The 247,664-nt window shown below is 36.9% G+C and overlaps 3 protein-coding genes across 5 annotated transcripts; 2 read left to right on the forward strand and 1 right to left on the reverse strand.

Moving 5' to 3' along the window:
• Positions 1-18,575: 18,575 nt before the first annotated feature.
• On the forward strand, positions 18,576-29,369 carry LOC109044861 (protein O-linked-mannose beta-1,2-N-acetylglucosaminyltransferase 1). Its single transcript, XM_042726015.1, is given in 23 exon segments — positions 18,576-18,736; positions 19,087-19,263; positions 20,608-20,710; positions 20,879-20,994; positions 21,088-21,153; positions 21,280-21,393; positions 21,482-21,599; positions 21,922-22,020; positions 22,119-22,208; positions 22,211-22,245; positions 23,864-23,934; positions 24,264-24,339; positions 24,454-24,537; positions 24,679-24,720; positions 24,823-24,881; positions 25,290-25,362; positions 25,577-25,705; positions 26,522-26,647; positions 26,871-26,935; positions 27,021-27,065; positions 27,160-27,295; positions 27,640-27,749; positions 27,979-29,369. Coding segments are annotated over 22 exon segments (1,959 nt in total). The 5' UTR covers positions 18,576-18,736; positions 19,087-19,143; the 3' UTR covers positions 28,061-29,369.
• A 411-nt stretch (positions 29,370-29,780) lies between these two features.
• On the reverse strand, positions 29,781-43,391 carry LOC109044860 (tetraspanin-1-like). The gene is made up of 9 exons (XM_042726016.1): positions 42,803-43,391; positions 41,879-42,542; positions 41,656-41,719; positions 36,307-36,513; positions 36,120-36,194; positions 32,842-32,940; positions 32,377-32,523; positions 31,068-31,151; positions 29,781-30,759 (listed from the first exon to the last, which is right to left on the reverse strand). Exons 3-9 carry the CDS (start codon positions 41,710-41,712, stop codon positions 30,700-30,702), a joined length of 729 nt encoding a protein of 242 aa, XP_042581950.1. The 5' UTR covers positions 41,713-41,719; positions 41,879-42,542; positions 42,803-43,391; the 3' UTR covers positions 29,781-30,699.
• A 56,577-nt stretch (positions 43,392-99,968) lies between these two features.
• On the forward strand, positions 99,969-243,298 carry pik3r3b (phosphoinositide-3-kinase, regulatory subunit 3b (gamma)). 3 transcript variants are annotated; one of them, XM_042726017.1, is made up of 16 exons: positions 99,969-100,142; positions 100,462-101,351; positions 152,657-152,752; positions 153,353-153,430; positions 165,802-165,933; positions 170,518-170,719; positions 173,066-173,151; positions 233,499-233,610; positions 235,808-235,906; positions 236,006-236,186; positions 236,727-236,852; positions 237,028-237,170; positions 237,253-237,429; positions 237,526-237,600; positions 237,685-237,855; positions 238,326-243,298. In XM_042726017.1, the coding sequence occupies exons 2-16, from the start codon at positions 101,027-101,029 to the stop codon at positions 238,525-238,527; spliced, it is 2,205 nt and encodes a 734-aa protein (XP_042581951.1). In that variant the 5' UTR covers positions 99,969-100,142; positions 100,462-101,026; the 3' UTR covers positions 238,528-243,298. The 3 variants fall into 3 exon arrangements, with proteins under 3 accessions (XP_042581951.1, XP_018941282.1, XP_018941284.1); XM_019085737.2 differs by lacking the exons at positions 99,969-100,142; positions 100,462-101,351; positions 152,657-152,752; ... (2 more) ...; positions 170,518-170,719; positions 173,066-173,151 and adding exons at positions 225,651-225,744; positions 225,967-226,125; XM_019085739.2 differs by lacking the exons at positions 99,969-100,142; positions 100,462-101,351; positions 152,657-152,752; ... (2 more) ...; positions 170,518-170,719; positions 173,066-173,151 and adding an exon at positions 229,180-229,371.
• The last annotated feature ends 4,366 nt before the right edge of the window (positions 243,299-247,664 follow it).

Raw genomic sequence — 247,664 nt, forward strand, 5'->3', positions numbered from 1 at the left:
GGTGAATGCAAACACAAATGATGGCATCTGTTTTATAATTGTATTTTATAATGATTATTATTGTAATAATTATTATATTTTATTTTTACTACTGTGGGTGGCAACAAGTGACAGTCTTTTGTCAGTATGTTTTGTCTGTCTCTGATTCATTCACTTAACTATAGACTGATTGAATAATAAAATGATTGAATTATTCACTCAAAGGATCAGTTCAGCTGCACTGATTCAGTCAAGAACTGTGGTTATACAAAAGGTAATCAATAACCCAAAAAACAATTTTACTGTGGTAAAACCATGGATAATTTTTGTAAGGCCAAACACAATAGAGAAACATAAAACATTTCTTTAAATGTATTTATGTGTGTACCAGAGAGAGATAAATCAGGTATCGTACACCTCTATGTGTGGACAGAGGTAACTTAGGTGGAAAACCATATGTTGTACCGGACAGAGACTGCTTATGTTTAAGCATGTAAAATAATCAGCTCCTTAGTTCTCTGAGACTATTGGTGTTGTCATGGAAACAGATTCCACCTTAAAGCTGGGTTGTGGAGAGTGTAGGGAAAAAAAAAAAACAGAAAATGCTAAGAGAGGTTTATATAGGATTGATGAGAAACTTTAAAGTACAAGAATGAAAAAGAGAAAGCAAAGAGATATTTCTTATAGCATGATGGACATTATATAGAGATGCACCATATTAATTAGTAAGAGAAGTGGAACTGGTTGCTTCAGGCATTTTCTTGATTTTTCTGTCTTTATAAAACAGCCACAATTAAAAAAAAAAAAAAAAGAAGAAGAAAAAGAAAAAGAAAAGAAAAAAAAAATCCACCAAGAACTCCTGTACCAGGTTGGCAGGTTTGGCCCTATACAAGGATAAAAGAATAAAGTTCAAAGTAACCTGAAAATCCTTACAGCTGCCATTCATTCGTGACCATTCTTTTGCTTATTCTTGGAGTATCATGTTTTCCTGTGTGCTTCTGGAGCAGCTCCATTCAATAAAAATCTCTACATGGGGTCCTTGTGCCACTGTCCTATCTCCTCAATTAAGTGTCTAAGCAGCTACATTGTTGTGGAGACCAATGCAAGCAATATAGAGCATGTCAGATATTCCGTCAGATTTTTACGAATACAAACATAGAGCAAAGTGGTAATGAATGCCTTCTCGTTTGTCCATCAAGTCATAATGATAATGAGATAATGTAGAATCAATAATGATAAAATCTGTAAATGTTAATGGAAAATAAATAAATATTAATACCTTTCATATCCCAGTCCTTTACACAAACTAGACATTTGGCCCCTTTCATCTCTGTGTAAAATAACCAAATTTTGTTAATATTCTAAGTAGTGAATAATGAAATTTTAAGTCATTATTTTTTAACATATTAGCAAAAAAAGGAAACTTTGAGATATATAAGTGATTTTTCTTCTTTGTTAACCACATAATCACTTTGTTTGTATATTTGCTTCTGAGTGTGGGATTCTACAGGCAAGAATATACTGACCTGGATGAATCCTCTGGCCAGAAATCATTACAAGACCAGCACAGAACTGAGAAAGAGAAGAAAGAATGCAAGTGTGCATTTTAGAGGTGAGCAGGATGCATGTCAGCAGTGTACACAGAAACCTATTTCAATAAATTCCTACCAATATCAACATATACACATTTTTAAGTACAGCTGAACTAACTTTGTCATCATAAATCAAAGTAATGATTTAGTTTAAAGTATGACCCTCAACCAATAAATAAATAATAAATTACAAGTCCTTTTTCCTTAACTCACTCAAAAAGATGTTTTAAAAATATCTGTATTGATTGTTACTGAAATTATCTGTTATTTTAGAAGAAGGTCGAATTGCATGCACATACTAAACCTGATATGACCATAGTGAATTGTGCATTAAATTATTACTGATGTTATATTTAGTGAGTGAACAATACAAACTATCCCTGCTTGCCCAAACCTGCATGAATTTTTGTCTTCTATGTAAGACAAAAGAAGGATCAATGTACAGACACAAAAAGTTTTTATTTTAATGTATCTAGCACTTTAAAAGCATGTACAATGTTTAATATTTAAACATTATCATAGGTTTCAGTGACTGAAGGAGATATCAAGCCCTGCTTCACACATCCTCAGGAGCTTATTAGTGATTCCACTTCTGACCTGCAGCCATTTTGTGCCCTTGAGCCAGCTGCTGAATTCTAGCATTCTCTAGGACAGCTATTTTGCAAACTATTGTAGGCTACTGTATTTCACTTAAGGTACTGATGACTGTAAAAATACAGGAGAAGTGAAAAAGATGGTTTATTATAGTTATTAATATGCAAGAAGATCTGAATGGCATTATGCAATTGTCCTTTCGTTCACCCTCATCTGCAACCTTGTTGTCAAAACAGAAAGTTAATTCAGCCAGACACCCTAAATAGACCATTTCTCACTAATTTAGTCTGCTTTGTAATTGTTTAATCTGCCAAATTCAAAATATGCCCTGGCATCCCTCCAGGATAATCACCCCATGATCATTTTTTCCCCAAGACCACTGAAATAAAGTTGACTGTATTTGTAAAGCTGAGTTTCTATGGGGAGACTGAATTATAATCAAAATGAGGAGGTGGGACAGAGGGAAGAAAAACAGGAAGGAGAGACACAGATGGAAATATATGTCTGTCTTCCTCTCAGAAAACAATTACTTCTATGTCCAGTATACATGTATGTGGCAAGGTCACAGAGGCCTCACTAATGCAATTGGGTGTGTGTGTGTGTGTGTGTGTGTGTGTGTGTGTGTGTGTGTGTGTGTGTGTGTGTGTGTGTGTGTGTGTGTGTGTGTGTGTGTGTGTGTGTGTGTGTGTGTGTGTGTGTGTGTGTGGCTGGGCTGGTTGGATTACAAGAGAATGAGAAACTGCATCAATTTGGGGTCAGTTAAGCAGGGTCAACACAATGTTTTCAAGCAATATATTTATTTTTATGTAACCCTTTTACAGTAATAAAAGCACAAGAGCACATTGTAAGCAAATCACACAAGGATCCAAAGACAAAAAATTCATAGCTTTACACAATTTTATCCTTTTACATAGTCATTATAGCTCGGTTTTTAATATTTTAGAAACTACGATCTCTGAGTTTACATTTTTCTTATCGAACTTTTAATATTTTATGTACAGTGTTACCAGAGTGATTTTTCTTCAGGATGCAGTGCAATAATTGTGCTGTGTGTCGAAATCTCAGGCGGAATCCCAGCTTTTATCACAGAATAATCACTGTAATTGTGTTGTAATTGTATACTGTCAGACCGAAAAATGTGTACAGAGCTATTCTGAATAACAGGGGTCTTTTTCTCCAACATGCTAGGCTCCTCTGCCCACAGCACTGTTATTGCACATTAAACATAAAAGTAAACTATGCAAACAAATGCAGGATAAATTTACATTTGTAGTTTTGCAGTCTAGCAGTGGTACAGGCCATGAAAATAATTAACATTCTGGTTTCATTGCAATGGGAATGACAGAAAATTTGCCCTGATTGTTTTGACAGATGATCATTCTACATGTAGTTTGTCCTTCAAATTGCCATTAACATGCACTGGAGAAGACAGGAAAATATTTCACAGCTAGTAAGTATACACTTGAGGTTTTTTTAGAGACCACTTTTATATCCTAATTTGAATTTTCCAGTAAACCAGTGCAGTTGTGTCCAATTACTGGTTCATATGTGCTTACAGGAGGTTGTTTATTGTATTGTACAGTGTTAGGGTCATGTACAGTAATAAAAACTATGTATTTATTAAGGTCTGTTTTGGAAGCTTATAAGCTGTTTTTATTTATAATGCATATTTTTGTTGCTTTACTTGGTTTGTTGTGTTTTAATCTGGTCCTGTTTGATTTTATTATCCAGTTCTTTGAACACATTACAGAATCAATCTCCTCTCCAGTATTTTGGAGAATTTATTCATAGGTCTCCCCTACAAACAAAAAGGGTCGAATTTGAGGGGAAAACAGTAGCAGATTAGATGTGTAGTAGTATGGATGTGCACAGATGTTGCAGATGTTCCATTGACTGAAAATACAGAGAAACAAATTCATCCAATCATGGGAACATCAGGAAGTAATTTCCCTGTGCACTAAAGAGCAACTTTATGAGATTTGCCTTGAGCACAAGAGGAAATGATAATCAATTTCTCTGTTAAAATCTAAATCGTTATATGGGGATTACAAAAGCTAAAGCAAGCATCTAATAGCATTAAAATGAATCATAAAATGTTGAGGATCAGAAGATGCTGCATAGTGAACGCATAAGCTTTTTTCATGTTGTTGCCATGGAGATGTTCCATGAACACGTCCTTAGTATATGGATTAGATGCCCTATCGGTGCTCTTGTCACAATGTTCATAGGACAGTTTGTCTTGAACCATTATAATTTTTGGTGTATAATTCAATATTAAAGAATTCTGTGGCATATAATAATAGTTTATTGTCTTGTGCAGTATTAGGGTCATGTACAGTAATAAAAACAATGTACACTATCAGACCATAATGAGGACAGTAATTAAATTGTCTTCGTTTTCATGATTTTGTTGTATTTCTAAGATAGAAAGGGGAAAAAAAAAATCATCCAGCAGATTTTTTAATAGAAAAACAATGAACAAAATAGAGTAGTGGAATGCAAAAATGTGAGGTGTGAGCAGTGAAGCAGCATTTTTTTTTTTTACTTCTTTTAACTTAAGCATGCCATTTTTAGAACAACTTATCATGTGCAAGACACTGAAAAAGACACAAGATGTGAGCACAGTTGTCAAATACATTAGTAGTGCATGTTTAGACATAAAAACTATGGAAAAGTGCAATAGGATGCAGAAGTGGGAAAAAAAATTAAATATCTATTTAAAGACTTTTAGATTTATATTTTAAGATTACCATGTCATGTCCGAGATGCTGCAAAAGATGAAAAATGCAGTCAAACACATTCATCCAGTGCATGTTTACATGGAAAATCGATGGAAAAGTATAGCACAGTCGAATTCAAAACTGTGAGGCGTGAGCAGTAAAATAGGAAAAAACTAAAGATTTCAAGGCATTTTTTAAAAGCTGAATTACTTTTAACACCTTATGAGATGCTGCAAAAGACTCAAGATGGAAGCACAATTGTCAAAGGTGTATAGTCCTGTTCCTAGAGGGTCACTGTCCTGCAGAGTTTAGCTCCAATCCTAATTAATTACACCTGAACCAGCAAATAAAGGTCATCAGACTACAAAGTAGAACACTAGAAACTTTTAGTCAAGCGTGTTGAAGCTGGTCGGAGCTTAACTCTGCAAACTCTGGTCAGACTCGTCCATCTAGTGCATGTTAACATAGAAAAACAGTAGAAAAGTAGCACAGTCAAATGCAAAAACACGATACACAAGCAGTGAAATGGGAAAAACACAAGTGAACTTGCAAAACACTGCGAAACACAGTGGTCTAACATGTAGCACATGTTGACATAAAAAGAAAAGCTTCACAGTGGAATGGCCCCACTACTAAATATCGAGTTTGCCAGACTTTCCTTGCCTTTAATTTTGCTTTCAGACATAGAAATCATTAACCTTGCAGAGCGTTTTATAAACATTTGTGATTCTGTGTGACAAAGTCCACCTACTAATTAGCCAGAAATTGACCTTAGTCACAGTAGTACCCCCATTACTTGGGCCTCACATCAGGGACAGGGTGGTGTTAAGGGCTACAGAGGAGATCTGCACTGGCAGAGGAAGCACTGGCATTTGGATAATTGCTGTCAAATCTAATTAAAGCTCCTCGTTGGGATGACGTAGAACCCTAAAGAGGATTTTGCATCTCAGCTCTTTGGCCACTTTTCTCTTACACCGTCAATCAAAGAAATAGGTTTGCATGGTTTGCATTTTGTGAATTTCCCTCATCAGAGAAAAGAGTTGAGGAAGTGCATTGCGTTGTGTTGAATCTAATTTTTATAATGGACAAGAAAAACTGTAGGTCCACTGGAGGGATGAATCCTTCTAACTGGCCATCACTATCCATATGAATAAAAGAATTAATGTGATTACTATGTGCATTAGAGTTTCCTTGCAGAGGAGCTTAGAGGTTGTTGAGATGCATGGGCCCTTGATTGACAACACTGACTGAAAGTGTCTTACAAAAGAAGAAAAAAATGGACATTTGATATTCTACTGAAAAGGTCAGGAAATGAATTTTGATAGACTGAAAGGGTAGCAGCTCTGTGGCTGTGTATTTACATAGTACAATCAGACTACAGACAGCTGGCACTGTGTACATTTAAGAATAATTTTACCTGAAATATAATAAAGTAATTAGTAGGTAGGATAATGGAACTTAGAAAATGATTTCTGTGTAATTATGTGAAGCGTTTAGAAAGGTTATAAAGCATAACTGTGTCAATGAGACTAATGGAAATACTGTAGCTCCCTATTAAAGAAATAAACTCTTCTTGTTAATAATGACTTAATCATTAATCAAAATATATATTTTTTTTTATTTTTTTAAATGTGAAAGGTGAAAAGTCCTTTAAAGTGCAATACTAAAACAATATACTCATCAGTGTTTTAATTGTACCAGTCTAAACAGTACAGGAATTGCAGCTTCATATTTTCCGTAAAGCCAAAAGGAGTGGGGGTGTGTAATATTGTTTTTATAGAAACCAATGACCAGGAATGTGGTAATTGAGAAACTTATGAGTGTGAATGTGACAGAGCCTAGAAGACACAAATAAAGCATCTAACGAAAAGATGTGTCATCTGTCTCGTGTACTGCATGTTCCTGTGGACACGTACATGACCTCTTGCCTCAGAAAATTGTTGCCATTAACAATGTGTTGCCCTGAGCAACACTGGCAAGTGAAAACAGCCCATTTATCTATTCTCCAGAGACAATGCAGCAATGAGATGTGTTAAGTCGTGTGTTACAAGAGCGAGGACATGACAAGTGGCACTGTTACAGAGTCAGGGGCGGATATGGAGACATGCATATTAGACTTTAACATTATACTGGAAAACAAATTAAATTTGTTTAAATTAAATTTCTAGAAAAAAGATGTTGCAGCTAAAAATTACTATGTATTTCTTTTCATAAGTTATAATATGTACAAACCCGATTCCAAAAAAGTTGGGACACTCTACAAATTGTGAGTAAAAAAGGAATGGAATAATTTACAAATCTCATAAACTTATATTTTATTCACAATTGAATATAGATAACATATCAAATGTTGAAAGTGAGACATTTTGAAATGTCATGCCAAATATTGGCTCATTTGGGATTTCATGAGAGCTACACATTCCAAAAAAATTGGGACAGGTAGCAATAAGAGGCCGGAAAAGTTAAATGTACATATAAGGAACAGCTGGAGGACCAGTTTGCAACTTATTAGGTCAATTGGCAACATGATTGGGTATAAAAAGAGCCTCTCAGAGTGGCAGTGTCTCTCAGAAGTCAAGATGGGCAGAGGATCATCAATTCCCCCAATGCTGCGGCGAAAAATAGTAGAGCAATATCAGAAAGGAGTTTCTCAGAGAAAAATTGCAAAGAGTTTAAAGTTATCATCATCTACAGTGCATAATATCATCCAAAGATTCAGAGAATCTGGAACTATCTCTGTGCGTAAGGGTCAAGGCCGGAAAACCATACTGGATGATCTTCGGGCCCTTAGACGGCACTGCATCACATACAGGAATGCTACTGTAATGGAAATCACAACATGGGCTCAGGAATACTTCCAGAAAACATTGTCGGTGAACACAATCCACCGTGCCATTCGCCGTTGCCGGCTAAAACTCAAGTCAAGTCAAAAAAGAAGCCATATCTAAACATGATCCAGAAGCGCAGGCGTTTTCTCTGGGCCAAAGCTCATTTAAAATGGACTGTGGCAAAGTGGAAAACTGTTCTGTGGTCAGAGGAATCAAAATTTGAAGTTCTTTTTGGAAAAACTGGGACGCCATGTCATCCGGACTAAAGAGGACAAGGACAACCCAAGTTGTTATCAGCGCTCAGTTCAGAAGCCTGCATCTCTGATGGTATGGGGTTGCATGAGTGCGTGTGGCATGGGCAGCTTACACATCTGGAAAGGCACCATCAATGCTGAAAGGTATATCCAAGTTCTAGAACAACATATGCTCCCATCCAGACGTTGTCTCTTTCAGGGAAGACCTTGAAACCATTTTCCAACATGACAATGCCAGACCACATACTGCATCAATTACAACATCATGGCTGCGTAGAAGAAGGATCCGGGTACTAAAATGGCCAGCCTGCAGTCCAGATCTTTCACCCATAGAAAACATTTGGCACATCATAAAGAGGAAGATGCGACAAAGAAGAACTAAAATAGTTGAGCAACTAGAAGCCTGTATTAGACAAGAATGGGACAACATTCCTATTCCTAAACTTGAGCAACTTGTCTCTTCAGTCCCCAGACGTTTGCAAACTGTTATAAAAAGAAGAGGGGATGGTAAAGAGTGGTAAACATGGCCTTGTCCCAACTTTTTTGAGATGTGTTGATGCCATGAAATTTAAAATCAACTTATTTTTTCCTTAAAATGATACATTTTCTCAGTTTAAACATTTGATATGTCATCTATGTTGTATTCTGAATAAAATATTGAAATTTGAAACTTCCACATCATTGCATTCTGTTTTTATTCACAATTTGTACAATGTCCCAACTTTTTTGAAATTGGGGTTGTAATATTAAATGATGTTTTTGTTACATAATTTACACTGAAATACAATTGTTTGAATACCTTATATCAATAAATTCCATATACAGTTATAAACCATAAAATAAACAGCTTTCAAAACATCTCATAATGTTTGAAACATTGTCATCGTATTTTATAGTTATTTATACCATAAATTGAACAGAACCATAAACTGAGTTGAACATTTTTATAAACTAAATCAAAAAACTAAATCATAATAACACTGAAAATAAAAACCAAAATCAACACAAATAAAAAAAACAATAAAAAAAAATTGTAAACAAACATTTTTAACAAATACAAAAAAAACAAAAAAAATAAAAAATAAAAAATAAATAAACTATTAAATATTGCTGAATCCACTTAAATACATTAATTCTATAATCTATACCAAAAAAAATGTATGGGTTAAATCAAGAAGAAATAACAGATTAGTGGCAGTGCAACAGTCATGAGACAACATTTTGGGTTGGAAGTAGGCCAAGGGGGTATATGAGGCCCATATTAACATGAATATTGTCCTTTTATACAGAACAGATACAAACATGAGAAATAACATAAGAACTGCATCAACAAAAAGTCTTATAGTTTAACAGAGACAGGTGTGTTCTCTTGTTGTGGCAAGACAGCTTAAATAAAATAAAATAAAAATGCAGCTCACACTCAAGTTGACCACAGAACTGAACCAAGAAATGGAGTATCGCAGGTAACACAACAGAAGTGTGAAGAGAATGGGACTGAATTTATATAAAGTGATGAAAGACAACTTAGAACAAGAAAGGGAAAGAAAATGAAAGGGTAGAAAGAAAAGCTCGACAGACACACAGTGTGACAGTGATGTGAAGTTATTGCTCTGCCTCATTGGGAATTGTGTTGGTCATGCCTCATAATTCACTTTGGCCTGTCTAAAGCCCAGCAGAGTTAGAGGCAGCTTAATAGATGCAGGGCAGCAAGGAAAGCACCATTTATCTTTACAGATTACCAATGAGAACGATGCACTCACAATTCTTCTCCCGTCTCCAGCCCTGCTCAACAAATATAAGCCTTTTCTAACAGAGGAATTATAATAACAGAGCAAAAAAAAAAAAGTGACTCAAATGTACCTGTTGTTTACTACAAACAAGTCTTCTGTAAAAATAGATAAAAGATAAGTAAACATTAAACTATTATATTTTATTATATTTATTATTTAGATTCATTGTAGTGTTTTGTGTAGTTTTCTTCTGCAACCTTACACTGGACAGGCAGTTTTGTTTTGTGTTGTGTTGTGTTGTGTTGTGTTGTGTTGTGTTGTGTTTTGAGTCCATAAGCCAACATGGCAGGAGGTAAGAAGTTCCTTCTGAAACATGCTCTATTATTTAATTTTATTATAGTATTTTGTTTTCATTTTGTTTTGTTTCCTCACAACCCCACATTCGACAGGCATTATGAATATTTGTTTGTTTTGTTTTGTTTTGTTTTGTTTTTTTTTGTTTTGTTTTTTTAGTTTTGTTTTGTTTTGTTTTGTGTTTTGTGTTTTGTGTTTTGTGTTTTGTGCTTTGTGTTTTGTTTTGTTTTGTTTTGTTTTGTTTTGTGTTTTGTTTTGTGTAAAATAATTTATGTGTTCTAAAACTTTAAGGCAAATCACAAGGCAGAAAGAATAAGAAGTTCCTTTTGAAACATGTCATTGTGTCTGTGAAATCTGTTCACTATTATAAGCTGTCACCACTCCGGTGTTTATAAAACACTGTCTAAATATTTTAGCTGTTGTAAGAGGAGGTTTATGGTTACCAAGGAAAAATCTTTGTGGGTTTACATTAGACATGTTATCTTAATTGCTTTACAGAAAGCTCAAATCAATCTCACTGTTTGTGTATGTTTTTGCTACTCATGTGACACCTTGATCACACTGACTGTGGGAGGTCATTAGGTCATTGGTGGGCTGTATAACTGGCCATATAAATATGGTGTGTTGCCCACATGAAAACACCAAAAAGTGACACCTTGTTTAAAATGAATGACTTCCTGTTGCTTTGTCAATGCAAATTGTTGTCAGTGGGAATACCCCTTTGTTTATTAAGTAGTGTACATGACTTAAGCACTAACTTCTTTTTATGTTAATGGGTTTTGTTGTATTTTGGGTTACCAGTCCTCTGAGACCTTTGCTGATATTTAACACTTATTCTTACAAGTTTCACAAGTTACTAATGGAGGAAGAAATGTAATAACCACAATTGGATTTAGTGTAACCTTGCAGAAAGAAAACAACAATCTCACAGCATCAGAATATGTTTAGTTACATTTAATAAGGAATGTACCAGTAGCTCCCTAGAGAATTAAACCCTCGTTTTCATTCTAACAATTAATTTTCCCTCTTTTGTAGAAAGCTTTTTTTTCATTCTGTAATTGTGCCTCTTCCCTCTCTCTTCATCTCTTTGTTCCTCTCTCCAAACCACACAATTCTGTAATGTCACTGACCACGTATAATCAGGGGAGCAGTGGTCTCTCATATACACAGCACATTAACTCCACTGAAAAGATTACTGGAAGGAGAAGAGGAGACAGGATGATTAGAAAGATTCCACTTGATGGGCAGAAATAAGGGGAGGATGAATGAAAGATGTGGGAGAGTGGCCTGTGGAATCTCATCTAATAAACACACACAAACACAGCGTAATGAGGCAGTGTCCAATGCGTGCAGGCTGGTTATGGGTAAACATCAGTTTGCATACATTTCACCAGTCTATACACTACATGAGTAGTGAAATAAATTGCTCCATTTATGGTGAGACAAAGACGTGAAGGAAAACACTTACAGCCTTTTATCCCAGGGGCCCAATGTTTAAACAGAGTAATCGTTTATATTCATGCTACAATTAGTACCTCTCATTTCCTGTTTGAACTTCATGGTGAGTTTCTAGAATAATGGCTAGCAATGTTACATACCAGGAACTAAGTTAAGAGAATTTGGGACTAATTTGTGAATGGAGGAATAAACAAAGGGAAGAATTATGTAAATAAATGCAGATAAAGGCATCAAAGGTAAGCTGAGCTGTACACCATACTCCAATATGTTGAGTGATGGTTTACAGTAGACAGTATACAATCAGTTTATAAAGTGGTAAAGTGGATATAGGGTAACCTTGATAAGCAATTTAGAAAGAAAGAAAGAAAGAAAGAAAGAAAGAAAGAAAGAAAGAAAGAAAGACAAATGATTATCTTTCTTGATAAATAGTTTTTCATGTCAAACATGATACAAAATATGGAAAATCTTTATAAATTGTTGTTTGGATATTTTATGTGGTTTTGGCTACAGGTTACATTGTTACACCAGTAGATGGAGACAAGTGACTTTCCTTAAGAGTGAGTCACTGAATCATTCAATCAATCAGTTTGTTCAAAAACACTAGTTCATTTAGGAATGAATCACCACTACTGTGTGGTGTATACTGTACACAAATGTCATTCGGTTGTGGCTTTGTTTGTTTTTTGTTGGTGGAGAACAAATTGACAAAGTAATAGGCAGTACTGTATCTAAAATGTAAGTTACTTAATAGTATCATCACTTAATAGTATCACTTGTTTTATTTATTGAGTGGTATAAATTGTTGTACCTGTGCCATTCAGCCCTCATGTCTAGGACAAAAATGTTCAGAATTTTATAAATGACCCTTACAGGATTTAAATCTATTTGATAAATTGGCCGGTTTTCATATTATACATGATTTTTATAATGCTAGACATGAAACATATGGAAAAATTGGCAACATACTAATTATATAAAATTGTGATATTGTCATTTTAAAAAAGCATGATTTTCCTTTCTTAATTTTTATTTTTTATTTTTGTCAAATTTTTGAGTTTGATATTTTAGGTGGTTTTGGTTGCAGGTTACATCATTAAACCAGAAGGTGGAAACAAATTATTGTTTTTATGCATGCGTCATTGATTCATTTAGTCAACCGATTCATTCAAAATCACTTCATTTCGGAAAAAATCACCACTACTTTGTGTTGGTTGGAGATGCACAAATATTAATTCTGTTTATGAGCTATTTGGAATCCTTTTCATTGACTAAGAAAGAACAGAAAGTTAGAAAAGGCAATACTGTGTCTAAAATGTAAGTTACTTAGTAGTACCTGTTAACTGAACAATGTACAAAAGCAATATCGCACCCACAATCATGTTGCTCGCCTGAACATTACAGTACCTGCACCATTCAGCTCACTGTCTTGTGCTAACAACCAAATAAAGAATCAGTCCTCAGTCCACAAATGAGTCCAACAAAAATAGAAACTTGAATTTCCATATGGAAACCAACCATTGGAATAAAACAATTTGTACTATTTTGAGTCTGTCCAAGTATTGGGGTTTTTGCACAGCTTGTCACAGGAGTGGAGGACTCCTGCTCAGAGGCCATATGTACGGTTCTGGAGCGTGGCATAGTGCTCACTGTTGGTGACACTGTTTGAGATGTAGCTGGGTGAGGAGAGACCAAAGCATGATGAAATAAGAGTGTCTATACTGTACTGACATCAGCACATTCAGAAACCTCCCTTGTTCACTCATTTGCTCAGTGCATAAATCACCATGGCAACTTCAGCAAGGTCTCATCATCTGTTCTCTCACCTGTCATGAATGTGAACAGATTGGTGCTGAACAACCCAAAGAGCCAAATTCCACAAAGAGGCCCAGGATAACAAGACAACGTCACAAATCTGTCCACGATACCCTAGCGCCAGCCAGTCTGAAGCATTGGGAGGAGAAACATATCAACGCCCCAACCTAAGACAATGTCTAATTGGTCAAGACACCATTTGGGCTGGCATGCCTGCAGCTCCTCTAAAACCATGAGTAGAAACACTACCTAGTCTCGTCAAACTTTACTCTTTTCTTTCTTTTACTTTAGTTTCTTTTCTTTTCCATTAAGAGTTTTGTGTTCTAAGTTAAGTTATGCCGCAACGCTGTGTCTCCGAATTCACCTAAAGTCTGTGACCACCTCAAAACTTCAACCAGCCCACAACTAGGCATCTTCAGCCAACGCCCAACCATTGGCTTCCCAAGACATCACTTCAACAACTACTGTACTGTACTTCCAGCCAATCAGCAACCTTGGGAAACCCCTTTCTGCAATAATGACAACAAGGGAACCTTACTTGTTTCCCTTATAGTTCTATTCCAAAGGAAATATATACACATATATATATATATATATATATATATATATATATATATATATATATATATATATATATATATAATTTATATATAAATATAAGACAGATATTTAGGTATTGAGCACTCAAACTGCTGTAAAATAGACAAAATCTCCGATCAGGCAGTCCCGACTCACTGGCAATCATGGTTGAAATGCAGAAACTATAAAGTGACCCCAGGGGAGGAATTATGTGAAAGTGACTCCACATTTCAGTCTAGTTGAGATGCCCTTTGAGGTTGATGTGTTTATGTAATTGCATTTGTACATGCATAAATGACTCCTTGTCTAAAGACATTTGAAAATGCAGTGTTGGGGTATAGCCCCTTGTGTAGAACATAAGAATTTTTGAACCAGAATATTTAAGAATCATTATGATACTACTACAGTTTTTATTATCAAATGATTATAGTTTCAATTTGGAGCTGAAAAATCATTTTATTTTTATACTTTCTATTTCATTTTAATTGTAGTTCAAATTAATTTTTTTTATGTCTGGCTGGTCTATGAGAGAGCAAAGTTTAAATGCTTTGTAAACACTTATTCTGCTTATAGTGTGGCAGTGTTTTGGCCTTCGACCTGCGTCTCCAAGGTGCCCCTCTCAAACTGCCAGTCACTAGCAGGAGAAGCCAGGCAGGGCAGTGTAGCGGTCAGACCCCCTCCCTCACCGGCTGCTGATCATCTGTCAGCCAGCAGCATGCTAAAACACAAGCACAAGAGAGAGCAAGATAAAAGAGAGCTTATCGGTCATACTAAATTACCCCAAATTCAAAACAAACAAAAAAAAGTGCAAATGCAATGCACTTCAGTCAATATGTTAGTGACATTAAAAATCACATAAATTATAAAGAAAAATTAGGCATGCTTGCAACAAAAAAAAAAAAAAAAAACAGAAAGAAAACAATATCATGCATGAATTTATGGACATTCTAAATAAGAATTTTGACGTTCCTTTATTTAATTCTGTTAAAACTAAAGCAACTTGTACACTATTACACATTTGTCTCTTTAAAAATATTGGTTCAGGTTCAGATTTACTGTTGTCTATAGTAATTTAATTTGACTTTAATGGGTGAATAGGTGTTTAAAAAAAAATGCATTAGGATAATGTAAAGAAATACTGCCCTCTAGAGTTGACTCCTGGTAACAGTTTTTTTGTTGTTGTTGTTAAATACATTTATTAGTTACACTTTATTTTAAGGTGTTCTTGTTACAGTTTTATTATACATTTAGGTACTGAGTAATATTAATTAAATACTATATGGTTGGGGTCAGGATTAGAGTTTGACTTAGGGTTACTTGAATATTTTATTGTTATTATAATAGTAAGTACATGTAACGTGTAACAAGGAGACCTTAAAATAAAGTGTTACCCATTTATCTAGTTACAGTATTTATTTGTTTGTTTTTTCTTTTTAATCTTTCTTTCTTTCTTTTGGATCCAAATCCGGGTTCTTTCTGCGTTACTCACCTTTGCTTTCGTTCCACAAGTACATTGTAAAATGACCAAATATAGTATAGAAATGTACTTCTAAGTCAGGTCCGTCAGTGCCTGGAGCATGTCCACTAGAAAGTCTGTTTGTGACAAGCCAGACTAAATCCGGACATGCAATCCTTAAGGTGACAACTCCAGGGACTCTGTGATGGTGACAATGTGTAAAACATACCTGAGATCCCACTTCATTGATGACAGGTCCTTACAGAGACAAACTCTAGTGTCATATCCCCCGTCATATTCCCTCCATCTAGCCTGTTGAGTTAGCATCATTTACTGAGCGGCGAACGAAAAGCTGCTCACCCCCTGATGTGTTGTCTGCTGTTAAGCCAGATCTCCAGAAAAGCAGAAGGCATGTCTGAGTGAGAAGACAGAAGGTTAGAGGTGGGGGGAGAGGGAATGAATTATTCTAAATAGCTGCCCATGCTGGGTGAATCTCAATTTGGATACTAATCTTACTACATAATGTACTATGCCATATTGGAATTATTAAATTCAAACATGGTGCCTCACAATGCTCTGTGTCAGATTTCATGACGTTGATAGCAAGCATCACTTGTTCCCCTTGTGATTTATTGAGATGTGATGCATCTTAATATTTTGACTTAAATGCAAGCTTTTAATAACTTGGAATATAGTGCAGGAGTTGTATGGACTCTTTTCGCAGCAGTATGAATGGGTTTCATTTTCTTGTTGTTTTAAGTTTAACAAAACATAATTTAAAAGTAAACTGTATAATTTGTGTATGTAAGTTCAAGCAGTTTCTAAAACTAATAAAACATACATAAATCTGACTTTAAAATGCATTCATTTATATATCATTTTAACACATTTCACAATAAAGTACACTAAAATGTCCTGGAAATTGGAAAACATTTTAAAATGCATTGATTTCACATGATAGTTAAATTTTAAGTGTATTGCTTTCAAAGTGTATCATTTTAATGTTAAATATCATAATAAATCATATTATACCATGGATAATCAGTATTTAAAGCATACAATCAAAACACCTAAGTGCACTTTTTTTATGATGGTAACACTGACATGACATTAAACAGTTTATTAAATGTCACAATGTTAACAGTTTTTAAAGAAATAAAAATATGTCAACATTGCACTGTATATGTGAATGAGTCACACAGAAATAACAAATCAGTGTAATTTTGTAATTAAAAACAGGTGATATAATTATTTCTTAAAGACCTTAGCTGGTAACATATTATTCAGTGTGAAAACACTTCCATATGCTATAAATATCAAGATGGGCCTCTTTATTCATCTGTCATATTATTCGTGACTCCCTTTATAAAATACAGTGTCTGTTTTCTGCCTTCAGAAATACAGTACTTTGTGTATCTGATAACATCCACATTTGAAATGTAGACAGTTCAGCTGCCCAGGAGTTTGGTGCTTATCCAACAAATTGTCCATCTCCATCCAGGGAAGATCCCACTGGATTTCAGTCACATCCTGCGGCATTTCTTGTTGGACTCTTTCCCTCTTGAATGCCTTATTTGGACACACATGCAATTTCTCCCTGAAAAGCATGAGTAAACATTGCAGATATTTGATACAGAGAACAATGTAAATCAGAAGTAGTCAATGAAATTAACATAATTACTTTTTCATTATTTACTAACCCTCAAGGTTCAAAATGACATGAGTGAGAGAAAAAGCACCAGAAGGATCAAGATGATACAAAGCCCTGACACCCAGACCAATGATCCTGGATAACGACGTTCATAAGGACAGTTATAACATAGAATGCCAAATTCAATAACAGATATTATATCTGTATCTCATATCTGTAAATGTGTTTTCATCTTTTGAGTCATCTGTGGAGTTAGTTAGTCACATGTTAATAATAAAAACTATTATCTTTAAATCAGTGTGATTTGGATCTACATTATTGACAATGATGTTCTTACAGCTACCCGTGATATTGATGGTGTTGCTTGTCTTGTTTTCAGCAGGACTCTCACACCAGTACAATTCACTGTTCTTATACTCAATGTCAATGAAATAACATTCTTCAGGTGTAGATTCTGTGCCATTTAACTGTAAACATTCAGATCTCGTTTTAGCTCCTTGAAGTCTCCTCAGTCCTGTAAAAAGTTGTCTGCTGTCAGGCTGGACCTCTAGAGCAGCGTCTGTGTGAAAATCTTTCACTGATTCATATGATCCATATCTTGAAATGCTCCATGTGTGTTCCATAATGCAACAATGTTAAAATCCTAAATCGTTTTCTCTCATTGTGTACATTGTGGAGTTTATCAATTTAACCTGGCCAAACTTATAATAAACATTGAAAAAATAGACCAGTGGATTGTGTTTTAGAGCTGATTCTTAAACAGTCAAATGATTTATGTTAATAAGTTTTATATAAATAACTCACCTAAGTAACCAGAAGCTAGAGATGATCTGATAAATTTGTTCACACAGTTTGTAAGCTGAGAATTGGGGGTTTCTTCCTTGCACAAGCTACCAAATTAAATAAGTCTATAGTAATGGAAAAAGAAATGCATCCTTATCTGTTTAATCCTAATCTGTTTAATAGTCTACCTAAAGAGATTAAAGAAAAAAAAAATGTCCTGCTGACCTTAGATATTTGTGACAAACTCTTACAGCCTATTGCCACTTTTATTACATAAAGTCAAATCATTTGCTATTTAATTTCAACACCGCAAATCTATATGAGCAAATCAGTCCCCTCTAGCTTGTGTGTTTTGAAACACTATTAGTTCATTTTGTCTTGCTTAGAAAATTTTGTTTAGAGTTTTGTCATTTTAGATTTTACAAGCTATTAAATAATTCAATAATCTTAAAGTTAAATAGGTTTCAAAAGTGCCTTGTGTTTCATGTTTACATCTAAAAGTTTGGTAGGCCTGCAGACCTTCGTGTAGTTTTGTGGTGGATATGTTCTTTAAATGGCTATTTTCAGCCAAATGACACACTTTGAGCTAATGCTGGTAATTTCATAATATGAAATTTATAAATATTTTAAATATTTTATTAATATTCATTTTATTGTTTAACACTTTACTTATTTTTAATTATTATTATTATTATTATTATTTTAAAGTAGTTATTTTTAAGTAGCTAACTTTTGGCAGGAAAACGATTTCATTCACTATTTGCCCATAAAAATAAGGGGCTTTTATTTTGAAAAACGAACGGGTGGCGTTATCCTGCGATCTGGCTTCACAATACTCATTACCTGCATATGGCCAAACGTTACTAGACCAGATCTAAACTAAATTACAGTTATATTTTCTGGCGAGGCGGGACGTCGTTTCTGTGCAACATAAAATGCTGCTGAGGTAAACAGTCACTAGCATTTATTCTGTGCATACTTACAGTCGACAGAAATGTTAGTGTCAAAAGAAATTGCCTTTAGAAGGAATTTCAGCTGTTGTGCTCAGATAGCTAACGTTACCTCACCATCTGTTCGCAGTGGTCACTATAAATAATGAGGTATTAATATCATTAGCTCATGCACATGCATGAAATGTTATTATAGTTAAAATGCAGTTAAGCGTTGTTTTAGTAATTGTTCATAAAGCATTTGCAGTAACCTATGTTAAAGTTGTGCCATCTGCATTGCATTTTAACGTTGCGAGAAGATTTGAAATGTGTTATGTCCGTCTTTTGTTACTGCTGTGATGTGTAGATGAAGAAGACGTGATCGCAGGCGTTGTGATCAGGAGCAGCGGGCCGGACTGCAGATATGGACACCTGGACACCCAACCCGAGAGCCAAACCCTTCATCCCCCGCCAGCAGCGCAGTCTCTACCTCACCTGGAAATACAGACTCACCAACAAAAGAGCAGTGCGACGAATCTGCCAGGTCAGCACATGCCACTTAATAAGATTATCTTTGAACACTTATAATGGGGGTTTTAGTTTTATTTCCTTGTGACTATACAACCTAACGTTTAATTGTATTTGCTGTATCTTTTAGTGGACATACACACATACATACATTATTTATTTATTTATTTATTTATTTAAAATTATGTTTTTCAAAATAAACAGAATTAATTTTGCATTCATCATTGATTTTTTATTTATTTATTTATTTTTATTTATATATTTTTTATTTTTTTTGCAAAATAGGGCATACAATCGTTTATAACTACTATGATACTACTCTATGCTTATCATAGAATAATCCATTTAGAAATAAATAAATAAAAATCACTAACAGCATGAATGTACAGCGCTCTCTCCACCTTCAATACCACGACTGAGGTGCCCTTGAGCAAGGCACCGAACCCCCAACTGCTTCCCGGGCACCGCAGCATAAATGGCTGCCCACTGCTTCGGGTGTGTGTTCACTGCTGTGTGTGTGCACTTTGGATGGGTTAAAAGCACCCAAAAGGGTCACCATACTTGGCTGTATGTCACGTCACGTCACTTTCACTTTTTTTTTTCACTTTTAACTGATAACAACATGACTGTTGATCCATGGCTTTGCCACAACATCGGAATTGCTGACAACGTCATAATGTGAGATTGTGAAAATTAATACAGACGTTTCACTTTTCAGACAGTCACTAGTTACATTGTCACAACGAAAGTTTGGTTGTCAGTTTATGGTGTATTCATGTTACGGTTAACTGAGCAGAACTAGACTAAAAAAAAAAAAAAAGAAAAATAAATTACACTAACCAAAATAAAATAAAAAAAAATATCATATGTCCATATTCAAAGCAAAAAAAAAAAAAAAAAAAAAAAAAAAAAAAAAAAAAAAAAAAAAAAAAAAAAAAAAAAAAAAAAAAAAAAAAAAAAAAAAAAAAAAAAAAAAAAAAAAAAAAAAAAAAAAAAAAAAAAAAAAAAAAAAAAAAAAAAAAAAAAAAAAAGAAGAGATATTCTTGCACAAAAGGTCAGATGTTAAATTTGTGACACTGACCATGTGATTCTTGCACAAAAGGTCAGATGTTCTTGCTTCTGGTGAAGTACATACCAGATGTTCAGTGGAAGATCTCAAATCATCAGAATTTATTTTTGTGGTGTTCATGCAGCTAGAAATGTATTAATTTTTCAGTTCAACTTGCACACAAGTTGTAATGCTGCTAGAAATGTTGGGTCAAGTTGAAGTATGTATACCTGTACAGTATGTATATAAATGCAATAGAATTCTTTAAAATGTTCTCATTAAGATCATGTGTGTATGTGTGTGTGTTTGCAGGCCAGTGCTGTCCTGTTTCTACTGATCACAGTGATTGTGAATATCAAACTCATTCTTGACACAAGGAGAGTTGCCAGTGAGGATGATGCAGCTCAAGAGTATGGTAATGTCGATTAATTTCCTTTGTGGACATGTGTTAGAGATTTAAAATATTATTATTATTATGAATGGAATAGTAAAGACATTAAAATCATTGTGCTTTTTTAATGTTTATACACTGTCCGTTTTGAATTGCTATTTTTTTTTTTGCTATCTTTGAACTTTGTCTCAGATGATGCCCTGCCTAACATGGAAACCCCGCGCAGACCAGCGAGTGGGAGGAAGGTTTTGGATATTGAGGTGTACTCTAGTCGATCTAAGGTTTATGTAGCAGTGGATGGCACCACTGTAAGTGATTCTTAGCCTGTTTTATATGACAAGACAAATTTGCCACACCATTACCAGATAACACTGTCAACAATATTTAATGTATTTTTGCAGGTTCTGGAAGATGAGATGAGGGAGCAGGGCCGAGGTGTACATGTTATAGTTCTAAATCAAGCAACTGTAAGAACACACATTCACTTCTCATGATGAACTGTATTTTCTTTTATCATCATTACTATCTTTAGAAGTTGTCAAGATTGTTCATAAATTTGTATGATAGCATTTTGCTGTAACGTCTTCCTTCAGGGTCACGTCATGGCCAAAAGAGTGTTCGATACTTATTCTCCCCATGAGGATGAAGCTATGATCCTCTTCCTCAACATGGTCACACGTGGCAGAATCCTCATCTTCACTATTAAGGTTAAAGAAATGCCTCACCCATCCACTCTCATGGTTTCAGATTTGTGTTTTCTTTGTCTGTAAGTGCATTTGTTATTGGCCTCTTCAGGATGAGGGGACTTTCCACTTGAAGGATGCAGCAAAGAATCTTCTGAAAGGTTTGGGGAGTCAGGTAGCTGTCACCTTAGGTTGGAGGGATATGTGGACTCTGGTTGTAAAGAAGGGAGGTAAGGATAATGCCTTTTAACTTTTTAATCGTGTTATATCATTGTTCAAAAGTTTGGAACAAACAATAATATTGTGAAATATTCTAGCAATTTAAGATAACTGTTTTATGTTTTAATATATTTTAAAATGTATTTTTAATGTATTCCTGTGATGGCAACACTGAATTTTCAGTAGCCATCATTCCAGTCCTCAGTGTCATATGATCCTTCAGAAATCATTCTAATATACTGTAATAAATTACATTTTGTAATATAATAGAATAATAGAAAACACATCTTTTTCCGCTGGGATGTGATATAAATGTAATATTTATTTTCTCAGGTCAAGTGTATGGGGAGAAGCACTCCAAGTCTCCTGCTCTGTCCACATGGGGCGATCCTGTGCTGCTGAAGACTGAGGTCCAGCTGACAGCTTCTGAAGGTGTGTCTGCCTCTATTATTATGAGTGTAGAGTTTATTTGTTGTAGTTATGTTATGGATCATATTGAAGCTGTCTGTTGACATTGAGACTCATTTCAGAGGCAGAGTGCCATTGGGCAGACACTGAGCTGAACCGCCGGAGAAAACTCTTCTGCAGTAAAGTGGAAGGATATGGAAGCATTTGTAGTTGCAAGATCCAGCACCCATAGAGTTTAATCCTGACCCAGTAAGACACACATCCTGTGACTAAAAAACTTTTTATATACTACCATTAAAAAAACTTGTAGTCAGTGAGATTTTATTTTTATACTTTTTTATAGACTTTTATAGAGCATTCTGTCATTTAATTACTCGCCCTCGTGATGTTCCAAACCTATAAGACCTTTGTTCATCTTTGGACCACAAAACTGAGATATTTTTGATGAAATCCGAGAGCTTCCTGACCCTCCATAGACCGCAATGGAACTACCACGGTCAAGGCCCAGAAAAGTAGTAAGTTCATTGTTAAAATAGTCCGTGTGACATCAGTGGTTCATCCGTAATGTTGTGAAACTATGAGAATACTGTTTGTGCACAAAGAAAACAAAAATAACAACATTATTCAACAATTTATTCTCTTCTGTGTCAGTCTTTGATGCGTGTGGTAGTTGCATTGCTGTTTATGGAGAGTCAGAAAGCTCTCGGATTTCATCAAAAATATCTTAATTTGTGTTCCAAAGATGAATGAAGTTCTCACAGGTTTTGGAACATCACGAAGGTGAGCAATTAGTGACAGAATTTTCATTTTAGGGTCAACTATCCCTTTAAATTGTTTATCCCTTGTATGGTGTTCGGGTCTGCGGGACCCGTTTTCACTTTTTGTCAAAAGAAAAATTATACTATTAATTATTTTTTCAAACTTTTTCTGTGAAGAACATATATCCGAACAAATTTTCAATGACCACACACTGTACATACCCCCCCCACCACCACCATGCGCTTATATTACATACAGGATGTTTGGGTCCACTGAACCCGGGGCTAATAAAAGAGTGGAAATTTTAGGTCCTGTGTACCTTCACTCTATCCTCCTACTGTCTGGGGCTGCTATTAGTATGTGTATGTCTGTAAGAGTCTGAGTGTAAGTGTGAGTTTGTGTTTCTGCCCCTGCAGTTCCCACACAAGGTTGTAGTACTTTAATTCATAAATGTGATCTAACAAAGGTAAAGGTCAAATATCAACCATATATGCTGTTTTATTGCTTGTAATTGGGATGACGTAAACATCTATTGAGTATTTTAACACACAATTTTTGATTGTGTTGAATTAAAAACCCAAAAATGCAGCGGGTCCACCAGACCCACGAACACTGGCTGAGTAACAAAAATATGAACACCACACAAGGGTTAAAAGTGACTGTAAAGGCTGTTACATTTTTGGAAAAAAAAAAAATACTTTTCTTTTGAACTTAAGAATCCTGAAAAATGCATCACATATGCCTTAAAAAAAAAACATTTAATAATCTCATGCATTAATAACTTTCTACCAAACTTTTTTTTCGTCAGAGTCAACTTTTAAAAACTTATTTTACTGTCATACATTTTTTGGTTCCATGATATGTTTATTTATGGTATCAGGAACATCACAATCAAAATGCATGATGCCGGGACAGACTCTACATGTTTTTCTCTACAAATTTTCTTTTTCACCATTGTTTTTATGCAGAAGTGTAAGACTTTCAGTTGTTAGTGCTTGTTATACCCCTCATCCTGAGAGAGCTTGATTCTTAAAAGGATTTAGACAGTAGAACAAGAGTGTTTGTGTTAAATCTCTGTGTTGACTTAACCTTTCCATGTCTTGTTTAGCTGCCTAACAACAATGTCTACAACGTCCCAGTAGCAGTTATAGCTGGAAATAGACCAAACTATCTCTATAGGTTAGTAAACTTATTACCACACTACCAAACCACATCATATATCTGCAGTTCAATGGATTTGTTAAATCTGTGGCTCGTATGTTTTTACATTTTTGTTTCAGACATTTTGTAGCCAATCAAGAATTGTTTATAGGATATAAGTTTTTTTTTTCATCAAGGATACATTAAATTTACCAGAAGTGACAGTGCAGACACATTTCACATTCTATTTTTTTTTTTTTTTTTGTATGTGTTGTTTTGATTTTGCGTCAGTGGAGAAACCTAGAAATGCTCTATATTAAAAAAAGCATCCCTTGAATTCCTGACTGAAGCCATGTTTGTTTCTGTAGAATGCTGCGTTCTCTTCTTTCCTCCCATGGTGTCAATCCACAGATGATCACTGTTTTTATCGATGGCTACTATGAGGTATTGTCTCCTTTTCATATTTGTTCCTCTCCTCTTAAATGCATTTTTTTCTTCTCAGCTTTTGTGAGAGGATTTATACACATTTACAAACTTAACAAAAAGCTTTCTGGTTAGGAACCCATGGATGTGGTGGATCTCTTCGGTCTTAAAGGAGTTCAGCATACGCCTATCAGTATTAAGAACGCTAGAGTGTCACAGGTGATATGTTTGTGACTTTAGTCTGAAAATGAACAATTAACATGAAAAGGAATGGCCAGTGAAAGATGTTTGCAGTGGTCAAAGCCTGTTTGTGAATGTCCATAAGATGGCACTAATACATTGATGTTCATTGTGTCTCAGCACTACAAAGCCAGCTTGACTGCAACCTTCAGTCTGCATCCAGTGAGTATATGATGAAATAATCTGCCTTACATCTTATATACAGTTATGTTGTAAAACAGTTTGCAAGTGTTTGACTTTGAAAAAAAATTAAAAATGTTTTAGGATGCAGATTTTGCCATTGTCTTGGAGGAAGACCTGGATATTTCCATAGACTTTTTCAGGTATGAATGTATAATATAATATAATATAATATAATATAATATAATATAATATAATATAATATAATAATATAAATATAATATAATATAATATAATTAAATATAGTGATATATTAGTTTTATATATATATATATATATATATTCCACTAGATGGTAATATAGTGTATATAATATTAGCTGTGTAAATTAGTAATTTTATTACAATGAATTTTACTGAATTACACACATGTCCACTAGATGGTAGCAGACTCCCATATTATTTGTCACAGGCCAGGTTAGAAAGGTGTGAGTGCAGAATTATTGAGCTCAACTCATCTTAACAGAAAAGATTAAGTAACAGCATTTGACTAATTGTATCTAAAGGTTTTTTAAATGTGTGATTTATTTCTCATCCAACTTTTGTCTCTTAGCTTTCTTAGTCAGACCATCCATTTGTTGCAGGAGGATGACAGTCTGTACTGTATCTCAGCCTGGAATGACCAAGTGAGTGATGGAGAAAAAAGTTTCTTTTCAGTTTTCATTACTTGAAAATATGCTATTTTTGTTTTTGTCTTAAGGGTAAATGCTGCCAAATGCTCTTCTGGTATATTTTTCTTCTGCTAAACAATGGTTATTGTACCCTCAGCTTAAATTACTGTAAAAGTCTTTAAAGGCCTTCGAGCTGTGGACTTGACCTTGCTGCTGTGCTGTTTTGCAGGGCTATGAGCACACAGCGGAGGACCCATCTCTATTGTACAGAGTGGAAAGTATGCCTGGCCTTGGCTGGGTGCTTAAAAAAAGCCTTTACAAGGATGAACTGGAGCCCAAATGGCCAACTCCTGAGAAGGTGAGGCAACTAATGCCTGCTTTTAGCCTATTATTTATGTCTAAATAGGAGAAGTTTATGTATTTACAGTTTACATGGAAAACCTCTCAAAAGCAGTGTCTTAATTTGGCACAATTTTCTGCTCAATTTGCTTGCACGAAAGCTTCTTAAAGTGATTAATCCTCCTCTCACCATTGGGAAGTGCTGTTCTCACTATGGATTTTAGTATTTTGTTCTCTCATTTAAATAACATTTCTAACCTTTGAAGAGTCAGTCTATTGAATTTCAGGAGTGTGTGTAGTGTATATAGTAAGTACCAGAAATTATATTTAAATAAGTGCATATAATGGCTTAATTTTGAAACTAGGAGATTAAAAAGTAAAGGTAAAAAAAAGAGGAAAGCGGTAAAAAAAAAAAAACATTAAATAGTCAAATAAAAAGAAAGAAAAAAGTAATATTGTGAAATATTGAAATTTAAAATAACTGTTTTTATTTTAATATATTTTAAAATATAATTTATTCCTGTGATGAGAGCTTCAGTATCACACGATCCTTCAAAATCATTCTAATATGCTGATTTGGTGCTCAACAAACATTTCTTATTATTATCAATGTTGAAAACAGTTTTAATGTGGAATCTATACTTTTTGTCAAAAAAAAAAAAAACCCTGCATTTGAAATCAAAATCTGTTCTAACTTTATAAATGTAATTTTAGTTCAGTTAAATGCTTTCAAACAAACCTTACTGACCCCAAACTTTTGAATGGTAGTGTATCAGATACCTATATTAAACCTGTCTTCCCTCTTTCATCCATTCGTACTGTTGCTATCCCTTAGCTATGGGATTGGGACATGTGGATGCGGATGCCGGAACAGAGGAAGGGGAGAGAGTGTGTCATTCCTGATGTCTCCCGCTCTTATCACTTTGGCATCATTGGCTTAAACATGAATGGTTACTTCCATGTAAGTGAAGACAGTTATATTTAGGTCTATATTTACGTTAGGTTAACGTCTGTGGTTTGTCTGTATTCTTATATGAACTATTACTTTTAATTTAGTATATTTTTCCATGGCAAACTGAATCTGGGATGCTATGAATTCAGTGATGTGGCGTTTGTGTCTTTTTCTAACATTTCCTCATTTTAAATTTATATTTTATACCAAATTTATGCATGTTTCTCTATAGGAAGTTTACTTTAAAAAGCACAAGTTCAACACAATTCCGAATGTTCAGATGAAAAATGTAGATAGGTATGTATAGTTCCATAATAGCCTTCATATTAGCCTAATTTGTATAATTTTTCAGACGTCTTTAATATTCTCTCTATGTTTCCAGCCTGAAGGAAGATGCATATGAGATTGAAATCCAAAACCTACTACGGTAATCATGCTCCTCTGTTGCATAGTTAATGTAACACCTTAAAATAATTTCATTATTATTACAACAACTACAGTAATCATTTGTGTGTCTGCAGTGAGGCAGAGGTTCTGGACCACAGTAAAAACCCATGTGAAGACTCATTTATCCCAGACACAGAGGGAAAGACGTTTGTAATGTTCATTAAAATGGAGCAAGAGACAGATACAAACACCTGGACAGAACTGGCTAAGGTATGTTGAATTTTTTAAGATCCGTAGTTTGAATCTATATGAGATTTCAGTTTGGTATCTCACATAAATGGCTGCGTTTCAGAGCAGGATAGCCAGTAGTTACCCTGCATGTTTTGTTACAATGGGTTACAATGAATCCTAGCAAAGTGGTGGGTTTTGTTACCTGTTTTTATGTGAACTAAAGGTGCAAATGTCTGGCTATTGTTTGAAGAGCCTGCAAGGGTAGATAAATAGCTTATAAACACTGAGAGAGGAAATATATAGAAAGAAAGAAATAAAATCTGAGGTGAGGATATTAAAACTGTAGTATTAGGTTATGGCCTTATCTTGTTTACTGCTGACAGTGCCTGCACGTATGGGACCTGGATGTACGAGGTTATCACAAAGGACTCTGGAGGCTCTTCAGAAAGAAGAACCATGTACTAGTAGTGGCTGTTCCAATCTCACCGTACTCGTGAGTATATATTATGTTGGTCAGGTTAGTCCGATTGCAGTTGTATGCCTCAAACATAATCACAGATTCTCAGTTAGATTTAGTTTGGGGCCTGTTATATGACTTTTTGTTTTTAAGCTTATCTGTTGTTTGTATAGCATTATTTTTTTTGTCTATAATCTTATATATACTGTATACTGTTTTATTCCATTTCATTTTTGACCTTCACGGCATCTTTTTTTCCCTCCAGTGTTAAGAAGCCCAATAACGTCACTCCCATTCACTTGGAGCCAGCACCTAAAGAGGAGGGACCTCCTGTGGAACAGATTTAGAACAGGTCTTATCCCACCCAAAGGGCCTTTCCTAACCACTAACAGACAAGGCCTATGTCATGCTGATAATGGGCTTTGTGTTACTCTTCAGGCCATTGCAAGACAAAGGAGATGAACTATAAGATGAACCTGACTGAACCATCCTGTGCTGGTAGCTTCTAGGAACTGCAGGCTTTTTTAAACTAGAACGATATGAGTGTGGATTTCTAAAAAGTGTGTGACCTTCTCGTTTTGTTGGTATGTATTTTACAGTGGGAGCTATTCCTGAGGTCATGAAATTTCATGTGTGTTTTATGCTGCAAGGTTTGACATTAGAAAAGAATTGATAGATGTTTTAAAGTATTACTGGTACTATAATAAAAGCCAGTGCTGGTTTGAGTTACTGAATTGTGACAGCAGATAACATCAAACCAGAACACTGCAAAAAAGGGATTAAGAGGATATGGCAGACATAAGATACTTTTTTAACACTACTGAGTGCTTTGGGCCGTCCTGCACATGCATTTTAACTTTTAACTTATGTTTATTTATTTTGTCAATATTAAAATAACTAGGTTTATTTTTACTTCATGGATTCACTTTTACACAAGAAAAAAATGCATTGAGAAACAAAAGGCTTAAATTTGTGTACAAATTAAACTATACAGACGTATATATTTGTAGAAGTTTTTTTTTAGTATTTTTATTGGTTCTTTAGTAGTATACCTTAACTACATTTATTGACCTATATTGGACTGCACAGTCGAAAAATTTGTTTTAGACAGACATGATTGATTTTTACATTTTTTATTTTTTAATATTGTTCTATAATGGCCCTCCAGCAACAGCTTTAAGAATCTTATTTCCCAGAGAACGACACGCGATGCTGCTTAGGTGAGATCTATGTGTTCACACAGCCACTAAAGAGCCTTATAAGAGTAGAATGGAGGATTAACACTTGAAATCAATGCAGTCTCAGCTGAATCGTAGATCTGCCCTCTGTTAATGTGAGTTACCGTGTGTGAAGATACTGGTGAAAAATTGATTTTTTCATGCAATAATGTCCAAATCATTTCATGGAGGAGATTTCAGAGTCGATTGTTGTGGGTTTCAGGGTTTCATTTTATCTGTGGTGCCACTAAACATTGTCATAGTATCTTGAACGTGCAATACCATAAAAGAAATGTTTCTCATCTCAACATATTATTTTGTACTCAAGTTTGCAGAGATTGTGTCTGATATGTTAACCGGATTCTTCAACAGTTTTGTATATCTAAGTAGTTAAAAATTATTGGTTTTCTTATATAAAATAAAACTTACTTTTTTCTTACTTTGGTTTCCCTATGTCCTTTTTTGTTTGTTTGTTTGTTTCCACGGTTGTTGATGTTTAAATATGTATTATATGGTTGCAATCAGACAGTTATGTTTTCAGTATGCTGCACAGTAGTCTTTTTGAATTAATGAATTCATTCTATTGGAATGATATCTAATAATTATAGATGTAATGTTTCCTTAAAATGGCTTAAAAGCAATGGTTCAGCTTTTAAGGCCCCATATAAGCTGAACTTTGTACAAATAATTTCCAAATATGTAAGCAATATATTCTTGGTGTGTTCACTTTTTACAAGTTGAATGGTTATACTTAGAATTGTATTTATGCAATTTTGGAGATTATATATATATTAATATAATATATATATATATATATGTATAATATATTTTTTATTATTATTATTTCCTGTTCGATAAGCAGACAGCACAGCAGGCAAATTACGTGGAAAATTGAAGCAGCCACAAAGGAAATTGTGTGACTATTGAAATCAATGCAAATTTAGTGTGGCTGATCCCTTGCGTAAATGATTCTCCTGTGTGTGCCGATGTTGTAGGGGTAATTGCATCATCATGCAAAAAGTCAGAGTAGTTTTTGTAGAATGAGATGTAGTGTCTCTGAATTTTCGAGTGAAAGTCAAAAACTCTATCCTGATTTCTGTGTAATTGTCATATATATCTTTTATCATTATTATTCATTATGATCTGTATTTTTGTATACTATCAGTGGGGTAGAAGGTCATACTTTGCTTGTTTGCCTACATCATTACAAAGGATTTTTAGAGGAACTGGACTGACTCATGATCTCATTTTTATTTAGTATTAACTGTACCAACAGAACAAATGATCATCCTCAGTCAGTCTCCTACTCAAATAATTTTCAGTGGGTTAGAGATAGTTGCAAATGCATAATTTATAACACATTCTCCACAAACACTTTCCTATCTCTCCCTAAACTAATTTTTCATGTATAAGAACAGCTTGTGTGACATGAAGCGTTTCAGTGCAAAACAATTATTGCTTCTCTATGCAAATGAACTTGATCTCTGGTTATAAAATTACTTTCTAATGTAGAAGGGGATACAGCAACATTTTTATTTCATGAATTGCGTTACATTACAAACTCAGAAGAAAATGATTATGTTTATGTAACTTTCAATTTCAAAATCAAATAACCAACAATTTAATCATCCACTTCACCTCGTTAACGTGATACAACTGTAATCCTACAATAAATAATATCTATATTATTATCTACAATTAAAGTAACTAATCCTGTAGCATATAGAAAAGATGCATATACATAATAATAAACTAGTAAGATGAGACTTTCAGGTGGCTTTTTTGTCCAGGTAGCAATAGAGGTACATAGACACCCCCATCGCTGCCACCTAGGAAACAAAACACATTGTCATTTATAGGTGGTGGCAAATAATTTGTCTGTGTCATATGATTGAAATGTCTAATAGGCATAAGTAAATTTAAATGCACTTGGAAGCAATGATGATAATGACAACCATTGCTAAAGGTTGTGCTGGACATGCAAAGTGGTATTTTTCTGTATACCAAACTAGCCTTAACCAATCATGATAAAGGCTACAATCAAATCCTGAGAGTTGCTCAACTGTCTGCATAAACCCAGTACACTTCTTCCAGTACATTTGTTGTTGGAACAGCATGATGGATGTCTTGTGTTTACCTCAATGGCAGTGACTCCAGCAGCTATTCCTCCCACAATGGTGACGTTCCTCTGGATGATCTTAACAATTTGTTTATAACAGCCCTGGGAAGAGAAACCAATATCAGATAAAAGGGCCCAAATTATATAACCACATCTCTGTAATACTCAAGGGTCTAGGAGTGATGTGAAAAGTGGTGGGGGTCATATTTATATCTTATCAGCATGGCTCATGAATATTAATTAGGTGACGTATCATTCGCCTAGTAAGGCTGAATAAAAATGGTAAGTGGACAATAATCGTAGTTGGTTATGTTGCCTTCAGCCAATCAGAGTCGCCAAGACATTATTTTCATGAATTTGGAACACATACTAGCATACTCTTACTATGTCTACCATATATTTCTATAACAGTAGTGGAAAGAGTAGTATGCTAGTACATGGTTCCAAATTTAGCACTTATGCACCCCTAAAGTGGTGTCTGAAATATTGTAATTGCAATTTCCAAGCACAGAATTTATAGTCACATTCACGAGCAGGAAACTAGAATTCTAGCCAGTTTGAAACAATGTGGAAAGACCAAACTGATCTTACAAGAAAACATTATTTTATGAGGTGACGATCTTGTATGAATTCGTATGATGTGAAAAAAGTAAGCATGAAGGACCATCCCTAACCCCACCCCTAAAGATAAATGTAAATGACATAACCGAGTTTGGCAATATTGCAAAATTCTTCATTTTAAATTTCATTTGCATGGTACATATTTCAGTCCTTTTCATCATTTCAAATTTTTGATCACTGATTTTTTTACTTCTGTTTTATTTCTCTGACTTGAATGCATAACTTGGAGGCACAATATTCCCAGGTGCATTTGAATGCAGCATCAATCATATGCCATTTATGGCTCATGTGATTGCCTCCAAAATAATTGTGCCCAGAAGTTGTGCTACTATCAGAATTATCATAAATATGAGTCGGCGACTTCATACTGGGAACCAGAGATCATTTTGATCCCAAGAGATGGGAAGACCCATAACCATTCAGTAGGAAATTGTAGGTTATTATTAATTTCACAAAATACAGGTAAATTTTTAGCTATTTTTATTTATTTATTTATTTACACAGAGAAAGCATATGTTACCAAGTAGCAAGTCACAATTAAATGTGACATTTCACAAACCAGCTGAAACTTAGAATATAATGATTATTTGCCAAAAACCTGCTAGCTACTACATCTACAGTAGCAACTTTAAACATGTCCAAACTTTTGCCAGCTTTTGCAGTGGAATTATTTGATAGAACTGTGAATGTTCTGTATGTTTCTCACCACCACATTACTGAAACCTGCATTGTCGTCGTCACAGGGGAAGAGCTCAAGACCTGCACAACAGGTAGGGGGGTAAAGGGCCCCATTCCGCTTATAGTAGAGGGATTCAGAGAAGTCTGTGTAGTTACTGAAGCCACAGCACTGCAGCTATTACCCAATGAAAAGCAAGAACAGTCAATTGCATACAGTATTTTCACAAATATTGCATATGTTCCCATGATATGCAGTATGTATGAGTATTGATCTGTAAAGCTCTTGAAGGGTTTTCATTAGCCTGTCAAACTCTTGGCAGTCTGTTTAGTAAGTTCATTTTCACATTTACTGTCAACCACCCTATACTGGATTTAAAGGCACTTTTGGCAAGGAAATTTGGCATGATGGATTAATTTAGTTTGACCTGTACTGAAAAGCCTGAGGCACAGATCAATACTCATGTATGCATGTATTCAGTTGGTCGTGGGTTACTGTTGTCATGGTTGAGTTCCACAAGTCTGTGACGATTTTATCATTCCCATACTTCTCCTTCAGTCCAGGTGTGGCCCACGTTTTTAGAATGATCTCAGTCTTTAAAAATCATAGACAAAGATAAACAAGGACACATGAATTTCAGAAGGGAATGGAAACCAACAGATAAAAATCTTCCACAAACATACACTTTTTAAAGCAAACTGCTTTCACCATTGTGTCTCCACAAGGCCACTAGCAATGACATGTATCATGGCTAAATGAAACAAAGACTAGGTAGTAAAATCATTTCTCTGCAATGCAGTTCTTACTAGTCATAATCGTAAAGTTTCCTCATTTATTGATACTCATTATCAAATGTTTGAATTAATTTGTAATTTAATTTGAAAAATATATTCTAAATGTATGAATGTTAGGGCTGTCAAAGTTGCATTTACATTATTTTATTATATTTTTTGTTAACACTTTACAATAAGGCTCTATTTGTTAGCATGAGTAACTAAATTAGCTACAATTAAAAATCATTCTAAAGAATGTATTAATCTTTGTTGATGTACTAATACATTATTAAAATCAAAAGATGTATTTTATTTATTATTTAATAGACTTAAGCTAACATGAACAATGAATAGTTGTATTTTTATAAACTACATAAACAAAGATGAATAAATACTGTATAAATGTATTGCTCAATGTCATTTAATGTTAAAGTATTAATCACTTTTTAACTAATGGGACCGAATTTTAAAGTGTTACCATTTTTTAATTAATTAATTTGTTCATTTATTTTACACCATTAATACTTTTAAAAAAAAAAAAAATATTGCATCATTCCTGTTAGATAAATCAGTAAACAATATAGAAGGCTGCCTTTCATCTTTACCAGTAATTTATTTGTGAATCAAACTCTGATACTTTTAACAAAACTAAAGTCATTTTTATGTCTTTTGTATTTTCAAACTAAATAATTGTCGAAGCTCAAAAAGTGAAATATCATGGATATATAGTCCACAATGCAGTTCAGTGGTCAGCAAGTCACACGTGTGCTATATTACTGAGCACATTTGCACAAAATTCTGTTTGCATGTCCTGTGCACTTTGATGCACGCTGATGAACACTGCTACATAATTACACACACAGTATGCCTATTTTAGAACTGAATGCATGATATATGGAAAAATAGTTTATGTGAACGCACTATGGCCGCATATGCTTTGTAAATTCAAATCTCCTTTGTGTTGCATGCTTGCATTTTTCATATCTTTCTCTCTCTTTTCTTACTTTCTTCCTTACTATTTGGAATTTGATTAATAAACCCAGATGAGTTTTAGGCACACAAGGACTGTTGCTAAGTGTCACATGTGTGTGTGTTTTTGCTGGGAAAGGTGGGGTCAGCAAGAGTGGTCTTCAGCACAGCATGCCTGTGGGGATGTGCAGACAAAACACAATTAAAAGTGCTCCCCCTCCCACCTATGAAGCAGTGGAAGCTACACAGATCAGTAGAGTTATTACACCCAAGCTAATCCAGCAATGTCTGGAGGAATTCCCTCACAATCTAGACAGGACAAAGCACTGTACGGCAAGGGAGCGATTGCTAATTGCTGATCTGAGACCAGTGTGTATGACACAGAATGCCATTTTCAAACATCAGCTGAAAGTAATCCAACATAAGAATGTAAATTCTATGTGCTTGTACTTATCATAATAACTATCTTTAATTTAAAGAGTGAAAATGTTATTGCCAAACGACACCACATCAACACAATGGAATTGAAATGTTCTTGAAATGGGAGTGATTACATTTTGGATCACACAGCAAACAGCTGTGACCAACTGAACATTAAAAACACAATCTCCACAACGATTTGGCTTATTCTGTAACAATTTTACATATTAATGTAAACATGTTATGATATTCAAATTCATATTGTGTGATTGTTATGACTTTGTGAAGCCTATTTCTTATCAAAACTACAACAGGGCAGCTGCTCATAGACTTGCACATGAATTATTAAAACACCAATTTCTTCTGTCAGGATAATAAATAAATGAATGGATAAAAGTGTGATGTGACAAACAGCACATTAGCTGGGTATTTGCATGCTTAATGTTCCTCTGAACAATTTAGTCGATCTATAATTCACAGGAATGTCCTGCACTTTTCCTTTCTGGTGACTCCTTGTAAGCATTAACCGCTCTGGTTTGTTGATGAAGTACTGCGTTTCATCCAGATAGCTATATAAATGATGTTTCATGAACAAACTGATTCTACGCTTGCATAAATACCTAGAAGACAATTTTAAATCTCAATGGAGTAGAACCACAATTACCAAACATCACAAATAGACAGCAGTGTGGTTCAAAAGAATGAGCTTCTATTTCGGCTTTATACTTTTTTCATTACAAATGATAGCATAACAATGAGTGAAACAGAACTACACTTATAATTTCTCAGTTTTTTGTATGGTATAGCTAATTGTGTAAAACCTGATAATCGTGTTATCCAGCAAAATCTTCTAAAGAGCTTCTTGTGATACAATGGAAGCAAGAATATCTGACCTTGAACTGACATGGTTAATGTCAATTTACTTAACTATACAGGGATATTAAATATTAAGAAATGAATAAATATTGTTTAAATGATGCATGGTTATTTTTTATTTAATATTACTTACATTTTTAAATTAACTTTTTAAAGTAATTTCTTATATATATATATATATATATATATATATATATATATATATATATATATATATATATATATATATATATAGATATAGATATAGATATATATAAATATATTCTTACTTTTCTAATATAGGATTATCTACTCATATGCATTAAATGAGATTGCTGTCTGTTAAATGGAATTAAATTTTTTAATTTGCCCTAAAAGGCCTTTGTGTTTTTAATTAAATGGCATTATTCTCTTAACATACCCTCCATAACTCATTGAAAGTTGTTGTAATTATTATACATTTCGCTAAATGGGTGAAGCTCTGTATGTAAATCGCCTGTTTTGCATATAAAATGCCTAAACGTCAATATTGTAGTGCGATAAATTGCTCAAAGTGAAAGTGCTGGCATAGCGCCTGAGGCAATCTGGGAGTTATTAAGAGGCTGAATGTGCTGGAGCCATTTCAAACCCCCTAATTTAATGATGGCCAGCGTATGATGGGAATTTACATGCAGCTAAAATGAAAAGAGAGACAAAGAGTGTGTGGGGGGATGGGGAGGATTGGCAGAGAGGTCAGTGGTTTAGAGCGAGACTCACGTATGAGGAATAGACCAGGGCTACTATTGCGGCTGCTGTCTCAGCAATGCAAATGACCAGGATGATGGAGAAGAACTGATAGCACAGAGAAAGACAAAGAGAGTGAACATATTAACAACACTTAAACGTACAAACATTATTATTCATATTTCACTTGATATTTGGTAAGAAGATGAATGAGATTTACCATTATAAGAAGGCATTTGCTCTCTTTCTGAGCTCCACAGCACCCCAGCAGTCCAAGCAGAGTCATAACTGCTCCAATAGTGATGCTGAAGATTCCTACATTGACATGATTCTCGAAATCATCAGTAAAGGGTGGCAAAACTTTCATAAAGGAATCTCCGTCCACTGTCACCCATATCCCTGCAGCCGCCAAACACATGCCCGCCAGCTGTCAAAAACATTTTCCACTTTTTACTTTCTCAAATACACCATTGCATTTTAATAGTGATATGCTAATGCCTATACAAATAGGGTAATGTATACAGTCACCCTGTCATCAGATCTGTAACCAGTGAGCAATAAGGTGAGCAAGTCTCCCTCCCCAATAATCAGACATGGCCAAATTTCCCCCCAATAAATGATATCCTTGTTGCCTCTCTGCTGCAATCCATTACACAGCACTGTCTATGTTGTAACATGATAAAAAAGTATCTGCCTCAATAGAATAACTGCACAAAATAAAGCAGCAAGCCCCAAAAAGCCATGGGTTACAGCAACTTTACATGCATTGTTAGGCACATGCTGAATGCTTGTGACCATAGCTGGCAAGGTTTCATAAATTAAACACATTATATACAACTATTGTATCATTTAATGATAACAAATTATCCTTCCGCGAAGCAATGTAGTTCCTCAGTAATGTTAAGAAGGTTGCCAAACAAAACATTAACTCAGTGGGACATTAATAGCCTACTGATGTAATGAGGTCAGACTATTTTATGACAAAATAAATAAAAACCGAACAAGCCTTTCTTTTTTTTCTCCTTTTTTTTGCATAGTAGCCAAATTGTGTACATATTTAAAAATATAAAAATTGTTTCAAATTATTACAATAAGTTATAGTTTTAGCTATACTTTATACTTTTACTATTTTTCTTTCTTTTCCTTTTTCATTATTTCTTTAATGTGCAGTGTAATGTGACAGCTCACAAAGACGTCTCTTTTAACCAAGCTGCTTTCTGATGGTCCATGCAGCAAATCATGTGACTAAATGAGAAATCTCAAATTCCTGATCGCGCAAATTAAGCATAGTATGAAAATGACTATTATGTTTTTCTCAAAAATTCAACAAACAACGGTAGATGTGACTACAATTTTATGTTTCAGTGTCAGCCCACAAACGCACAAAGATGGTATTTGATGCATTCGAATGAAACTAAATCTTGAGAAGTGGGACAAAACAGGGTGCAAAATTACTCAGACTCATAAAACTTAATTTATGTATCTTAAATGTACTAAGCTACTGAGCTATGCTTTGATACAACCTCCCAACTTTTCTCTTTTTTTAACAAAATGTGCTTTTTACCTTGGACTGTATACAGGGGCAGCGTTTCCGTATGGTATGGTTTTGTGAAACGCCGCCACTGACTGTGTAATATAAATTCAACTTTATCTTTAACAGCATTCAAGATGTTTTTAACATTTCAAAACACATTCTCATGTTAGCAGACATATTACACTTTCACATGTGACAATTCCAAATATAAAATATCATAATGAAATATCAAAATATTCAACTGACGGAGGTGACAAGAACTGACAGAGTTTACACATCTGACGGTGGTGACGAAAACCTGAATTTATAGTCATTTTTACTATCAAATATATTGAATCAGTCAATTAATCTATTAAAACAAACACATCAAACACTGAGTATGTTGTTTGTAAAGCTTTTATTCAAGAGTCACATTTAAGTATTCTGATATATCACTGGAACACAAAATCTTATGGAGGTGACATCTGATGGTGTTGACAAATTTGGCATTTCTTTCACAAAACAAATGGAGTTCATGTAGTAAGGAGCATGTTTCAGGAGAATAAAATGATCTAAATTCTTCAAATAATTTCCTCAGAAATTGGAAGATGGTGTTGACATATCATGGTTGTGACACAGGAAATATTAACATTAGGATTTAAAATATTCTAAAACTATAAAACTTAGCAGATCCTGTCTGACACTGATGTACTCTGTACTCATCATTAAAAACATTTTATCCATTTTACAGCATATGAATGATTGAACCCTTCTTTGTGGACACACTGTTTTAGATGTAGTGAGAAGACAGTAAGTGTCATATTGCTGTAGTCTTCAAAATCCTCTCAATAAATGAATTAAGAACATGTCTAGGAGAAATGTTTGTATATCAACTGTATCAAGGTCAGTAATGTGACCAGCTACTGTAAGTTATAGTTTTTTGTACCTCCCAAAACAAACTGTAGTCTGATACTGTGTGACATAGTTCTAAACACAGATTACCACTCATATTTTAGTTCATGAAACATCATCATACCTCATGCTCAAGTTACTTTGCTGTAAGCTCCAGTTCATATAAAAGCATTATGACCACAGGCGTGTATCAGTTGTAGTCATGTGTATTTGGCTCCATTATCTTAGGCATTTTCCCATGACCTTTTATTCTCACCATTACGCTGTACGATAAGAGGCCCTGCATGGATTTCCCATTATTGCCAGAGTGTACCTGAGTTATGTGTGTTCTTCCATAGAGGTAGGTCATTCAACAATGGCAATGGCTCAATAGAAAACTAAAGGGTGCCCTTAATGGCCACAAGCCTGCAGGATTAGGTGCTCGACTGCTCATTTATGTCAGTTTCAGGACTCTTCGCTGACAATAGGTCTGACACATAACCATGGCATGGGTTTCCTGGGGTAGTGATGGACACACAATGTTGTATTCATTATGTGTCTTCTGATGTATCAAGATCCAAGTGCAACACCATGGTTGGCTTATTTAAATGTGGGATGTAGAAGAGGTTTATTCAAAGGGTCTGTCTATTTTATGCCATGTCTCCAAGCAGAATGATGTGCATCCAGTCAGATTTCAAAAGGTCTAAGCCACAGAACACATTTGGTGGTGGTTTGGGTTAATGAATGGGTTGGTGTCAGCATGTTAATTCACAGTTGGTGCCATAACCATTTCTGAAACCTGATGTTCTGTCAGACACAATCACGCCTGTCAGGGCGACTCACATCCAGCTCAGCTGGCTGACAGCTGAACATGAAACGCTCAATACTCCTTCCCATCAAAGTTAATTTTTTCCATGTGAGAATAATTTTCATTTTATCATTTCCCGTTTGTGCTCATGGAGCTTCGGGAATTGTCTGAATGTTTTAGCAGTTTAACTGTCAGCTTTTGATAATGGACACGTCTCTGAGCAAATAGAATGTGATGGGCATTTTACCTTCAACTTCTTTTCTTCAAAAATTCCTCCCTTCCTGTCATAATTATTACTGCTTTTTAAGCAAATAATGCTTTGATGAAATGCCACCATGCATGGCATTATGTTGGAAATGGCGTGCCAAAGAAAGATGCTTCTATAGAGATGACATGGAAATCAGATTATGTGTAAGGGTAAACTAAGGCTCATTAATTTGGAAATCCCAAATTATTTGGATTTCCATGGTATTTACACAGGGAATTATGGAGACTGCTGTGCAGCAGGATCGAAATAGAAAAAAAAAGAAAATTGTCTTGCTAAATGTAAGCAGAGATGTGTAAAATATAATGAACACATAAATGTGCAGCCTCAATTTACAATTCACAAAGATGGGAGTATTTCAGCTCAATGTGATCTGTTGCTTTGTTGGACCCAAATATTCAACTCTACAATAGGAATCCAATCCAGTTGCATTAAAAACTATTTGGGTAATATTTAGGGAGGTATTTGCACTTGGTTCGTTTATGTATTGTAATTGATATCATAGCCAAATGTAAATGTATTTACAGCTTAAAAAAAACATACATATACTGTTGCTAAAATTCACCATTAATACTTGAACATCTGCATTTGCCACTTTTTGACAATAAAGGCCCATTCACACCAAGAACTATAACTATAAAGATAACTATAACAATAACTATTTTATCGTCCACACTAACGCATACCACTGCAGCAGTTATATTGTCGCATCAAAATTTCACGCTCTTTAAAGTATGGTGATCCTAAGACTGGAATACACTGCATGACTTTTAAAATCTGAACACTAGGCATCGTACACTTGCTGACTTTGTAAATTATTACAGAGAAAATCTAGGGATCATACACTAAATAATTGAGGATCACACACTACTAGACTTTCAGGTCGTTCTGAACACAAGAAAGGAGGAGAAGCATGAAAAATTAAGTGAAAATGTGTTCTAAAATAGGCTCAAAATATTAAACATGTCTGATATCCTCAGCAATGATGGAATCATAGCCAGAAGCTAAAAAATTGGAGCCTGTGCCCATCATACACTACCTGATATTCTGCGAAATTCTGTCAACTCCAATCTCTAGACTGGCTCTGATTTTTAATAGCCAGTGTTGACTCGACAGACTGTAAATCAGTGCAAAATCTGTGTAAGTGTCATGCAGTGGTCTATTAACATTATAATTATCATCCTTGGTTTAAATATGCTCCATAATCAGACATATAGTTAAACAAAGCAAGTTTCTAATACTTGAAAAAGGCGTAAACGTAAAAAAATCAAATTAGTTTATCTTTTGTTGACCAACTATTGCTCTCGAATCATTATGTCAGATTTAAGACTGAATGACAGACTGATTGGTTTATGTTGAGATTTTGACAAAAAAGCACAAAAAGCACTTGGTTATAACTTTCTCATTTTTTTTCTTTTAATGAAATCTTCACAGAAAACCTTGACCTTGTATTTGGTATAACCTATGTAATGCCAGTGTTGTCCTCTGCCGACCTTGACAAGTATTAAGACTGATAAGTCAGTTGTAGATTAGATAAATAGAAACTGTTCACCAAATAGAAATGAATAGTATACTGCTCTAGCAATGCCTTGAATGAAATATTGTACACTTTTATATACGCTCTCCTTTGTTCCTGTATCTACAGCCTTAAAAATCTCCTGTCCCTCAATGCAACCCAGCATACCCATCATTTCAGGCACTTGCAGGCTTTAGCACTCAAACAAACAACGTGGCTGTGAACAATAATGAGATGAAAATTGTTGCATGTGAGCAAGTGTGACTGACTTACTCACATTCACACTTTGACTGCGATTATCAAAACTTCACCGTGAAGCAATGAAGCATTTTCTAATGGTTTCATGTTATCGGTTTGCATTAGTTCAATTTATGTGTGTACTGTGTGCGTTCGTTTTAAAGAGGAGAGGATAAATTATTTGTTGCTCATTCAGAGGCAGGTTGAATCTATTTAATTCTTTACACCCCACATAAAAGTCTCAGTCAATAAATAAAGAAATGCAATTATTCTTCTAAACACCCCTCTCCCTGCACTCAAATGTATACATTTAATGAGAGAAAAAAAAAGCTTACTTACGCAGATAAGCAAGTTGAATACAACCATCACAACTTTGACAAATGTGAAGCAGCCCATTTTTAATCTGTAATGAAGCAATAAACATAAATCAGAGCTGCATTTGATGTTTTAATTAGCATTACATACACAGTACACACACTTCCCAACACAGTACATGTTGACTTCTTTCCACTTAAATCCATTCAAATCAAATTTTGTTTTTTCTTCTGTAAAAGCAACTCACCTGGTTTGATCCAAAGTGTAGTAATAGATGAAACACAGTTGAGTGAGGAATAGACAGAGAGGGAAAAGAGAGAGAAAGTGGGAAGAGGTGTGCACAGGTGAGATGGGTGTGGTTTGGATATAAAATAGCTGGTTAGAGTGGCTTTAATGTGGTTTGTGTGTCATATGACCAGTGGTTTCAACTGTGGTTTTCATACTAATTGCATTATGGTACAAAATCTCCCTCACACATACAGGACAATTTACTTGCTTATGAACGGCAACGATTTGAAATGGACTTATGATACCAATTCAAAAATACAGTAGGTACATAATTGAATAGATTTTTATGGATTCAAAAAAAATGTTTAAAAGAGTATCCACAGAGAAGGTGGTTCAAGGAGAAGGGAGGATAGAAAATGTGGTCAATGCTGTCTTTAAGGATGACTTCAATCACTACCTAACAGGTGTTGTACATGTTCCTTACTTTTCTTTGTGTCCTTTTCTGTGTGCTTTCCTTTGTTCTTTTGTACTGAAGCAAATATTCCTGGCAGTAGAGGGCAGTATTGCAGTACAAAGGCTCTCAGCATTCATGGCTTCAATGGTTCACCATTGTGGTATCTTGGATACTTGGAGATGATTGATGGTCCCTTAGTGGAAGGAAATGTCTTTCTTTGTCCAGTTTTCTGAAGAAAAACAAAACAAAGAGAGGTTTTTGAAGATCATTTTGTGTCCTACTACTTTCTTAAACCAGAGTGCTGGAACAACCTTTTATTTTTGATAAAATAAAATAATAATAATAGTAATAATAATAAACAATATAGTACTACAGTAATGACTATCACTGTTATTATAATGTCAAATGATTATTCCTTTTTATTATTCACACATTTGCCCTGCAAACATCGTTCACAACTCTCTCTACCTCTATCCTTCTTTCCTGTACCTTCTCTCATCCTCATTTCTACCAAATCGCCTTCCGTTCTTCATGGCCAGCATTATTTGACATTCCTCACGCATCTAGAACTGGGCCCTGCAGGCAAGAAAATCACATAAAGAAAAAAAAAAATGATAGATTGCCTGGTGCCACCTTGCCAGAGTTAAACACATATCAGCAGCAGTCCTTTTCGTAATATCACTTTAATGGTCCTATTGTGAGTTATGACAATCTTGCCAATCCCATCATTAACCCACCCAGTCCTTAATCTCACCAAGATAGCACCTGTCAGGCATCATTAGGAATTAAAGCAGTTAATAACCTCCACACATACTCCTGTGTTTGGGGAGGGGGGAGAAAAAAATATTAGGTGGACACTTTTTCATCATAAGTAAGGCAAGCGATAGAAAATTCAGCTGTATCGGTGGAGCCAGTAAAACATGGACAGCTGTAATGAGGTTGGCTAGATTAAGTATTATCTGTTTCCTCCAGGGCAGCAACTCAGGTGATGCATGGTTGGTTTCTCGTCATTGCTCCGATGATCCAAAGGGGCATTCCGTCATTAAGGATCTCCTCCCAGGACAGGACCCTTGTCATAGGCTGGCCAATGATACGACCTGCGAACCTGCAAAACAAGCAGCTCTGCTCTAATGAGGAAGTATGCGACCAACACAAAAAGGCTGCACTGTAATGGCTCGGTAAGAGAATCTCAGGGCCATTTTATTTGATTAGACAAAGCTAAGATAAGGCGAGTGAAAACTCTGATTTATTATATCATTAACAGTGAAAACACTGCGGTTCCAGTCTTCCAAAACAAATCCTTTGTCAAGTTTACCATCTGGAGAAAACAAATACCCTTAAAGCCGTATGCGAATAGTCATAGGGGAAAAAACACATCAGGCATTCCTATTACTTTATTAAGACCACAAGAGAACCCACCCTGACAGCAGTCAGTATAATCACATTGTAAACACAGCCTGTAAATCCCTGCGTGAGACTTTCCTTTTCATCATAGTGAGGGATTACGAAATGCGCAGAGCAGCGAACAGAGGCAGTAGTGACTGTGCCTAAACACAGAGACTCCCCTGTGACCTCTATTGTCTCCCCTAGTATTAATTTATCACAGGAAGCCATAAGCAAATGCATATTAATTCAAGTTGGTCCATCATGCCATAGGCAACTAGGCCTATAAATCAGATTGAGGAAGAGAGCACAGTTTATGGAAAGGGAGAGAGAGACACATTGCTGTGAATTATAGTCTTTTTCCTTTGTTATATACATTGTTCATGAGACAGTACGGATAGTGTGTAAAATTATTTTGTATTATATAATAAACTGATGAATTTGTTCTTAAATGATTATTGGAGATTATCAGTGAATAACATCTTAAATAAATAATACAAAAATAACCTAAATAAATTGTTTTAAACATTTTGAACAATATTAAAATTGCTATATATATATATATATATATATATATATATATATATATATATATATTTCTTCTAGGACTGTTGAGCAATTAAATCTACTTAATTAAACATGGTGGTGAATAAGTAATCTAATTAATTGCAAATTAATCATACATCAAATTTGGCTGAGAAATTACCCCAAAAAGATCAATTGAAGCCCTTATTGTGTTAAATGAGAAAATAAACAAAAAGGTAACTTTAGAAATAAATATTTTATTTAAAATATAAATGATATAAAATCTAAAATAAGATAATTTCATAAATGTCTCAGTATTTATTTATGAATGTATTTATTTGTTTGTTTATTTATTTTCATTTAGTGGATGTCAATGGTAACCAAAACTGTTTGGTTACCAACATTCTTCAAAATATCTTACACAAAAGAAAGAAAGTCATACAGGTTTGACACAACATGAGGGTAAGTAAAAAAGACAGAATTAAATGTTTGGGCTGAACTATCCCTTTAATGGATTTTTTTTTTTTTTTTTTTTTTTTTATTAATATGGAGATAATTAATTGTTTTTCTAATGAAATTATACTCTAAATAAGAAACTAAAAGTGGCAGTGGGTGGGAGTAAATGTCTTAATGAGTTACTGAGTTATTTATTAATTCCATTACTGATTCTTTCGTGAATTAGGTAAACGGCTCTCTTTATGAATGGGTCATTGAATCAATTCCTTTGTCAACAGTCTCCTCTGTGTCTCTTCATATCACCGTATGCTGCTTATGCTCTTCTGTATCATCTGCACCACAAGAATGCACTGTTTTCTTTCAAATCAAAGCTAAATAAACATAGAAACAGCGCATCCTTGTGGCGCGGATGATACAGAAGAGCATACGGTGATATAGAGAGACACAGAGGAGACTGTTGACAAAGGAATTGTTGAATAAAGTCATTATTTTTGTTTTCTTCACTTACAAAATGTGTTCCTGTCGCTTCATATAACCCAGATTGCATGTCTGATGGCAGATGGAGTATTCTGACGACGACTTTCATACCTTTTATAGACCTTGAAACTGTTATTTACTTGGCAGTCTATGGGACAGTCACAGGCCTCCCGGTTTTCATCCAAAATATCTTAAACTGTGTTCTGAAGATGAATTAAGCTTTTACGGGTTTGGAACGACATGGGGGTAAGTGATTAATGACAAAATTTTCATTTTGGGGTGGAGTATCCCTTTAAAATCAGAAAAAGAGTTCCAGCTATTAGAGGCCTCTCCCTAAGAGATACTGTAAATGGACAAAACCAACTGCTAAAGGTCTCAAATAGCCCTACACGCTTGTTTTCAAGAGAATAGAGAAGTATTTGGGGACATAAAAGGTCTAACTGCAAGCATCTGTGGTGGCATGGACCCTCTCGCTTCTTTCCAGTGGATTGATCATGATATGGAGGCTCTCATGCAATAAATGGCTTCAGGGAGAGCTGGAGATGAGCATCCCCGGAGCGTGGCTCCCCTTAACGACGCCTCCCCTTTCACCTACGGAAATGTTAAGTACGGGCTCGGGAGCACTGAAGCGGAGCGACGTCTGCCTGGCCGTATTTCATGCAGATGGGCAGGTTAAATATGCCAGCCACACATCTGATGCTGGCCAATCTTTTTCTCTTCTCCTACCTTAAACTCATTCTTTTCAACCCTACACTTTCTCTCTTGTGGTGTCACCCACTGAAAGCAATTTCTCCTTTCTTAGCTTTATCAGCCGTGCATTAAAGGTTTCTTCTTAAAGCATTAAGAATGATGGCTCACTGTTGCCTGCTAAAGGTTAATGCATTGGATGATTGTAAATTGTTTGGCTATAGTTCAAAAGGAAAAAAGGAAGAAAGTGCTCAATCTTGAAATACGCTGAGCCACCAAGTTCTCTTTCCATATGTTTTTTGTTTGTTTGTTTGTTTGTTTGTTTGTTTGTTTTCTGAAAGTGTAATATAATATATAATAGATTTCAGCAGAAATACATAGGAAGTTGGCGTGCATAAAGTGCATTGTGGGGAAAATACTGTAGCGTTTGACTGGATGCTCATTCTGTGGTGTCAAAACAAAGGATATGGGAAACATTTCCTCTTCTCTTTTAAGCCTTTTCATATAATGTATATAATTTTGTTAAAAATTATTAGATGTTGAAATACATTTTATTATTCTTACTCAGCATTGACTTGGCTTAGGGAATAGCACATCATTCCACTCTTCAGGGGATTCAGACCTGTAAAGCTGTGGTTACATAATTCAGCAGTTCAAACACTCATGTGGACTCATCTGGAAGCTGTTACACAGTACAAAGGAAGGAACATGGTGTGACTGCTCCACTTTGCCTTGAATGTTAGATGCGTAGTTTTGGAATGTTAAATGTTATTAGTTCATAACACAACACTGCTTCTTGGAATTTTCTTTGTGTACACAAAAACACAAAAGGTTGGAAAAATCATAAAAAATAAAGAAATGGCCAAATGATTGCTTTTAAATGCATTCCCACATTTACATTTAGTCATTTAGCAAACGCTTTTATCCAAAGCGACTTACAAATGAGGACAATGGAAGCAATCAAAATCAACAAAAGAGCAATGATATACAAGTGCTATAACAAGTCTCAGTTAGCCTAATGCAGTACACGTAGAAGCGTAGATTAAAAAAATATGATATAATAAATAAAAAGAAAACAGACAGAAGAGAAAAAGAATAGTGCAAATAGTGTTAGAGGCCTTTTTGTTAATGGTATAATAAATAAATAGAAAACAAGCAGACAGAAAACAAAAAGAACAGAGATGCTAGTGCAATTTTTTTAAAGAAAATAATCAGTTAGTAATTGAACAAAGTGCTAAGTCTAAAAGGGGCAAGGTTTTTTTTTTTTTTTTTTTTTTTTTTTTTTTTTTTAAAGGGTAGTATTAAAATAGAGAGTGCTGAAGTTAGAGGGTCGAATAAAGATGGAAGAGATGTGTTATTAGTCAATTCTTGAAGATGGCTTAGGACTGCTCAGATTGAGTTGGGCAGGTCATTCCACCAGGAGGGAACAGTTAATGAAAAAGTCAGTGAAAGTGATTATGTGCTTCTTTGAGATGGCACAATAATTCGTAGTTCACTTGCTGAACGCAAGCTTCTGGAGGGCACATAAGTCTGAAGCAATGAATTTAGGTAAAGGGGTGCAGAGCCAGAGGTGATTTTGTAGGCAAACATTAAAGGGGGCATAACACACAGTTTCACCTACTCTCATGTTAATCTTGAGTATCTATCGAGTAGTACTGCATCCTTCATATCTCCAAAAAGTCTTTAGTTTTATCATATTTATAAAAAAAAAAAAAGATACAGCTTTATAATTCTATCCGGAAAAAGCTGAGCTCCTAGAGGCAAGCCTTGGGCGGAGCTAAAGAGTGACAAGCACTTGAGAGCCAAATGCCAACAAAACAGACATTTGATGCCGTTTCACTTACCGTCTGCAGTTCTGAATCATAACCGGGATCTTTTATAGCTGGGACCGCTACATTTTTCAGTATCAAACAATGTGCAAATCCAAGATTGAATTGGGCCTTGTTTATAAAACGTTTGTCAACAAATACACTTGTGAAACTCTGTTGATGTCCCGAAAAAACAAACTGTATCCACTTTTAACATAAGGCTGGGTTCTTTAGGAAGCTTAATGCCTTGAATGCCTTGAATTTTATGCAAGCAGCTATTGGTAGCCAGTGCAAATTGATAAACAGAGGTGTGACGTTTGTTCTTTTCGGCTCCTTAAAAATTAGTCTTGCTGTCGTGTTCTGGATTAATTGTAAAAGTTTGATAGAACTGGCTGAAAGACCAGCCAAGAGAACATTGCAATAGTCCAGCCTGGACAGAACAAGAGCTTGAACAAGGAGTTGTGAAGTATGTTCCGAAAGAAAGGGCCTGATCTTCTTGATATTGAATAAAGCAAATCTGCAGGACCGCGGAGTTTTAGCAATGTGGTCTGAGAAAGTAAGCTGACCATCAATCATAATTCAAGGTTTCTGGTTTTTGAAGGAGTTATGATTGATGTGCCTAAATGGATGGTGAAATTGTGATGAAACGATGGGTTTGATGGAACCACAAGCAGTTCTGTCTTGGCAAGATTGAGTTAAAGGTGATGGTCCTTCATCCAGCAAGAAATGTCTGTTGTTAGACAAGCTGAGGTGCGATTTCCACAATTCTCATTACCTTTAGCCTTTCTGCCTTACTTTTTCTTGTTTCCCATGTTCTCTTTTCCATTAGCACACACATTCATATGCTTGCAAGTACAGCCTCACGTACAGTGGAACATAAACTGCCTGAATTGATCTGAAATCTTTCCCTTTGATAAACCACAGGGAGATGAAGCAATGAGAGCAAGTGCTATAGATTTGCACAGTCCACAATGGCATCTCCACCACTGAGGCCACCGTAACCTCGATTAAAATTTAATCGCGAGCAAAACACAGTGTGTGCATCAGTAAAATTTAGATTTATTATTTATTAGACATACTGAGCTGTTCATGCCCCGTGAATCATTCATTGTGTCATACATCCCTTATATAGACTCATATAGCTGATATATGAAACTCGTAAAAATGCATGAGAGACGAATTGAAGGATCATCACAGAGCGATGTGAGGTAATCTAGAAGCTCCGTTATGGATCCCACTCGACAAACAGCTCTTTGTCTTGTTGTGCTGTGTCAAAAACCACCGTCCTTGCTGCATTATGCACGCTCTTGCTCTATCAGTGACAATACCCTCGCTGCATCCTAACGCAACAGATGGACCGCTGCCTCATTAACTTTAATACATCCAACATCAATTAGAGAGGAGTTAATTGGGATGCTCGAAAGGTGACTGCCGGCAAGCGCGGCACATACGCAAGCCCTCCACTTAATAAATGAAACTCGTCAAGGCAAAATATGCCAACAGTGGAGCTGATGGGCCTCATTGTGAGCGGGGACTGCGCTGTCGTTTCGCTAGCTCATTTTTCTCACATCATGTACCTGAGGAGTTGACCTTGAAGGGGCAACGCTGTTCTGCCTCCCTATCCGTTGTTGTTTCCACACTGTCACTCTTTTTTCGGAGTGATCACTTTCACTCGTTCCCTCTCGCCCTCCCTCCTCTTCACACTCTTTATCTCTCAACAGCTTCATTATCTCGTGACTCTGCCATGGCCTGTGAGAGATGAGTGTCCCACTTCATGTTGTTGTTGTTGTTGTTGTCGTCGTTGTCTAGCCGCTGTGGTCTCGAAGGACATCTTTTTGGATGAGACAGAGCACCATGTTTCTGTCAGGCCTGTTTGCTGACTCAGCACCTCTTATGCCATGTGTCTTCCTGGAACAGGTGCCGCTTGCTGCCAGACAAAAAATGGGACATGCTGCTTTCAAAAAGCATGCACAACACGCACTTTGTTATGAAGACAAATGGGTTATTGTTATTGTGTGACACATGTAGACGCTCAGTGCACAGCGATACAGTACAGAGAGCCAGAAGCAACAGTCCAAGAAAGTTAGCACAACAGTGATTCGCAGTTACTCATCCAGATCTGGAACTGTTATTTTCGCTGAAATATGGTAAACAATTCTGAGAATATGAGTCTGATGCTAACAGCTCCTCCTTGCTTGGGCCAAAACAGGAGAAGAGATTTCATACTCATTGTGTAGAGAAAACTGGACGTCTTTGTAAACACACACAATGGAGACTTTCCATTGATCTATCTATCTATCTATCTATCTATCTATCTATCTATCTATCTATCTATCTATCTATCTATCTATCTATCTATCTATCATTTTGTATAGTTCTTATTCAAAATAATACATAATACCTATCATTATTTCTATAATTCATAATTTTTCATCTGTCATTCTATCCATCATTTATCTATAGTTTCATTAGTTGTTCTATTTATCTAGTTATATCATTCAACCAATCTATAGTTCTGTCATTATGTATATCTTTTTTCTGTAAGACCTATAAACTATTTTCAAAGCTTTTAAATATGGCTTTGTCAAGCCAACATTTACAGTTTGTTGACAAACATTGATTTTCTATAATAAAAAATGACTTGAATATCTTCGAATTTCAGTTTGTTTGAAATTCAAACCCAAAATTAATTTAATTTTCAATTCATTTCTGAATAGTGCACAACCCTATTTTGCTGGCTCTACAGTGTATGTGATTTCACATTTCGCTATTCTTGTGGGGACATTTGCACAATGACCCTGACCCACACATATGCACTAACACACAGTGATGAAGTGCTTTGTGTTTGTGCACCACAGAGTGACTACAAACACTATTAATCTTATGGTTTTCCCTACTATTCCTTTTCTGCATCATGCAGAACCCCATATCCAAAATTGGTTTTATCCAAAAAAGGAAATCTGAATTTGCTTTCCTAATATTTTCAGCCCCAGGCAATGCTGCTATAGCAAGCGCGAGCTTTTACACTCCTTTTATGACAGTTTAAAAATGAGGTGTATACAACTATAATAACAGAATAATGAAGAGAGCAGCGTCTATGCTGAAGATGTGATTATATAATCATTATTAGGAAGGTAAAAGGTCTCCAAGTGCTAAAGTGGAACAAACTCAATTGCAGCAGGCCAGATTTTTTTTTAATCATCCGTCTGAGGCTGTTTAGGTATGCAAAAATGACATTTACCTTTAGAATGCATTTGCCCGTGTCAGTCAGATCCAGAAACGCCCCATTAAATCACCTTATGATATTGGAATTAAGATTTTATAAAGGAAACAGCCATTAACCTGTGGAAATGAAAGAATAAACAGTGTTGGTAGAGTGTATGCCCCGGATCATCCCCAGGGCATCAGATGTGGTTCTGGATGGCTGACTCATTAGAATCCCATTTTCTCACTCTCCCTCTTTGTCTCTCTGTCCCTCTTTCTTCCAGTGTTGTCCGCTTATGATGAGTGTGTTGTACCATACCAACAGGGCAGACCTGTTTCCCACTGCTTTGCCATGGGGAAATTTGCATGTGCATTGACTGTAAAATTGAGCGCTCCCACAGAATCAAGTCTTAATCAAGCAACTCTAATGATCTTACATTTGGATGAGCTTAACTTTTTTGCTCTTCGCCTCCTGTGTCACATTGTGATGCAGGCCATGGGACATATGTATGTAAAATAAAGAGACAGATAATAAAAAATAAATAAATGATCTATGTATAATAAATACTGAGAAAATAGAGAGAGGATAGAAAATCATGAATTTTCTTTCTATATATCAGTTATCTATAGATATATATGTGTATAGAGAGACAAAAGAGAAAGAGAGCGAGAGAGAGAGAGAGAGAGAGAGAGAGAGAGAGAGAGAGAGGAAAAGTTGCTCATTCCAACTGAACAAGGAGCAATTTTTATTTTACTCATTGATAATAAAAATTGATAAATGATATGAAGTCGTATTACTAGTGCAATGACTTTGAATTCCATTGGAAACAGATCATTTCTGATTGAGATAAAATTGGTAAATCTGAAAATATGAGTTAATCAGTCAATGAACTCCTAATACATCCAATTAAATCAGTGCATTGTGAACATTCATATATATATATATATATATATATATATATATATATATATATATATATATATATATATATATATTGTAAATAGGAACAATGGAAGAGTAGGATTTGTGAATATGCCTGCCTATATAATTTTGGCCACTGAGGGGCAGTATTTCTTGTATAAATACATAGACATATTTCCCCTGTGCAGAGATGCAACACAATAGAAGGTTATGTACAGAGAACACACAATTGGAAGATTTATAGTTTCATTCATCCAGGTTTGTTCTATTTAAAATGAAAGAGTCAACGACAAATTCCTTGAGGGGAAATTGTGTGATTTTTCTTTAGGATGTGTTCATATAAAGATTTTTACAGCGCACAAAGGTACCCCTTAATATAAAGAGCTGGATTCCTAGTTGTATTGTCCTCTGTAGCATAACATGAACATTTTATATTTTGATTAGAGGGCTCTAAAAAGGCATAGGGATGTTTATTTGCTCATCACAATGAAGAGTGCCCTGGGTCAGTACATAAAATACATTGACTCTGGCAGAATGTAGCAAACAATTCATCATTTGCTGCTGTTGTTGGCAATAGGCACACTCTGTTGTCAAAAGGCAGGTGGGATTATTTTTGATGTTGTTAATTTTTTTTTCTATGCAGAACAATAAGCCCAGCTCACCCACTGGCACATAAAAAGACATGCATATATTTATTCACATGCATATTTTCTGCACTCACTTTATAAGGTTGTTTGGAATCTGGATGAAAGTGGAACATTCAAGCGCAGAGAAGAGCCGCAGCGTTATGCAATGTCTGTGTGAGGGACAGAGAGGAAGAGCTAATGTGATGGTGGTGAATGTGGGTCAGTGCCATGCTCACTGAACCAGCACAGTGAGCCTGAGACAGTATCATCCCTCTGCCCATTCCCGCGCTCACACACACAGACAGAAGCACATGTCTGCACACTGTTTCAGACACACAAGCAAGCAAAGCCGGCATAATGAAGTGTGCTTAGAAATCAGATGGAGTGAAGCAGGAGAGTTAAATAAATAGTTCATCCAAATATGAAAATCCTGTCATTATTTACTTTCAAATCTGTATGATTATATTTAGTTTGTGTAAGACAGAAAGGGAGTTTCTGAAGAATACCTGTGTACTCTTTTCAGTGTAATAAAAGTGCATGTGAACTGGGACTGTCAATTTCCAACATGACAAAAAGCACCATGAGTGTCATAAATGTGGTAAATGACTCTTTCAAACCGGCATTCTTTTGTTTCTTCCATATAACTCAAAATGGTAAATTCTAAAGCAGTCCCTGGTCACTCTTTGTAATATAATAAAAGGGATCGAGGGGCTTTCAAGCTGCAAAATGACCAAAAACTCTATGTAATTTGTTCAATTTAAAGTCGTCTGTCATACGTTTTGTGTCAGAACAGACTTAAAGTTTTCAGATCTTTTTGAAACAGTTGATCCAGTTCATAAAACAAGTCTGAATGGTTTGTTCACTAATCAGACTGAATAAAGAGAATAATGACATGTATTTCAGTCTGTTCCTCATACAAAGCTATTGTATGGCCAATTGTATGGACCACTTTTTTTTATATTTTTAAAGCACTTTTGAGCCCCTTTTGAAGCTTGAAAGCTTAAGTATGTTAAACTGCATAGAAAAACGTGACTAGAAGGGTCTAAATGTTTAACATTCTTTAACATGTTGCATTTGTTGTATTCCAAAAACATTTTTAAGACTGTTCTTCTTTTTTTTTTTTAAGATTGTTTTAAGAACACTTGAAAAGAATGTTCTTTAAATAACCTCTTAAAGTTAGGATAACCTCAAATCTTGTCTTAAATCCGCAAAGATGAGGTTTTTAATTAATTTATTGGGTTGTTTTAAATATTAACCAGGACAGACGGTGCATAAATGAATGCAATAACATCTTGCGACAGGCTCTTTAAAAATAACTTTTTAAAATACTAAACATTGCTATCAGACTATCTGAGCTATCAAACTTGAATCTTACTAGCCATATAAATATCATAAAGTGCACAATAATGCATATATTAAGTGTTTTTTCCTCCTTGCGTATGAGCGCCATTTCTCCTGTATCATGCTGTTTGAACCATAAAGGCCTTGTATGTGTATATATAGTCTAAAGATTCAGTGAACTGTTTCAAAAATATAGATTTTTTAGACTATTATTTCATATGTCAGGCTTTACAGGGTTAAAGGGAACAAATCATACAGACCTCATACAGTAATGCGTTAGCTACAGATGAGAAGAGGTGGATGAGAGAAGACAGGACAGGGCACCACTGAGATGTAGGGTAAAATGCGAAGGTCAACCCCCCACCAAAGACTTTAGCTCCTGCTCCTAACCTGATTAAATAGGTCTTGACAATGAAGCCTCTGCACAGGGCACAGGCTTTGTTAGTGCAGTGACCTCTTTATCATTCAGTAAGCTACAAGTCACATATGGGGAGCAGAATATCCTGATGAGCTGCTTTACCATTCCATGCTGTGGTTCATGTTACACCTATTGTCATATTTTTACCACTTTAGTAGACATCTTCCTTTATTTGCCTAGGTGTATGAATGAGATTCCTACTGAATTTGAACAGAGGTGTCTTCATACATTCATTAGAAACAACCTTGAGATCAGTTGGTTAAAAATATAAGGCATCATACTCTGACATTTTAAGTGTGGCTTAAAGGGATAGTTCACCCAAAAGTGAACATTCTGTCATCATTTAGTCATCTGATGTTGATCCAAACCTGTATGACTTTCTTCTGTTGATCCCAAAGGAAGATATTTTAACATCTTAGCGTAACACTTTAAATAGTTCTGATCGGCTGTTTCTTGGAACAACACAAGGTTTAGTTAAATGACATGAAAATTCTACATTTTGGGGGAACTCGCCTTTAAAGTGAAATATCATGCATTTCAAATTGTGTACTTTCTTGGTCCCGTGTGTTTACATCCATTATTCCACATTTGGAATTCCATGCATTTCATTATGCTGACTAAATACGCAAAAATCTTTTATAAATGGTTTCTACAGTATATCTCGTACACTGAATGCTCAATATATAACTCAAGCTTCTCCCGAAAAGGGCCAAAATGTGGCCTTTATATAAGCTCTGTTAGGGTCTACTGGGGTTTATTGCCATTTAGTGCCATTTAAAGAGGTGTTCGCTATCCTGAAACCTTCTAATAAAGCCTACATGTCTTGCTTAAAAGACAGCCAGGCCTGGAACATGACTTCAGGTGCTTAAACGCACAGTAAAAACCACTGCTCACTGTTACACGCATCAATAAAATAAAATAAAATAAAAAGGTCTCCTCAGGCCAAATCTTAATTGGCATTGAAACCACACTGAATTTAAATGCAAATTGTTAATGGAAGACGACTCATGTAAATCCTTTTACGTTGACTGAACTCTTAAGTGGACTTGATTCCTGTACTTCTAAATGGTCCTAAGTCCTTTTACACACCGTTATTAAACATTTACCCCGATGAGTGTCTTCCATTCATGCCCCAAGCCAAACACTTCATTCCAGCAGGGGGACTAACAAGGGAACCAATCACCACAAGAGAGCGGGGGCTCATAGGAAAACTCCTGGGGTCACCAATGAATATTTAAAATTACCTCCATAGCAAATTAGATTTGACCTTGAATCTGTGGATCTGCCTGACGAAGCCTAAAAGGGTCATAATTTGCCATCACACCAGCCACCATTTAGTGACCTGAGGTGAACATAGTCACTATAATTCTTTCCCTTGTCAGCCTTTGTGAGGACAAAGAGTGTTTTAAAGATGTATAGGAAGCTTTCACTGGGGAAGACTGAATAAATCAAAAAGGCTAATTAAGGAACAGGATGTTTTGTATTTGCTGCTTTGTTTTCACTGACAAACACAGACAGAAGACGTGCGTCCTTTGCATGAACACGCTTCTTGTAACCTCAAGGGCCATAACGAACTACAGTACCAATGTTTCCTTGACAAGCCAATAGCTTGTAATGAGCCGAAAGCGATGGGAGACAGAACATTGAAGATGTTAATGGAAAAGGATAGTATTGATTCGTAGATGGCCCTGTATAGTCTCTCTACAAATCAGGACTGGTCTGTCCCATTTGCCCTTTATGTTTTCAGACACAGAGTGGCAGAACCTTGCGTTCATGCAGATTTGATTTCTCCAGAGGCTGCCTTTCTATTCAGCCCCATTGAAAATGCTTCCCATTGAACTATGGCAGACCTTGCTAGGTTAAATGGGCTTGATCTTCTTGTGCACAACACATTGGAGTAGGCCTCGGGGATGCAATGTACATAAACCCTGATGCATGCTGCATACAACTACAAAGGTTAAGAGGAGCAATTGTTTAATTTGGGGAGCTTTTGAATGGGAACTTGACTCTTATGACTCGCAAGGCCACATAAACAGATGACACAGAGTACCTCTGGGCCTCTTGCAGGCGGCTGCCTCAGTCACGGCTAGATCAATCCACATGTCTCCTTAACGGCTTGCCGGAGGGCGAGTGCGGTGGAATTGATTGCACATCCCTTCTGCCCCTCATAGCTTGCTCTTATGAGATTTGGTTAATGCTCTTGGTGTCCCCATGGTGGGCCTTTTGCCCTCCTTTTTCCTTGATCTCTTCATTCTGCTGTTCTAGTCTCCACTTAAGAGGACACATTTGCAGCTTCGGTTTGGTCTTGTAATTAAATCTGTAATTGTAATTCACATAATTACAAAGCAAGTACTTTAATGGTATGAGCTTCAACTGGGAAAGATATGCTTCACTGAAGATGTCCATGTTCTGTGTCTATATATCTGCGGAAATGTTGGAGTCAGCAAACAGCTGTGGAACATTATATTGGTAGTTCACATAACATTTGCACACAGTTTATTGGTGACTTAATTACACATTTTCACCATGACAACACTTTACAATCAGGTTTCATAAATTAATGTTAGTTACTACATTAACTAACAATGAATTAACAATGAATACATTTATTTATTCATCTTTGTTAATGCTGTCTAAAATACAACTGATAGTTCATGTTATCTCATCTTATTATCATTAAGTAATATTAACAGATATAACTTTTAATTTTAATAATGTATAAGTTTATTTTGAAATGAATAAAAATGGAAGTAATTTTCGTGGTTAGTTCATGGTAACTTCTATAGTTTACTAATGTTATCAAATAGAATCTTATGTAACATTATGTGTTTGATTCACTAAAAAGAACTGGCTCATAAGAGTCATTTATTAGGTAATTGATTGATCTAAACTTGTCACACTGGATTTTTTATGAGCTGGTCCTTTTTAGTTAGTCATAGATTAAGTTTGGGACTCATTCCACTTGCTGTGATGTTTTTGATTCTCTAAATGAACGAAAGAGTAATTTGTTTGGTTAAGGGATTTTCAAGATAAATTTATATTATGAAATAAACATTTATATCATAGTATTCTTGTATTTTATAAGTCTATATATACAGCATTTATGAACCCAAATGCTGAATTTCTAGCCATCATATCTTCTTTAATTCTACATGGCAAAAAAGTAAACAACTGCTGTATTTCATTTGATAATACTTGCCCTTAGCTGAATGTTCCCACATGCAAGGTATAAAACCCTGTTCACCTCTCTGTGCTTTTAAGTCAATCTTTCAATTTCATTACATATCTTGCACAGAGGTCAGAGGTCCAAATGCACTGTGAGTGAACCGACCCACAAACCCAATCTTGGAAAGAAACTCCATAATCAGTCTAACTGGTTTGACAAACCTGTTCTTGCGCTCTGAGCAGAGGATGAGTTACAGCTCAATTTTCTCCCCGGCTGTGTCGGAATAGCCTAGAGGAGGAACTGTGGCAGATATGAAGGTGAACAGGTTTGGATATAAGCGAATACTGTATTCCTCCCCAAGGACAAGATCCACGTTGCACCCAGATGATGATGAAGAAGGCTATTTCTCACTCTGAAAAGGATATTCAGGTTACAGTGATTAGATTGTCACTGGAATGTAGAACTGTGAGCTTCTAGAAAATGGTGTGAGAAGTCTGTGAACCTGCTCCTATTTGAATTTGATACAGCATTGAATCACAGAATTACAGCAAGTCGACAAATATGAGTATGATGCCATGGACCTCAAAATTAAATGGAAGATATAAAATTGCTGAACAGTCACAAAAGTACAGATACTATACTTTCACTGTTGTCAAAACAATCCAAACCTCTGCACTTTCTTCATGTACAACTGCTATTTTCATTATCATGTGGCCCCAGATATGTTTATGTTAATTCAGTTTGTTGGTGGTTATAACTTGTAAATACATATTTCCCATATAACATACCACAGCTTTAGCATACATTACTAATGATTCAGTCACATGGAACTGATTCAGAAGCCTCTCTGACAGATTCAGAAAGGTTATTCAATGAAGGATTTATCAGACAGATTCAAACCTAAAAGTAACTCTGAGTCTTTTGAACAATTTGTTAAACGAACCCATAAGTGTCATTTGTTTGTGAATTAGACTACATGAATCGATCAAATTAATTGATTCAATGACTCATTCATAAAACAAACAAATTACCTACTGACATAAATAAATATACAGCAGTCTGAAGAAATGTTGACCAAACTGATTTTTCTAATGAATGAATGAAAGATTTGAGTCACTGCAATGAATCAAAATTCCCTCTGGAGTATAGTTTTGTATTATTCAATACAATATTATGAGAAGAAAAATAATGTAAAAACTAAACTGAAAAAGTGTGGTTTTTCCCCTCATATTTCACTAAAACATCAAGATTAAATAATTTTTAGTTGCATGCTAGCATGTAAAAGTTTGGGAAGTACTACCAGGAGAACATGTTTGAGCAATAATAAAGTGACTAGGTGATTGAATAGTATTGACTTGACCCTAACAGCTCTAGTTATCTCCTAATAATTTCCTATTGGCCAAAACAATTTCACAGAAAATTTCAAATATAGAGATTCAAGCATAATATAGGCATAAATTGTTTGGCCTTTAATTGCTGCAATTATTGCTTCCCCCTTACCAATTAAAGTGAGTGACGGATGCTGATGATGTAGGAGATGGGAAAGAAATATGTTAGCATTTCTGGGGTTAGACAACAACTGTTATAAATGCCTCAAGCATTACTGAATACTGAATAATGAGGTAGTCTGTGGGCAGCATTGAACAGCAGACAATTGTCCTTGACCTCTCTCCTGTATTGCTGTCTTTCATTTGTCTGTTTCTAACCGGCATTCGTTTTTACTTTACACATTCAGCAGATTCAAAGCCCTTCTCGCTGCACTTTCACCTTTTATCTTTAGTTTGAGACAGCTTAGTGCAGAAGTACGTAACTGAATCCGAGTCTTTGTTTGAGGTAATGGCATTACGAGCCAACATCACATACAAGGGCAAAAAATAATAGTACATGTAGTGCTGTTTTGGTGTGTAGTGGTGGTGTGGTGTGTGAAAACACTGTTTCAGGGGTCATGAAAGAGGTGTCTGTGTAATCGAGATACAGTATTCATCTGTTCAAATATGACAATATTTGAAACAGCTTCAGAATAAAATATACATTTTTTAGATATTTCTTATGCAAAATAAGTTTTTTGTTTAGGGAAGACCCACTGTTACTGTGAATGTAGTATTTTGCATTAAAAAGTCTAGGCATTCAAGACATTTACTATAGCAAATATTTTTTTATCATTATTTTGTTTTCTTATGTGTGAATTATGTGAGAACCCTGTCTGCAAAAATCACAATTAAATAATCATTAAAATTGCAAGCAAATAAAAAATTCTCACATCAAAATAAACTAGTTACAGTTATAATTAATTATATTTAATGGCAATTTTTGTGCACTATTGTTCAAAGGTTTTGGGACAGAACTTTTTTTTTTTCTCCAAGAATGTAATACTTTTATTAAGTAAGGGTGCATTAAATAATTATATATATATATATATATATATATATATATATATATATGTATATGTATATATGTATATATATATATATATATATATATGTATATATGTATATATATGTATATATATATATATATATGTGTGTGTGTGTATATATATATATATATACATATATATAATATATATATATATATATATATATATATATATATATATATATATATAAAATGTGGTTTCCACAAAAATAAAAGCAACTAAACTGTATTCATCAATAATAATAAAAAATGTCATGACAAATTGCACCAAATTGACAAATATTAATAAAATGTATTAAAATAGAAAACAGTTATTTTCAAATTTAATAATATTTCACAATATTACTTTTTTACTTTTATTTGATAAAAAAGTTGGGTCTAAGATACTTTCAAATATATGGAGAAAAAAAACCTTAACCCCAAACTTTTGACAGTAGTTTCCAAGTTAATAAATTAACATCATCAGTGCATTTAAATTTATATATAATTACACTGAAAGTAAAGATAATAAAATATATATATATATATTTTTAAGAAAACCATTGAATCTAACATGGATAATATTGATACTCTAAATGCATTTGTGCATTAATCCACTTATTGGCTTGTCCCTACAATTCTGAATGATTCACAAGGAGTCTGGCTTTTGGTTTGGTTCACATGAAATTCAGCCAGGATGATGTAACCAGTTGGAGGAGATGACAAATGCACCATGTAACAGAGTAAAATGAGCAGGGAGGAAGCACCCCACTAATTTGGTTAGTTAGTTACTAACCTCATACTTTCTTCCTTTGGCTACTCTAAATGACGTTCATGACAGCCAATCTCTCACTCACACCTTGCTTGTGAATTGACCCAAGTCTGCACATTCATCATCTGCCTTAACCCCTGCAACACTTATCCTGTTCTCTTTCTGTTCTCTTAAATCTCCCAGCTGATACAATCCATGGCAGTGAAATATTGTTCAATTAACCTTTTTCACCAATTCTAACCATCGTTGTCACCTACTACATGAAAAAGGTCTGACAGACACATGGCTTCAATTCTCTCCTCCTTTTTTAATTTGATTACACTACAGATAAATTGTGTTCACACTGCAATACACTATGAGCAAACCACAGTGGAATACAGACGTGTGCGGTTGCTTTTGTGTTGTTTTTGTGGCCTGCTGCCAGAGTTTTCCCTATACAATCCGATGGTAATATGCTAATGTGAGCCTCATTAGCCTTACACTGACTGTCTGATGCTACACACATTCTGGAGTTAGTTTCCTGAAGCTTCTTGTAGCAAGTGGAGCAGACTTTATGCTCAAGAGACTGCAACACTGCAAGTTTTCTGCTCTTGAACTTTGTCCTTTGAGGCTTAAGTGCATCATGAGTGTTATGTTGAGTTACTGTGCTGTGTAGGGTATATATAAAGTCCTTTTTTAGAGAGGCTGTTGTGGTGTGTCGTAAGCTTGCTCACTTCATGCATGGCTGGCCTTTAGCTCTGGAGCTCTAATGAATGCTAACATCTGCATGTTATGTAACATGTTTAGGAGATATTTTTAGAGATCTGTCACTGTCATCATGCCCTGATGTGTTTCTTTATTTATTCATCCATTTTTTAGTCCATCTTTTTTTGATTGGAGAACTGATTTTGTCTCAGAGTGACAAATGAGAAGCAATTGTGACGTTATTTCTTGTAATTTTTCAATCTGATTGAGCCATCCATCTAATTACTAACAGATTATTTGGTTGAATGTAAACATTGCTAATGTATTGCATAATTTACATTTACAATTATGTAATTGGAGGATGACTTTGTTCGGATAAAGTTGTATTCAAATTTATGTTTTGTTGGTTTTTCAATTCAAGCAATTCATGCATGGGAATCGAACCTACTTTTCACTCTACTTTTCCTTAATTCACCTCTCTTACACTGCAGTGGTGCATCATTCACAGAGAATGTACTGCAAAGTTTATATAACTGTGCATTCATTTAACCATTGTGCTTCTGCAAAACTGTTTAGTAGTACAGCCAGACTCTTTGACAAGTCACTTATATCATTAGGCAGCCTTTGGGGAATATTATAACCCATCTGGAATTTCCTTAAAATTGAATAATAACCTAATCCACATAAAAAGCTCCATGACTTTTTGACTGAATACTCACTTATAATTGCTCTTGTACTTCTCTAATAAGTAGCAGCACCAGGGCTCGATTTGTCTGTGTGCCAGACTGTTTGATGTCGGTGCCTCCAGTGCTTTCCCAGCTCCTGCGGCAGGGATGGGAGCCTGAGCTATTGTTTGGGGGCTTTGCTAGAAGGTTTTTGGAGTGGAAAAAAGCAATTTCAAAGCTGAATTTGTAGGAGAACTTAATCAATGATAATGTACATTCTGGTATGTGGGTGTGTTGTAAAAATTTCAAATTTTCTAAATCATGTTCATATTGCCATTGTCCATTTTTTTTTTAAATCTGAGTTTATGCATATAATCTATGAAACTTACTTTTAAACAGAGATAGAGGTAGGTCTATTTGTAAAACCTATTGACTTTAGCAACAATTGTTGCATTACGTGCCAAAAGTGACCATTTAAAAATGGGGAAACAGCATGTTTCAAGTTTTTCTCCAAAGTTTGCATGCCTATATCTCATGAAGTATTAAAGATATCTTAATGCCATGTTAGATATTGGGTCTTGACATATTTTCCTTTTGGCATCCTAAGTTTTAAGGCCCTATATTGTTTAGTTCCAGAGATATTGGAAATTCAATATGGCTCAAGGGGTAAATTGTGAAACTGTACACATTTTTAATGGTCAAAAAAAAAAAAGAAATGTGGGTCACTTTGCATAAATTTGATACTTCCTTTCTTTTAAAGAGGATTGTCTGAAGAGCAAATAATGTTGAAACTAGGGATGTACTGTATCTCATTTTCTTCTGTTAAAACAACTGCATTAACTTCTGCAAGTGCCATAAATATTATTTTTTCCAAGTTTGCGTGCCTATAACTCAAGAAGCATTAAAGACATTGCTATATAAGTTTAGCTTCTAGTTCTTAATGAACTTGTCTTTTGGAATCTTCATTTCAAGGCCCTACATTGTTGAATCCCAGAGATATCTCAATGAGGCTTCATTGGAACTTTATGTAACATGGACTTGGCAAGTTTAGACTTGGCGAGTTTATTTACTGCTGTCTGCATTGGCATAAAGGTAACTTTGTGAAGTATGCATTATTTCGATAAGTTCACTATACTGTATTATACAGCTCTGATATATAGTAGGAAGCATATTTGGACATATTTGGGTGGCTGTTGATGCTCTATTTGTTCAGACAGACTCTGGGAAACAGTGTTTGTGTAACCCTATATGGATGTTGGCTGCCTCCGAATGGACACAGATCATTAGGAGAAACGTTCAGTTCCATTTCTTGAGAAAGAGATTTTATCTAAGGCAGTTCATTTCTGTTCATTTAGCTGTTTGTAAATCACAAAATACTTTGAAAATTGCAATGGTTATGGTCATGTTGCCAAGATACATGATGCTCATTTCACTAAATGCCATATTAAGCTTTGTGATTCGAGCTCTGTACAAGTCATATCATATTTTTTGAATGAGGTTTATTATGCACATAGTTCATATTTCTTGCAGACCTTTATGGTGTATGGGCATTCATGCCACTCAGCACGCAACATGAAATGTTGATTTTAACTGGTTTTAATAATGTGCGCTAAGCATTAATAGCCGCTTGTGTTTATGACTGCTCGTTTGACTACACATGGCCATCATCCATGACAGAACATCCAATTCTAGGTCCTTTCATGATAATTTTGTTGTGTATAAAAGCACATAGTTTCTTCCAGAATATGCATAGTATTGTAAGATGTTTTGTAAGATCTGACGAGTGGTTCTTTGAAATATTTGTGTTCTTTCAACACCATGTTCCTTCAGTCTCAGCCGCTTTGCTTTTCACTCCCTTATCCTCTTGAGCAAGGTTTGAAAATTTACATTAATCAAAAACATCACCAGACAAGGTGACATTTAGTGCGGTCCCTCAAAGCATTTCTTTGTTCTTGGGAAACCATCTGCCACTGTTTGCCTTGCTCTCAGGCTTACTTTTGGCAAATGCACTGGGCCTATGGGTTTTCTCAAGCTCCGAAGGCCTTTTCGGATTATAATATCATGTATACCTAGACATTCCCATGGGGCCAAGTGCATCTTATGGTCCCGAGTTTCACAAGCATTTCACTGCTCTCCAGTCTGATATTTAATAATCCATTAAGGGAGTTTATGTAACGTCAGCCATGCTAATGTGTTCCTTTTGACATTGGGTGGGCCCATTAAGTTAGCACTGATTCCCAGGGCCGCTAGATTGATGGATTTGACCCGTTCGCAGACGTCCTCTCCGTGGATATTGCATTACAGTCAGCTGGCCTTGGAGACAGGTACTCTCCTGTTTGTTTAGCAAGTTGGCTGTCTGTATGCCAAGCCCTGTATTGGCTTGAGCATCCGAGCCGCAAGCAATTATTTGTCCGCTAATGCCTGTGCATCGATATGGGAACGCTTTACTGAAATGATAAACAGACCGCTTGGATCCATGGCATTTCTCATAGAGATCTCCATGGTGCTGGTGACATCATTACTCTGAGGCAGCTGTGCATCTGAGGAGCTTGTGAGCGGTTTAGGTTCCTTTGTCTTCTGAGCATGGTCAGTGTTTGGAATAATACATCTGTCAAAGCTTAATTGTGCCAGGGATATTTCAGGAATAGACAGAAATGTTCTCTTTTGTGCTTCCCTTCCGCCTGTAGATAAGGCGTCGCTGGTACAGCAGGGGATAACGGTTATCCTTTGGAAATTAAGCAGGGAATTAAACGACAAAATGAGCCGCCTGTCGTGCTTCAACTCGATGGAGATACAAATCTCCTCCTGCTCACAGCACGTGCCACTGTACCTGCATGGATTCATGCTGCCTGATCTGATCCGTCACCTCCACCTCCACCTCCTATCCCCCCCCAACTCCACTCTCTTCATCCAAACTCCAGCTTTAATCATGTGAAATTCATGAGAGCGGCAGCAGGGAGGTTAATGAGATGTTGTGTAAAAACCCGAGTGCTCACAATACGCTCCCTCCTTTATCTATCGAGCCAGATGCTGTAGGCTTATTTCTCTTTTGTTATACAGAAATTTGATTAATTTGACTATTTTGAATATTAAATTGTGCTGTTGTGCTGACATTTACCGATGTCAGTCATCAGGATGCTTAATCCCTCAAAAGCTCTGCCTCTGTAATTCCCATTCTACTATTTGGTCCGTCATTACAGAATCTCATTGAGATGGAAATGACACTAAGGAGAAGGGAATCCGAATGGGGATAAATGGTATCATTGTTCCCAGTCTTGGAAACAAGAGCAGTGTGATAGTCATGGAATGTGTCTGGCCAACTATTTGGAACGATTCCACAACATTTTTTGTTGACTTCATTATTGTTGATGCAACCATCAAACCACACAATACACAATATAATAAAATTAATGGCTCACCCCAAAATTTAGTAACCCTTATGTTGTCCCAATCCTAAATTACATTCTTTGTGCCTTGAAACAAAAAGGTGATTTAGTTTTTAAATAACATTCTGGCTGCTCTTCTCTCCCCAATATAATCAAAATGCTGTCAAGCTCCAATTGACAACAAGTGTCATAAAATTGGCCTATATTTACTTTTTTTTTTTTTTTTTTAAAGAAATTACAGTAATACTTTTATTCATAAAGAATATAAAATTGATCAAAAGTGACAGTACAGACATACAAAAAAATTATATTTCAAATAATGGCTGTTCTTTTGAACTTTATATTCATAAATAAAATCACAAGTCACACAGTCTTTTGACTAATTAAGCAAACAAACAAACAAATAAATATATCAGCATATTAGATTGATTTCTAAAAGTGCATGTAACACTGAAGATGGCTGCTTAAAAATATTAAGATATGTTTAAACAGAAAACATTTCATTGTAATTGTAGTAATATTTCAAAATATGACTTTATTTTTGGTCAAATAAATGCTGCCTTGGTGAGAATAAGGTGAGACTTTTTGATGAGATGTCTTTTAAGAAAATTTTAAAAAAATCTTACTGCCCCAAACTTTTGGACAGTAGTGTATATTACAATACAGTATGTCTTCTGAATCCATATGATTGCATTTAAATTGTTATTCACTGAGATAACATGATCCTTTCAATAAGAATCACTTGATTTAAAACCAGCCTAATTACACATGAATTGATTCTCCAATTCAATTCACTCATTCACAACAACGAACAACTCATTAGACTGGCAGGTAATCAGTGTATAATGACTTATCTTTGGTTTGTTTGCCATACAAAACTATTATACACTTCAGAAGACTTGGAATATATTGCATGTGTTGTATGGATCATTTTTATGATACTTTTGTGGTGCATCTTTGTCCTTTTCAAGGCTTGACAACACCTGGCTTCATTCGCTTTCATTCAATTATTAAAGAAAATCATCTTCTGTGCTCCACAGAAAAAAGAAAGTCATACAGATTTGGAACTACATGAATTTTGAACCACAATTCCTTTAAGGCTGACCTCACATCAAAGTAGCTAAATTCTTATGTAATGGGAATAGAGAAAGGGATAGAATAAATGGAAAGAGCTGACAAACTGATGGCTGAGGTCTTTTCAGCATATTCAGTTGCTCTTGATTTCCTCTTTCTGACTGCACTGTCAAACGCAACAACAGATCTAGTTTAATCTTCAGTCCTCTCTTACCAGAACTCCATGTAAGATCCTCAGATATCTGGAGCCACTCTGAAACAAGACATTTCACCCTTCTCTCCACAGTTCACTGGGGCCTCGCAACCCCAGATAAAATGTTGGTCAACGGCCTTGAACAGGACATTAAAGTAGACAATAAATGATTCCTAAATCGATCTGACCTTTTCAGCAAATATATTCAGCTCTACAGAAATTGTCTGCTTTGGTTAACTTGGCGCAAGTATCCATCTGGGATGGCCGGCAGAATAGATGCCATCCCCAACTTGGCCTCTCCATCATGGAATTTAATAGGCCATAACAATAAAAGCGGGAACACTGGGTGTGCCTGAGGGAAATCAACAGTGTGCTAGACCAGGCAGTTAGAAGCTGAATGTGTGTGTAAGTGTGTATGAGAGAGGGAGAGAGACAGAAAGAGGATAGTGAAGGGAAGAGCAAGAAAGCAGCAAAAATAAACAAGGCTTTCTTTGCTGCTCTTCTCAAATGATTCCACGCTGCCCAGGAGTCTTTTGTAATTATGCTTTAAGTGGTTTAGTTTCGGTAACAAACTAACAGTAAAATCAGCTAATTTATATCGTAATGTTTTTCTCAAGATTCAAGATTTTTTATACACCTGCCACTAAGTCATTGTGTTGTTTGGCTCTTTGATCCATTTGGTGTTGTACTGCTCTCAAAAGCATGTACATGGTAATTCAGTTACTGACTGATGGAGGTCTAAGTAGTCTCATTCGAGCACTTACACAATACTTTTTGTTTGTTGCTGCCACTTGTTTTGAGTTTGAGCTCTGTTAAGTTAATTCTATATCATCTATTTTATATCTTAAAATCAATTTTATACACCATCATTTTCATTTCTATAATGTGTGAATATATCCCCGTGTTCTACAACAAAAACAAAGCGCCTTGTTATCACTAGTCTTATTCTGATTTCCTGAGTCATCCATTAGCGTATAGCCCATTAGCATCACCAGCGTGGTTCTCGCTAATCTTGCTTACATTGCAAATACTCTATTCACACACATTAACATTGTTTTACTCACTGTTACTTGCATTAATGGCGGATGTGTTTCTGTGTTTGAGTGCAGGTGAGGACACGTTCGAGCTGCACTGGAAACATCCCGAGCTGACGCTCACAAGTCCGGTGTAAGCATACAGTGCACCACTAACACTCCCACTACCTCTACTCTGTGTGTTTCTCTGCACAGGCCCCGTCCTTTACTCCGGCGCCGGGACACCACGGACCCTGGGTGCACCCTCAGCGGAAGACGCGAGCCAGGCCCCGGGCGATGACCTCTCCCCCTCCGGTCTTCGATATCTCCACCCAGAACCCTTCGTTCCCCTCCCCTCCGCGAGATGGAATGCGACGCCATGATTGTCGGAGTCTCCATTGTCCGGCACGTCCATGCTGCATTAGCTGAAGGTAATGTGCACACTCACTGTTTCCCTGTAGCTTGTGTCCTCAATGTTTCTGTGCAGATGCACGCGGGTGTGAATAACACCAAGCTGTGGCAGACGGAAACACTGAAGAGGGATTTCAGGAGCCTGATTGAGATGGTGACGAGACGTTGTGTCAGGACCACTTCCCACGTATTGACGAGGACATGAAAAGTTCAGTAGACTTTTAGATTTAAATGAATGGTTATTGTAATGGTGTAAAGAACAGAAACTGTTATTTGTTAATAATTGGAATCTATTCTGGGAGCGTCCTAAGCTTTTTCGCCTTTTCGGAGCGGAACTCCTGTCAGACAACATCTCCAGGATGCTATGCTCCATATGACTAGTAAGGAAATTCTCAAATAACTGCTATGATTGCTTTTGTTCTACCCGCTTAAATGATAGAAGTACTTGTCCAATCTATAGAGACCATGTCTGTTCTCCAAATAGTAAGGTCAAAATATAAATTTAATGCAGGATTTAGAAAAAAATCTGAATCAAATTATTATATTGGTCTAAATGAATCTTCTCCACCAAGCTACTATTATAAGCATGAGCCCCGTCAGACTGGTTGTGGCGGCGGTGTGGCAACAATATATAGTGATATTCTCAGTGTTACTCAGAAAACAGGATACAGGGTTAACTCATTCAAAATACCTCTGCTTAATGTTACACTTTCAGATATGCAAAATAAATCTATCGTATCGCTTGCTCTGGCTTCTGTGTATAGACCACCAGGGCTGTATACAGATTTCCTAAAAGAATTAGCAGATTTCCTCTCAGACCTATTGGTTACTGTTGATGAAGCACTAAATGTCAGAGATTTTAACATTCATGTTGATAATACAAATGACTCGCGTTTGCTGACCAAATAAACTCTTTTGGAGTCAAGCAAAACGTCACCGGGCCCACTCATCGTTTTAATCATATGCTAGATTTAATTATATCGCATGGAATCAATCTTACTGATATAGATATCGTACCTCAAAGTGATGTTACTGACCATTTTCTTGTATCGTGCATGCTGCTTATTACTGATATTAACTATATGGCTTTGTGTTATTGTCCAGGAAGAACTGTTGTTCCAACCACTAAAGATAGATTTAGAAATAACCTGCTTGATTTATCTCAACTGGTCTGTGTACCCATAAATACACATGAACTAGACGAAATTACTAGCAACATTAGAAGCTGTTGCCCCCTTCAAATTGAAAAAGTTTAGAGAAAAACATACTGCACCATGATACAACAGTAATACCCATTCTCTCAAGAAAGAAACTCGTAATCTTGAGCGTAAATGAAGAAAAACTAACTTGGAAGTTTTTAGAATTGCGTGGAAAAACAGTATGTCCAGCTATAGAAAGGCTCTAAAAGCTGCCAGGGCCAAGCATATCCGCAAACTCATAGAAAATAACCAAAACTATCCAAGAATTTTATTAAGCACAGTGGGTAGATTAACAAATAACCAGACGCCTCCCAGTCTAAATATTCCCTCATAGTTTAAAAGTAATGACTTTATGCATTTCTTCACTGATAAAATAGATAACATCAGAAATACAATAACAAATGTAGATTCTACAACATCTAATACTTTAGCTTCATTCATTGCACCCAAAGAAAAACTGCAGTGCTTTACAACTGTAGGACAGAAAGAGCAAAATAAACTAATCACTGCATCTAAACCGACAACATGTTTATTAGATCCTGTACCCACTAAATTACTGAAAGAGTTGTTACGTGTAGCAGAAGAAAAAATGGTGTCTGCTCAGTTGTGCTCCTTCCTGCAAAAAAATTATCTCTGAAGAATTTCAGTCAGGTTGCAGGCCATAGCACAGAAACTGCACTTGTTAAAATAAACAAATGACTTACTTCTTGTGTCAGATCAAGGCTGCATCTCATTGCTAGTTTTAATTGATCTTAGTTCTGCGTTCGACACCATAGATCATGACATACTCATAGATCGATTACAAAACTATATGGGTATTCAAGGGCAGGTTTTAAGATGGTTTAGATCCTACCTGTCCGATCGCTACCACTTTGTTTATTTAAACGGGGAGTCATCGCATTTATAACCAGTAAAGTATGGAGTGCCACAAGGATCTGTCCTAGGTCCTCTGCTTTTTCAATATACATGTTGCCCCTTGGTAATATTAGAAAATACGGGATTAGTTTCCACTGTTATGCTGATGATACTCAACTATATATCTCAACAAGACCAGATGAAACTTCTAAATTATCTAAGCTAACAGAGTGGGTTAAAAATGTAAAAGATTGGATGACCAATACTTTTCTTCTATTAAATTCGGATAAGACAGCGATATTTCTTATTGGACCAAAAAACAGTACACAGAATCTCTTAAATAGTTATGATTCACTATAAAGATCCAGTTTTGTGAGTCATTTGGTCAGGAATTGGATTACACTGGTTGCCTTATGTTTTTGATTCACTAAAATGAACCATTTCATAAGAGTTGTTCTCTCAGGAATCAGACTGTACAATTGTGCTATATATATATTTCATGCTGTAGCTTCAGTAGCAGTGTTACATGACCACTAAATAGTAGTACAGCAAAAAGAATTAATGGAACCTAAGTTTGGTTCCATCCCATTGTGTCTAGCAAGAACGTTTACTATGTGAGCAGTCACAAGTTTTCAGCAAAATACTTTTTTTTTTTTAATAGAGTGCCCATAGGCATGTCTAAACTACATTTGTATACATGTCCCAACCACTAGAGCAGTAAAATGCACTCATACTATGCATCTTATAAGATATAGAGATATTTCTGTGCTCTTTAACCCCACCCTGTTAAAACATTCAAATCACAACGAAGGTCACGGCTGCAAGATATTTATGGCTCGGTGTGAGAGGTGATAGCCTCATCTGATACTGTCAATCAAGCATGGATGATTGACAGCTGAAATATTCAGTATCAGTCCTTTACCCCTGAACATGATCATATGTGTGGCAATGGAAACGAAAGGGCCACCTCTGGACTGTAATCCTATTTGTGAGCGCATTATGATGCATCATTCCTCTACAGGTCATCTCATTATAGGCTCACACAAACTGCCATTAATAATCAGAAATCCCTTATTCCAAACCACCCACCAGACATGGAATTGCTGCTTGCTTCTGGCTTATATGGGTATAAGTCATTCAAGAACGTCCCTCATGAATTTGCTATTACAGGGGCACACATCGGTTTGGGGAATCATGGCTTGGGTATAGACGGGGGATGAGGTGCAAAAAGAGGCCTGACCCACAGTCCTCATTAAAGAGCTACAGAGTGGGCCAGAGGTTGCAGATTGAGATTGATTACAGCAATTGGCTGTGATGAGATTGCAAAGAACACAGTGAAATTCGGGCTGCTATATTTACGGGGGTGAGAAGATGTGCATGTTTTTTAGTAATGTATGGATGTATATGTGCCCATAGTGTGCTGAATGAATGCCCAGGGGAGGCCTTCCTTACCAACAACATAGATTAGTTGTAATTTCACAGGATGGGTGGCAAAAAGCAGTGTCAGGTTGAGTTAGACTTAACTCAATCACAGCTCTGTTTTACAGTCCACTGCCTGATGCTTGATCTGACTGTGTGTGTGGCCCATTATCAAGCCTTTGTGGTTTCATTACAGTCGGACACTGCAAATGCATCCACTCCTCTGCCATAAAGAATTCTCATTAAGATGATAGAGGCCATGGTATGAAATAGGTAGAAAAAGGGCAGGAGGGGATTAAATAGATTTTAGCCCATCCAGCACTGATAGCAGGAAGGAGAAACTCTAAACAGTAGGCTATATAACAAATTCATCACATGGTTGGCTGTACTTAAGTACTGACCCAGTCTGACTTCTGCCTTCATGTGTTCTCATTTTGAACTGCAGTGGAGCTTTGGCAGCTAGATACTGCAGTTAAAAAACCTTCCAAATGAATCTTGCTTGTACTGGGTAACTGCTCTTTGCAGTATAGTAAATAATGGAAACTGTCATTAGAGTGTCTACAATAATGAAAAGAAAAAAAAAAGTCCCAAGTGCCAAGAAATCTACCATTCAAAACTTTGGGGTTTGTTGTAATGTTTTTGAAAGACATATCTTATGCTCACCAAGGCTGTCTTTATTTGATTATTTGAAAAATCTGTAATTTAGTAAAATATTATTTTAGATAAATATTCTTACAAAGAATTTTCAGCAGCCATTACTTCAGTCTACAGTGTCACATGATCCTTCAGAATGAATTTAAATATTCTGATAAGCTGCTTATGTAACATTTCTTATTATTATCAGTGTTGAAAACAGTTGTGCTGCTTAATATTTTTGTGAAAACCATGATACATTTATTTATTTATTTATTTATTTATTTTGGGATTATTTTAGTAAGTTTAAAAGAAAATCATTTATTTGAAATAGAAATCTTTGGTAACATTATAAATGTCTTTGTCACTTTTGTTAAATTCAATGTGTTCTTCCTGAATAGAAGTATTAATTTATTTAAAAAAGAATCATTTGAGTAGTCGTGTACTCTTTGTAATAATGTAGATTTTTTTATGATTTTAAAAAACTTTTAGAACCATTTTTAAAGAAAATGTAATTTTTTAGGTCATTCAATTTTAATGTGCTGTAACTATAAAATAAAAATAATTTTATATATATATATATATATATATATATATATATATATATATATATACATACAGTATATATATATATATATATACACACACACACACATTTTATAAAATATATGTATTTGTATATAATAATACATATAATAAATAAGGTGTTTTTCCTCAACATTTTTATTCTTTTAATGAGTTTTTTCCTTTACTATGATATCAGTGCAGTTGTATCACCCTGACTAAAAATTAATTAAATGAAAAAAACAAAACAAACAAAAAAATTATGTTAATTCAAAAATTAAAACATGCTCATCATCGAATTAATTGAATGTAATGCTTTTTTATATATTTTTAAATAATGAATCCATCCAGATGAAAATCATGTCATTGACCTTACCAGTTTATCATTTTTAATGCAGTGGGCTATCAATGTTAAATTACATTTCATTATGGTTCATTAACGATGGGGTTGTGTAATTCATAATTCAGTTTGCATTCACTGTGCTAAATAAATAATATGGATTTATTATGATTTAAAAGAGAAAAGGTTTTTCTTTGTATATTAAACAGTGGACATAAAAATATAGGTCTGCATATGTGTGCGTGCCTGTTTCTGTGTATCACCATATGTGCCAAGTGTGCTAAGCGGCAGCTGTTTTCTTGTGTGCTCACACTGCTCTTTTGTTCTGTACTCCTAAATCCAGTCTGTGTGAACCAGCCAAGCAGAAAACTTTGCCAGTCTGGCTCCACCGCTTGCATTTCACAAGCCACTAAAACATCTCACTACCTCTGCATTTTCAACCACCACCTTCATTACGCTTAAAGGCAGAGCCAAACCTCCCCCTTCACCTCTCCTTTGGATGGCAATGGTACTTAAATTGTGGCTTGAGCTATTCCATACCATTCATTTCAGATGCTAATCTCTCAAATTAACAATGCTGCAAGGGTGATGACTAATTCATCAGGCATTAATTGCCCCAGTCATTTCATGTTCCCAAGACATCACGGGGCGAGAACAACAAATTTCAAACAAGGAGTCTTGCAGGTTGAGCTCCAGAGCCCATTTAAAACTAACAACGTGGCACAAACCCTAACATGTTTGTGAGAATCGTAACCTTGTTTTTGTTGATTTGTGGTCCGCTTGCAATTACAGCACATAACTCAAGAAATTGCTTTTGGAAAGGTCAACCAACTACCCGTTGGCCTTCCTGTACCCGCGACAGCTGTTAATAAAAACTTTAATTATGAAAAGGACTTCAGGGGGCTTTTGATAACTTTATTGCAGTGCCACTGTTATGTTACAGCTCTACCTGGCTGTATGTGAGCGTGAGTGAACCGAGCAAGCTGCAATCACCTCAAGGGTGTTTTCAATGCTCTCAATCCCATCAAGTGGAGCTGAAAGGGTCTGGTTTAAATTTGGAGCACTGGGGATTAAACTGGGTATAACCATCTGTGCGAGTCAGGAACTCAGTTGTCAGGTTAGATTGACCGTTTTTAGGCATTCTCAAAATGTCAGCATGCTGCCCAAAGGGACAGACTTCCCCAATAGTGGGCATCATCATCATCAACATCATCATAATCGTCAACAGCATCGTCATTATCATCATCTTTGTCATTGAGGCACAGTATGGGGCAGGAGTTTGATTGAAAGTGACCTGGTATGGCCTCGATCATCATCTTCAATCACCATCGCCTCTTGTATTTTCTCCCAGCTTCACCTGTTTGGTGGCGTTGGTACGGCTCTGAGCTTTCTCCACCCTGATCGATGGCTCCTCCAAACAATGTCAAAATGTGTGCAAAGATGATCCCTGGAAGCTACAGAGGATGCATAATGACCTAGTGAGTCTTTTCTTCCATCTTTCTTCGTTCCCCTCCTGTCCCGTTTCTTCCTCACCCCTGTCTGGGCTCCTGCTGCTGGGAGGCTATTAACTCTACGCAGCTCAGCAGGGTGTGGGGTTAAAAAATGAGGGCGAGAGTCCCCTTGCTGTATCAAATTGACAGCAGATTAAGTCCTCAGTCTCTCAGTGGCATTAGAATCTATCTTGGCGAGGTAATGCATAGTGTCGACATGGTACGAATAGGTACGTAGAACTTTCATATTTCCCATCCCTCCCACTTCCCTCGCCCTTGCTTGCTGTTTTCCCCACTTCCTCGGCTCTTCAATCTTACATCTTGTTCGCTGGTACAATCTCTTGGGAGAACGGCGATGACCTGCCTTGCATAGCAAATAGAAGTGTCGGTGGACAGCCCGAGAGGAAGCCATGGCAGGTCCTTACCTGCTGAGACAAATGGGCTGTATTACTCCAGGTGCTCAAACCTAGAGCACCGAGTGGACAGGCTTTGAAAAATCCCTACCACATTGGGTCCATCAGACTTCGTTTTCCTCCACTCGACTTTTCCCCTTGCTCAGCCCTGTATCCTATCTCTAAATTAAGTCTTTTCTTCCAGGCACACCTTCCATCAAGGCTCTAGATCTGGGCCCCTTATCTCGACCTCATCTCTTCGCAAGCCAAATTTCACAGCCTGCTGGACCCCATTTTCTATCCTACTACACTACACTGACAGGTATGGAGGGACAGCAGAAAAGGACAATCCCTCAGTGTCTTCTATGTATCTCTATGTATCCTAAGAGCAGGTAGAATGATAATATTGTGATGCTGATTGAACTCTTTGATTATATGGTGTCATTATAATCATTAAATTATTTCCTTTTTTCTTTCAGTGTTATTTTCTTATCAACAAACTGATTATACTATATGCAAATAAATGTTTTAAATATGTTATTATTATGCAATAACATTTTTATTTAAAATAACATTGGAATTTGTGGAAATAAATATTGCTGTATATTATTATATATTTTAAATATATGTTTGTTTGTTAGTTTGTGTGTGTGTGTGTGTGTGTGTGTGTGTGTGTGTGTGTGCGTGTTAGTTTTTAAGTCTAGAAAAATTTCATATATTATTCAGGTTTATATATGTACAGTATCCTCATATATGAAATAAGTCTCTTATGCTCACCAAGACTGCATTTATTGAATCAAAATACAGTAAATACAGTAATGTAATTTATTCCTGTAATGGCAAAGCTGAATTTCCAGGAATATGTCTTCAGTGTCACATAATCCTTCAGAAATCATTCTAAAACGCTGATTTGATGCTTTAGAAACATGTCTTGTCATTTTCAATGTTGAAAACAGTAATAATATTTTGTGGACACCATTTTTCAAGATTCTTTGATGAATAGAACAGCAAAGAACAGCATTTTTTTTTATTATTTGAAATAGAACTTTTTTAACAAAATAAAAGTCTTCTTTGCCACTTTTGATCTGTTTAATGCATCGTTGCTGAGTAAAAGTATTGATGTCTTTAAAAAAAAAAAAAAATCAGTTTGAACAGTGGTGTATACATATATAGACTTCATTATCAGACTTACTCTCCAGATCATGATTCCTCTCAACTGAACATAAACAAGAAACATTTGTTCCTCTTCAGGAACTCGAGCTGCGTCGAACGCTTTGGGGAGCGCGTCTAGCGTGAGCGACTCTGAATATCGTGTGAAATCAGTCCAATGGAAGAGCGTGACGTCACGGGCGGGGTGACGTAAGCGACCAGGAAGCTATAAAAGCACATGCCGCGCAGCTGGCACATGCCGCGCAGCTGGCATCTGCTTCGCGTCTTCAGCAAGCACTCTGTGTGTGCATGTCATTTTGTCTTGTGAGTCTTATTTACTGTTGTCTGTCCAGTAGAGCTCCAAGCAATGTCCAAGTGCAAGGCGAAGTCTAAACATTCCAAAGGCAATCCGGATCGCGTTTCAGACTGTGTGTCCCTCCCTGCCCGCGCTACATTACGAGCGGGGATACACACAGTCTGTGCGTGGTCTGCCTGGGTTCGAAGCACGCCGAGTCGGCTCTCGAGGGGGCCGACTGTCCACATTGTGAGAGGATGTCGGTGCGGCTGCTTCGTTCCCGGAGGGAGCCTTCGCCAGCGTTCCCCGCGGTGCTGGCCCCGCTTCTGCCGAGGCAGAACGGCAGCTGCACTCGTGGGGTTCGCAAGTGGATCTGACAGAGGGAATGGAGACGGGCGAGTCCCTATCTCCTTCCACTTCTGCCAGATCCGGCGCCCAATCTCTGGAGTCGACGAACGCTTTCTGCGGGCGAGTCAGCCACCTCCTTGCCGGGGCCTTCCATTCTTTCCCGATCTACATGAAGAGATCGCTAGATCGTGGAAGCGGCCATTCTCAGCCCGCCTGTATATCCCCTCTTCAGATTATTACGGCAATGTAGTGGGGATTACAGAGCGCGGCTACAGAGCGATGCCCCGGGTGGAACAGACGCTCGCGAGCTATCTGTCCCCCGGTACTGCATCGTCTCTGAAGGCCCCGGCATTGCCCTCCAAGCCGCTCAGAACAACGTCGGCTCTGGTGGGCAAAGGGTATGCGGCAGCAGGTCAGGCTGGTGCGTGTCTGCACACCATGGCGGTGTTACAGGCATACCAGGCTGACCTGCTGAAGGAGCTTGATGAGGGAGAGGAGATTAAGTCCGATGACATCACTGAGCTCAGAAGGACCGCTGATCTCTCCCCTCCGCGCCACCAAGGAGACCGCCCGAGCGATTGGGCAGTCCATGGCAGCTATGGTGGCCGCGGAGAGGCATTTGTGGCTGACCCTGTCTAAAATGAAAAGAGCGGGACAGGGTCTGCCTTATGGACGCCCCGATCCAGCCTTCTGGCCTGTTCGGCGACGCAGTCAACACTGTCGTCGACAGGTTTCAGGAGGCTCGCAAGCAGGCGGCGGCGTTCCATAAATTCCTCCCTCGTCGCTCCCTCGGGGCATCTGGGCGGGAGATGCCCCAGCCGCACCCTAGCTCCTCATACCGAGAGGCTCAAAAGCGGAACGGGAGCCTCAGCGACGCTCTCGGCCGAGGTCTTCGAGGCCCAAACAAGATTTGAGGGCAGTTATTGATGCTAAGAAGGCCTCGGCCAAGAAGCCCTGACGCCAGAGAGCCAGGGCGTCAGAGGGCAGCCTCTGCTGGGGTAGAGCGGTGCACACCGCATTACACGGGTGCCCGTCTCGCCTCAGCGCCCTCTGGGGGCCGGTCTGCCAACCCTGCCAGTGTTCCAGGGCGCAGCGGTCCCCAGCGAGCATCATTCTCAGTATCTTCCGCCCGTGCGCGTAGCGGGGCTGAGACGACGCTCGCCACCCCTGCGGGGGCCTCTTACACCAGAGGTCAGTCTCGAGAGACTGATTCCCTTAGTAGATTATTTGCCAGCATGGAAACTGCTGCCAAATGTATCTCAATGGGTCCTGCACACGGTAGAGAAAGGCTACCGTATTCAGTTCGGCTCTGCACCGCCGATGTTCAACGGGGTTACTCCGACGATAGTCGGCCCCGAGCAGGGTCTGGTTATGGAACAAGAAGTGAAAGCCCTATTAGAGAAGGAGGCCATCGAGGTGGTCCCTCCTCAAGACAGGGAATCCGGATTTTACAGCCGGTATTTCATAGTTCCAAAGAAGGATGGGGGGTTGCGTCCGATCATAGACCTGCGGGTCTTAAATCGATCAGTTCATGAGACTGAAGTTCAAGATGCTCACGATCAAGCATGTTGTAGCGCAGATCAGGTCCGAGGACTGGTTTGTCACAATAGATCTCAAAGATGCATACTTCCACATATCCATCCTTCCACAACACAGGAAGTTTCTGAGGTTTGCTTTCGAGGGCGAAGCTTACCAATATCGAGTACTTCCCTTTGGCCTTGCACTCTCACCCCGCACGTTCACAAAATGTGTAGATGCGGCTCTGGTCCCCCTGCGTATGCAGGGCATCCGCATTCTCAACTACATCGACGATTGGTTGATTTTAGCTCAGTCAGAGCAGGTTGCGGCTCGGCATCGAGATGTCGTTCTCGCGCATATGGGGGAGCTGGGTTTGAGACTGAACGCCAAGAAGAGTGTACTTTCTCCAGTTCAGAGAACCACCTATCTAGGCGTAGTATGGGATTCGACCGCGATGCAGGCACGATTGTTCCCTGCTAGTATCGAGTCGATCCTCATCTCAGTCGAGAGAGTCAAAGAAGGCCAGTCACTCACTGTCAAACAATTCCAGAGATTGTTGGGTCTGATGGCAGCTGCGTCCAACGTGATACCTTTTGGCCTGCTGTACATGAGACCCCTACAGTGGTGGCTCAAGACCAAGGGATTTTCCCCGAGGGGCAATCCACTTTGAACTATCAAGGTCACGCGGCGCTGCCTCCGTGCCTTAGACATGTGGAAGAAACCTTGGTTCTTGAATCAGGGCCCAGTGCTGGGAGCTCCTGGTCGCCGTGTAACACTAGCGACGGATGCTTCCCTCACTGGTTGGGGTGCGGTCATGAGTGGCCACTCTGCCCGCGGTCCGTGGAGCGGTCGCCATCTGACATGGCATTTCAATTGTCTAGAAATGCTAGCTGTTTATCGTGCACTGAAGCACTTCCTCCCAGACCTAAGGGATCACCATGTGTTGGTGCGCACCGACAACACATCGGTGGTCTCTTACATCAACCACCAGGGAGGTCTGCGTTCGCGCCCCTTGTACAAGCTGGCGCACCAGATCCTTGTGTGGTCCCAGGGCAAACTCCTCTCACTCAGAGCAGTATATATTCCTGGGAAACTGAATGTGGGAGCAGACATACTGTCGAGGCAGGGGACGAGGCCCGGGGAATGGAAGCTTCACCCCGAGGTGGTGGAGCAGATATGGAGAATTTTTGGAAGAGCTCAAGTAGACCTCTTTACAACTCAGGAGACAGCACAATGTCCCCTTTGGTTCTCTCTAGTTCATCCAGCTCCCCTGGGACTGGACGCTATGGTACAGACCTGGCCGAGGCTTCGTCTGTACGCATTTCCCCCTATTGCTCTGCTCCCGGGAGTTCTGGCGAGAGTACGCCGGGACGGGGTCCGTCTATTGTTAGTAGCCCCGTTCTGGCCGGGCCGAGTATGGTTCGCAGATCTGGTCTAGCTCCTCGACGGCTCTCCTTGGGAGATACCGATCAGGGCGGACCTACTCTCACAGGCGCAGGGCACGATAATTCACCCTCGCCCGGAGCTGTGGAAGCAGTTCATAGCATCCGGTCTCTCAACCGAGGTTGTTGAGACCCTCCTCCAATCCAGAGCTCCCTCAACGAGGAAACTACGCCCTGAGGTGGAAACTCTTCACCTCATGGTGCAGAGACCGCCAGCTAGACCCAGATAAACTGCCCAGTTGGTACAGTTCTGGAGTTCCTACAGGCCAGGTTCTCTGCAGGGTTGACCCACTCCACGTTGAAGGTCTACGTGGCGGCCATTGCGGCCTACCACGCCCTTCTCGATGGTCAGTCGCTCACGCTAGACGCGTTCCCCAAAACGTTCGACGCAGCGTCCAACAACCTAAAACACTATCAACAAAATAAATAAGAATTTAAATAAAAATTATCCTCCAGGCCCTGAACGCTATTAATAAGATGCCGAGGGCTTGATATAGTTCCTCGTCCCAGAAACTGGTGGATCTGTCTGAAGACTGTATATGTAGAAGTGTATATGTTGTTTGGATTATGTTCTCTGATACCCAGCGGTGTTGTTTAGAAACTGTACTGGATCAATACCAGGCCTCACTTGCCTAAAGGCCACAGTCACTTTGGTGTGCTCCCTCATTCATTTGGCTGGACTAGTGATTGTTAGGAGTTAGTGGTGAAGCAGACTGAAGGATGCGCTTGTTGAGATGAGGATTAGCTGGCCTATAAGCTAACAGCACTGATCCTTATTGATTTCTCTCAGTACAACAGCCAACAGGCACAGCCTCAAACCCAACTGCTTAATCTTCTACACTGTAAAGCGGTGCAGGAGAGGAGGAGGGCAGGAGATTGTAGAGGAATCAAGCCGGAGGAATCGTCTCAGCTTACTGGAAATTCTGAGTGCTAAAATTTTTTTAACCCAGCAGTGATTAAAAAGGTTACTGGGAATCGAAACTGTGTGTTATGGTCTGATGCTTTTTATGATCGCTTTTAGCAAACATTGCGAAATGAGCTTGCAGACCTTTATATTTACAGGCTGAAAATACTAAACAGAAGAAATAAGGTAGTAGTTCATACTGATAGTCAACTGAACATGTAATTTGGTAGGCTATTTTTTCTGTGCCCTGTTGTTAAAATAACGAGTGGACATAATTATTTTTTCTATGTAGAAAAAAAAAAGACAATTACCAAAGATAATTGAACATGTACTTCAATATAAAGTGTCACATACGAAGACCAATTGGCCAAAGCAATTTATCTGGGCTATTTGTCTTGGGACCATTAATATGTTTCCGTGTGATAATGATGATCTTAATGTCTTGCTGCATTAAGAACCAGTGCAGGTGTATTCCTGTAAAGCAATTCAAAATCATTTGTGGATAACCCATGGCACGCAGGTGCGCCCCCTCTGTGTGTACATGTGTGCGTGTGTAAATTTTCTCCATGACATTTACATAAGCTAATCACAGAAGGGTCTATAGAGGCCGGTTGCTTGTCAGTCCTCTACAGCCAAAACACATCAATGTGTGAGGCAACATCTCTGTCTCCCATGATGGATTTTGTGGCAGGTGTTGAGGAGAGGTAATAATCAGATAACTGCAAGCTCTCAATCAGAGCCTTGAAAGATCAGTGATGGCAGATTTGACTGTAGAATGGCATTTTGTATATTTGTCTTCTGCAGCTTTTTAAAGTGATCTATATTGTATTATATTATATTATATTTTCAGTAAGATTTAATTTATTTAAATACTTTGATCCAGTGAGGATGCCATAAATAGACAATCATAAAAAAAAAAAAAAAAAAAAAAAAAAAAAAAAAAAAAAAAATTGAAATAAATATGTATAAATATACATAAATAAATATATATATATTGAAGAATTCTGAAAATTTGGATAAAACTATATTATGGTTTCCCTTTCTAAGGGAAATTATTTGCATAATGTGCAATATTCTTTGAGAATACATTGTGTAAGTTGTCTGGACTAAATTCTAAAACCTTAAATTTAAGGGATAAATTCAGTTAAGTCTTGTCGTCAGGCCATTAAGTGGATTTCCTGGATTATATGAGCTGTAATTGAAGTTGATTGAATGGAGTAAAGAGACCTGGCAGAGGGGCTTAGCACTTTAGGAATGAGCCATGAATTATATTTAAGTGGGTCACATTTATTTAAGGCAGAGACTCGCTGAAGTACTATTGAAATGATTATGTAAGTTTGACGGCAAACAGAACTAATCGACATGATATTGAATCGAACGATTCACATAATCTCGTATAGATGTAAATGTAGTGTCAACAGGATGTGACATGTGAGGTCTATATATCTTTGGGCCCACAAAAAGGACAATAGCAGAAAAAAACACTTATATAGAAACAGTTGTACAGTATGTCTTTATAGGAATAGTATACCTACAGATGCAAAAACTGTCATTATTTACTCACCTTCCTGTCATTCCAAACCTCAGAAGTCAGAACACAAAAGGAAAAATGCTGAAGATTGTTTTCCTTGCTGCTTCCAAGCAATAACATTGAATGGAAACTAAAGCTTTTGAGCTTCAAAAAGGACACAAAACATAAAAGTGGCATAAAAGTGGTCCATATGACTCAAGTGCTTTATCCCAAGTCCTCTGCAATCATACAGCATCTTTGTTTTTATGGTGCTTTTTGTGTCCTGTGTTGAAGCCTGAAAGCTTCATTCCCCATAAAAAAAAGAACCAGCACAATCCATCTTCAGTATTTTTTGCATTAGACAGAAGAAAGAAAGTCACATGGGTTTGGAACAAAAAGGTGTGTCAATTTAAAATGTTAAATATTAGTTTTCGGGCAATCTGTTCTTTTAAGTAGCAGACTTTCAGGTATTCTTTGTTGCACTGTAAAAACAAAGCTCATCTGTGTTTTCCAGAATGTGTCACATTTGTTTCCTGAATGAAAAATGACGTACATAAACACAGGCACACACTTGAAACATATTTGCCCCAAGGGCCCCCACAAAGGCAACATTACCTAACCACATACCCATCCCTTCTCACAATGACCCTTTGTCTGACAGCATAAGTACACTGACCCCAAACCTAAAGATGGATGAGCTTTTTCACCACGTTCATTGCAATACTGAGATTATTAGCTCTGTTGTCTCTGTGTCTTTCCCCCTTTTTTTTTTTTTTTACCATTTTAGCACCTCTTATTGCTCCCTGTGTCCTCTTCGGTCAGAATTATGGGAGCTATATGTTTACCTATGGCCCTGACCTGCTCTCTTTATTAGACAGGGTCTAATATTAGACACAAGCCCTCTGCGCTCAAACTGGCCTGGGGAGCTTCTTAGCTTACCTGACATCAACTTCAGTAAATAGTCCTGCATTAAGAAAACATGAAGCCTAGAGCGCTCCTAGCTATTTGGCTTTTACCTTAAAATAAATCTATTTCTACTTTCCTAAGAGAAATAATTCATGTATGCTGTCGAATGGAAATGGCAGAGCCTCCCTCTCCCTTTCATTTCATGTGTTTTTATTTTTTAAATCTGACTTTCAGACTTTGACTTTCAGTAGCTACTTTCAGTACCAAATCACTTATTAACCTTTGAGATGTATAAGATGTATTACCATCTTGGAAATCCAATTTTCCTTGTATATTTTGAGATATTGTAAGAGTTCACTGTACACTGAGTTCACTATATTATAAAAACATTAACAAAGATATTATTACATATAATTTATATTATATATTTACATTTTTATGTATTATATATATATATATATATATATATATATATATATACAGAAAGTATTCAGACCCCCTTAAATTTTTTTTTTCACTCTTTGTTATATTGCAGCCATTTGCTAAAATCATTTAAGTTCATTTTTTTCCTCATTAATGTACACACAGCACCCCATATTGACAAAAACACAGAATTGTTGACATTTTTGCACATTTATTAAAAAAGAAAAACTGAAATATCACATGGTCCTAAGTATTCAGACCCTTTGCTCAGTATTTAGTAGAAGCATCCTTTTGATCTAATACAGTCACGGAGTTGTTGTGAAGCCACTCCTTCGTTATTTTAGCTGTGTGCTTCGGGTCATTGTCTTGTTGGCCCAGTCTGAGGTCCTGAGCACTCTGGAGAAGGTTTTCATCCAGGATATCCCTGTACTTGGCCGCATTCATCTTTCCCTCGATTGCAACCAGTCGTCCTGTCCCTGCAGCTGAAAAATACCCCCACAGCATGATGCTGCCACCACCACCATGCTTCACTGTTGGGACTGTATTGGACAGGTGATGAGCAGTGCCTTGTTTTCTCCACACACATACTGCTTAGAATTAAGGCCAAAAAGTTCTATCTTGGTCTCATCAGACCAGAGAATCTTATTTCTCACCATCTTGGAGTCCTTCAGGTGTTTTTTCATGTGTCTTGCACTGAGGAGAGGCTTCCGTCGGGCCACTCTGCCATAAAGCCCTGACTGGTGGAGGGCTGCAGTGATGGTTGACTTTCTACAACTTTCTCCCATCTCCCGGTTGCATCTCTGGAGGTCAGCCACAGGGATCTTTGGGTTCTTCTTTACCTCTCTCACCAAGGCTCTTCTCCCCCGATAGCTCAGTTTGGCCGGACGGCCAGCTCTAGGAAGGGTTCTGGTCATCCCAAACATCTTCCATTTAAGGATAATGGAGGCCACTGTGCTCTTAGGAACCTCAAGTGCAGCAGAATTTTTTTTGTAACCTTGGCCAGATTTGTGCCTTGCCACAATTCTGTCTTTGAGCTCTTCGGGCAGTTTCTTTGACCTCTTGATTCTCATTTGCTCTGACATGCACTGTGAGCTGTAAGGTCTTATATAGACAGGTGTGTGGCTTTCCTAATCAAGTCCAGTCAGTATAATCAAACACAGCTGGACTCAAATGAAGGTGTAGAACCATCTCAAGGATGATCAGAAGAAATGGATCATATATAAAATATATGAGTTATGAGTTAAATATATAAGTGTCACAGCAAAGGGTCTGAATACTTAGGACCATGTGATATTTCAATGATGTGTTTCTTTTAAATAATTCAGCAAAATTATAAAGTAGCTCTTTATATTGCTTTAATTTATAATACTTTATTTACTATAAATAACCATCAGTATATCAAATGGTAATTTGCCTATAGGTATAACTGACTTGGCATTGTAAACAGTTCCATATGTTAATTTAATTTAATTTAATTTAATTTAATTTATTTTATTTTATTTTATTTTATTTTATTTTATTTTATTTTATTTTATTTTATTTTTTCTGGGTGAAAAACCCAGAATGCTGAGTGAGGGATCTAAGAGAGCAGTCGCAGAGCTAATGTAATATGAGTGCAGAGAGAAGCAGCTTAGGCATCATCTAGCTGACAGATTTCACCAGTTTTACAACAACACCTGGCATATTAACTGCCTCAGGGAAACAGTCAGCAATGACTCCTGACACTGTAGAGGATCTGCGTAGTTGAGTCTGTCACACATTGATATTAAAATGTAAGAACCTCAGCTAAAGCCATTTTGTTAATCTATTTCATTGCATTTCTAACGGCAACCAAATAAATTACTTTGAAAATAATTAACGAGATTCACCAATTTACCCAACTACACACAAATTCAATTGTATCCCTTGCCTTGCCTCCACTTTTGGAGTTTGACCCAATTTCTTTGCTTTTGAAGTGTTTTTTTTTTTTTTTTTTTTTTTTTTTCTGGAGAAGGGAGAGTGCATGAGATAAAGCAGACTTTAATAAAGCTATCACTAACATGCATGTAGTTTATGTAGTAGATTTTTTTTTAAAACTAGAACGCCAAAGCAGCACATCACAGATTCATAATGTATTCCTTGTGAAATGTATCACATGAATTGTCCTGTTTCTCTACTCAAAATACTACATTGCTGGAGGAGGATTTTGAGTGAGTGAACAAACAATCAACAATCAGGGTATTAGTATTATTTAGAGTAAACATAACATTTATACTAATTAGAACAAAAAAAACTAATTTGCATAAACAAGTCGAAAACTTCGATGAATAGATGTTTCAACAGCATTTTTTAAAATGGAAATCTTTTGTGTCATTATAAATGTGACAAAACAATGTTGTAACATTATTACTGTTCCTTTTCAAGTTAATGTGTCTTTGCTAAATGAAAATAAAACTATCTTGCTTACCCCAAACTTTTTTATCATGGTTTCTTGAGTACCATCTGAAAGATTTATGAAGGACCAAGGGACACTGAAGACTGAAGTAATAAATAAATTACATTTTAAAACATATCCAAATAGAAAACAATTTTTAAACTGTAATAATATTTCAATATTTATTACTGTTTTACCTATATTTTTGGATCAAATAAATGCATGCTTGGTGAGCATTAGAGACTTCTTTCAAAAACATAAAATAAAAACATAATTGTTCTATACTGTATGAAATGGTATGATGTTCTATATCCACTGAACTCAAGAAGCAATCTGTTGCATTATGCAGCAGTACTATGCTTGCTTCCATAAATGATCAAATATTGGCCCGATTCTCAGATGTGTGCATGATTAACCTGGCCGTTACATTCATTCACAACGGAATCTACTCTCACATCTCAACTATCAGTTTATCTCAGCACTGTTTGACATTCTGTCAGGGATATCATCCGCATCTCATTCACACAGGGGCCTGTTTGCATAAGTAAGCTTGATACAGCAAGTTGATTAAAAACGAACCCCTTCGGCCCACCCTCTTCCCTGTCCCCTAACCTTCTGCCACCATCTCTCTCTGTCTCGTTCTTTTCATTTCCATAAGTGGTATGATGAGGTGGAGGCTGCTGTCAGGATCAGCACTCCCATGTAAATGATGAACGACTTAAACCCTCAACCCCCACAAACACCTTGCCTTCATTCAAAGCCAGCCTCTCTCTCTTTCACACACACATACACACACAAATGCCTGCAGTCACCTAGTTAAATATTTGATGCGGTTGTCGAAGCAGGTTATGCGGCACAGCACTGCCTCATGCCACAGATGTAATATTCATAACGCAGACTCTGCTAATGACAATCAGGGCCTTTGAAGTGATGGCGAGACCCAGTACAGACTGTGAGAAAATGCTTCTTATGAAAAAAAGAGAGAGAGGGAAGGAGGAGCAAGGTGGCGACAAGGGAAAAACATCCCTGGAGCATTACAGCGTGAGTTGAGAGTGTAATTTTCAAATATTAAATGCAAAAGCTGAGCTTTAATGCAAGAACTCCTCTGTGTGATCTCATTACAAATGAACACACATAATACACACAGACTTTTCAACACACATAGGCGGCATAAATGGACTTTCACAGCACTCGCAATCGTGGGAAACCATTTATCACATGATTGACGACAGATTTTTGACATGATTCCAATGCTAGGTGGAGATATTAATATCTAAGATATTATGGACAATGACATTTTTTGTCCTGACTGTTAATATATTCAAAAATACATAAAAAAGACAATTTGTACAATCCACCTTTTCTATGAGGAACAGGTTTTAAATTTCTGAACAGAAATTTTCTTTGATGCTTCCTTTGGTTAGTTCAAGTTGAAACTAAATGAAAATAATTTGTAATACGGAATGTGGAAAATGTGGAAAATACTTTTAACACTGAGAAATGTAAATTATTTTTTCAAATAATAATTAAGGTTGTTTGTAGTCACGGGTATCATTACTTGACGTTAATACCACTCTTTTAAAAAATAAAGAAATTGAAATCTATGGCTCCATGAAAAAAAATATCCATGCAATTTTTGCATTGTATAATTTTTTTTTTTTTTTTTTTTTTTTTAGATTATTAAAATGGTTCTCTTAATAACTATTCAATGAAAGTTAATATGAGGAAATCCAAAATGTTTCTGCTGCAGAATCTTTTACTGTAAAAAATAAATAAATAAATAAATCCCATTTGGAACCTTTATTTTTAGGAGTGCACATAATTCATTAAATTAAACCTTTCTTGAAATGGCATGAAAAGTTTTCAAAACCATGAACCATTATAAATACAAAAGTGCATTTTGAAAATTATTACTTCTTTAAATATTTTCTTATGGGTCTGTGATCACTGATCCATATTAAAATACTTTAACAAGTAATAATTAGGTCATATGGCACGTTTGCTCTGTTGCACCAACACAAACGTCTCACAATGGATAGTATTTCAAAGGACTCTTTACTAACCCACTGTTCTTGAACAAAGAAAACTATAGGCTCTCCCCATAATACATCATTGAAGCAGAGATGGAAGAGAGTTTGCACTTTTGTGGTGGTCTCCAAAGGCTAACTGTACAGCCTCCTTTTATCTTTTTGTGTTTCTATGAAGTTGAAAAAGCCAAGAAATCTGCTGGGTTCCTGCTGCCTATCCCTCTCTCTTTCTGCATTCAGCTCTTATCTGTGTCTCAGATAAGTTTATTGAGAATAAGTGAATGAAATCTAACCTCTGCATCTTGGTGGAAATAAATAGTGCAGAATATAGTTGAGAATGCCTTCTTATCATCAAAGATCATTTTCTTGGATCTCTGAATGTATAACCACAATCATGTTGGGAGCAGCAGCAGGCCATTATATGAGAGCCTTGCACCACATTCCTCATATTAGGGCACAGACCTACTGTTTATTGATGTTTTCTCTCTGCATTACGAACCTTGACATATTTGGATCAGTTTTGCATTTTAATACCTCCATACCTATTATGGTAGTTGATAAAGTCATTTTGCCGATAACTCAGTTTCTGCAATGCAGCTGTAACAAAATCATTTGTAGTTAAAGAGGCGTATTGAATGTGGAATGCTTTTAAAATAGACAGGGCAATTTAGAGTTTCTCAAGGTGATTATTGTAGATCCTTGAGCAAGTAACGCGATAAATCAGAATTAATTGCTTTGTGAAAACATCAATACATGGCCAAGATTTCATTTTGTGTTAAGTATAATGTAGTTTGCGGCTTTCCTGGTGTGCCATATCTGATAAAAACAATAAAACAGCATGGGAGATATGTACATATTTCTGCTCTTTTTGCTCTGTTTGTCTTTTGTGTGCTTTTTGGTTGAGTTTGTGTGTATGAGTGGGAGAGAACCTTTTGTTCCGAGTGTTCTTCTCTCTGGGTCCCTCTAGGAGAGGAGAGAGGTTTGTGCAGTGCAGGAGACAAAGGAGACAAAGAGGCTGACTGCAGTGCTTCCTCTGCAGAGCTGCACATTATAGTGAAAGCTGGTGAATGCTAGCAGAAACATGTGTAATGGACAACGTATGGTCAACTAGTCATTGTTGCAAAATAAACACTAAAGGCACAGTTAGACTTAGTGCACATTAAATTTCTATGGACACTACAATGATAATATGACATAATATACTCTGGCTTCTTAAAAAAAAAAGAATAATAATAATAATACATATAATACATCCAAAATGAAAAATTATGTAATCTACTTCATTTTACTGCAATGCACCAATCCTGTAGATTTAAAGTTCTTTTAGAAGAATGCAGTGAAATTCACATTTTGCATCTTCTGCATTCACATGCATATCTGATCCTTAACAGTGTGATCTTTAAGTGTATTACCTTAAAGAAGTTTATTTCATGATAATTACCAGCTGAATGTACATTATGTCACTCAATACATGGTTACCTGAATAAATAAACATGCAAAGTTGAAATATTCATTTGAGCTGAAAGATCTGCTTATCTGTAGATCAGCTGAAAACTATGCAAAGAAAAAGACTACATTATAAAAAAGCAATCCGAAACAGAAAACAATTGGTAGCCTACAGCGAAAAGATGAATACTGCAACAATATTAATATACTTAATTCATATATAAAATAAGTTATTTTTGTATTAGTATTTTTGTATTACTTTTTGTTAACACGTTTAGGTACAGTTTTCCTCTATTTTAAGTACTCCCACATTTCTTTTTTTCTTTGTTTGCATGTTCCAGAGTGGATTTTTTTATATAAATAATTGAATCATTCACTCAACCAATTAGTTCAAAAACAATGATTCATTCAGCAACAAAATGAAACACCACTCCTGTGTGTTAGTGATGGGAAAATTGAATCATTTTATTGGTTTGATCTCATTCAGCAAATCTTTATTCAAGTCAATTCATCTATTTGAGTTTAATTGAAATGTTATACTTTGATACCAAATTCCCAAAGCACGTTCAAATGCGCAATAGTCTAAATAAGGAAATCTTCAATTCAGATAAGATAAATCAAAAAAAAAAAAAACGCATCTTCTAGTTTGAGTAATACAATACGAACAAATCAGTCATGAATGAACCTTTACTGTTGCTTGGCATCAGAAATGCTTAATTCTGCCATGGATTTGTTTGAAACTATTTTCATTGGTCCAAGCCAGAGTAACCTGGCCTATTTCGTTTGAATGTGGTTGAAGTTAAACTACACACTATTGTCTTCTTGTTGACTGCACTGCCGCATAAAAAACACTCACAGTATGCTGTTTTGGGAGTATCAGCAAGGCTTTATTACCTGCTTGTTATCAGCCATTGTAAATCACTGGAATTCTGATATCCTCAGTTCTTTAATCTGCGGTAGCCTCTCATGGAATCTTTGACCGCAGCTCTGTTGTCTGTTAAACAGAGTTTTCCTTGATTTGAAGCAGAAGCAGGGCTAATTGGGATGTGGGCAACAGCCTGTGACATCTCTACTCATTAGCAGCAGCACTGAAGGCAATACCCAACTAGGTCATAGAGTTCCCTCACTGCAGTACACAGGCAGTGAATAGCTCATCAGCTCTGAGACTACACACACCTCTCCTCCAGCATCACTCTCTCCAGTGATTAGAGCCCCAGTAACCCTCAAGTACATTATATGCCTTGTGGGCACACCCTCGATCAACCTCTGCAAAAGTAGCCCCTCTCTGGAGGAATCCAAGGGCTCATTTGTGGGCCATTTAAAGCCAAGGCAGAAGTATTCCTCAACTACATAAATGTACAGTGCAAGGAAATTTAGCTTTAATGATCAACTTTTCCATCGGCGCTATTGCAAAATGGCAGGAGACATGTTTAAATTGTTATTTTATACAGGGGTTTTTGTGCAATTTTAATGAACTTCAGGGAAGCATCATTTGAGATTTGTCGAAACCTGAAGTAGCTGGGGGGAATCTGTCAGCGGTTTGACATTGATTATCTCACCAGGGCAATGGTTTATTTATAAAAAATATATGAGATACTTTAAAAGCTTCATGCTGGTGGAAATAAGGCTTTTTAAAATATGCAAAATAATCACATATTTATTATGTGTACGTTTCTCCTGTTCCACGTGTATGATGGAAGAAGCAGCTGTGGGAATAACAGATGTAGACACACACAAAAACTTGCTGCTGACATGACCAACTGCTCTGTCTACCTTGGGGATGTTATGCTGAAGGTGAGTGACATTAACAACCACTTTTAACAATGCTTTTACACTGGTGTTTTCACAGAACTTGGTAGCTTTTGATTAGCCAGAGGCTAATAAGTATTGATGGGAAAGTCTCCCGTAGTACTAGCATCTGTTTTCTTAACAGAGCATTTGGGATCTCATTAATAATTAGCTGTTTTGCTTACAGGGATGTTGAGCAATTCGTTTTAAAGTAAACGTTCACTATGAAATTAAAATTCTGTTATTGTTTCCTCATGTTTTTCAGATTCTGTATGATTTTTCTTCAGCATAGCACAATGGGAGGAAGACATTGACATTTCACCTTTTGTTCTCCACAGAAGAAATAAAGAAAGTCATATGGGTTTGGAGTGCCTTATGACTCACTATTCTGTTTAAAAGTTCCCAGTGTTTGAGCTTTTGCTAGGCCGGTCATAAGTGTGTACATCCAACTTTCCTTCATATGTTCTCTGATAAACACATTTATTTTCTGAAAGTGGTAATCAGAGGTGAGCCAATGCAGAGGACGCCTTCAATGTGAGCCAGTTGGGATGTAACCAGGCAGCCATCTGTGTCTGTCACAGCTTCATCAGAGCAGAAGGACACTCAACTCTTTTCCTCTAATAGTTTTAACACTTTGTCCAGTAACTACATAAAAAAAACTTGGATAGCAATAGACAAAGAGGATAAAAAGGTGAATTTGATTTAAAGCTTTATTGTATGAGCTGTCTGTCTCCTCAACTCATTGCTTTTCTTTTTGTGGTATTTTTCTATTAGCTACAGTAGGTTACACATGCTTTAAAAGTTTGGAGTTTGTAAGATTTTTTGGATCCTTTATACTCACCAAGACTGCATTTATTAGATCTAAAATACAGTAAAACGGTAATATTGTGGAATATTATTTAAATTTAAAATAACTATTTTCTAATATAATATAATTTTAACTAATTCATTCCAGCGACACATGCTCCTTCAGAAATCATTCAACTATATTTGGTTTACTGTCATTTTTGATCAGTTTAATGCATTGTTGCTTAATAAAAGTATTTTTTCCAAACTTTTGAATGGTAGTGTATATTTAAAAAATAATATTGCAAAAATAAATATTTTCTCCCTTTGTGTACTTTTCTTCTTCTTCTTGTCATGGTATTGTTATTTGGAAATGTAATTGAACAAGAAGAGAGCAAGAAAATGGACGAGGAGTGTCACTGCAGAAACACATGAGAACAAAAGAATAAGGGAAAGGAAAAATAAAAAAGCTGCTCTTGGAGAGTATGTGAGCGAGTGCTGTGTGACAGTATGCAATCCCACATGATGAGTGCTCCACTTATCACCACTAATGAGCAGGTTGTGTGAGTGAAGTTCGCTCTCTAGTTGCCAGAATCCGGAGACATGTCTTCCACAAGTGATTATTAATTTACAAGTCAACATGTTAACTCAACAGTAGCAGTTTCTTGATGAATTGGGGCTGAAGTGTTGAATGCCTGGATGAATTCTTGAGAACTCTTTAAACAGCTTTGAACTCCTCATGACCTCACCTAATAACAGGTAAAGTTTTGTTGTTCAGGAACTCCGAAGCCATACGGAAATAGACACAGACAAATAAAAGATAGAGAATATATCAGCCATCGGAAAACTTAAACATAACAACAAAGTAAAATGCAATGCCATAGGGCCCTTAAAACACAATACATCTTGGCAGATTAAAAAAAAAAAAAAACACCTTGACAGGGTGCACCCAAAATAAAATAGAGACAAAGCTACACTTTCTGACAGAATGCAAAAAGTGCACAGACATGCCAAAAAAGTTTTACCAAATAAAATAAACATGACATTTTGACATAAACTCCTATTAGGGCAATGTAAAGACTGCTTTATTGCTAAAAGTATGCTTATTATTAATTTTATTGTTTATTCAAGTTTTTACTTTTAAGAAATGTTTCATACATTGTGCCACAAGTGTCTTGCCTGATCAAATACCATACAAAAAATAATAATAGTAATAATATAAATTATCAGTATCTTTGATCATAAAGTTTAGCATTTATTATTATTTTTATTTAGTAGTAGTAGTAGTAGTAGTAGTAGTAGTAGTAGTATCTATTGACATGGTTAAGATTCTGTCATCACTTTCCTACTCACGAATAACTTGTATGACTTGTAACTGACTTTTATAAAATGTATTTTGTATCACTGTGTATCACTTGCTCATCACATGAAAGTAGAACATAATTTGACCCTCTGCACGCTAAAGAAAAGCTTTGAAGAAAAGGCTCTAGATTAACGTCATACTCTTGCATTAATAATTGATAAGTTATTTTAAAAAGTTGAAATTGTGAATTTATAATCCAAATGAAGGGTACCCCTTTAACAACAAAACAACAAAGTGCATACTACTCCTCCTTTGAACATTTGTTATTTTATTGGTTGAAATTACTAGTTAACTCTGTTGTCATCATTTCTGTGCTGCTAATGCTTTGGCTCTTTAAGAAAAATAAAGTGTCCTAAATGCAGAACACCAAATGAAGAGAATGGGAATGTCTTTTGGTAAACTTGGAACCAACATGGAGCACTACAAAATTAACATGTATACTTGATGATAGTCTCGGGGAATAATGGGAACGATAAAATTGAGTATCAATGGTCCAATCAGCAGTGATGTTTTCTACCCGGTGAGGAACCGTGTTTTGTGATGAACACATTTACTAGGTCATGGCGCTGACTCAAAGCCCTAAGGTTCTCTCACCGCCAGACGAATCCTGTCTGGCCTCTCTCCCACACTGAGAGCACATATGCTCAACATGTGATGATAACACTGACCTTCTGTAGAAAGTGGTGAGGTTACACTTCTCATAGTCCATAGAAATAACCATGAAATACAAACAAGTCTGTTATTAGATTAGGCAGAAAGTTGAAGCTGGAGTTTCGTCTAGGGTTTTTTTGTTTTTTGGACTTCGACAGGTACATTACATTTACATTTAGTCATTTAGCAGATGCTTTTATCCAAAGCGACTTACCAATGAGGTAAACAGGTAGATGAGTAAACAAGTAGCATGTTTACTATTCTCTGATTTTTACACCATAGTGGTGTATGGAGAAAGCTAAATCTACCATCTACTGTAATATAATAGAATATTAGCCATATATTTGCAGTTTGCAAAAATTATTTATTCAAAAAATGCCACTGCTTTTGACTGGTCAGCAATGGAGGAGATGCTATTAGGAAAGATATGGTGTAGTTCTAACATCAGCCAGCAGGGGTTAACAGGGCCAGGCTAACTAGCCAAACCTTGACCTCTACAGTTTAAGAGACTTATTCTGTCATATCTTTCATTTTCTTCATTCATGTCTTTCATGATCTGTTTTTCTTTCCTGGCTTGTGATGACATCATCGCCTTGCTCTGGCCGTCCTCTCTTATACGGTCACCCCTGGGGCTGCCAGGCTTGGCAGCAGTCTTCTTTCTCTTTCTGTGACTTTCCTTTCAATTCATTGCACCTTATAATGTTTATTTTGGTTGGGTAACAGCTCTACAGCTCTTTACAAGTGATGCTGCAGGCAGTAGGTGACCCCTCTTCAGTGCTTTTTTGTCCTTTTTTTTTTACAGTCACTCTGTCCTCTAGTCTAATGTTTTTGTCCTTCGACCCACCCCTTTAAACATTTCCTGCTGAAGATGTAAGATGCTCCTGGAGCCTCTTTTATACAGTACGTGCACAAACATGCCTATTTAATAGAATATTTAATTTTAAAATACTCATGCTGTTAAAAACCTGTACGACTGACTTTTTCATTTAATATTATTTATTTATTTACTTATTTATTGGAGTGTCAATAAAGTGGCCAGATTGCTTAAAAATGTCATGAAAGTGATGTATACACTAAAGGTCTACAGCCATACAATAGCTTTGTATGAAGAACAGGCTGAATTGAAGTCACTATTCACTATTTATGAAACTGTATGCAACTCTCAAATATGACTGATTAATATGATTGGTCCACAAGAGGTGACATTGGATATTATTGACTTCTTTTGTATGGTGCCATTTAATTTTTGAGTGTTTCAGAAGCGACAGAATAGTCACATGTTTTCTCTGCCATTTTATAGTTATAGGATTTAGTTAGTTAGTTAGTTAGTTAGTATGAATGTATGTTTTAACGTAACAAAACAGACACCAAAATTTGTAACCCGATAAAAAAAAAAAAAAAAAAATAATAATAATAATAATAATTAAAAAAATTAAAAAACATTCACAGAATGCCAAGTACAGATTTACAATAAACGTGCCTTTTACATGGACGTTCTGCATTTGTAAATAATAATTTATAATTTGTAATTTTTATTAACCTTTTTTTCCCCCAAGTTACAAAATTATGAATTTTTTACATTTCCAGTACTTTTGTCTTCATGCTCAAATAGTTTCTTTCACATTCAGTGTTACAGTATCTTTAAATTCATGTAACTTTAAGGCATAAGGAGTCCTCAGTTATATAAAAAAGGGATTATTATTTCCCCTATTAAATAATCTGGGAGAATAAAACATTACCTGGTTGTTTTGTTTAAGAGATTATGTAAAAAAAAAAAAAAAAAAAAAAAAAATATATATATATATATATATATATATATATATATATATATATATATATATATATATATATATATATATATATATATATATATATATATATAAAACAGGTAATGTTCTCCCAGAAAATTACCAGTATATTTTCCGTTAAATTTACAGACATTTCCTTCAACCCTGAAACACAATGCAATGCATAAATATTCAAATTATGGGTAAAACTGATACTGAAAATTACTTAATATTAACAGTATTAACAGCACACGGTCATATTTTTTTTAAATATATGAGTGTAGTTTTATAGTGAAGCAGCTAATACAAGGTATTGAAATATAGGATATGATTCAGAAAACATGTGTGCAGCATAGATATATGATATATCATCTCACTGGTCTGCAACACATTAACCCTCATAGCAACCTATGTCAGTATCAGTAGCCTACAAACACTATCACACATTCAGATATTTAGCTGTCTGGAAACCTTGCCCTAAAACCCAACAATTTCAGTATAACTGAATGTTTAGCTACATATATCACTTTCTCGAAGTGTTCACTCATGCTTATAAATGTCAACGTCTACCTATAGTCTGCTCTTACCTGATCCTCTGTAGATACAGAACACAGGTTAAGCCTCTTTGCTTGATTGCCACCTCCTGAAAACGATACCTAAAATCTTCCTGTGCTTCTATTACACACTTCATTGGCTTTTCTTCCATCACCTACACTTGAAGACACATGTTTTCGTGTGATAAGCAAAACAAACATTCCCTACAGTAATTTTACCAAAATTACATTCCCAACATAATATCTGTATTACCTTCTGCTAAACATATGACTGTCTATCTCACTATACTTGTCTTATACTAACCATAGGCCACCAATATGCCCCTGACCTCTGATCGGTGCAATATATCTCCCATATGTCGACTGGAGGGGGCAGTAAATTGGACAGGCAAGCATCAACCCTCAGGCCTTTTGGGCCTGCACTGGCTGTCATTATAGACTATGAAATGCAACATTTGCCCTGAAAGTATATGCATTTATATAGACAGTACAGACATAAAAAAAGACAACTGAATGTGAGATCTACATCACCAATATAGAGACCACAACTTTACACCCAACTGAAGTAGGTGGCTTTATTATTGTGGGTGGAGGTTTTCTATGTAATCCAAACCTTTCCTGTTGTCTTTATCAGTTATTGGATTCTGTGGCTGGAAGAGTAGGTTCAGTGTTGGTGGGTTTGACAAATGAAAACAGATGTTTTCCTAAAAAAAAAAAAAAAAAAAAAAAAAAACACACACATCTGGCTTGGTTTGGATCAGTGTTTGCTTTGGTGAGTGAGGGATATATAGAGCTTTGAAGTCTACAAAAGGAACAGGCCTAAACCAATATACTTCAGAAGAAGGTTGATCTCAGCTTCAGTATTGCTGTATTATCCCTAAATGAAATGCAATTCCATATCTTAGGCATGCTTAAGAAATGCAAATATCCTCCACCAACACCCTCCTCTCTCTCTCTCTCTCTCTCTCTCTCTCTCTCTCTCTCTCTCTCTCTCTCTCTCTCTCTCTCTCTCTGTTGGAAGACAATGTAACATCTTTATTGACAGTTTTAATTATGCTTAAAGTTTGAAATTTCTGCTTTTCTAAACAATGAACCATTTTAGAGGGAATCATTTTAATGATACAATAACTACAACGATAAAGTTTTAACAAGCGTTCTTATTTAATAAAAATAGTCCACAACACAGCTATAACAATAATGACACAGAGACACAATGCTGTTGGAATCACTTTCAGAATGATTTACCCCAGCTGATAAACAATAAAAACATCAACAGCCAATCAGAATCCATCCTGGTTTAAAGAACGCGAACATTTAAAGCGGCAGATGACATACAGTAACTGCAGCATGCGCTTATAATAAACATAACAATATTGTGTGTTGGTGTAGACACCAATATAGTTATTGCTTTTGGTGTGAACAGGCCTTAACAGCTAAATAAACAAAATGCATGGCCAGTTTGTGTCTTAAAAGTAGGATATGGAATGCTCTGCTTTTCTAAACAATGAACAGCGTCCCTTTTTAATACTAAATCAGTAAGAGCTAAAATAAACCAAATAAATGGCTGCAGTGTGTATAAAATGTTAATTATTTGATATGACCCTGAATGAATAAATTATATTGTTCAAATATTATATGAGTGGTTTGATTATATAATTTCCACCTACAGTATAAAATTCAAGTTCATTTCTGGGCTTGAAATTTTGTGGAGACAAGCAGCTGTACCAAAGAACAGCCAAATTGCTGACTGAAGACCTCTATTACCTTCCCAGCTCTGTTACTGATTGAAAAGGAAATGGAGCTTCATGTCACTGAGCGCTGAGGATCTGCTGAAGAGGGCATCTCAGGCTTTAGATGCTGTGAAGGTTAATACAGAAATGCTAATAGCATAACAAAACAATTTGTCTGTCTTTATGCAAACTTTCATTATGCTATGGGAAGAGAGGCCAGCTGCACATCTTTCAAGTACATTTGAGAAACAACTTGACAGTCAGATTCAGAACTGCTATTTTCATCATGTAATTGTTTTTCTTGTTCTGATTTGCCACTGACTCAAGTGCATAATAATAATAAATTATTACTACTACTACTACTACTACTACTATTACTACCACCACCAACAACTGTGAACCATCTCAGTATGCATTAAAGCATGTGCCAGAGACTGTGTGCATGCATTCATTCCCAAATGGGTGCTTTATCTTGATTATTTTTCATCTATCTTTCTGCACCACAAAATGATTTCTGTCACTTTATATTTGCATAAGGTCTTGGTGTTTACTATTCTATTTTCATGCACTGAGCTTTTGTATCAGAATTATACTTTCAGCCTTATGGCATATGAAATTACCTGCATTATTCAAAAGCACAAAATTAAAAAATATCATACCGAGCGCCGAGGGTAGACAATGACAAGTGAAGCCAAGTTACTCCAGTGACTCTGTAATGAAGAGAGGTAGAACAATGAGGTATTCTAAGAAAACAACTGTTTAAAAGATGGATATAGGAGATTATGGGCTAATTTTATGGATGACCATTAGGACCTAAGGCTCCTAGACCCACATTAAAAATATATTTCCCATTTCCATTTCAAATTAAGTTCTTAGTCACAATAGTCCTGCTCTGGGTAAGCTTTGAATAAAAGAAATTAAAATCACATCAATTATAACCTCAGTAGAAAGTTAATTTAAAAGATTGTATGGTTATTTCCTGGATTGATTTGGTTTAACTTACTGAGGTATTGTCCAAGCAATATAATAATATAATATATAAGCTCAATATTTTCTACTGTATTAGAGAGATTTATATATGAAATACTTGAATTATGTACTGAATGTGACAAATGATTTAGCATAAGAACATCATTAAAAACAGAGAAGACTAAGCCTATGAACCGTTTAAGGTTTATTATTTTATAGGTTAGTTGATGATAGATATAAATTACTATTTAGAAACTATATCATTATTCACGTCACTTATAATGTGATATAGGTGTCAGTGACAAATAGAAATGGCAGACATGATGAAAATGAGAAATCTTTCACAAATCAAATTATTTTACAAATCTTTTGTAAATATTATTTATAAAATAATATTTATTATATTATTATAATTATTTGTGTTCATGTTGGTTTCATAAATTTTTGAAAAATCTGTAACAGAACATTTTGATTTAATGACGCTTAAAGCAATTAAATAAATCATAAAGTAATAAAATTTATTCCATTCACATTTAAGTCTCTACCCCCCCCCCCCCCACCCCCAATAAATAAATAAATAAATACATACATACAAACAAAAATCATGAATATCGTGCTAATACATTTGCCCTAAACCTTTCACAAAAATTAACATTAACATTAAAAATTACAAAATAAATAAAAAATAAAATTATTTTTAAAATAAAAAAGGAGTCTACACCGGTCTTATTCTTTAATATTTATTGTTTTGTTTTGTTTTGTTTTATTCCTTTCTTGTAAAGAATTACCCAAAATATTTTGCTAGAAATAAATCAAATAAATAAAACTAAATAATAAAAATAAGATAAAAAAATATATTATAAAATATTTTATACCGCTTCCTTGGGTCTGTAAGGATAAAAACCCGGTCTAGAGAAAAGATTATGTTGATGGATGTATCTGTATGGCTAGATCTGCACACGTCAGACGTGCATTATATAACTTGTGAGAATGTGTCTAGGCAGATCAGAAAAGTACGACGCAACATTTTCACGCTGCAGTGCGTTCTTCATAGCCTGACCGCTACATAAGGACACCCAAGTTCCCAACTTTGTCCCACGGTGTGATAAGCAGACAGCGGAGGCGTGGTCTCTGACGTCACTCGGGCTGAACCGTACTACAGCACTAGTCTGGCTGGATGTCTGACTCGGCCACGCAGGTTATTTGGGAATATATTTTAAACGCATGTTTTAACTAAACAGACCATATAATGCTCGCTCGTTCCGCTTGCTTTGGACCACGCGCATCTTGTATTTTGGGCGGTTTGGGGAAGTGCGACAGGAGGTAAGTTACAGTAAGCAATATCACGCGAGTCGAGTTTCTGCACGCTGTACACAAGTTGGCACTGTCCCAGTCACGCGCTGTAAGTCAGACATGTAGTCTACATGTCATTTTGCATTGAAATGCTCAGCGAATGATTAACACACAGGTGATGTGATGCTATGCATGCAGTACAATGCTTTTGCATATTAGCTACAATCCAATAATGCAGGTGTTATTATTTTGTTGAAATGCAAAAGTTGCTCTTTTAATGCAAGGATTGTAATTTAAAGTTGATTTGGGTTAGAATTTGTGAAACTAACTGTAAAATGAATGCTTTCAGGTTTTAAGGTCTTTATCAAGAAGATGAACAAGATTCTTTGCTCTGGCATTTGGTAAATAGACTGGCAATGTCTATGTTAATATCTTTCTGACCACACCTGCTAATGGACTGAGAGGTTACTTCAATAAATTTCTATATGTGGACTAGTGCCAACGTTGCAGAAAAGCCCATCGTCCCGATTCCAGGTCACCGTGACCCCAAATTTGTCCTACCACTGTCCTGCACCCTCGCCCGTCTGTTCGTCCCTTGCTTTATGGGGCTGTTTTTGCTTTCTCTGACCCTGTTTTGTATCTTGCCACATACTGCTAGAATTTGTTTCAAATAAATTTGTACTTTTTATGTATGGACCAAATCTAGAACTGCGCAATAACGGCCTCTGCCCAACATACGGTACTGTTGGAGTTTTAACCCTTGCAAGAAACCCAGCTGAATGTCAGTAAGCTCTCAGGATTTAACCCAAGGACTTTCCAAGTGAGTTAGCACTCAGGATTTAATCCAAGAACTTCTATCCAGGTCAGTTTTAAACAAGCATCAAAGATCACAGAGCTCATGTAAAGAACAAATCATGAGCTCTGACAGTTTCCAGTACCGTGCAATGTTTGAGTACAAACAGGAGAGGGGTGACGATATCTCCCTGCAGCCTGGAGATCTCCTCACAGTCAGTAAGATGGCACTGCTGACATCCGATTACCAGGAGGGTGATGAGAAGTGCCCAAAAGGCTGGCTGCCTGGCACCAATGAACGCACAAAGGAGAAGGGCAACTTCCCCGGCACCTTTGTGGAGTATGTTGGGGTCGTGAGGACGGGCCTTACTTCGGGGAAGCCCTGGCCGAGACCTGTACCACCAACACCTGTGGGGCACCAACCCCCAGGCGCAGCTGCTTCAGAGGGTGAGTGTTACCATTATGTTTATTTAACATGCTTTATGTAACATTAAATATACAGTGATATAAAATTATGAATATAAATTAATAAAACATATATGTATATGTACTTATATAATTGTAAATTGTACTTAAATACAAATATATATATATATATATATATATAAAATCATTTATCATCATGATATGCATGTACTGTATCTATCATCATAGAATGAAAAATATTACATATATATATATATATATAAAATCATTTATCATCATGATATGCATGTACTGTATCTATCATCATAGAATGAAAAATATTACCACATCTGTATGGCATCCATAATCTTATACCCTCAATCTTCAGAGCAGGATGGCTAATTATCTCTTCCCCTACAGTTGGATTAGGCAGCACAACCCTGTAATAAAACGCTTCACTTGAAATTTGAGGACATTGTGTGCAAATCACAGACTTCAGCTCCCAGTTGTAACATTACTTCCAGTGCTGAAAATAGGGATCTGTCAAGGATTTGTGAATGTCTTTGAGAAAGAGATAAGAAATAAGTACTTGCATAAATGGCAATTTTAAAGCTAAAATTATATTCAAAATGTTGTGTTAAGCTCTTTATGGGGCCTGCATTGCCCCTGTGTTTCTGACAGTGGTACAGTCTGCTTGTGGGGGTGTTCATATGCTAACTAGGTCAGACAGCCAACTCTGGCTGCTCCGAGAGTGCTCTTCTCTCTTACTGTCTAGGGCACATCTCTCTTTTATGGTGAAGGTTTAGGTTGTGTTTATACTATTTATGTGTTTTATACACTGTAGATCCTCTTTTAGTGGCTAACTGAGTTCTTTTGTTTCAGCCAAGGCACAGAGATGGTGATAAACAGCATAGCAAAGCCATTCCTTAGTGTCAGGAGAGTCAAAAACATGCAGTTCTTTTGAATAATTGATCACTGGTGCATTGGATGGCTGACAGTCAGCCAATCATTAGACTCACCCTGTGCCAAGAGATCCTTGTGGAACACTGACGAAACACTTACGCTGATTATAGAGAGTTTTATGAGGCTAGCAAATTGTCAAGTTTACAGAATTTATCAAATGGGTAAATTTTTTTATTATTATTTTTTTTAAGTCAGGCATTACAGAATGGAAGCTTTTAGAACAGTGAATATGGAACAAGTCTAAAACTGTACCAAAGACATTGAACTTCTTGATGCATAAACACTGATGTATTATTTGTATATAAGACAGATTTTCATATCTTCAGAGTTTGGAAGTGTGGATGACCTACTTACAGAGTCTCATTATACAAAAAATAAAAATAAAAAATTAGGACTCAGCACTGGATATGGGACCTCCCCGTGGCCTCTGTTTTGAATGTTAATATGAAATTATATTTAAATAATGAATATTATGAATGCATTTAGCATTTAAAATTATTTTATGTTTAAAACAGACAAAATCTAGCATGCATTTTAGTTAGTTTAAATAATTTATTGGTCAAACATCTTTTCACTATACAAATTTGCTGGTTAGTGTTCACCTAGATGAAACCTTTGGATGAAGTGGCATATACAAAGTCTGTATACTGTATGTGTGTGTGTTCTTGATCTGCTGTGTTCCCATTTTTGGATTGTGCTTAACCCAACTGAAAGCATTCTAGTTGTTTTAAGATTCATGAAGTAGCTCTGCAATGGCCTGTTGGACTGCGATTGTGTTAGTCAGATATGTCTTAGACAAATGAGACCTTAAACTCAGCCAAGAAGACCCACGTAAGATTGCATTCTTCCTCTGTTAGTATGGGAGCAGCAATATCCCTGAGTTGAGGGCTAAAACACATGCAGTATAAATACCTAGTTCAGTCATGACACTTTACGATGCAGGCAAATGGGTCTTTAAAGGGGTCATATGATGCAATTTTAATTTTTCCTTTCTCTTTGGAGTGTTACAAGCTCTTGGTGCATAAAGATCCGTGAAGTTGCAAATACTAAAGTCTTAAATCCAAAGAGATATTCTTTATAAAAGTTAAGACTTGTCCTCGCCCCCCTAAAACGGCTCGTTCTAACACGCCCCCACATCTCTACATCACTATGTGGGAAGATTTGCATAACGACCGCCAAAAATTACACACAAAGAAAGAAGGCGTACCTTTTATTCTCGCTGTTACTGCCGGCGCCATTTCATGGAGAAGCTGTTTTTCATTGTGAAAGTGAAACTACTTTGTTTGGCCTTCCAAAAGAGCACGATATCCGCTTTGTCATGCTGAGAGCTGATCTGTGCTGGTTGCTGAGGAAATACATCAACTTCACCCTCACCGTGAACGAAGTGGAGTCCAGCCCGTCAGTCGCTTGAAACATTTGGCCAATCACAACGCCCTGGATAGCTGGCCAATCAGAGCACACCTCGCTTTTCAGACTGATGAGCTTTGTAAAAAACAATGCGTTTCAGAAGGCGGGCATAGAGGAGAAACAATAATGTACATGTGGAAAATAATGTGTTTTTTGAACCTTAAACCACATAAACACATTTCATTACACCAAATACACAAAATAATGTTCTTTTTAGCAACATCATATGACCCCTTTAATGCAATTTACTAGGGCTGGACGATTATGGCCTAAAATCAAAACCTTGATTTACTGAACATTTTACCTCGATTACGATTAATGAACGATTATTTTGTTTCTGTTATGTTTTTTTGCCTTCATAGTTCACTGATGAGGTTTGTACTGTAAATATGATTGACTATTAAAGGTGGGATATTTTTGTCCTATTGAAAGAGCGATCTGACATCATAGCTCACTATCAGCAGTTATTTTATCTATGTTCGTAACATTTCTTACAGATTATTGCTCGGTGTAAGAGATAAATAAAGATCAGATAAAGATAAATTAGCACAGTACCAGTACGAGTGATTGCGTGTGTGAATTAGTCATACCGTCTCTATATAATTTGTGAAGCTGTGGGTTGTAAATAGCCTAGTTCCTTCAAAAGTAGAAAAATATGCTATAATAAGTTTTGAGATTCTAGGCTACTTTAGTGATAAATCACAGGACAGTGCTGATAACTAGTTTCAGCATTCCTCTGTGCGCGCAATCTTCACAGCTACTGTTTATATGAGTGTTCGTGCCAAAATGCAGCTGCACGAACATGGTAGCTCGATATAATAATACACCTCCGATCATCTAATCGCTTGAATGTCCAAACCATAAAACAAATAAAACAGACAAAGTTTACTGAAGACGCAAGGCTCACCGCTCGCGCGCCATCACTATGTGTTGAACCGGGGTTCACCTCCGTGTTTGCTACACACGATACCAACATTAAAATAACAAAAAATTAACATTATTAAAAACCCCAAATAAACAACATACAAAAATTACTTAAGTAATAAAGGGATGATTGTTTATTTGAAAACTTTTCAATTAATCGTCCAGCCCTACAATTTACTAGCTGTCACATCGTCACTTCCTGGCTCAAGCTGATTGGTCTCCGTTTAATTTTCAGCCAATGAGCTTTCTTGCTTAACAATAGTTTGATTCTGTGTTTGCTGTAATAGTCTTGCAAAACCCTCTGCCTCCCCCAGTTCCACCCTATAGTTCTGCTCTGGGTAATTTTATGTGTGCTATTTGTGCAGTAAGAGTACATGCTCACAGCTCACTGTAATGCTCTGTAAAGTCTCTGAATAAAAGTACTAATAAAGAAAAAAAGAAGATTTGACTTGACTAAGAAGTATTCCTAAACAGTAGGCTTTTATTTATTTATTTATTTATACATAACTGAATGGATTGTTGGAAAGTTGGCAAAAATTATTGTGCCCATCTGTCTCTAGGACTTTAGAGAGTAATTTTGATCAATGTATTATGGTGTTGCTGTTTTTTCTGACCTGGTATTGTCTCTGGACAGTTGCTGAAGTGGATAATTTCCAGGATTCAACATACTGTATGCTGCTTTGTGTATTAGCATAGTTTTATAAGGTCTGCAGCCATCTCCTTCATTTTTGGCTCTTCTCTCAATCACTTCTTTTCTGTTAGCCTCTGCAGAGGCATCATTAGCATTTTGTGTTTGAGCAAATTTGCTCCAGTGTTGCAAAAAGTGGCCCATTTTACTTAATAACAGCTTTATGTCATGTCTCCTGGACATAAAATTGGCTGTCAGATGTTGGACAGGCAGATTTTCTGTGCCGAGATGATGCATTCCACAGCTGGTTTCTCTCTTTGTCTTTTTCCCACTATGAATATACAGACATGTTCCAAGGCAACAACAAGGCAAAGATCAACTTATTAGCTGCCCACCAGCAATGTTAAAGTCTTCACATTCACCATTATCCTTGTTATTGACTTGAGATCCATCTCCTTTGATCATTGATGCCTGATTACTTTGACTCTCATTTCTCAAAGGCCTTGTGCAGTTGTATGGTTGATGAGGAAAAGCCACTTTTGGTGTCACGCTCTGATCAAGCACACAGTGATGTGTTAATAGATGAGTCGGAGAGCTACTTAGTGGAATGATGATTTTCGAAAGGACTCAGGAAGAAGCATGAGCAACTCTTTCTGGGATCAATTTTCCAGACGTGCTGGTCAGGCATCATGGCTGTATTTGCAGCTAGGCTTAATGAGGAACTGAGCAATGCCAGAGAGTGTGGTCCTCCATAGAGTATACTGGGGAGTGAGGACAAAAAAACAAATGTTCTTTCTACATTTGAAATAACCCCAGAAATGCAGTGTACGAGGGGAATTATGTCAGTTATGCTTGGGCCAATCTAGTTTTTTTTTTTCTCTCAGATTCTAGTGCTTTCACAGAAACGGGTGTTATTTCTCATGATTTGAGAAGTGTAGTAGTAGTAGTAGCATTTTATTATGCATAGTATTCAAAAAATAATTGCTTTTGGGGTTGGTAAGAATTTTTTAATGTTTTTAAAAGAAGTCTCTTATGCTCAACTGCAAGGTAATAACAGTAACAACAATACTATTGCTAACAATTGCCATTATTCCAGTCTTGCATAATCCTTCAGAAAGCATTCTAAAATACTGATTTGGTGCTCAAGTAATAATTCTTCTTCTTTTAAGTGTTGAAAACAGTGTTGCCTAACAATTACTGCCACATTTAATGCATCCTTTCGGGTAATAAAAATATTGATTTCTTAAAAAAAAAAAAAAAAAGTACTGACCTCAATGTTTTGAATGTGTTTATTTTTGCATTATACACTTGCAATATAGACTTTTATCTAAAGAGGCAAGTTACCAGAGAAACCCAACAGTTTTCTCCATGTAAAAATAAACTGAATACATTAATTACAAAAATGTACAAAACTGACTGAACTCATTCAGTTGGACAATAAACTCATAGCCCAAGGCCTTCAGATTCAAATATGAATTAAAAGAATTTTATTTAATCATGTTTATTAGGTAAATACACTTTCCACAAACCAATGCCTTTGAAAGCCTTAGTGAAGGTTAATGAAGGCTTTCTAAGCCACAACACACTGTTTTGTGTAATTTATTTATTTATTTATTTTTTTAACTTAATAGTCATGATAAAGTAAAGGCTTTTCCATTCATATTTGACTCTAAGGGCCTTGGACTAAGCTTACTATTTGAACCGAAGGATCCTTTATCCAAAGAGCACCAGGAAGAAATAATTTTACACCCAAGCGACAATCTTTGCATGTCTGTTTTGACAATATTATAATTAATTGTAAACCCTATTGTGTAATATATGAAACAGCTGTGCAATTGTTGGGTATACCATGGAAGATGGCAAGGTGAAATTGCTGGCACTGATTGTACTGCTAAAAAACCTTATGTTTAAGACACAGTGTTACAAGCCTCATTTATGGCTTTTGGCTCTTGCAATTTGCTTGATTTGCCCTTGTGTAGTGCTTCATGCTCCCATGTGACAGGGAGGTTCAGGCTCGGCCAATGCTTTGGCAGAACACTTTCTGGCTCCCATATTTCTTTCCTCCACTCAGTTCCACATTAGCTGCAAAGCAGTGGAGCGATTTCAAAACCGTAACCTTTTTAAACTCCGTTTAGGAGTTTGTAGTTTTATAGCATAATTTCTGAATCAACTGACCCTGCACAACCTAGGTAAACTTGGCCAAAGCACATTAAAACTGAGAGGCAGTTTTGAAAAGCAGGATTTTTTTTTTGTGATAAAGATAATAATCTTAGGCTTCTGTTTTGTGTTGGTGTGTGTGTGTTTTTTCACTGCAGAAGATTTTATATTCCTACATAGGGAAAAGTTGTTAACTCTAAAACAATGACAGCAATGGTAGTGTTAGGAAATAGGATATTAACAGGGGTTTTATGCTTATTCCCCCATGTAAAGTAGAATTTTATTGTCTTAGGCAGGGAGAAGCCAGTGTTTCGAATGTCATTTTCTAGAGATTAGATGAACTGTGAATTGATGGCTTGTAGCCGTGAGGACAGCAGGTAATAAAAAGAAGGCTATTCATGAACAATGGTAGCCACTGAAATGAAAGATAATTTGTTGGGTGAAAAAGGCAAGGTATTTCCATTTTGACTTTTTTTGTCAGTTAACATGGAACATTGTTTTAACTCGCAATGTTGTTATTATTAGGGTAAGAATGAAGGTGTGGTCACATTTACCTTTGTTTATGGTGAATCTTTGTGGGCGAAATCCAGAGATTACAAAAGGTCCAATGTGGAGCCGAAAGATTTCTCCCAGCAAATTCCGTAAGGTGTGCTTACCAGCACAAAGCTGCACGGTTTAAAAGTGACTTTTGTGTTGCTCTTAGACATTAAAAATCATGTGCATTTTCACAAGGCTGGAAGATGCTAGTCATATCGGTAGTCTAATAAAAGCAGTTTTATTTTACTTGAACAGGTCACCACATGGAGGCCTCCATGTTGAGATCACATGACCTGTCAGTACTGCTAGCTTCATCTAGCTAACTGTTTTTTTTTCTCTTTGTAAAGTAAATTAATCAAATTTCAAAGGAACATGCATAAGTCCCACTAGCTTTCATTTTTTGCATTGCCAAAACTCGAAACAGGCATGTAATCATTTTACATTTACATGACATGTTTCATTTTACACATCATTTGCAATGCAGGTAGGCATCCCTGTTCTTGCAGCTGTTCAGCATTAGAGCGCTTTCTCCCATGTGCATTTCTGAACAGACGTTCGAAGGATTTCACTTTAAGCATGACAACGAGGTTTGGTGCAGACCCTCTCAGTCATATCTCTCTGAAAATCCATCACAACCATCCCACTCAGTGCCATGCCAAGAGGATGAAAGCCAAGTCTTTGTTTGCCATTTTATCCTGTTGTTGTGTATTCTCTGTCTCGCTTGTTTTCCATGAAGCCCAGGGATGATGATAAACACTGCTTTCACTTGGGAGAACGATGAACCATAAATCTGTTTCTATCCTTATTTCTATGCTGAGGCTCCGGATTGGACTGTGGTTTTCTGAAATCTACAGAAAAGCACAAACCAGCTACAACTGCTTCTCAATATTACAATTTCTCCTGCTATTTATGAGCACCCATAAAGACTCATGCCTTTTATGTCCTTACTTTATGTCCCTTTCATCTGTGCATTTTAAATGGGACAGAAAGGCTCTCGATAAATTTGTCGCGGTGTAATTTAACCAACATAATACGCAAGGATATAAAATGCACAGTGGTAAAATGAATGGTGTGCTACCCTTTATAAACAAATGTGGTTCTTTGTTTCGACACAAGCATTATTTTTAGTTTTATTTAAATGTATTTATTTATTTTGCTAGTAACATGCTCTACAGTATTGTCCAAAAGTTTGCGGTTGATAAGATTTTTCTCAGATGCAGTCTCACATGCTCACTAAGGCTGCATTTATTTGATCAAACATTCAATAAAAACAGTAAAATTGTGAAAATGATCACAATTAAAAATAAATCTTTTCTATTTTTAATGCATTTTACATTTAATGTATTCCTGTGATGGTCAAGCTGAATTCCCTTCAGAAATCATTCTAATATACTGAATTGGTTCTCAAGAAACATTTCTTATCAATGTTGAAAACAGCTGTGCTGCTTAATATATATTTTTTTCAATATTCCTTTATGTGTTCAAACAGCATTTATTTGAAATGTAAATCGTTTGTAATATTATTAATATCTTTGCTGCCATGTTTGTTCAGTTTAATGCATTTATTTATTTTGTTTGGAAAAAAAATCTCAATGACCCCAAACTTTTAACTATAGTCTGTATTTTGCAGTTTTCCATTATAGTATAGGCTAGTTGATATTTTTTATTTGTTAGTCATTAAAGCTCATTCAAACTGCATATGTATTGATATGTAGAAAGGGAAAAGGGACGTGACATATAGCCAAGTATGGTGACCGATACTCAGAATTCGTGCTCTGCATTTAACCCATCCAAAGTGAACACACACACCCGGAGCAGTGGGCAGCCATTTATGCTGTGGCGCCCGGGGAGCAGTTGGGGATTTGGTCCCTTGCTCAAGGGCACCTCAGTCGTGGTATTGCTGGCCCGAGACTCGAACCCACAACCCTAGGGTTAGGAATCAAACTCTCTAACCACTAGGCCACGACTTCCCCATTGTACATTGCCAATTTGCACCAGGTCCGGAGTTGAATTTGTGCCTCAGGTGATTGGCTCAAAAGGGAGGAAAACACTTAAATATAGAGCTTTACAAACACACCAGGCTTTTATTAGCATCAGCACATAACTTCAAACCACTTGAGTAGAGTGGTGGAGTGGAACGTGCATTTCTATTAGCATTAGATGTGCTGCAGATTGGCTTGCATTGAAATTCTCAACGCATGCCTGGATGGCAGAATTTGCTGAAAGTAATGCAGGATGCAGGACCAATTCACTGGACACTTCAGTCTCTGTTAAGAACTGTTCCTTTTATCGGATCCACCTTAGAGTGTTGCAATGAGCCAGGGGCTGATAGTTAATCTTGGCAATTCTCGAAAATGCCACAGACGTTTCTGGAAGGAATGAAAGGTGTTTTTAGAGAGAGATCAGAAGCCTGAGCTGCAGTCAGAATTTAAGGTTTATCTTGGTTGAAATTCTGAAGTGTTCTCGGCCTCTACAGCTTTTACTGCTTCAACATTCCTTGCGTTGAATGCTCTTATTATGTTGCCATTTAAGACTCAGAGTCGTGGTATAGAGGGTGAAGTGCTGTTTCATGTTTGTGTATGTGTGAGATTCCCAGTATGCCAACTGTCAGATGGGGTTTGGAGAATAGAGCCCCTGTTTGGCTGTACAGCAAGAAGTTAGTGTTATATAACTGTGGATGATGCGATATGCTTTCGCATGTGTTTGGAGACTGTCATACATAAATTTGAAGGCATGTTATTTTTTTTTCATTCATACCATAAATCAAATCAAGACAGTTTTCAATATACAGCCCAATTCACCATCTCTATAAATTTAGACGTTGGTGCATATAACAGTGTTAGCTGTAGTGAAATAGATTTGATTCAGAGAAATGGATTTCACACATTTTGACAATATTGTGGAGAAGTGATCTTCATCCAGCCAGGAAGAACAAATAACATTGCTGCAGGTCAAGAGGTGAGTTCTGCCTTTTACCATTTTCATAAAACTCAAAAGTGTTCCAGGTTCATGGTGAAATTCACAACAAAATAGCTTCTCATTCTTGTGGTTGTGTCTGTTGTGTAGAAGTTTGTGTGATTGAAGTATAGAGCATGATATAATAAAATATTTCAAAATTATGGTGTGTCTGATTTTCACAGTATGAAAGACAACTACACAGAAAACTATATTTTGCACTAGGTTAAACAAGTGTATGGTGGTACAACAATGCTATCAGATGGTGATACCATGGTATTTTGTTATATACTATGATACTAAATGATTACCATCCTCATGTAGACATGTAAACTTTAGTTCAAATTTTGTGGTTGGGTACATTTTTTTAAAACTCTTTAAGGCTGCATTTATTTGATAAAATACAGTTAAAACAGTAATATCATAAAATATTATTACAGTTTAAAAGAACAATTTTCTGTTTTAATACAATTTAAAATGTGGTTTATTTCTGTGTTATCAAAACTAAATTTTCACGAAATTTCACAATTGTCACATGATCCTTCATCCATTTGGTGCTTAAGAAACATTACTTATCAGTGTTGAAAACAGTTGTGTTGTTTAATATTTTTAATACTGGATACCTTGATGTATATATTTTTTAGGACTGTCTGATGAATAGAACGAAATAGTGCTTATTTGAAATGGAAATGTTTAGTAACAATGTGACAAAATCTTTACGGTCAACTTTGATCAATTTATTGCATCCTTGCTGAATAAAAATATAATTTTATGTACTTTAAACGGCAGTTGGAATGTTTCATGTCAATGTACAGAGCATGCATTGTTCAGACACTCTAATAGTAATTCTCAATTCAATGCATTTCTCCCAGTATGAAATGGGTCATATGAAGATATCAAATGAAGCGAGAATGAGAATATGCAAGGAAAATATTAACCAGAACAAGACGAAGATAAGGGCAGAACGTATTCAATTGACTTGAAAATTGTTTTCTATGCAATTTATTTGTGCATATTTGTGTGTTATCAAACATGCATACAGCCCCAGAACCAAAAGATCCATGGCCTACCTACCTCTACTTTCTGTTGATTGATTGGTTAAGTCATGTCATGCCACAATAGATGAATATATGTCTATCTTTTTTATTTTATTTTGTGGTTTGATGTGGACCATTTCTTTAGTGACAGCAGGAGCTGTCAGTTCTATTCCAATTTTCTTCTGAGAACTAAAAAAGAACATCACAGGAATTGAGGGTAGCTTGGCAGCCTGTCCTTGCAGACACATCAAAAGTATTTTAAACAAGCTCATAGTTTGCCAGGCTGCCCTCAAGTTAAATAGTTAGTCTCCATCCTTAACCTTCTGTCCTCTTTCATCTTCCCTGGAAATTTGCAGCGTCTCTGAAGGAGACAGCACTCCAAGGAAATTAATGATGCATCAGTAAATATGACCCACAGAGTCATGTTGACACAGGTGGTGATCTTTTACCTTGGCCCCGTCTTCAATTTGCTCTTTTACTAGTAGCAAGTTTGTTTAAAGTCTTCCCATCTGTCCTGAGCTACACAACCTTCAAAATGTTTAGACTGGATCCTGGAAAAAAAGCCTGGCTTATTTGAAGGCAAGAGCTTTCTTCTCCAACCTTACAAAAACATAGAAAGTATTTGATTTGCTCAAACAACACCCAGGCTAATTCAGGGCAACCCGCATTAGATTTTACACAAAATTGTTTGCTAAGGCAGCTTAGGTTAAGCAAACCCCATTTCTCAGTGACAACAGAGAATTTAATAGCTGAAGAATCATTCTCTGTTGGTGGTATCTTCTCAACGTCAAATACTGGAGAGCACATCCCTGATCTCAGACTGACACTGTCACTGAAAGTTAGTTGGAGTCTATGCTACAACAATGATTGCCTGAAGGCAACCTAGTTCTTACTTGTCATGGTTGTCTCATATGCTCTGCAGATTAGATTGAGGAGGCAGAACCCTGTTTGATATATTTTTAGACATATATATGCAGCCTTGCTTGAGAATCTACACATGCCAGAAGCTTTTTGCTTGAGAAAAATCAAAGAATCAGTACAAACACAGACTTCAATCGAATTTATACATGTCCCATCATGGCAGAGGGGTGTTTAAAGGTCAGGTATTTTGTGACGGTGCCCTCGGTCTCCCTTCACATGGCATAAGAACTGTCTCTTGTCTGTACAACTCTTTGTCTATAGATAGTTATTTTCCTCCAGGCTAATTTGTTCTATTCTCAGGAGTATTGTCTTGTCAGATGAATGTCAAAACGTTTTTGTGTGGGTTATTGCATTTAATGGATGTCAGCGGATAGACTGCACTTTGTCTGATGCAGTTAGTAATGTAGAAATTACACAATTCACCTTTAATGATAATGTGTCCAAGTCAATTGATTTGTTATTTTAATTATATGTCCTTTCATCTTGTTTTTCAGTTCATTTGTTGATGTGTCTGTTCTTCATCACTTTATGGCAGTAAGCTTGAGAACTTTATAAAAACCCTTATGCTTCTCAGTTCATGATGCTAACTGCATTAGACTCACAGATATTCAATATCTCGCCTTATTGCTGGCCTTATTGTTAACTATTCATCCTTGCATATACAATACTGTTCGAATCTCTGAGGTAAGATTTGTATTTGTCCTTTTTTAAGAAGAAATTAATACGTTTATTCAGGAAGGTCATATTAAATTGATCAAAAGTGACAGTAAAGACATTGACGATGTTACAAAAGATTTTGAATTCATATAAATGTTTTTGTCCTGAAAAAAAAAAGCATCACAGTTTCTACAAAAATATTAAGCAGCACAACTGTTTTCAGCACTGATGATAATAAGAACTGTTACTTTAGAACCAAATCAACATATTAGAATGATTTCTGAAGGATCATGTGACACTGAAGACTGGAGTAATGGTTGCTAAAAATTCAGGTAGAACATCAAAGGAAAAGAATAGAAAAGGGTATTTTATATTGTAATTTCATACTATTATTGTTGTACTGCAATAAATGCATAAGAGAGTTCTTTTATATATATATTTGTGTATTTTATATGCTATACTATGTTCTCATGGCTTTATATCCAATCCTGTGGCTGCAGTGTGACTCTATTTTCCCCTCCCTGGTGCTTGAATGTTCCACTCCTCTACTAGTTCTCAGCTCTTGGAGAGAGTCAAATCTGGATTTGATGACTGCATCATCTCTTAGTGGCTTTTTGTGGTTCTCATCCAAATTAAGCTGTTGACAGAGGGACACTACTGTTAAATCACCAATTTATTTGCTCACTGGAAACTACTAATAGTCCTCTGAAGTCTGCCCGCTGTTGCACTGCCAAGGCGACATTAGTCTGAGCTCAAATTTTCTCTCTGGACCCTGTAGGTCCATTTAAACATCAAGCTCAGGAAGGAACAAAAGTTCACAGCAGTCATCTTCCTGATTATTGTTCCTTGTTGACAAGGACCAGGATTGAAAGACCTGTTATTTGCTCTTTTCTTTGTTAGCTTTATGACAAAAACATTTTCTGGGTGTCTTTGACCACAGTTGCCTTAGGTTTTTGGGCCAAGATAAAAGGATAAAAATCAAAAGTACACTGTCAAATATTGATGAAAAGAAAGAGAGAATATATGGTATTTGTGAGTCATTCACATTTAGTGCCCATGTCCATTTATTCCCTCTAGTATCTACCTCTACTAATACACAGTTTTTTCAAAAGTTTGGTGTTGGTAAGATTTTGAGTTTTATGTTTTTGAAAGAAGCCTTGGTAACACTTTAGTACTATATTCTCACTATTAACTAGTTGCTTATTAGCATGCCTATTATTAAAATATTGGCTGTTTATAATTAGTACTTATAAAGCATATATTCTGAATCCCTATTCCAATACCTAAACTTAACAGCTAACTATTAATTAAAATAAGTAGCAAATTACAAGTTTGTTGTGGCAAAAGTCGTAGTTAATGGTTTGTTAATATCATGAGAGTTAGACCTTAAAAAAAGTGTGACTGAAGTCTTATACTGTATGTTCACCAAGGCTACATTTATTTGATCAAAAAGAGTTATTCCTGCAGCGGCAAAAATTTATTTTCAGCATTTCAAAAGAACTATAAAGGTGACATATTATGAAAATCTGACTTTTTCCATTTTTAAGTGCTACAATCGGGACCCTACAAACCCGGAAAACATTAAAAATAACAACCCAGTAATTTATTTTGGTAAGCCTTTCTCTGCAAGCTTGTGAAAAACTGTGTACCAGTTCTAATGCCATGGTTAAAGTTGGAGCAAAGCAAGAAAACAAGAGAGCAGAGGATTTATTGATTGATTTACTGTACATTACGCTACTGCCACACAAATCTAATATAAACATGTAATTCCTTTCCCAGCTGTTTACCTTCACAGACATAATCGACTGTTTTTGTTACTCATGTGTGTTTTTAACATAAATTTGTGTGTATTTGACAGCTTAAGTGCAATAAGACATGAAAGAGAACTTTTAGTACTCACATGCACACAGCCGCTTTCTGTGCATGTGCTTCGATGTGTGTGCTCAGAAACCATATATCAGAAGTTGAAACTAATATGGCTTTAAAACGCATGATTTCAGCACAATAGATAAATGATTCCACTTCCACTCAAAATATGCATTTTCAAAGTAATATAATAAGTTATCTATGGGGTATTTTGAGCTGAAAAATCACAGACACATTCTGGGAACACCTGAGACTTATATTACAAATTGTAAAAAGGGGCATAAACAGTCTCCTTGAAACTGACCAGTGTAAGTCTTTACTGTCACTTTTGATCAATTTAATGCATCCTTAAACCAAAGCAAACTTTGAACTGTGGTGTATGCACCCTGTATGGGTAGATACTGTACAAAAATTTATCTTAATTTTCCCTTTCTTTCCGACAATGAGCCCAAGAAATTAATATTGGCTACCCAAAGAATGAGACAACTTGCCTTGCTCAGAGAATTTTGCACTGATGGTTGTTGATGATTGTAAATGGTGGCTGCCATGGTAATGCAGGAATGTTCTCAGCGCTCTGAGACACACTTGCGGCTTGTGTGAATGGACGGTTTGGGCCAGTATGGACCACATCATTGTAGGTTATACAGAGTTCTGGCCCCACCTTGGCCTTCCTTTGGCCTCTTATTGGCCTATAAGGGAATGTGCATCGGTCATACCCCTCGTTGAGGGGAAACTCCCTGCTCAAAACAGCGTGACCTTCGCAAGACACGCCAACCCGAAGCATGGCCTGGCAAACTGGCTTGTTTGGATCAAACAATACTTTCTGTTGCCATAGAATTACAAGGACTGCATTTATTTAGACATCAAGCTGCAACAATGTGCGTATGCCAATTGAGAGATGCTGCAGAAGTATCAAGAATTGTCTAAAAATGAGAGTTTAATAGAAATAACATTCCTTGCTTCTCCATTAGTGCATGTTGGGTAGACTAGTCTTTGTTTCTTATTGTGATTTGTAGATGGGGGTATATAGGCCCACAACCACTATTTATCTTTATTTTCCCATCCCCGTCTGAGAGGACATACTGATCTATCTCTAAGTATGCCATAAAAGAGAAGGACTGCAGTAGCAAAAATTGTAGCCATATGGGAGCGACTCCATACTCGCTTTTTGTTTTACCTGCTTTCTCCTTTTCAAGTAGAGCTCTTGGATCAGGAGCCACTGATTACTGTCACAACATATTACCCAACCCATGTGTCTCCTTCCACAGGCCTCTTTCTATTTCTCTCTCACCTTCACTTTCTCTTTGATTTAACGGCCCTGGGACATTTTCCTCCTGCAATAATTTATTGTTTCTGCTCTTCTTTTTACCACAGTGACCATTTCGCTTTTGCTTTCAATTTTTGGTTCTGCATAACATGATCATTAATGCTTTTAAGGCTACGTTCATTGTGTTTACTCGTCAGTTTGATGTAGACATTGAGATATTTTTATTTGAAGGCTTGTCGAGAACACACATTTGCTGTAAAGAGCCTTCAGGACATTGACTGAATGACGCTTTTGCTTTTTTTGAATTGTAAACAGTCTTCTTTCAGAATAATTCTGTCCAAGACATGTTTCACAGCACACATGCAAGCAGTGCTTTTAATAAGTGCCTTTCATAATTTTCAAAAAATATATAAAATGTTTATTGAGAGGTGGCCTTTAAGAATTATTACAAACTTGATTGTTGTGTAAAATGAAATTTGCCTAATTTGCCTACTGATAACAGTATAAAAAGATGTATCAAAGTGACGAATATGCACATGGAAAAAGTCTAATTTACAACATTAATGTTTGAAAATAACGTTATTTTGTTATGTTTTGTTGTTTGAAAACCCCTGCATGGTTATAATGCTTCATTAAAGCTGATGTTGCAAAAGATTGATATATAATTAAAGTGTGAAAAGAAGTGTTAATTTAGCACATGTTCGGCGGAAAAGGCCTCGGTACCAAACTCACAGCTACACAGTACCTTACTGCTTACACAAGCAGTGTGAATGTTGTAACCTGTTAATATCCATGCTGAAATAAAGACACACTATTTTTTTTGTGTGCAGTGTTGAAAGACCATAATTCAGCATTCATAGTGTGACAGTGTGTTTTTAAGCAGTGGGCTGTTTTGGGGGCAAATTACAGTTACTTTTATTGGACAGGCACGTCCAGGTATAAAATATATGAAGTGTTTTGTTTCTTTGAGGTTACTTTCTTCATATTTACCCTCTTTCCCCACTCCCTTCTGTCTCTGCTGAAGCATTTGAAGTACAAGAAATCATCAATTTAGCTTAGGCACATCCCAAAATAGATCTGCAGCACCACGGATAAAGATCAAACGGCATGCAGTTTCAGAGCCTTTCCTCGTTCCTCTGTGGGATGGTGTGAAGGTCTCTCTTTCTTTCTCTCTTTGGTAGAAATGGGGCATGATGAGGCGGGGTTGAGTGGTAGAGATGTGGGATGGGGGAAGTGTGGGAGAGACAGCAAGTTAAGCCGCTGGCATGGGGAATTTTTAGGATTTTAGTTAAAATTGGAAGACAGCAGTTTTCTCCTTTATTAATGAAATAGAAGCAGATTTTGCTGCCATATGTAAAAAATAAAAAGTAGCTAAATCTAAATTTAAGCTTATAGGGATACTCCACCCCAAAATGAAAATTTTGTCATTTATCACTTACCCCCATGCCGTTTCAAGCCCGTAAAAGCTTCGTTCATCTTCGGAACACAATTTAAGATATTTTGGATGAAAACCGGGAGGCCTGTGACTGTCCTATAGACTGCCAAGTAGACAACCACAAGGATGCGCTGTTTTCTTTCAAATCAAAGCTAAATGCACATAGAAACAGCGCTTCCTTGTGGCGCAGATGATACAGAAGAGCATACACAGCATACGGTGATATGGAGAGACACAGAGGAGACTGTTGACAAAGGAATTGTTGAATAAAGTCGTTATTTTTGTTATCTTCACTTACAAAAAGTGTTCACGTCTCTTCATATAACCCAGATTGCACGTCTGATGGCAGATGGAGTATTCTGACGACGACTTTCATACATTTTATGGACCTTGACAGTGTAATTTACTTGGCAGAAAAGCCCTGTCTAGACTTGGCATGCCCTGGTATGAGTTGCGTCGAGCAATACTTTAGTCTGTTTGTTTGATGAAAAATGTTGTTGCAATAAATGCGTAATGAAATCTGTACAACTGCACCAGTGGAGGACTATTATTCTGCTTGTGATACTTTGGAAGAACTGATGACGGCACGGTTTGATCTTCGGCTGATCAATCAGCACAAAGGGGTGTTTCATTTCCGCCCACGTGTAGAAATCGAATATTGCTGTTTATTAATTTTTCTACCCATGAACAAAAAACTAAAATTTAAGCTGAATTCTCATTTTTCATTTAAAATTTTTTTTTTTTAAAAATTACGTTTTTTTTTTTTTTTCTACTTTCAATATTAAATAATAAAAAAAAAAAAAGAAAGAATGATACACTGATTTGCCAGCACTGAAAAAATAAAGTTTTCACTCTTGCAATCATAGGCATTTTGTTCCTATTTCCTAATTTTGGATTTATACCCAGTGGTCCTGCAACATAATTGGTGCTGCAAAGAAATTAATTCCATAGTAGTAAAATATATTTAAGTGCACTATCCAGTCCATGCAATGACCTGTGGGAAATTGTGTTACACTCCTGCATGCAGGAGATAGCTGCCATAAGTGAGTTGTTCCTTAGGTGCTTCCTACTTAGTTGAGTGAGCCCATGTTCGCAGCAAGACTCACACTGCGGTTTGTTATTTTAATTGCCAATTATAGTCTCCTGCTGGAGAAAAGAACAGTGATAAAGAAACTCTGTAGCATTCCCCCATTGTCTGGTGGTTACCCTCTTTTTCACCCCCACATTTCCAGCCCTCCCAGCACTCTTAAGAGAAAAGAATCCAACACTTAACTAAACTGTTACATTTCCTGTCACTGTCATCCATTCATCCATCTATACTCGCTCTGAATGAGGACATGTGTGCCACGGAAAGAAAAAAGGCCCTCACATCTTCATAGATGACAGGTGATTGTTGTTCTCAAAGTGTCTGGAAACTCGCCTATTAAACGAAGGCAAGCCTCGGGCCTGTTAGGTAAGTTTTCTGCAGAATACGTTACGTTTCTGTCATGCCTTTGCTCTCTTTCACTTCCGTCACACTCCCAGCAGGATGTCATGCCTTTTTGTGCTTTGAAGCTCCCGGATCTTCCAAGATGCCTACTCGATTTTGTCATTGTTAACCGATAGGAAAGAGTTCTATTAATGGAAATAAAGAAACCTGGTTTCTGCATGTGGAACAGGTTGGATTCTTTTGAAGATACTGAGGTGGAACTGTTGCACACATATTAGTTTGTAGTGTTCTCTTTCAATCTGATCAAATTTATTGACTTTTTATTCCCTTTATCATGAAGTCTTTAATGTGTATATTCTTGAATTCAGCCATACATTAGCCACAGATTTACTTTCAAATGAATCTCTTCACTGTGGCTTACACCTCACCTTCTAAAGTTGCACTCATGTATCAAGCAAGAATACACAATCCCTCATATACTCAATATACCTTTGGCAAACACACTTCATAATCTCCACCTTCATTTAATCTCACAGGGGCCATTCAATCAATCCTCTTATTTCTGCAAACATTATTGATACTCCTCTTTCACCTTTCTGGATTCAGTGTAACACATTCATATAATATCACATCCAAGGACACTATTGATTACAAGTGCAGTTCATTTCATTGAATTTCATTGAACAACTACATCTGTCTACTTTAGCTGCATGGAATATGTGCCCTTGGAATTCTGAAGAAAGCCCTGTGGATTCTGAATGGCCTTCATTCGTTACTATTTGGCTTGGAGCACACAGAATTCTCAGAATTCTGAATTATTCTTTTATTATATTAGATTACATTCATTTAAAATGAGTATTCGAATCAAAATGTTCATCATTTGTGTTATTGTTGAGCAGAAATTGTATTTTTCTTTCTGTCGCTGACATTCTTTTTAAGATTGGATGTGGTTAGAATGAAGTAAGTGATTGATTGATAATGCTATAATGAGAGTAGCCTATAGACTTGACCCTTAAGATTTCCTTCAAAGACATACTGACCACAAACTTTTAAACAGAAGTGTATTTTGACGATTCCTGATAACAATATATAATGAAATAAAGCCTTTTAATAAAACTTATATATTTTCAGCTCCTTTTAAAACCCTTTTTGGACTAAGTCCTAAGCCTTTGTTGAAACAGGTGCTTATGTCATCTACAAGAAGGCGTTTTATTGATGTGTTGGTAAGTCTTGAGAGGCTTTGTATACTTACGGCCCACCAACAGAGCTGCAAGCCCCATTTCTGCTGACATCAGTGTTTAGATGTGTAGCGTGAGCCCTTTAAAACCTCTGTGTAGCTCACCTGCCAAACATCTCTCCATCCTCACTGCTTTTCCCCTCTGGCCTCAAACAACCTCCTCATCTCTCCTCCCTTTTCTTCCATAAGCTCCACAGTTCAACAGCCTACAGCTTGCCCCCAGGTACTGTAACTCTACCACATACATGCATACATACATTAATGTGTAGCGAATGCATGGAGGGTCTCTATTAACCTTTACAAACATCTGGACTGTGCCATAAACTAGTGGCCCTTGAACACGACATGTCCTGTCAGTTTTAATATGTCTAATTCATTTTATTTCCGTGTGTTCTCCATTGCATTATAGTAAAACAATGGCATTTGTAAGGCTCAGTTATGTTGTTTTTGCTCATTAATACCTTAAACACATGCCAATCAGAAATAGGGGTTAAGAGATTTGCAGATGTGCGTTTGCATATATTGTTTTCCTCTTACTTGTCTTTCAAAGGTCTCAAATACACTTCCCATTCGGGCCCAATATTAATCAAGCTTTATCTCTTTAGTGATATTCATCTCATTAATGGTAATCCTCTTAAATACATCCAAACTGCTCCTCAACCCGTTTGATGCTCCCTCCCTCCAGACAGGCACGAGGAGGTGGTAATGTCCATCTTCCTGCACAGGCCATTAATTATTTAAGCTGAACTGAACGTAAGACAATGGAAGTTATTACAGCCTCTGACTTGCGCTGTCTCGTGGGATGCCTGTTGCAGAGCTGAATGGCTCTCAGACATTGAGGACAACATTACTTACGGAATACAGAGAATAGAGTAGAACAATGGCTGGTTCAATTGTAAGATCCAGTCATAAATTCAGTTGCCTTTGATAAGCTGTCCGCATCAGGTTTTTAACAAGCTACTTTTTGCTTAATTGTAAAGAAGACCGAATAGGAAAGTGTTTAATGTATAACACACATTTACCTTGGAAACGCATGTAGCATTCTTTCTTCTTTTTCATTTCTGATGTTATAGGTTGAGCTGTAGTGCTGCCATTGTTTGTTTTGTTGGTAGGAAGAGAGGCAGATGTAGAATCGACTGAGCTGAATGTCAATTAAATCAGTTTGTATTACTGTACTCTCACAGGACACTGTGTTGCACGGATATTTACTTTGTGTCACTGAATCCTGCCTGTCATAGTAATTGGATCAATTATTAGCATTGATCGCTCCAGAAGACTGTGCAAATCGATATATTTCATTAAGAGGGTATTTTTGAATATTGCTGATTCTGCATGCGCTCAATCAAACACACACAACTTACCCACAGAGACACGAAAAGCGTTTTAGCAAGGTAGCTCAGCTAACTTACTGATATCAGACAATTAGTTATGAATCTAATCTTCAATTAAGTTTTCTTTGGCATCCAGTATCCAAATGCATGAATCTTAAACTTTCAACTTGGGATTGGATTGTAAAAATAGATTAAAGTAATTTAAAAATAATAAGTGTGTTAACACATGTTGGGGTCCAAAAGTTTTAACAGTAGTTTTGGGATTATGCACTATTTCTTGGTCATTTGTCATATACGCAAATTTGATATTGAACTTGTAAGGGTTTGTATATTTTATGACACCATATTGGACAACAGTCTTTATATCTGTATTGGGAATTTAAGACTGATCATCAGCATGCCTCTTTGATTTGTTGCATTGTTTATCAATTATATAAATGCATCATTCTGATCCTGGATTGGGATTGGTTGAGCCCTGTTTGAAACCATCTACTGCGCCACTTATTTATTATAATTAATTTATTATATGTACTAATATGTATAGTGTTTGTTTTAATACTAGAGGACAGACAAATGTATAATAATACAATAATATATTTCTGAAGATTTTCTGAAACCCAAATGCTCATACTTTAAAATAGTAAGGGTCAAAAATACTGTCAGCAGACTGCATGATATTATATAGAGAGATCTGGAGTGGAAAATCGCTTTTCTGGCTGCCCATTTGTCCTGTGCAGAGTGATGAAGGTTCTGATGCCATTTCTGAATTAGTTATGCATCATTTACGGAGCAGCATGATTAAGTAGTGTAACCGATCAGGACCCTTTTAGAGTGTGTTTCGCTTGAATGCCGCTCTGCTGGAGAAGTGCAGCTTGCTTTGTTTCAAACCACTGCAGTGTACATGCCTCTTTGGATCTGCCGCTTTATTTTTTACAAAGCATACAAGCTTTCCTCTCTTTTGTGTCTTTGTGGTGACGACTGGAGTAGGCTGGTAAAGACATTAAAACATTTGTGGGCTATATTATGCAGTTTGCTGTTCTGATCACTGAAGTAGCAGTGTCATCAACTCTAAGCAGGCAGGCTATTAGTGGACTGGCTTTAATATATTTTGCATGCTCATAGCGTGAGAGCGGGAGCTTATCTGCCTCTTTGTCATGAGATGATAAGTTTCTTAGCCATTAACCCAATCTGTGCCCCAGGTGTATTCTTTGTTGCTTTAGGCATTAGGTTCTTTTAAAGATGAAAAAGCCCCCCTGGCTGGGATGTCTGGAACTCCACTAATACAAAAAATTAGCTTGTATAATATTATATAATTCTGTAAAATGATAGCTTCCATGGTTATGTTCTTTCTAAATAACTTTTTAAAGTATAGTTTACTCAAAATTGGAAAACCCTTTGTCTGTCATTCTTTTGGTTGTTCTGTCTGTCATTCTATAAATTGTCTATTCTATTTCTATCTATCAGTAGACTTGGTATAAATCACTAAAAATTGGCCTGTATATAATACATGCAGTAAAATTACAATGAACAATTCTAAAGTTCATGTTATTCCTTCTGTTTTTCTGTCGAATTATTTAATATTCATTTGTTTGTTTGAATGTAACTGTCAGTCTGTCTATTTATCATGTCTACTTTCCATGCTCCCTGAATGAAGCCCATTATTTTTACAGTTCTATTTGAAAGAAAACAGCAGTGTTAATGTCCTGTTTTAATGGCTTTGGTTGATTTTAGTTGGATTGCATTGTAAAGGTCACTGGTCTTTTGTGCTATCAGTTCCAATCTGTTATCGCATAATGTGAGTATGTTTGTGCTCGTGTTTTGCTCTGTGCACTAAATGAGATTCTGGGATGTGCACAAACAGCGCTGTTTGTATCCACACATGTACTAGTTGAGCTTGTGATTTCCGAGCCAAATGCCCCTTAAATCGCCCTTGAAGCTGCAGGGAGATAAAACATGCACTCACACAAACCCAATTAAGAAGAAGGTGAAGATAAATGAGTCAGATGACAGATGGAGCCGAGAGTTGAAGAAATCAAGAGAGTGATGAGGAAAGAGGGGGTTGTGAAGAGAAAATGAGGCATTCTGGGACATTTGTTTAATTGCTGCTGTCCAGTATTCAGGGGTTGTTTTAATTGGCTTGTATTTCTTCTTCCAGAAAGCCGGAGGTTTAGTGTAAAGCTATAGTCTGAAGCTCAAAAGGAACTTTGTCTCTGCATTTTTTTAATTAGCATTTTAAGATACTCATAAAGATGTAGCATTAGCCATTTGCCAATTTAATTAGCATGTTTTGTGACTCTATTGCAGCTTTGATGAGGTTGTACATTAATGCATGTTGCTTGCATATGCATTTCTGCTTTCTTTGTTCTAGACTTGTATGTGTGTTTTTTCTGCAGCAGATGTGATTGGGGTATCCATCATCATCTTTTGAGAGAGCAAACTGTTTGACTGCATAGCCTATTGTAAATACAGACTAATGAAAATCTCATATAAATGCAAAGTGACAGAAGAAAAGAAACATTTAATTGTCCTTACATTCTGTTTAAGCATGTGTATAAGTGTGGATATTCTTGTGCTTCAAGTGCTTGTCTAGCAGTGATTCTGATTAATTATGAGCTCTGAGCCCAGAGTGTTTGATTGACAGCCATGCTGGTGGGCAAGCAGAGGGCAAGCAAGCCTCAACACTCTATAACTCTCACATTCCCACACCCCACACCCACAAGAGCAGAAATCACATTGTATTGTATAGTCTGAATTTCTGGGTATAATGCTGTGCTGTGTTCACTGCAGTGTCCTGAACTAAAAGACTAAAGTTTTGAAAGCACCTCACATGGGGGTAAGTGATTAATGACAAAATTTTCATTTTGGGGTGGAGTATCCCTTTCAGCACTTATGAACCCACTGAAAGCAGCCATACTTCAGCCAGTTCACTGCTGGATCTGATAGTGGTTAAACATGAGATATAATTCATTTTGGGTAAATCTAATGGGCAGACTTTGGTCTCAGAAATCTATTATTTGTTCCAGAGCAAAAAGTTTTGGCAGAGGGCAAAATCCCATCACGTTATATTTTATGTAACTTCAATGCTGTATATCAGAGCACTGCCTTGTACTTTTGACTGAATTGTCTAGCAACATTTATGATGGCTGTTGTTGTTTAATACATATAATTATTAAAAACTGTATACAATATTTTATATAAAATATAGTAGTAGTATTTAGTATTGGGGAACAGTGTGTGTGTTTGTGATAATGATTTTAGTTACATTGTTTTTACGAGCCAGCAGTAAAAACTTTTAGATTGAAAGAGATTGAAATGGAAGTTATTTTTACATTTAACAACAGCTTGTAAGATTCAGCTAAGAAATGCACTGAGCAGCGCTGTCATTGGAAATCACCTTTAACAGATGAAAGGATAGTACGACTAAGATATCACTTTCCCCTGCAGACATTCAAACTAATGTTTTATTGTGAATAGGAGATTGAGCTGAAGAATGATGCAGGTAATCACACTCGCTCAGTCCATATCTCGCTTATAATACTTTACATAATACAGTGAACTTTTAATACAGTAATACAATAAGCTTTCAATGAAGCAACTCGTTGCTAGTTCTTAATTGATGTTTTCAAATTAGTAACAGAGGCTTGGGCTCAAGGGCTGAGATTTGAATCTGTGGCGGAAGAAAGTAGTTCTGTGGAAAATAGGGTTTTTAAAGAAACTCTGTGTTTGTTTCTTATGTATTTACACAAACTTGGCCTACAGCCGAATGACGGCTGTGCTGATATACAGCCATATCTCATGTCTACTCGTGTGATATCGCTTATATATAATAGATTTATTACATTAAATAATTATTAAATATAATCATAGTTACCTTTTTTGGATTCAAAGTGATTTAGGGATTATTATTCAGGCACTGAATTTGAAGAACAGCTGTGGAAATAGTGACTAATTAGACTATGTAAATGGCATATTTCAGAGTGCTGCCTGTGTGTTAATTTACACACGTGCAGCTTATATTACCTTGTGTTACCGTGTCAGTTCACAATAAATGCTGCTTCTCACAAACTCTCTGCAGGTGCTGTGAGATTAACATGCATTTGGGAACATAATGTGGTTCACTTTATTTACATTCACATTTGCACAATTTCCCATTTTCAACGTTTTTGTGGACAGAACTTTACAACATTACCCTAGCAAAGTAAAAGCTAGATTATTTGACATGTTAAAAGCTTGAGGGTTTAAAGTGAAAGTTAAGTGAAAATGTCATGTTTAAAATCTAAAAATAATGTGAAAGTGACGTTTAAAGTTTGAATGTGACGAATTTAAGACATAAATATTTGTTTGTTTGTTTTTTTACTTATAGAGTTGGTTGGTTTTTGTAAAAAGTGAACACACTTAAAAATAACTATTTCCATTACCAGTAGAGTCTTTGTTTTTTGTGTCTGGATGTCTCAGCAGTATAGCATATGAGACATTGTCATTATAAAGTGATGTGTCATTTTTGCAGTTCAGATCACAATATGTGACTGTATAACGAACAATCAAAATAAAACACTTATTAATAAAAGATTAGATATTTTATCTGTTTACTTGCATGTGAAATGACCATTAACCAACATCGGAGAACTGTGAACATTCAAATGTGTTGCTATTATGTTAAACTGAGTATACAAAGGTTTATGCTGTACATTTTTCAAATATCCATCAACTTTGCTATTACTGGGTATGTTTTGGCTAATGGTTTTTCTTGGCCTAGTGTTAGTATGAGGACTCTAGAATCATTAAATAAGGTCTGTCAGATTTGCCACACTAGTTACAAATAGACAGACGCTGGTGTTTTTTGAAATCGAAAAGAATGCAGTGGGCTTGGAAATGCAGTATTATTACTGGATTTGCATAGGTCACCGATGCCCGCTAGTAAATGTCGTTAAAATTAGGCAAGCTGACCCGAGACAGATGTTTAGTCCTGTTAAATGCATATCTGAAAGAGCAATTTATGCAAACCTAGTACTGTATGTATACGTATTTAATATGTATGTAAATAAGATGCTCCCTCGAATGCCGAAGCATATATTAACCATCAGGGCATTGGCACAGTTAGAGACAATGTTTTGTTAGAGTCACAAAACATGCTATAAAACAGGTCATTTTTTTTCTCCTTTTTTTTGTGAGGCAACATGTAGGATGAATTTTCCTGTTACGGTTTGCCCTTCTACATACAAGCCTATATATTTTATATTTCACTGCTATATTCACCGAAACGTATTTCCTAGCGTAATTGGACACACTTAGATTATTCCACGTTTCTGCATGTATAAATCCCACTTATTCTTTTACCAGTGGTCAGAGACTTCTTTTCATATTTTTCATATTTGTGACTCATTTCATGATTCACAGGTCTGAACCTGGAACAGATACCGGAACTTCAGCTTGGACTCTATTTAGACACTAAACAGAGACTCACACTCATCTTTAGGTCAAAGCCCTCAGCTCACACGTATTATGACTTCATGGATTTATCCAATCAAATGTTCAATCATTCATCATTTTTTATAATAGAATTTTTACATTTGGAAACATTTTTAAACATGTGGTTGTGTGTGAAAAGAGTTTGTCTCAGGTACAAATGTGTGAGTGAGTTGTTAGTCAAGGCCAAAGGGAATGTATTGAGTGAGTGTCAAGTGATGAGAGGTATTTGTTTAAGCAATGAGAGTAAAGCACACTGGGAAATAATCCAGGCAAGACCTTAAATAAGCCAAAGAGCACAGTTTTCCATTACCTCATCAGCATCAGCAGTCGTGGGTTCCTAATACACTAGAGGAACTTCAAGATGGCGCGTACATAATCACTCATGGACACGTGCTCTCATGAAATGGCATTAACAAACATGATTGCAAACAAACAGATGATCACATGCAAGATATTCACATAGACAGCTGTTCTCATGGGAAGAGGTTGTGGCCTCCATTTCAAACCAATTTGGGGGGTGCACTTTGCAACATTTCATAATGTTTCTTCAACCAACCCCCCCACCCCCCAAATGTCATTTCTTTCCTCAGATTTGTCTCAGATTATGTATTGTTTAATAGTATTCTGTGATGCACATGAGGACATTTTCAACCTTTTTCTTTATTATTACTCTTAGAATCAAAAAGTTTTTCGTTAAGTTTGGTTAAGGCTGATTTTATGTAAGCCTTTATGTACATTAAATACATTATTTAGAAATTAGAGTAAAATTATATTTGCAAAAGAAAGTACATTAATAAAAATGGCTAAATTGTTAGTTGTGATGATATTACAGTAAGAAATAAATGGTTTATGTCACTCTTTGGTTAGATGATAATATTTCTATCTATCTATTATTGTTATTTTTAATGAATTAAGATTAAGAAGGTTGCATTTCTCTTCTGTGGAACACAAAAGAAGTTATTTTGAAGAACTAAACAACATAGTATCTTTCATCGTATGGTCATTTCTCAAAAATCTTCAATGTTCCACAGGAGAAAGTCAGACATACAGTTTTTGGAGCAGCATGAGGGGGAGTAAATGATGACAAAATTCATTTTTGGTAGGAGTATTAAGTATTTAAATTGAATAAAACACCCATACATGTATCTGAACTCCAACACACTTCACTATTAAGGTGCCATTCATGCTGAAATTTCAGGCAACATTGTAGAACAATGCTGGGGATCCTTTATCCTTACTGTCTTTGTCAGTGCTGCACAGCGCCGATAAGGTTAATTACATTCACAAACACAGTCACCCTGCGCCTCTGCCCTGACTTTGGGAGGGAGGGATGGAGGAAGAGGGATTAGAGGTCTATAGGAGCAAAGCATGATCCACGAGTGTGCGTTCGAGATCAGTGGGAAAGAGAAAAGGACAAAGAAAGGGAAGTTTATCCTTGTCCCAAAGTATAAAGGGAGAAATTCTTCTGCAACTGCTTCATGGAATCTCTGTTATCTGTTTGCGTTAGTGTTCTACTACCTTGCTTTGTTGTCTCTATATTGTCTCTCTCAATATTCCCTGTTGGTCATGCCTCACTTGGGCAGTATGTTGTGTTTTTGGTCTGTGCCAGTGTGTGCCAGTGATACATGGGACCGTGCACCTGTTCAGCTCTCCTCTTAACGTGCCCTCACAGCGGGGTGCGCAGTTACACCCTCAGGCAAGGACATCTGCACCCTCTGATCTTCAGCTGTCCTGCTCTTCCTCAAATCTCGAGTTATTTGCTTTAGTCTTGAATCATTTGCTCCTTCTCTGTACACATTTACACTTTCTTTTACCTGGTTTCACAGAAGTCTCAAAGGTTGTTTATGTAATTGTTTGTTTTGCACTGATCTTTCAAGGTGTCTGGTGGTTAGCATCTGTCGCTTTTCATTCTCTTTGCTTTGAATTTTACCTTTCAACCTGTTCATAGCAGGAGAATTCCAATGCTTTTAACTATATGAAAGCCTTCTCTTTCTACTCTTTCTGTGAGAGTTCCTGTTGAAGGGATGATGTAGTTCAAGCAAATATGAAAATTCTGTCATTTCCTCACCCTCTTACTGACATCTTTCTAACTCCAGATGTCAAAATGAGATATTTTGTCAATTTTTTTGACAGATTTCAGGTTTCTGAAGGATCATGCGAGTAATGACTACTGTAAATTCAGCCATGTCATTACAAGAATTAATTACATTTTAAAATATATATTAGAAAATAATACAATTATATTAGAATAGAAAACAGTTATTTTTAACATGTAATAATATTTCACTACTGTATTTTTTTGTAAATAAATGTAGCCTTGGTTAGCATAAAAGACCTTTCTCAAAAACATTGAAGAATCATATCAACTTTTGAATGGTATGAAAGGTGGTTTTATAAGCTCTGGACTGTTAGAGTCAGAGAAAATTCCAGTGAGAGAGAGAAAGATCCTCTTTTTTCAATTCAGGTTTCCAGTTTTCGTTGATCCTGATTGGCTCAGGACAAGACGCACTGGTCCAGTCACTCTTTTTTTCATGTTCATTCCTCTTTCTCTTTTCCTGCACGTTCCTCCTGTGCTATTTCTCTCACCTCTCTTGAACTTTTTGTTTTGCTCTCCTTCCCTTCCCTTCCCTTCCTATTTCTCTCTCTCTATTTCCCTCCCACACTCTCTCCCTTATTCATTTCTCATTCTGATTAAAAACTAATCCTCTAAGTCTTTCCTCTGCCTCTTCTCTTCCTTCAATTCTTCTCTTCGGTGTGAGATAAAAGTAAAATATATATTCAGAGAAGTTTTATGATATCTAATAAACTGACGTTCCTCCATATTTATTCTCCCTGCCTTAAGTGTTTTATGTAAGCAGTGATGCGGTGGCCTGCAAGTCTGACAGCCAGCGTCTTCCTCCAGGCCTGAATCACAACCCCAGTTGAGTGGAACTGATGAACACACACACATTCAGGCTTACATAAACAGTCTGTCCCCCACACATAGCCAACAACCTGTATTCTCGCTCTCTGTTTTTATCACAAAATATCAAAAATCCATACATTCTAACTTCATATACACACTTCACAAAATCAAAAAAAAACTTAACCGAATGGAAAAACATTTCAAAACTGGTAGAACATGTCAAAAACAACATCTGCCATGCAAACATCTTGTGTGCCCTTTTGATGGTCTTTTAAAAAATATATGCTCTATAACAGTCAGGGCTAAAATGGTTACAAATTAAACAATTGAAGCTTTTGAAACACGTGAATTGAAATTTTTTTTTGCATCCATTTGTAGTTTCATTAGATATCACCATCCAAGTTTCCTGCAACATCACAGCTAGAGCCATGATGACTTTAATGAAGCAATCTTTTTTAATGAGTCAGTCGAAAAGATTCAGAAAAGCATTCAGAACTATTCACAAATGACTCCTTCAGTGAACAAAGTCATTTTTTTGGTTTTATTTTATTCAAAATAAATCATGAACTGCAATGGTATGTACTGTAACTTTAAACACCAAGCAGTCAGTAAATAATAGATTAAAGTAATTTTGGTCCTACAGTCATTTGGCTCTTAAAGGTGTTTTTTTTTTTAGTCTAGAGCCATGACACTGAAGTCTCAGTGTATTAAAATATTCAGGTACTATCATGCATGATTTTCTCGACAGACAGTTATTGTTTTCATCAAAGTCCTGCTGTGTGATATTTGATTTACCATTGAAACATTATGGAATATTAATTAGTATCATGGAGCACCTGGATCTTAGTTTGGACTACAGTCATGTTTGAAGGGTTTTTTTTTTTCGTTTTTTTTTTCCCCCTGAGCCTCAGATAGTCCAATCTGGTACGAGAGAGAGTTATTCTCACCACTCTGTTTTGCACTTTGTCATCTCACTTACTTTGGAATCTTTTCATCTGTTTGTTTCATCCAATCTTTTTATCTCCCACTCATTATTTCTAGCAAAATCAAAGCAAGTTGACGCCTCTTACTCAAACGGAGAGATCTCCCAGGGGCCACTGCAGTATCCACCTGCTGAGGCTGGAGGTTCAGTCTGCCTTGCATAACCCATAGTTTATATACAGATCCCACCGTACATCTCATTTCAACCCCCATCTGCTATGTGATGTGAGAACATCAGGTCCAGCTGTGTTGTATGTGCAGGTCTAAAACCCAGCCACCTCAGAGCGCTCTCATCTCAGTCTGAAAAAGCATGCAGCCTCCCCCATGCCGCATTAGTTTTTCATGGTTTTTCTGTGATGAAGAACTAACTGAATAGTAGATGAAGACCTACCTAAAGTGGTTCTCTATTGCTATGACTGGGTCTTAAATGAGAAGCATTCCTTGTTTTATACATAACTTAAGTCTTAAGTACACTAACTTTCAAAAGTTTAGGGTTGTGCTTTTCTTTTCTTTTTTCTCACTGTGGCTGCGTTTATTTGATAAAAAATAAATTAATGTATTCTATTTTAATATATTTTAAAATATAGTCAATTCCTGTGATGGTAAAGCTGAGTTTTCATCATCCATTTGTCTTCAGTGTCACATGATCCTTCAGAAATCATCCTAATATACTTATTTGGTGCTCAAAAATCTTACTAACCTTGAACTTTTGAACAGTACTGTATCTGTTTTTGCTTTTGTAAACTACATACATATATATTTGATGTGGTTTTGCATTAAAAAAAAACTTTATTAAAATGAAAAAAATGATTAAATAAATAAATAAAGTTTTAGTGGAAATACACATTTTAAAATTTAGACTTTCTCTTCTTGGACAGTGGACCATTATTATACCTACAAAGATGTGCAATGATACAATCTTGTTCATTCAAAATTTAACCGATTGCAATGATCTAATTATACTTTTTGCGTAATGAATTGTGATTGGTCTTTATTCTTACATCTATTTAGCATACTGATTTATGATCTGCTTATATCTATTTATTTTTCCATTCCATTTGGAGCTGCTAGTGATCAGGTAGCTTTAAACACAGTGTTTGAGAGCTGAAAACTAACTTGGACTCTCTATAGGTGGGCTCACTGTTCTTCTTTGTTAGAGAGTTCCGACCTAGTGAAAGAGCACGGAAAACTAGAGTGGACACTGTGTGTGAGTGTCAGCAGCTGGAAGTGACCCCTGTAATGCAGGTTATGTCTTCCATCAGCAGCGGGGGGCACGAGGCCAGAGGTTAATGGATAGTGCAGTCCTTCCCATGACAGCCTAGTTAGAACTGCCCTTTGAGAGGCATAGAAAGAGGAAGAAAAGGTAGAAACTATGTCACAGTATGCACATGCACACACAAGGACAGAGGAGAGCTGTGAATCCTGTGTCTGTTTTACATTTTTCAAACACTCTGGGATACTCCTCTCTGTCAAAGCAACAAAGCGTGTCCAGATGTCAAGCGCACACCTGAATGTCCCACTGTGCGGATGTAATGAGTTCTGCAATGGATGCTGAAAATTGTTGAGGTGATCAACCAATAGTCTACCAGCACTAATAACTGTTTAATGGAAGGATGGAAAGGATACCCCCTACATATCATGAACATGCACGAGTGGGTTTTTTTTTTTATTTCTGTATTTGATTGTTGATTCTGGCTGATGATGTGGTCTTGCCATCTTTATTTCTTCTTTTTTTTTTTTCCTTACTGGGTCAGCACAAATTGTGTCTTAAGGAAGACGACATTAGTGATGATGAATGTGTTTTATGTTCCATTAATCACTTGGTTGAAAGGACTGTAGAGAGAGAGAGAGAGATAGCCCTCTTTGTTTGCTGTCCAACCAATGATTTATGTCCCCGAGTGGTAAACGCCACCTGAAAAAAAGAAGGGCTCCAATCAAAGTGACAAAATGAAATACATAACAATATTTGAGTTTGGGAATGGAGGGTTGGGGGTCGATTTTTAATGTAGGTTTACTCCGAGAAACTGTCATTAATTGAATAGTCTTTACTGTTCAATCACACAACTGTGACCAATTAGTAATCCTTCAGTCTTTTAAAGTGACAGAATGTGTTGTGTTGTGGTATGATTAAGATAGCTTGATTTAATTATAATTCATTTATGCTCAAAATACAAGTCTGTTGTTAACTGTATCAACCATATACAATCTAAGCCTATGAAGAAAAATGTCAGGAACATTTCCTACTCACAAAAATTCCCTGAGATGAGCATATCTTCCAGTGTTCATCATTTAGCTGTTGGAATGAAGTGAATCCTAGAGTAAAAAAAAAAAAAGATTAGCCTGCCTTTATCAAGCCGTAAAATGTTATCCGCCCCATCTTCCACATATTGGTCAGCCGCCTATCTGACCATCCAAACTGAATTTTCTAAATCCATTTCCAGACTCATATGTTTGGTTTTACATCATTGCTGTGATAAGATGTTTATTTTGACTTCACCCTCACACGTTTCTGAGTTAGAAATGGGATTTCTTTGTTTCTGCTTCGGCGGTAGAAGTCCTTGTCGCTGCGTTGTGGTGGGAAGGTAACAATAGAGAGATGCTTTGATGGTTCAGAGATGGAAAACAAGCGCCGCAAACCATTCTGTCATTTTAAATGTGGATGTTAGCAAAAGCATTATGGCTATTTCTCTGGAGGAGGATTCCTTTGAATTCATTTAGCTTTTATTATCAGGTCATCAAATGGAGTTGCTTCAGAGAAAGAGGGGGAGAACATGTAATAATATGAGGCTGTTAATTGAACTGGCTGCATTTCATAGGTTTCTGTCATGTACATCATTCAAATATGATAGTATTTTAGTCAGAGGAAGTGAAAGCAATAAAAGCAATCACGGATGAATTGAATGCTTATTGCTTTGCCAATATTTGACACTAATGCCCATCAGAAGCATCACGCCAAGTGCATTTTATATGAAACCTCCAAACAAACAACAAAAAAAAGTATATTTGATATTTTAGTTGCTTTTTTATTTAAGGCTAAAAAGCATTTATTTAAAGGGTCATTGTCATGACACTCTTTTATTATTAATTTAAAACATAAAAAATGCAAATTCATACAAAAACACATGTAAACAATAAATTATAAATTAAAGAGTATTGAAGTACATTTTACAAGAAAATACTATTTCAGTCTTTCTATTTTTAAATTATATTGAGAAATTTCCTTGCAGTTTCTGAATGAAAATTGTTTTTGCGCCATTTTTTTTTCAGTGCACTTCTTCTGTTTTAAAAGCTGAATTCAAATAATTTTAGCGGCACAACTATTTTTAGCATTGATTATAATTAGAAATGTTTCTTGAGCACCAAATTAGCATATTATACTAATTTCTAAAGAATCATGTGACACATAAAACTGAATGGTTGCTGAAAATTCAGCTTTGCCATCAAATTAATAAATAATGTTTTGAAATATATTAACATGGAACACAGTTAATTTGAAATTGTAATTATATTTACTCTAGATTTGATCAAATAAATGTCACCCTAGTCAGCGTAGGATTTATTGAGCTAAATATTTCATGTAATTTGCTTTAACAATTCTGTCATCTAGTCATCTCATGTTATTTGAAACTGCCACTAGTGCCTCTCAAAAAAGCTGTCACATGACACCCATGTAACCCATTACAAATTATATGAAGCGTTCTGATAAAACGGTGTGTGAATGTGTGTGAAAGATGACAAGGGAGAGACAAAGAGAAACTAGGCACTCGTAGGAGAGAGCGAAATGAATAGCATGGATCACAACATCCGTTGGATCTTATCTTAATTATAAGGAAGATGATCTGCACAGTTAAGAGTGAATGCTGAAGTCAGTACTAATAAACTGTGGTGGCATTTCTCTAATCGGTCTCCTCTCCCCGGGGAGAACAAGTGTCCCAGGGTAGAAGGAGTGAGTGAGTGGGCTTGTCTGATGTGAAACAGGTGGGACCGTGGAGGAGTTTTCTTTTTAATTGCTTTTTACTCATGCCTCGTTTCTCTGTTGCTCTCCTGATGAATTTGTCTTTGCGCTCTAAGGGAGTTCTTCTTTCTATGTGTGGCCACGTCTTTGTGCATGTGCTGTATGTGCACCTGCTCGCATCTCTGTGTGGATGGAAATGCCAGTGTATTGTTATAGTACATCTCAGTGTGTGTTCAGTTTACACAGGAGACATTTTATGCACTGCTTGCAAACCCACTGTGTTTCTAAACAAGTGTGTTGGTGTCAGTGTACACTATCTCTCTCTTCTTGTTGCTTTATACCTCCTTCATCCCTTGTTCTGTGGCTCACCTCTGTATTAATCAAAGGAATGTGAGGGACCGTGTGTAACAAAGCAATCTCCACTCTGCCAATCATGTCCTCATTCATCAGGCTTCAAAAGAGTGCAGAAAGAAAACACACACACATAGAATAGGGCATTTTGACATTTTTGGCATTGGCTAAATTACCACCCCATATTCCATTTAAAAATTAAAAAAATGCAAAATGCTAAATTGTAGCATTTTATTTAGCATTTTATATATATGTTCAAAGGTTTTCACCCCTGGCTCTTAATGCATCATGTTTCCTTCTGGAGCATCAGTGAATGTTTGAACCATTTTCAATAGTTGTGTTTGAGTCCCTCAGTTGTCCTCAGTGTGAAAAAAATGGATCTCAAAATCATACAGTCACTGCTGGAAAGGGTTCAAATATGCAAAAGATGCTGGAAAACTGAAGAATCTGCAGGACATGGAGGATTTTACTGAAGAACAGTGCTCAGTTTAACTGTTCAGAACAAACAAGGGACTCATGAACAACCATCACACAAAAAAAACAACAACAAAAAAACAGTCGTAGATCATCCAGGTAACCAGACACAGTATTAAAAGAACCAAGGGTTCCCAAACTTTTGAAGGGGGTTATTTTAATCATTTTCAGCTATTTATTTATTTATTTTTGTCTTGTGGACTATATGTAAACATCTTATGTAAAATATCTTACTCAGGACAGTACCAAATATAAAATAACATGCATTTTGTATGATCCCTCTTATTTTGTTAGTTCCCAAACTTTCGCATGCCACTGTATGTATGTGTGTGTGTGTGTGTGTGTGTGTGTCTGTGTGTGTGTGTGTGCGCGCGCATGTGTATAACATATTATATCTATTATATAGGTTAAATTAACCATATAATATTTTTTTTTTTTAGCTATTATATATATATATATATATATATATATATATATATAATTTTTTTTTTTTAGCAGCCATTACTCCAGTCTTCAGTGTCTAATAAACTGATTTTCTTTCTTTCTTATTTTCATCAAAATTAGATTTTTTTTCAGGATATCTTGATGAATATAAAGTTCAAAAGAACAGCATTTATTTGAAACATTTTTGTGACGATGTGAAATCTTATTTTTGTTCAGTTTAATGTGTCCTTGCTGGATAAGTTTCTTAACCCAAAACTTTTGAACAGTAATGTTTAAAAAATGTACTAATCATCTGTCAGAACATCCCTTAAGGGAGGTTTTGTTATGTTTGGATTACTTCTGGAGCCAACACACATTCAAATACACACTTAAATGCACATATTTGCACACATTTTCTCCTCCGCTCAAACCCAAATGTTTTCCAGACACCCTTAAAAGGTGCTTTCTGTAATCACTTTTAAATGACGTCATCATCATCATCCCTGCCTATTTTCTTTCCCACCAATACAAGTGATATTAAGTAGAGAATAGAAAGCTTAGAATCGTGTTTGATTCAGTAGTGGAGGTGGAGGTTGAGGTGGCCGTAAGCTGGTGGAAGTGTCCTTCAGAGATGTGATTAGAAAGGGAAGTGAGAAGAAAGAGGTGCAACGGCTCACTTGGTAACAAAGGCAGCAGAACTGCAGAGAGTAAGCTGAGACGGTAGAGCAGGAAAACGAGGGAAACTGAAGCATCGCAGAGAGACATGTGGAGCAGGATGGTGCTGATCCATATCCCTCACAGAAAACATGCTAATGTGCAAACATACACACACATATATAGACTTCTCTAGTGTCTGTATACGATCTAAGCTCCAGAACAAAGGTGGCTGTAAATGGCACCTGCCCCACAGATATTCTGTCTTAGCGCACACAGAACCTCTCAAAAGTGATGTCTAATTTAACACAATTTTCCGGTCCATTTCCAGGCATTTTAAACTGATTAATCCTTCTCTTACCGGTGGGAAGTATGATTCACACCATGGATTCTTCCTGATAACTGCTATTACTCTTTAACTATTTTATTCTCCTGTATCTTATTCTGAGCATTCTATAGATAGGATGTCTGAAATAGTTTACTGTGTTATTACAATTTGAAATAATTACTTTGTGTTTTAATATGTTAAAACAGGTAATATACAGTAGAATGATTTCTGAAAAGTCAGCTTTCTTATCACGGGAATAAATTACATTTTAAAATAAGAAGAATTATTTCAAACTGTAATAATATTTCACAAGATTACTATTTGAACTGTATTTTTACTCATATACTGTAAATGCAGACTTGGTAAGCATAGGAGACCTCTTTCAAAAACATAAAAAAACTATGTTTCAATTATTTCAAACGTTTGTCCATTAGTATGAGGTTAATTTATACATATTAATTTACATAATGTGTCCTGTTTAATTATATCAGGACCTCATTTAGTTAAGCCTTCATACTGTAGATAGAGCTTATTAAGTAATTGCTGCCTCTCTCAAGCTGACACCATATTTAACAGTGTGGACATCTTTTAATTGCTGCAGCAAAACACAATGCAATAATGCAGAGTGCTTTCTATAGTCTTTGTCACTGGTTAAGATCCTATCTATCAATTATTTAAATTTCGCCAGCAAAGATATGTTTTATTTTCACTTGTTTAGCATCTTTCCCTGACCCCAAGACAATGCTAAGCCTTCAACGGAGTGCCAAACTAATAATTAGCGCCTACAGGTATTGTTAGTTATCACAATGTGATGCAAAATGCAGAAGAAAAAAAAAATTGTAAATTTTTATGCTAAAGTACTGTAAACATAATTAAATGCGCCAGCTTTATTTTCATGTGTATGATGTTATTTTTAGAGTGTGTGTAAACTTGCAATACATTGCTAACATGGTTCCTGCCTGATGTTAGAATAACATTGTGCAGATATCTGTGACTTTTAACATTTAAAATGTATGAAAATCTGTTCTTTTAAAGATGTTTATCTGGTGTTGAAAAAAGACTTGACTTTCAGAATATTTAAATGTCACAGATTAACCTCTAGACGCAAACAGACTTCCAAGCAGCATGGTTTGCAGTGTTGTGGAGTATCAGGGTAGTCTGTGTATTTTAACATAATATTTCCTAAACAACACATTTACTCATACAGTAAACCTATATTGTGACATAATATCCCTTTTCCAGAATATGTTGTAGTGTCTGAAGAAATTTTGCATGCACAACGTAACTTATGTAACTGTACCTTGATGCTATGTATGTTTGATCATTATTAGGCAGAATATCTTAATGACAGGGACCTGTTATTGATCATTAAATGATGATGACTTGAGATGCATTAGTGGAGTGAGATGCAATTATTTAAAGGATTAGTTCCCCCTAGAAAGAAACTTTGCTGAAAATGTACTCAATCTGAGGCAATTCACTTTCCTCTCTCCACCTAAAGCTGGTGTGTGGTGAGTGTACTGGTGCAGCTGTTGCACACTGGTGGTGGTTGAGGAGAGACCCTTGATTCCATGAAGTGTACCTTACTATAGTATCCTTAGTATATGCACTTTAAGAATGTTTCATTCACTCATTCGCTCATTCATTCATTCTTCCAAAATGTAGATGAGTGTGTTTGTTCATTGTAACAGATTTTGAGAAATTTAGCATTACAGTACATCACTTGCTCACAAATGGGTCCTCTGCAGTGATTGGGTGCCGTTAGAATGGAAGTTCAAACCGCTGATGAAAGGATCAAAATAATTCAAGATAATTGACACAACTCCAGTTAACATCATTTGAAGCAAAATGCTGCATATTTGCGCTAAACATTGGACTTTTTCACTGGAGGAAGCATTATTATGGATTATGTACTGGTTTTGTAGTCAGAAGTAAGAGTTTAAAGTTAAAATGCCTTATTATTGTTAGATTTGTTTCTTACAAATACACAACTTTTCAATTCACAAGAACAAGTGGATTACTTGTGCATTATTGTGATGCTTTTATCAGCTGTTTGGAGTCTCATTTTGACGGCACCCATTCAGAGGATCCATAGTGATGTAATGCTAAATTTCTAAACTGAGGGTGAGTACATTTTCAGTCAATTTTCATTTTTAGATAAACGATTCCTTTAACAGCCCTTAATGGACTATAACTATGCAGTATTAGTTTTACTTTAAACTATTGTTGTTCTCACCATCTCATCAGTTGTGCGCACATACACACAATAGAAAAAAAAAACGTGTTTCATTTGTCTAGTGTGGCTTGGACATAGAAAAATGCATGCTGTGCCCTTTAAGTATGATCAATTACAACATTCTGTGTATGTATGGCACTGTGGGGAGGCCAAGGTCCTGCTTTAACCCCATTTCAAAGAACTGCTATGTCGACCTATTTATTTAATTAAAATTGATTTTCAGTTTTCAGTTTGAGCCAAACTATTTTCTTTTTTGTTGTTGCTGTTGTTATTTCCCCCAGTTTCTATTACAGCTTGTGCTGCATCCTTAGAGCTGTGGCTTAGAAACTGTTACATTACAGCAGAAAACAGCTGTGAAATGATGATGATGATGTGGCTTTTTCCTTGCTTGGTTAGTTTATCCATCTCTTATCCCAGACCAAAAAAAAAAAAAAAAAAAAAAAACCCTCTGAATATCATCCAGTGTTGGAGACTCATCCGACAGTTTCCATGAATGTAGCGTTCTGGGAAGTTTAACAGATTGAATGGACTTTTTGTGTGTGTGTGTGTGTTATCCCTGTATATGTACAGGTATACTGTAAATGTATGTATTTTTTGAATACTGTTTATTAATATTTAGAACTTTGATTCATTTTTATTGAGATTTTATTTTATTTTATTTACACTATAAGGTCCAAATGTGACCACATCTTGGATTCAGCATCTAAAACAAACCTGGTAGAAAGTTTTAGGATTCTGACAAATGTAACACATAAAGAAACATTTTGACATACAGTAAATAAATAAAACATATATTAAAGATTCTTGATTATTTTGGTCAATAATAAAATATTTATATTTACATTTAGGCATTTAGCAGACATATTTGTTACATTTGATGATGTGAACTCCTTTGTTACATGATCATCAGGTTATATAATCTATTTTAAAATTTCTATATTTGACATTTTTATATATTTTAGATTGTTTTATATGTAAGGTTGGTTGTGTGTGTGTGGGGGGGGGGGGTGTTATAAACTGTAGTGTATTGTGTTATCTGACCTTTTAACTCAAGTGTATATTATGTTTATATCATATTCATAGATATTTATCACAGAGACTCTATTGTCAAAAAAAAAAAAAACTATTACAGGGATTTCTTGAGTTTCCACTACAATAGCTGGCATTGATGTTGATTTGAATAGACTCTGGGAGATGTGTTGTTGGGGTTAAAGAGGCCACAGTGTATTGGCCACAACTGTTAGGATAATTATTTCTCTGTGGAGACAGAGAAAGTTGTACTGGAATATAATGACAGGCTTGCTGGGACCTTTTTTCTCAGCTTGCTTTGTGCTCCCTACTATTGCACATCTGCTGTGCACTAATCAGGACAAACGCACACGCACTGCTTTCCCAGCGGACCTTGGCCTCTGAAGTGTCATCCGCACACATGGACTTGAATTGCACATCTGCACCAGTTCCAGTTGCCCCATCCTTTGCTCTTTTCTCATTCATTTCTCTTCTCTCTCAATTATTCTAATGCTCAGGCCTTCTCATCACGGCCAGCTGTGCCGTGTTATCCATTCGGTTTGTTGGCCAACGCCAGGATAGACAATGCATCTACACAAAAGATAGGGCACAACTAATGGGTTACCTAGCGCAGGTGTGTATGATAAAGAACGGTAAATCATGTGGGAAGTCACCATTCTGAGCGTGTGCAGAAAGCCCCCTAAGCAGATGCAATCTGTGATGTACAGCTGGAGATGAGGTAGGGGGTCAAGAAAAGACACTCAGACATGCTAGATCTCCCCTCCCCATATCCAATCTCCCTCTCGCTCTCTCGTTCTTTTTCTCTGCTCAGAGTGATAGGGTCAGTAGCTGTGATGGAGGTCACCAGTGATCCGTCTCTGTCTGTAGTTTTTACAGGGAGAGGCTAGGACTCTAACAGAGATGTTCATGCATAACCACACACATACACACACACTTATTATTTGGTCTCTAAATGAGGAAATACTTACTACTTAATATTTCTGTTGTCTTGACCGCCAATTGAAACTGAATCTATTTAGTTACAGTAATTATGAGTCATTTATTTATTAATCAATAGTTGGCAAAAAAAAAGGGTTTTAGGAGTCAGTATATTATTTGTTTAATTTCCATGTCATTTTGGCCTAACTCAGAGTTTGATTTGCAACGGACATATCCTGTCAATCACATCACTTTAATTCATTTATAACAGCAATAATTTTTAAAGTGACAGATCTGTTGAGAATAACACACTTCTGTCCGATATTTTCCCTGCACAACCTCTTACTAAGCTGTATCCCTTTGGTCTATTTTCCCTAATGGTGCCTTTTGAAGTTTGAAGGTTTCTTGTTCTAGGAAAAATGATGTTAATTCTCTTGTGAATGAGATCATAAAATATGTTCAGTCATCTGATATTCCTTCTGATCAGTAAAGATTAGTATGAGTCTTTACTGTTGATTTTAACTAACTGAATAATTAATAGATTTTTTTTAAATGACTTCCTTGAGTATATAGTCAGACAAAAAGGAAGAAGAATTAATGCCACAAATGGATGAAACAGCATTGGAAGCACATGAGGAAAGGATCCATTGTTGCTCAACCAACTTTTTCAAACAGTGAGATTGGTAAAGAAATTAAATTTAAAAAAAAAATGAAAAGGGAAGAATGAAATGAATTTTAATGTCCCCTCAGTCAGGCTTTTTTTCTTTGTTGAGTAAAGAGAAAGATTTGAAAGTGCACATGAAATGCCCCTCAGTTTTCAAGGTTGCCTTTGTGTATTCTCATTTCATTTACATTCAGTTGGATAAAAGCCCTTCGCATTTCAATCTGTTGAATTTTGTGACATGTGTAGATTGGGGACAGTATGTTATGCATTAGATTTGGTCCTTGCATAGCTGATCACCCATGGGGATGGGCGGAAGAAGAGGATGAGTTTAGTATCCCTCTGGTCACGTGCAGACACACACACACACACACACACACATCATATCTCTCATTTCTTCTAATTTTCCAATCTTTCAGTTACATGTCACATCTCCTGACTCTCTCAAACGCAGTCTAGAGCAGTATGTGTCTGTATTTCATGTGCAATATGAAGCTGTGGGGTTCGGATGTGTAATATGTGATAAATATTTAGTGGCCAGCAGGAAAAAGTTGGCCTACATTTGCTGTCTATTTGCCTGTCTTACTTTAGAATGGCAATAACTGCGAGGAATAAACACACATGTAGAGATACACATGGGCTCTGAAGGCACATACATACGTGCTGTTAGGCAACGCACACATTTACATCAAGAAGAAATAAATAACTTCAGTCTGCTTTTATCTCTCTTTTCTTATTAATTATGCATGCCTCAGTAGGCCGCGGTCAGACGCTCATGAATGAATACATTTGCGGCGCACACACACTTTAGTTTCTCTCACGGTAGTGAAGAGGTCTTTAATAGCTCATTAAGGGCCCTGCAGTAAGTGAGCGTTAATGTTCTCTTTGCAAAAGACGGACGACCACCACATTGTGGACACTGATTCAGACACCCCCATTCAAAGACTTGATCTACTTTAGTTACCCGACACAACAGATATTTTAAAAAGTGAAATGAAAACTGTTGAACCCTATTGAATTTCATTGTATGAACAGATTTTTAAAAAAGAACCGTTAAAGTCATATAGACTTGGAATGACTTGAGGATGAGTAAATTATGAGTGATGGGTCATGGATCAAATAATAGGTCAGTCAGATGTCTGTTATTTCTTCTAAGAATTCCCTGAACTTCCATGCTATAGTGTATGGTATTATCAATGTATCACCCAGCCCTGGTTGAAATATGTAAATAACTCACATATTACAGCCTCAAGTGGGAAAAAATAAATAAATAAATAAATAAAATCATGAAATGTATTAATATTACTAATTAAAAAAATTATTCTGCCAAGTAATATAATTTATTAGACTATAGCTGCAGGTTGTTTACATGCCAAGCAACATGCCATCTTTAATGTATAAACTGTGAGACTGCAGGTGTGTATTTACCGGTGCTCATCAAATTTAAACTTATTTGTTTTATATGAAGATTCCTCCAAGGCTCTGCTATTTTTGTCATTTTTTTTTTTTTTTACTCAAGAAGCAGTTCTTTATCCCCAGCACAACATACACTGTAACCAGTGGAGCTGTAATACCATTTGCTGCAGACTTTTGTTTAATGACATGTTAACCTGAGTCGTATAAACTCACAGCCCTTGTCTGACTCTTTCAGTTTTTTTCATTTCTGTTTTCTCCCTTTTCATCAACTCTTTTCTTATACCACTCCTCTGACAACACACAAATCTTTTCTTAGTTCCTACGATCCCTATCCCTCTCCCTCTCATTCTCCTCCCTCATGGAGTGCTCTAATTGAAGAGGCATGTGCTCTACGCCCCTCTTGTGGGACTCTGTCATTGGCTGCAGGCAAAACATCCGAGGCCAGGCCCCTGCCAGGTGGCATCTTTTTGGGGAGGCCACACTGCGACTTTAACCTCTTTTTTGCCTGGATCAATCACCTGCTTTACTCATTCGCTGTTTACATTCCTCTTTCTTCCTTACTGCCCTCTCTTCAGTCTTTTTTCTCCTAACTGGGACATATACACTTTTTTCTTTCTGTATTTCTCTTTGAAGAAACTGCATAGATTTCAACATTTGTTAGCCCAGGCTCACTTGAAAAACATGCCTGTGGCAACATTTCTGCAAAATTGTCTTACAAAACGTCTTGCATGTTTTGTGCCAATTTCAAAGTTAAATGTGGAGTGAGGAACACTAAAAGCACATTCAGTTCATTCCGAAGCTGATGAATGTAAAGCTGACAATATTGTTGTACACATCACAGCAGTATGGTGAGTGGCACTGAAAAGATAATGCTAAATCGTGTTTTTAAACTAACATACCACCTACACTAATCCTAACCCTTAACTTAACTGATAGCGTTAACAAAAGCAAATGTGAAATATAAATGCATTTGCTAAAGCAACCATTCCATTTTAGCTTGCTTTTACAAATCTTTGAGCTTTTTATCATGAGTCATGATTCATACTCAAGGAATCTACATTAATAAGTGCATTGTGCTACCAGATGAGTTACCGAGCAAGTTTACTATGCCAGAAAAACCATTTGCATGTGATACAAACATAAAAGGTGTTACCAAATCATGCACTATGATCAAATAAAATAAAATTTGTTTTACTGCTTCCTTTCATTTCAGCGGGAAACCGCAGTGATTTGCACGTATAGGTAATTTTTTTGAAGTAGAGTAAAAGTGTAGGTAGAGGCACGTATTTCCACTGAGGATAATTTTGTTGATAAAATACAGACGTCAATCTAGATAAGCGCTATCACACATTCAGTATGAGAATCTAACCCTTTTATCCCAGAGGGCTCTTCATGGTGTTTAAATTTACTGAAATGGTTCAAAACTTGATAGATTGACAGTCTCCCTCTTGGCATCACTTTCCCTCACTTCATAATCATTTTAATCTCAGCCTGTGTGAACCTGATAAAATTTGTGCGAACTATTGATTTGTGTAATGTATTTTCTTATCCCTTCAGGAATAGACAATGAGCACATAATCGATATCAAGGGAAGAGCTGGGCGGTTCTATCCATCTGGACAACTGGTTTGGATAGTGCATCTAAATTCAATTATTTTCACTGACATATTTTTACCATTATCTTAAAAAATTATTCCAAACGCATTATGGCCAGTGTTTGTGTGTGTGAGTAAGATGCTATTTTGCGAGGCAGTTGGTAATCTTTCCCGTGTTGAAGGGGGTGGCGCCCGCTATCACATGTGATTGATAAGGATGTGGATTGCAGGAATTAAAAAGCTGTGAAGGGTGTGTGTGTGTGTGTGTGTGTGTGTGTGTGTGTGTCACGATTCTACTGCATTTGAATCATTGTTCATACTTGTTCACAGCACAGGGTTATTTGTGAGTGTATACCTTTGTGTGTGAGCTGGCTGGTCCACTTCTTTCATCACTCTAGCCTGTGGCAGGGTCAAAGGCTAAATATCCCTTATTGACACAGTGGAGCAGAGCAGTTAAAGAAACAGGGGAGAGTTTCAATTTCACACTGTAATGGAGGAAATCAGAGGAAGAGAGAGACCAGGAAAAGAGGATAAAAGAAAGAGAAAAGAGGAAAATTCCTTCAAAAACATTCTAAAGATTTACAGAAAGAGACTACTCCCTTATCACTTTGGCAGGACCGTTGTAGCTGCAAGCCTTCATCTGTCTGGCCACTGCTCCTCCTCCTCATACTCCAATTCCATTTGAGAAAGCCATCGGCTCTCTTTGTCTGAATCTTATGTATTGTAGGTTTTATGTAGAAAGCTTGATTTACTATGTGACATCACTTTAAAGGAGATGAAGGGTATGTTATGTAGAGGCACTAAGCGGGAGCTTTATTTTCATGTTGTGTTATGGATTGTATTGTGTGGATTGCGCACACAAATCCCATTTGATTTCAAAATTCAATCTGTCTGTCTGTTGTCATTCTGCAAGTGATGTAATCTCATCCGTTTGTTCAGACAATGTAGTCAATATCCATTGCACCTACATTGGTTGCTATAGTAATGAATTCAGTGAGTGTCACACTCTTTTATATATTTAGAGAAAGAGAGACATTAAAAAAATGTGTATATTCACACATAGATCTCGACCAGGTGTCTTCACACTGGGGACTTGTGACAACCAGAGGACAACGTTTTGAGTTCTGAAACTTGCAGGATAGTCAAATGATCAAGGATCATTTCTCAGTTCATGACCCCTTTAAAACACATAGCTTTTTTTTATACTTTAGACAGTGTCATTTAAGTATTGTTTATATGCCATTATAGAATTTATGATGATTTCAATTTGATTTCAAATTGAAGATTATTATAGTTAGTTCCCAGTGGAATATTTCACTTGTTTAGTTTTTTAAGTTTATTTGATTTTATCTTTATTTCAATTACTGAAATTCATTTTTAATCATTTTAGTTTTAGTTATATTAACAGTACTGGAAGGGGTTCCTCACAAGGAACAAATCATCATTTTTGGGGGTCCTTGGCATCAAGAACCCAATTTGTGAACTTGTCATGACATACATCTAATGTTCAGATTGAGCATTTGTTCTGTTTGTGTATGTATTTCACATTTTATATATTCCCAGAATCTTATGTAAGACCCCACCAGTGGCTCTTGCTATTCTTTTGTCCTTTCAAAGCATTCGGTTCTGTCCCACACACTGCAGACCCTTTTGCAGCACACAAAGGCTCATATATCTGCATCACTGTGACACTGTGGCTTATGTGGCACCCCCTAGTGCTCACTGCAGTATATTGCTCTGTGTGAGGTGGACTGAAGATAATGAAAGAGCAGGTCACTGTATCGCACCCTCAAAGGGAAAGAGCCAATAAAAGACAATTATCGTAATAGTTTATGTGTGCAGAAAATTTGTAAATAGTGCTGACAATGTCCTGAATATGCTTAGGCAAGTCAGAAAATTAAAAGGAAGATTTATTTTAATTTATGGGAAACCAGGTGTAAGAGAATATGTTTGTTCATATAGACTTACATCTTGTGTTTCCCACATTTTCATCTGGCTGACCCCCGACTTTGGACACTTAATGGCTTTGTGCAGAAGTGCTGATCCATTCAGTAATTCCCTGTCATTGTGACCAGAGCTCGTTAAACACACACACACACAGGGCAATGAAAACCCTAGAAACTGCTTTCTGTCCTCTTAATAGAAAACGGATAAGATCTTATAGGCTCGTGTGTTGTCACAGAGCAGCTAGGACGGGCACACACAAGCTTTGTACAGTGACAGTGACACCCCCACAGTTTAACATAGTCTCGTGCTTTACACTCATAAATGCCACTAATGGGATCAACAATAGATATTAAGTGGAGATGTATTTCCCCTAGAGGTCCTTTACCAACAGTGCCATGTTTTGTTTGCTTTGTCCTTTCTTTTTTGCAGATCTTTTGATTGTCTTAAGTTACCTGCAAGCTAATTAGCATGTGTTTGAACTGCAAAGCACCTGGAAAAATGTTGCAAATATGTAACAGTGAGCGCAATGTGACAAGCCTCCAGCGACAAGCAGTTCGTTTGTTTGCTCTGAATGTGAATCTGCTGCATGACATGACACAAACACAGCCAATCAGAAGGTGATTGATGTTTAATTTACTGTGTGTATATCGGTGCATCCATGCGCAGGAATTCTGTCTGATACGATAAGCTGATAATTATCATTAATTACAATAAATACGATACTTATTTTGACATAATGGCCAATAACTTATAAATGCCAATAATTTTAAATAATATAAAAAGTTTTTCAATAAGTGAATTTTGTGAATATTTTTTTGTTTTATAAAAAAAAAGTCCCTTTTTTCTCACTGGGGATGCATTTATTTGATCAAAAATACAACAAAAAAATATTGTGAAATATTATTACAGTTTAAAATAACTACATATTTTTTTTATTTTAATATATTTATAATACATAAATATATTATTTTTTTAGCAACCATTACTCCAGTCTTCAGTGTCACATGATCCTTCAGAAAACATTGTAATATGCAGATTTGGTGCTCGCATAAAAAAAAATATGTATTATTATCAATGCTTCCTCTTGCTTTTGACAAATTGCATGTGTCCTTGATAAATAAAAGCATTAATTTCTTTCAACCCCAAACTTTTAAACAGTAGTGTCATTTTAAACAATTTGCTAAATAATATTTAGTTTTTATCAAATATTATTAGTTATATCATATTATATCAATGATAACGATGAATTTATAAATGTCAGACAGTGGCTAGAAAACAGTGTGATATTGTGTATCCTATATGTGTGCCAATGAGATTTCACAGTAGGAGGGATTACTGAACATGACTCTGAAGAAATGCAGCAGTACTTGGATCTTATTACAGAATAACAATTTCTCGAAAGTAGCATGTAAATTGAAACAACAGCATCGTTGTATTAGTTGCCGTGTTGTTTTTCTCAGTATTGCTTTTCCCATACTCTGTCCTTTCCCTCTTGTTCCTCTGTTCTTTGCTGTCCCTTACCCATCAGCTTGTGCCTCACATTTTGAGAAATTGCCTCAGTGATGTCTTCTGACAGTGATGTTAATCGAAGCACCAAACGCATAGTAACACTCCAATTGAAAGGAAATTTGCCCGATGCTTTCTACACAAAGCCAAACAACCTGTGACCACTTTCACGTACACATATAAACATGAAAGTCCTCACGCACATGTGTGGTGCCAGAAATGTAAACACAAGTTCACCCTGGTGCAAATCGAAGGGCAGAGTTTTGACATTTGAAGCACATGAAAAAAAAAAGAAAAAAAAACAATCAGAAAATACTAAGTCAGATGTCTGAAATTGTTTCCCAATGCCTTATGCATTTGTTTTCCTCAGTGTTTTTGAGTGTGTTGTGGCAATCGTTTAAAAAATACAGTGACAGGAAAAAGATGGATTTAACACTGCATGAATTAGTCACAAAATTTTATCTCGCTTACATTAATAGACAAACATAATCTGCTTAAACAAATCACATTTATTCACATGCCTTTTCCACCCTCCACTGTTGTGCTCAATTAAGACAATATGTATATTGTTTGTCTCTTATTCATTAAGATCAGATCAAATTGTATGGCTAAATCCATGATAAAGGGTTCACATACTTCCTGCATATAATTAATCAACTAACCATCTAAGTTAAAATGCCACTCCTGCATCTTTAGTTTCTCTATAATGAAAGATATAGTTTGCACATAGCTCCACATTAATCTCCTGTTTTATAAATCTTGGCTGGCCAACAATTAAGGAATGTGAGGCTTCCAAAACAAAAGGAACATGGGAGAGAAAGAGAAAGTGTGTGTGTGTGTGTATGTGTGAGAGAGAGAGAGAATTATGATTCCTCCCATCGTGCTCTGACCTGTTTGCTCATTCATAAGGCGTCGCTTGTCGAGGTCCATAGAGAAACCAGCAGGATGTGGAGCAATTAAATGCACCGCGTGTTGTTGGAATACCAATGCGCTCCGCCGTTAATGTGTGTAATCTCAAACCTCCACCGTCTTTGTGCCACCTGCATCAAAGCCTCAGAGGAACTTTTCATTAATCTTTCAGGGTTTTTTTTATTTCTTTTTAATCACTGTCATCTCCCCCTTTCCTGTTCCTGTAACTTCATCTATATTACTTCTAAAGGATCACAGCAACTTATGCATTTGCATATGGTAAGTCAAAAGTAATGACGGGCCTAATCAGTTCCTGTACTGCAGATGCTGATGCTTCTGGTTAGATTTAAACTCTTAGATCTAATTTACACTTCAACTAAACCTTTATCATGGTTCTTTGACAAACAAAACCTAGATCAGCACAGTCCAGAAAATATTGCCACCTTGTAGCATGATTCTCCCGTGCGAAAATTACAGCGGGGTGCAACAAGGGCCACTGCTGTGCATATTAGCGCACCAATTACACCCGTGCATGGGAACGCAAACTTTTCCTGCTGTCAACAGATGCTTGTGTGTGAGATTCTGTTAAATAAACAGCCATTTCCTAATTACAGAAAGAAAAAACAAGAGATACTGTAGCATTGGTATCTGTGTAGACATTAGTGGGTGGTGCACATCAGTGCTAATTAGTGTTGTCACTGAAGATAACTCACAAGAGCATATAAACAACACTACAAGAGTACTACAGTTTCATGGACCTCATGCTTCACATAATGGTGCAGAAAATCAGAATTTCTCACTATAATGCAAACTTGATGTAAATGGAACCACATACTGATATAAATGAGTTTAACAATGTTTGTAAATGTAAGTAAAGTTTCCTGTTTAGAGAGAAAAGAAATTCGCGCTCTGAGTTTGCTATGTAGTAACTTAAAGGGATACTCCACCCCAAAATGAAAATTTTGTCATTAATCACTTACCCCTATGTCGTTCTAAACCCGTAAAAGTTTGTTCGTCTTTGGAACACAATTTCAGATATTTTGGATGAAAACCGGGAGGCTTGTGTCTGTCCCATAGACTGCCAAGTAAATTACACTGTCAAGGTCCAGAAAAGTATGAAAGACATCGTCAGAATAGTCCATCTGCCATCAGTTGTTCAACTGTAATGTTATGAAGCGACAAAAATACTTTTTATGAGCGAAGAAAACAAAAATAACGACTTTATTCAACAATTCCTTTGTCAACAGTCTCCTCTGTCTCACTCCAAATCACTGCATGCTGCGTATGCTCTTCCGTATCAGCCGCGCCACAAAAATGCGCTGTTTCTACGTGTATTTAGCTTTGATTTGAAAGAAAACAGCGCATTCTTGTGGTGTGGCTGATACAGAAGAGCAGTCTATGGGACAGTCACAAGCCTCCCGGTTTTCATCCAAAATATCTTAAATTGTGTTCCGAAGACGAAAGAAGCTTTTACGGGTTTGGAACGACATGGGGTTAAGTGATTAATGACAAAATTTTCGTTTTGGAGTGGAGAATCCCTTTAAATGAAAAGTTAATGTTTGTTTCTTTTTTTGTTAGTAATATTAATATCTGGGCACAAGATGAAATCATGTTTATTCCATGTAGTTACGAGCATGATGCATTACTGTGATATGACCTTTAGACTTTATCTGCATGTGTGAAAGGAACACTTCATCATGTTTTCTTAGTTAGCAAATCTTTAGATTTCTCAACATTTGTTTGTCATCCTCACCTTAAACTTTTTAAGAGGTTAGACTTTACAGTAAGTTTCAGTTACAGCATTTAATAATTCTGCATATACTAACACATTTTTAACATAATTAGTAGTATAAATTAACAATAATGTATTATGAAGAAACACGAGTAACCATGAACAACAGTATATTTATGAATAAACTTTAACCTAGATTACTAAATGCTTTTATGGTTAGTTTATGGTACCTAATGCATTTACAGCTGTACATTATTGTAAAGTGAAACCTTTAAATATCAGTTTCCAATAATATTTTACAAATTCCATATTTCTTTTGTTCTAAGGGCTAATAGTCTTTTAATGCACAATATCCTATGTTTCCAATCTTCACCATGCTCTCTGGTCATGTGTGACGTCCTCAGTGTCCCAGGACAACATAGACAGACAGGGTGTCATGTGCAGAATGCTGCTTTGTTTCTCTTTCACACATATGGACAGTGTGACATTGACATCGCTAAACGTCCATACTAAACATCAGACCCCATCAAGGTTATCCATGGTGGTCTGAACACATATAAGTGCCCACATGTAGAGATATATGGGCACACTCCCCCTCTGGAACCTCAGCAGAAGGACAGAGGAGATGGGTAGAGACAATAATGCTTGTGAAACATTATGAACTGTATTTCATTCTGCCTGGAGGACATATCATATACTGAATTTTAAAAACCCATTTGGACGAAATGTTTATAATCTGTAGCATTTAAAGGTTTAGTCCACCCAAAAAGGAAAATTCTGTCATCATTTACTTATGCAATTCCAAACCTGTATGACTTTCTTTCTCCTGTGGGACACAAAGAGGATATTTTGAAGAAGACAAAAAATACAATGGCTTTTAGAGATTATGTCAACTATTGCATTAACCTAAATGTGTGTGAGGTTGAGACTTGAGTATTGCGTTGCATATCTACCATGCTTGTGTGAATATGACAACCTGACTGTTCCCTAAGGAGAGATGAGATGTGGGTTTACAGGCAGCCACCTAATCAGGGAATTTAGTCTCACCAGTGGGATTTCTCATCATCATCATCATCTCTCTGTCTCTCTCTCCCTCCTTCTCTGACAGGCCCCTGTGGAAAGGGAGATGACGTGGAGCAGTGCGCGCTGCCTGACCAGACCCTAGCCGTGGTGCTCAGGCTGACAGAGGCTCTAGAGAGGCTGGGTGAGTTTGCTCTTCTGCCTCACCTATCTAATTTAACTTTTCAGAGAGAGTCAGACACCAGTCTAGCATTTGCATTGGTGACCTATGATGTTATTAACAAATTCTATTCATTGTGTATTTACTTCATCATAAATTAAATATATATTTTTGCAAGTAGAAAAAAACTAATCTCTAGAATAAGTTAATTACATATGAAAGGTTTTATTGTAGCGTGGTAATAATGATAATCTCTTCAAAATTTGGGTTTGGTCTCACCAAGGCTGCATTTATTTGATCAAAAATACAAAAATAAAAGAATAATAATATTGTAAAACATTATTACAATTTGAAATAACCATTTTCATTTTCTATTTTTAGATATTTTGAAATGCAGTTTATTCATGTAATGATAAAGCTCAATTGAACTGACCTCAAATTCAAACTGACTGCAATGTTTTTGCCTTCTAATACCATTACTTTACCATTGTACCACCACAGTACTTCTTGTAAGGGGTTTAAATGTACCTTATCTCTCCAACAGTTTAATTTACTAAACAGTTTTGGTTAGCATGATAACACATCAGATTATAGACCTGACCTTTGACCTCTGTCCTGTGCTCGACTGGGAGAATGAGCCACTGTACTGGTCTGGCCAGACCTCCACTGGATCCCCAGAATTATTGCAGGCTTTGGAAACGGGTAAGTTCACAAGGTTTTTTTTATTTATTTTTATAAGTAGTTTATTTTGTACATTTCTAATTTCAGAATATACTAAATGGCATATTCAGCCCCATGTGCCATAATAGGCATCTAGTTATTAAACAACCATTAAGTTTATGTTTACCTGAGTTGATTGTATGGGAGTCTTGAGAATCTTAAATGATAAAAGTATAATGATGAATCATGAATGGGATATAATTTATTCAGAAAATTCTGAGATCAAAATGTTGCTGTCATGATTTCAGAATAAAAAAAAATGACATGTAAACAAACAACAAAAAAAAAAAAAAGAAAAAAACAAAAAAAAACAAAAATTAAATATCCTTCCAGTGTTCCTCAGTGTAAATCAGTGTAAGTACTGTTGAAAAAGTTTGTAAAGTTTAGCTGAAGTTCTTATTTAACACCACAAGGGAGTGCTCTGGCTCCGTACTTTTTTTGGGAGACGCTGTTTCCAAAAAAACTCAGCACTACTGCTGGATTAGATGAAGCAAATATCACATATTCACACACACACACACACACACACCTCACCTTCTTCCTCTCTACTAAAATGATTAGGTAGAGCTTGAATTTCCCACAGGAGAAAACTCCTTTTATCACTGTAGTTCACATACAATTGTTATTTCAGACTGAGACTTTTATTAAGTTTAAAAAAGGGACTGTGTTAGAGATTGTAATTGGTTATGCCACTGAAGTGCAGATATACGTAGTCCAGCAAAACCGTTGACATCTTGACACTGTGTATGTCACACATGTGCACAGGTAAAGCCTTAGTTGTCACAGCTTAAGCATCACAACTATAGAAATAATTCTACAGGTTGACAATGTCACATGTGCCCTAACATGACCTGGGCACGTTAATGTCACTTTCTTTAGAGTACATGTGCACACTTATGCTCACATGCACAAATCCATAAAAGGGCAAAGGGTCTTTCACGAGTTGCTGCACAGATTCTGAAATATGTCTTCTGACACATGAGCACTCTTATATATTGAGGATATACAGTATACGTATAGGGTAGATGTTGTCAGGTTGTGACTGGTTGACATGAATATGCTCTGACAGTGTGGTAAGGCCAGTTAACAGGAAAGGTAAGTTTTTTTTTTTCATATCAACATTCAGCATTGATTTGAGTTTTTGCCTTTTAAGACTCCCTCAGTATGTTTGAGAATGTTCTTCAGGATTATAAGTCCAGTCGCTCATCATGCCATACAGGTTTAGATTGGATTCATTACAAAACTCAATTTGCTTTTTAAAGCAATTTCTTTTGCATGTGTTTTGGGTCAATATTGTGTTACATGGGCAACTTACAGATCTCATTTTTAAATGTGGTTGCACTGTATTTTAAGGTGTCCTTTTTAACAGTTTAATTATACATTTAAGTACTGAATAATATTAATTAACTACATGTACTTACTGTATGGTTAGGATTAGGATTAGGGTTTGGCTTAGGGTTACTTGCGTGTAATTATGCATAATTTATTGTTATTATGATAGTAAGTACATGTAACGTGTAAAAGGACACCACAAAATAAAGTGACATCTTAAATGTGTGTGTGTGTGTGTGTATGTATATATATATATATATATATATATATATATATATATATATATATATATATATATATATATATATATATATGATTGAGGCCTATGACATCTCTTTATTATTTATATATATATATATATATAGATATATATATATAATTTTTTATTTTTTTTTACATAACCGTTGTTGTTTAAATAGTTCCATTCACATCTAACCATAAGTCTAACCTTTGAGTGGTATGAATGCCTTTAAGCCAACCGTGAAAAGTTGCAAAGTGTATCCAGCACCCATTTCCTGTAGTTATATAACAGGTTAGTTACCCAGTGTGGAAATACTCACACCATTGCATACACTCTCATAAGTGTTTTGGCAGACACGCACCATGGTTGCCATTTAAAAGCCCGGCCAAGAAGTGGTGAAGTCCAGTGGCCACAGAAGACCAGAGACAATATTACGTCACCCAGCTAGAGCCTGTGCTACCCAACCAGTGATTTGTGGATCAACAGTGTGTTGTCATGGAGATGGCAAGCCGTTTTAGCCACGGGGTTACATATTTTAGAAAAATGAGAAAGAACGAAAGAGTAAAGGTTTCATGTAGGAGGTAGAGAGGAGCGGAGAGAGGAATGATTCATGATCAGGTGTATCGAAGATCGACAAGTGCACACGCAGTAAATTCAAACTAATGGTCAAGGAGGATTGACAAACATTTGCATGTGTGCATGAATATGCATTCAGTGTACAGCAAAAGCACACAAGCATGAACACACACACATACACGGTCGACAAGAAAAGAAAAGCGATTCCAGCTCCGGTCTCCTTGGATACAGTGACAGGCGCACGGAGAGCGTGGCTGACCCGTGCCCACTCGACAACATGCCAACAGCCCCTCTTCCCTTCCGTTTATTAATTCCAACATTCATCATTGACGCATTTCTCATCTTTTTCTTGCGTGAGAGAAGCTGAGCTCAGCAAAAAACAAATTAAAAACACTCTTCTCATCTTCCGCACTTCCTGCTCTCCCATTGGCTGCCAGTGATGTCATCCTGTCTCATATGCAATAGTCAATAACCTATTAGAGTCCAGCGTTTTACAGTCAGCTTGGGCAGAAGGGGCTTCTGCCGCTTGAGCTCTTCCACGCCCTTTGTTTTATTAGAGTCTTTTAGCGATCGTCTTGATTAACATGCCCTAAAGTCCTAAAGATTTCTGAGGGGAGATGGTTCAGTGCCCCCAGGGATACCTTTGTGCTGTGGGTGTTGTGTTATAATTGTTTTTCATTGCAAATGATGCTGTTTTTTTCATGTCTGTAAATGCGGGCCAATTAAAGACTGCAGAGATGCAATCATTTGTGCTTATTAATTTTATGTGGTATGCTCGGGGTATATAATGCATCACATGCACATTCATCTTTAGCGTAACCATAACCGTTCACTCTTGAAGACTTGAGCTGTATCAGCCATCCGTTTCAGTCATTTCTGCAGTCTCATTGGAAATTTCCTCACCTTTTTGCAAAACGGCCTCTCTAGTTTTGTTTACGCTCACTCTACCTGCATAATCCATCCATGTCATCTGTTCTGTCCAGCTCTTTCTCCTCTTTTCTGCAGATACAGCCTTGGAAGTGATCACTAACAATGATGTCATCCCTCGACTGGTCTCTCTTCCTCACACACACACACACACACACACACACACACACTTACTTGTGGCCAGACTCCTCCCTTGTTCAGCCTTTTTGGCTTTTAAAGTTTCCTGACAGAGATGTTCTGATCGATTCCTCTGCTGAGTTAGGGGCCGTTTATGCATTCTTGCATCCATCTGCACTGTTTTTAAATAGTTTTTATATATATATATTTATAAACATGTGCTATGTGGGTGTTTTTGACCGTTGTGATGCATTTCATAGTCTTTATTTTAGTCTCCTCCTATGAGTGCTGCAATTGTAAGATGCCGTGGGAAGTTAAAAGAGGTTCAGTATTTAAAACGGTCTATCAGGACATGCATTCTGTTTCATTGTAATATATATAGAAATCCTGTGTGCATAAATAGATACTATAAATAGACAAACATATGGATAGATGATTAATAAATGAACGAATGGACAGTAGACAGAGGGATAGATAAAATGGATGTAGATAGACAGATAGATAGATAGATAGATAGATAGATAGATAGATAGATAGATAGATAGATAGATAGATAGATAGATAGATAGATAGATAGATAGATAGATAGATAGATAGATAGATTTTTTGCCATTTTATGCCTTATTTTAAGCCTAATATCCTCAATGGCAAGCATGTTACATAACTGGTGAAGCTCTCTTCCTCTGCAGTGTAATGCCACACTTGTGTTATCTCTGCTTTTCCACTCTCTCTTATGTCTCCCCTGTCTGAACAACATCTTTTCATTTGTCCATTTTCACTCATTTTTCTCTCCTTAACTCTTTTCACGCCCTTCTTGTAGACTTGATTGGATGGAGACATAATGCCAAACCAGTGTAAATTAAATTGAGTTCACAGCAGCTTAAACTGAATATCAGCATACAAGTCTGTGTCCCTTATGCACCACTTTCTTCTTCTTTCTTTTCTCTTTCTTGTCTTCTTTTTTTATTGCTGTCTTGTTTGCTTTCTTGCTCTTCTGTTTGCTTATTTGTCTCTTTCTATTTGTCTAATTTTAATAATTTTAGACTCATGTCATCTATTATCTGTGACCAAAACACATTTTCTCATCAGCAGCCCAGGAAGAGTAATTTTATATAATTAAGACTGATTCTTTTGCAAAGTTGCCATCTTTTCACTTTATTAGATTAGAGTTGTTTAATAACCTGCAGCTTTAATCAGTGGGAAGTTTAGTCTGTTGGGTTTATAATGAGGCCTACTGTATTTGGTGGTGTAATTCTGTAGGTCTGTTGATTGTTTTGAGTCTCTGCATGTCCCTCTTCTCTGTGTGCTGGCTTTTCTTGTCCTTGCTTTCATTGCCTAAGATGTTTACACGACAATCACCCCCGCATTTTTTACACTCATCACCTTCTCTCTACTCTTGCACATGCATGCTCGCACGTACACAAATGCACGCTCACCACGCTCCTGTCCCATCCCAGATGCCACAGACATCATTAACACAACCATCACAAACTACACTTTTCAACATTACTGATCTCATATTTATATATCAAAAAAATATACAATAACAAAATTGTCAAGACTAAAATTCTTTTTTCAAAATACAAAAAAATAAAAATAAAAAACTTTGCGGAACAGAGCTGAATGAAAGACAGCGCAGTTCAGTTATAGAAATGGTGGTCCCAAAAATGAAATGTCTGTCAACATACACTAAAGTGTTTCTTAATAAGATAGTTCACCCAAAAATGAAAATTCTGTCTTCTGTAATTTACGTACCCTCACATAATTCCAAAACTATAGGACTTTCTACTGTGAAACAATAAATCAGGTTGTTTTAGAAACATACAAATTTTTTTTTTTTTTTTTTTGGGGGGGGGGGGGGGGGGGGTTTAAAAATTTTTGGGGGGTGTTGGGGGGTTACTTGACATTGAACTGTTACTTTGATTGATGAATGTCCAAGTTGGACTTTTCCATACAATATAAATTTACTGTAAATTGCCGTTAAGAAATATTTTAAGCACTATATTTTAAATAAATAGCAACTTTAATTTTAGTCTGTTTTCACAGAATGCTATCACATGGCTTCAGAATATGGAGCATTTAGTCTTTTTTTTGTAGCTTGAAAGCCCTCTTTCATTGTATTGAACAGAGCAGCTCGGACATTCCGCTAAAGATCTTCTTTTGTGTTCCAGGGAAGAAAAAGTACATTCATGAGGTCTTTGTCATCATGAAACAAATATCCTTCATCTTGACTGTAGATGTCACTCTCTGTTGATAGGATCTACAGTGCTGCCAGATGTTTACATTTATGGGCATCCTTCCACATTTCATGGCATTTTTACACCCATGACATGACAGCTAGATGTTTTGGTGTCTGTGAGTCAGGTCACAGAACAATAAAAGAGGTGATTGAGTTCAGTTTAAGGAGGAACATGGCCCCACTGACCGGGTCCACAGTGGGTCTTGCGGTCACACAGGAATGAGGGCTGTCGTCTCTGAAGCTATTTTCCCCTCCCTGTTTCTAAAGGTTGCGCCTTACTGGAACAGCCCTCTTCATCACTCCAGCATAACAACGAACACACAGCATCAAAGCTTAGGATAACATCCAGCACACATCTCTCTGAGGCACACAAAAGCACATATACAGTAGCCTCTCACAAAACACTGAAATGACAGAGATTTCTTTGTCAAAAGAGATCAACAGAGAAGGCACTTGTACTAGCATTGTAAAGAAGAATCGTCCCACTTTATATTAAGTGGCCTGTGTACTTGCACCAAAAATAAGTACAATGTACTTATTGTGTTCATATTGTATTGCAAAACACTTTTGCTGCTATTGAGGTGGGATATGAGTAAGGTTAGGGACAGGTATCATTGTACTCTTCCGGCCAAGATGGTGCCAAGGTCTAAGGAGTCAACAGTGTAATTATAAATGTAAATACAGATGTTATTATATGCAGGCATTTTTAAAATATAAGTATAATGTAAAAACATGTTCACAATAAGTGAATTTTATCACATGATTAATTTATATGTAAGTGCATAGTAGTTAAGGCCACTTAATATAAATTGGGACCAGAATTTCAGAAAGCTGGCCTTGTATTAAATACCCAAGAGGTTCTCAAAATTTAGTCTGTGAAAGATTCAAGTTGACCACAAAAGAATGATGAATGAATGAATGAATGAATGCATTTTTATGGAATTATACCAAGAATTAACTGACCAAGAAACATTTAATTAATTGACAGCATTTTTCTGCTGTTTTCATGTGTATTGCGAAAAGTGCTATAGAAATGAACTTGAATTTAATTTAATTGATTAATAAACTTAATTTGTAAACTGATTAAGTCAACATTTATGAACATTTATATTCATAATTTAGTAGCAGTCTTGGTCATTTATGAACATAGCAGTCTAGTTAATTTCAGTGATCTGTTAAAATAATGGATTAGTAAAAGTGCTACAGTATAGGGTTAAAAGTAAGTCATTTGCATCCTTTGTGGTGTTTGCTTCCTGCGTCCATGCATCCATGTCTTTTTTAGTTTTAATAACCATTCCTTTAGCCCAAACAGTAGATCATGGTACTCGCTATACCAAGGTCATGAGTTCATTTCCCAAATGCATGCACTGATGAAATGTGTTCTCTCAGTGTAATGTAAGACACTTTGGATAAAAACATCTGCCAAATGCAAAAATAAATATGTATGTAAAAAAACTGGTCCACCACCTCAAATAAACTGTGAGACTAACTGACCCTTTTGGGGTTTGAGTATTCTCTATTCACAAGGGCCTTAAATGCCCCCATGCATGTCCTCTGCGAGCCCGATGTCTGAATGCCTTTCTCTGTTTGCACCCGTAAATATCGTAAACAAAAGCCTCTGGGACTCTTGTGTTGCTTCAGAGGGTGGCTGGTGACAGGAAGATAGAGGAGGCGACAGAGAAATTGTAGCGAGGGATCAAGGGTAGTGCTGGGTAAACACGGAACATGGACCAAAGAGCAACACTAAAGGTTGAAGTAGGCTTAGTAGAGCATGAATTTGTGGATTGACCCACAGAATGCTTTGACAGGGTGTGAGTGTGTTTGCGTGGCTTTATGTGCACATGCGAAGCCAGAAAGTGTCTTGGACAGGGTCAGGTATGCTGTTCCATACTTTTCCACTCCAGACTGGCACCAAGCATGTGTAATTCTGGAAAAGTGTCATGAATATCATAAGGGAATGGGAGTTATTATTTCTGAGAGTGTATTATTAGTAACCCCATCAGTGGACTATTTTTGCATTTTGTGCATTGATTTTGGTGGGTAAATCTGTTGAATGTAATTTAAAAGTGTTAAAAAGTGTTGAAGGAGCTCCTAAGAATCCTAAAGAATGCTGGGGTCCAAACAACACTGGACCCCATTGATATTCATAGTATGAACATATGAACAAAAAATCTTTTGTGTTCCACAGAATGCATTTTAATTTGGTTTCTTGAACTAGATCCTGTCTGGATCACTAAAATGGAAATGGATAGTATAGCAGAGTGAACTGCCTTTTGGTATTCATGAACACAGTTTTAAAAATGTGGGTTCATATGAGGAGATCACAGTATGGCGTCTAAGCCATGTAGGAAACACTTTGATGTGTGAGTGAAAATGCAAGTGAGTCAAGTGGGGAGAAAAAGAAAAAGGGAAAAATCCAAGATCCATTTCTGTCACGGTGTGGGAGCTTCAAACACAAAATCACAATGCGGCGCCGAGTCAAACATTCTGCATGCATACGCACACCGACCGTGATTCCCACTGTGAGAAATCTGATTACTTTCTCTGAAAACCTTGTTTCTCTCAGATGTAAGGCAGTGAAGCCACACATTCGGTGTTATTAAGTTTTATTTATGTTTTTCCTTTTCCAAGCTCAAGGTATCTTTATAGAAGTCATTGAAATATTATAAAAAATATTACTGGGTAAGCCAATAAGCGGCCATTATGGTAAGTTGTTATGAAATAAGTTTATTTAAAAAAAAAAGCATAATTTTTCCATTTTTCATTGTTTAATTTTTCACTCTCCAAACCCCAAGCAAATCTTACCAACTTTAAACTTACTTGAGTTAAAGCTACTTACTGAGTTTTGTGTTTTAACTATAGCTTTGAAATAAAACTGACAATGCCTGAGGTATATTTAGAGACATGAGTTATCTTTTTAAAAATATAATATTGTAAGTAGTTTCAGAACCTTGAGCTAGTTCCGTGTCCTTGCAAAACTCAATCAGGTTTGCAAACTGCAGTCCAGCTTGCAGTTCTATGTGACTCTCTCAAATGAATGTCAGCAGACATCTCAGTGTTATTTAGAACAGGCCAAACAACTGGCTAATATAAAGCAAAAATAAAAATAAATAAAAAACTCTTTCCTTCCCCTGACTAGAAGGAATTGTTAAGATCTACAGAGCAAACACATTAATTCCATCTCTATTCTCCATGGAGTTAATGTACTTAGGAATGCTTTTTGATTTAGAGGCTGGTGAATTTTTGACAACTGTTCCTTTTTTATGCAACACAGTCACAGCTTTTACCGTTGTGAGCGAGCTGGGTTGCCTGCATGTGAGTGAAAGATGAGATAATGTGGCAAATGGAATTATGGTGAATCTAATTCCCTTAGGCAGAAAAGGCACCACTGTCTCACCTATCCACGTTTTTCGGACCATTTTATCAGTACCATTCCATTAGCTTTAATCTTCATTATTAGATTTGATGTGAAAACTTCACTGAAAATAATTAGATCATTTAACATTTTCCTTTATCCCCCTTTTTCTCCTTCAGTAGACCAGCTTGAACGGATCTCAAATTAACCAAGTGGCAATTTCTGGTTGCTGAATGCGATGCTGAATGAGAGGCAGTTATTTTTGTTATTTTTTTTTATTTGTATATTTATTTATTTATTAGAAGTTTTTAAGGCTTTTCAAATATGTATTCCTTTTTTACTGTGTATAATTTTATTTTATTTTTAAAATACACCTTTAGTAATGTGTCCGCAAATAACAGTCCACCATTTAGTTAAAAAAAAAAAAAAAGTTTTGTTTTTATGTCCATCTCTCCATTTCTCTTCCTATCCCTGTTTTTTGCACCAAATATATATATATTTTTTATAACGAGGCTTGCTCCCAGCAAGGCCAGAATGTTACATTTCCAACACAATTTAATACAAACGTATGACGTTTTGAACCACTATAATTTACACCTTTATTTTCATCCACAGCCTATGCGAGATTTTGTAGGTCAGCGCTTCCACAGGGACTAAGCCATCTGTAAAATTTTAACAACAGATAATGACCAGCTGAGGCAGCTTTATCCAGAGCCGGTGGTGACCTTTACCCAAAGGATCATGGTGATGGCTCGTTTCAATGCTTTTAACTTACAGCACTAACCTCTAAAACCAGTCTGAAGGTTTTCAGACTATTATCACAACCTTTTGGTCCTTTGCCATGTGACATCTCTTCACACATTTTAAGCAGGTACTATAGGGTCACTGTGGAGAGTGGGGTAAAGCCCCAAATGATCATAGCTGATTATGTGTCCCAGTGGCCAACAGAAGGTGCCAGGCACAATAAACAAAGGCCTGGTGGATCAATAGTTTTAGGCTAGACAGATCAGAGGGCTGAATTTGACAATGAGTTTAATTGATAGGCATGTAAATGGATGAACATGAGGGTTGGTGGAGGGATAGGAATGGGGCAAAAGCTTCTTGATGACCTAAACAAATCTGTTTGTAGTGAATTAGACACTTTACAAGCTGGGCATTTAAAAGCACACTTCAACAATATGGATCAAGCCAAGCAGGGGGAAACAATCGATTTGGGCCACTGGCAGGCAAGAAATTAAAGATCGGCAGATGGGCATCCACTGGGAGGGTGATTAGAAAAATAAGAAATACATGTGGAAGCTGGGGGTGGACATCGCGACCAGTAAATGGGATTCATTGAGAAACTGTGATCAATAGGTGGTAGTTTCTCGCATGACTGTTCCTCTGTGATAGTGGGGGACTTGGGTTATGGAAAATCTCTGCACTAATCTAGCTTGATATTAGCTCAGCGCACTTTGTTAGCCACGTGAGTTTAATGTAGAAGAACACTATGTCTGTAGAGGTGTGATAAAGTGCACATTTTCAGAAGTGCAATCAACATGATGGCGAGACAAATGGTGCAGGCAGTCTTTTGAAATTTCTAAGGAAAATTTGAGGTTCCGCCTACTTTTATATTAGAGTTTCTCTTAGAGTCTGTTCACAAAGAACATGTTTTGCTTTACACTGCACTTATTTTTCATTGTTTGTCTATGTATACATGCCATAGATGGACCATTGTGCTTAGGCCTTGTACAGTTTTGTACAGTGTCCTGACGCTTAAGTTTAACTAAAATTAAAAAGCCCTATAGTGTTCTATAGAGTTCTGTCAAGACCTTGCATTTTTTCCCGATTCCACTTGATTTTATTAGTAACCTATAAACACTGCAAAATCTTAAATATTTCTTCTTTGTTTTACTGTACTAATTTTTGTTTGTGCATAATTGTTTAAAATTTTAAATTCACTGTCCTTACTCCATACTACACCAAAGTATGTTCATGAAAAAGACTCAACAAATAATGTTCTTTTTTTTTTCTGTTACTCTGATATGGGCTTAATGGGTAATATATGGTCTATTTGTGGTTTCACCTTCTGCCATTGTAAGTCCCTCCCAAGCAGTTTGTATTAATTATCTGGTTCATCTGGAATACCTAGAATATCCTGAAGATCACTGGATGCAGGCATAACGGCAAGTCAACAAACTAATCACATTTGGAGAGAGAAGGTCATTAGCAAAGCTTAATAGGTTTTTGATTTCACTAGAACCTGAACACAGGGAAACTTTATTTTACAATTAGTCAGAGGGGCGATCAATGCAATTACAATTTAGCCGTGGGGGTCAGTCACTTTTCTTATACTAGAATGGCATAGGATGTTGGAGGTGAGGAGAGGTGAATGACTTCAAGCTCCTCGTCAGGTTTTCAAATGACACTTGACCTCTTTCGGTTTCAGAGCTTTCCCGTTTCCTGCCCAATTCCAGTGTTAATCTCATTATAACTGGCAAAGATGTTTATTTATAAATTTTTATTTAAATTATTCAAATAATCCAGTGCTAAATACCAGTGAATTAAATTATTTTTGAATATAACAACTTACATTTGCAGGTGGACTTGAACTTGCTAGTCAGAATGTGTAACTAATATGAATACCATTACTCAACACAACAATATCCTAAACTCTCCTATCCTAAAATATATATTATTAATAATAATATACAGTAATTCTATTATAATTATATATTATATATACTTCTATTATTTTTTTATTTTTATTTTTTTATAGAACCCAAGCAAAATTTGAATGCAGCCATTAATTAAAAACAGTATATAAATAAATAACATAAATGAAACGAAAACTGTGTAACACAATCTGGCTATGCATATATTTTTTCAACAGATCTTGTAAAAATCTTCTTTCTTTTTTTTTTCCTGTTAAAACACTGTCCTTATTTTACCTCAGAGAGAGATGAATCATGAATGATTCACAATTATTTTATTTTTTTAAGCTGAAGTCTCAGCAACTAGAGACTTACTATCCAGATGTCCGAAACGTGCAATGAATGTGTCAAAATTACTCACACACTTCTGACATTTTTTCCTACATTATTCACTTCCTAAAAACGTTTTCACTGTCCAACATTCTGCAGGCATTGTGGATTGTACAGTAAAAAGTATTTATAAATCTGCAATTACACTTAAAGCATAAATGAAAAATCTCTGGTCTGAAATATGTGAGAGATCTGTCAGCGCCTTTTACACCTTTCCAATACATCAATATGCCATTATAATTTTAGCACAATGAAGGGCCTTTTAAAATTACTACTGTATAATTGCCGTCTACCAAGCTGCTATTATCCGAGGCTTTGAGTTATTGACCGGGAGACTTCCACTCAAATTTACTCTCTTTGTTAAGCTTGTGACTGGATCATTGTCCCCAGAGGGGGCAGAAATGGTGAGAGGATCTGACCACCACTGTAAGTGAATCGTTGTAGGGTTTTGCCAAGGGCACATTGTTTGGAAGGGTAAATAATGGAGAAAGCACTTTGTGTGTCTATAATCAACCATTCTCTCTCTTTCTCTCTCTTCCTCAGACCCAGCAGCGGTGGACTTTGAGCAATATGAATTGCCCACATTGGCTGATACACTTAAGAGTTACATTCAGAACTTGCCCTGCCTGCTCATCCCAGCTGTAGTGTACAGTGAACTGGTCTACACTGCTCAGGGTAAGCTGTCCTCTGGAGCTCAGCAGTCAATGAACTGAAATTAGAGTGAAAATGGATCAGTGTTCAGTGGATTTGTTTCTGAATTAGTCAACACTGATCTCTCATGAGCTCTAACTTTGCAATAGTCTATATAAAAGTACAGTAAATGTATGATGGAAGTACATTTTGCTGTGAATAATGAAATATATTACTTTTATGATACCTTTTAAAGCATTGTAGTATTTTTTGAAGCTTGAAAGCCTCAGTCTCCATTGTTTATAACTACCATCCAGTACAATTCTTCAAACAAGTCATAAAGGCTTGAAACTACATACGAGCATGTAAATTATGTCAGAATTTAAAGGTTTAAATTCTCCTTAGTTAAAATGCACAACTAAAATAGGTGGGTGCGTTTGTCCTCTTCAGCATATAAATGCTCAAAATGTTCAGTGGGCAGAAAGAGGCTTGAGAGAGACCGAGAACAAAAGTAGTGTTATAGAAAGAGGCAGAGTGTGTGTGTGTGTGTGTGTGTGTGTGTGTGTGTGTGTGTGTGTGTGTGTGTGTGTGTGTGTGTGTGTGTGTGTGTGTGTGTGTGTGTGTATTAGTGGGGGCGCTACTATGCCGGAGGGTAGGTTCACACCATCTCTCTCTGACCTCGCTCTGCATTACACCCACTGAAAATGAAACAAGCATACACAGAGTCTGCCCCATCTTTTAGACATGCCTGGTTGCTCATAAGTGTTGCCTGACTTTGTAAGGACAAACAGAATTATGTAAGGACCCTCGCTGAGTTTTGCCGCATCATGTTTCTGATGCCTGAAAATTCTTGCGGTCTTAAGACGACTTGTATCCTTAAATACACTGGTTGAATAGTATTTAAGGATAAGATGCAAAAAAATTGCTTCAGATGCTTCTGTTTTATGAGAATATTTCTTGAAATAAATGTATTTTTCATTACTTACTGACTACCTTCTGTCATAGTGAATTTAAAATGTTTTTAAAACGTCCCTGAACTCAAATCGTAAATATCAAACATGCCTCTGATGTGATATACAATGAGAGCGAGTAAGCGTCACCTATCAGATTTTGCGTGCTTCTATAGCTGAAACTTGGCTTTCACAAACATGCCACAAATGCAGAGTACTGAGAAAGAACATCACCCATATACTTTTTTTATGCTTAGTTTTTCACTGTGAAACAGAACACATGCAAGGAGAGCTAGCTGACCATGTCAATTGTTCTCCATTTGTTTTCCTTCTCTAATCATGTTTGATCTCACGAGTCTCCGGGAAATCGTTCCTGCAGTCAACAAGTGTGGGGTCTCGCAATCTGGTCAGATCGTCTAGTGTGCGTGTTCAGAGGATTATAAGGCTAAAAAACGGTTGAAACTGTCTTCATGTCTGTGGTCTCCCATGGTTTTAAAAACGCTTAAGATTTGAAAATCAACTAGTGTGTGACCAGCCTAGGATAAATTTTGGCAGTTTTATGATTGATTTATTTATTTACTTTAAATTTTAGGATTTTAAGGCATGATCTTCTTTTTGACTAAGCATATTGTTGATTGTTCATATCTTCAATCTGCAGTATACTCATTCATTGTCTTGATTGATTTGCATGATTGGTCCCATAGAATGGCAAGTATAATTGCAGTTTAATTAGTTTTATTTCGATCATGCAATAGGAACATACTTGATTGATTGGCTTAAACCTAATAATTTAATTTTCCAACCTCAGTTCTGCTGGCACTGCTACAGTATATAAGTACATAAATTAACTGCAAAATTTAAAATGAAATATTACCTTCTATCTTCTAAGGAGGGAACTAATATTAGTTTTGTGATGCAGTGAACAAAAATCAAGGCAATGACTCACTATAATGTACTTAGGGTTATAATAAATTTCATATTGGGTCAGTGAGTCTTCAAGTGCAAAGTCACTGTAGGATTTGTCATATGGCAAATTCAGCATTTGTGCATTAACCGTTCTTAAAGAATCAATGGGCTATTATCGCAAGTAAGCTTTCCTGGAAAGTCCCTTTGTCATGGGGTGCCCTTAACAATGCCAAACTCCACCTCTCTCTTCCCTGGATAAAATCCATTTAATTGTGAAATCAAGCATGCTTTTGTTTCGATATGCGTAATTTAATCAACACACCAATTCAAACTATTAAATCATTTTTTTTTTAAAAAATCATGTTATCCAAAACTCCAGAAGTCTTATGATGCATGACTTAAGGTTAGAACAATCAAATTCATGTCAAGCTTTAATCTAACACAAATCAACTTGACAATGTATTGCTTCCCAAAGCATGACAATGTTATTTAGTGGAAGAAAAGTGCAAAAAGTTATTTTTCTGGTAGAAATTTTGAGTCCCATTGAGTGTCTAAGTCAGTGGTAACTCTCTTGCCTTGAGCACCGGTGCCCATCTGGCTGGCCAGGAGCCAGTATGCCCTCTTCCAGGAATGCGATTGGCCGTCTGCAGGGCTCCCCTTCCCCTGGTTGTGTCGTGCTGAGTCCAGATGGACTCGGCCAAGTTCCCAGCCGTGGCCTGCAGCCTATTATGCTGGCCTTTATTGAACAGGGGTCAGTCTCTATCGGTAATCTCCAGGAGGCAGCAGTTGGTGGGACTGTCCGGCTCCAGACTGGGGGCATCGGTGTCTGTGTGTGTGTCTGTGCATGTATTACTGAGTGTATGCATAGAACTAGATAGAAACTCTCTTGTATCAATGGTCAGTGAGACTCAGGCCAAGGTCAAAGTAGTGACCCGTTTTCTGATCGGCAGATTGTCAGACATTCATCATTCGACCCCCTGCCACCCACTGCTCATAACCTTTGACTACTTAGCACTTATCTTCTATAAGCACTATGGGTGAAGCGCCTTAACCAGCCAACACCTTAATGGCTTTGTTCATGCTCATAATTCATGCAGGAAGTGCAGTTGGCAGGGGATTGAGTCTGTGTGTTTGTTGGGTGTGGGGGGGGGGGGGGTGAGAGCAGCTTTTAGGCACTAATCTTTACTTACATTGAAAGTGTGGTGGCAGGTAAGATTTACTGAGTGTATTGCAGGACTGGCCTGTTTGCAAGCTGACACCATTGACACTGAATTATGACTATTAGAAACATTCAAATGAACAAAAATGAAAGGGAAATGAGAAAATAATGTGTACATGTTAAACATTTTATCAAATGATGAAGAAAGCTTACTATAAAAGGAATTTATTTTAATATTATTTTTCACTAGCTGTGATTTGTTGCATGACACTTTTTAAATTTTCAACAACCAACACAAAAACAAAAAGATGAATAAATGAATTTATTTTTTTATAAAATATAATATAATAATGTCTACATTTGGCTTACGTATGAGGACTCATAAATATAATTTTTAAAAAGTATTTATAAGACCTTGATTTGTGTTATGTATTTATTTATTTATTTAAACTTGTACTGCATTAATTATATATCATATTATACATTTATTATAGATATTTAATATGAATATATATTTTTTGCATAGAATAATTGCCGACATTGCATGTATCATCTCTCAATGAATGAAATTCATTCATTCATGTATGTTTGTTTATTTATTTAAACATATTCTAATATATATATATATATATATATACATATTTATTAATTTTTTGATGTGCAATCATAATTTTCGACATTGTATGTATTGTGTCTGTATGAATTAAATTCCTTTATTTTTGAAGTCCTAGAACATTGCATGTGGAAAAGCATTTAGAACATTTTGTATAAAAGAGGTGTTTGTGAACTTTTTTTTTTTTTTTTTATCAATTATGGTGACCCTTAATTCCTCAAATGATATTGACAAGAGTTATAACCAGGCATACATAGTGAATAAACAGCAGTATCAGCAGTTCATGCTTAGTGAATTCCCCCTCGTTCTGTACTTTCCAGACTGGATGATGTCCCGCATTGATATCCAGACTGTATCTGTGTTCCTCTGGCTGATGAAGACAAGTATTAATTGTGTGTAGGGGACTTACAGATGAAATGCTCATATCTTAGCTGTACCACCAGGGTACACTTTAGCTTAAATAAGCCTGAATCACAGATGCTGGCCTTTTTGCTGTGGGAAACCCCATCTCAAAGGAGCTCTTCAATATGTTGGAAGCTGTCGCAATAACTGCATTGTCCTTGTGGGTGCTCATAGACAATAGACTCCAGGGCAATTTTAGGCTAGCACTTAAACTCCTGCTGAGCTGACTTTCCAGTCCCAGGTCATGGGTTTTGTAATGTGCCCCAATGTTTAATGCTGCTGTCTGAGTTCAGATGAGTTACATGTATATTATTAGAACCACAGGGTGGATGTTTGGCTTTTATTCCCTGCTGGTAGATGCACCTTATCCATTGACAGCCATTCAAAAGTATGAGTGTATTCTATTAAGATTAACTTCAGCATTCAAATCACATATATTTTCATATCTAATAATAGATTTAGTCCAGTGTCCAATTTGTTTTTGTATGTATATGATTCTCTGTCTGCTCCCATTTCCCTTCATAGATCAGGATAGTCAATAAGGGCTTAAAACAGTTTGAGTTTTTGTGTTGCGAACAGTCTCTCTCTGTCTCTTTTAGAAACCCAAGGCATGGAGGAGTGTGGACAGCAGCTGAAAAGAATCCTTGACTCTCCCAGTGTCCCTCAGGCTAACCACCAGCTCCTGGTTCATCTGACCCGACACCTAAGTAAGGTGGCCCAAAGTGGGGGAGCAGCTCAGGCAAGCCCCAGGCTTCTGGCTCTGGCCTACAGCGAGGCCATCTTCAAAAACAACCACTTCAGGTACTGTAAATAACTTGTTGTCAACTAAAATCTACAGTCTTCAAGCTACATTACCATTCAGAATGGGGCCAGAAAGATTTTTAAGGTTTTTGAAGTCGTTTATACTTAACAAGCCTGCATTTATTTAATCAAAAATGCAGTAAAACAGTAATATTGTGGAAAAAGTACTACAAATTAAAAGAACTGTTTTCTATTTTAATATATTTTTAATCGAATTTATTCCTGTGATGTCAAAACTGAATTTTCAGCAGCCAAAAATCCAGTCTTCAGTGTAACATGACTAATTATAATCACTGCTCAAACAAGCTTTTTTGTGGAAACCGTGGAACATTTTTTAAGGATTCTATGGTGAATAGAACGCTCAAAAGAACAGCATTTATGTGAAATAGAAATCTTTTGCAACAGGATATATGTCTTTTGTCTGTTTTGAATCAATTTAATGTATCCATCCATGCTGAAAAAAATAATGGTATTGTACACTGTAATTTTTTTTCAAAGTTGTAAATAAAACCATCCTTGAATTACATTTTAAAGACTATTTAAAGATTTAAAGATTAATCTATTTATACATTTTTAAACTACTTAAAAATGCCATGTTTCATTCAATGTGTTACTTGACATTTCATTTGTAATTACTTGTGAGTAAAAACTGTTTCAATATAAATATATTTTTAGTGTATATGCAGAATAAGAGGCTAAAATAATTTAATCATGTCAAATTATGTAACAAAATAAACAAAATTTGGGCTTCAGTTAAATGTAATTACCTTTCTATATATATATATATATATATATATTATATATATATTATATTATATATATAATATATATATATATGTATATTATATATATATATAAAATCATGTTTAATCTTGTGGTCACTCTTGCAGAAAAAAAAAAACAGTTTAATACAAAGGACTGGCGGCATACACATGCTCACATTCATACTTGCATGTACATGCATGTTCTTTGTTTCAGCAGAAAACTCAGTGGAACATATGTCGAGGCCTATCTTTATTCCCCTAGTTTAATTAAAGTGGAGCAGAAAGAGATGAGGGAGCTGTTATTCCTGATCTGTCCCTCAGCCCACTGTAAGACAGCCCTTAATGGCTGCAGCTCCAGTACAATCTCCTGAGAGGAACAGCACATAACATACAACAGATGGGAATGCTTATTAAAATGTGTTGCACTGTTACAATCCCTTGTACTTGCCATTTAAAGAGTACCAGGAGTGAATGTTGATAACTCACTATTTGTGTAACCTGACTGTTATTATACCAGACCTCTGTATAAGACTATAGTACATGATCATATTATTGTTGCACTTTTATTAACTATGGAATTATTATTTTATTTTTTATTTCCTTATGCCAAAGGTTAAATGGATCATTGTGATCCCTGTGGTTCTTGACTGTGGAAAAGAGGTTGTAGAGGCACCTCATAGTTACTCACAAATGAATAATAATCAGAAATATTTCTTGAGCATGAAATCAACATATCAGAATGATTTCTGAAGGATGGTATGACACTGATGAGTGGAGTAATGGCATCTGAAAATTCAGCTTTGCCATTAAAGGAATACATTACATTTTAAAACAAAAAAATAATATCCAAATAATATATACCATAGTACTTTTTGGCTAGTTTGACATTTTTGAGATTTATATCTCATTACAGTTAAATAGATGGTGACATCACACCTTCTATAAAGCGGCCTCCTGAATGAAGGACATTAGTGCACACAATAAAGAGTAGTGTGCAAGTGAGTCACTGTTAACTCAGTCAGCACATTGTAGTCCATTAAGTCGCCTCGCTCTTATTCCATTGTGAGCTGCTTTTCTGTCCCTCTGCCAAGAGTCTCCAGTGGGACTTTCCCTGCTCTTAACGGCCTGTCAATTGTCTTATGGCTCTGGGGCAGTTCAGGCAGAGAAAGAAAGTGAGAGAGAGGGAAAGGGAGCGCATTATGCCAGAAGCAGTCATTTCTGGTTAGTCATCAGCTTCACACTACCTGAGGTCATTGAGGCATCACAGGACCTGAATTACAGCTGAATACATAAGCAAATGAACATTCGCCTCTAAAAATCCAATTGAGTTTTGACTATAAACAAGCAGTCAACAGTTCACCAAGTAGATCAGCCGCTGCAACTCATGACATGAACTTTGTGTATAATGACCGACTTGATTCTTGATGTTTGTTGTGTGTGAGAGTAAGTTTGAATTTTTTTGTCTGAACTTTCCATGTTTCATGAGTAATAGTTATTAGAGCATTTGTTTAGGACCAGCTTCACTTCTAACCATGGCATGAATATATATACTCACTCTTAAAATGTCTTTCTCTCACTTCAGTGCGGATGTAAACCCAGAACATCATGTAAAGATTCTTGAGGCACTTATCATGGTTGGAGGCCTAGTGGAGATACAAGCTGCTCCAGGTAGGATATCAGAGGTTCTCATCATTTTATTAATCTTCTATAGGTTTATCTTCTTGGATTTTTTGTTTGTGTACTTTGTATTTTTAATGACTAATTTTTGGGACTATGATTGTAAGCTTACTGCATCACCCAATGCTTCCTTTTGACAATCCAGTGGGTTTTTATATTCCATTCATTTTTGCTTTATTGGCACTGATATCGAACTTGTTAGTTTCAGTGGTAAATTATAAAGAATTATCACAATTATCTATAGATATTTGATTTTGTCCAAACAAGTTATGCTTCGATGTCTTTGAGGATGGACATTTCTGGAAGTAGATGTGAAAGTAGTGTCTTCTGTGGGTGTAGGCCTAAATGTGTGTGTGTAAGGAAGAGAGGCTGATAAAAGTGATTGATTGATGAGGATTAAATTTTCATGTTAAGCTTGTGATGGCTAAAATAATAAGTAATAGTTCACGATACTTGCATCTATAGGTACTATAGCTTTTTTCCAGGCCTGATGAAACTAGGTTGTTATGGATCTTCTGGCTCGACACTCTCTTTACTTTCATTATTTAGAATCCAAACATTGTGTTTCAGTCATTGAACTTCTGCAATATAATATAAATGAATATAGGTCTATTAGATGTCTGGAGTCCCAGGTAGTCCTAGGAGGTTAACATTAGCCTCAGCTTTTTATAATAAAGGAGTGCATTAAATGTGAATTATATCAGTTCAGCACAACAGTGGAGGATTTATGGTTTCCATTTTGATGCACTTAAGCAACTTACTTTGGGCAAACTTGAGCAATTATGAATGATGTAAATTAATTTTGGAATTTGCAGCACAGCATTTTTGGGTTTGTAAATCAGCAAACATGGACAAACATATGGGTTCATAACAAAGCTGACAAATACTTTAATTGACAGAGTAACATAAATTTGTTTGTACCCAATTTTTCTCTCTCAGAGACAGAGCTCAGCATTTAAGTTGGTCATAATTCATTTTAAAAGGTAACTGTAAACTTCCCTGTTGAAAAATCCAGCATATGCTTGTTAGGTATGTTTTGAAGCATGGCTGCTGGTTTGAGCTGGTATAAGATGGTCCTTAGCTGGTCATGAGCTGGTTTAAGCTGGTCATGTGCTGGTCCTAAACTGGTCCTGAGCAGGAGCTATTTGCTTAGGACCAGCTTAGGACCAGAACATGACTATCTAAGAACCAGTTTAAACCAGCTCAAACCAGCAGCCATGCTTCAAAACATACCTAACATCATATGCTGTTTTTTTCAACAGGATTTGGTCAACACAGTCTCTGATACAGAGGCTCAGTTTGGAGTGAAGTAACAGACTAGAACTTAGAGCTAATAAATGCACCACCCACGGACACATGCATAGATTTATGGAGTCTGGTGTGACCTTCTCTTGGTGCTGTGGGGTCATAACCTTAGCCCCAAAGCAAGACTAGGGGTAATGATTTCAGTGGCAAGCTTGAGCCTTACTTAGAACTAACAGTCATGGTCAGAAACATTTACCCCTAAACTATATTCAGTGATTTAATTTGTTAGCTGTCATATACACTACTGTTACTGTTATGTTTTTGAAAGAAATGTCTTATGGTCACCAATGCTGCATTTATTAACATAATTGTTTATTTAAAATATAAAAATAAAACAAGTAATACTGTAAAATATTACAATTTAATTAACTGTTTATTTTATTATATTTTAAAATGTAATTCATTAATGTGATGGCTAATCTGATTTTTGAGCAGCCATTACTCCATTCTGATAATCTGCTAATTTGGTGCCTAAAAGCTTTCTATATTATTTATCATTGTTGATAACACTTTAGCTGCTTAGTATTTTGTGGAAACAGTAATATATATTTTTCAGGGTTCTCTGGTGAATAGAAACTTTTGTAACCTTAAAAATCTCTTTACTGTCACTTATAATCAGTTTAATGTTAATTATGAATTCCTTTTAAAACAAACAAAACTCAAAACGTTTAAACGGTAGCGTATTAACTTTCGATTTAAAAATATAATAATTTTGAACAATAGAAACATTTTTATTCCACTTACATATTTTACATGCATAGTACTACTAGCCCTCAAGCATCCTTTTGAATTTGTGTGGATAAATTAACTCAGAATCGGCAGAGACTGTGAAGCACAGGCTCTCTTTTCTAATGGTTTCATCATCTCTTTCACTAAAGGCTACATTAACTGGGGCCAGAGGGCAAAGGAGCCTGGATGGGTGGCCTACGAGCAGAGTGAACCTCTTCACAGCCAAAAATGTGATTTATACAAAACACAAAAGAACAACTAGAGCAAAAAATAGGTTAGAATGCATCCATTCGCACGATAACCCATCAGCTTATGTATGACGTCCTTTTTGGAGGCAGCCAGTAATGTACCTAGAGTGCTTTAGCAAACAGCTGACCCCTCCTGTGCCTCCAGCTCTCTAGTTTGGTCCTAATATGTTCCAGCTTGGTAAAGTTTGTTGGCAAAACATTGCGTTTAAAGAGCAATCTTTTGGGGGCCACGTCGGGCTCACTTTCTCTTGGATGACTGCACTTGTCAAATGCTGATGGATTCACTGTGGCTGTTAGCATGGGTTTTAGAGAGAAAGTGAGGGAGGAAACAAAAAGGAAAGTGGGCAAATACAAGTAAGCAAGGAGAAGGGTATGACGAATACAGTTTAGGAAAGGTCACAGCTAGTCTTATGTTATTTCTGTCACTGACAGGGACTTCATGAACGTTTGTCTAATTCTGACACGGAACAGAATAAATTGTTGAGTAAAGTTGTTATTTTTGTTTTCTTTGCACACAAAAAGTTTTCTCATAGCTTCATAAAATGACGGTTAAACCACTGATGTCACATAGACTAATTTACTGATATCCTTACTACCTTTCTGAGCCTTGACCGTGGTAGTTCCATTGCCGTCTATGAAGGGTCAGAAAGCTCTTGGATTTCATCAAAAATATCTTCATTTGTGTTCTAAAGATGAACGAAGATCTTACAGGTTTGGACCTGAGGGTGAATTTTTTGGTGAACTATCCCTTTAAAATTAAAGTGTAATAATTTTAAAAGTGTTTAGCATTAGTATGTTGCTAAGTTGCTTTAAAAAACAGATGCCTGTGTAGGCAGTTGGGAGTGAGGCAGCTTACTAGGTTTTGGAAACAGAGTGACCAAGCTGTCCAAACTCTAGATAATTTCAAGGCCACGGCATGCTGTTTTTCTCTTTTGTTTTTACTCAACTATTCTCATTCCAGTTCTTCTTTCTCTCTTTCTCTTTTAGCAATGTGCTGAGTCGTCACATTTAAAAAAAATTTTTTTACATTTCTTCGCTTTGGCTGAAGGAGTGCTTATTTTTGTTGTGTTGAAAAGTCAGCTCTATATCTGTCACTCTTTCTCTCTCTCTATGGATATTTCTTTGTCCCTCCTAGCCTTTGTTTCCCATCGCACACAGCGGTTCTCGGTCATGCCCCCAAGCACTGACTTTAACCTCCATATATACACAAGCACACATGCACACGTTCTCTCCTGAGGTCATGTTGCAGCCTCATGGAATTCCCCACTGGCTGACCTGGTGTCCCAGATGACCCAGTGAAAATGACCAGTGCTTTCTTCCACAGCCTCTCAGCTGCACACAATCACATGCTTCAATGTACCATGTAATAATCTTTGAGCTGCTCACTCTATGGCCTTTGTTCCACAGTCCTTTTTTCCCTTCCTCTATCTTCATCCATCTAAGGTCATTTGCAACACAAGCTCAAATTTGGCATTCTGCTTGGTCATACTGGCCTCAAGCCTGGTCATTATGGGTAGCTGTAGTGCTAAAGTCTTGAGAGTGGACAGTTAACATGAGAGCAGATGAGGTCAGGCATAATGAATGGCGGAACTATTCATCACATTCTATACTTAGAATGCTTAGGATTACTTTTTGACTGTATTTTTTACGTGATATTGGCGCCAAGCTGTCCTCACGCGCCATGGACTAATTCATCTGAGCTTTAATGCCTAAGAAGAGCAGATGCTCTCACTTTCCCCCATCTCTCTCTATTTCCCTGGCTTTCTCCCTCTGATTACACCATTTCTTCATTAAAGAGATAGCAATCGCATTAAGGTTGCCTCAGTTGCACTCTAAAACACATTAATCTTCCTTAAAGATTCCCCTGCCTTCTCTTAGCACAGGGCTAATCAAGCTCTGATTAATATGACGTGGACGATCTTAAGCTGTTTAGCAAGTTTTACCGTTGTTGATAAGGTGATCCGGAGTAGAATTAGACACAGTTGATGTTGTTCTAGATTGCATGCACGTTTGCATTGTAAAACAGGGGGGGGTTAATATAAATTGTGAACATGGAACATGTGCGCCTTTTAATCATTCTTTTCGTATCAAGGGTCTCTCTGAAGTTGAACTGGATAAAAATGTCATGGTCAGATATTTCTTATTGGCCTTTTTAATATAAAAAACATTTGTTAGCTATTTATTACTGCACACAGTTGTTTTTATTTAGCTAATCCTAACTACTATAAACTAACCTACCTATAAAGCCAAAATAAACTTTGGCTTTTAGCATTAAAAATAAAAACTTGCTTTATTAATTGTTTTTCCAAATGAGCATGTCCCTGAATGTGCCCATAGGGAGGTTGTGTCAGATTTAGCTAATGTCTTGGGACAAAGTGGTCCTTAAAGTTTAGCAAAATAAACCCCCACAGACACACACACACATTGTGAATGATTTCCTCTGGCAATTTGCCACCTAATCTTACTCAAATATTTGCTTTGAAATGGCCAGTGTGGAAAGTACAGGCATGAAGCCAAGACACTCATTACTGTATGGCCAGTATTTTTACACACATTAAAAAAGATGGAACAGCCACTACACATGTACTAGCTAACAATCCAGCACAGACAAGAAAGACTCTGATTTGTGTATCTTTAAAGTTTTATACTATATAAAAAAAGAGGAATTAGTATCTAGTTTGTCTGCATGTTGACTATAGAGTGATGAGCTGTTATTTGTACTGAGCATTCAATGCTTCCTTTACGACGGCATAATAATGCAAGTTCAAAATAGCCAAAATGTTAATTTCACAATAATTATTTCAATGAGAATGCTTTTGGCAATATGATACCCTGTCTGCAGTTATTAGGATTTGTCTGTTTCTAAAAGCTTTAGTCTGATTGTGTACATGGTGGCTGACCCGAGGTCAGTATATGAGTTGGGAAAGCTTAGGGTCTGTGCTTTTTAGAGATGCAAAGCTCATTATCATGGAGACAAGTACGCATGTATGTACTTTATTTGTGTATGTTTACGCAGAAATTATGTGTACGCACTTAATGAACTAAGAAATTACATTGCTTTGCTGCTGTCAGCTTACTGCTTACTTCATTGCCTCTCATCCAATTATGTGTTTGCTCAGCCATGACATCATATGCCGTACGCATGAGGATTTATTTGGTCAGATTTACATATACTGTAGACAAAAGAACAGATTTCCTCACATTCTGATTGCAAACAAACCATGCATACAGACTCAGAAAAGGCCCAGTGGACAGTGGTGCATGAAAAGAGTAAGAGTGTGTTTGTGCGTTTGTGAATGTGAGTAAGTGTGTGTCACAAAAGAATTTATACCACCATAAAAAGCAAATAAATCCTAACACACAGCTATTCGACCTTGACTCTTTCCCTCTCTCTTTCCCCCTCCTCTGTTTTATTTTTTCTGTGTCTTGCTCTGTCTCTTCAGGGGCAGAGTTGGAGAGACAATCCGGACCAATTAATATAACAAATTACTCGCACACATGCAGAAATGTCATATGCAGATACACTGGCACTTTGCCAACAAAGGAAATTGACTAAAATTAAAAGGAAAAAAAAGGAAAAACAGCCGGGTTTCAACTTGGCAAAGAGAAATCCCTGTGGCTGAGGAAATTTTTTTTATAATGTGCCAAGAAAGAACAGAGTATCAATGAATGTGATCTTGGGATGCAAAGCACTAAAAGATTGCTGTCCCCAGTCTTTTATGTTTAGATTTCTGATTTTATAGATAATTTTTTAAGCACACATGCACATATCATAAATTCTTTTATAATTTACATATATTATCATGCCTTAAAAACATAAGCACTTAATCTTCTGTGACATTTTGTTGTGAAATTACTTTTTAAACTTGTCAGCTCACTAAATTTATATAACTGGCTAAAACACATGAGTTTTTTTTTCGAAAGGTCCTGGTGGCATCAGTAAGAATGTGTTGATAATTATGAACCAATCAGTAAAGTTTTGCCATTATATTCCATAATTTTCTATTATTACGTCTTTCTTGGTGTTTTCTGTATAAATCAATTAAATATGTATTATTTCCAGATATTATAGGCAATTTTCTTTTCTGAAATAAAAAGAAAGTAATATAATATATTAAGGTACCTTTATATAGATGTACAAAATACAATGTAATACCATGATTGCTTTATTGTAAGTGTGTCCAAACATGTGCTTATTAGATTTATTACACAAAAAAAAAAAAGTCAACTTTTTGGTCCGTCATAAACGAGGGCGTGTGCTCCAAACCATCTGCGGCTTAGAAAGTGTTTCCAGTCAGTTTCATCAGCATGTGTCAACTCTAATGCATATATCTGTTGCATTTGTTTGTTTTGCCTCGCTTCCAGTTTTAGCACTACCTTTTGAAGTGCAAGGCCTTGTATAACTCTTTTCCGTGGGGAACGTGTGGATGATCGAGCAAATAGGAAAGAGAGAGAGGGAGGGATAGAGAGAAACTAAGGCAAGTACAAGGGTGTTAAAATCAATTTAAGTACAGCTTGAGTACATAAAAACTTATTTTATATATATATTTCATCAGGTTAACTTCATATTACATTATGTTTTAATAAGTCTGGGGAAAACTTGGCATTGCTTTAAAAACAAATCATTTAGAATGTACCATTATTAATAAAGTTTATTCAAAATATTCAGAAGCTGTTCAAATAAACAACAGGTTATTTAGGCATGTAGCATTGTTATTTTAGTGTCATTGATAAACTATTATAGTTTTTGTTTATATTTTCAGTTGATTTAGTTTATTTTAGTTTTGTTACATGTTTTTGTCACTTGATGTGTTTTGGTATTTTATTTTATTTATGTTTTATTATTATTAATATTATTATTTTTATGCTTTTAGTTTGTTTATGAAAATAACCCTGGCCTATAGTACAGTACGTAGTATAGCACTAAAGCCTAAAATATTAATAACAGGAAATTGCCTTTAGACCCATGAGCCTTAGGTTTGACATTATCACGTTAGCGTGTCAGAAACTGGCATGTGAAGAGATGAAGGGTGAGACAGGGACAAGCTGTCAGAAGATGTTTGGCATGACAATCGTGCGTTACCTGAGAGGCAATAGAGTGAAGGGATGAAAGTCAAACTAGCAGTAACACTGAGAACTTCAGGTGAATGTTGCATAAATGAGCAGCGAAGGCTTTGTCGCTGCGACTGAGGCCCTAATGCGGCGTGATTTACGAGGCTCAGCCCCAGGCTGCGGTTTTATGGCTTTTATGTGGCCAAGCAGTGTGTGGAGTGCAGTTTATCAGGTCATCTGCACTGTCGCCGATACCATCTCATTCTAGCCCGCAGAGAATAATGGTGTGACATTATGGGCCTTTAGCAAGCCCTTAGAGCAGGGGGTCAAGGTTAGCCTGTATGAAGATGTGAAATGGGCCCTGACATTGTCCTGAGCTGAGATGTGTAGAAACAGCACTAATTTCTGTTCACATTTCAATAAAACAGCTGCCTCACCTTTCCTCTCATGGGCGGAAAGGTTTATAGGCAGCCAGGGGATCGTAATGGTCAGGGTGGCAAGATGGAAGCAGGAACACAATGACATCTCGGCCTCACACACACATTCACAAACAGAGCCCCTGAGACCTCACACACACAGCCTTAATACAGCCCTGCTCTCACATTCACACTGTTTGCCCCATCAACATGCATTTGTGCCTCATAAACACTCATACGCGCACACAGACACACCCACAAGTGTGGTCTGTATATATTGCCCTGTCCCCTAGTGAAGAAGCATGGATAATGAAATTTGCTCTCAAAGGAGTAGTAATACTGGTTATATGCTTTTTATGTATTTGATATTGAAGACTTTTTTCTTTTTTAAATTGTTGATGTCATATTTTAGTTTTACCTCAGGGTAAAAAGTTGTTGTAAGCCTGGAATATTACATGTTGACCATTCTGTGTTTTTTGGTGTAAACAACCATCAAAAAGAACCATACTTCCATAGGTTTTTGGGCATAATGCCATGGGATCCATGATTTAAAAAATATATTGTGGATTTGTACAATGTGAGGTTTTCTTTTCTTTTCTTTTCTTTTCTTTTCTTTTCTTTTCTTTTCTTTTCTTTTTCTTTCTTTTCTTTTCTTTTCTTTTCTTTTCTTATACCATTTAAATCTTTCAATTATTAAAAAAAATATTTATATAACACATTATGTTTACTTTTATATGTCCAAATGTTTAAAACTACTATGTTACTTGAGATAAATCTTTGTTTTGTATTTATTTATTTTTGGTCTGTGGTCTGCATACTAAGTATGGTAAGATAAGAAGTTGAAAAAAAAGAAAAAGATGTGCATATTGGCAGGTCATAAATCAAACCTGGTAAGTAGTAAAACCAGTCTAGTATATGTTCATGGAAATTTGTAATGCATATCTCATCCTAGGTACTGAGCTTGGCCATTAGGTCATATCTGGCAGCCTGGCATATAGCCTTTAGCTTAGACCAGCTGTCTCGATCATCCCTGCTGTCCTGCTGACACACACACACACACACCATAACATGGCTATGACCACATGACCATGGTTTTTCTGAACCTCAGTGCCAAAGGTCAAGCAAATTTGACCCATGAGTTTCATGCACGACCACTCAGTATCTATTTCTGATGCCCCTATATTTTCTTCCTCCAGGGTTTTGTCTCTCTCTTTCTTTCTAGTGCTTACCCACTCTTTTTTTCTCCTACTCATGATGACAGCTGTGCTGGGTTGAAATCATACTTAAAATTCCTGAATATCATTGCTTTAGTTGCAAATTTTGTTTTCAATATGAGCAGTATATCTGTTTTATAAATTTAAACCTAACCAGCTTTTTTATGAAACACTTTGCTAAAAGTATTTGAGCTGTGTTTCTTTAATATAACAACACCTTGGCTTCCTTTTTTTTAATAATGCAAAGACATGCATTATTTACACTTAATGTTTAACAAAGCAGTGTTTTTATATTCAAACATATTTCACACAGTAGTTGTGTTTCCCAGCTGCCTCACCTGTGAAAGTATTGAAAGTAAGACATCCGTTCTGCGATGTGATTATGTAAGTACTGTAAGATAACTCTTGACAGAGACTCTTCTTATCTAATGTGGGCAAAGCACAATGGCCTGGGAGGCAGCATGCCGATTTAGCATCACAGAAGCGCTTGAGCTCACTATAAAAACCTCTCCCTGTGGGGTCTGACATCTTCAACAGCTCCTGCCATGAATGTGCAACATGATACTCTTTATTGAATGGCTTATTGCTGATGGAACAGAGTCACTTTATCCCCAGTGAGCTTCACTTCATGAGGAGCCTAAAAGAATATCCTGTCCATTATTCTGTTGTACAGTACGTAGCACACCCTGCCATGTATCAATTAGTCCTGGAGTTCAGAATGTCCTTCTCTGTTTATTGTGTAAGCCTGATGAGTGATTTTGTATATCATTCATTTTGTACTTACAGAAATAGTTCACCCAAAAATTACAATTTGCTGTAACTCATCCTAAGGCCATCCAAGATGTAGATGAATTTCGAGAACACTATTTAGAGAAATTTAGCATTACATCACTTGCTTACCAGTGGATCCTCTGCAGTGAATGGGTGCCATCAGAATGAGAGTCCAAACAGCTGATAAAAATATCACAATAATCCACAAGCAATCCACATGACTCCAGTCCATAAATTAACATCTTTTGTGAAATTTGTTAAAGATTAATATTATTTTATTTATTTATTTATTTCCTTAGTGCTAAATGATTAGAGAAAACAGAAGAAAGGCTGTGGTGTTCCCTTTTGCAAAAAATAAAAATAAAATAATAATAGGAAAACTTCAATGAACATAATGCACTGGGCTTGATTCAACTGAGAGGGAACACAAAAAAGTATGATGTGAAGTTTTCACAAAAGCCCTGGAGCTGTCTAAGGTCATTTTTCCAGACAAATAAACAGGTATATCTTGGTGCAAGTAACAGCGAGAAAGTACACATTGTTCAATTGCATATATTTATATAGGCTACATTACATGTAAAAAGCTGTTTACCCCCAAGAAAACTTGGAATATACAACACATGTTGCATTGGACCACTCTGTGATACTTGTTTTTGCTGGACAGGCACCAGCAGGCATTTTTTTTAAATTCTCCTTCTTGAGGTATCACAATATTAAACTTTCATTAGGAGTGAAAATTCACACTTTTCATCACCAGTTTATTTATAACAGCAATAACTAATGTGCCACTGAATATACTTCTCTATTTAAAAGTAAACAGAAAGTAATATAAAGTTCAATCTTAATATAAATCAACATTACATTTAAATAAATTATATTTAAACAATGGAATATATTCTTTAAATACATATTTAAAAATCCTAATAATTCCTCCAATAAACTATAACAAAGAACAAAGAAATAATTAATAGTTTCTCTTTTTCTGGTCAATATTTGTGTTTAATTAATATTAACAACATAGTAGGCAGGAGCAAGTCTATTAGGCTGAATTTACACTGCAAGGCTCAATGCACAGATCCAATATTTTGGCACATCTGGCTTTTTGTTTTACACGTTTACAATCACTGAAGGCAAACGGACTGTGTTTACATTACAACATTTTGACCAAAAAGTGCATTTGATTTTTCAGGCTTGCAGCCTGAAGAGGCTATGTACTGTTTATACATATATATGAATCTTATGACATAGAACTTATTCTAAGAATTAAAAGCAACTTGATCTATCATCAGCAGTATCTCAACATCCACTATGATGCACAGTGCCCACATGTACTGCTGCACCATATCAAAATGCTCATGAATATTTCCACACCAATATGCCATTTGGATTTAGAGGTTGCATGAAATGGGGAGTTCTTTGGTTGCGACATTGTAATGCAAATCCAAATGCAGTTAGTGTTGGAAAAGGCCAACTCTGCTACAGAGCCCGAAGCTCAAGGCTCTCTTATTGAATTAGCTAGGCAGCACTGGAGCTCCATGGTGCATGGTCTTAGGCCTGCTCTAGGGTCTTAATCTGACTGGCTGTTATAGGGGCATTCTGCATGGTTGGCTAAAGGGATTCTCCCTGTGCTAATGAGTTTGGATTTCATTACTTAGAAATTGAAAGAGGCTCCCTCTGAATCCAATCAGGGCTGCCGTCTGGCTTTCAAAGCAGTTGGTTTGTTCTGGGCATGAGGTTGAATCAGGTTTCTGAAGGTGAGTGACGTGTTGAAATAGTGTTTACTTCTTTAAATGGCAGTTTTGGTCTTGTTGGCCAGTCAGCAGCTTTTCTGTAAATTTCATGAATCCTTGGAGTTGGAGACGTGTTGATTGATGGTAATAGTAAATAGACAAGGCTCCAGGAACTATTATTAGAATGTTGGGACATAGTCTAATGATTATTATGTCTTTAGGCAGGACTCCAGACTAACATATGAGATATGTGGCTGTACTGTTTCCATCAAGTTGTACAGATGGTGGCAACACCGGTTGGTATTTACAGTATGTGTGGGGGTGCTTTTAAAATGACAAATTAGGATAGAAAACAATAATAATATTGGTTTTACTGTTGTACTGCACAACTACTGTATGTGAATATTACCAATAATGTAACATATTTTTTTACCATATAAAAGGACATTTTACAAAAAAAAAAAAAAAAACACTGATTTCTATAAAATTGCATTAAAACAGATTTTACACAGAATAGCTTGGATCATAATTCATTGAGGTCCAGGTGTCAATCCCTTTAAATAATAATAAAACATCATTGTTCTTAACACTCAAAAATATTTAAGCCTAAAATTACGATTTATGTATTGAATTGCATATAAAACTTCCATTCATTTGAATTATACAGGTTTAACATAAACAAAACTAATAAATAAATGTAATGTGTTGAATATTTATTAGTCATACATAAATTATCAGATTACTTACTAACCATTTGCATCAACTTAATTTTATTTATATAATCATATTTCAAATATTTCACAAGAAATCATATTACATTTACTGTATATCTATATCAAAATGCATTTATTAAAACGGCTTACAATGAGATTTAGTTAAAAAGTATGAACTTAGTTAAAATATGACTAGCTAAGAAACAAATAATATTCACTTAGTTAATGTGTATAATCTGAAAACGAATTTATTGATGATAAATATATTCACCTGGTAATTTTGTATTTAAAACAGATTCAGTTAATTAGTTCTACAGAAATCTTACTATACCTGTTTCTTACCTGCTTCATTATGTATGCGTATTATTGTTATACCTGTGTAATCCAAATGGAAGGAAATTTTATATGCAAATCTTAAATTTAGGCCAAAATATTTTTTATGCATTGCTCAGTATGTCAGAAAACAGCTGCTTAAGTCATTGATTGACTCTGGCATAACTTGACGTGATAGCATAAACTGCTTTGCTTTAGAGCCCTGCTGGCTGAAGACAGTTTCTCAGTACAATTAAAGATGCCCCTGTCTTTAGCCTCTGATCCAAAGCTGACAGACCAAGAGCAGATGTCATGCTGAGATGGCAGGACAACCTTGAATGTCCCGAGATTCATGAAAGATGATACATGATCATTTTGATTGAAGGCATTTAGGTGAGCAAAGGACTTTGTTGCTGCAAAAGGTACGAGTTGCATTTAGTTGACTACAGATACTTAAAAGATTAAAGGTGACCTTGTGTCACATTTGCACTGTTGCTGGCTCTAAAATCTGACAGTAAATAATGTGAATCTTTTTAGTGTCCGTTTCTTTTCTACATTTTGGAAAAAAAAGATTTTATAAGCTCATTTCACATTTCAACACCAAACACAAATAAAAGAATGCAGGAAAGGAATATTTGGAGCTGCTTTGCTCGGGTGATTGCAGTTTTGTTAACATTTTATTACGCTGACTTTTCAGTGTCCCACCCAAAAACCTATAAAAGTAATGGATAAAGAGTTAAACACAATCTGACTCCTGTTGCTATCAAGGCTAATGTAAGCCACCTGGTGATCAAACATCAATAAAAAATTGTCAGTATTTTCCACTGGTGAAATTTATGAGCTTGGACTTACACGCAAGTATACACAGAGATCATGTGAGTGTCACGCAGAGAGAACTCTGATAAGATATCACACAGCAGACTGTCTCTTTTTCTCTCCCTCGTTTTCCTTTTTTAAAATTAATCTCCAAACTTGTTTCCGGCTCCATTTTTTTTAAATCATCCACGTAAAAGGTTTACAGTAGTTCACATGAAAATGAAAAATGTAATTTACATTATCGCCCTCAAATCATTCCAAATCACTATGCATTTTCTTGCTTCCATAAGATACAAAGCTTTAAAGGTGCTGTATGTAAGTTTTTGACTCTACTAAAGCATAAAAATACCATAATATGTTTGCAGATATTTAAGAAGCATGCTAAGTTAACATACTTGTTTATCTGAAAAACAATGCTACAGTCAGTTATTCTCCTTTGAAAATGTGCATTCCGGGCCGGAATGTCGGTCTTTGTTATGGTTTGTGAAACCCACCTACTGCCATTTTACCCAATTGTATTTCGGTAACGCGGGTTGCCAGTTGGCGGAAAATACAGCGTATTGCATTTCATTCATCGTCAAGTGCGCTCGTTCTTGTCGGTGTCGTCAATCTGGCAACCTGCATGTGTGTCAAGTCTGAGGAGGGCCCGGGTGAAAAAAAAACCCTCTCCAATATTTTGAATTTGGACTGCAATACCTAGTTCAACCACTCTGTGTCAATCCTACATACAGCACCTTTAATATTTGAATATTCTGGCCAAGCTCTACAATGAAGAAAAACAGAAGTATTGTAAAAGTGGTCTAAACATGCTGTATTCTAAGACTTCTGAAGCTGTATGATAGCTTTGTGTGTTAAACATATTAAAATAAAATTACACGTATTTTAATTTTGGGTGGATTAATCTTTTAATATCAACACAAACTGAATAAATGCGTAAATTACATTTAATACAGTACTACACCCATTTTAGTCTAAACTGAAATTAAATGTACTTCATGAGTTATGGGTTTGGCTAACCAATTATTAGGCTTTGAGAACTCATAAAATAATCCAGTCATTTGCTATGTCTATAGGGTTACATACCCTTAGGCCTCCTCACTAACCCTTAACCAACCCCTAAAAAGATTAGAAAGCAGCAGATGAAACTGGGCTCTCATCACACGGCTGCTTATTTACATTAATTGATGGAGAGACGCATGTTGATATATGATTAATTACTATAAATCCCGATTAGCACCTAAATAATTACGGAGACGATAACATGGTGGAGGAGAAACTGATTACGGTGGTAATTATGATAACCCCCTCACCGCAGAGGTCCCAGTCCTCCCAGCCACAAATGTATGAATGTGTGTGTGTGTTATTAAAATGAAAGTTCAGAAGGGCTGAGAGTTAAAGAGTAACTGTACTCTAATGAGTGCGAATTACATCAATGACATTACCTGATAATTATCAAATGAAGAACCCCAGGGCCGATTTGCCGAGTGTTATCAAAGATGTGCCCTTTTAGAAACCCACAGGAGTCAAGACAGCAACAAAGATTGTGTCTTCTTTGGGAAAGCAGATATAATTTATTTGCAAGCTTTGGGACATAGCTTTTTATGGTGGCAATTGATATTTGAGTGTTGGTATTTTGGGAGCATCTGCAGTCAAGTTTCTTGCCAGAATGTTTTATTGAATTTTGTTGCATATTTAAATTATGATGTTCCCAAAGAGGATCTTAACCATACGTACATTTGCCATACATTGGTGACATAGGTCCTTTGTAACTAAGTGTGATGATTTGACAACATTTCTAATGAAACTGCATTATATGCTAATTTATTATGCTAATTACATATATATATATATATATATATGATATACACTTTTATTCAAAAGTTTGGGGCTGGTAAGACAAGCACTATGCTTAGGGCTTTGTCAGTGTGGTAAAAACATGAAAAAGTCAAGTCAAATTCCTTGTGTGTGTAAACATACTTGGTAATAAAGCTCTTCTGATTCTGAAAAAGACAGTCCCAGACTTTATAATGAGAGTAGTGCCTCTTCCGTGAAACAATCAAGGGGATTGTGATGGTCCTGACCCTCAGGAGCAGACGAGAATGGTAGAGGGATAGAGGAAGAGAAAAGGGAAAGACCGCATGAGATGCCCCCCTGGCAGATCTCAGACTGAGGCTGCCTTCCTCAGCAGATTCTCACGCCGTCTCTTTGCTTCACTTTTTCTCAGTTTCAGAGTCAGAGCTAACTTTCAGCAAAGTCTCATTTACCTCCCCCTCCTCCTTCATCCTCCAGCAGAGTTATATAAGCATGGAAAAATATGGTCTCTCTTCTCCTTCTACTGTGCTGCCAAGTAGCTGTATATAACTGATTGTAAACTTTGTTCTTGTAGTTCTGTGCGCAGTTTTCAGACTAGAGTGTGTAATGTCTGGCTGTGTGTCGAAATGTCTGCCTTTAGATGAGTGTGTGTCTGTGTTTATTTGCTGAATAGAGATGTTCAACAAACACTGACAATCGATAGAAAAGTGCTTAGGATAGTTTTTTTTTTGTACTTTTAAAAGGTCTACTTTGAAAATTTTTATAAAGAATAGTGCACTGAAATGCAACGTTTCAAACAAAACAAGAAACATTGATGAGAATGATGAAGAAAGCCTTGATGTTTTTTCAGTTTTTTTTTTTTCAGCCTTATGTTGTTTTACTTTATTTCTTCTGTGGAACACAAAAAACATATTTTGAAATTGTCGATGTTGTTTTGGAACCCATCGACTTTAATTGTATGAAGAAGAAGAAAACAGTTCTTTCATGGTGTTCCACAGAAGACAGAAAGTCATACAAGTTTGAGACAACATGAAGGTGAGTAAATGATGGCAGAATTTTCAATGATTGAACTATCCATATGTACGTTTAGCCAGACTGTGTATTTTCTGGCAATTAAATTTTATGACTTTGTTCTATAAGAACATCTGCCAATTGCTTCAGAGATGTTAGCTTCTCAGTCTAATATTCAAGGTGCTGTCCAGGTTTTATGATTATGACCTCACCTTTTTGCATTTTAACATTAGTGTTTGTGATTAAAGTTTAAGCAATTGTGGCTCTTTCATGTATGGTGGCTTTGTGAAGTGTTCTCTGTTAGTTTTTGTGGAAACAGTGTATACTAGGTGCTGCGATAGTTTTGTGTTATTTGGACACAATCCTTCTTAGTGATTGATGGTCGCTATCATTCACTTTAATATTTTGCCCACTATTGTTTTTTGCTGACGATGTCGTGCTATGCTTTGTTTATGTAGTCATAATCATGAAGACTGCTGTTCTTAAAACTCCAAAAAATCAGACTGTTAATGTTAAACAGGTTTCCTTGATTTGCCCTTTTTGGAAGTCTGACAAGTCAGCAACTTATACTGCACTGATAAACAGTCTAGAGAATATAGAAAATGAAGAAAATGAATAATAGATAAACACAACTTTTTTTTCCAGCTGTATGCACAAATTGTATTAACCTATGTTCAAATGGGAGTTCACATTAATTTGTCTAACCCCTGTATGTGTGTCAATAAAAGGGAGACGTGATGATTTTTTTTGTACATGTAGCAAATGACAGTGCAATGATTTGTATCTTTCCCTTTTTCAGTTAAATTTTGTGGGGGGGAAATCCAGAATAAAAATGAATATCAACTACAGCTGTATCGTTTTAGCATGTACCATCTGCGCTTTGATTTTTTAGACACTTTTTGGAACTTTGAGGGACTTCTGTGGTTGGCTTTGCAGTGGCTGTAGCTGAGTTTGCTTTTAGATTAATGGAAATTTACTCTGTGGTCTGTCATCAAAGCTGCTCTCTCACGCTGCTTGAACAGCAATGAGCAGGCTGCCAACAGCTTCTCAAAGCCAGGAGAACATCTTTCACGAAGGCCTCATCAGACCTTCACTCTGCCCTACTTGCTGTTATGGCTGTGTTGTTTTGTTGTCATGCTATCCACTCACTATGCTGTTTTATGTGTTTTTTCAGCACATGTACAGTGGTAAAAACCAAACTGTCGTCTGCAGAGGGGTAGTATAAACATAGATCTTGGAGGATTCTGCTCGTACATCGACAGTTTGAGTCATAAAGAGGAAGGAGCAAAGGAAATGTGAGGCAGCAAGAGCCGGGTGTGTTTCCAAGCAAACCCCCCTGGGACGCAGCTCTCGGCCAGCCTCCAGCCACTGCTTGCACCCACAGCTCAGCCACTCTCTTTGGGCAAGCTTTGGCAGTCTGCCTCTAGTCTCTGGTACTTTATTGATAGAACGCGTCTCCCAGGCCACACTCGTTTGGCCTAATGATGCTGTCAGAGAAGAATGCACTCCCAAGAAGCCACCAGTTCTCGACGTTGCACGCAACCTAACCAAAAATGTTTTCATGCTTCTCTTTATTTACTTGTTCGCTTTCTCAAACTTTTTAGCAAATGTAGTACTTGGGAACATTAACCAAAGTTAATGATTAACTCAATTCTTAATTAAAAAACTTTTAGCTGAGCAGTGCTGGGCAAGATACTAATTCGAGATGAGTACCTAGTTATGCTACAGGCTACATGGAGATAGTTTACTACATGTAGCCTTGCTATTCAAATGCTATAAATTACCAATACACTGTAAAAAAAAAAAATAAATAATAATAATAATAATAAATCTTGATCAGCATTGTCTTGAATTCCAGTATGGATCTAAACATATTATGCAAACAGAGTGACATACACTTAAAAACAAGAAAAAACTTGCCAGTGGAAAAATCTAAACAAAAAAACATAATTTTAAATTAAGTTATTTTTTTCTCACCCCATTGCATTTCTTATTTTAAGCATGGTCACTAAATTTTCATAAATTCTTCAGAAAACAAGACCTACTGTAATATCTAATACTAACATGTGTATCTAGATTTAAAAATATTAAGGTTTTTATACTGGAAAACAAGACAAAATACTGAGGAAAAAATTTAGTTTAACAACTAGCATTGCTATTTGTAGTGGTTCTACTCCAAAATTAGTTTTAATGAAGTTTTAAGTTGAGTTTAGTAAAGCACAACTTCAGCTATGTACGTGAATAACTGGAAACAATGAATCCAATGCTTTGCACCCAACCCCAAAATGTCTTATAACAAGTTTTAGCTGTCCTTTCACCACACTGTTAGTATTTGAGATGTCTCGTCAGAGTGAGGCCTGGTCAGGAGTTAGACATTTTGAAAAAATCCCCTCAACCTCAGACTATTCAGTCCCTGGGCCACTGTTCCACCAGCTCTTTCCCAGGCTGCACCCTCAATGACGTATTGCAGCATTCACAGCAAGTGCTACAGGAATAGAATGTGGTGCTGCTTGTACTGTATACTTACAGAAACATGCAGCTCCAGTGCGTGGCCAGTGGTGTGCCAAGCTTCTTTCAATGCATCTTTGCACATATATATGCTTTGTTTGTTTACTTCTGGATTACATTGCTGAGGTCACCTAGGTTTATATTGCATTGGTGTACTAAATGAAGAGAAATATTGACATTGGTGGTCACTGTAGCTGTTTTTTTTTTAAGGCTTCCCCTTTTTGGAAAATTAAGTTTGTAGATGGTTCCTATCTGCTTTAAGCTGGTTATGAACCATCTGACCAGCTACCATGTTTAAAATGCGAGCATGGACATTTTAAGGAAGTTCAAACTGCTGATTGCTGGTTTGTTGCAGATCCAAGGTGGTCCACCTTCTACCTAAGATAGATCAGGGGTGTTCAATCCTGCTCCTAGAGGACCAACATCCTGCAGAGTTTAATGCCAACAAGGCCCAACACTTGTCTAGAAGTTTCAAAAGAGTCTGAAGACCTTGAAAGCTCATTCAAGTGTGTTTAATTCTGGTTGGAGCTAAACTCTGGCTGCCCAGGAACAGGTTTGGAAACCCCTGAGCTAGGTGGACATCCAAAAATCTTTTGTTGTTGTTAATTCACAAAATGTGTTCATTTCCAGTAGATTCTTGTATCTTGTTTTTCAGTGTTCACCTTGACTCTTTTGAGTTCTAACTAATAGCAACAAAGGGGACGAAGACGGCCTCCTTTTACAGTTAACAATGTCCCTTCTTAATACCCAATCCATAGACAATCTTAAGTCAAATGGGTTTACCATTACCAAAGCCATCTGACAGGTTCTATTACAGAAGATTGCTAAGATGGCAAATTGCTTAATTCCATTCAATCACAATGAACGATAATGTTAATCCATCAAAATCCAACTGTTAATGGTGGAAGCCAACTTAACTACTCTAATGATCTTTACTTCTACCTCTGTCTTTTTGGTGCAACTATGCAAAGACAATAAGAGGCTCAGTTTGAGACCTCTTTAATACCTTGAGAGTATTAGTAGGGTCTAGCACTGGTCAATTAAATGATTGATTTGGACTTGGAGATTGGTGGGTAAATGGTTCATGGAGAGAGGTGATAGGATTGAGAGTGAGCTAGAGAAAGGGAGTGAGAGAGCCACACTTGCTGTGCATGCAGAAACACACGCACACCATTGCGCTTGCAATTCTGAAATAATCTCACAAGATTTCTCTCAATTTAACCTACCTCAATGCATGGATTATGAAAACACAAAAGCTAGAATCCCACAGGTACCACCAGAATGAGTTTGGTCTTGAAATCAATCTGATTATCCTCAAATGACCTGGCTTACTGATTCATGTTTAATGTTCCTTGAAGTGTCTCTGGGACAACACACAAAAATACTGCCTACTGATGCTGACTGTTGCATTCAAAGTGAAATCTAGCCAATACTGACTCACTAGTATGTCACACCACAAATTCTTTAACCAAGTCAGATCAAGAGCCTTTAGATCTGTGAGACTTTTAAGGCTTCTGGATTTCTGTAGGTTCTGAAGTGCTTACTCTTTTTATCTTTTTTATGGGCTTTGGAATGCCCAGGGGTTTTATTGTTAAGATGTGTTTACACAAGAGGGGAGCTGATATGCTTTATGGTCCTGATAAAGGTTTATGACCAAAAAGTAAGGATAGTTGCTGGCAAAATGCCTCACCTTTGCAGGGTGCAAATAAAGTGGACGGCATACAATAGTGACTTTGTTCATAATAATGATAAGATTCATAAAACCCAACAAACTCCATATTTTATTTAATTTACAAAATATTTAACAAATAATTTTAATTGTCTGTTTAGCTTTATATAATTAAAAAAAAGGTTTTTCGAATTAAGAGTATGTTTTATAAAAAAATACTATGTCAGTGTTGTTGTTTTTTTAAGTCTACACTTGTGCTATTATAAAATCTTATGTTTGGCCACTGAAAGTAAAAAATAAACATGATGCAAAGTGAGTTTTTTCCTTCATGCAATTTATGCAAAGAAACTGTATATACTCAGATTGTCTGTCTAGACGAGGCTTAACGGTAATGTACACTTGGATTAGATGTGTCATGGGGGCCTATTTAATAGCTTCACGTCTAATTTTCATTCAGTTGTCAAGTCAACAAATGTAGACTATTATAAACTACATTTATAATAGAATGTTGCTTGTTTCTGTAGTCATGTCCTTTGACAAGACCACATTCGATAGACACTGTCTCTGGACATTTTCTGACACCATCCTCACTGTAATGAAAACATACGCATTTCCTGCTTCACTGGAGCGTCTGTCTTTTACCACAGCTTGCGTGCATGTTCAACACCCCTCTACAGCAGGGTTGGGAGGGCTTGAGGACCATAAGGATTCATTGGACAGGAGGTCCCAGAGCGGCAGCCATCATGCCAAACTGACAAGCCAAGCCACTGCTTCTGACAGGCTGCACTGTAAACCAGCGCAAATTGTCCTTGCCGCGCAGTGTGTAAAGATGTGTTCATATATGTGTGTGTGTGTATGTGTGCGTGAGAGAGCAAAAGAGAGGTTGCAAGTGGTTGCACTTCAGGCGAGGGATTCCATTGCGTGCTTTCTCTCCCAACCTCTCACGCGAGCACAGACGTCTGGCTGAGAGCTGTGGCTCCCCTCCTCCCACTTTCCATCCATCTGAACTCCGGTACTCTCTCCAGAGAGTTCGAGCAGATACTGACAGGGCACTTCATTTGATAGAAAGCTTGTATTGATCTATTCACCTGGTGGCACATGAATACCAAACACTGCAGATGCAACAAAAACAAATGTCTGTGTCTGTTATGTCTTATGTCTTGCATAAATCACATCTTCCTTAAAATCTTTGTTATAGTAAAGGAACTTGTTAATCATGTTGTTTGTATGTAAACATTGTCGCTTACACTTACACAAATACCTGCATCCAATCTGGGGATAAAAGATAACTATGCCCACAAGAGAAGTCTGCATGACAACTGAGATACTTGGAATTGACAGAACCTGGCCAGAGGTCAGAGGTCTGGGTTTTATTGCTGGCTTTTGTCTTGAAGTAAACTATATTTAGGCTAATATACACCCAATAAACAACATTTTATTTTATTTTAATATTTATTTTTTATTTATTCTGCAGTTAAAATAAAAATTTATTTAATAAATATTTTATTATTTTTTTAGTCTCTTTCTTTTATTATTTTTTTATTATTATCTCTTTTATAGTTTTAATTTGAGTCACACACGCATACACTCATCTCACAATGTTGTGGAGTACTGCACTTCCGACCACATCTCAGACTCTAAAGCATTTTATGAATAAAACATTGCACAGTACTTGAAAAGTACTTTTATCATATAAAATGTCATTTATCATGGATTTTTTATGTTATGAAAGAGCAAGTTTTTTTTTTTTTTTTTTGAAAAGTCGTATTCTTTTTTTAAACACTGATTCACAATATATTATGAAGACCGACCAGTTAGCTGCATCATTGTGCTGTCTAAGAGTGTTTGGATTGTATATTTTTTATGCATTAAAGCACTTTTGGAATACCATTCTCTACGTTTAGAATTAAAGCAAGAGGATCACGTGGCATTACCTTGCTAAGGTTCATCGTCAGTACAGTATCTGTTTATTGTGCTAATGTGGTGGATGTCTCAGTCACTTTCCTGGATAAAGTACTCCCATACATGGATTTACATCGCAAAATTATACCCAGGGAGCTTTGTGGGAAATCCAAGCCTCACTAAAAGATGATGTCCTCTCTCTGAACCAGGCACAGAGGAAAACCCAGTCTTTTGGACTTTATTCCTGCGCCCTCGGTGAAGGTTTTGGTTTGTGTGCAGGAGTGTAAATTTCGTCTAACTGTTGGGGGGACGATAAACATAAAATTTCTCAAGAGCAATTTTTGAAGTGGACACAAACAAAACAGCTAAAATTGTACTTGTAAGGATATGTATACACAGAGGCAAGCCTTACTACTGTTAGTGCAGCAGGGAGGCCATGCCGAATTAGACGACTTTAAGCTGTTGTGGTCGCGCTGCGACAGCGGTCATGTCTATTGTAGACATTACTATCTGTCACAGTGTTGCCAAGTCTGCGGTTTTCCCGTGGAATTGGGCTACTTTATCACTGTTGCCATGGGTTGTTTTTCATGTCATTTTCATGGGGTTGAAGGGACCCCAATAACGTGTATTTTAGAAAACACGGTTAGTTTGGGCTACTTTTCACTTCATTTACAGCGATATCGTTGACTTGATTGCAAATGATTGCACAGATACTATTTAAACTGAACTGAGATGAATGACATCACTGAATCCAATGATGAAGTGCCTTTAACAGTCATTTTGCATTATTGACACACTGTTTTCCTAATTAAAGTTGTTCAGTTGCTTTGACACAATCTTTTTTTCTTGGGGCCCTAAAATGGGGGGGGTTCTGTCCCCCCCAACCCACCCGGGATTTCCGCCTATGTTTGTGTGGGAAACAAAAGTGACCTATCATTTTAATATTCTTTTGAAATGCACAGAGAGCTTTCTGAAGTATAAGCGAACAAGAATCTGAAGCCTTGTTTCACAATATCACATCTGAATTTCCTCTTCTCTCCTTGATCCCTGAGTGAGCCCTGTATAATGCGCCTTTACGACTCTACAAGGCATATCATGTTGTAGGCTGTTCTTTGAATGTGTGTGAAACACAGGGGTTCTACATTGCCCTTGTCACTGAACGTCAGTAAAGCTGACTATGAAACACAGATGTGTACTGTAGCAAGCTCTTTCATCAGTCCACTTTGTGTAATCTTTTGAAACCAGTGTAATCTCTTCATACTGGTGCAATCTAATCTTTGTGACACTGTTTGTTTAAAGTATAAGCAGTTAATCTGCATCCTCATCATTTTTGAGGTGTACATTCTATAGCTTGAGTCTGATCCTTTCATGTCACACATTTTAATGTTACCAGTCCTCATCTCCTTTACTATTGTTTTATAAATATTCTTTCTCACAATGATTGTAGTTCATGGAGGTCATGTGTGTGATTTTGTTTCATGTTAATTTAAACTTTAAATTTTAACTGATAAACTTTATATGACCATTGTAAGAAACTCATTTTGGTTTAAATGTTGCTTTATTTTATTTAGTTTTATTTTATAAAATTGTGTTTTGTTTTATTTTATTTTACAAAAAAATAATAATACACTTGTGCTATTATAAAATATTAAGTTTTGCCTCTGAAAAGAAATACTTCACTTCACTTTACAGTCGTAGCCAAAAGTTTTGAGAATTACATAAATATTAGTTTTCAAAAATTTTGCTGCTAAACTGCTTTTAGATCTTTGTTTCAGTTGTTTCTGTGATGTACTGAAATATAATTACAAGCACTTCATACATTTCAAAGGCTTTTATCGACCATTACATGACATTTATGCAAAGAGTCAGTATTTGCAGTGTTGGCCCTTCTTTTTCAGGACCTCTGCAATTCGACTGGGCATGCTCTCAATCAACTTCTGGGCCAAATCCTGACCCATTCTTTCATAATAACTTCTTGGAGTTTGTCAGAATTAGTGGGTTTTTTTGTTTGTCCACCCGCCTCTTGAGGATTGACCACAAGTTCTCAATGGGATTAAGATTTGGGGAGTTTCCAGGCCATGGACCCAAAATTTCAACATTCTGGTCCCCGAGCCACTTAGTTATCACTTTGGCCTTATGGCACGGTGCTCCATCGTGCTGGAAAATGCATTGTTCTTCACCAAATTGTTGTTGGATTGTTGGAAGAAGTTGCTGTTGGAGGGTGTTTTGGTACCATTCTTTATGCTGTGTTTTTGGGCAGAATTGTGAGTGAGCCCACTCCCTTGGATGAGAAGCAACCCCACACATGAATGGTGTCAGGATGCTTTACTGTTGGCATGACACAGGACTGATGGTAGCGCTCACCTTTTCTTCTCCGGACAAGCCTTTTTCCAGATGCCCCAAACGATCGGAAAGGGGCTTCATCGGAGAATATGACTTTGCCCCAGTCCTCAGCAGTCCATTCACTATACTTTCTGCAGAAGATCAATCTGTCCCTGATGTTTTTTTTTTGGAGAGAAGTGGCTTCTTTGCTGCCCTTCTTGACACCAGGCCATCTTCCAAAAGTCTTTGCCTCATTGTGCGTGCAGATGCACTCACACCTGCCTGCTGCCATTCCTGAGCAAGCTCTGCACTGGTGGCACTCTGGTCCCGCAGCTGAATCCTCTTTAGGAGACGATCCTGGCGCTTGCTGGACTTTCTTGGACGCCCTGAAGCCTTCTTTACAAGAATTGAACCTCTTTCCTTGAAGTTCTTGATGAACCTATAAATTGTTGATTTAGTTGCAATCTTAGTAGCCACAATATCCTTGCCTGTGAAGCCATTTTATGCAACACAATGATGGCTGCACGCGTTTCTTTGCAGGTCACCATGGTTAACAATGGAAGAACAATGATTTCAAGCATCACCCTCCTTTTAACATGCCAAGTCTGCCATTCTAACCAAATCAGCCTGACATAATGATCTCCAGCCTTGTGCTCGTCAACATTCTCACCTGAGTTAACAAGATGATTACTGAAATGATCTCAGCAGGTCCTTTTAATGACAGCAATGAAATGCAGTGGAAAGGTTTTTTTGGGATTAAGTTCATTTTCATGGCAAAAAAGGACTATGCAATTCATCTGATCACTCTTCATAACATTCTGGAGTATATGCAAATTGCTATTATAAAAACTTAAGCAGCAACTTTTCCAATTTACAATATTTATGTTATTCTCAAAACTTTTGGCCACGACTGTACTTTACTTTACTTTACTTTACTTTACTTTACTTTACTTTACTTTACTTTATGGCCACTATTCTATTAATAGAATAGCTTTGGGGTGGTGCTATCTTTTTGTCAAATAATAACAGGAAAGTGTCTTTTAAAAGAATAATTACTTTCGCAGTTCCACTCTGTGATGCTAATGGTGCAGAAATTAGACTTTAGCTTTATTAATGTAACATGTAAATGACTGACTAAATGTATTTTACAAACAATGTCATTTCCCTTCATGACTTTATTTTGAAGTTTTGCAAACATTAACTGGCTCTTGTGTGACATTCAACTTGTTTTGTTGTGGAAAATTGCCCTGGTTAATGCTGTCAATGATGAACTGCCTTTAACTGTCATTTTGTATTATTGACACACTGTTTTCCTAATTAATGTTGTTCAGTTGCTTTGACGCAATCTTTTTTGTTTAAAGCGCTATATAAATAAAGATGACTTGACTTGACTGTGTATAATGTGGCTTCACAGACCAGAAATGGTCTGTTTCATTCAATCATGTTAATTTGACCATATTTACTCCTTTGTGTTTTACATTTTCTAGTTTTGTAGTTATTTTTGATCCCCTCTTCATGTATATACTGAATCTATACCCCTCCTTAATATGCTATAGTTGTCAATTCATTACCAAAAGGCACAGAGTTGGTATGACACTTCATTACGGCCAATGAAAATATCCCATTGCCTATTAAATGTTTAAGTTCATCTAAACATGATCACTCCTAGTGTGTTTCTTTGAACACTACTTATGGATTTTGGAGCAAACTTCAAAAGCTTCACATTCTCTCACTGTTATTCCCACCACTACTCATTCCCCTCATTGGAAGAAATCGATTTCATCGCCATAGTTCTTAATGGGGTGTTCAATCCTGCGCAACCCTGAAAGCCTTAGCAAAGGGGCCCAGCGAAGTCTTACCACTACACCCTAACCAGCAGCCAGCCCCTCTTTCTTTGTCCCTCTCATTTGGAGCTGGAAGCAAGCAGAGAGTCCGATTAAGTCGATATAGCCTTGGCGTTTCGGTTCCAGACGTCTGGCTTGCTCTTTTTGCTGTCTGCCTCCTACATGCTGTGGTATTATGTTGTGTGGACTCCCTATAGTCCCTCATCCTAATTCATCACTGCTTATCTACTAAATGAAAACCGTCATCATTTACTCACCCATATATTGTTCCAAACTAGTATCTAGGAGATATTTTGAAGAATGTGTTGTTGTTGTTGTTTTCTTGTAAACAACACTGGACTCCACTGACTTTCATTGTATTTAAAAAAAAAAAAAAAAAAAAAACTGAAAAATTATTTTAAAAATATATCTTCTTTTTGTTTTTCCACAGAAGAAAGGTTAAGAATGTCATGAGAGTAAGTAAATGATGACAGAATTTTCATTTGTGGGTGAACTATCCCTCTAAGAAGACCATTTTGGTACTATTGTGTTTAAAAACAGTCATTTGTCAGAGCTGTGGCACAGTGGGTTTTACACAGGGCCCAAAATTAACTTTTTGCCACACGTGCCAATGGTGGTTGAATTGGGAAATTTTACCAGCCAAAAATATTTCTTGCCAGTCATTTTCATTTTCCAGTTCTACTTAAACCTTGAACACTGTGTGTGTGTGTGTGTGTGTGTGTGTGTGTGTGTGTGTGTGTGTGTGTGTGTGTGTGTGTGTGTGTGTGTCTGTATTTCTTAATAACAGTTCAAAACAGTTATATTTAATCATAATAGTAATACTATTTTATATTAATGATGTTTTACTGTATTTTTGATTAAATAAATGCAATGAACATAAGGGACTTCTTTCAAAAACACAGAAAAATCTCACAGACTTTGCATTGCCATTCAAATATTTTTTTTTTTTAAAGGGGTCATATGATGTTGCTAAAAAGACCATTATTTTGTGTATTTGGTGTAATGAAATGTGTTTATGTGGTTTAAGGTAAAAAAATTATTTTCCACATACTGTATATTAGTGTTTCTCCTCTATGCCCAGCCTTTCTGAAACATGTCATTTTTTACAAAGCTTATCATCCTGAACAGCGAGGTGTGCTCTGATTGGCCAGTTATCCAGTGCTTTGTGATTAGCCGAATGCCTCAAGCGTATGACAGAAATGTTACTCTTCTTGCCATACTGTGATGCATGTCCAGGTCAGAACACTAACGTGACAAGACAAAAACAATAAAACCCATTACAAATGAGCCATTTGTTGCAGCCAGTGGGGTCATAATTACTTTATACGTTTTTTTCACGCGTTGAATCGTGCCACGTAAACATAAAACCGTGTCTGCATTTGTGATTGGAGAAACAACAACCAACAATCCTACTCTACACTGCTCAAAACTCACGTTTGAATCATCAGTGGCAAATTCTTTACATATGTAAACGTACTTACAGACTGTGAGTCAGAACAGCCAACATTGTAGTCTACTCTCCCAGGATCAGGAAACAGTTCTCTATAAAATGTGCTGCACACATCTGAATATTTAGGTTGAACTGTTATGGAACAGTGTTGTAAATACAACTTAACCACTGATTTCTAGTTGTGTCCTCTTTTGGAAGGCCAAACAAAGTATTTTCACTTTTACAAAAAAACAGTGTCTCCACGACATGGCACACATTTGGGCGGCGTTATGCAAATCTTCCCAGATCGTGATGTAGACATGTGTGGGCGTGTTTAAACAAGGCGTTTTAGGAGGGCATGGACGAGTCTTAACCTTTATAAAGAATATCTCTTTGGGTTTGAGACTTTAGTCTTTGCAACTTTAGGGATCTTATCTATTCACGAACAGCTTGTAACACTCCAAAGAGAAAGGAAAACTTGAAATTACATCATATGACCCCTTTAATGTTTATGCTAAATATTTATATTTAAAAATAATAATTATCCTAATAAAGTTACCTACCAAGTTTTTGGTATTTCACATGGTCCTTACAGATGTTCGCGTTTGAGACTAAATAATGTACTGATCCCATCTTGTATCATTCCCCCTACTATACAGTCTCTCCCACTCCACTTTCTGGTAAAATTAAAGGCACAAAGCCGATGAATTAAACAAAACAAAAAAAAGAGAAAATGATTCTGCCAAATTACATCTCTTTGAACAGAGGATACAGCAGGTCTTTCATTGCTCTGAGCAAAGGCTTTTAATGCATTCCAGGGGTCTAATTCCTCAGTATGAGGGGGCTTTGGGGAAGAATTGCCATGTTATGTAAGACTCAGACTCGTGCTCAGAGAGAGGAAGAAAGGGGCCATGAGATTGTGGTCTGCGCTGGCTGTGAGCTTTACATCGGGTGAGTGGTAAAGTAAGACTGACGCACTTTAAGCTGATTAAGGGTTAGTTAGGTCAGTGTCCCGGTTTGAACCAGAGACTGTGGGGGGAGGGGTTGACATCAGCTGTTCCCCCAGGCGGTAAATGAGCATGGCCTCGTCCAACCAGACCACAAGTCTCTCAGGCTAGAGGGATGTGACCCACATGGAGTACTGACGCCAAAGACATAATGAGCTTGGAAGGTTGTGTGTATGAGAAAGAAAGTGAATTATGGTTCGTGCGTATGTATGTAAGCTTTTAATATGAAGTCAAGGTAGATCAAGACCCCGTAGAGTAGCAAGGAGTGCGTATGTTAAGAAGCAGATATGTCCATTGTTATGTTTTGTTATAGTCTCTGTTGCACTACAACCCATGTTATTACTTACCCAGTGTGTGTCTGTGTGTCTTTGTGTGTGTGTCTGTATGAGAGAGAGAGAGCCATCCATAGCTGCTCTCCCTCATTTCCCCTGGGTGCTGGACAAACACTGAATAGTTATAAGCCTGCTCACTCTATATAAACCTCTTACTGTAAATGCTGTAATGCACTTAAACCAGATATGGGTTCTGATCCCTTGGGTTATAACCATCAGGTATATGTTTAATCTCTGAGATGAGTGATTCAGCTAACAATGAATGAATATAGCCAGCTTTTGGTACCATGTGTCCAAGTGTACCTAACACATCATTTCACATTACCTTTAAAAAAAAAATCTAACTAAAATATGTAACCAGTCTACTTAAATACAGTTAAATTGGAAATTATAATGCAATTTTAATTTAATCTTATTTTGTTATTTTGTGTTTGTCTTTACGATTTGGAATTCCAATGTCTGTTATATTATTGTTATTCTGTTATATTAAATCTGTTTTATTATATTTTATTTTTTATTACTTTAGTGTAGTGTAGTGTAGTTTAGTTCAGTTTAGTTTACAACATGACCAGCCATTACACTTCTGAATTAGTTCAGCCAATATAATGGTTTCAGAAACCCCAGTTTATCCAATCAAATTTTTTGTTCCTATGTATAGTGTCATTGTTATTGCTGAGTTCTCAGTTACTCAGCTGTCATTAACAAATGTTATCATCTGGTTGCAGGACAATCCGAGATGATTAGTGAGTCCACTCTGGGGTCAAGGCAACAGTCGGTCTTTATAGCCTATATTGATGAGGTTATTTCCCATATTCCCAATGCCTGCGGTTCACCTGATAGCATATCAGATGCCACTATATACACTAAAACCAGTCCATATAGAATAAATTGAGTTTCACGACATCAATAACCAGCATCCTGACATACATGTCACAATTCACAAGTGGTTCATGAGAGAAAAGATGTTTTGGAATTATACTTGAAACCAAAGCTTCAGGCGATGTGACCAAAGACCACCCACAGCATGTTCAATGGCAATCTGATGAATATTGAATGCAAATGGCAATTTCCAATGTGATGCTTGTTTTGTAGCAGACATGAACCACAAAACAGACACTGAGAGGTTTAAAAAGTGTATGACAGCAGGCGTCAGCTGGCCTGCACATGTCTGCAGATCATGTGATGATACATCATCAGGGCCAGCTGCCTCACACCTTACAGAACTGAAGCACCAATTACCCTCATAGAACCTGGATGGCAGGATGAGTGTTTTCATCCTCAGAACAGCTTGAGGTCATTTATCTGATCTGATATCAAAATGTCAGTGATGGCTGGTGTATTGTTATTCTGTGTTCTGCAGCTCGTGATAACCCTTATCTCTTGTCACATGGATTGTATACATGGCATTTTGGTGAAGGGAAACTCCGTCAACACAATGCTCAATGTACTGTATGTGATGTCTTTCAAGTCCTAAGTGTAAATATGATTTAGGTACTAGTTTTGAACCAGCCTTTTTTGTCCCAGCAGATGAGCATCCTTATTGGCATTTTTGGTTCCTTGAAGAAAGCTGTTCCATTGAACAAAAAGTTCATTAAAAACACAAAAAAATTTTTTTAAGTAATACTTTTATTCTGCAAGGATGCATTAAATACATTTAAAATGTTACATGGTTGATCATGTTTTCCATAAAAATTTTAAGAAGCAAAGACTGTTTAATACATTGATAATAATTATGATTAATACTTCGATAATCCTGATACTAATACTAATAATCGAGCAACGAATCAGCATATTAGAATAATTTCTGCAGCATCATGTCACTGAAACTGGAGTAATGGTTACTGAAAATTCAGCTTTACTATCACAAAAGTAAATTAGATTCTACAATTTAATAAATTGCATTATACAAAATATGTTAAAATAGAAAACAGTCATTTTAAATTCCAACAATATTTCACAATGTTACTGTATCTGAATTAAATGCAGCCATGGTGAGCATATAAGAGACATCTTATGCTTGCTGACTCGATGTAGCAAAACCAAGAGGTATTAGAGAACAGAAAGGTGTTTTTGTGTGTTCAATACTCACTTTGCAGTCCCAAAGACACTCATACTTGCACACGTTTACACATACAGTGTCTCCTGGAAGGCCTGCATCACATCATCAAATAAACCGCCAAACGATGTTGTTCGTGTGCGCCCAAGGTTTACTGCTTTCAACTTGCTTTTCTCTCTGTTTGAATCTCAGCCCTCATTCAAGCTTTCATTCTCTGGATCCCTGGATCGAATAGCATGGAATGTCAGCCAGGCTGTGATGTCTGTGTGTGTGTGTGTGTGTGTGTGTGTATGTGTGTGTGTGTGTGTGTGTGTGTGTGTGTGTGTAATCAATTGTGTGTGTGTGTGTGTGTGTGTGTGTGTGTGTATGTGTGTGTGTGTGTGTGTGTGTGTGCTCTTTATAAGGGCCATATTTGAGTCTCAAAAATCAATGCAGTATTTACATTCTGATGTCAGTCACTTTGTCCTCCAGGCTCAAATGCAACAATTCTTATTGGATAATGTAATTTGAAATGGGTCCCCATAGAAATATCTCATTGAATTGGCCTGTCATGTGTGTGAAACTGTTGTAAAATAATGCCAAAGAGAAACAATGAAGTAGGCTCACATGATGCATAATATTTTTTCCAGTCCAGTCTGCTTTTCTAGGTATCTTTGGACTTTAGGCGAGACAAGAAATCCTAATTAACTCTACTAGATATGAGGAATATACACCTAAGTTTGGTTACTCCTCATTTGTGCAAAGGAGGAAGGTTTAAATGAGGTCAGAAAGAGACATGGGCCGCTCTCCCCCTGCATATACCCAGCAGTGTTGTATGAAGACTCAGCTGAGTTTGATATGTACAGCATAAATTAGAGAAAAGTGAGTTTGGAAAAGATTGAAGTATGATAGAACTTCTCACTGATGGAAATGTTCCCATGAAAGATTCACAACTTACATTATGTGTTTAAAATATGCATCCATTTTCTATTGGCACTCTGTGTTGGATTTTGTTGCAGAAACTGCTTGTGTTTTTACTGCTTTGTGCCTAGAGCTTGACTTGAACTGTGAACTGAAACTCAAATCAGTTTGCCTCGGAGCATAACAACCAAAATATGGTGGGTCAGACTGACATTTTTTCTCTTTACGAAGAAAACAAAATGCTTTCTCTTTCTTTTCCAAACTGTGATGTAGGTCAATGTTAAATATCAGATTTAAAACAGAGCTGAAAACACCATCAATCAAATATATCGATGAAACATATACATTTTAACTAGGGTCTGTCAGAGGGTTGATAGGGCATGAAATAAATATTTGATTAAATGCAATATCTCTCTCACGTCCATATTGTGAAGTCATTTTTAGGGAGTATAAAAAGATAAGGATAATGCATGAAAATTAAAACACTTTTACAAAAAAACATGATCAACAGAATGATTATCATATTAATATACTGTGTTATTTACATGGTATCCCAAAATAAACATGGTATTACCATGGTAAATGTCAATTTTTTTATTCATAATTATTTTGAATTAATATTAGTTCTTTACAGATAATATTTTAATTATTTATTTTAGCTTTAGTAAAATGACCACATAAATACAATTTTTAAATATATATATTTACTTTATAATAACAAACTTAAATGAGTATGTAGCTGCCATTGTATTTTAATAAAGAGGATGCAAAGGATGCAAATAAAAAAAAATTGTGGGGTGTGGGAAATATCCATGTACCTTGAGAAGCAAGCTTTGTCTCTGTTATCTGGAACAGATGGCTGAAATGCAAAGAAATAGATTACTTTTTGCGGTTTTGTGAAGAAAGTTATGGCAGTGATGACGAGGCAGAATTGGTTTCTCCCACACTGCCAAATCTGCTGCTCTAGCATTTGGTTTTAGTCTGCACCAAAGTTTCCAAGGCAACAATGATCTATTAATGGAAGCGTCACTGTCACAATACACCAAAGCAGATGTAATAATTCGGTTCATGTGAATCTAAAAAATATGTCATGCCTTGAGAAATAAAAATTATTTATTACCTTTGTCCAGTATGTCTTGCTCTAATACACTTGAATAATTTCTCTCCTTAATCCAAATTGCCATTCACTATTCAAAATGCCTGTTTTTCTTTCAGAAGAACTCCTGCCACAGTCACCCCAGTTATCAGCAGGCTTTCAGTGTTTGAGTTTAATCAAATATAGCTACAATCTGAATGTTTTCAGTGTTTGGTTGGTGCTAGCACTGTCGGATTTGCATTATTGACCCTAGGCCTCCATTGTATGTGTTTGATTGAGTGTATTACTACGGCTGTTACAGAGAAAGATGGGATTGTCCATCAAGACATATCAGCAGCTCCAGTGACCCAAGAGATTTACCAGGTTCAGCCAAAACGGAGACGTCTAGATCTTGAAATATCACATATTTCTTATGCAGGAATGGAATTATCAAGGGGTTTTCTTCGATTTAGAGTCCCACAGATGATCTTGTTGGGAAGCGGTGGAATATGGATGGATGAACGGTGAAAATGGAGAGTCAGTGAGGTGAGGCCAACGGAAGACTTGAGATGTCAGGCAAAGTGGCGAGAGAGGGATGATGGGGATTCTTCATCAAAAGCCATATATCTTTCATGGACTGTGGGTTTTATTGTAGCAGTTGTCTGTTGGATGAGTTGAGGAAAGTGAGTAGATCCATTTCAGGCCACAAGAGGTTATTTGCTGTCAGTTAGACAACCAGTGACTGACAGCATCATCTAATGGTCTGATCCATAGGGTTTGTTTCTCCGCTTCTACATTTAAGCCTGTAGACCCAATACACAAACACTTTCCTAACCAGTGACTGTTTGTTAAAGATATATACGTCACACAGAAGTTTGATAAATGTCTCAGTGGTTTTTGACCATTCAATAAAAGTCTATATTTTGGACCCCATTGACATTCATTGTATGGACAAATACAGTAGAAATCATAATTTTCATTTTGGACCTATAAGATGATGTCCTGGTGAAAAGTTCTTGATTCTTCATCCCAAAGAATTCATAACCTATTCTTTGCTGGTTACAATAGCCTGTAATGGATGGTCTAAAAGAATACAAAGACATCACCACACTCATTTCCTTCTCAGCCGTCACTGATGAACCTCATTCTCCTTTCACCCTAAAGTGGACATGGTGGCGGCTTAGCAACGATTTTTAGGAACTCATTTAAATGCAGACTTCTGCCTGTAGATGCCTTTTCTAGCTTTGAGGCACAGCTCTTAAAAATTGATCTAAATGGCCCCATACTCTGTGTATTGGTGTATAGACCTCCTAAAGTCAATTCAACTTTTATTCACGAGTTTTCTGAGTTTCTGTCCAATCAAGTGTCTCGCTATGACAGGCTAATGGTGTTGGGTGATTTTAACATTCATGTCTGTTGTCCATCAAAACCTTTGGTCAAAAATTTTATGAGCCTTATGGACTCACTCAGTTTTATACAGTCAGTCTCTAGTCCTACACATTCCTTAGGCCATACACTGGATCTTGTTTTGACTCGTGGTTTTTCTGTGCACATCTGTGAAGTAGCTGATGCTGGCATTTCTGACCATTTCCCTGTAGTGTTTGAGCCTGTTATTTCAATTGTAAAGCCTTCAAATTCTCTGCCTGTACATTATTCACGTGCGTTTCATTCTACGACTGCATTTGAATTTTCTGAGTCTTATTCCAAGCTCATTTCAAACTCTACTGTCAATTCTTTATCAGTCTGTACGGATACTGAACAACTGGTTGAAATTTTCAACTCCGCCTGTTGTACTGCTCTCAATACAGTTGCTCCACTTTTAAACGTAAAAAACCGTAAGGCTATAACTAGTCCTCAGCCCTGGTTAAATGCAGCTACTCGTACTCTCAGACAAGAGTGCAGAAGGGCTGAGCGCAGGTGGAAAAAGGATGGCCTCCAAGTCTCTTACCAAATTTTAAAAGACCGCTTAGTTGCCTATCAAAAATCTGTTCATGAGGCAAAATCTAACTACTACTCACACATAATTGCAAAAAATGCAAATAGGCCAAAAGTACTTTTTAAAACCATAAATTCAGTTCTAAATCCTGTTGCTTTTTCAGTTCCTGTTGTCAATCCTGAGACATGCACACAATTTTCAGAATTTTTCATTCAGAAGATACAGGATATTAGATCACATCTCCCTTCACCTGACATAGACAAAGACAACTTTCAATTGGTCCTTCCATCTAGTAGCTTTACTACTTTTGAACCAGTTTCCTTAGCTGAATTACGTAAAATAATTTCTCAGATGAAACTTACATTCTGTCAATCAGATGTTCTGCCTGCTCGTCTGTTTAGAGAGGTTTTAGATACAATCAGCCCCACCCTCTTAACTATAATAAACAGCTCCTTAATAAACGCTGTATTTCCAGAAAGCTTTAAACATGCTATCGTACAGCCTTTATTGAAAGGATCTCATCTAGACCCTACCGTGCATAACAACTACAGGCCTATCTCTAAACTCTGCTTCATCTCAAAGGTTTTGGAAAAAGTTGCTCTTTTACAGTTTGGCTCCTATCTGGATACTTTTAATATTCTAGACCCATTTCAGTCCGGTTTTTAGACCATTGCACAGCACTGAATCAGCATTGCTGAAGGTCTCGAATGACATTCTGCTGTCTATCGATTCTGGGTCTTCTGCCATCCTGATTCTTTTAGATTTGAGTGCCGCATTTGACACTATCGATCACAACATTCTTTTAAATCGTCTTCAGTGCGTTGTTGGAGTCCAGGGCCAAGCTTTGCAGTGGTTCACCTCATACCTAAAGGGGAGAACTTTCTCTGTGAATATAGGGTCATTCACTTCTCCCACCATGCCTATTCAATGCGGTGTTCCGCAGGGATCCATTCTTGGCCCTCTTTTATTCTCCCTCTACATGCTCCCTTTAGGCTCAATATTCCGGAAATATAATATAAATTATCACTGTTACGCTGACGACCTTCAATTATATCTTCCAATCAAATATGCCAACGACCTTTCCTTAGACCGTCTGTTCTCATGTCTAAATGAAGTTAAATCCTGGATGTCAAATAACTCACTGCAACTAAATGAAAATAAAACCGAAGTGCTTCTACTGGGTCCTGCTGCTACCAACAACTCTGTCAAAACACAGTTAGGTTTTTTAAGTAATAATTTGCACAATCATGCCAAAAATCTTGGTGTCTACTTTGACCCTCTTTTTTTCAGTTTGACAAGCACATAAATGCAGTTGTGAAGAGTAGCTTTTTCCAACTTAGATCTGTAGCAAAAGTAAAACACTTTCTTTCTAGAAAAAGACCTTGAAGTAGTGATTCATGCACTAATTTCCTCTCGACTAGACTACTGCAATTCGCTCTATATTGGCCTACCTCAATCTACACTTTCCCGTTTACAGATGGTTCAAAACTCGGCAGCTAGATTGCTGACAGGAACTAGAAAAAGAGACCATATCTCCCCTGTCCTTGCCTCATTGCATTGGCTTCCCATAAAATTTAGAATAGATTTTAAGATTCTTCTTTTTGCATACAAAGCATTGCATAACTCGGCCCCGGATTACATGTCTGATCTTGTAAAACCTTACACAGCTGTTAGGCAATTAAGATCTGGAGATCAGTTACTTTTATCGGTTCCTCGTTCTCGCTGCAAATCAAAAGGTGATCGAGCTTTCTCTGTAGCTGCCCCAAAGCTCTGGAATGGTCTACCCTTGAGTATTAGGGCTTCTCCATCACTGGATGTTTTTAAAACTAGCTTAAAGACATATTTTTATACCTTAGCTTTTGAGTGATACTGTTTATGTATTTATATTATTTTATTCTTTTTATGTATATATAGTTGGTGTTTTATGTAAAATTTGTCTGTTGTATATGATATTTGCTTATATCTCCACTCTTTTCTATTTTAAATCATGTTTTACTGTAAAGCACTTTGGATCAGCTACAGTTGTGTTAAATTTGTGCTATATAAATAACCTTTGACTTGACCAGACACAACCCTCCCCCAGAGGCTCTCTTCCTGTGTCTAGGTCTGCCATTGTTGGCCTAGTGCATCCAGACATCAATTCCCCTCTCAGGGACAGATGAGAGAAGGTCAGGGGTGTAGGTCAACCCTCCTCACGCTCACAGCATAAATCCACCTACGCCTATCAATTGGCCTCTCCATCTGGGTGTAAATAATGATGCTATTGTTGGACCAAATCGTGTCCTGTGTCCGAGCGATAAGCCGAATATAGTTGTTACGGCTTCCCAATGCCGACTTTGAAGAAGTGCTACTTCCACTGACCTCAGGATTTCTCATAAACTGATCAATCACCATGTATATAGTAATTGTCCTATTTCAAAATTCCTTCTATGTGCTTCTAGCTCTGTGATACAAAGTTGCGCCTCATAAAATTTTATTTGGCTGAGAATAATTGCTACGTGCCATTCTGAACACTGGCAAACTTGAAGATCTGCTGACTTAATGTGTGAAACCATGTATGTGATCCTCATCATTTCCATTGAAAGGGATGTTTGACCTTTTCTTTGATGCACAGATGTCTTGATGTGAGCATGGCTGCTTGAGTGTATTACTGTAATAAGATTTATCATAGGCTTCAGTCACAGACTTTGATCTTTGTGAATGTGTCTAATATTGAATGTAAACTTTTTAAATACTTGTCTACAGAATACTATTTTTTCTTTCAATAATATCACGCTTAGATTAAAACAAAAGATTTGTTTGGTCAACCCTCTCTGCCACACTTCCTATCTTCCTTTTATGTCTCTCGTTTAGCCCCCCACTTTTCCCACTACCCCTCACTGCCCTGATGTCTATCCCTCACTCTTCAGATTCCCTACATTCTAGATACTTGTACATCTGGCTAATGTCACAGTGAGAGATGTCACTTCTGCATAATTGTCATTTGTGACGGCTGATTTGGACCCTCTGAGCGCACAGGCTCTTTTGATGGGGTGACGATAGGGGGAATGGGTTAAAGAGTGGGTCATGGAGCAGGGGGGTCATTGGGACAGAGACACAGACAAATGAGGAGGAGACCCTGCTGGCTCATCTTTCTGATGGATGCCCTGAAAAAATGAAGTGGGCCTAAGCAATGTTCCCTCTCATTTATTTCAGCATTGCTCAAATTAAAATCTCTCTGAGTGCAAATGCAAGAATTGTGAATGTCATCTGGATCAACATGCTCAGTTAACTATGCAATTAGGTTAGCCATAAACTACTCAGGTTAAAATACAAATGTGCAAAATTGTGAACCAACCACCTTATACACAAGCACCATTCTGTGAATTTTGAATGTGATGTTTACACAATGACTTAAAATGTTAAAGATTTAAGGACTGCTACAACAGAAGTCCTATCAAATAAAAATATATTATATAATAATAACAACAAATAATATATAATATATAAAACTTATATTACATAAAACATTTAACGTTATTATATAAAAACTAATATAATATAATATAATATAATATAGTATAATATAATATAATATAATATAATCACGTAACTCTAATTTAAGTAACCAAATTAAACATCTTTCTTTGTGCACTTTCCAGTGATTATACTCCTCTTTTTGTGTTGACTGTATTGCAATAATCTAGTTCAAGTATGTTCTGCAATTTTGTCTTTTTACTCAACGCACTTAGGATTTATCACTAATATCAGTTACTTTGGTAAGCTGGTCCTTGTTTAGCTTTCAGGTCGGCATCTCTCCTGATGTCTGTGATTCCTATTTTTCAGTAATCTTCAATTCCTTGTTCTCCTGGCAGATATGTTGTATGGCAGCCTTATCCGCTTGCTTTGTAAGCACTTGGAATCCTCGGTCTCTCTCTTGTTCCAAGATCTGTACCATAATCTAAATCAGGTGTTGAATGCTATTTCTGTTTTTCTTTAACAATACATAATAAAAGCATTGTTATTTATTTAAACATTTACAGTATGTATACTTATCTCTTCAGTCACAGTTAATTATTCATATCATCAGTCATGTGTAGCTATAATAACACAAAGTCAGTCTAATGGGTGTTTAAATGCAGTAGAGGGATACAAAAGTCAAAGAGAACATGATATAAAGAATATGTATTGTGTCTAATTTGATTTTACATCTTACAGATGCAACACATGGGCAACATGGCTCTGCTTTGTGTTAAAATAGTCTGTTGACATGCAGATGTCAAGCATGTTACTCTGACACATAACGCGTATGTATTCATATGCTTGTGCACAAAGGGGGCACAACAGCAGCTAAGTGGGTTCCCAGCTGGACTGCCCTAACAAGGCCATATTGATATACATCATAAGCAGCTCTTTACACCCTCAATATGTCTATAGACAATGGAGAGGAAACTGCTTTGAAGATACTCATAATTTCAAGTAGTTCAACTACAAAAGAGTTCATAAGAAAGTAAAGTTGGCTAAATTTTAAGCCTTAAAAAAGCTATATTTAAAATATTACATTTAATGGACTGTATGTTAAATTAGTAAGTTAAATTAATCAACTAAATATATTTGACAGCATTTATTAGGAATCGCATCCCAGTATGTGATCCTTTTGAATATGGTTCGACTTGGTGCAATTAGAAAACTGTTGGATTGGAACTAAACATTGGGATTTGAGCAGGAAGTTGTTTTCTCAGCAGTTTAGGAGTGTGTGTATGTGTGTGTGTGTGTGTGTGTGTGTGTGTGTGTGTGTGTGTGTGTGTGTGTGTGTGTGTGTGTGTGTGTGTGTGTGTGTGTGTGTGTGTGTGTGTGTGTGTGTGTGTACGTGCTTATGTGCATGAGTTTGCATGTGAATGTTTAACATGCAGCAGATGCTGGTTGTTCATACCCACTGGGCAGAGAGCAGATGACACTGTAGGCAATCTCACCAGACGAGAGCTCCCAAGGTAGGGTGTGGTATTTTTGGGTCCATCCATACATGCATAAGCATATGTACAGTATGTGGCCAAAGGAAGAGTCTTGACCCAGATAATTTTCAGTGTTAAAGCAAAATTATAAAATGGGGGAAGCATAAAATTAGTTCAGTTAATGCCACAGCAACTGTAGCAGTGCATTTTACCAAACTCTCTTGTTTCATGCTTTTTTCTTTTCTTTTAAAAGTTCATGCTTTTAATTTATTTATTCTGAATTCATTTAATTCAAATGCAGACTAAATTGTGCATCAGTCATGAACAGTCTACAGTTAGGCTACAGAACTCTGATAATTGACAGTGATAATTGAGTCTGATCACTCAAGATTACACTGACACACTCTCTCAGTGGATCTTAAAGTCCTGTCTTAGTTCTAATTTTTTTCCAAACATTTCCTGATGATTTATCTGAATGTGTATGCTGCTTCTAACGGCCGAAGCACAAGAGAGACATTGGGTGGAACACTTTGAAGAACTCCTGAACCAGCCTGCACTGGTGTCAAAGTTCACTGAGGAGTTATTCTTGCCCACGGTTGACCTACTGTACCTGTGGAAGATTGACCAGTCTCGAGCACGGAGACTAAAGTGGCAGTTATGACCCTCGGAGTGGCTGTGCACCCAGCATCCACGAGATATTGGTGGAAATGCTCAAGTACTGTGGTCCAGCGCTAATTGACAAGATGACCACCTTGATGAACCAGTGTCAGTAAATAATTGTCAGTCCCAGCATTATTGGTAAACTTCAGAAGAAGATAAATCTTGCAGATTGCAACAACTGGGGAGGTATCAGGCTATTCTCCGTCCCCAGGAAGATTTTGTGCTTGGTTCTCCTTCGACACCTCCACTGAGAGACTAATGCACAATTGTGGGAGGAGCCATCCAGTTTTCGAAGTGGGAAATTGTGTATCGCACAAATGTTTGTCCTGAGGAATATTATTGAGCAAAGCACCTAATTCCAACAGAAGCCATCGATTTTACAAAGGCATTCGATAGCATTCATCGAGAAACACTGTCAAAAATAGTGAGAAGCTACGGCATCCCATCAACATTTTACAGAACATCTACTGTGAAACCAGTTGCTGTGTTTAAATGTACTGAGGCATTTCTGACTACTTCCAGATTAATACTGACATACGCCGGGGATGCATGACCTTGCCATTCCTCTTCATCCTCACCCTAGATTTTGTCATGTGATGTGTCACCGAACCGGCCAACTACGGCTTGTTTGGGAGAGATGGTAGACAAATAGTGGATCTGGTTTCCGACGATGATTTCACCCTCCTTACAGCTACCCAGTGATCCCTTAACAAGTTTAGCGGTGCATTGGAGTGCAAGGCGGTGAAGATCAGACTCGAGATCAGTGCCTCCAAGAGTAAAATCCTTTGTGTCGGCAATGCTCGTATCCATACCCCCATCCTTGTGGGTCAGCAACTGCTTGAAGAAGTCAATTGCTTTATGTACTTCGGCAGCATCATAGACTCAGACAGCAGCTCAGACAAGGATGTCTCGTGTCAGACTGGAAAAGCATCTGCAACAATGCGATGGCTAATGCCCATCTGGAGGTCAGTGACTATCGCTTTGTAAACAAAGATTCACCTCTTAAGGTCGATTGTCATCCCGACCACCACCTACACTAGTGAAACTTAGAATTAATCTGCAGTGATCACTACACGGCTAAACCTTTTTCCAACAAAGATGCTTACGTTGGATCTTAAAAATTTACTATCATGACCTAATCTCTAATGAAGAAGTTCACCACCACGTGGCCTTTGGCCAACATCATCATCGAATGCCGCTTCTGGTTCACAGATCACATGCTATGCCAACAACCGGACCACTTACCAAAGGCCATCATACTGTGGACGCCTGCCCAGGGGAAACGGAAGCTAGGCCAGATGAAGCAAATCTGGCGCCGCTCATTCATTGATGATTTACATGCTGTGGGCCTATCATCTGCTGCCGATCAACCTTGTTGGAGATCGCATGGTGCCCAATGCACAAGCTTGCACAGGAGCAACAACGTGCTAATCAAATAATGTTTATTATTATAATATTCATTTACAAAATCACCTAAATAAATTCATTTTCTTACGTTTTCATCTTTAGTTTAAAGTGTACGGTTTAACACGTTTTGTGTCTTCAAATGTTCAAATCAAAACCAAATGGTCATTCCACTCCCAAGTTCACTATAGTTTTTGAAAAACATCTTGTTCTTGGGTATGTGGGAATCCCACAGTGGCAGAAAAATTTGAACAAAATGGAACAAAACCTTGTCACTGGGGCTATAACCTCAATATTAGTACACTTTTAAGAAATAGATAAAGTACAAAGATGTAAATTTAAGGGCACTATCGCAGTAACAATCTTTTGTACCTTTAAAGGTACTATTTACAGTTCATGTAGCTTCCTACAACATCAAATTTACCACAGAGAAGCTTTTGAAACGTTTGCCAAGGTTGTGTTGGTGGCTGGTTTGCCATTATGAGATGTCATTCAGATGGTGTTCTGCCTTGTCTGACTGAACTCTTTTAAGCTAATAAAGAAATATTCATAGACCAGCTAACATTAAAGAGGTGAGATCTAGCAGATATTTATGCAGATTATATCAAAATAATTTACATGACGGTTTTCATGATGATTTGACATGTAAATGCCAGATCCTGTTCTTCAAGAGGTGTGTTGGTTTGTTTGTTTATTTGCACAGGTCCAGACACTGTACTGTACATCTCACACTGCATCATGCTTGGGTTTTTTTATTGTCAAATCACAGAGGACACTTAAAAATTCTCAGCGCATGAATAAGTCTCTTTAGCAGTTGATGTCAGGCCTCACCAGACCCCAGTGTCATCTCGTACCATAGCCACAGCCCCATTCGTCTTCATCAGGGAGGATAAGTGACATAGCAGTACCTTAAATAATTGATGATGTGCTCTAATGATTGGCTGCTCAGTCAACAAAGCCGAGAGTGCACTGGGTCAATGAGAGCTGTGGTGTCAGTTGTCATGCTCTGAGGTGATGTCATTGCACCAATCCCCCGTAACTCTCAAAACAGAAAAAGACAGAGGGGTCAAATTTTTTTTTTTTAAATATGTTGTTTAATCTCAGGACTGTTTGTTAGTGGGCAGCTTTTGAAATCAGTCACAACATCTTTCAGCTATGAGTGAAACGCAAGGCCGTGGTCTGAGGATTGCAGCAACCCTTCACAGGCTCAGATTTCAGTTGATTTAATTAAAATAAACCAGCATGGTGGGTAAAAACATTTAAACCATCAGCTAGGTCAAAATAACCAAGCATGTGTTCTGTCCAATATTTACCCAGCGCTGTGTTGCCAAATAACCCAAGTTGGGTTGTTTTTAACCCAGCATTTTTTAAAGTATGGTACTGGAAGCATGTCTTGGCCTACTGCTTTTGTTAAAAACAATTGCAAATGAAAATGCACTTTTTTTGGTCTCAAGAGGGTCTTTTATCTGTTTTGTCCCAAAACAGATTAATGTCCAAGCATTAGTTACACTTAACATTACCCATCTCATAAAGAACATCACAATTTGATTAAATGAAGTCGTGAATCTAATATGATATACTTCTGCTCTTTATCTACTAATTTATGAGAGGTAGACTTCAAGCATTCCCACAGCTGGTTTGGGAACACTCAACAAAACTTATGTCTCACAGCCGCTCTGTGATTGTAATTAATGCTGCAAAGCATATTAGCATGCTTTTCTCAATTTTAGACACATAATGTCATTTGTCCTCAGTAAGATCTGTAGACTGCTTGTCTTTTGACCACAATAACATAAGTGAACCTTTCATTCTGTAATTTGTCTTCCTCCATTCCCCTTTTTCATTCAGAATAATTCAATCTAGGAATCACAAGTAAATCACTCTGCTTTCTTGTGCTTGGAGAATAAACAGATCTAATCAGAGGAGATAGTTGTGTCCTATGATTGCATACACATGGTTGGATAGTTGCATACGGTCAAACTTACCTGGCACAGTGAATACAATAATTTTACATGCCTGAGGGGAAAAAAATCACTAAAACATTGCCATTTATAATAATGTTCGTTGTCATTCAGAAGTTTGGGATCTGTACGATTTTTTTCCACATTTTTAAAATAAGTTTCTTATGCACACAAGTGATTTATTTGATCAAAAATACAGGAACATAGTACAATATGATTACAGTTTCAAATAACTGTTTTCAATATACTTTAAACTGTAATGTACTCCTGTAATGACAAAACTGAATTTGTCCGGTGTCACGTGATCTTTCAGACGTCATTATATTATGCTGATTTGGTACTTAATGTTGAAAACAGTTCTGCTTAATATATTTAAAACTTCTGTTTTGCGGAATTTGTTGATGAATAGAAAGTTTAAAATGAAAACATAAAACAGAAATCTTTTGTAACATTATAAATGTGTTTACTCTCAATCAATGTAATGCATTCTAGTTGAACAGAGAGAGCACTGCTAATTTTTGAACATGGAGTTATAATCTTTTCCTTCTGCTTGTCAGAAAGAGTTTCAAATGCACAATTAGCTACTTGCTTCATCCTCTGTTTACACTGCAGTCATCAACTCTTTCCTTTCCCTCTTTTGACCCTTGAGTTGCATTGAAACATTAAGAACATAAAGATTGTTTCTATGCTTGTTCATCCAGCCTGCCACTTCAGACTCTTCACTTCATTTCACATATCTCCCTCTATCCACTTGTCACCACTCTCGCGTTCTCCTCATCTTTCTTCTTTACCTCTTCTTAACTCTTGTGCGGTTACCTCTTCTTAAAAATATATTTAATGCAACTGTATTTTATGCCTTTTTCATAAACAAATAAAACCCTGCTATGCTTTAGCACTTTATAAACATACTTTAACAAACTCATACTGGCGCTTGTTCATGAATATTCCCCTAAGGTAAAGAAATCAGATTTGTAAATGTGTATTTTTTCTGATCCAGCAGCACCATGCTTTGCTTTTGCCCTACATCATTTTTTCTTGCTTGTTATTTATTGTATCAGCTCATAAACTATTTCACTGTTGGTCATTTTAATAACATTAACTTCTAACTAGAAGTGCTTCATTTTCTGCAGTATGTGGTGCTGAAGTCAAAAAAAAAAAACCCTGAACTTGTGTGTGTGTGCTATAGTACATGCATGTAAGAGAGAAACACAAACACAACAGTGTGTTTTATGAATTTCATGGAATCCTTGTGTATATCCACCTGGCTCCCATTTACAAGTCTCTTGAACAATCACACACTCCCATCTCCAAACCTGCCAATAGCATTACCGTTACGCATGGGCTGTTTGGCCTCTCAGTGATGCCGTTTTGCTTGTACAGAAAAAGTTCCCCTCTGCAGGCTAGGATGGGGTCAGCTGCTGTTCTGTCAATGGCTACTGACCCTGATGAGGTGTATATACTGAATGTGCACATTGTGTTGGGTATTAAAATAAAGGTGCATATTTCAACTGTTTGTATTTTGTTAGTTCATGAATTATACCAAATCACCAAAGGTGGTCAGTCCACTCTAACACCCCAGACAGCTTTTAATAGATATATATATATATTTAGAATAAACATTTTCTCTCTCTCTCTCTCTCTCTCTCTCTCTCTCTCTCTCTCTCTCTCTCTCCTCGTCTCTCTCTCTCTCTCTCTCTTCTCCTCTCTCTCTCTCTCTCTCTCTCCTCTCTCTCTCTCTCTCTCTCTCTCTCTCTCTCTCTCTCTCTCTCTCCTCTCTCTATATATATATATATATATATATATATATATATATATATATATATATATAGGAGAATATATGTAGTGCATTAATGGATGCATTAACTGCAATGCAATGGGAACATTTTGTAAAGTGTAACCTGAACCGTTTTTATTTAGGTGTTAAATATTACGTATGCAAGTTATAATGCATCTTTCTGTGGTTTGAAACAAGGATGGGAGTCTCATTTGCATCTTTCCATTCTTCGTTTGGATGCAATTCAAATGCCTAGCAACCACAACCGTGGGAGTTGAAGGCAATCAGCAGTTGATACAATGACATGCGTGTGTCACTGAGTTCAGTCTTCTATCAAGGGATGAAACAGGCATCAGGTGCTGATTATAATTGTAACTAAGAGCTAGGAGGAGAGAAGGGGGGTTCGCTGGATAGTTTGTTCACTTCAGCATGAAATCTCATCGGAACTCACACGGTTATAGACCAAATTAATTAGGCACACAACTCTGAGATACTTGTTACAATCAAGGGATGGGATAAAACCTTGAAACGCTTGCACTGAAGGGTCTTGAAGTTGTTATCCAAGAGATTTACATTTAATAGAATAACATGACTCATATAAAGAAGTGGAAGTGATAACTTCTAAACAAAAATTTAAGAGATCAAAGTTTGACTAGTATCATAATAGGTTTCATCCCACTCAATGCTCTATAAAATTAGTATTAAAATATAGAGAATGGATGTAAAATTGTTGTGTCATGGTTTACATTACATTACATTTGATGCATATCAAAGAAAAAAGCATCTAGAAAGTAGTAGGAGTCACAAATCCTGTTTAGCTGCTCTAGCTTTAAAGCGGAAGTTATGCCACATTGAATATTTATTCATGGAAATAGAACAGAAAAAAAAAGAATGTATATATAGGCCCAAGTATAAATATTGAAATGCATATATTTTAATGATCAAAGCCTCATGCGAAGACCCAGAAGTGTAGGAACACATATGTGTATGGGGGATGGGTATAAAATTATAAAAGTTCAACTTCGCTCATAAATATTAATTATGTAACATGAAATTTGCCCTGTAGCTTTGTGTGATTGGTGGAAATCCAGGCACTTGCAAATATAGTCTGTGTTATCCATAATAGGATTGATGCTTACAAAATACACATTTGTTTACTGATGCAATTGTCTGGAAGAGGCCTCTGCTTTGTCTTAAAGTTAATGTTTTATGAGGCCAGCTGCAGTTACAAAAATAAAAGTTAAAATAAAGCTTTTAAAATATAATCAGTGTTTCACAAAAGTGAGTGGGACAAACTGCATCCCCTTAGCATGCAATCAGAGCATGCATATTAATTCATCTTTATTAGTTTGTTAGTTATTTACAGTAAGTTAACTTTGGCTCATGTCCATTATAAAAATATTAAGAGATATAACTTTTGATTTTAAGAAATGCTACTTCCTTTTAACTTATGACGCTAACTAATGTTAACAAATGGAACCTAATTGTAAAGTGTTATCAAAATCAAAATTTAACAACAGACTTTTGAATGTAGTGAATGGACTCATTGAAGAATGCTATCTGCCCCATTCATTTATTTTCAAAATTACTAAAAGATTTTTAGGTATTGAATTGAATCAAACTGAATCGAATTGAAGGACTCCAAATCAGAACCAGAATCATTGATATTTAAGATTAATCACTTTAATCAACAGTCATGATATTCTACACTTTTGCCAATCACTCACAGAACATATTGAAGTATACCTATAAATGTATTACTTTATATGCATTATATCTGTGTCCACAGTTAATTAACATAGTTAATTTGTCATAAAAGAAAAAAATATAATTTTGACCAATACAGTGTATTGTTGGATGTTGCTACAAATATACCCCAGCGACTTAAGACTGGTTTTTCATTAATCATTAACTTTTTTTTTTTTTACTTTTTTTTTTTTTTTTTTTAATTAAAAAGACACTTTTATCCAAAGCAGCTATTGAAAATACATCCTAAGGAGGTCCTACATGAGAAGTGCTGCAATACAAAGTTCCAGAACTGTTAGGAAAAGAACAAAAGTATGAGCTAGTAAAGTGATGTAGGTGAGACACTATGAGACCTCGGTCCTGCCTAAAGAGGCACACCCAGGTTCAGCCTCTAATCTTTTGATAAAGTCTATTCATTACTTGGCTTCTGTAAGTGCAGACTTGCCATTATGGCAAATGGTTAATCTGTTACTATTTGCTTCTCAAGTTGACACACTCTCATAGCTGCAGACCTCATTTAGCCACTTTAGTCTTGTGATAGAATGCAAAGATATCCGGTGAACCCAGCAGGTTCTCCTGGTGTTGTACTAGAAAACAATGGGCTTGTTTTATTGTGACGGTTTTAGATGCTGCGGCTGGGCTGATTGCAACTTTCAACCACAGATCGAGCCTCTAATGTTCTGTTTGTTGAGTGTTTCATCTTATCATCCCTGATATTTAGTTTTAGGACTGTTTAATCATCATTGTAAGCTGTTAATTAGTCTAGAGTATGTGGATAACGCCTGCTGATATACTATCTTTGTGTCTCGCAGACCGATCTGGCTCAGACGGGGAAGAGTTAAACAGCCCTTCCTTTATCTGCTGAACTGCAGAATGCTGAGCAATGGTGCCTGATGCCATGACAACCAGAGGGCCGTTCAGAGAGAAGGGTGGCTGAGAAGTAGGCGTGTGGAAAGAAAAGGATGACAAGAAAAGTAGACCCAGGAGAGAAAAGAGAGAGAGAAAGGTAGAGAGGTGAAAGAGAGGCTGATTAAAACTTGAGAACACTGTAAGAAAAGTGGCCAAGAGGTGGAGAATGACAGAGAAAGACAATGAGACAGAGGAAGGGGGCATGGGGGCGGGGATTGGCAGACGCTGACTGCTTGTTACCGAGTGTCACCGGAGTATTGCATCAGTCCAAGTGGGATGCTCACATTGCAGGATGACATCACAGCAGCGCAGACTGCCTGCCACACAGAAATGGAGATGGAGGGAGGCTTCCTCTGCCTTTGCTAGCTAATAAGCCAGTGTGCTGCTCTTTTTTGCAGAGTCATTAACACATCGTTGTCATTTTTGGGGCCGCTCTGTTGCGCACGCACTAGCACGGCAATACCGGTGATTTATGCCTTTTCGCACACCTGAAAATTGCGCCAATTCAGGAAGAGAAGCGAAGAACAAATACCAGACAGTATGCCTAATCGTTTAACTCGAATCAGAGTGTACATTATCCAAGACACATGACTCCTTCACCCATTAGTGCAGCCTTGTGGATAAAAGAGACTGATATCTAGTCATGCTTGAAGGTGTACCCGATAATAAAGAACTACTGTTTCTATAATGTGCGTCCGGTCCGTAATGAGCTTTGTGAGTTGGTCATATGTGGTCTATATTTATCATGGAGATTGCAGCAATAAAGGGATAGTTCACCAAATTAGTCACCTTCTGTAGTTTTTTTTTCTGTAGTTTTTCTTCTGTAGAACACAAAATCTGAATTTACGAAGAGTATCCTGGTCACTCCTTTTAGCATAACAAGGATTTAAATTTAGGCCTGTTCCTCATGTAATGTTAGCATATGACTTCAGAAGACTTTGAATATAGATCACAAGCCATATGGACCACTTTTATGATTATTTTATGGTACTTTTTCATTATTTGTGAAAGCTTCAGTTCTCCTGGGGACTAACTGGAAAGTTTAACCAGTATAATTCTCCCTTTGTGTTCAATGGAAGTAAAGTAATTTGGGTTTAGAATGACATGATGAGTAAATGATGAAAGAATTTATATTTAGGTCCACTGTTCCTTTAAAGAAACATCTCTAGTTGTTCTGTTCTGTTCTTTTCTTTTCTCTCAGTTGGCTTTGAGAGAAACAGCTTATGGCTTATTCCAGGCAGCAAGACAGTGACAGAGAGAGCAGCCTGATTCTCATGAGCTCAGCAGAAAAAAACAGAAAAGGTGATCGCTCTCACTGTGTGTAATTTACAGTGGATTGAAATTAATTTCCCCCTCCATGATATCAGCTGGGGAACAATGATATTGCTTCTTTCAGCTTTCATCTCCTTTATGAATTATGTATAATGCACAACCAGTGGTCGCACAACAGCTCTGGGTTTTGTGTGACTCTTCAGTGCCGCCCTTATGTCTGTGTTAAATATGGAACAATGAAGCCGCCTATTTGCATCTGAACTGAAATTGTACTTTCCACTCTAGTTGTTACAGTCACAGATAAAATATGAGATGCTTACGGCTACATTTAGTCAATACAGAAACAGCACAGTCAGGCTATTGTCACCCAGCAAGCAGGCGACTTTTATATTAGCATGTCATCAAAATGTCCTTCCGTTCACCATCCTCAAATCTACATGTCATGGATATACCTTTAAAACTTCCTTAACCCTTCTTATCGCCTCATTCTTTAAACAGGATTTGCCATCGTTTAGCTGGGTCTTGTAGTCAGGCAGATTAGAATCTCTTTCTGCTAGTCATGTCTATTGGGCTCACAACATGTGGAAACTAATCGGAGAAAAATCGGAGAAAAGAGTGTAAAATAATAAATCTTGCTGGTATAGTGTGAAACATCAGCTAGCAAACATTACAAAAGCTAAAGACATGAACCTGATGGCAAAAAAGTAAGTTAATATAATATAATATATGCAAATAGAATTTTTATTTCAAAGTTTTGTGGCTTTTATTTCTATGTGTGTTAGCCTTAAGACTAACTATATGCTAGTGTGCTCCTTACAAGTGACAAATAATAAACTTGTAACACATATGCTTTTGAATTTTACATGGAGAAATACTAATGACTCATCCAGCACTACACAGATATTTGTTCAATCATATGCTCTTGAGAATAACCATGTCCTGGTTAACTACATTTATAATTTAAATCACAGAGAAGACCAGGTTTTTAGCTTGCATGGTTATACATTTCTCTGTAATACAATGAATAATTTGAATAAACATTTAATTTTAATGTTGGCATTCACCTCGTCTTAGTTCATAGACACCCACTTTGGTATTTAATTAAAGTTTGCAGTGCACATAGTTGGCAAGATATTTTCCTTTGTAATTCGCACATCTTGGATCAGCCAAATCTGAATACCCTGCAGACATACCATAGAAACACTGTTAGCATTAAGCTCTCTGTCCAATAAGAGGACAGGCACGGACCAATAACAAGCCGCAGTTGGTTGTGCATTAAGGTTTCTAAGGCACACACACTTTTCTTGACACTCAAATCCCCATAGTCACGTGTGTATATCTCCAGTGTTGCAGCGGCGGCTAGCAATACACTAGTCCAAACCAGACAATCTCAGTCTCAAAAAGAGAATGACCTCCAATAAATGCATCAGTCTTAAATTTACAGCTCGTATGGACATAATTTACATGGTCCTGTGTCATTTATTACTTGTTCATTATGCATTGGGTGTAAGTGATTAATATTTTCCCACAGCTTTTCATGGATTACTGTGACCGTTCGGTTGCTTGTCATTGTTTTGGATCCATCTGCTCATGCTGAACTGAAGCATGGACAGTGACAATTAAGCAAGTTTGACACAGTTGACAAGGACAGCCTTTGTCAGGCACGAGCCATCTGGAGGTTCCTCCCTGTCCTGCAATAAAGAGATGCAAACATTGTGATCCTATTTTTCGCTCTGGCCATAGAGGGACATTCTCCCTCTTGATTGATAGATTACACGTATGAGAACAGAGGGGACTGAAAGAGGCGTACAGGAAGACAGATTGCCATCCACAAGATAATTATTCCTAAAACAGACCACCAACCTGCATTAATGAGATGTACGTACAGAAGAAATCCTGAAGCACAGGCAACAGTTAGCAAAAATTATATTTTTGCAAAATGCCTGGAGGAAGTTCAGTATTTTTGTTAATATTTTATTTTTGAAACATAGGCCAGTGTATTAGTGTTTGACTGAAAAGGTTTTAATTTGTTAATGTTACTTTTTATTTTATTATTAGCAGGTGTGTCAGATTGACCAGAATTTATACCAGTTTGTATTTCCAAACACAGATGCCCATAATAGACTTTTATGAGCAGCTGTTTCTCTTCTTATGATGCTTCTAATATATTTACTGATATACACTGTCAATATCTCCAATCAACATGCTATCTTTTACATAGAATATAGCATCAAAATTATTACTTCCTCCAAACTGAACTCTGTTCTCTCCATCAGTTTTGTACCTCATAGTAACGGTTCGACCAATAGAATGTCGACTTCCGCTCTCCGAACAAGTTCATTGGATCATGAGAAACACGCGGCTGCAAATAATGTACAAACTCCGACTTTGGCAAACTAGTTGGAAGAGCCGCGCATTCTGATTGGTTCCCAAATCTGGAGTGTGCGTGCTCCACAGCACCTACAGAGCCAGTGATCCGTTTTAAGGCGAGTCCATTTCGTGCCGGTGAAGGGGTGCAGAAAAATGATGTCACTTGTGAATAAAACGACACCGTAACACACGGCGAAATGAGAATAAATAACTACACACTCGGCCTTCTTTTCGTGTTTTTAACTAGTTCTCATATGTATCAGTCGCTTAAAAGAACGCACGAGTAGAGTAATTAGCTCCACGCGTGTCGGTTAGAACAGTTCCCCCCCATGCTGTGCGCACCGAATGGACTCCTCGTCATGAAGTGAAAGGGCCAGTAGACTTGGGGAGCTGATTGAAATGAAGACTACTGTTTCGTCACGGTAGTACAGAGTGGATTGTAGAGCTGGTATCTACTTTCTGTTCTGTCGGACTGTTAAGAGTTTTTATTTTTTATATATATATGTAAAATGCTCTATCAAGTGATGTCGGATGAGTGAAGCCTGGTGCTTTGACAGCTTTCATGACACGCAGTTACTCTGAAGCAGGCATTCAGACTGTTAAAGTTGAGCTCTCCGTTCAGTCAGACGAGCTTTTTATGTTTCTTTCATTCGTCTGTGTTGAAAATTAGATTTTACTCCGTTTGGTGAGAGCCTAGTCGATCACCAGAGGACTCAGACCATGTACAATACAGTGTGGAATACGGAGAAAGAAGATGACGACTGGAGAGACGTGATGATGCCCTATTCCACTGAATTAATATTTTACATTGAGATGGATCAGCCGCCAGGTACAGATAAAACAATTAATCTGACAGAACGCTTAGTTCACCCCGATAATGTACGTTAAATCTTGTAATTTCCTCACTCTAACACTGATACAAACCTTTAACGTTATTTTTTTTTCATTCTCCATGAAGCACAAAAGGTTAGAGACTCTCAGCCCCAGTCACCATATACTTTCATTGTATCTTTTTTTCATACAGTGAAAATGAATGGTGACTCAGATGTCATTTTACAGATCTCCTTTTCTGTTTCATGAAAGAATGACGTTTAGCATTTTTAACATTTAACGTACACAGTCGCATTATCTGACATTGCAGTCATTTCTGCTTTAACAACTGGAGCTTGCGCCTCTAACGTTAGTTGAAATGTATTTTATTTTAATGTTACAGCAAGTCATGTATGGCTGGCATTTAAAATTCCCAATCGTTCTTCTACAGAAACCCATTTCGCCATCGTAAAATCCTTCATTTGCTGTCAGCTTGTCAGTAAAATGTGCCTTAATCGTACTTATAACGCACTGTCTGCATTAACATTATCGTGTACATTTTAAATGCATCATAACCGACTTCTCACTCAGACAGGGGAGCCATATTAAAGCCTATTTCTCCCTGAAGAGAGCGCAACAGTCTACATCCCTCTGTGGTTTTTATTTTAAAGTAATAGTTTATCTCAATACTTATGTCATATCTGTATGATTTTTTTTCTTCAGTAGAACACAAAATTAGATTCGTTTAGTTAGTGTGTCATTCTCCATTCACTTTTGGCATCTTTTTCATACATTGAACGTTAATGGTGAATGAGATGGCATTTTGCCTATCTCCTTTTGGGTGAACTATCTCTTAAGGACCAGAGTAAACCTCTCTGTATATATCTAGTAATATTATCATTTGTATGTAATTTGGGCCTGTACATTTTTAAATTAAAATCTTTATAGACAGATTGTGTTACAGGTCCTGCTATAGTCTGTCAGTTTTTGCTCAGGAGATTTGGACGTTTTGCATGGCTCACCACAAATGGTATTGATATGCAAAATGTGGAGTGATCGAAAGGCACTCTATGAAATGGTTTGACACCTTAAGTGGTGTTATACAGGATCTGCTCCTGAGCCGTTTTTTTTGCAAATAGGGACTATATAGCTTGTCGACCAGTGAAGTCACGGAATTATATATGGTGAAAGCTCTTCAGGGGTCTTTCAGAGTAAGTTTCCCAGCTTTCTGAATGTTTTGGTGTTCTGCGCTCCTTATTCAAATTCAGTGCCATTCATGTGTCATCTATTAAGCTCTGACACCATTTTATTGCCATTAACAATGATGTCATAGACTGGAAACTGGATCCCATTCAGAAGTCACAGGCATAGTTGACAATGGGTCGTTAATTCATGTCGTTAGTTCCTGCAATAAAGAGACGGATGACACTTTTGGAAGCGTGAAATGTGAATGGAAGGAGAAAATAGACTGTTTGACAGTTTTGCATGAGGCTGTTACTTTCGTGTGTTCATTGTGAGGGGTTTAAAGATAAACTGTTTAATGCAAAAGGACAAAACTCATTTTGAGAATAATTTCTTGAAAGTTTCTCTGTAATATTTTAGGAAGGTTGCTAGATTGGGAAGATGTATCCGCATACAGTTAACTGTTTCTTGGTCCAAATGCAGCCTTATTCCAAGAGTGGGCAGAATGTATCATTTTATTACGTTCATTTTGTTCTCTGCGTTGTTCAGAGGAACAATGCCTAACGCTCCGTTCTAACCTCCTCGTTTCCTAGAAAATGAGCTGTGGTGGACTTGACGGATCTGGCAAGCAGGATTCTGGCTTGAATAGCCCTTCGATTGCTCTGCCACGGGGATGAATGAGCACAGCACCGTGTGATCAACCCACACATTAATCTTATCTTTCATTCTGTGCCACTGCACACAGGTTTATCAGATCTCTCCTTTTTCTATCCGTCCGTTTGTCCCCATGTTCTGTCAATAGCCACACATTGACTTATCATCTGCTTCTTCCTCAACTCGCGGCACTTCATCTCAGAGACGCTGTTAGAGAGGCACTGCGGGACATTGAAATCCGCCTGGCCCGAGAGAAGATGGGTAGATTAGAAAGATGACTCGGAAAGGAAAGAAACAGAAAGAGGTTCCCATGCAGATGTTCATTAGAATATTTATTACAGCTGAATTGAGATGTGAAAGGCTCCGAGGAACGGCCCTGTATGTGCGTGCGTCTGCAAACAAGCAAGCGACCGCTTTGTTCCATTGCAGTGTCCAATGAGCACAGGTGCCACTCCGCCCCCAGGGGAAAGTTGGCCCCTGTCTCTAAGGGCCAGTGATGTGTGAGTGTAATAAAGGCTGCCGGAGCAGTGTGCTCTGGCTGGACAACAAAAGTGCAGCGACACCAAAGGGAAAGTCAGCTTCTAACATCCCTTAATGGGCATTGGTATGACATAAGGGATGGAAATGTCACTATCTCTCTTGATACATGGTCTTTTCTTTGTTCTGTGCCTTTTTTTTTTTAGCTTGTTCTTGAATGTATTTGAGCTTGTTCATTCATAAATGTCCACATAATATTGATGATATTTCGAGGAAGTAGGGTTTTCTTTTAACAGAATGTGAAAAAACCTATAGACACACGTGCGCATAACAATACAATAAATGTATGTAAAAAAAAAAATTATTAAAAAAAATTCTATATATAGATTTTAAATATGTATTTAAATTTATTTATATATATATATATATATATATATATATATATATATAGTTAATAAATAAATTGTTAAGGCAACCAGCATACTTTTAGCATCTGGAAGTCTTACGTTTCCAGCTATGTGGCTGTGAAGTGGTTCGATGCATGTGTCCCGGTTTGTGTTCACCTCAGCGTGTGTTAGCGTCTTTTCCTTGTCTCTCTTGGGGAGCAGCGCTTCCCCCCTCCTACATCATTCCCCAGGGCTTTCCGCTTTCTCTTTCTCTGTCTCATATGGTTGTGTCCACCTCCCCTCCTGCTTTCTCATTGGCTGCTGCCGACTTCTCCATTGAGAGGTTTTGTTAAGCCAGCAGCATCTGAATTTAGGAGCAGGGATTTTCCCTCTGGCTTTAGTCTGAAAGGCAGAGCGAGCGAGGGAGGTTGGAGAGAAAGCGAGAGCGAGTGGGAGAGAGAGCGAGAGAGAGAGGGAGAGGGTGAGAGAGAATAAGAGGACTCGTGTCACAGACAGCTGAGTGCAGGCTGTATACATGCAGCTCAAAAAGGATCCCGAGGAGGACGGTAAGGGAGACACCATTCTTCTTTCTTCAGCTTTTTCACGGTCACTGTCTTTGCGTTCGTCTTTTCTGTCTTATGGCTATTGTAACGCTCTGAACAGACTGTCAGGGGAGCACAATGACAATTAGTGTTTGTCCTATTGTGTGGGAAGTGTCCTGGATCTTGTATGGATGGAAACATGCACTTTTGTCAACATGAATTAACATAAGAACCATGCTTTTTCCAGGACATGTAATCCTTGATAGTTGTACTTCATTTTTCTTGTTTTGTGATTTTATTTTATAAAAAAAAAATTTTTTGAGGCTGTTTTAAGAGTTGCAAGGATTGTCTCTTAGTCATTCATTAGGAGTGAATGGTGACAGTGCATCATGATGATATGTGCACAGAGCACGTATGGTTTCACATGTGATTGTGAGCATACCCGATGGACTATTTAAACCACCCATGTGCTTGGTGACACTTTTAATTCATTCCCCCTGGATCGGGACGTGGCAGCCCTCGCCTGCTGCTCCCCTCAATGGCACTGTCATCACTCTCTGCCAAAGCGTTTTCTCATGCTAATGCACCCCCTAATTTGTATATACAAACCCTAAATTAAACTGTTTTGTGTGCGTGGTGTCAGTCTATGTTTGTGTTTGTACCGTTGTGTTCAAAGTGCTGTTGCTTTATCTGCTTAATCACCTGTAGAACCAGAAGTTTGAACATGTCTTTTTGTTACTGTGCACAAGAGCACGGCTGCAGAACAATGACCTCTGGAGATGATGTTCTGAGCTGCATGTTGCGATTCATATTAGTGTCCTAAACAATGGACTGCTTGGTCGCCAATCGCCATAGGCTTTACCTATGGATGTATAGTTTTCTTTGTTCAGACTTGCGCAGCTCTGCAACGCTGCATTGCCACTCACTCTTTCTCATTCTTTCTCATCCTTTCCATCCTACATCCTGGTCTCTTTCATTAAAAGTTTATTTAGAAAATATAATAATATTTTGAAATTATAAAATTATATCTTACAATTTATAAAAAAAAAAAAAAAAAAGAATTACCCTAATTTATTCGTTTGGCTTTTATTGTGAAGCATTCTGGGAAAATTTACTGTTGTAGAAATTTAAAGAAAACATTTTCACTTTTGTCATTTAAATTGACTCCCTTTGTTTGTTCAGTTTTGCCATAAATCATGATCGTAATTAGTTTGAATCAGTGAAGGGTAGCTTTAAAAATGACTGCATTCTGCAACTGTGTGGACTTTCCATTGTGTGCCCCCCAGCTGCGATATCTCTGACACTAACACAGATGGGGTGACTGCTGTAATGAGATCACCTAGTCACATCTCTGCCTCTTTCTTGCTCTGTTTCCTTCCGTTTTCCATGTTCTTTTTGTGCTCACACCCCATCACTAGCTCACAAAGATAACCAAGTGTGTGTGTGTAGGACAAAGGTGGTCACACATTTACAGAAAGAGCTGACAGTGGAAAACTGGTAGGCAGGAATTTGAGGTTTCAGCTGGGCTTGTGCACCTGCCTTTTGGCTGTTGTAGAGAGCGAGTGAGAAAAAGGGGGGCATTTCCCTTTCTGGTGGAAGCCTGCTACTGTAGCTCTGAAAGGGGCTTTTATGCTACAGGCATATATTTATATATAGAAATTTGTTTGTGTGTTAGTATTGAATAGTGAGAGATTGAATCTCGGTTTATTGTGTCTCTAAATTACATTAGGGAGTGGAGGAGGTGAGCCACGCGGGTATTTGCAAATGTAATATTAATATGGTGATTATTGTGTTGGCGTAGAGGGAACAGAAGGTTATACATTGTCAAATGACTCTTCATAAGCTGCAATGCTGCACAAACGGTCCCCTACCAGGTGGTGAACACTCCCCCTGAAGTTTTTGACGACAGGAAAGCACACAGGGACGCCATATTTAAGTCATTTCTTTGAAGAAATGTTCATTTTCCATTCAAGGCATTTGGCTGATCTCCTCTCAGACCAACTAAAATGTAGGAATAGTGTGTGCGCACACCTGCAGGAGCAGAGTTTGGGTGGGGATGTGTCCGTTAGCCTGGCTTTGCTTTGACTGGTTGAGGCCGCTCACCCCACCAGACTAAGGGGTTTCCTGTGGGCCAGTGGAGGGAGGAGTTGTCAATGTGCCCAGGTCTCCAACTACACTCATGCACTCTCACTCCAAAAACCACCACTGCTTTTAATTAATGACACCCTCAAAGAAAGCCATTCACACACCCCTCTTCCCGCACACCGAAACTTTAAAGAACCATAAAGATCTTCAATCCACAAATGTTTGCAATGTCGGGAAGTAATAAAACTTCAATGAAAACTTAAAAAATTTTAAGTACTAAAATGGCAACACAAGAAAGTGTCTTTCTCTCTCTCTTTCTTCAGAGAGTCTTCATCTCTACTCTGATCTTTAAAGATTTTATCATTATTATTTCTTATTAAAGGAGCCAATTGTGTGCGGAGCAGTGGGTCATTCCACAGTGTGCCAGTAGCAATGATTTATCCATTGGCTATAGTGTGCATTGCATGTCCCTCTGGGCTTTTATTTTCTGTGACTCACCTCCGGTGTATTGAACCTTAGTCTTGCCTTTTTTCATTCGCTTACCAGATAAAGTTTCTTTGGCTAGAAGGGCCCAGGGGTTTCTAGAATCAGCTTGAGCTTTTATGACATCCATATGCTCACTTGCTCCATGCCTTCCCCATTTCCTAATGCAGCAGACCACTCCCCCTCCCCTGTCCTGGCATAGATATACAGCCGCTCTCATGCAGCCTTGTCTCTGCCAGGCTAAGGACAGGTGGGTGACTGTTTTTAAAGAAACTTGACTTTTATAATGCTGTGGTCATATTTGAATTCATTATGGCAATAATCTGCATGAGCCGCGTCCTCCCTAAACAGTCTGCTAGTACTGCTTGGAGCATGTCTTTGGTTTCACTTAAAAGCCTTCTGAATAAACCTGTGCATTGAGAACCGAGTGGTGTGTTGCTGTTTCAAGGCCCCTGTTGCAAGTTTCATCTAGGTCAGGGGGAGGTTAGTTTGGCTTGGCGGTAGGTGCAAGGCTTGAACACTATGTCTCTGTACATTTCAGACGGAGTTGCAGCCTTTAGGTTTTTTTTGTGTGTGTCTCAGACTAGTATTTGCCAACTGCACCTGGTCTTGAAGGTTTCCCTGAAGCACTTGAACACAAAAACATGTGAACACCTTGTTTAGAGCAGCTGCCATTGCATCCCTAGATATATCTTGTCTTGTTGAAAATTGTGAAACACCAGATTTGCATGGCATTTAACCGTGATTCAAGTCTAGTTGGCTCTAAGGTTGAAAAATTCTCATCGGGAGATTAGACATGAGAATGCATACTGTGAAGATGTAGCCTAACACACAGCACATACTCTCTCAGTGATATTTCTGTGAGTGAGGGCATCAAGATGCAGTGCGTGGCTGAGCAGCATGTTCTGGTGACCCCTGACCCGCAAGATAGCAAGAACATCATCAGCGTTAGCTTTCCAATGCTTTTGCGGCAGCTGTTGTTTGCTTTTGCTGCCAACAAAGGAAGCATATCACTCAAAGGAAAGGAACCTGTTCATTACATATTCAGCAAGTAGAAGAAAAGCAAAACTGGCAGAGAATGTCATTTTTTGTTTACACTTTTGCTTTGGCTGAACGGAATATGTTGTTGTTGCATTTTCCGTGAAAACTGATCTTTTGCATTTTCAGTGGAAATCATTGTTGCATTTTCCTAAAGGTCAGTAGTTAATCCTGGGCAGAAACTTTACTACTATTTGACTCTCAGTACTACAAGTTTTTGCAAACTCTTAAAAGACAAAAAAAAAAAAAAAACTATCCCAAAGCAGTGCGGTGTTTTTTTTTGTTTGTTTTTTTTTTTTTAACAGCTATATTGTATTCCTACCATTTCTGCATTTTAAGTTCAAATTTGGATTCTCTTAGTAACTTAACCTTATTCATGAGGATGAACAACACAGCCATTTGTTAACATGACGTCCGCTTAGTTTATTCTTTAAGAAGATTAGGTTTTCATCTGTAAGGTCGCAACACCAACGTCATATTTCTAGGATTGCTCATGAGGTTAGAAGATTTTCCACTAATATAAATCTTTCTCATTTATTCTGCAGCTCTTCCTCCCAAGCCAACAAAACCCATGACACCAGTTAATGGCAACGGTGTGAAAGAAGCCGCCAGCGGCTCATTGCAAGAAGCAGAATGGTACTGGGGAGACATATCAAGGTAAGAGTCACTTGACACTAGACTTCATCTCTCACTTGATTGGATTTCTGTCTGTTCTGCTCTGAAAATCTTTCCTCATGCCAGTTAGCTCATAGTGTGACTGCCCTCATCACATGGTGGACACGTACAGCGAGTCAGGTGATAGTTGGCCAGTACAGTCATAAGACTGCATTTGGATCAGATAATAGGTTTTTTTGGTTGTTACTCGACTGTTGGGAGATGTCAGATCTTCCCATCCCTCCACCTGATGGCTTCCAAGTTGGTAGCCTGAGGTGGAGTCAGCTCTGGAGTGTCATGTTGCTCTTTCAGCTGCTCTGCAAACTTTTTCTGGTCTTTTTCTTTCTTTATGTGAGCTGGTGAACTTATTTTGATCCTCTCCTCTTCTTTTGGCTCACTTATCCTGGAGGCATGTATGCTTTGCTGCAGCTGTACAAAAGCAGAAAGGCAATGCAGTTGGGGGAGAGACACACAGGAAGAGCTGAAAAGAGAAAGACAGGGTGGTTTAGTTGCCATTACTTAAGGGGAGGGATAGAAGAACCCAAATCTCTGAAATGTCAAGCTGTCTGGCCAGTTTCCAACACAACCCATAAAACTCTTAGGTTTCAGCAGATTAGTCTGCTGCTTAGTGACCAGCTTTAGACTCTTTTGATGTTGGGCGAGTAGAAATTCTGCAGAGATGCTCAGAGGCTCACCAATCTCTGAAGCCTTGCTATCCTTTAACTCACACAGTCCCTTCCCAGATAAACCAGATCTGCTTTTCACTTCAAACTTGTGCTCAGTGCTTACTAGTTTCAAAATCAGAAAGTAACTAAACTCTAGTCATCAAATAAAGAAGAACTCCAAAGCACAGTGATGCTGACTATTACATTTTAAATATGGACTGCAATTATAGTCACAGTGAAGAATGTGTTAAAAATCCTATTATAATATTACTACTATACAACCATACTAGTACTTAGTTAAAGCAGTGGTAGTGCATTGAGAAATTTAACTTATGAGAGATCAGATTTATATTTTAGTTGAGTACATAGTAATGGTTCTCAGCCATGTTAATCATCAGCATGCCTGTTGTGGATTTCTGATTTTCTTGTAGGCTTGAGTTTAGATTAAATCAAAATTGACTTTATTTACGATATGTAGGCCTACTCTTTCATTTTTGTGCAAAATTGTGCCTGTTATTTCACAGATATACATGTTTGTCTCGATAATTTTAATAAACAATTATGATTAAGTGATTATTAAGGCTGCATACAACACTCAATCATTCATCCCAGATTTTCCACTTCACACTGACGTTACTGCTGCTTGCTCATCATGTGCATGATGTCATCTGTGCACAGTTGCTAACCTTGTCTTTTTTCTGCTCTTTGCATCTCTTTGTATATCATATTGCAATGCTTTTTTCAATTACATCACATTACAGAAGCAAACATGCTTGCAATTTCATTTCTCAATTGCTTTTCTAATCCAAACAGGTTACTAAAATAGGACACCTCCCCTAAACAATGAACTTGCTGATGCACTGCAGCCTAAAAATGCACCTGATTCCCACAGTTCCCAGTGCAGGATGTAAGAGAGGCCTCCTCCCCCAGAAAGGTGGGAGCATTGCTTAGTCAAAGGCTCCTTACCTCAGCAGCCCAAAGTAGGCTAAATATACCCCCTCCTGAGAGCCAGGGCCTGGGTCAGCTGAGCTCCAGCATGACTTGGCTGTTGGCTGTCAGGAGAATGGGAGGAGGCGTGGAAGTCGGGAGGGGGGTGTGACATTCCTCCCAGACAGACTAAAATAGAGAAGGGGGGGCAAAAAGACAGGAAAGTCTTTGAAGCCTGACAGCTCCTCCGCTGGTCGTCTGGAGGCACTTTTAAAGAGACAGACTGTCTGATTTTAAGACAAGAGCTGGAGGCATCGGCGTACATGTGGGTGTGCAGGACGGGGTCAACAGTTAAACCATTCAAAGATGCCTCACTCTCTCCCAGACGGCTGTAGCAGACAGTATAGTCACAGACCAGTGCCTTTGCCCTCTGCCAGACCAAATATATTTATACAGCCAGGCAAAGCGAAGTCATGTTTTTTTTTTACGTGTGTGTCAGCCCTTTCCATTGAGTATAGGACAGAGGCCACGGAAAACTTTTTTTAGCTGTAATTATTCATTATTAAGCACAATATTTGATGTATGGAGTATGTCTTTTTTCTGTGCAGGGAAGAGGTGAACGACAAACTGAGAGACATGCCTGATGGTACTTTCCTGGTACGGGACGCCTCGACCAAGATGCAGGGAGATTACACACTAACACTAAGGTAACTAATATTTTGGAAAGCTTCTACTTTAGAAGTTTAAAACCCTCTCCATTCAGCTTACATTGATCCGTGGGCCAACGCAATCTTTTTTCCCTACAGGAAAGGTGGAAACAATAAGCTTATTAAGATTTACCACCGGGATGGGAAGTATGGTTTCTCAGACCCACTCACGTTCAACTCAGTGGTGGAGCTCATCAGTCACTACAGGCACGAGTCACTGGCCCAGTACAACACCAAACTGGATGTAAAGCTCATGTATCCCGTCTCCCGCTACCAGCAGGTAAATGGGTTTAGATTGAGGGCAGGGGTATCGTATTTACAGTCATCCCTTCCTTTCCTTTTACCTCTATTTCCTCCCACACTCCGGCCCTAAAGAGCGTGTTTGCTGAATGAATTGTGTAGCATGTTGTGAGTGATACTGCAGAGGCAGCAGGATGCTTTTGGCATGAAATATTACTTTGTTTATTGCCACAGCAGCGCACCTCCTAAATAATTGCACACATCCACAATGTCGAAAGGCTATCCAGGCATTTATTCGTTTCCTCCTCCTCCTCCTCCTCCTTCGCCCTCCCGGTATCTTTCTCAGACACACAGGTGCTCATTATTTAGGGGGTTCCACAAATGTAAGCCCTCGAGAGGCACTTACAGATTCCGAGATTTTTATTAATGATTCCTGGAAGAAAATTCCTGAAAAATGGCTTTCACTTTGTAAGCAAAACCTACAGTATGTTGCTGCGAGCAGTCCTTTTTTTTCCCCATCGCACTTTTCTTCACTCAGCAATTCATATCAATAACAATGCATTTACTCTCGCTCTCTCAGGATCAGCTGGTGAAAGAGGACAACATTGATGCAGTGGGGAGGAAACTCCAGGAATATCACAATCAATATCAGGAGAAGAGTAAAGAATATGACAGACTCTATGAGGAGCACACAAAAACCTCACAGGTAAGCCTCTTAGAACCTCGCTATCGGATCGATAGACAACCGACCCATTAACTCCAGTGCTAAATGCCACATGCACAAACAATTTATTCCATTACAGAAGCTCATTGACCAATTAACCAAGTCTATTAAGAGGCCCAGCATCACATCCATTGATTTATCTTTCCTTTGATTACAGGAGATCCAGATGAAACGTACTGCAATAGAGGCCTTCAATGAGACCATTAAAATTTTTGAAGAACAGTGTCACACGCAGGAACGCTACAGTAAAGAATACATCGAGCGATTCCGCAGAGAGGGCAATGACAAAGAGATTGAAAGGTACACAAAGTCCTCAAATAAGAGTGCTTTGGTTGGCAACCTTGATCTGTGGGTTTACAGATCATTCTGGTTTCTTTCTCAGGATCATGATGAACTACGAGAAGCTCAAATCCCGTCTTGGCGAGATTCACGACAGTAAGACCCGGCTTGAACAGGACCTGAAAACACAGGCTCTGGACAACAGAGAGACGGACAAGAAAATGAACAGCTTAAAGCCAGATCTCATTCAGCTCAGAAAGATTAGAGATCAGTACCTTGTGTAAGAAGAACATGCCTTTGCACCTCATTTCGTCATCTTCATTGTTGACAGTTTTTCCTCTATGTATAAACACTCCACTGCTTCTTTCTCTTGTAGCTGGCTCAATCATAAAGGTGTTCGACAGAAACGAATAAACGATTGGCTGGGGATCAAAAACGAGAACACGGATGAGTAAGTCAAATTGTCTTATATTACTTGAAATTTGAGATCAAATGACTGGCTCCATCATAGCATCTAACACATTTCCTCTCACAGTGCCTACTTCGTCAGTGAGGAGGATGAGAATCTGCCACACTACGATGAGAAGAGCTGGTTTGTGGGGGACCTAAACCGAATGCAGGCAGAGGACTTGCTACACGGCAAACCCGATGGAGCCTTCCTAATCCGCGAGAGCAGCAAGAAGGGCTGTTACGCCTGCTCTGTTGTGTGAGTATCTTAAGAAGATGTAGAGATAGCGAGGTTATAGTTATGCCAATGAAACGGGAGAATGATGTTTCTTAAGTGTCTACAAATGGTTTTTTAGACTACTGTATACCTCCGTGGCCTATAGGTGTTTGTTTTAATATTTTTTTTTAATTAATTCAATTCAGTCTATCTTTTATTTTTTTATTTTTTTTTGTCTCCTTAAGTTTAGATCTAGTCTCATATTTATGTTATCTGTCCCCATCTCATCTCCTCTGTTTTGATATAAAGTAGCTATATATAAAATTAATGTATTTTTTTTAAGACTCTACCTTTTCCCAGCTACAAGAAACAAATCAATAAATTGATCCTCTTTGATTATTATCACCCCAGAGCAAAATTAACTTTGGTTGTCATTGAGCAAACGGATTGCCATTAACTTTGTCTGAGGTCAGATTCTGGTTGATAATGAGATCTGTCGTGTTTCTATCTAGTGTGGACGGCGAGGTGAAGCACTGCGTCATCTACAGCACACCCCGCGGCTACGGTTTCGCCGAGCCCTACAACTTGTACAGCACTCTGAAAGACTTGGTCCTGCACTACCACCAGACCTCACTGGTCCAGCACAACGACTCGCTCAACGTGCGGCTGGCGTACCCAGTGTATGCACAGATGCCCTCAGGCCCTCGGAGATGAAGACTCACCCCCCAAAATTCAAAAAACTCTACACTCATGGGAGGGAGGAACAGTTTCTGAACAAAAAAAAAACATAACAAAAAAACACTTGCTGCAACACACACGTCAGCCACCTTGGAGTTATATATTTTTACAAGAACAATTTGGAGGGCATTCTTTCTAAAGACTGCTTGATTTGCACAAGGAAGTTTTCAATGTTCGTGAATGTGAAAAAAGCAGAAGGAAGCAGAGGAGGCGAGTTTCAGGTGACCCGCGCTGCTACCTAAACTCCAGCTGGGACTTTTTACATGCTCCATTTTAGCTTAAGCTTTTTTTTCCTGCCTCTGTTTTCTCACATCTTTCTATTTTTCATTCAGCGTTTTTTTTTTTTTTTTTTGTTTGTTTGTTTTTTGTATGGTCTTTGCAAAATTCTTAACTATATGTAAGGCAGGAAAATATTTAGTTTGTTTAAATGTCTCCATCTCTCTCTTATGTGTTTAAAAAAGGCAAAAACTGTAGCAAACAGACGACTGACACTTTCCAGAGTGTTCTCACAGTGACTGCTGCTGAACGAGGGGTTGTGGGATGGTTTGGGAGGGCACAAGTGAAAATGTGTTGTAGTCTTAAAAACAAAAGCTTGTTTTAACACTAACATTAGAGGTGTGTTTGTTTTTTTTGTGTTTTTTTCTTGTTTTCTGTTTGGCTGTATCAAAAGTTTTGTCCTTTTCTACGCAGTTAAGATCGCTACAGCTCAGTGCAGAGACCAAAGTTGGCAAGGGGAGGACCTTTTTTTTTTAATACTTGTGATAAAATTGGCTTGTATTAATTGAGCGAAATTATACTTAATACACCTAGTTCACAAACTACTTAAAATAGTTTGGATCTGTGTCCTGTGAACAGAAGCACCACCTTTTGTAAGAACCAAAATCGCATGCACAGACACAGTCGACATAAAGCACTTATATAGAAATGACAACTAACCGCTGCACCAAAATTAAAAGAAATAATAATAATTACTTGTGGTTTTCAATTGATGTGGCATCTTAATGCTTAATTGGATTTGTGTATGTTCTTCAGTAAGCGGGTGCAGTGTTGGGGCAGATGTGCTTTAGTATGTAACTTGAAAAAAAGTGCAATCCAGCTTTTGATGGTAAAGAAATGGTCTGTCAGAGAGAGAAACAAACTGCTCGCAGTGGCATCAAAAAGCGATAATCACTTGAAGAATTTCCTTTAAAAAAAAAGCCCCTTTATTGCCTAGTGCTTCTCTCTTTAGCAGGTTGACTCATTCTGTATCAGAAAAGAGATATTCCACTTTCATTGTTTGGCTGCCTGTTGGTTTTAATGTCACACAATAAAACCTTTATGAAAATATTCAAAGCTATATGTACAATATTCAGTGTTGGAATGTCAGTTATATCACTTCCTGTTTTTGTTGGGCTTCTGGCATGCAGGTGTCCAGTTTAGTATAAGTTAACATTGTTATTTTTCATTTTCTCCCACAGTTTCCCCTTTTCACATTTTAGTTGTATAAGCCTGTTACAGTCTTACAGGTCATTAACCACCACTGCAACTACCCATCTCACTCCATGCACAGCATGCTGCGATAGAAAAGGCAGCATATAGTGAATTCAACCGAACATTTAATGACCTTATTTGTCAAAACAACTCTAATGGCAATTTCTAACTATATTATGTTTTGGCAAATTCAAACATATGTACTGTTTTGTACGATCTGCTTACACCCCATTAATGTTTAGGTTTGGGTGGAAGTTTTCGTATGAATCGAAACAACTGCCAAATCGTAAAATAGTTGTTGTTTTTATGAGGTTGTGTTGTTAATTGTTTCTAAAGTGATCTGCTTTATTTGAGATGGAAAACTTGGAGTCTTTTGGTGGATGGTTGGTGGGTTAGTTTGGAAACCGACAGAGCAGCTGTTGAGATGAACTTTCAACCTAGAGTCCTAATGAAAACCACATGCAGACAGGGAAACTGATGGTGGTTTTTCCCATCCACTGTTCTTTTCAGTTGCTCTTCTATTTGCTATTGCAAGTGACTGTGGTTTTCTTGGGTTTGATTGGGTGTTACTGGCAGAACTCTGCGTTCTTGTCTTGTCTGCTCTAGCATCGCTGTGGCACGACCAGAACATGCTAGCCTCAGCAGATCAGCTGCTCGATTTTAGTTCTGTGTGTGCGACCGTTCACAAATACGTCTTTGCAACCTTGGTGTTGCCATTTTTTCTGTGGAAAGCTTTTGGTTACTGTGCTCTGTATCATAGGTCCAGCTTTATTTTCATTTTATTCTATCCTCCAAATGTTTTGAGTTTCAGATTCATGTTTTGTTTTATTGTTTTTTTTTTAAGCTGGGCCCTAGAGGGGGCCCCTTGTCTATTACTTGAACTCTTGTATCACTCACCATTGAATGTCTTTAATAATACATAGATACATTTATTAAAACACAGGAAATCCCTTTTATGGCATGAGTGGATTGAGTATAAAACGTGTCTGAACATGTTTACTCTTCAGCCTGGAACTCAACTTGTGTGTTTTGTCGAAAGTAAAGGGGCTTATTTATGTTCACAGAGCTGATTATTGGAGTCCAGTATAGCACGCATCATATTTGAATAATCGTTTGGAAAAAAAAGTTTGAATCACTTTTTTTGCTACATTTATTAGCATTTTCCCAGGCATTGAGACCAAAGATTTAAGTTTGGTTTGTTTTATTTTCTTGGGTAGTTCTAGTTTTGAAGAGATGCGTTATTTTACTTCCTTTTGTATTTCAATTGCCTTGCTTTCATGCAAACTTAATTTTGTGTCTTAGTTTTTGGGTTGCTATCCCTAGCCCCTCACTTGTCTGGAAAAATAACAATGTCTTTATTACGGTCCATAAATTGAAGAATTCACTGTGGATTGGCTGGGGGTCCATGGTTTTTTGCCATTAAAAAAACAAACAAACAAAACTGATGACAGTTTGTTTACCGAAATGAAATGTAGAGTTGTTAAGCTTAAAATTTAACAGTCTGGCCTAAAGCTGATTCATTTTTGCACTCACTTGTTTGTAAAGGATAAATGCTTTTTTTGTGTGTGTGTGTGTGTGCGTGCCATCACAGTTATTCCTTGTCATTAATTTGTCCGTTAGGTCACTAAACCATCTCTAAAGTTACCAAAATCAAGTGTTTCTATGTCTCTTTTCTTTACAGAATAGTCTTGCGTTCACTCCAGCTGTTGCTTTTTCTTTCTGTTTTGTCAAATTCATTAAAGAAAACGGACAACCCTATACCACACAGAAATGTATTGTTTGTTTAGGAAAAAAAAGAAAAGTGATGGTCATTCTCTGCAGGGCAGAAAGCAGTGGGGTTTGTTGGTTTTCTTTGTTCCTATACTTAAGAAAGCATGAAATATTCTGTTTTTCTTTTTCCTTCCGGAAGTTTTCAGGGACATGAAAAGCATTGCATTGGGAATTCGTATGAGAGACATTTACTAGAGTGCTTTTTTTTTTGTTTTTGTTTTTTGTATTGAAGTGGGAATGGGGGAAGCACACGTTATAATAAGCCGACAGAATCAACAGTGCATTGCTTCAAAAGCTCAGAGGGTTTGGACATGTACCAAAACAACCTTTCTTGACACATAACCGCTTGAGTTTTCAGTTAGACTCCGTACAAAGCAGGTGTTATGACTAGAAGACCTGGCTAAGGTTATTTCCGGACTGTTAACTAGCACTGGCTATTGCCCCCTTGTGCAGTTCTGCAAAGTTTTATTTGCAGTCAGGTTTGAATATGTTGTGATTCTCATTGGGAGTCTTTTGTGTTCTTACCACAGCTGTCCCACCATGATATCAGCACATTTCTTATATATATAAAAATCAAAGGTTTTCAAAAAATGAAAAAGAAAAAAAAAACTATTGCTCTCCTTCCCACTTTGACATACGTAAAACCCAGCATGCTTCTTTGGTACTCTTGACTGTTGTTTTGTGTAATAAAAACAAACAAACCAAAAAAAGTAAAACTGAAAAAAAAAAAAGATGTGGAAGAAAAACTGTTAATTGTCTGTTTATGGTGTAGTCAAATATAAATTTTAATATAGCTTATGAAAAAACTCTGCTTTTTCAGCTGAAATAAGTTGGAGCCCTTTGTTGCAGTGACTTAAAGCAAAATGATGTTCACAAAAACTGAGACAGAGGAGCTGAAGCAATAGACAACAGCGTGTTCAATACCGTTTGCACAACCGACTCAGTAACATATAAATGCATCATATCTGAGACCTTTAAACTAATGTGTTTTCTTCATACTCGGATCATCTTATTGACTGAATACTCACTTTTATTCTGCATAAATCTAAATATTTCCTTAACACCAGCAGTGTTTTCATCTCTGGACTTTTATAGACTCAGCTTGAGCAATAAGCCACGGGTTCTCGATGTCCAAAAAACATACATACTGCAATGAAAATAAACGTGTTGCACCGGCTCCAGTCCATTTATGCTTCTATATACAAGTGTTTCATGTCTTATTAGACAAGTTATGGCACAAAAGGACTTGAGATACTTCTCTCTGCATGTAGAGAACAAGAGATGTCAGAAATCCTCTCTCTCAGTATTTGAGTATCAGTTGCTTCTGACTTATCGGTATTCTTCGGTTACGATTTCCACCACAAAACATTTTCTTGTATCTGTTACAATAGTTTGTATTGGTTGTAGACTCTCCATTTGTTATGAGGTGAACTCATGTATATAATCAATGGAACTCCACAATATTCAGTTCTCTTGCAGAATAAAGAAAATATTTTGTTCAAGTCTCTATCTTTGTGTATTTTTCCTCTTTGTGGGTTCAGTTGTTTTCGTTATTGGTTCTAGCCTATAAAAATGTAAACTAAGTATTTTATCATTTTTTATGTAAATGACTTCTGAAGTAAACACACTTCACATTTAGGCTGCATATTTGCTGCATAAATTGTAGTTTACTGATTTTTGAAGCATTAGGAAAAAACAGGCTACATAAGAAAATACAAGTTCATGGCTAAGAAACTATTTTAGCTATAGTAAATGTTAAACATGTTAAGATGTCCCTAGTGAACTACAAATACATTTGCATAGTTATGTACTTAATAAAAATACCCTGAAATCTTACTTTTAGTACACTAAACTGCTATACTTAAAGTTTGCTAAACTGGAACAACTAATTTTGTACTTAATTCACTAAATTTGTGTGAAAGTAGTTGAAAGAAAGTCCAACTAAAGATATACTGAAGTAGATTTGATTGTGCTAAAGTGGAAATATTGCAAGTATACTTCAGGTACACATTAAATATCTTGAATTTTAAGACCAATATTATTCAAAGATCATACAATCCTGATTAATAGTGACATTAAAACACATTTTAGGCTTAATATTAAGAAATGTGCATTATGCACAAGAACCAAAAAAAAGTTTTATTATAATTTTAATATCAGTAAGTCTCAAGCAATATGTAAGTAAATATGTTAACAGATTTTAACTTCACATAGTATGAAATAAATGTATTTTAAAAAAGTTTTTTTTGTTTGTTTGTTTTTTGTTTTTTACATTCGGTGCAATCTTCTAAATGCTAAAAATAATTGTCATCTTTCGATATGGATCAACACTTGATTCACAAGTACAGATATGTCAACTTTTTATTATAAACTTGTATTCACCCGAATGAATGAATTGTGGATTAGAATAATTTTCAGTTTTTGAATTCTGATTGTCAGCTTCATCTATTGAATTGTCTCCATCACCAGACTAGATTGGCAGTTTATGGTGTTGACTAACCATAACATTTTAATTTCTGGTGTCATTACCTAATAATAAAAACTATTTCAATTTAGGAAAATAATATAAATGTCCAAAACAATTTCTTAGAATTTTGGATGTTGGCAGAAATAGAAAACTCCTAACATTACGACACCACTATGACTATAAAAAGCACTATAACACTCACCAGAGCCTGTGTGACCTCGTCAAGCACCCTCAGGCTGTGAACTTGCTTTAATATTGCATGACTTTACAAATGCTTTAATAAATATCAACCTATGTTGACAAAAAATACAGGGACACAGTTGTGAAACCTGTTAGAAGAGGTGTATTTTAAAATGAACCTATTCCTTCTGTCAGTACAAACTGTTCTTATATATATATATATATATACACACAACACATTTTCACACCAATGTATTTTGAATAAATGCTCTTCTTTTTAACATTTTATTCATCAAAGAATCCTAAAAAAAAAGTATCACAGTTTTCAAAAAAATATTTGGGCTCACAACTGTTGCCAATATTGAGAATTCTAATAATAAATAAGCATATTAGAATGATTTCTGAAGGATCATGTGACACTTTAGACTGGAGTAATGGCTTATGAAAATTCAGCATTGCATCACAGAAATAAATTATATTTTAAAGTATAATATATGCTATATATATTTAATTCTCTATGTGAAGCATTGAATTAAGCTCTGAGGACCTGTGAAAACCAGCATTTGTTTTGGTAGAGAAAGTCTGATATTATTCCTGGACCAAATCATTTGGCCTTCATACATGTCCAGACTGTTCCGACCTGCTCATGACTCTGGATCAAGGGCTAAGCTTTGGCTAAGTCCTCTGAGCCAAGTCTTTATCAGTCAGCACTGTGATACACTTTGTGCTAAGACACGAGTCACATTAAACACAGCTGTAATTAATGATAAACAAAAATCTCAAATTCAAGGCATTCGTCCAGCTGCATGGATGATCTTCACTATGTGATCTGATATGATCTCTGGATTTGTTCAGAAGCTACTTGAAATACTATGAAAACAAAGGGCTGCACTGGGTTTTCATGTTCTCTGCATATTGCAAAACCTCAAAATTTACATGTAGTACATTTAACAGATGCTCTCATTTAAAAATGTAGTGTCCTACAAAATATAAAGTTATAATTTTATTATAATAGCAACCTAACTCTCTTTAGGCAGTATTTAAGCTGCTATAACAGACAGTGTGCATAATGCATACAGCAGTGTGTGAGTGTGTTATCTGGCCCTGGCAGGCTCATTAAACTTGACGTAAATCATTGGAAATGGAGATGAGAGGTGCTGACAGCTCATATTCGTTAATCTATAAAGGCCAAGGGGCAGCTGATCTTTACATCCTTTATCAACTGCACTCGTCCGGTGGGAGCATGGGGTCATTGGGAGGGATGGAGTTTGAGCCCCCTGAGTCACCTTGCTAGAACTTTAGAAAACACAATAATAGCAAAATCAATAGCCTCCAAGTCGTGCTGTTTGATAATATCATGAGTTGATAGTTTCAGTTATTAAAAGGTGAAGTTTCCCTTAGACTTCACCCCAGATATTAATCTGTGACTTGATTGTTTTGCTGAACTCGTGAAGTTTATTTTTTCCCAGTGCTACTTGGGTTGTGTAAATTTGATCGCTTTAAAGAAATGATCGCCTTTCAAAACCGTAACCTTTGAAAACTGCCACCAAGGCATTTTTCCAGTTCTGTCAGGAACCACTGCAAGACACATTTGAGTCATCCTACCTCCTAACAGACCATTGCTTTGGGCACTTGCCTTGCCTTCACGTCTACTTTGGATGTTCCCAAGACGAAATGTCCTACAGTATGTAGCCCATTAGCGTCATCTTATTCACATGCGGTTGACTGGTTAAATGGTTGAGTCAACTGAGGATTCCAGAAAAGTCACAGCACTGTCCAAATAAACTGCAAGAATAAGAGCCCATGGTGAGGGTTTGTTGACGTGTCAATATTGTATTCCACCAGAAACTGGTGTTGTGCAATAAATCTTGACTTCATGCAATTTCCCAATGGAATGCTCATATTTCTGATTTGTCTGATAGCACTTCGTTTACCAAGGTTTGCATCCAAACACTTAAAAAGGATGGAGACATCCTTTAACATTAGACAGTGATAAAATGGGACCAGAATGGTGCAGATAACCAGTTTAGGCTATGTCCACACGAAGCCAGAGCTTTCTCTATCCGATCTTTTTTTTCCTCGTCTCAAGAAATATCTGCATCCACACAAAACCACAAAACGATGTAGTATACATGCCAGACCATCATGTGGCACTGTAATTCTGCCACAGAGATACACTAAAAATGGAGAAGAAGACTTGGACTATGCGCATAAACCTTGCGCGCGGTATACAAACGAACATGGAACAATACATTTATTAATCCGTGTTAATGTTAGTTATTAAAAAGACAATTGTTCAGTGTTTGTTCATATGTTACGTGATGTAGCGGTGTCTGACTAGGGGCAAGACGTGGGCTGATGACGTCATCGTTACAGAAAATATACGGATTCATTGTCCACACGAAAACACAAGGGCGGTGTTTTCAAATTTATCCACTCTGGAACCCGGTTTTAAAAAATATTGGTTTCACTCTCCCAAAACGCCGGATCCATATGGACGAAACGCCTATATGATACAAAATGTATGCATATACAGCGAAACGCGTCTCCGTGTGGAAGGGGCCTTAGTTACCTTGAAACATCCATATTCTTTATGGAGTGATACACACCATGATCATCCATCAAGCCATCCAAATAGTTTCCTGCTGATTGCAATCAAATAACTCAATTATCTAATTAGTCATTGCATCATCCTTTTACCTAATGGGCGCACATTAGATCTCTTTTTCTCTCTGTATACAGCCCACAGGCAACATTCAGTCCTAATAAAAAAAATAACTTCATAGTTTTCCATGCCTCGCTCCTTCCATTATTTCATATCCATACAAAGTTTCCTTCATTTCAAATTAAATGTTGACTTTGTTTTGGTGCCCAGCCGAGGCAGATGTGGACTGTACAAAGACAGTGTGTGAAGCTGCTGTGACCGTTCAGCGACTTCCTTTCTCTGACAGGTTATGGGTTTTGGAATTCGCTGCCAATCCTATCACATTTCCCTCTGAGCGCTTCAAATATCTGGCACAGGAGACTGACATGACTGACTGAACTGTATTTCTCCACATCCCTCCTTTGGTTGTGCTGACTAGTGTGCTGAAAATGCTGCCTATAAAATGCATGGAAAGCAATAGGAATATCAATATTGGAGACTAGCCCAGTCTCAACATAAGTAGACAGTTAAATAGAATTTAACTACATTTTTTTGCAGTAGCATGACAGGAATTCTGTTTTC

This window comes from Cyprinus carpio, chromosome B6 (assembly GCF_018340385.1).
Source record: "Cyprinus carpio isolate SPL01 chromosome B6, ASM1834038v1, whole genome shotgun sequence".
In the NCBI taxonomy this organism is placed as follows: Eukaryota; Metazoa; Chordata; class Actinopteri; order Cypriniformes; family Cyprinidae; genus Cyprinus; species Cyprinus carpio.

Coding starts and splice junctions, on each gene's coding strand:
- LOC109044860 (XM_042726016.1), bottom strand. CDS start 41,712: ATGGGCTGCTTCACATTTGTCAAAGTTGTGATGGTTGTATTCAACTTG. Junction 36,195..36,306: donor GCAAATGCCTTCTTATAATG/GTAAATCTCATT, acceptor CTGTGCTATCAG/TTCTTCTCCATCATCCTGGT. Junction 32,941..36,119: donor CCCTGGTCTATTCCTCATAC/GTGAGTCTCGCT, acceptor TGATTTTTAAAG/ACTGAGATCATTCTAAAAAC.
- pik3r3b (XM_042726017.1), top strand. CDS start 101,027: ATGAGCTCTGACAGTTTCCAGTACCGTGCAATGTTTGAGTACAAACAG. Junction 152,753..153,352: donor AGAGGCTCTAGAGAGGCTGG/GTGAGTTTGCTC, acceptor GTCCTGTGCTCG/ACTGGGAGAATGAGCCACTG. Junction 173,152..233,498: donor GGAGATACAAGCTGCTCCAG/GTAGGATATCAG, acceptor TTTATTCTGCAG/CTCTTCCTCCCAAGCCAACA.